Source organism: Diabrotica undecimpunctata, chromosome 1 (assembly GCF_040954645.1).
Source record: "Diabrotica undecimpunctata isolate CICGRU chromosome 1, icDiaUnde3, whole genome shotgun sequence".
In the NCBI taxonomy this organism is placed as follows: Eukaryota; Metazoa; Arthropoda; class Insecta; order Coleoptera; family Chrysomelidae; genus Diabrotica; species Diabrotica undecimpunctata.
The window spans coordinates 132,685,854-132,974,211 of record NC_092803.1 but is presented as its reverse complement, the minus strand read 5'-3'; the positions used below and the strand labels follow the sequence as shown (position 1 = coordinate 132,974,211).

Below are 288,358 nucleotides of genomic sequence, written 5' to 3'. Positions count from 1 at the left end.
TTAAAATTTTTGTTTAAAAATGTTAAAATTTATATATATATATATATATATATATATATATATATATATATATATATATATATAATTACAATATTGTGTACAATAATATTTTATTTATATAAAATAAATTATTGCACTATATAATTATTTTTTCTCGTCCTTTTCTTCTTGTCCTGAATCTGAAAATGGAAGTGAGCAGGTTAGCCTTCGTCCCAATGAGGATATTTTAGAAAACCAACTTCAATCAGTGGAAAATTGTCAACCTGGGACTTCTAATCCGGAAAGTCAATTATCGTCGAAAGAATCTTCTCAAGATAAAAATACGTTTGAAGATGATAGAGGAAGACAATCTCAGTTTTTTATCGGACGGGATGGGAAAACAAAATAGGCAAAGAACTGTCCTAATAAATCGGCCCAGAACATGAAAAGAAAATTTAATCACTCTACTTCCCGGTGTTCGAAATAAAGCCAAACGTTGTAAGTTGCCCAGTTTGTGCTGTGAATTATTCATAAATAATAATATTGTAAAAGATATTGTCCAATGCACTAATAAAAAAATTAGTTTAGTCGCTCAGAATTATAGTGACCAACATAAGTATATCACCAATCCTACAGATGCAGAAAAATTCGTGCAGTTTTCGGATTATTATATTTATATAGAAAGAAGAGTGGGAAAAGCAATGGACCTGATATGCTTACTTTAGAAATCCTAAAAATCCTAAATGAGAAGCACATTGATGTTTTAATGACACTCTTGAACCAAATTTATAGTTCAGGCGTATTACCCAAAGAGTGGTTAACGTCGATATTTATTTGTCTCCCCAGAAAGAAAAACGCAAGAGAATGCAGTGATTACCGCACTACTAGCTTGATTTCTCATTTGCTAAAGTTACTACTAAAAGTCTTCCATAACCAAATATATCACAAACTGGACATATACGTTAATGATACACAATTTGGTTTTCTCAAAGGCCTAGGAACGCGTGAAGCTCTTTTTCACTTAATATACTGATACAAAGATGCCTGGAAGTCAATCAAGATATATACTTATATTGACTATAATAAAGCATTCGATAAAGTACGACATACACAATTAATGAAGAGAAAATGGGAGTGCGACAATGGGAATTACTGGCACAGGACCGACAAACATGGAAGGCAATAGTAAACGCGGCAAAGACCACGAAGAGTTGTAGCGCCATTGATGATAATGATGATAAACAATTAATGAATGTCCTGAAATCAAAGAAGATTGACTACAATGACCTCAGGATAATATTAAATTTATACTATATACAGCGAGCAAACGTACGTGTTAACGAACAACTGTCAGAAGAAATTGAAATAAGATGTGGAGTGAGACAGGGATGCGTATTGTCGCCAATTCTTTTTAATGCCTACTCCAAAGAGATCCTGAAAAACGCTCTTGAAAGTGAAAGAGCTGAAATAAAGATAAATGGAGCTCCCATTAACAACATGAGATATGCGGACGACACTGTGATCTTAGCCGAAAATATTGAAGATCTTCAGAGACTGGTGACCAGAATAGCGGAAAAGAGTATGGTCTAACAATGAATGTCAAGAAGACGAAATTTATGAGAATATTGAAAAATCAAAGAAATAACGAGAATCTTCTAATAAACAGAACCAACGTCAAACAAGTGGACAAATATGCATATTTGGAACAATGATTAACTTCACAAATAATTACATTCAGGAGATCAAAATCAGAATAGAAAACGCCAGAGCAAATTGTAACAAAATGAGAAGAGTGCTATGTACAAGGGATTTAAAATTGGTACTAAGAGTTGGGTTGGCGAGGTGCTATGTTTTCTCGACTTTGTTTTATGGGATGGAATCTTGGACCTTGAATGCGACATCAATGATAAAACTGGAATCATTCGAGCTGTGGATGTATAGAAGAATTCTGAAAATATCGTGGACAGAACACGTCACAAACAAAAAGGTTCTGAAAAGGATGAATAAAGAAATAGAAATTTTAAATATAATTAAAACCGGAAAATTGGAATATCTCGGACATATTATTACACGTGGAGAGAAATACACCTTGCTCCAACTGATTATGCAGGGAAAGATCCAAGGAAAGAGAAGCATAGGGAGGCGTAGAATGTCATGGCTGCACAACCTGAGAGAGTGGTACAGATGTACATCAAATGAACTTTTTCGAGCAGCCGTTTCAAAAGTCCGAATAGCTATGATGATTGCCGACCTCCGCCGCGGAGATGGCACTTGAAGAAGAAGATATTTATCAGGCGTTTATAAAGCAAATAGGTTAAATCTGGAGGATCTTTGGGCTACAGATGAAAAAGAAATTAATATTTTCAGGCTAACAATATCCCTGCAAAAATTTATACTACTGTTAAAGTGCCTACGATTCGATAACATCGAAAATAGACAATAACGAAAAAGAGTAGATAAATTGACAGCTATAAGAGCTATTTTTAATCGATTTGTATCAAATTGTCAACAATATCTTATTCCTGGTCAATACTTTACGATCCACTAAAAATTAGAATCTTTTCGGGGACGTTGTTCCAAATATGGAATTAAAATATTTGGCTTAGTTAATGCTAAAACATTATATTATGGAGAATATATTGGCTCACAGCCTGAATGACCTTTTCAATTTAATAAAAATGATTTTATCTAGTAATCAGGCTTGTAAATTCAATACGTGGTCTTAACCGCAATACTACATTCGACAACTGGTTTACCAGCATACCGCTAATGGGGTACTTGCTTAGTGAATACCGGTTAACATATGTTAGAACTATTTCTAACAACAAGAAAAAAATACCAGCAATCTGTTTGAATTTCAAAAAGAGACCTGAAAACCACGCAATTTTCGCAAGAAAAATAAAAAGTGCAGCTTTCTGCACTTTTTACGTTTTCGATTTTTACCATTTTTTATTCATTATCATTATTATCATCAACCAGTATGCGTCCACTGCTGGACATAGATCTACCTCAGCTCTTTCAATCTGTCTCTGTCTTGTGCGGCTTGTATTCAGTTATTGCTAACCAGCTTCATGCCGTCAGTCCATCTAGTTAGTGGGCGTCCTCTGCTCCGTATTGCTTATTGCCTTGGTCTCCACTCTAAAATACGTTTTGTCCATCGGTTGTCTGATAATCTAGCGACGTGTCCTGCCCAATTCCATTTTAACGACTAGATTTTTTCGATAGCGTCTGTTATTTTTGTTCTACGACGTATTTCTTCGTTTGTGATGCGGTCTCTCAGAGAAACTCCCATCATCTCGCGCTCCATAGCCATCTGAGTCACGCGAATCTTATTAACTACCTTTTTTGTGAGTGTTAATGTTTCCGCTCCATAAGTGAGTACAGGTAACACACATTGGTCAAAGATTTTCTTTTTGAGGCAAATGGGTATATCTGATTTAAATACATAGTTTAATTTACCAAACGCTCCCCAGGCTAATCCTATGCGGCATGGAAGCTTACATGTCTGGTTATATTTGCCCAACCGAATTTTATTTCCTAGGTACTTATACGATGTAGTCTGCACAATATTCCTTCCATCAACAGCAATATTTCGATTTAGCACCAGATTAGTCATTATTTGCGTCTTGTTCATATTTATCTTTAGGACATATAGGGCCTTAATAATATTCCAATTTTTCTGGATTCATTAAATAGGTGTATTGACGTCTGTCTATTTTTATTGCTATAATTTTTAAAGTTGTCCTGTCTACCTTACTTTACAACTGTATCTTTAATTTAAACTCTGTAATTTATCTGTAATTTAAACTTTCAGCTTTCAAACAAACTAAGACGTTTAAAAATCGTTTCTTTCGATTTCATAAGTACCTACGTTTTTCCAAACTAAACAACTGCCTTTACAAATTCCGCCCAATGCTGTCTTTGTGGAAATATTTCCCGTGATGTCAGATTGTTTGTAATGTGAAAGTTTAAATTCAGCGTTTTTTAGACATACTTCAAATGCCTCATATTTGGTGCAAAAACTCAAAATCGAAATTCTATGTGGTGGCTTTTAAAGTTAGCCTCTAGCAATATAAATTTCACAGCGAACGGTTAATGGAAGTAATAAATTATATTGATCTCACGAGAATCGTAAAAAAATTGCAAAAATCGCGCAACGTTTATTTAACAGCTTTATACAAACTGATTTTATTTGCGGCGAAGTATACAAAATATGCATACAAAAATTGCAGTCTTCTGACTACTGGACTAAAATGTGAAATAAGCTGTTTTTCTCTTGACCTCATTATTTACTATACAAATCTTAAAAAGCTTTATTTCCTAGGATTACATGGCATATAGTAATTTAAATATGAATATTGGAGATATATCTTGTTTGTTAGGTACGTTTAGATGCAAATAAATCGAAACAAAAATGGCTTTTATTAAGAATAAATAAACCTTATGCATATATTTTTATTAATGTAAAACATTTTTAGCATTCCTGGTGATGACTGTTACAAATGTACTAGGATTATGGAAGGCCTGTTTTCGGAACTGAAAAACAAATAATAAATAAGTGGTTAATATATGAATAGAAAATAAAAGTTAAATACATATATATATATATATATATATATATATATATATATATATATATATATATATATATATATATATATATATATATATATATATATATATTGTTATGATATGTAAAATCGAGAAAAATATTGGGTTGATTAAAATATTTCAAAGTTCAAAACCATTAAAATAATTCAGATAAGTAGGATAATAACCAACAAACATTTCGAAGAAGGAAAGTTTTTAAACTCTTGGATTACCTGTATTAAACAAAATGTAAGCTATGCATAAATTATTTCTTTGTTATACTTGAGTGACCCGCATAATTTTAAGTGAAATCCAAAGACAATTGAACCGGGTTTTCCAAATACATTAATGCAGTGATTAAAGACAATAGAACAGATTTTAGAAAGAGGTTTTTGGTAGTTTTTAAGAATTATAGAAAAATATTATTTGTAAATAAGTTTTAGGAAATTTTATAATTATAGGTAAAAATTTGTTTGTTATCGAAATGAAAAAATGGGGGAATTGTGACGAGTTTTGATTGGCGGAGATTGAAAAAGGTGGGATAGGTATGTAGGAGTGAGAGTTTGGCTAGATTTAGGAGAGAAAAAAGATAATCAGTTGGTTTTCCAAGTCTGTAAGACGAACAGTGATTGTTCTCTGGCGGTTCCCGAGAAGTAGCAAGCAGTAGTGTTGAATGTTAGTGAGTTTTTGTGGAGTTAGTGTATCTGACAGAAGCTGAAGCAGCAAAATATTGTAAGTCATATTTTTTTACTTATATTCCAAGAGTCACTGTTCAGGCCAACGAGAGATTCAGTTTATCGTAAAGAGAAGATATTCCAAGAGTCATTTTTCACTCGGGCCAACGAGAGATTCAGTTTATCGAGAGGAGAAAGGCTATCATAATTTGAATGGCTTGTGCTTTTGAAGGAGATCATTAAGGACGATATACTTGCAACAATCTGTTGTAAGATTGCTGATTACATAGGGAGCGTTTGAGAGGAGATAATATAGTCTACAAGGAACAAGGATTTGGACCACTCATCATCAGAGAGAGATATTTTTGTTTTCTGCAGTTTTTTTTCTTTTATTGATAACACAATTTTTACACTTAATTTAGAAAGGATATAAATATTTTGATTAGGAGAGTTAGAATAGTTTGGGATTTTGAGATTTCAATTAATATTGTTTGTACCATTAATTTTGATTGTTCACGTACGTAGAACAAAATTTTGAGAATCATTATATGAGATTTGTTTATTGAAAACTTTTGAGTGTGAATTATTTCATTATTTTATTTCAATATATAGTGTTAGATCATATGTGTTTTTTATTATTCCGGTATTCTTTGGACCTTACCTGTCACATGTAATAGCATAGATATTGAAGCACGAATTTAACCCTGAGATAAAAGAATTAAAAATTGTGATAGAGTCATAATCATATCATTTAAATAATTTTAATTAATCAAAAAAATTAATTAGCTAATTATTGCTTGGCGCACCAAGACTTTAAATATCACAATAACTGGCTTCCAAAACGTGGGGCTTAAAAATATCGCAGCTTTACATTTGAAGGAAGGGAAAGAGATCTGGAATAAGTACAGGTGATTCAGAGATAAAAACATATAACATTGAGGGAATTTGAATTTGAAAGTATTTTGACAATTTTTCCAGGGAATATAAATTTGATTTATTGATTGATCGTAGTTAGTGGATATTTACTGCTATTGAATTATTTGATTTTATTTTCTTTACCAATCGTACATTTGATATTTATTTTGAATTATTTGAATTTTACTGATTGCATATTTAATATTTGTCGTGAAAATTTAATACATTTGGGGAGAAATATTGTCGTGTTCTGAAACATATAGAGTGTTGTAAAATTTCACATTTGGCGGGGACAAAAACAGTAACGAAAAGAAACAACATGTCGACCACAAGGAGTCAAAGCAAAATGCAAGAAAGGAAGGAGGATAACAGAGAAGAGGAAACAATTATTGATGAAGGATCGGATAATGAAGGAAATGCTACAATAATGGAGGAAAGAAAAGAAACAGGGATGCTGGAAAAATTATTAGCAATGATGCAAATACAGACACAAACAATAGAGAAAAACCAAATTGAAACATCAAAGAAAATTGATAAAAATCAACAAGAAACAAAACAAACAATGGAAGAAAACCAACGGGAAACAAGACAAGCAATAGAACTAAATAACAGGAATATAGAGCAGCGTCTGGAAAACTATGAACAGGAAATTAAAGGATGTGTTGAGGGGATAAAGAAAGAACTGATACAACAGATAGAAGAAATAACCCTAAAGAATGCAAAACAAGAGACAGAGATTAAAGATATCCAAAATACAATGAAGGAGATACAAAATTGCCAGAGAAAGGAACTAGAGATGCAGAGAGAAGAAATAGAAACTAAAATGAAGGATATTAAGACTGTCCAGAAAAAGGAATTAGAAAAATTAGAAACAAAATTTGAAAACGTTTTACAAGAAGACATGCGAGAAATAGAAAGAAAAATGGAGGAAATCAAAAAGGAACAAAATTCCGGGGAAAGAAGGGAAATGGTCATCCATGGAACAAGCGAGGCGAAAATACAATTTGGCGGGGATATTCGGAAAACACACCCAGTACCGTTTGTTAAAAATTTGAAAACCAAATTACAACATATTAGATATTTTGACGATTGCAAAGAAACAATTAGAAACCATTTGAAAGAAGGAGCAGCGTTATGGTATGAAAGCAAGGAAGATGAGTTTGAAAATTGGACAGATTTTGAAAATAAATTTCTCAACTATTTCTGGGGGAAAAATAAACAGAGAGAAATCAACCAAGAGCTACAGAATGGAAAATATCACGAAAAAATGGGAATATCTGAAGAAAGATATGCTTTGCAGATATATAACAATTCAAAATATCTAGAATACAAATATTCTACCGAACAGCTGGTAGAAATGATCAGCAGACATTTTGAGGAAACGTTGGAAGATCACGTGATTTTGAGAAACTATCAAGATATTGATAGATTGTGCCAATTCCTTCAATTAAAAGAAGCGAAAAGAAAAGAAATGAGAAATAGAAGACAACATGACCAATATAATGGACCGGAAAGAAGGTATTCATCAAATTATGACCAGAGAAGCCGACATCCCAGATCAACAAACGAATATAGGCCGAGAAATTACAATAATTACAATAGACAACAAAATTACGATAACCGGAATGATACACAAAATAGAACAAATGAAAATCACAACAGGAATAGAGATGCACAAAATCCTCCGAATAGGAATACGAACGAACAAAGGGACGATAGAAATAATCAGAGATTCCAACGACAAAACAGAAGAGAGATGAATCATGTGGCAATAGAAAAGGAGGAAGAAGAAGTATTCAATGAATCCAGACAGGATTTTCAATAAGGCATCCACTAAACAAAAGTAAAAAACTCTCCGGTATATTTTGTCACCCGAGAGAGTTTATACAGTTGGCGGGAAACGAAAAACAAAATTCTAATTCCAATCTAATTTTTTTAGATGCATTTATAAAACAGAAAGCGATTAAAATTCTGATTGATTCTGGATCGGAAATTTCGTTAATCAATAAAAAACTAGTAAAAGAATTAAATATGGACAGATTTGTGTATAAGATTCCGAGGGTTGCTTTAGTGGGTGCAAATAATAAAAAATTGACGACAGTAAACGAAGGTTTAGGAGTACGGATCAGAGTGGGAGACCAATTCTATATTGTGCAATGTGTGGTGATCGAAGATCTAAATCATGATATGATAGCGGGAATTGATGAATTGAGTGAAAAACATATCACCATCAATTTTTCGGAAAATCAACTGGAAATCAGAGCAGAACCAGACAACATAGAAGAAGAAAAGGAAACAGATAGGAGAAAATTTTCTGAAAGGATAAATGGACAAGAAAAACATAAAGAAATCAATATGACGGTAGAGGATAAATCGAAAGCTCAAGAAAAAAATCAATCCGAAGAGGAAAAGAGAATAAAAAAAAAGAAGAAGAGTTCGAAAAGAAAGCAGGAAAAAAAGGAAGTTATAAGCAGAAAAATGGAAGGAGCCGAAACATGGTGCTCGGAATACCAGATAGAAATTAAAGATAAAGAAAAAATAGAAGAAGAAATAACGGAAGAGGACAGAGAAGAAATGGCAATTATGGACGAGAATCCAGAATTTTGTGAAGAAGTAATACGGACAGTGAACACATGTGAACAAACTGAGGATGAAAGAAAAATAATATGTGGAGAAAACATGGAGAAGGAAATAGAGAAGATTTTAGAAAATTATGGAGATCTTATTAATGAAGAAAGCCGAGTGGCTAAAAATTATGAACATTCTTTTAAAGTTAAAAACTTAGAAAATTTTAAATCGAAAACATATCCAATCCCGTATAAATACAGGCAAAGCGTCGGACAGGAAATTGAAAATATGATCAAAGACAAGGTGATCGAAAGATGTGACTCTCCATATATCAACCCGATAGTATGCGTAAAAAAATCAAATGGTGATTTGCGATTATGTTTAGATGCAAGAAACATTAATTCGCACACAATCGCGCAATACGAAGCGCCTTTGAACATAGAAGCCATTTTTGGACGAATCACAGGATCACACATTTTCTCCAAAATCGATTTGAAACACAGTTTTTGGTTAATACCTTTGGCAGAAAAGTGTCGAAATTATACCGCTTTTTCTATCGACGGAGTGGTGTACCGATTTAGGGTAGTACCATTTGGACTACAAAGTGCATGCGCTGCTTTGGTTCGCGCATTACACACAATTTTAAATAGGCATGGAGAATTTGTTGTACATTACATAGATGATTTATTAATTTTCTCACCGGATATAACAAGCCATCTACGACATATTCATACTGTTCTCGAAGAACTTGATCAAGCCGGATTAAAATTAAATATTCAAAAGTGTCAGTTTTTCCAAAAAGAGGTATTGTATTTAGGATTCAAATTAGACACAAAAGGGATTAGTCTTGCAGAAGATAGAATCGAAGTCATAAACAACTACCCTAGGCCAACCAATTTAAAAACTTTGCGGGGATTTTTAGGAATGGTAAACTATTTCAAAAAGCTGATACCAGACCTCAGTACAAAAGAAATACCGCTAATAGCATTACTTAAGAAAAATGTCAGATGGAAATGGGGAACTGAACAAGAAATCGCTTTCAAAAATTTAAAAGGAGCGTTTTCCACAGCTGTAAGAGTGCACCACCCAAGATATGAGCAACCTTTCATTCTCAGGACCGATGCTTCCATAAAAAAATTTGCAGGGGTGTTATCACAGATACAAGACGATATAGAGGTGCCAATATGTTTTGTTTCCCGTGTAACCAAAACGTATGAGAGAAAATACAGCGTTACTGAATTAGAGTTTGCCAGTGTGTTATTTTGTGTAAACAAATTACGTTTTTACCTACTTGGGGCAAGATTCACCATTGAAACGGACCATGCAGCGTTGGTACACATAATGAAAAATAGGTTGGTAAATAATAGAATTCATAGGGGCATTCTTTTACTCCAAGAATATGATTTTGAATTTAAATATATCAAAGGAACGGACAATATTTTGGCTGATGCGTTGACGAGAGATGAACAATTCCGCAAAGAGGATCACAAAACTCTCCACGTAGGCATGAACATAATGAGAGAAGAAGCAGGCTTATTTTCTTTGGCCAAAATCAGGGAAAATCAGGAAGATTTGAATGAAAGAGAAAAGCAAAGGGCTGAACAAGAAAATAACCTATATTTTAAGAGGGTCGATGGTAAAGAACTCTATGTAATCACGGAGCAAATGGCAAAAGAAGTTTTTTTAAAGTTACACTGTGACAACGGACATATTGGAAGTAGAAAGGTGTGGCTTATGTTCAGGGAGAACTACATTTGTCGACAGGACTATACAATAGCCAAAGAGGTGACTCGAAATTGTGTGACATGCCAAAAGTGTAAAAGTAGGAACTTTAAAAATGAAAACGTCACAAAAAACGTCGTAGCTCGGAAGAAACTGGATATTGTTGCTATTGATATGTTGAGCGATTTGATACCAACAACTCAAAGGAATAAACACATATTAGTTATGGTGGATCTTTTCTCAAAATATGTTAAATTGTATGCATGCAGAACCACAAAAGGAATTGAAATACTTAGGAAGATAGACAATTTTATAGAAACGGTGGGAAGACCAGACAATATTTTATTGGACAATGCGACATATTTTAGGAACGAACGTTTTAAAAGGGAATTAAGAGAGAGGGGCATCGATACAAAATTTATAAGTATCCGTCATCCACAGAGCAACCCATCGGAGCGTTTTATACAAGAAGTCACAAAATTTCTACGAATTGCCGCGGAAGAACATCATCGACATTGGGACAGAAAAGTGTTTGAGATCGAGACCTATTTGAATTGTGCTCCAAATACGGTTACCAAAGAGACGCCGTTATATATAATGAAAGGAACAATGCCTACAAGACCGTGGGAAGACACCGCCCCCAGACAATACGAAGAAGTGATCGAGTTGGTTCAAAGAAGATTGAGACGAAGTGGAGAGAAATATCTCCAAAGACAAGAGGGAACCCGAAGAAGAAGGCCGATCAAATTCCAGAAAGGAGATAAAGTCTTAGTGAAGGCACTGAGGGTGTCGAATTTACAAAATGGTATTTGTGCTAAATTGATGCCGATATTTGAAGGTCCATATAGGGTCAATACGGAAAATGGGGTAAATAGTTATGAATTAGCGCACATAGAGACAGGAAATATACGGGGTATTTTTAACATTCACGACATCTATCAATATCATGAATAGATTTTAATAACATAGTGAAATAATTTGATCCTGGAAAACTTTTGTCATTTTTAAAATTTAACAAAGAGTTTTCGGCAGATCAAATGGCGGGGATTTGTTATGATATGTAAAATCGAGAAAAATATTGGGTTGATTAAAATATTTTAAAGTTCAAAAACATTAAAATAATTCAGATAAGTAGGATAATAACCAACAAACATTTCGAAGAAGGAAAGTTTTTAAATTCTTGGATTACCTGTATTAAACAAAATGTAAGCTATGCATAAATTATTTCTTTGTTATACTTGAGTGACCCGCATAATTTTAAGTGAAATCCAAGGACAATTGAACCGGGTTTTCCAAATACATTAATGCAGTGATTAAAGACAATAGAAGAGATTTTAGAAAGAGGTTTTTGGTATTTTTTAAGAATTATAGAAAAATATTATTTGTAAATAAGTTTTAGGAAATTTTATAATTATAGGTAAAAATTTGTTTGTTATCGAAATGAAAAAATGGGGGAATTGTGACGAGTTTTGATTGGCGGAGATTGAAAAAGGTGGGATAGGTATGTAGGAGTGATAGTTTGGCTAGATTTAGGAGAGAAAAAAGATAATCAGTTGGTTTTCCAAGTCTGTAAGACGAACAGTGATTGTTCTCTGGCGGTTCCCGAGAAGTAGCAAGCAGTAGTGTTGAATGTTAGTGAGTTTTTGTGGAGTTAGTGTATCTGACAGAAGCTGAAGCAGCAAAATATTGTAAGTCATATTTTTTTACTTATATTCCAAGAGTCACTGTTCAGGCCAACGAGAGATTCAGTTTATCGTAAAGAGAAGATATTCCAAGAGTCATTTTTCACTCGGGCCAACGAGAGATTCAGTTTATCGAGAGGAGAAAGGCTATCATAATTTGAATGGCTTGTGCTTTTGAAGGAGATCATTAAGGACGATATACTTGCAACAATCTGTTGTAAGATTGCTGATTACATAGGGAGCGTTTGAGAGGAGATAATATAGTCTACAAGGAACAAGGATTTGGACCACTCATCATCAGAGAGAGATATTTTTGTTTTCTGCAGTTTTTTTTCTTTTATTGATAACACAATTTTTACACTTAATTTAGAAAGGATATAAATATTTTGATTAGGAGAGTTAGAATAGTTTGGGATTTTGAGATTTCAATTAATATTGTTTGTACCATTAATTTTGATTGTTCACGTACGTAGAACAAAATTTTGAGAATCATTATATGAGATTTGTTTATTGAAAACTTTTGAGTGTGAATTATTTCATTATTTTATTTCAATATATAGTGTTAGATCATATGTGTTTTTTATTATTCCGATATTCTTTGGACCTTACCTGTCACATGTAATAGCATAGATATTGAAGCACGAATTTAACCCTGAGATAAAAGAATTAAAAATTGTGATAGAGTGATAATCATATCATTTAAATAATTTTAATTAATCAAAAAAATTAATTAGCTAATTATTGCTTGGCGCACCAAGACTTTAAATATCACAATAATATATATATTTTAACTGTACCTATATGTAACAAAGCTTATAAAATTATAAAATTACATTAAAAATATATTAGCTTTTGTACCAAGACAAATATTTTTTGTTAATTTTTTAATGTAGAAATTTGTTCAGTCTCCTTAATTAATTTTTAATTTTAATTAATTTTATTAGTTAGTTTTTATATGTGTAACTTTTGACTTTCCTTTTAAATTTATTTTCCTTCTTCAAAGATTTAAAATATTAGTTTTAATACATTTCTATAGAAGTTCGACAATTATTGTAATCGTTATCTTTATTTTTAAATGGCTATAAATTTTAACGTAAGAGAAAGTAATAAGCCTGCTATTGTTTCTGAATAATTTTTGTTTCACACTTTTGTTGCTTGAGTTCGTAGAAGCGCATTTATGAAATAGTTTTGCGGCCTTGAAAATTACCTAAATTAAAAAGGTACAATTTTATATGCCAGGACTGATTTTTACTACCACTCCAATAGATATTTTTTTATCCAGTTTTGTAATTAGAACATTTTTGTATCATTACTTATTCAAACTTAAGCATGTTAACATCGCAATAGCAAAAAATGAACATTTTATCTAGCCATCGGACATTATTTTTAGTTATAGGCGGGTTGACGCGATCCAAGTGTACTTGGATTCCAACTTGGACCAAGTGGACTTGTACAAGTGTACTTGTACCAACTCAGTTGCCACAATTAAATGACTTGGACGTCAAATTACCATTGTAAAGATGGCGGAAGTGATTGGGGAAGGTGTTCCACTGGTTGCTGATATGTTGATACATGAGCTTGAAATCCAGAAAAAAGGATTAAAAAAAAAGAAAAATTTGGACTCGTAATTGGATACGTAAACGTGAAGCGCTTGGAGCTTCATCCAACTTTTTAAGTGAAGTAGCAAATAAAGATAAAGGTACATTTAAAAATCATTTAAGACTAACCACTGAAAAATTTGAAGAATTATTGCAAATGGTCAATCCAAAATTCCAAAAAGTAATACAAATATAAGAGCAGCTTTACCTGCAAGATTAAAACTACAAATTACCCTTCGTTATTTGGCAAGTGGCTGCTGTTTTCGTACGCTGGAATATTTATTCAGAGTTCCGAAATCGTCAATATCTAAGTTTTTGCCTACAGTATTTGATGCCATTTATATATCGTTGGAGAACTATATTCCGGTTAGCTGTGTTTTAATCATTTGTTGTATTTGTACTTATATTCGTATTGTGGACAGCATGTTATTTATACTAGAAATATATATATATATATATATATATATATATATATATATATATATATATATATTGATTTATAGTATCAGCAATCGGTCAGGAAATAAAATTCTATTTGTTCAGTTTCAATATTTCGTCACGATTTTGTGACTTCTTCAGGAGAAAACTGTAAATTTATTAAAATCATTAATTATTATGTGTAAACAAAGTGAATATTTTAATACTTACAACTATAAGAATAAAAATGTAAATTTTTTTAACATATCTAAATAAATGACATATTTGTTTGATTTTATTTAGGAGTTATGGTAACCGCAATATTTTATAGAGAGAATTCCCATTGTACAATTTTTAGTGAGTCGGTTAAAATAAACAATTACTATGACACTATTATCCATATTATAAAGTGGAAAGATGGAATTAATAGTACAGAATTGAGAAAGAATCAGGAACACAATAAATTGATCTATAAAATGTAATTGATGGTATTTATAATTTTATAGATCAATTTATCGTGTTCCTGATTCTTTCTCAATTCTGTACTATTAATTCCATCTTTCCACTTTATAATATGGATAATAGTGTCATAGTAATTGTTTATTTTAACCGACTCACTAAAAATTGTACAATTCACTCTATAAAATATTGCGGTTACCATAACTCCTAAATAAAATCAAACAAATATATCATTTATTTAGATATGTTAAAAAAATTTAAATTTTTATTCTTATAGTTGTAAGTATTAAAATATTCACTTTGTTTACACATAATAATTAATGATTCTAATAAATTTACAGTTTTCTCCTGAAGAAGTCACAAAATCGTGACGAAATATTGAAACTGAACAAATAGAGTTTTATTTCCTGACCGATTGCTGATACTATAAATCAATATTTAAAACAGTACGGTCGAAAAATAATTTGAAATATATATATATATATATATATATATATATATATATATATATATATATATATATATATATATATATATATATATAAACTAAGGAACACTCGAAGAGTGGTGGGTTTTTCGGTCAAAGTGGAGAAACAAAAGACAAAGAAGGTGGCTACTTCATCTATTTATTGAAGACGTTTCGCTTTTTGCTCAGAAAGCATCATCAGTTCATCTAAAAAGAACAATATGAAAAACCAAACATCCATAGAGAAGTTATAACATGTGTGTTACCTTAAAAAGACATGTAGCAGTCAATGATATTAAATGTGTGAAAAAGCTTACGATAATGGACATTTAGAGAAAAAGTTGTATAAACAATTAATTGAAACTAGGTACAGTTTACAAATTAACAGACTTAGCACAGCAAAAGAACATTATGATAATCATACATGTATATAAAAAATTATTGTAAACAACTTAAGTAAAAAACATTAAAATTGATATGCAGAGAACAAGAAAGATCGTGAGATGCACTTCCAACAATGTATTATTAGTTAAATTTAATTTTGACTTTAGGTAACATTATTTAATTGGTTAAGATTAAAATATAATATTTAAAAGTAAAATGAAGTCTTCAGCTTACTGAGTGCCGCAGGTAAATGAATTAACAGGTGTAACACCCACGCCAAAAACGTAAAAAGACAGTGGCCTTGAGGTCAAAATATGACAGAACAGCAAGGCGAAATACCAACCTCTAGTGCAATAGAGCGGTACATTTAAAAAATATGATAAATTGGGTGACAACTTGTCATTAAAAAGCCAAAAACTGAAAGGAAAAGGTGGTTAAGATCACCATTTTCCTTCAGTGATTGGTTTAGAAAACCAAAGAACAAACCAAGCGAGGTCAATCCAAAATATCATGTATTATAATATCTACGTTGTGACTGGTTAGCCAGCCAACAGGTGAAGATTGATTCAATTCCACAGTCCAAGGTTCATAGCATTTGGAACTGTGAATGAAAAAGATTATATGGATCAGTTTCAATTATTTGAAACCTTTTTCTCGATGTTTTCTATATATATATATATATATATATATATATATATATATATATATATATATATATATATATATATATATATGTGTGTGTGTGTGTGTGTCTGTGTATGCGCAATTAAAAATAAAAGAGTCAGTATAGGTTATCAATAAAATAATAAAACGAAATATTCTTAAACGTATATAAAACATTAGCTACTATGTACATATTATGTATAACACTTATGTCATCTTATAGTATTCAAAACCACCAATACTTAGAATGACCTGATTTAACACATTTTCAGTACTATCAGAACCATTTGTTACACTGTCTTGGCTGATGCTGTCTGATTCATCGTGTGTAGAAAATGGCTCGGTCAACACTTCTGGTGTACCAGGTCGACTGAGGTGAAGGATATCATTCGAATGATAATTATTTTGTACAGTATTATCAAACATATTTATTTCCGATTAGATTAATGCTTCATTAACCAGCTGATTGCGACGCATTACCATGAGTCGCTTTTTTTGAATTTTTGCCAATATTTCTAGTTGACATTCCATTGTATCAGCAATTGGAATTTGTCGTGGTTAAGATGCTATGTTACTTGCAAAATGTGAAAATTCATCACTCACTAGGTTTTTCTGCACATAATCTTTGAAGGGTTTTAAAATATTAATAGTTTTTTCAATATGCTCAGCAGTAGAGATTTTTCTTTTTTTGGTTCTTTTAGATGATTTTGGTGTTTTAAAAGTGCTGTTCTTAAAATCACTATTAGGTTTTTTTTCTGTTTGAGTAATAATAATTGTATCATTTGATGTAGGAGATTGAACATTAAAAATGTCAACGTTGGTCTCAGCTGTATCGTCAGCACTTTCGTTTTCTGTTCCACATCTTCTCCCTGTTTGTAAATACTATATTCCTGGTCTGATGAGTCAATCATATCTATCTCCGTTGGCTACAACAAAATCAAACAATGTATTACAAACGTTATCACTATAAAATAACATTAAAATGTAGTAAATATGAAATACTTTTATTAAGATCTTGATTTTGTTTATTAAAATATGACAATTATTCAATTTATAGAGGTTTACACGGTGCTTAAATAAAAACATAGTTTTCAAAAGTAGAATATTAAATAAAGATTTTATCAATAATTATATTTTTCTAGGTTCCAAAAAGTACCGCAGAGTGAACTGAAATAGCAAAGGGCTTTGAAGACCGTTGGAATTATCCAGGGTGCTGTTGAGCTCTTGACGGAAAACATATCAATATCCAGCAACCTAGAGGTAGTGGAAGTGACTATTACAACTATAAAGGATATTTAAACACCGTTCTTATAAACATTAAAAAACATGTATCGAGAACAATACTCTTAACTTTCCAAAACGTTGTGTAATCTTGGGTGACGAGGGGTTTGCTCTTAAATAATATCTCATGAAACCATATTCTCAAAAAATGCTATCTATCTCGTGCTAGATGAGTGGTTGAGAATACATTCGGAATAATGGCAATGAGATTTCCGATCTATTGTTGCCCTATTTACCTATGCCCTAAAAAAGTAGATAAAATTGTAAAATTCAGGTGTGCGCTTTATAATTTGCTCAAGAAAACCTCTCGGTTGTCCTATGCACCTCCTGGCACGTTTGAAACTGAGGATCTAAATGGACAAATATCACCTGGATCATGAAGAATTGACATCAACTCGAACATGTTACGTTTAAAAAATCAACAAGGGAGCAACTTTTATTCTCAAATCGCAGAACGTAAAAGACAAAACTATACAAAATATTTTGCAAATGCTGGTGTCGTATCTTGGCAAAACGACATGATACATTAATTAGATTTTTCCATAATTTAAAACTTATTTAAAAATATGCGACTATGTATTTATCGGTTTTTAATAAATTAAATAGATATACCAAATACAGTGAAGTCTTTATAATTTATTAATAATTAATATACTGACAATATGAAAAATTATTACAAGTAATCACTTACCAGATTAGATAACCTTTTCTGATCTTCATTACATCACATAGAATTCGATCTGCGATTTCAAACCACGCTTTACTAGCCACATAAATGTCTTCAGTTGATGCACCTGTTGTATTTGATGCTTTAATTTTTTCGGCTTCCTGTTTGTAAATAGTTCGCATGGCACTAATTTTTTTTAATACCCCGTTTTCAGTGAGACCAGGAATATTCATGTGCATTTTTATTCGCTGTAGGGCTGCACTTATTTTATTCGCTAGGCCGCGACTAGCATCCTTATTTTTATATTATTTTATTCGTACATTCCATAATACTTCCTCAGCTTTGTATAACTCCATGAATCTAACACTCTCCCTTTCAGACCATTCTCTATTTGTGTTTACTTCTAGTTTTCGATTTTTCGATACCGACGCCATTTTAATTTTACACACACTACTTGGATCCAAGGAAGTTAGCTAGCGTCCTACTTAACTTGGATATAACATGTTGATACAAGTGTACTTGGATGAACAGGTGACACGATCAAAGTAGCTTTCAAGTGTTGCGTGCGCAACGTCCAAGCAGACTTTAACCAAGTACACTTGGATCGTGTCAACCCGCCTTAATAAACAATAGTATTTGCACTTATATGTCACGGCAAACTAGCCATGGGTCAATACAAATTTTTTTTCAATACTGTTTTGCGGTTGTCTTTTGTGCCAATTTTTATTTATCACAATATTTGAGAAAAAAAATTTTGGAAAACAATTTGAAAAATTATTATTTTTTTTGCAAAAAGAGTAATGCAGATGTTATAATTTTTTATGCTATCCCAAATTTGTTTTTAAGCCTCATTTAGAATTAATTAAATAAAGGGTCAAACTTAATTTAGCCAGTCTTGAAAAAAGGTAAGAATCAGAAAAACATAATTTACCGGACTGTAGTAGTATAAAGTAAACTGTAAAAGTAGTAGAAAGTAAACTGAACATTTTTTTACAAAGAAGTATTTCTTATATGAGCCAAAAAATATTATACAAATTAAAATAAATTATACCTGATAATAAAAATTATAGCCAAGATTATTATTCCAGTTATTAAATTAACTTTTAAATTAAAATAAATTTTATTTAAGCATATTTTGTTGGAAAGTCTTATATTGAATCAGAAAACTTTTAATTTTATAATTTTATCCTTGGTATATTACCTCTTTTAGTATTTTTCTTTGATTTTTCTTTACTTATTAATTTTATTGCTATCTAATACACCTAAATACACACAAATGTCAAAGTTTTAAATTAAGTTGCTATTTTAAATTATTTCAAAACAAATTAAAGATTATTGTAAAATTTACAAACTACTATACGAACTTATACAATCAATGTCGTCGGTAGGCAAATTTGCTTTTCTACTCTGCTCCTTAAAAAATTGTGCATACGTCATCCACTCTCCATAACACAGCACCAGCATTGTTAAAAATGTACACAAAACATAGATAAATTGCATTTTTACAGAATAAAAATTAATATTATAATATATTTTGCATTAACTTCAGTTCACTAACACGTCAAAAGTGATATAGAATTATCAAAACGTTATATGCGATAGGAATCCAACGTACATTGTGGTTTTATTTCCTTTTCTGAAACAAAATGACTAAAATAAAAATACGATGTTACCTTGTGGTTATAATACAGCTATCTGAAAAATTAAAATAAATTTCTATGAAACTTGCGAAATTAAGTAGAAAAATGAATATATTTTTCTCTTTTTTTAGTTCAGACGAGATTCTTTAATCCCTGGTACTTGGTCGTAAGACCTTTGTACCATACCTTGGTTTTGTTTCATTTAACTCTAATTAACGAATACCAACAGTTTTTTTATTGGTAGTTTTAGGATCCCTTCTGATACAATCCTTATTTGACCAGTGAATTCCTGCATCATATCACTTAAAAAATTGCAATAGCAAGGGATGTGTATGACAGTTTCTCCTTTTAGTTCGAATTTTCTACACCTTAATTTCTTTACCTTACCTACAGTCAGAAAAATTAAAGATTACCCATAAACGATCATATCAAGCACATATTTTGTATTTGCTATCCTTTTCGATGACATAACAAAAAATAGAGATAGATTAAGTGTTGTCTACTAAGCAAAACCGTCATCCAAGACATACTCAGTTGTATATATCTAATTGGCAGAGTGAAACGGCGATACAATTGTTAAACGTAGTTAAATTAATTTAATACAACATTTAAACTTCCACTTGACTATCTCTGTACTTCCAACGTAATTCTTAGAAAAACATTCAACATGAGTAGAGATAATGATTGTATAAACTACGATTCGAGTAATTGTACTGGTCAACTATAATCTCACGGATTCGATTTCCATTATAACTGGTTCCACTTTCAAAGTAAATTATTTTGTTTACGTTTGTGTTAAGTTAGGTTTGGGAGTTTATAAATTTTAATAATCAGTCGTATTTACTTGAATAAACTCAGTTCTTTTAAGAGCTATTTTTATATTATATTCTCAATAATAATACGTCATAATAATATATATCATAATTTTATTATATAATATATATATATATACATAATATATGTATATATATATAATATATATATATATATATATATATATATATATATATATATATATATATATATATCTATATAGCAGCGCTACACTAAAAACTTGGTTATTTTCCTCCATATTTTGGTCCCTTGCTTTCTCTCTCCAATTTTTAATTTCTCACGCCTATTTCTGACAAGTCTTACTTACTTTACTGCTTCCAACCATTTCTTCTTTGGACGTCCTCATTTTTTTTCCCTATTTCTCCCTCCTTCAGTATTCTTTTAACATTTCGGTTCTCTGGCATTCGTATAATGTGACCAAGCCGTCTAGCTCTTTGGGCTCGTATTTTTGCTGTAATTGCTGGTTTTCCATACACCCTCATTATTTCTTTATTCTTCGTCTTCTCCAAATATTCTATGCAGTCTTTATTCCTTCAGAGATTTTTCTGAGCACCTTTTTTTTAGATATCTACTTTTTTTTTCTTCTTGCTGGTTCATAATCCACGTTTCACTGGCATACATCACTGTGGGTCTGATTACTGTCTCGTAGACTCGCTTTAGCTGTTCTTGACTCATTTTTTGCTTTCATTAATGAATTTAGAAACCCTAACGCTCTGCTACCCTTCATTAATCTTTTGTCGATCTCTTTTCTTCTTTTCCCGTGTTCGTTATGCGCACTCCTAAGTATTCAGATTCTGACACTTTTTCAAAACTACAAACAGTCTCTGCTCTTTTCATTTTGATATATTTTTTATTATTGGTTACGTCTCCTCTCATTTTTATATATTGCGTTTTTGTTTGGTTTATTATTAATCCGTATCTTTTCGCTTCTTCTTCTAAATACGCTATGCAGTGTTCCGAGCTATTGAAATTAATCCTGTTTGTGCTTATATTTGAACTTCTTACGATTTGTTCTAATACAATACTATCTTGAATAAATTTGTTGATAGCGGATCCCCTTGTTTTAAACCTCTATTAACTGTGAACTGTCTTAAAAAGCTTCTTTCCATTGTTACTCTATGCACCCTGTTCCTAAGCGTAATTCTCACTAGCCTTATAAGCTTTGCTGGTATTTCTAATGTTCTCATGGCCTCATATAGCATCGTTCGATTTAGGGAGTCATATGCTTGTTTAGAATCGATAAATAGCATATGCAATCCTAAGTTTTGGTCGTAACTATTATTTTCTATTAATTTTAATATACTTATTTGTTTAGTAGTTGTTCTTCCTGATCTAAAACCTTCCTGATATTCTCCATATTCTCCAATCACTTTGTTATCATATTTTATTAATCTTTTAATAATAATTTTTGCAAGTATTTTATAGACTACTTCAATTAGTGCTATACCTCTATAGTTTTCGCACTCCGTTTTGCCTCCTTTTTTATAGATAGGACAAATAAGAGCGCTATTCCATTTTTCCGCATTTCTTTCTTTTGTCAAATTATTAGTGTCAATTGAAATATCCTTTCCTTTAACCTTTCGCCACCTTCCTTAACAATCTCAGCTGGGATACCACTTTCTTCTGCACTTTTGTTATTTTTTAGGTTTCTTATTATTTCTTTGACTTCGTTCCATGTTGGTTCCTCGCACGTGCCTTCTTCATCTTTTTGCCAATTCTCATTTCCCTTAAGTGCCTCCTGTTGGTCTGTATTTAATAGATCTTCGAAATATTCTTTAATAGATCTTCTTTGTTTCTGCCATACTGTGGATTATTCTTTATGGTTTCTCTGGTTTTCGTAACTTCTTGGCTGTGGCGCACCCAGGGGGGGTTTTGGGGGTTAACCCCCCCCCCCCAGGGCATATAAAGTAAACAATATATAAAGAATAGTAGGAAAATGTACCTTATGTCTTTCACACATAATACAAAAAATCCAAAACGCTGATTGAATAATTAAATTACCACTTTAAATAAGTAGAACACAATAATTATTGTATTATTGTATTAATACACAATAATTCATAATATTTTTCATTATATTTAGATATCGATACCTAATATTAGGCTTATGAAAAAGTAGACAGAACGAGTCTGTTGCGAGTAGCATGCGCCTACAGGACTGTATCTGCGGCGGCCTTGTGGACTATCACGGGTTGTATTCCTCTGCATGTGTTAGCAGTAGAAAGGAGACATCTCTATGGGAGAAGAAAGCATACAGCTATAACAGCTATAAAAAAAAGAAGAAAGGGAAAGATCAATGGAAAGATGGCAAGAAGAGTGGAACAACAAGGAAGATGTTGCTCAGTGGACAAAGATGCTGATCCCGAGCCTAAGGGACTGGGTAGATTGTCTGTTTTAGGGCGTATCTTGATGGGTTCAGAAAGACAGATACAGATAAATACCTATACTGCGAATATTCCGACATTGCTACTCATACAATGCTGGAGTGTAATAGATGTACAGTGGAAAGAAACAGAATGTATAAAGAAATAGGTATGAACCCTGTGACTGTAAGAGAGATGATCGTGAAAATGACGGGAAATACGGAGGGATGGAATAGTGTTCACAATTACATCCAAGCAGTCAAAAAAAAGAAAGAAGAAGAAGAGAAACACCAACCGAGCTAACGACAGAGATAAGATCTAATTACTATTTTAATGGAAATAAGTCGTAATTGAAGGTTAAAATAAGTTTATTGACGTTTGAATTTTTGATCTTTGATCTTGCACTGATAACTTCATCGACCTAGAAAAGGCGTGTGATACAGTTCCAAGACTTAAATTGTGGCAAGCTTAACAATAACTCGACATTAGTTTATACCTTTTAGGAATAATCACAGAAGTATACTGGGATAACACTACTTACCTAAAAATCGGATATCGACTATGATAGCCAATAAAAGTAACTAAAGGACTAAACCAAGGATGCAATATGTCACCCTTACTGTTTAATTTATATATTGAGACAGCCCTCCAAAATTGGAAAAACCCCTGCCAGGGAATGGGGATCCCCATAGGAAATGACGTACTGTTCTCCCTGAACTTTGCGGATGACCAAGTCATCCTAGCTCAAGATTCTTTTGATCTAGAATTTATGATAAAGCGTTATAGAGAGAATATTTAAAATGATGGTTACAAGTCAGCATGAAGAAAACAGAATATTTACTTAGTTATCAATTCAGATGCAAGGTTTGAAGTGTTGATAGACGAGGACGTGTAAATCAAACAAGTGGCAAAATTTAAATATTTAGGTCTACTCATTAATAAGAACAGCTTGGAAGAAACCGAAATTAAACACAAATTAATCAGGAACGTAAAATTGTAGGATGTCTGAACTCCTTATGGTGGGATCACAATATTTCCAAAAGGAACAATAAAAGAATAGGGCAAAAAATGGTTGAATCAGTTCTTTGTTATGGCTCTGAAGTATGGACAATTAATGTAGACCTGAAGAGAAGATTGTTGGCAGTTGAAATGGATTATGAGAAGAAGTGCTAGAACATCACGGCAGAAAAGGAAGACCAACGAATCTATAAGAAATAACATGAATGCTACAGAAACGGTCATTGACAGAATAGAAAGAAGAGGTTTAAAATGGTTTGGACATCTATTGAGAATGCCTGACGAACGTTGGTCCCAAAAACTTCACAAATGGAAGCCCCCTGGAAGAAGAAAAAGAGGTAGACCTCGACGCTCATGGAATGAAGGAATTAGAAGAGCGATGGAATCGAGAGGTTTGGAGGAGGAGCATACCTTGGACTGGGAGGATTGGCGGAGGAGAACGGGAATACGGCTATAGCCGTCTTCAAAATGTACTGTATTTACAAGTTGGATTTATTTCAAACGTCAATAACCTTATTAAAACCTTCAATTGTGGCTTATTCCCATTAAAATAGTAATTTCTTTAAAATGCCAGAAGAAAATAGCTTCAGAACAATAGATAAGAGTGTTCCAAAAATGTCGTCAGCCTTACAGTGGCCACCCCACTTTCGGAGTACGGTACGTGCGACAGTCAACTGCGCACAAGTAAGAGAGGGTGGTTTTAGTTGGTAGGCAGGATAATAGATACCTGAATGCATAGCGGTTTGGCACCGCTATCTTCAGTACTTTAAATTAAACCAAAACCTAAATTTTAGGAACTCAAAATAGAGGTAGGTAGCATAAAAAAATTTCAAAACCCCCCCCTAAGACAAATTCTGGGTGCGCCACTGCTTCTTGGTAGAAATTCTTTACCTATTTGATTATATAGGCTTCTTTAATTTTTTTCTAATTGCTTTTCTAGCTGTTCTGTTTTCTTTTTTCTGCAAGTTCTTTTAACTTCCCTTCTTCTTGCCACATAGTTTTCGATCGCATTTTGGGTATTTTCTTTATCTCTTCGTAATTTTGCCATATTACGTGTTGCCAAAATATTCCTACATTCTTCATCGAGCCAGTTTTGCGGTCTTTTTATATGCTCTCTTCCTATACATTTTTCCGCTGCTTCCGACATGGCTGTCTGTATGGTCTTCCACTCTTCATCTATATCCTGTTTGACTGGATTCTCTAGTTTTTTATTTATTTCTTCCTCTAGTCTGTTTACAACCTGCTTCTCTTGAAGGCGCTCTAATTGATAACTTAATCTATTTCTAAGAGGTTTTGATATTATTGATAATTCTTGTCTTAGTTTTGCTGTTATTAGTGTATGGTCACTGTTGGAATCTGCCCCTCTGTAACTCCTGCAATCGATTATTGCCTTGTCATGTTTGGTTTCAATTAGGACATGATCTATTTGATTTTTTATTTTTCCATCGGAAGAATTGCATTTGATTCCTTATGTAAACTTCGTCTCCTTGTTATTCTTATATATATTTCCTTTTTTCCGACTTTCGCATTCATGTCACTTATGATTATTTTTATATCGTATTTCTGTATATTCCCTATTAGGGTGCTTAGCTTTTCGTAGAACTCTGTTTTGGTTTCTAAGTCTTTATCTTTAACGACTGGACGTCATCTCTTAACAGTTCGCAGCCGGTCGACGTTGTTTATCTAGATTTCTCTACAGCATTTGACCGTGTATCTAAGCGCAGATTTCTACATAAGCTAGAACATTTCGGAGTTCGCGGTACTTTACTTCGTTGGATAGATGATTTTCTGACAGATCGATATTACAAAGTTAGAGTTGGCGAATCTTTCTCACAGGACAGGTTAGTGGAAAGTGGAGTGCCTCAGGGTTCCGTCCTTGGACTTCTGCTGTTTACGGTTTACACCAGCGATGTTCCTTATTATGTCTCAAGTAAAATATCGTACTACGCTGATGACACAAAAATATATGCCAATCCAATCACAAACCAGCTAACCCTCCAAATGGACTTGGACTCTATTTTAACTTGGTGTTCCCAGTGGTAACTACCCTTAAACGCGGAAAAATGTGTAGTGCTTCGAATTGGTAAAAATAACCCACTTATGCCGTACTTTGTTTACGGGCAGCCATTAGATTCTGTGTTTTCGTATAACGATCTTGGTGTTATCATAAACAGCAGCCTTACTTGGTACGACCATATTACCTCTATTTGTAAACGTGCGAACTCCAGACTGTATCTTATTCGGAGGTGTTTTTCGAGAGTTTCAATGCAATAATTCTGTAAACTTTACATTCTGTACGTAAGACTTACTTACAACTTTTAAAATACTAAAATTCAATTTTGGAAATCTTGATGAAATGTTTACCATTAATCAAGATGAACGCCTCAGAGGTCATTAGTTCAAACTAAAGAAAGAAAATTTTTCTACAAGATTAAGGCAGAACTTTTTACCAAATAGAGTTTTTGAGTGTTGGAATAACCTTAATGATAAAGTTGTCTCTGCTCCCTCTACCAACTCGTTCAAAAACAGACTTGACCGTTTTAGATTATAGTTAAAATATTGTTTTTCTTTTAAACCAAAAATTGTAATTTTATTTCTTTTATTTGTAATTTTTATTTTTTACTAGTAGGTTATTAATGAAATTTCTTTGTTTTTGGGCATAATAGAGACTTAGTTCCTCTGCCCTCACTTATGTATAATAATAATAATAATAATAATCTTTAATGGGCGCATGTACATTAATGATACTTATCTTCCTATACTGTCCTCTAACTTTTAAGTAACATATGTCTGCTATTGGTTGAAAATTCACAACTGCTTTGTTCACTTACTCCGACACCATGAATCCCACTCCAGAATATCTCTTGGTCCCCCACTATTAAATAGTGTGCTCTTTCCTATTTTTATTATTTCATTTCCCAGTTGTTTCGTTTCTTGCAGGGCAAGGATATCTATTATATATTTTTCCATAATTTGTTCCACATTTGTCCATAAGTTTCTTAAAGTTCGCTACTCATAAGTACCTCTCACATTCCAAGTCCCAATTTTATTATATCCTTGGACTGTTGCCTTTCTTTTGTGCTTATTTTTCCGTTTTCTATGGTCGTATTCCTTTGCCTTGCCGTTTCGGTATCATATCTCCCCGGTTGCTTTTCTTCTACTAGATTTTTGGCAATTTTTCTTTGGTATTTTCTTTAGTTGTTGTTTTTCTTTATCCCATATCCATTCTTTCTTATTCACGAACAACTTCTTATAGCCTATTTTTGTGTATTTTTCTTTACTTTTTTTCTTTCTTTGCTATTTTAACTATTTCTTTCTTTATTTCTTTTTCTTTTGCTGTCAGATCATTATTTATGTAGATGCGATCTTTATCGTATTTCAGCTTACTTTTCCTATTTAATATCTCAATTTTATCCGTGAAAGTTTCTGTTTCTATGGCAAGACTGTTTCTCCCACTTTTGATGCGTTCCTCAGTTTTATTTGCGCCTACATTTCTTGTGATATAAATGTTTCCATACTTTCTTTTACTTTCTTATCATCATTTATGTCTATTTTTAAACCCGATTTAATCAAACCTTTCTTTTTACTTGTTTTCCCAGTTGTTCCAATTTGTCTTGTTATTGTTTCACGACGTTTTTTAATTTTCTGTTTTCCTCGTTTATCTCTTGTAGTTGTTTATTATGTTCCATGTGTTCTTTTCTTATTTCCTTTATAGCGTTCATCACTTCTAATTTTTTTTTCATTAGTTGTTGCATCATTTTAATATATTTATATACGTATAATATTATATAATATTATAATAATTAATAAGTCAATAAAATGTATAAGTAATCACCTAACAATATGGTTAACTTCTATCTATGACTTCGACAAACGTGTACATATTACTCTGACTTTTCAGTAATTGTGTAATTACAGATGAGTATATTGTTACGAATGTACAATTGGTTTTAAATATATGTGTGAATTTTTTGAGATAGAAAAATCAATGGAGGCCCTTTAGAACCTCTTTCATCTGTTCAAGAGGTAACACATTAAACAATATTGAAATTGTAGGATTACAAATGTATCTTTTATTTTAGAGAGTAGCCGCGGCACTTAAAATATCCAGAAAAACTATTTATTCAATAAAAAACAAGAAAATAAAATAATTCAGTTTTTTCTTCACCTGGAAAAAGCAGACCTCGTTTAAAATTTAAAACCACTTATTTACCTGAGGATACAGAAATGACTATACGGAATACATTGTATTTTATTTATGAACAAAATAAGTTTATTAATTGGCATTTCTGAAAAAGTCATTTTTTATTACTCACTCATAAAAAAAAATTAATAGCTATAGAAGTGAGCCAAGAGAAGTTCTTTATTTTAGAAACAGAAACCGTTTTACCGGTCAAATACATTATTTTCAACATTTCTTGTAAAATTGCTTCTTATTAAATAAATAATTTACTGCCAATGGAACCAAATGCATAATGGAAATAATTTTTAAACCAATAATACTTCTTTTTGTAGTCAAATAATATTTATAATTGCAATTGTATATATAATTTTGCAATTCAAAACAATGTATAAATATTGTATGGAATATGTGATTTTAATTTCTTTTTTATAAAGTACTAATTAGTTTAACTTTTTAGAAAAGCATGTTACCAACACAAGTTTAAATGATGAGTAAAAAAATAAAGAAATTGTATTGACAAACAATCCATCATTAAATCAGGCATTGAAAGAATTGGGGTTTAAATATAAAAAGGATGACAACCGAAAATCATTAGTGGAACGTACCAATATTGCTAGGCAAAGGGCATGCTTTCTTCGTAAGTATATGGAAAATCGTCAAAGTGCTTTCCCAAGGGAAGTAATTTTTTTGGATGAAACATTTATATATGCCAAAGGAACCAAAATAAATTCTTGGCAGGATAGTAATATAAAAGGTGTACGCAAACCACAAGGTTACAATGGCAAACGTTTCATTATTGTGCATGCTGGTTCTTCTAAAGGGTTCGGCCAAGAAGCAAGTTTACTGGTTTCTTCAAAATCTTTGTCGATGGACTGTCGTGAAGAAATGGATGGTCATATCTTTCCACAGTAAATTACTATATGGTTAATCCCTAATTTAGAGGAAGCGTCACCAATAGTAATGAATAATGCTCCTTACCACAATATGCTAATTAAAAAGCAACCTTCCGATTTGTCCAAAAAAGATGACATAATCATTTGGCTAAAAGAGAATAATATTAATTTCAGTAAAACACTTACAAAACCTGAATTGTTACAACTTGCCAAAATGAATAGAAAAGAAAATGTTTATATTATTGATGAACTTTTACGAGAGCATAGTCATAAAGTATTACAAACTATCACCCTATCATTGTGACTTTAATGCTATTGAGTTAATTTAGGGTAAATTATCGATATGGTGATGATAAAGTATTAAGTATGTACAGAAAATCATTAGAAAATTGTAATGTGGAAGTTTGGCAAAAATAATTTTTTTATTTAAAGTCCTTTATAAAACGTATATAATAAAATACCCAAACGGGCTATATCACAATTAGAAAGCATATAACCACTTTAATTAAAAATAACGTGTAATTTAAAATGTTAACTAAGGTTAATGCAAAATGTGGTTAATACATACTAAGTGTACATGTTTTGAGCCACTAAAATATTTGGGTAAAAACCCGTTAAATGTTGTTAGTTTAAATTTCTATTACATTATATAATCTTATAAGTTGAGATGTTAAAGTTACCAGTGAAATTGGTAACATGGCAGCGTACGACTCTACATGAGGTTGCTTGGTCCTGAGACAAAGTGTCTACGAGGACTTGTTGATAGCAACTGATTAAAATGACAATATTGACATGTTAGGACGGAAGTCGGAATAAAGCAGTGAGTGTAACTTAGGGTATTTGTCTAAATGTGACAGAAGCCAGCAATATTTAAAATTGAATTAGTTAAAATTATAATAATATAACAGTAGCAACCATCAAGTTGTAGTTTGTAATGTGAATTTGTCCCAAATTTATGTTGAGAACATTGGAAAAATTTGTTTTATAAATTAATATGTGTAGATTGAAGTGCGGTGAAATTTTAGTATATTATTTGACTCTGCGTTTGTTAACATACTTGCTTGTTAAACGATCCTTTCTACCGAACGTAAAGATACTCCAGTAGCTTCACTCATACGTTGTTTAATACTAGTTCGATTATCCTCAGGAAATAGTATTTGCATATATTTAAATACATTGTAAACTATTCCTTTGGATTCTGGTGTCAATCTGATCTGTTAACTCGTACTACATTTAACCATCTCCATTCCACAAAATAGTTCTAATACGCGTGGTGGCACCTTTCTTGTTGGGACTCGACAACGTAATGAGACTAAATTACGAACTCGTTTGAAATCCAGTGACTAGAAATTCTTGGAAATAATTCTTATCAGTTCTTGGTATGTCGTAAACCAGTCGTTAAGAAGTCATTAATAATGACTTTATAATTACGGTTTTAAAGTTACTGATAATAAATTATAGATTAAGTTTTACCAAACTTTATAGGGTATTAATTATTAAAGATGGTATTATAACAAACAAACAGTTTGGTATCTATAAAACAATCTGGGGACAATTAAACTCCATTTATTATTTAAGTTAGTAATAATTTTGTAATTATTTCAATTTCAAATAATTTAATTTGTTTAATACTGCGACGCCACTGCATGGATCTGATCATAGGTATTCTATTGTCTGCGCGAATAACTATGTCGTGGAAGGGCTTTCCACTTGATTTAAAATAAGCTGTAGTATGAAGGCATATAGCAATTTTGTTCATTTTTCTAAGCCAGAGTATCATGCGTTCACAACATATAGATCCAACATGAAAAAAAATTGGTTTATACCATTTTTTTGATCTTAGATGGATTTTGTAAAGCCCCAGCATCGAGTCTAATAAGTTTACTCCTCCCATCAGCTGATTATAAACTTCAACAGCTTTAGGGCATGGAATCTCTTTGTATGTTTTTTCTTTTTGGAAGTACCTACATTTTGTGGTTCTAGGTTCACTACCAACCTAAGTTAATAATATATTTACTGGCTTATTATCGAACCAAGTTATTAGACTTATGTTTAGGTCTTCAACAAGTGCAACTTTTTCTACAATGAAACCACATTCTTTTTTCTTTAGTTAGTTCTTTTTCGGGCGGAATTCCTGAATTTGGAATATGGTTTAATCTCTGTCAGTCTAGTGACAACATTTCCACTGACTGCTAAATTAGCGCTCCATTTGGAAAAGTATTGCTTTGTTCACCAGCAAAAATATCAAAGTCATAACTAAAACCTGATACACCACTAAGTACTTGATTTTTGTATCCCCACATTGCCGTGTTTTGCCGGATATTTTTTGAGGTAGTGCCAGCATTTCGTAGGGATAATTTGTTCGTCAACAGCTAGATGTTCCTCCTTGGGAACCAGTAAAGGGCGTTGTTTAATCTTGTCTAAAAGAGGTCAAATTTTGAATAGTTTGTCATGGACTGGATTACCAACAGAAACGAAGTTACAATTATCACTAAAATAAAGGTGTTTCTTTATAATTTCTCATCTATTGCAGGTCATGAATTCAAATACTTGTAGTTGACCTACAGTTACATTCCAGTAAAGAATCGATCATGGTATTTTCACCAATGAAATAAATATTACAGTTCCTATGAATTGCTCCATTTCGTTTTCGGTAATATTGGCCGGTTTGTTTATGTTATCCTGTAGAGCTTTTATGTTTGATTGTTCAACAATCATGGATAAAAATTCTTTTCGAAACAAAATAAAACAAAATCTACAGGAGTTTCTAATGTATCAAGGATACATTCTGGTAGTATTGCAACGCCTTTAAATGCATAATCACATTTATTAAAATGCTTTAAATGGCCTGATTCCCATAAAAAAATTTAAGATCTCTTTTTTTTTCATTTGCAATTCTATTTATACCAGAGCAAATAGGTATATTTTCATCCAAATGATCAAAATTTCTTTGTTCATTGCTTCACTATCATCAGACTGGGACTGACGACATCGAAGAATATACTCATTATCGGAATCTAAACCTAATTCTTCTTCACTTAGTTCTCAATTAAAAGGAATATACTCATTATCTAAATCTGAACCGTCTGAAAGTCGTCTTCACTTATTTCTCAATCATCAGGAATACAATTCCATAAATCTTCCCAGGATCCTTTCCCAAAACAAAATCCAAATGATAATTTTGCTAAAAACGGTATAACTAAAATAAAATTGAATGCATTCGAAACCATTTATGGATTTTACGGATTTGTACCAATTTAGACGAAATGCATACGAAACCATAATATCGTTTGATAACAAATGACATCATAAAGCTAGATAATAATGTAAAATTGGATGTAGTGTCGCCAATAGCAAAATTCGGGCTTTACCATTGGTCAAATTGCAACCTTAATTGCAGCCAATTGTATTGCCCGAAATTGCAGCTCAATTGCGGATTTACCATTGGTCAAATGGCAACATAATTGTAGCCAATGATATTATCCAAAATTAAGCATTGGCTATCGTGCAGGTCCTATGGCAGAGCGCCAGAAACCGTTGACCTAATTTAATTTGTATAGATGTAGGTGCACGATGGCCAACAGTTCGTTCTGGTCAGGACAGGTCCGCAGAACTAGCCCTCTTGGCATATAGAGACCTTCTGGTTGATTCAGTTCCTAGAAACTCTGATCTTTTATTATCTAACCGATATCCTTTTTATTGCAGGATTTTTCTCTAGCGAGACTTAGTGTCGATTTTATATTTAATTTGTATTTATTTTTAGCTTTTCGACTTAGGAGATTTCGTGTGAAATCTTTTATTTCGAATACTATTTATTAATTGGTATTATTTTCGTCGAATTTCGACTTGGTAGAATTTTTGTAAAATAATCTGTCTTTTAGGTCCCTGAGCGGGACTTAGCCGAATTTTTATAACACTTTTCTTTTCTCTTATTTCACTAATTTGACTTAGTATTAAATTATAAATTATTTTCTCTTTCAGTCACTTAGAAAGATTTATTTTAGGGACTCCCAACATATAAATTATATGTTGGAAATATTCCCAACAAATAAATTCACTATTTCGATAAAAAATATTGCTTCAAATCGGAATTATTCATTAGGTACCGTCAATTCACTAACCAATGAGGTTATAACGATCTATCTCTTGACTGGTAGGCAACCAAACGTACAGATGCGTAGTATAATGAGTACTACACAAAAGGTTTCGTATGCGCTATACGGTAGAGGATTAACAAAACAAATAAGAAAATTATGAAGACCAATCATTCGTAAACAAATTCACTAGATGATATTATAACAATGTTACCGATTGAACATTTATCCGATATTTAATTCGAAATCAAATGTTAAATCATACCAGATCATTTAATTTTCAGTAATCAAAAAAAGTTAATACAAAAACAAATAAGAATTCGATGGTAATATGATATAAGAAAAAGTATTATTCGAAGCAAGTCACGTACCTACTGAATAATTGTAAGACAAATCTGAGGAAAGAGGTTCTGAAACTGTGTTTTTATGGCATGCTAGGGTAAATATTGTGTTTCTATGGGATTAAACCATATTGGATTTTAATAAGAATTACATTTTACATATTTGTTTGACGTTTCGATTTCCAAACCAAAAACTGTTTAATATAAAATACATTATAAATTAAAAAATATGTTAAACTGTAAATCTCAATTGGAAAAAATTTACGTTTTAATACCATTTCTTAATTTATAATTTTTTGGAAAAATGTTTTTGGTATTAGGGGTCAAAAAGTCAAAACTATGGCAAAATGGCCAACCGAGCGGCGGTCCAGTGCGCCTTTTGCCTTCGTTAGCAGCTATACATAAAAAAATTTAACGCTGAAAAATTTTTGAAACATTACCCAATGATGATGCAGCTTCCATTCCCTAAAAAATGTTTTGCTTGCTTCCGATTTCACCATTTAATTGATTTATTGGTTCAATTGAGCATTGTGTTTCTGAAAAACACAACTCGTATCAGGTATCAGATAAAATCAAAGGCCAGCGCCTGCAGTTCGAAAATAGCACCCAGGGTTTTGTGTTGTTAATAGCTTAGATGCAGCGCCCTTGAAGACAATGGACAAACACATTTTTACGATTGGTAGGTATCAATTTCTGCTGTTTATGTTATAATATAAGAGTGGTACATCCCAAAATTTTATAAATAAGCTAGTAGGACTGATTTGGAAGTAGGTAGAGATAGTGCAAGTACTCATGACTACGGCGCAGTAGACGAAATTTGGTTTAGTCCTCACTTCCATGCGAAACTCATTGTACTATGCACTGTACAATTCCACTTACAATAGAACCTTTCTGCCTTTACGTGAATTTGACTCCGCCTTCGCGCCGCTCCATGGTCAGGAGTGTTTGAACTATCTTTAAACGTACCAGAAGACTGTGACATAGCTATAATTAATAATATTAATAATAATAACAGGTTAAACTAATAAAAAATTTAATATATCATCAACGACCCTTATGTCCAAAACGACAAATGCCGATATTGATATCAAACCCAAAAAACCATCCAACATCCTACTAAGGGCTGTCAGGTATTTGCTATAACTGAATACAAGGAACGGCATAATTCAGTAGGGAAAATCCTTCTTCATCAAGAAACAGATATCAAACTGTGACTTCTTCAAGCAAACCATCTCTAATATTATCAATAAGTTCCAGAGAGTACGCTTGAAAATGACAACTTCAAGGTATATTGGGACCGCACTATTCTCACAGACCAAACAGTAGTACACAATAGACCAGATCTTGTACTAGTAAATAAAATAACGAGAAAAGCAACACTAATCGACGTGGAGATTCCAAACAACAATAACCTGCGTGTTAAATACAACGAAAAGATCGCCAAGTACAGATATCTGGAAATATAAATAATTATTCTTTTTACTACTGGAGTCATTCCGAAGAACATCCTAGAAAACATAAAAAAGTTGGGTTTGAATGAACATCTTTGTAAGACCATGCAGAAAGCTGCACTACTTTCGAAGGCCAGATGTGTACGAAAATTTTTGGGACAGACTCCAGCATACCAAGTCATCTAGGGCTCGATAACACGGAAAAAGCCCAAACAGAGCTCAATCCGTTGGATATTGTAGGTATCTGAGATAAATGAATTTTTCCCTTAGGGGGAGTATGAGCTGTATGACTAAATCTGGAGATAATAATAAGAATAAGGGAAAATGGCCAGAACATCGAAGCCATGGGTGAAAATGATATGTATAAATACCTCGGAATAAAGCAAGTGCGGAAAATTGGCCCTAAGCAAATGACAACTGAGATAACTACTGAGTTTATACAAAGGGTAAAACAACTGTTACGTTCACACCATAACAGTAAAAAATTACACTAAACACCTACGCATGTTCCGCGCTTAGCTACATAATTGGTATTATTAAGTGGACAAACACGGATATAGAAAATTTTTAACGAAAATTACCAACACACCTCACAAAGGCACAAAAACACAATCCTCGAAGTGCAGTAGAAAGAGCGACATTACCGCGGTATTTAGGAGGACGAGGACTTATGGATATAAGTGAACAACTATAAAAACAGATTACTAATTTAAGAAGTTATTTTCAGGTGCAGGCTGAGACATCTACTCTACATTGCGCGATTTGTGCAGTAGATGATATAATACCGATTATACTGAGGGAACCAAAAATAGGCATAAACCATCTTACTAAGGGCGAAAAAATGCGCATCTGGATAGGTAAACCTCTGCATGGGCGACATCCCAATGAGGTCAGTCAAGACCATGTCGACAATATGGCATCAAACTATTGGCTGACATCTATGCTTTTGACAGGATTTTCTATGCTTTCTCAGTAAAATTGTATCAGTTTTCCAGATAATTTGCCGGTCTTCACCTTTAGTATTTAAAATCAAATACCGATCTTAAATTGTTTATATTATTAGATATAAATAAAAAATGACGTTTAGTCTTTTGCATATTATTTCATTTATTAAATATTGTTATCTCCAAATTTATCACAAGCAGTTGTTAGACAACTGTGTTACAAAGTGCCACGAAAAAGGCTATTTATTTGCTAGTTTCTCTGGTCTACTGATGGAGTTCTAATTACTTATGTTCAAACTCATTCACTGTAATTCGTGTTGTCTATGCAGAAGGTGAGAAATGACTAGCTGCGTAAGTTGAAAGTAATTGTGGTTAGTGAAGAGAAATAGATTTAGTATAAATATATAATTAATCATCTGCTAATAGTCCGGCAGCAAGGTACCTTTCTGTATGCAAGGTAGGGTGGATAGTTGAAAACTATGCTATCTTATGTACAATTTTTCGCTGAATATGAATATGTACTTAAATCCCCAATCTTAAAAAGTGGTAACAATTTTTATAAACAGTTTTTTTTATAAAATAAATATATAATTTGAATATTTTCATTTACAACTATAGTGAACTCTCCGTTGAACAGACAGCAGTCGTTCCGCATAAAGTGTCTATTTAAGAAAGGTGTCCGTTGAAGCGAAAAAATAACAGCAAAAGCAAGAACACATAAATAAGTTACAGTCCTTTGAAATGTAGTGTTACAGGAGGATGCTTAGAATAGGATGGACGCAGAAGAAAACTAACTCGGAAGTATTGCGAGAAATGGGCAAAGAATGCGAAATAATAAACACAATAAAAATAAGAAAGTTATAATATCTGGGACATGTAATGATGGCACAGTAATATAAACTGCTAAGGCTGATAATACAGGGAAAGATAAGAGGAGGAAGGAGTATAGGAAGAAAAAAAGTGTCATGGTTAAATAATTTAAGGGACTGATTTAAATGCAGTTCTATAGAACTCTTCAGAGCAGCAGTAGATAGAGTAAAGATAGTGATGATGATATCTAACCTCCTATCGTTAGACGGCACTTAAAGAAGAATTGTTTTTGTGAGGGTGGAAAATTATTTTCGGTTATTGCAACCATTTTTCTGTTTAATTTTTCCTGATTGTAGGGACATTAGTGGCAGATTTTAATCGTTTTATGTTGTGGTATTACTTTTCCTTGATAAGATACCCGTTCTGTAGAGACAGTTCTTTTTTTTATTTTGTTTATGGTTGTCTTATTGTAGAGTAATTCGACGATTACAAGTATCTCTTTGGTTTGATTTTGGGAAAAATCCAGGGATTTACAATTACTTTTACCCCTTCGCAATTTTTTCTTCTTTGTCTTGTGAGTATTATATATTAGCTGCTCCATTTTTGTCTAAACAATGGACACCCTCAAATTCAAGAGGGAGTCTGCAAAGAGTCTTTTTTTTTAAGTTCGTCGTGAGTATTTACAGGCTAAGTGTGACAAATATGAATGATATGTAGATTCCGCTGATGATAGCAAGGATTGAAACACTGTAGATGATTTGTTTTGTATGGCAATGGGACTAATAATATGGGAGCCCTTCCCATCCTTTACGTATTACAAAGTAGGTAGTGCATTCCATTGTTCTTCTAGGTTACATGTGGGAGAAAGACTTCCCACACTTATTTTAGATTTATGCCATCTAGTCAATGAAGTGAATTCTTCTCAAAGCAATATATCAAAAGACTCTTATTTTTCACAGCCTCAACCTACTTTCGAGACATCCACGTCTCAAATACTTCGTGTGATGGCGCCTAGTTCATCAGGTCAGCTATCCTTGACTTTAGCTCTTGTAAATGCTGTCCCTAAGGCGTTACCTAATGGCCTTAGCAATATTGCATTTAATCTTCCACCTGTTGCCGGGGTAAAGGATAGTGAGTCCTACAAGACTCGTGACGCTGACACAAGCGCGAGTTCGGCTACGAAGCTATTTATTGAAGTACATCTCTCTGGACCTTAGGTTCATTCTAATATTCAATCCTTGCCCAAGGATTTTTCATTACGTTATTTACATGATGAGCGCCTGATGATGACGCTGCCGATACAGCTTCGCGGAGAGCTAACCCCGATACACCTGCTCGATCGAAACCTTGGCATTGTGAGCCAAAATTCTTGTCGTTTCGTGACCGAGATAATTTTAACAAATCTATTAACTTAGACATTGCGACCATAATTGGGTCAAAAGTCCCTAGAGTGGCATTACACCCACCTCTAGATTTAGCATTCGTGGTACATATGTTCAAAATGTACCCTTATTTTTCTCGTTTGTGTACCAAGTAACGGCATTTGTGTTTTGTTTTATCAGAAACGTTCGTAAAAAGCAAGCTGAATTGTTCGAGACATAAAAAGTCTCTCAATTCCTCGTATATTGAAATCGTTGCCATCCGGTATTACCAATCCGTATAATTAGTTGTATATTTTGAATTTATTTCCAGAGAAAATTGTTTATCGTATGAAAGTTAGCGGTATGTTGAGGAATACTACAATTCCTTATGCTCTAAAAGCATCCTTTTCTTCTGTCTTCGAACAATCTAGTTATTTTAAAGATGTTCGAAATACACGTATGGTTGGGACATGTAGGTCCAGATTGATTTACATCCAATTTTAGACAATATTTCGGACTTAGTTGTTGCGCATTTTATAATGTTAAGAGTCCCATACATGATTGTGTTAACTGTTCGAGATTTCTTTTTATTGCCATAGATTATGGGATATATTTTTTGCTTAAAGCTTACATAGCTTTATTTGTTTACGTATTCGTGGCACGTTATATTAAAATAACGGTTTTAACGTTTGCAGAGTTAAGACATTTTCTTTTACTATTGTACGAAATCTTTAAGGTGCAAAGAATTTTTTTGAGTCGGACCATTTTTGTTTTTATTCGTTTCAAAATTGCCTTTTTATATATAAAAGCCTTCTTTATTGAATAGTATAATATTCGTATTTTATCTATTCTCCTATTTATCGTAATTCTGCTTTATTCTAATTGTCTAAGTCTACTCCTAGCTTAGAATTATTCACTACTTTTTACCGATAGGGAGCTGAGTCTCAACCTGAGATATGATTTACTTATTGCCGTCCAAATTATCATAATTATCTTTTATGTATAAAGCTTATGGAAGAATAGAGTTTCTTCGTTTTTTATTTTAGCATTTTCGTCGTGATTATATCTGTCCAGGTAGATCGCTAATATCTAGCGACATTGGTACAGTTCATAAGTTATTTTTTTTTTGCCTTTGCCGCTTATCCTTTTCAAATATTGCAGTAGCCATTCGGGCTACAGTTATTATGTTTATTTGTAGTTAATTTAGTTGTTGTTACGGAAAATCTTTTACTTAGGTTTGTTAACCAGGATATTGGTCTTCGCCCAAGTTCTCACTTTTCGAATACTTATTACAAGGTTATATGTAGTATTTATATTAAGTGCCATCCCTCGTTATGTATCCGAGACATTCTGATTGTTGCCTTCTAATCATATACATCACTTTTCTTTCTTTCGTCGTTCTTCTTCATACGTTCCGTTGGTTAACTGGTCCGTCCATGATATGCTGAGGATTCGCTTGTATAGCCACATCTCGAAGGCGTCAAGTTCATATATTTTATCCTAGGATGATAGAGGAATGCACTTCCTATTAGAGGGGATACCTCTTTTGTGTATAGTACTAACAGCCGTATAATGTATTGTAGTGATGTATATTTATTATATAGTTATGTATTTGTAATCTATTATTGTTTGTAAGTTTATTGTTCTTTGTGCTTTTTGTAAATGTATAACTTTTTGTAGTCTTGTAAGTGTGTCGATCGTTTTGTAACCGAAGAAGTGTTTACGGTTTCGGAATTTTTGCAGTACAGTTATGTTTTATTGGCACGTATGCCAACGCGAGGAGAATGTTGCAGTTTCGCAACTCTATATAAACATTTATAAAATATTAACACACTTTGTTTTATTTTTGATTCTTCCCGTATATTTCGCTAAGATTCCGCGTACAAAACACAGTCGATATAGAGCAATGAACGGTTGTTAAATACTTTGTAGCAGACAAAAGAGTGTTCTTCCATACATTGTATATTAACAAAGGATGATAGAAAACTGAATCGCTTTAGTTAAAAGTGCAGATCGCTGGTTATTTATCGCCCACATCTAGCGTTTGTTTGAACAAAACGACTCTAGGCCCAACGGTCGTGGTAGTAAGTTACCATCAAGCATTCAGTCACCATCAGTCGTTCCATTTAGTAGGGGTGAAGGCTGCTTAGCCAACAGAGACGTGTGTTTGAGTTCTGGGGTACTGTTCCCTCTCTCAAGATACTTTTGTCCCTGACCTGCCAAGAAGACAGAGTCTTCGCTAGACATGATAGCATTTCGGTGGTAAAGTACATATTTTTTATTTTTTTTATTTACAAATTCGCATCAACCCGAAGGTTATTAGCGAGAATCAGATTTACAATATTAAATATATTATATATTAACAAAATTAATAGCTTTTAAGTAGTTTAACATATTTGTGAATGAACAATTTGCACCAAGTGCTTTCTCTAAGTTTATTGAGATACCATAATTGATTCTTGCTGTGGAGAAAACTGGACAGTCTACAACAACATGTTTCACCGAGAGTTTAACGTTACACTGCTCACATTTTGGTTCGGATTCTTTAGTAATTAAGAACTTGTGCGTGGCACTGGTATGACCTAATCTAAGACGAGTTATTGTCACTTGATCCCTTCTTTTAGTGGGGAAACATCTCCATGGTTTAATGTCCGGTTTAATATTCCGAAGATTGGACACTGAAAATTCCCACCGGTTTTGCCACTCACTTAGGATCCGCGATTTGATAACACTTGAAACATCACTAGCTATCACGTATTTCACAATAATAGAGTCAGCTGAATTGACGGCTTCACGAGCACACTTATCTGCTTCTTCATTACCTCTAATACCATGTGATGGGATCCAAATAAAGATTACTTCCTTATTACAATTTTCTATCTCTATCAGATTTTATTTTATTTTTTCAAGAATATGATTCTCTGGGTATATTCTTCCTATAGATTGTAGTGAGTTTAGTGAATCAGTCAAAATTATATATTTCTGATTTGGTGAGGATATAATATATGTGAGTGCCTCGTATATGGCATATAATTCTGCATTAAGAGTACTATAGTGTATTGGCAACTTATATTTTTGACACATATTAGAGGATATAACTGCTGCTCCCACGCCATCTGTTGATTTTGAAGCATCTGTATAAATTTGAGAGAAATTTGTATACTTTGATAATAAGTTTTGTAGATTTTGATGTATTATACTATGGTTAGTAGTGTCACAGTATAAAGATGTTCCACAGTAAAACCACTCGTCTGTCGGCGCTTTGATCTCAGGCAGTAATACCGGCAAAGTACGAAATTGGTAATTCATCAGCGGTAACCTTACAGAGCCGTATTAAAACTTTCTGAGCCTACTACTATTATTTATTAAAATAAAAAATGCGGCTTCCCATATTTAACTGTCCAGTTGTTCTTACTAAATGTTAATATTACAAAAACAAAGAGTTTAATAGATGAAAAACAACATTACAATTCAATGTTTATATTTTTCAACGCTATTTAAAATATCAACGGTATTGCGCAAGTTTTAAATCTCAATGGTTTTTAATATATTGTACACGTCATATAAACGTAAAATAAAAAGGACGTTAATTTCGAAGCTCTCACGGCATTACTATACTCTGTTTTTAAACCAGGAGTAGTAATTCAAATTTACCGCGTCATAACGCTTGTTTGTAATTCGTCCAGCGGCAGGCAAGTTTACTCCACTGTTATGAAATTTTGACATTATTGACATTTATGAAATTTTGTCACTATTTACATTTCGTAGGTTAATTTGGTTATATCGGCGATTTTTTGTGTTTTTTGCATTATTCGTTTAGTTTTAGTTGTAGTCTGCAAAAAATTAATTAAATTTTGCAATAGTCTTTTCGTCAAATCAATCGCGTAATGTGCAAGAGTACATCAATTAAAATTCAAACTGCTGAAAAGATAACCATTTATTCTATATTTTATGTAAAAGTTTTACATGGTTTTACAGTAAAACCAAATCTTAAAATCACCGTAAATGAATGGAAAAAATTTTATGGTGATTTTTAGCCACAAATTTAAATAAAAAAAATTCTCTTCGTCTTTCTTATTTTTAACAATTTCAACAATTTTTTAATAAATTAAACGAATATCAACTATTCTAATTGGGAAATAAGCCACAATTTAACTTGAAAAAATAATTTTATTAACGTTTCGACTTCCAATTCAGACGTCGTTGTCAAAATACAAAAATAAATTAATATTTATTAATATAAAACTAACTCAGTTTAAGCAAAATACGGCACTGTTAACCCGTACGTTTCTACGCGACTAGCAATGGAAGAATGGTTCTCGAGCGACTAAAAAATAAGCGCAGTCGCCCTGCGCGTTGACAGATTTTACTTCCAATTTTTCGGAGAGTGGTTCTACTGTGGAACCTCTTTATACTGTGGTAGTGTGTTTGTCCAATGATGTTAGGGTAGTTATTATTTTAGGTACTCCCAAAGTCCATGGTGCAGCAGGTTCAAAACTAACGGGAAAGCAAGGAGGTAAGGTGGTGTTCAGAGATGAGAGATCCATTTTGATTCGGTGGTAGAAAGGTTTATGTAGACGTGGTTTATTGGAGAAACATGTTGATAATCGGTTAAGGTGATCATATTTGAAGGTATGGTTGTTAGGATTTGCATTTGATTTAATTGCATAGGTTAACATTAAGTACATCCTTCTGTGATATAGTGATGGTTCAGCTGCTTCACAATACAGGCTTTCTATTGGTGTGGTTCTGTAAGCTCCCAAGACAATGCGGAGTGCAGTATTGTGTATTGAATCTTAAATTTTAAGGGAAGACTCAGTAGCCGATGAATATGCTATCGCGCCATAGTCTAATTTAGATCTGATTAGAGTTCTGTAGAGAGAGAGCATAGTTTGTCTATCTGTCCCCCAGTCTTTTTTAGATAGTGATTTAAGGATATTAAGTCTTGCTTGGCATTAGATTGCCAATTTTTTAATATGTTCTTTCCAATTTAGATGTTGGTCGAATGTCATTTCTAAAAATTTTACATTATTTTTTCGAACTAGAGGCTTGTTAAATAGTGAGAGTGGAGAGTAATTAGGGTAGCTTTTCTTTGTGAATAATATAAATTGTGTTTTTTCTGTAGAAAATTGAAATCCACAATTTTGCGACCATTCCTCTAGTTGATGTAAAAACGTTTGTAGCATACTCGTGATGTTTTCCATATTTTGGCTTCTCGCATAGATAAAATGGTCGTCTGCGTAAAAGAGACCTTTCAGTGGTGAGTTCATATTGGCTAGGACATCATTTATTGCTACTAAAAAAAGTGTAGGGCTTAAAACTGATCCTTGAGGAATACCATGCTCCAGTTTTGTTTTTGGTGATAGCATACCATTAGTTTTAAGGTGGAATGATCGATTGAAGTACATATTTTATTATATACCAATTGCATTGTTTGCCTGTTCCATGACAAGTATGGGTTACTTAACCTTTAACTACGGGCGCCCCTCCATTAGTCATAACTACGTGCGCGGTGTATTCTGTACACCACCGACTAAAAACGCAAATAAAAGCCACAACCAGGTATTTTTAGTACATATATTGTATATAATAAATGTAGGCATATATTTAAGAGAATGTCTTAACATAAAAAATAATACATAACGAAAATATAAAGATTAGCAACAAATATAAGAACAAAAACTCAACCACTTCTTTTTCTCTAAAAATAACCTTCTTGAGATTCTTGTATATTAGCTTAACATTAAAAATATTATAAAACTAGTATATAAATCTAAAAACTAGGAGTAAATAATCATTCACAAATGAACATATTTGAGAATATGTGTGCTATTCACTTTCGTTTTCTTCCTCGTTTGCGTCTACTAAATTACAATTTGCACAAATTGCAACAGAGTGCTCTTTACAAACCATTCTATTACATTTGTTGCAAGATATTGTTGTAACTCTATTTTTGCTCCTTCCACAACAATGGCACCTCCCCCGTTTTTTTGCTGGTGGTTCTTCATCGTGGTCGTCTTGTACGTTTTTGTATTTCTTCAAGAATATTTTTAAATCCAGAGGTAAACTCTGTATTTCCGCCCTCTCAGAAAGATGAGGTCTTATCAATGCCAATGATAATTCTTTTAGAAAAACTCTTCTATATTTTTGAGGATTGTCGATGTTGGCACCATTGTACAGGATCTGGCTGTTAATTCCGGCAATATTCAGGAGTTGAAAAAACAATGCCATTGGCCGTCTTCGTGTTCTTCGGGATACCGAATAGGTACTGCACATTTTGTCTACAGTGTCTACGCCTCCTTTATGTGAATTATAGTCTAAAATTATCATTGGTTTTCCTGTTTCGGGATCTACTGTAGAATTACTGTGTATGGTAGATAGGAGAATGACAGCTTTATTTTTTTTGGTGTGTAGGATACAATGGTAACTTCTTTTTGAAAACCAAAAGTGGATGATCCAATTGGTGTGTTTTTTCTTGGTAAAAACTCTGGAGGTAGTTCCCTTTTATTTCGTTTAAGTGTGCCAACCATCGTTATCTTTTCCTTCAAAAGGTCAATTGTCAACGGATAACTCGTATACCAATTGTCGCATGTTAAATTACGGTTTTTACCTTTCCAAGGTTGAAGCAGGCGATGGGTAATATCCGTTGTTGACCACAATACACCTTAAAATTGGTGACATCTACCTCTAAAAGGTATCAACATTTCATCGATAGTCATTTCTTCTCCCAAGGAATAGTTGCTGCTACAGTTTTTCATAAACGTATTAAGAGTAAAGCGAATGGCAGCAAGTTTGTCAATTGATTTTCGGTCCTTTCGAGTATCTTTGTTGTCAAACCTAAGAGCAGCAAGCAAAAATAAAAATCGATCTGCGCTCATACAGGCTCGAAAGATTTCTGAGCCGGTACCATCTTTTGTCCACAATTCGAGGAAGTGTGTATGATTTTGTTTTTTAGTCCCTGCAAGAAATAATAATCCTAATAATGCCATGATTTCCTGTTTAGTCGTATCTTTAGCCCGTCTTGGCCGTTCATAATTTAATCGCATTTTTGCAATCTGCAAATTTGTACATTCAACTATATTTTCTATGACTTCATTTGTAAAGAGTTTTTCAAAAGCACTTAGTTCCGTAGTAACATCTCTCGCACAAACTGTTGGCCCAGGAAATATCTTGACAATATTTTTTGAAGGAGTTTTAGTAAATTTGCTAAGAAGAGATTTCTTATACCATTTAGTTTTTCTGTCTTTTGCTATAAAATAATCATTGTCTTCATCAAGATCTGAACTGTTTTCAATGTTACTGTTTGTGTCCGAGTCAATCGTATATTGATTTTCGTCATTCAGATCAACTTCTGATTCAGTGTCGTGCTCCGTTTTTTCTATTAGCTCGTCGTCTGAAGTATCTGGGTCTCCACCAACATCTTCATCAGATTCTTCCTCAAATATAGCTTGAGCCATAGCTCTAAGTTCATCTTCTGAGAGTTTTTGGGGATTTCTTACTGGTACACGATCCCTGCAAAGTAAATATTTTGTAGTACCTCTCGATTTATAAAGGTTACGAGAAATATATAGAGGCAACGTTTGTAATTTTTATTATTTATTTCTAATTAATATTTTAAAGAGACATGACCGTATTGCTATGGAAGAAAGAACATGAAAAAACAAGACCACAAAAACAACTAGAAGGTCGTTAAATAGTCCAATAATAGGTACTCACAAATATCCAAATAGATAACGGTATATTAAGTTATGAGAAAATGCTAAAATAAAATATTTGATCAAATGTATTATCATAAAACTAGTTTTATTATAATAAAATGAAAGTTTTATTAAAATTTTAATAACAAATTACAAATTCTTTTATTCAAAACGTTGCAAAATGTCTAGCTTTTGTTACATATATACAAGTCGCTATACATTAATAATGCTATTTTTTAGTAGATAAACGTAATATAAATCTCACAAAATTTACTTACATAACTAGGTGCTTGGTGTACTACATACACCACTGGTAAACTTCTCCTGAATTTTTCCAACCGTCAGTCTATCTCTGCAGCAATCAATTTTACAACTGTTGAGGTTTATAGCTGACACATCAGAGATAGGTTAGGTAGAGGGACACGTGCGCAACCAGTGCTTATCAGAAATAGCGGCCAATTTAGTGCGACTGGTGTACTGAGTACACCGTAGCCCGTAGTTAAAGGTATATATATATATATATATATATATATATATATATATATATATATATATATATATATATATATATATATATATATATATATATATATATATATATATATATATATATTTATATATATATATATATATATATATATATATATATAATATATATAAATATATATATATATATAAATATATATATATATATATATATATATATATATATATATATATATATATATATATACAAACAACACAGTTTATTAGGGCTGCAGTCAGTAGGTTTGGCCGGGATGTTATAGAAAGACTCTTTTGACTTTTGGTCGAGCTTTCGGAATTCTTTTATTCCTTTTTCAAAACACTGTAATTAGAAGAAAGTGTAAATATTTACAACATATCTCAAATTGTCATTACAACTTACTAGTCGTTGAGATTATTTTTCTAAAGCTACGACACTCAACATTAAAAACACACATATAAAATATAACATTTAAAATAATTTAATAAATGGCTATTAACTTTAAAACATGAATTTAATTTCGAGGATTCCTGTATTCTGGCTAAGGAAAAAAACCATTCAAAACGTGTTTTCTTGGAAATGTGTTTCATAAAATCTAATACGTCTTGTATAAATAAAAAGTCAGACATAGATAAATTGAGCAACATTTATTGTTACTTACTGACAAAACATCAAAAATAAAATAAAGATTTACTTTTACATATACACACTGTAATACACCTGCATACAAATGCAGGTGTATTACATGTTGCATACTATATAGACAGGTTTAAGATACTACTTCCATTAATATAATAGCAAAAACTCCTAATTACTATTTAATCACACTATTTTTGTTTTTTTTTTCTGTTCTCTATGGATCAGTCAAAACACACCATGAAAAGATGTTACTAACAAAATTTTAACTTTCCAACTAAATTTTAAAATGTATATTGTCCATTATTTTAAATGTTATATTTTATATGTGTGTTTTTAATGTTGAGTGTCGTAGCTTTAGAAAAATAATCTCAACGACTAGTAAGTTGTAATGACAATTTGAGATATGTTGTAAATATTTACACTTTCTTCTAATTACAGTGTTTTGAAGAAGGAATAAAAGAATTCCGAAAGCTCGACCAAAAGTCAAAAGAGTGTTTCTATAACATCCCGGCCAAACCTACTGACTGCAGCCCTAATAAACTGTGTTGTTTGTTTATATCGACAGTCAATAATATCCAGTATTTCTTGTATATATATATATATATATATATATATATATATATATATATATATATATATATATATATATATACTATGACATAATTTTAGAGTTATTTCTACATTTACATTATCTTTGCCGAAGTTAAAATAATACATTTAGATTGCTATAACTATTACAATAATAACTTTATTGTTTCAATTAATTAGTATTGTTGGTGTCTATTAAAAGTCACAATGGATTGTATACCTGAAAAAGAACGACATTAAATTTAAATGATATTAGGATATGGTGGTATGCTTAGAAGTCAACAAGAAACATGTAATATCTTTAACAATTTATATTCTTACCGAAATCCTACAACAAGATCCACTGTCAATAAATTAGTTAAAAAATTTAACGAAACTAGTTTCCTAAAATAATTACCGAAATAGGGCATAAAAAAATTGCATCAACTGAAAACAAATCTTTAAGTGTTTATGTCCTGTTAGAAGGCGATCCTTACTTGAGTATTAGACGAATATCCAGGGAATTTGAGATTTCGCAAACATTCGTAATAAAAATTTTACGTGAAAATAAATTCCATCCACACAAAATAAGATTATAATTAAAAATGGATAATCCCCAGGAGTTGGCAGTATAACATATATGTAGTTAAAAAACTCAAACATAGAAATACTTCTGTTCTAATTGATATAATTTAATTAAAAATAAATTTTAAAAATCCAAAACGATCAAGTTTAGAACGTTTTCGAACTAATCAGTCCATCCTTAGTAAACTTTATAGTTCCTGCAAAATAACCCCAAAACCAAACAGTTACCCCAGTCTTCAGAGACGAAAATGTCACTGAACATCTAAAAAACACAAACAAGCTGAATTTTGCAGAGAATATTAATTTTAAGACCTTTAAAAAGATGAAAAAAAGTTTACCACTTTTACCCCCGGGATTCCTCCTAAAAATCCCTTGCAATGAAGTAAAAATGCAAAAAAATCGATTTACCAAGAATCTGTACATCGTAGAAAAAAATATTTTAAATAAAAAATGGAGCTGAGATAGTTTTAAACAAAAATGTTTATAAGCATTTTTTGTGTACACTGAAGCGTTCTCTTAGAAACAACGCTTTAAGTGACCAGTTACCCACGCGAAATCAATGTTCAATAAAATTTGTATCAGCTGGCCGGTAAAAACTCGATATCTTTTGATTCAATTGACCTATTGACAAAACTCGAGATGCGTTTTAAAGGTAAAGAGTTCAGCTTTTATATGCAGCTTTTGTATTTTACCGCAAATAAACTTAGATGTTACACAGGTGTTAAATGCATATACGTGGCGCGATTTTTGCCATTTTTGATGATTCTCACGAGATCATGTACCTTTTACTGGCTGGCCACTATAAAGCTTTAATTAATAGAGCCTAATCTTCAAAACCTATAGCATAAAATTTTAGTATTGAGTTTTGGCAACAAATGTGAGGCATTTGAAATATGCTTAAAAAACGCAGGATTTAAACTTTTACACAAATAATGATCTAAAACATTTAATTTTTTTTTTAATTCACTTGTACGTTTTTTAAAAGAACAAAACTTCTGCAATAAACTACATTTAAAAGAGTCTTCTTTAATCCATTTCCAGTGACGTGTAATCGTTTGTAATGTAAAACAGTAAATTTTGCGCTTTTTATTCATATTTCAAATGTCTCATATTTGTTACCACAAAGCAAAATTGAAATTTCATGAAATAAGTTTTAAACATTTATTTTTAAAATGAAAATTTCGGTACAACTGGTCAATGAAAGTGATCAATTTTATTGATCTCACGAGAATCGTAAAAAATAGCAAAAATCGCCCCACTTTTATTTATTTAACACCTTTATAAAAACTGAGGTTAATACAAAAACTGCATACGAAAGCTGCACTGTTTGCCTTTAAAACACATCTTGATTTTTGTCGATAGGACATTTGAATCAAAATATATCGAATTTTTACCGTCCCGCTGATACAAACTTTATTGAACATTGATTTCGTGCGCGTAACTGACATGCAAAATTGACGTTCACGTCAAGCGTTGTTTCTAAGAGAACAGTTTATACTACACAAAAAATGCCCTTCAACATTTTTGTTTAAAATTATCTCAGCTACATTTTTTATTTGAAATATTTTTTTCAATATTTATAAATATTTTGAAATATTCTTGTTAAATCGATTTTTTTGAGTTTTTACCACCTTCCGTAGGAGGTTTAAGGGGCAGCCTAGAGGTAAAAGTGGTAAACTTTTTTGCATCTTTTTTGGGGTCCTAAAATTAATATTCTATGCAAAATTTAGCTTGTTCGTATGAGTTTTAGGGGTCAACTCTCTAACGACTGGACTGTGGTTGGATTTAAATCGATTAAACCATACTTAAAATTGTTAAATTATCTGGCTGTATGCCGATAGACTTTTATTCTCCTGAATGATGATTTCATGCATAATTAGATACTAGATGCAGACAATAGAGCCTCAAAAAATCCCCCCTACCTACTTATCCCAGTTTTTACCTTCAATTGGGTCAGTTAATTTTCCTTCTACTTTTACTTTGATTGTATTTTTGTGGTAGATATTTACGATCGTTTTAATTATTCCCAAAAAGGTCTCTTTCTTGCGTGCATTAAGTAAATAACTTCCTTTAATTTGATCCTGCCAAATGCCTTCTTAAGGTCCACGAAACATACTGCACTATTCGCCTTTAAAACTGATTTAAATTTTTGCCGATAGGACACTTTTCTTAAAAGATTTCTACCGTCGAGTTGGTACAAATTTAATTTAAAAAATTCATTTCACGCGAGTTACTCACATTTTTTTTATGCTTAGACTTATCGTCATACAGCCAGACACAAAAGAAATAAGACAGCATCCATCATTACAATTTACTTAAATGCCCTATCAAAATAAAAGATACATCGATATTAGGAGAACAGGGACAGACTCTTCTTGCCTATAGACCTATCAAGGCATTAATTTATATAAGACACAACAACACTAGGTCACAGAGAGGAGGAAGTTATACAAATGGTTTATTTAAAACAAAGGTAAGGTTTAAGGCAAAGGTAACAAGATTAACTAAACAATTTTTAGAGAATTATAATGATAATTTGATGTCTTTTAAAAATTTAATTAAAGAGTTGTAAACGTCTACAGAACCAAGTGATAATAAATATAGTATGTTCCAAGGAGCGGCTATTTTATATTTTTATAAATCATTGTTAAGTTTGGATGAGTAGACTGTATTTTTAGAACAACCAAAAAATATATGATCTAGATCACTTTCCTCTCCACAACGCTCACATTTGTCATCATCCAAAACCTGTATTTTAAATAGGTGTTTTGGATAACATGCGTGCCCGAATCGTAATCTAATAATGGAAGTTATGTGCCTCCTGGAAGATCTACAAGACTTGTACCAAGGAAATTTGGAAATATCTGGCTGAATTAACGAGTATCTATTTTGATTTATAAAGGAGTATTCTTTCCACTGATAGCTGCCGTCTAGAAGCAATGTTGACTTGCAAGAAATAGTACTACCAGAAAGCGTTACTTTATGCAGAATACCAGTATCGGTTGAAATGCTTTCTTTGGCTAATAAGTCGATATATTCATTATAGTCGGTTCGCTATATTTACGCGGGTTTCGTATTAACAAAATTATGCTAATGACTCATTGATAACCAGTTGCAGTAAACGACTTCCCAGAAAATAAGGTAAAAACTGCATTAATGGTCATATTTTAAAATACATTAAAATAACATTAGGGTAGGTATAAATTTGTTACAATATTGCAGTTGAATTGATTCTTTGCCAGTGTTGACAGTGTATGTTTGGTGGAAATATTTAAAAATGCCTAGACGTGTGTTAGATGTAGATAGTCTAATTTGTAGTATACATAAGTATTTTACGGATGAAAAAGAAAATGGCGGTCCTTTAAAATCGGTAATGTCTGTTCAACAACGCGTATGTGATGCTCTAGGAATTAGTGAAACCAATCTAAGAGGAGTATTACAAAATCGCAAAAATGAACGGCCGAAAGAAGATCACCGAAAAACTCGCCTATCATTGAAAACGAAAGATATTCCAGATAGAAAAAAATTTGAAATTCGTGATACCATTTATCGAATGCGAGCCAACAAGGAACATGTGACCTTAAATACAATTCTTCTTCTTAAAGTACCCTCTCCTCAATGGAGGTTGGCTACTACAATTTTAAAATCTTCTCTATCTTCAGCTGTTCTTATTAGCTGTTCAAAATTTAGCCCTGTCCATTGTCGGATGTTTCTGAGCCACGATAGTCTTTTCCTTCCTAGGCCTCTCTTTCCCTCGATTTTTCCTTTCACTATAAGTTGGGCATATTGGTACTTATTATTTCTCAGTATGTGGCCTAGGTATGATGTTTTTCTAACTTTTACTGTATTAAAAAGTTCTCTTTCCTTGCCTATTCTATGCAGCACTTCTTCGTTTGAGGTATGCAATGTCAATGAAATTTTGAGCATTCTCCGGTAGATCCACATTTCAAAGGCCTCCAATTTATTTACGGTTGATGTTTTTAGAGTCCACGTTTCAACTGCATATAGAAGAGTCGACCAGACGTAGCATTTTGATAAACGTAGTCGAATTTCGAGTTTTATTCGAGAATCACAAAGCAGTTTTTTTATTTTTTCGAAAGATTTTCTGGCCTGTTCTATTCTCGATCTTATTTCTAGATCAGGATTTAGGCTGCTATCGATCCAACATCCCAGGTACTTAAATCTATTGACCTGTTCTAAAATGTGCCCATTTATTGTGCAAGGTTGAGGTACGTTTTGATTTTTTCGGATTGACATCACTTTGGTTTTTTTAATGTTTATTTTCATACCAAATTGCTCACAGGTCGAGTTGGTCTTGTCGATGAGTCGTTGTAGACCTACGTCGGAATCCGCAATTAACACTGTATCATCGGCGTATCTGATACTGTTGATATTTACGCCATTCACCTTGACTCCATCCTTGGAATCCTCCAATGCTTCTTTAAATAGAAACTCGGAGTAAAGATTAAACAGCAGAGGCGACAGAACACATCCTTGTCTAACTCCCCTCCTAATTTCTACTTCTGCGGATGTGGAACCTTCGATCCTAACTCTGGCGTTTTGGTTCCAGTACAAGTTTTTTAAGATATTGATGTCTTTTCCATCTAAACCGACTTCTTGCAAACGTTCTAATAGTAGGTCGTGTCTTACTCTATCAAATGCTTTTTCGAAGTCTATAAAGCATATAAATATATCTTTCTGTTGGTCGTAGCATTTTTGGGCGAGAACTAGTAAACTGAACAGGGCTTCTCTCGTTCCCATGCCGGCTCTGAATCCAAACTGATCGTCTCCGATGATTGTTTCGCACTTTCTATAGATACGATTATGTACGATTTTTAGTAGGACTTTTACTGCATGACTCATAAGGCTTATCAGACGAAACTCATTGCAGTGTTGTGGGTTTGGCTTTTTTGGTAGTGGGATGAATATTGACTCCAGCCAATCTTGGGGTATTTTACCTGTATCATAAATGCGATTGAATAAAAGGACAAATATTTCGATATTTTCTTCGCTGATTAATTTTAACGTTTCTGGGTATATTCCGTCTGGACCTGGGCTTTTATTTGTTTTAAGATGATTAATTGCATTTATGATTTCAGATTTCAGAATTGTTGGCCCTTCGTTGTTATTTTCCAATCTTGGTTCTTCTCGTATGTCGTGAAAAAGAATTTTAATATAGTTTTCCCATTCTTTCAGTTTGTCTTCCGTTGATTCTAGCAGTTTGCCATCCGTGTTCAGCATGGTGTGAAAAGTCGTTCTCTTGGTAGTCGATGTAAACTCTTTTACCTTTTTATGTAAATTAAAAAAATCGTGCCTTTGTTGTAGTTCTTCTATTTCCACGCATTTTGTTTCCAGCCATTTCTCTTTTGCTTCGGTTATTTTTTTTCGAATTATTCTATTTAGTCTTTTGTATTCTCCGTCCTTGTCATTTTTTCCTTTGGATTCTCTTCGTTTGTTCATTAATTGTAAAATCTCTTCTGTCATCCATTCCTGTTTGTTATTTCTAGGTGTTACTTTTAGATGTTTTTCCGTTACATTGTTCATTTGTTCTTTAATAGTTTTCCACAGAACGTTTATGTCATCGTACTCGCTAATTCTATTGTGGTCGATATTTCCTAAATTTTTGTTTCTTTCTTTATTTACTGTCTGATATATGGTGTCGTTTTTCAATAATTGGATGTCTAATAGTTGGTGTTGAGGTTTTTGCTTCTTTATTAGTTTCCATCTTGCGCGAACTTTTGCAACAACAGGATTATGATCGGAATTGATGTCAGTTCCAGGATATGTTTTTGCACTGATGATTGCATTGTGATATCTTTTGTTGACCAATATGTAATCTATTTGGTTACGGATTACTCTGTTTTCATTGTGTTGTGGTGAAGTCCAAGTGTACAATCTGCGAGGGTGTAATTTAAACCATGTATTTGTCGCTACCATGTTGTGTTGTTGGCAGAATTCTGTCATTCTCTCTCCCCTGTCGTTCCTTGTTCCAAGTCCGAAGTCTCCAATCAATCCAGAAACTTTTCCTCTACCTAACTTAGCATTGAAGTCACCTAGGATAAATGTTAGGTCTCGTTTTTTGGTCATCTTTATAAGTTTTTCCACGTCAGCATACCACGCTTCTAGCTCTTCTATGGGTTTATCGGCCGTAGGGGCATAAGTTTGAATGATGTTAATATTTACTGGCTTTCCGGATAGTTGAATAAGAAGACATCGGTCCGAAAATGGCACACAGTTTGTGACGGCATTGTTATATTTGTCTTCTAAAATTATTCCAACCCCGTTACGATGAACCGGACCATTATTACCCGAGTAATAGAAAGTTTTGTTCATGGTTTTAACTTTACCTGAACCTGGCCATCTAACTTCACTCAAACCCAATATCTGCAACCCTAAACGTTTCATTTCGTGGCATGCATTTGCTAGTTTTCCTGATTCGAACAGACTTCTAACGTTCCATGTTGCAATCTTAAAGTTTGTATTTAAAATATTTAGGCTATTCCTCCCGGGGATTCTTCGCACCCCTTGATCATCTAAGATCTGCCGGGGACTAGGGGCCATTTCTGTTTGTGCTTTCATTGTAGTTTTCTTGGGAAATATATACCAGAGTGGTTTCCCGTTGCCTTCTCTGGTTTGTATTTTAGCCGATCCTCTGGACACAGACGCTATTTGCAGCCGCCCACTCTGGGTCAGACGCTGCGTGCTAGTTTGATCCCTACCACTTACCAACTCATCCGCCCGAAGCCGTTGGTCAGCAAGTGGGAGATCGCTTATACCGGCAATCGCTCGGTAAAATTTTCGCCATATCTGGCTACCCTCACTTAGTTTAGCCTGCAGACCAATGCAGTTGCCCGGGGTGTGGCACGTGGAGCCATAAGTGAGAGTTAGCTGTCTTATGAGGACCAGTTATCAAGAACCATCTCCCGTCTATGACGCTCGATGTGGTCGTTCCGATAAAAGGTGCTACCTCTATAACACAACTCTACACCCCTTTTTCGGAATTAAAAGATAGAAAATTTGACGAAATTGGCAGAACAAGTCTATGGCAAGTGATACATAATTTGGGTTTCAAATTTCAAAAGGAGGATAACAGAAAAGCCCTTTATAAAAGAAGTTCTGTTGTGCATAAAAGAATTACCTTTCTAAGAAAATATTCTAAATTAAAAAAAAGGGGCAAATTTTATATATTTAGACGAAACATGGATATTTTCTAGGGGTGCAACCAAGAGAATATGGCAAGATGATAACGTAAAGTCTATCAAACATACTGATGGAGAAGGGAAGCGACACATAATTTTACATGCAAGAGGGAAATTGGGTTTTATAGAAGGTGCTGATTTAATATTTTCATCTAAATCAAAATCAAGTGACTATCACGATAATATGAACACAGAAATGTTTGTAAAATGGTTACATGAAAAACTTCTCCCAGGTTTAAGTGAGCCCAGCGTAATTATTTTAGACAATGCACCTTACCATTCTGAAGTATTAAACAAAAGTCCAACGAATTCTTGGACTGTTAATAAAATTAAAGAATGGTTGACAAAGGAACATATACCATTTACACAACATATTTTAAAATCAGAATTATTACGCTTGGCAAATATCCACGCAAAACCAAAAACCTTTGTTGTGGATCAGATTATTGAAAGTTACGGTCATCAAGTTTTACGTCTGCCACCGTATCATTTCCAGTTTAATCCCATCGAATTTATATGGGGAATAGCAAAACAATATTATGGCAACCATATTGGGCCTAACGGTTATAGCGACGACGCAGTTCGGGAAACTTGGCGAAAGGCACTTTCAATTGTAACTCCAGAAGTGTGGTGCAACTGTATATTCAAGTGCGAGAAACTAATAGAAGATTGGTGGACTCGTGAAAATAAAATAAAGGAAATAAGTCTAATCATAATAACAATTAATGGTGATGACAGTGATGATGATGACGATTATGATATTTTTGATGATAATGACTGATTTTCATTTTTGTTGGCAAGTTAAATTTTTTTATTTTTCATTAGAAATTCTCTTCATGGAACAAATATACATAGACCATATTTTCTGTGTGAAGTGTACTATAAAATTATTATTAGGTTTATATTAGCCACATTAGACTCCATTAATGAAGTAATTCTCCTTATTATACTGTCAATTATATAAAAGATTTTCCATTATTATTTAATTAAAAAAAGTTATGGATTATTTTTCATTTCATTCGACCAGTTGTATTTCCCCAAAGAGCAGGTAATTAAAACTGGGTACTTACAATAAAATTTTTAATCCGAAACCCGCGTAAATATAGCGAACCGACTATATGTTCAAATCCTGCATGTGCTTTAATCCAGAGAAAATGTTCATTGATTCCAAACTGATATTTAAAATCGCTGGTTGCTTCAAGGGTTATTTCTAAGAAAAACGGTTTATTCTATAGAAAAAGAGGTAGGTAATAAATATTTTTGTTAAAAATTATCTCAACTACATTTCTTGTTTAAAACGCTTTTTTTTCTGATGCGTACAGATTCTTGGTAAATAGTTATTTTCCTCCCTACGAGGGGGCCTTTCAGGGAAAGCCCGGGGGTATAAGCGGCGAACTTTTTGCAACATTTTTAGGGTCCCAAAATTGATATTCTTAGCAAAGTTTAGCTTTTTCAGTTGCAGAAGTTCAGTGGCATTTTCGTCTCTGACGACTGGAGTAATATGTATGAAGTATTTATAAAGAAGAGTGACAAGAAGAAAAAGATATTATTTTTATTAGAAAAGTTTGAAATTCTTGATCGGACAAATTATTAATAGTCACACTTTATTTGGTATTTTAAAGACAACATAATTTTATAAAATAATGATTGGCATGAAGCGACAACTTAATCATATCATATATATCTATCAAAACAGTTGAGAGAAAAAATATTTAAATTAAATGGATTTATTATGTGTCGTTTCCTGCTGCAAATGTATAAGTATTGTATAAATATTTTAAAATAACCGCACGAAACGGAGAAAATCAGTTAAAAAATTATTGTTTATTCCACAAATCCTAACCAGATAAGCCAGCGGCTTAGTTGGTTTGATAAAATATACCTACTTCCTTGTCGGTCGATAAAAAATTGAAAATAGGTTTTGCTAACAATTCACTAGTTTATTTGAGTGTTAAAATATGGCAGGGACGGGAAGTTATACTGTCAATAGGAGAAAAGATGCCTCCTACAAAAATTTCATCTGTGCTCTTATGGCCTTTTTGGCCATGTTGATTTTAATCTCAATTCTACTTTGGGCTTTAAGAAATCGAGGAAGTGGAAGTGAGAGTCTAGTAAGTATTTAGTGTTAGTTTACTATTCATGTTTTAATATTTAAAAAGCACTAGTTACTTTACAAACGAATTTATTCTGGTTCAGTTTTTTACATTTGTCCAAAGACATTTTCTGTCACTTTTGATTGTTTTGATATATATGTATTTGCGGCTTGGTGCAAGAAGTGCCGATGTCAGAAAACGAGATTTTGGTAATCACAGTTTAAAAAAGGCTGCAATTTCTTTTAGTAACTGTCCTTCTGCTTACTCATGTGGTTGATATTTTGGCAATGAAGAAATGTGATAATTGATATTTCAGTTTTTTTTATTTTTCCTTAAATAACCGATTCCTAATTAGAAGTGATATTGGTACTTACTGTTGAAATTGAAAACACCAAAAACATCACAAGGCTTAACTTCACTGTGACGTTTAGCAATATTACTATATTACACATTTTCATGTGTATTTCATATAATTTTATTAAACATAAAACTGTAGGTATAAAAATATTGTCAGAGTTTCTAATTATTAAGTAATTTTAAATAAAACCTAATTACAAATGAAATTTAATAAAAAAAAAGTAACATTATCCATTAATGTCCCTTCGTCAGTCACTATCATTTTTACTTTCTTCATCTAGTTGGTATTCATCTTTATTTGTAGTATTAGCAGCTAAATCTAAACATTTTTCTTCTTCTTTGTTGTTTCCTCTTTATAAGCAATTCTGCTTGTCCATTGGTGGATTAATACTTCTATGGAAGGTTGTCACTTCATCTTTTGCGCGGTCGTCCGATAGTTCTTTTGCCGATTGGTGACTTGTCTTTTGCTATTTTAACGACACGGGTCTTCTCCATTCTGCTCATGTAGTTATTCTATTCTTTTTTTCTATTTAGTGTCCATTCATTTATACACTGTACGTTACATTTTCTTCTAATGTCTTCACTTCTTTTCCGTTCTCTCATCGTATTTCCTGTAATTCTTCTCAGTACTCTCATCTCTGCTGTTTCCAGTATCCTTTGCGTTGTGGCTGTGTCAGGTCGTGCATCTGAGGCATATGTTATTATTGGTCTTACACTGGCATTATAAATTCTTGACTTTATCTCAGTGTTAATTTGTCTGTTTCCCCATATAGTGTTATTAAGGCATCCTGCCAGTCTATTTTCTTTTTGTACTTGATTTCTTACTTCTTTCAGGGATCTAGGATGAATACAGTCCAGTAAATATTGGAAGTCTTTTAATTTAGCTTCTGGAAGTTGTATTACTTTCTAATATATTAGTGATAAAGTTTTTAACAGATTATTATTACTTGTACTGCGTTTGGTTAAATCAAGTACTTTGAACTTGTTCTTTAAATGAATATTTATTCAAAATTTTAAATAGGAAGTCTGATCGGTAAAGAATCCACTTTATTTTTATCCATTTCACCCTGTGTGTTATGTTTCTAATTAACAAAGTTACTAGACAAATTTCTTAAACTAAAAATGATTTCGGCTCGTTTGAATCAATTTTGGCTGTTGTGTTTTTCTTAAATTTTTCAATGGAAGCATGAATTGTGTCAGCCTCCATATGAGTGTGACCTAGCTCAAGAAACTTTTGATTTAGTAGGAACAAGAATCACTGAACATGATCACTTTTATGCATTCATTAAAAAAACTCAACCGATGTTGTCTTATGTAAAAAGTAATTTCTTGTCCACGCAGTCGTGCAACAATTTGATCTTACGGAAAGCATACAAGTTGTTTTTTTACTGTTAACTATACTGTATAGAGTAAGATATAGACTCGATAGAGATCTTTTGTAAAAGGTAAATCAGTTGGTAAAAACATTGATTACAAGAAATTGTGTTAACCAAATGATATAAATGATACATTTGGATTTTCTACGCATTCTTTACTATCTTTTTGTTTTTCGTTCATCTGTATAATATATACACAAAAACATTCTGTATATTTTATACATTTTAGAAAAGCTAGCCTAGAATAGCATCTTTTATAGAAGGAAACAAATTAATATGCTTTTTTATAAGACTCACAGTATTACTTGAAACTCTTTCATGCTTAACATGCGTCCCCCTCCCATCATATAGACATATGGCGCTGCCAGTTTTTTTACCTCTTTTTAACAATAATTCGAACTTTTCTCAGTGTCAAGTCAACCTAAGACTTTGCTTCCTGAAAAGACGTCCACTTACTGTTCCATTGCATTAAGCTACTCTTAGTCTCTGTACTTTTTCGTTAATTTCTTTCAGTGGGGTGGATACAAATTGATCTTAAGAAACATATCAGACTGTGTTAAATATTGTTAATGTGTTTTGTGTTATATTTTGGCTGAATTTGTCATACATTTTTTTTACATGTATAAAAAAGCATCTTGCAACTTGTTGTCAGGCATCTTTCTTCCTGTCATGGAAACATATTCCTTATCTCCTGCTCTAGATATTTTAAGAAGATTATAAATAAATTTACATAGACTCAGTCTATGGAAAAGGATAATGCGAATAAATAATAACTGTAAAATTTCATTTTTGTTTTAAACGTTTCAACGTTTGGCATTCCTTTCCCCAGGTAACTGTAGCTTCCTCCGTGGTTATTGTTAGTTGTTGCCCTGGAAACCATCAGGGTTTTCTAACTCTAATGCCACAAATTGGTCGCATTACCCCCGTAGTGATCCTTTTCCAAGATAACATGTTTCTTTTCTAACTTGGCTGCACCGTACTGAAGACGGCCAATAATCAGAAATACGTAGATACGGTCGCCTTACATCGATATACCTTTTTTGGTTTTCTGTTTTCCGAGATAGGCCATTACATTTTACTTTTATTATTCACTCGCATTATCATTTTCTATAATAATAATGTATATATATATATATATACAATAAGAGTGAATTTGTTATTGAATAATAGCTTTCTATATATCTGGTATAATGATTATAACCAACTATGTCCCTATTGCGACTTACATATTATGGTATTTTTAAACTATAAATGTTGTATTCTTAATATGTTTTACTAACTGACCTCTTTTTTAGTATCGGTAGGTAACCAGATTTTTTTTGCATTCTGTTGACGAGTTTGCTATGCAACTTTGTTTGTTTAGTAAGATAAGAGCTGCTTCCATACTTCCACCTTTTTACTATACAAAGTAGTACTCAAGTAGTGTGAGACTCACCGACTTATCATACTTATTAAAACTTGTTTTTTTTGCCTCCTATTAGGCATCCGAAAATATCATTTCTGACGTCACTTCAGATATCTTTGGTTGCCTCTATATTTCTCTCTAAGTTAGCTAAGTTGCGTTGCCTTTGTATTTCGTCATTTTATTTACTGAGCATGATGCGCCTTATTACTTCCTGTACCACATTCCACTTGCCTTTACTCTCTAGTATTTGCTCGGTTATATTGTACGGTTTTTATTCCTTTTCCCAAAGCAAGTTGACCTCCTGCCTCTTTCTGCGCTATCTCGCACAGACAAAGACTGTGTACTCCACAGTGTCATGTTCATTGCAATACATGCAATAGTCAGTGGTGTCCAGTGAACGCCCAGCGAACGCCCGCAATCTTCCATGCTTTTAACTCCAGTGAGTAGTTGTGTCAGCCAGTCATGCGTAGTTTCTTATTTTTATTTTATTCAAGAGGCAAGATCAGGTATAAGTTGCTTTTTTCATTGTGCATTTTTCTAATTTGCATTCCACCGTTTCTGCCATTTGAGGAAACTTGTTTGTAGTACTGTCTTTTTCCCGTGATAACTTTCTTGTTCCCGTGATAACTTTCAGTGCAGTTGTTGACGCCGTACTTATATTTTTCCACTTAACTGCCGATATTCACACCGGAGCTCCGTAAAGTATAATAAAGTTAATCCAAAGTTCTGCTTTGTTTACTATTCGGATTACTTGTATTTGGTAATAATCTGGCCAGCGTTATTATCTTCTCCTCTACCTTTTTGGATAAAATTTCTAAATGTCACTCAAATTTTATGCGAGTGTTAAGGGTTATTCGTAGATATTACCAGAAATCTTAAAGCCCTCTATGTAAAAATTTATTATATCTTAATTTCTAGAACCATTCATCATGATCATTTTACTCTTATGTGGCGCTATCTTAAGCTCATGGGAAATCCTCCATTCGCAGACTTTATTTAGTTTTGCGTTTACCTTCCTTTTAATTGAGTCATTATCATTAGTCAACACTATAAGAACCAAATCATCTAATTAAACTATCACTCTCAATCTAATAGTTAGGCTCTTAGCACACTGTTTCACAAGGAGATTCGGAAAACTAATCTCCGTGGAACACCTAACTCTAGCTTTAAGCTCAATTTAAATTTTTCTGTCGTTCAAGTTGTCACTCAACATCTACTGTTACAACGTTGCACCATTTCTCATTACATTTTTCCACCATCGATCAAACGTCGTTTGCGGCATAATCTGTAGATCTTTCTTTTCTAAAACCATATCGCCTATTGTTTATAATTTTATTATCCCTTAGTTCTTTCTCCAGTCTTTCCTTGATTAGGGACTTTCGAGTAGCGCAATTGAATTGTTCTGTATGATTTTATAGGTGCAAAATTACCTTTGCTACCTTCCATTTTTTTGGGAATAATTTTGTGCTCTAATCAGACTATTCATTTTCTATGTCTGGTTGTGTGTGGCTTTTAGCTAACGATAGTATTTGAGGCTTAAAATGATATTGGAGAAATGTAATACTTTCATTCGTTAACCATTCTTTTATTTTATCTATGGCCCAGACGTTTAGTGGTTGCTTATTTAAAATTTCTGAATGGTACGGAACATTATCCAGTACTATAACAGATGGTTTATGTAAACTTGACAACAGTTTTTTTTCAACAATTTCATAAACATCTCCATATGCATATTGTCATGATAATCGGCCAATTTTAATTTTAATGAAAACACAAGATTAGCTCCATTAATAAAACCATGTTTTTCACCTGCATGAAGTATAATATGTCTCTTTCTCTCGGTATCGATTTGCTGTGTAGATTTTATACTCTCGTCTTGCCAAATTTGTTTTGTACCTCCTTTAGAAAAATTCATGTTTTGTCTAAATAAACAAAGGAAGAACATTATTTTTAAATTTGTTTTAAATTCTTAAAAGTTCTATTCTTTTGTAAAAGACACTAGTTGTTTCACACAAAGCCTTTCTATTGTCTTCCTTTTTGGACTAAGCCCAGTCTGTCTCAAAACTCTTTAGATACTTGTTCTGAAAATTTCAAATACATTTTTTTATTTAATTTCTATAACATTGAGTCGAAAGAAACATGTAACGCATGTCCCTAAAGTTTTCGGAAAAAATAAATATGTATTTTCTAATTGTAAATTAAGTTTATTTTATTATCTAAATACAGGAAATTAAGTCTACATATTTAAGGTTAACAATGAATTTTTATAGAACAAAAAGAAGTTCGTAATCTTCGATGGCATATAAATTTGGTCTTGTATGTGCAATAAGTCTTTGGACTATTTCTAAGTCGATCTCACGAAATTTTTGCAAAATTCTTCGCCTTAGCTGATCTTCGTTTTGGGCTCCCAAGCCATTATTATACACCATTCGACTCAAAATAGCCCAAAACTCTTTTACAGGCCTTACATGAGGCACATTTGGAGGGTTGTCGCGCTTGGGAACAAAATTTATAGTTTGAGCAGTTAACCAATCTGTCGTTTTCTTGAAGACAGCTAGTTCTCGCTAGTTCTCTAGAGTAATGGCATGACGCTAGATCGGGATACAATATAATTTTATTATTGGGGCGATGAGTATTTTTAAATTGAACAAGCTTTGTAAGACACCTGTTAACGTAATAATTGTCAGCATTGATAACTTCACCACGAACACGGAAAATAAACGGCTGTGAAACACCAGCTTCGGAGATGGCATACCATACCAAAATTTTATCGGCAAATTTCACTTTTCCCTTAAACCTAACTTCGTCTGGTGTATCTTGTACATTCATCATCATCATTTTGGCTTTACAACCCTGTGTGGGTTCTAGCCTCCCCAAGAATTTTTTCCAGTCGTCCCTATCCATCGCCTTCCTCCGCCAAGTACGTATTTCCATATTTCTCATATCTTGATCTATGTTATCTAGGAATCTTGTTCTGGGTCTTTCTCTTCTTCTTTGACCAATAGGTCTATCAAGGAGCGTTTTTCTAGCTGGGTCGGTTTGCTTCATCCGCATTACATGGCCTACCCACCTCAGACGTCCTATCTTAATGTGTTTTACGATATCTGTTTCCTGGTATATTCTATAGAGTTCGAAGTTGTATCGTCTTCTCCAGACACCATTTTCATTTACCGCTCCATAGATTCGCCTTAGTATTTTTCTTTCGAAACATCCTAACATGTTTTCATTGCTTTTTGTTAAAGTCCAGGTTTCTGAACCATATGTTAGGACTGGGCGTATTATTGTTTTGTAGAGTTTTACTTTTGTATTTCTTGATATAACTGTAGATTTAAAAAGGAGATTAAGCCCAAAATAGCATCTATTAGCCGTGCAAATTCTGCCGTTTATCTCTGCGGTAGTGTCATTTTCAGTATTAACGAGCGTTCCCAGGTATACAAATTCGTTAACTGCTTTGATGACGTCGTTTTCTATAACAAGTGGCCGTAGTATTTGTGGTTTCGTACCTATTTTCATGTATTTTGTTTTATTGGTGTTTATTATTAAACCCATTTTTGTAGCCGCTTCCTTTAGTGCTACGTACGCCTCTCGTGATGTGTTTTCCGTTCTCCCAATAATATTGATATCATCAGCATATGCTAGGATTTGCACAGATTTGTTATATATTGAACCGGTAGTTGTGATTTGTGACGTACGTATTACTTTTTCCAGAGCTAGATTGAATAGTATACAGGAGAGTGGGTCTCCCTGACGTAGCCCGTTATTTGTTTTAAAAGGTTCAGAGAGTTCCCTCTGGATTCGCATCTTGTAAATTGCTTGTATAAAATCCGTCGTTGACCTTTATTTCGGTATTGAATAAAGTAAAATACTTTTCATCATCAATAATGAGAATTTTACCAGGGAAATGAATACGTCTCAATGCACGCAACTGGGCTGGAGTGTACTTAGGAGCTTTTTTCTTTTATGTCTTTTTAAATAATTTCTAGAAATTGTTCTACTTACAGCCATTCGTGAAACATTACATCTTCGGCCAACATTTCGCAAAGACTTTAATAATTGGTTCTCATACTCTTAATTAATGTCTGTTCCCGAGCAGGAGTTAAAACTTTTGGTCTTCCACTTTTGGGCAAATAAAGGCATGGTATACCATTTTCGCACTCTTTAATTATCTGGTAAATCGTTAACACAGAAATATTTTGAGCACTACAAATTCTTACAATATCGCGTTTTAGTACATGTACATGTTTAGTACAACTAAACGATAAATACTTTGACGAATGTTAAGTTTGTATGACATCTTAACGAACCGTATTTGTCAAAACTGACATTGTTTAAATATTGTTTACGTTGTTTACTAACTTTGGTTTCCAATGGCAACTTGATCCAATTCTTCCTACCAATAATACTTTTAAATCTAAAATTTTCCGAAAAATTTAGGGACATACGTTATAATACATGTTTTCACGTATATAGTCTAACAAATTTCAATTTTGCAACCTTCAATAGCTATGTTCTTTGGGGGTTAGTGGTTTGTATTGTGCGATATTTTGTTTACTTTATCCACTTTTTACTTTTATTGTGAGTTTTTTTTTTATTGTGAGTTAGGTATAGTCCAGTGACGGTTCTCTAAGTTCTATTGAGATAGATCTTCAATCTTCTTTCGGCAAGTAGTTGGGTGAATAAATTATGTATCAGTTCGTTGTGATCAGTGGTGCGATTTTTATATTTTATTATTGAGTGATTATGTCCTTAAGTAATGGGATGTCCAGATCATTGTGAAGTGTTTGGTTAGATACATACCATGGAGCTTTACTTATCATACGAAGTATTTTGGATTGGACTTTTTAAAGTATCTTCGTATTTGAAGGTTTACTACAGCCCCCTGTTTTATAATTGGTCTAAATAATTTTGTACTTTGTGTGATGTTACATTAGGGTCAATATCCACTGCCAAGATTACCGTGTCATCGGCAAATATAGCTAAGAAAGTATCATTGCTGGTTGGAACGTCTGCTGTAAATATCAGATACAGAAATGGGCCCAAAACGCTACCCTGAGGTACGCCAGATTGTATGATGTGGTGATCTGAGTAGTTGTCTTCAATTTTGACTTGGAAGTAACGGTCAGTAAGATATGATTTTAGTATAAAGTATAGTTGGTCTGTTAGGTGTAATTTCAGTTTGTAGAAGAGACCTTTATGCCACTCTCTATCAAATGCCTTTTGTATATCTAAAAACACTGCAGCGCAAACTTTTTCTCTTCGAGAGTTATTTTAATTATATTTACTATTCTGTGGCATTGTTGCATGGTTGAGTGTTCACGTCTAAATCCAAATTGGTGTTGTGGTACAATTTCGTTTATGGGAACAACTTACTCGATTTTATGTATTAGTAGTATTTCTAATACTTTTGACATTATTGGGAGTAGGCGTATAAGACGATATAAATTTGCTTGCGTTGCGGGCTTACCAGGTTTTGGAATCATAGTAACTTGAGCAAATTGCCATTGTATTGGAAAGTATCGAAGACGTAGTATGCTGTTGTATATTATTGTTAATAACAACACAGCTTTTCTTGGTAGCTTCTAAAGTAATTCTCCTGTTATCAAATCATAGCCAGGAGCTTTTTCAGGATTTAGCATTTTTATTTATTTTCGAACCTCTGTTGGAGTAAATGTTGTCAGAGTAAGAGATGGTTGACATGGAGTTTCGAGGTATATTCGTCGAAATATATCATCATCTTCATCGGTATTAGTATCTGGTGCTGCGAATACAGTTGCAAGATGCTCTGTGAATACTGTTGTTTATTCTGCGTTTGTGCGGGCCCAAGTCATATATGTTTTTCTTAACGGTGAATTTGTTATTGTCGGTCGTTTAAATTTTTTTGTAGCTTTCCATATAAAGTGGTCTTCAGGTGAGAGGTTCGAAACATAAAACTGGAAAGAGTCGTTTTTTTCTTCATGCAATGCTCTATTTGGTCTATGACTTATCCTGTTGAGGTACGTTTTATTTAGTGGATTTTTCGTTTGTTGTCATATGCGTTGACCTCTTCTTTTTTCTGCTACAAGTTCTCTTATATGGAAGAGGATATTATGATTTTCTTGTTGTTAAATAGTCTACTACTTTCTCTACATCTTGGTTTTCTTTTATCCTAATATCTAGTCTTATCTTTGTATTTACAGAGTTTTGGAAAACATCCCAATTTGTTTCTTTAGTTGTAAGTTTGGGTGGTGGTGTTCTCCATTATTATGTGTGTACTTAATTAATTAATTAATACGTTATTATTATTGTACTGTGATCTGATGTTAAATTGAAGTTTGACTCTATTGCACTACGAATGCCAGATATCCCTTTTGTTACAGCAAAATCTACCAAATCTGGATTTTTGTTGGCATCCGTAGGCCAGTATGTAGGTTCTCCCATAGATAATTAAGTTATTTTGTTGGATGATATTCATTAATGTTCGACCTTTAGACGTAATAAATCTGGAACCCCATGTGGTGTGTTTGGAATTCCAGTCTCCTGATACTATGAAATCATGATACTTTTCGCTTGAAATTGGATATCTAGGTAGGCTGTAGACTGATAATACATTGAGGGAGGTGTTTGTTTCGATTTTAATAATTGATGCTTTATTTTTTTCCGTAATATAAGGTTGGACTGCACAATGTTTCATTTATAATTTAATATTAACGTATTCTTTTGTATTATTCGTATCATTTACGGAGCTTTCCTCTGGAAGTGACTGAAACCTATTTGAGAGTGTAATTGGAGCTTCTTCTTCTTTTGAATCTTGACGTTTAAGCCTTTTTCTTTTTGATCTTATTGTTTGCCATGAGTGTTTATTATTTTGAGAGTCTTCATGTTCTTCATGTGACATCGAATCATATTTATCCTATGTTTCTGTATTGTTTAATAAATTTATGTTATCTTGGGAGTTTGATGTAGAATGAGAAAAATTGGTTTGCTGGGCAACTATTGGCTGTAAGTAATGTGAAGTAATGCGAAGAAGAAGTAATGCGAAGGATAGGAAAAGACCCAGAAATTTTGTCAACGATCAAACGAAGAAAACTCAAATATTTGGATCACGTGACGAGAGGATATAAATACGCATTACTTCAAAATATAATTCAAGGAAAAATAGAAGGAAAATTGAATCCAGGCCGTAGAAGAATGTCATGGCTGCGCAATTTGAGAGAGTGGTTTGGCTGTACCACTAATGAACTCTTTAGGTCAGCTGTAAACAAGGTCAAGATAGTCTTGATGATTTCCAATCTCCGATAGGAGTGGCACAGAAAGAAGAAGAAGATTGGCTGTACCTGATATTGTTGTTGATAATTATCAAAAGATATCATTTGGTTGACTGTTGGTTGATTTGAGCACAATGGTGGATCTTGAGTATTTATTTGAGTTTCTTGGTAATACGGATCTATTAGGCTTGTAGGCTCGTTCTGCATTACAGTTGTAAACTGTACTATAGGGTGCTGAAAATCACTTGATCCTGGTCCGTTCCCTGTTGGAAACATCTTTATTTCACTTAGAGGTCACTTTTATTTCATATTGACTGGATAAATGAAAATTTATTTAAAATCGTAGACTAATTTTCGAAACCAAATTCAAGAATTCTGCTTTAATCTGTGCCTTCTAAGAATTGCAAGGCAAAAACAGACGTTGATAAAGGTGTTAAGAGAGACATGGGGAATCTAAAACTTGCATTCCACAACATATCTTTTCAACTAAGCAAAATTCTTAGCGAATTGGTTTCTAGTACTCGTACAGAGTATATCGAAATAACAAGGAAAAGACAGTTAAGATTTTATTTCACGTATAGGGAGCTTGCGCATCCGTTTATACGTATTTCAGCCCAATAGGCATCATCAGAACGGCTTTCGCAAGCGCTCTGAACGTGAAATAATTCTTCTCTGTCTTAGGAAGCAACTATTACTATACTTATAAGTTACAAATTACAATATCTTCAGAAAACCAAAAATTAATATTTTTCCGGAAGAATACCAAAATTCACATGCTTTTGGGAAAACTGACTATATTTTTATTTTACTAAGAGCGCATCATACACATGCTTACGAATAGGCAAAACTGGTAGCAAAGGGGCCCCATTGGTTTTGTCATCAGTAAAACAAACAAGTAGATTAAATATAAACTTACCTACATCTAAAACACGTCTCAGAAGTTTTGACTTCAATACACAAATTTTAAATCAGAATCAGTACTTAATTATGTTAAACTGACAGTAGATCCTTTTTATTGGAATAATTATTAGAACAATTTACTCTCGTGCTTCTTTAGCAGTAAAGCGAGAATGTTTTAAAGCTTAACATCAATCCGTTTTCTATTTTCATGTCGCTCCATTTGACTCTATATTTATTATTCTCAATTTAAGATTTGTTTAATTCTTTAGTTAAATTTAAAAATTACTGTGTTTTTAAACTATTGAACCTATGAGAACTTATTCAACGTTGAGGTCTACTTGAATTTCTTTCTAGTCACCTACAAAACAGGTTGTATGTATATAGGAAAGAGATATTAGAAGAGGCTTAGGTGAATATTATTTGTAGATCAGAACTTTCTTATGCGTCAACTGAAAAAAATATACCAAAAATATATACAGACAAAAAAAAATTAAAGATATTCTCAAAATGACGGGAATATAAGACATCATAGAAAAAATACAAGGCTAAAATGGAGATTTGCAGGACAGGTAGCACGGCTCAGTAATGAGAGATGACTAGAAAAACCAAGAGATTGTTGGAATGGATATCTCGTAAAGATAGGAGAAGCAGGGAAAGACCGCCGACATGATGGGCAGACGTACGAAGAATAGAGCATAACTGGAAGAATAGAGCATAACTTGCGCAAGTAGCCTGCAGAAGTATGGAGGAGGCTTATGTCGACAATGAAAGCGGACGATGATGCTGATTTTACCTATAGAAAATAATTAAGACATTATTATCTTTACGAAATTCGAAAGATATATTTAAAGTTATTTGACAGATCCGCCTATTACTAAAATTGGTAAGAATTGCAATGAATATAGCAATATTTATGAATTAAAGAAACTTTGATAAAAACGAATTTAATCTTTATCGTTTAACCTAAATATTTTATTTGTGATATCTATTATATTCTAAATTACCGAAAGTATTTATAGGCCAGGAAATAAAGCATTTTAATTTTTTCTTCCAGTATGGATCCAGTATGGATTCTACGAAAAAATCAGTGAAAATAACCCCCTAACTACCCTTCTAATTAAAATTGATCTTCATTCTTCTGTAATTCTTTATATAAATGCCTTTTCAACATAATCAAGAAGTTTTAAAAGAACTAATTTTAGAAAAATTTGAGTTTAAAGATACATTGATTTTTTGCAATTTAGTATTTTTCATCCTTTTCTTCAAAACATCTCCGAAAATACTGGAGGTACCGAAAAAATGATATAAAACTGAATTGTAGCTTTTTTACTAACTAAAATTTCAACTGTGCATAGATTTTCTTTATAGTGAATATTTAGCGAGGTATAGCTGTTTAAAACCTTCATTTACGAGCAAACACCCCCTTATTCGAGCAATTTAAACTCATCCCACTTAAAAACTAAGCGATCTTACTGAATTTAATTTACATATTCTTTAAGCTCTTCAAAATACAATACAAAAAAAAATTTTGAAAAAGTTTTTTATGACCAAAAATGAAGGAGGTTTATAAAACAAATTTTTTTTTCGAAAAATTCTAATAGCCCCCTTTGGACTCTAATATGGCATTTTTTCGGTAGTAAAACATTGAAATCAAAAGACAGAAAAGAAGAAACATCTGCTCATGTGTGTGAGTGTATATGTGTAGAATTATTCAATTATGTTTATTATAGTAAATAAATCGGTTAGTTTGTTAGTTAGTTGGTTAGTAAATAAACGTTTTTGTACGTAATTCTACTTTTTTTTCTGTATAAATCTATTAAATTACTTATAAAAATTGAAATTTTATTAAGGGTGGTTTTTAAGGGCTGAAATATTTGATATTATATCCTAAAGAATAAAACAATTATTATTTAACCAATCAAAACCAAAATTTTACCCATATCAAGGTTTACAATGTTTTTATATAATTTTTGACAATAAAGGGTAGTTTACATCCCTAAATATAATCAATGCCCTTGAGCATGATATAAAATATTAAGTACAGGGTGAGATGATCCTAATAACAAATTTTTATGCAAATCGATGCAAGCAGAAATCATTCTTTTAGGATAAATTAATTTTTTATATATAGCTCCAACAAGGGTGGTTTTAAGGGTTAAAATATTATGATATTATATTCTAAAGTATAAAACAATCATCCTTCAACTAATAAAAATCAAATGTTGACCATTTTAAAGTTTTTTATTGTTATTTTATAATTTTTGACAATTAGGGGTAGTTTTCACCGTTAAAAAAACTAAAGCGTACAACGACGCAATATAGATAATAAACTAGAGGGTAAAATGAGCATAATCTCAAAGTTTTGTACAAATCTATGCTAAACGAAAAAATTGTGAGGATTTCCCATTTTTCAGCTTCATTTCCAGGCCTATTATAATATTATGAATGTCGTCACATTATTATCAGAAATACGTGTGTAGGTTTCTTCGTTGTAACATTGACAATATCCTTTTATATTGGTGTAGGTATTATCAGGCCTTTGGTTTTTTCTTATCTTATACAAGTATTATTACAATTTTAGTGAATATTAAGGTAGTAGTCATTAACCCCAAGTCATGGGAAGAAAATAGTGAACGATTCATGTAGACCAAGCCATGGTTTTGGGATTTTGAGTAGAATTTAAGTACATAAATAAGATGCAGTTTGGTTTGATACTTCTCTAATTCTTTTCTATCATTTTATTATTAAGTTATTATAATAAAATATTATCTTGAGTATCTCATTTTTATGTTTAGTATTTAGTTTATTAAATTTATTAGTATAACCAATGTTAACTTCGTATTCTTACGGTGGCCAATGGCATTTGCTAAGTTACAGAAGTGTTATCCCTTGCATGTTTGGGAATTAAAAGAGTAGTGTTAACATGTCCAAAGCAGCTCTAAAATCTATAAAAAGGATTTACAATTATCAGTATTATCTGAAGAGGCAAGCAGAAACTAGTGGCTTAAGACCGCATCAGATAAAAAACTTGTTTGTTCACTAGGATCTGAAGAAAGTTTCAATGGAATTTTTAGCTGAACAAGAGACACCATTGTATTTAAGATATAACCTAAATACACGCCAAAATATTGAACGGCTATTGAAGCTTAACCAGAGCTAGAGATGGAATCACGTGTTGACGAATAGTCCAGTGGTAAATATTGAAAATTACTTTTCAATATTATACAGCCAGAAACTTCTTCTTCTTCCCAAACCTCGCATGTCTTGTACTTTTCCTTGTAATGTCGGTATTAGCTAAGAATTGATTATTCATTGTTTTGGCAGTGTATGGATTTTACTACAAATCATACACTTTGTATTTTTAGTGTTATAGTTAAGGCGCTATTTAAAACCTTACACACTATCTGGCAAGATTTCAAGAATTCCGTAAGTAGCGAAATTAATGCACGTATTTCCTGTGGAAATCGTACATATTATGCTAATAAAAGATTGATGACATCGAAATTATTAGACAAAAGAACCAAAAAGTTCTACAGAACTTTGATTAGACCCGTACTAACCTATGGTTGTGAAATCTGGATAATGACTAAAAAAGAGGAAGCCTAACTCAGGACATTCGAGAGAAAGATACTGAGAAAGGTATATGGCCCGGTGCAAGAGAAAGATCTTCTTCTTAAAGTTCCATCTCCTATCGGAGGTTGGATATCATAACGGCTATGGTCACTTTGTTAGCTGCTGCTCTGAAAAGAAGAGAAAGATGGAACATGGAAAATCAGGAGAAACGACGAGGTTAATGAACTGAATGAAGGGTATGACATTGTAAGATTTGTGAAAAATCAAAAACTGTCATGGCTGGGACATGTTCAGTGACAAGAAGACACGAAAACGACAAAGAAGATGTTACAGTGGAAGCGGGTAGGTAGGCGGAAAAAATGAAGGCCCAGGACGAGATGGGTGAATGAGGTGGAAGACGACCTAAAAACCACAAATATAAGACAATGGAGAAGAAGGGCCCAAGAGAGATCTAAATGAAAGGACATAGTTAGACAGGCAAAGACCCATCCAGGGTTATGATGTCAAAAGCAGAAGAAAAATACTATCTGCCAAGATTATTCTGTCTCACCGATGCCTACTTATTTAACTATCCGGAAAGCCAGTAAATATTAACTTAATTTAGACTCATGCCCCTATGGCCGCTAAACCCATGGATAAGCTAGTCTCCGTTCACAAATTGTTGAGAGCACGAAATGTGCCTCAAACTCATAAAACGGTCGTAAATCATAGGCGTTCCTAAGGTGTTTATTCATTAAATAATAATATAATATTTTATTACTGCTATATATAATATTAATAATATTTTAATACTAATATATTTAGCAAAAAATCAATTAAAACTTTCACGGCTAATGTTGGTTATTATATTATATTAATAAAAATAAGAATTTAACCATTAACAATTTTGTAAATAAGAATACCTTATCTCTTTGGATATTTCAATACTAATCTTCGCGTTTAATCACTTTACTAGAAAACCTGGAATTCATATCCGAAGGTACTATTCGTTGCAAGATAATTAGGATGGCGGCTTTGGCCACGTGCCTCGTCTGTTCAGTTTATATTCGAAACTTTACTTGAAAGGGCGAAGTTATTACGAAAGAAAACAATTTTTTTGTTTAGTACGTTTTTGATCGCATGTAATTTACGGCTCGTCGGTGTTTCCGCGTCCACGGCAGTAATTAGCGTCTCGAATATTTCTTTTAAGAATTATATGCAGTGCGTGAGTGATTTTTTATTCCATATACCTACGAACATATACGTACCTTTCGCTCGTGCTCGTTTTGTTGGATTGTTTGTGATGGCTTCATCATCGACGTCATTAAGTTTTACACCGGTACTGTTGCGTACAGTCAGTAAGTCTGTCTATTCACCAAGAGAGAAGACTATTGTCCTGAATGTTCACGATGCTCTGATTTCTCAGAATCCCACAAACACTGTTCGCAACATAGTCGAAAGTTGTGCCAACATGACTGGCGTAGGAGAGTCAACTATATATAGGTTCCTATCAGAAAGAAAAAACACGGTATAGGCAATCCAAACAGAAACGAATACTTAAAGAGAGGGAAAAAGCCTATTGAAATTGATGAATTTGCCAAAAATGGTATTCGAAGGAAAATTCATGGATTTTTTGTTTAAAAAGAAATACCAAACCTAAACAAAATTTTACAAGAAGTTAGAGACGACCCGGATTTGCCTCATATCGGACGAACTAAATTGTGGCAAGTTTTAAAAGAATTAAATTTCCGGTGGGAGAAATCAGACCGAAAATCACTTTTGATTGACCGGGAGGAGATAATATGTTAGAGAAAAATTATCTAAGATCCATACGAAAATTCCGGGCTGAAGCAAGGCCAATCTTCTACCAGGATGAAACGTGGGTAAACTCAGGTCATACTCTAAAAAAAAATTGGTCAGATAAAAATATATTAAGCTCCAGGCAAGCCTTTTATGGAAGGTTGGTCTACTGGTATCACCCCACCTTCTGGTAAAGGCAGTAGATTAATAATTTCTCACATTGGCAGTGAAAAAGGATTTGTTAAGCATGGTTTGTTGGAATTTCAGTCCAAAAGCACAAAAGGCTATCACGAGGAGCTGATGTTTTCGATGAGTATTTTGAGCAGATGATTGAACACATACCACTAAATTTAATTATAGTATTAGATAATGCACCTTATCATTCACGACTAGTAGAAAGACTTCAAACGACTGCGTGGAAGAAACAGGATATTCTTGACTGGCTGCGGAATAAGTATCTGCCTTACGAAGATGGACTGGTGAAAGAAAAACTTTTAAAAACTGCCCGGCAACACAAATCTAAGTTCAAGAAATACGTAGTTGACAAAATGGCGGAAAGGCGAAACATCACAGTCCTTAGACTTCCACCCTACCACTGCGAAATAAATCCAATTGAACTCATTTGGACACAAATGAAAAGTTATGTAACTAGAAAAAATAAGTCATATAAAATACTATATTTTCTCTTTTATTTTCACCCCTGTTACATAACATATTAAAATAAACATTGTAGAAGTTTTCAGGGACTTTCTGCCCTCAGTAATAATGTAATCTTTCATTCTGCGTTTAATTTTTTTAAAAATATTTATTAGTTTTCTCCGGATTCGAAAATAATGGATACATTTAAAACACTTTGGAAATTCTGCCAGGCGACATTTGGCATGTATCTTTTACAAATGGCAAGAAACTTTTTATTTTTGAATAAAATAATTAAGTTTTATTAAAAAATACAATTTACATAAGTACAATTTAAAAAATATATTTATTTAGTTCAAATAAATGTTTCAATCATATACTCTACGACACTGGTCGGTCATCTATAACCATTCAAAATAAATTTTAAATATATATAAACCTTTTCAAATACCCTCGTAATAGGATTATAAGGTATTGTATTCCTTCAGATACAAGGTGGGTTAGTCGAAAACATCTTAAACCGTCAGTTTCAGGTTGGTTTTTACTATTATATCGTATTACCTATCCTCTCTGTATTTCAGTTTTCTAATTAGGGTTAAACTTGCAGTGAGCTATCGACAAATTGTGAACCGACTATAGAAGCTTGATACGTTGAGGTAGAAAAACTTATGAAGATGACCAAAAAACGAGAGCTAACTTTAATCTTGGGTATTTTTTACGCTAAGTTGGATTAAGGAAAGGTTTCTGGATTGATTTTAGACTTTAGAGTTGGAGTAAAGAACGACAGGGGAGAGCGAACGATCGAATTCTATCAACAACATAGCATGGTAGCAACAAATACATGGTTTAAATTACATCCTTGCAGAATATACACTTGGACTTCACAACAACACAATCAAAACAGAGTCTTTTTTAACCAAATAGATTATATATTGGTCAACAAAAGATATTAAAACGCTATCATCAGTGTAAAAAATATCTAGAACACCATACAACAGACAATCTACAACGAATTAAATATAAATTCAGGAAATATTGATCGCCATAGAATTAATTATAAAGGACAAATGATTGTTATAAAGTAAAAAAATAATACATACATGCAGGATAGTTTCTAATGTAGTGCTCTAATAACTTGTACATTAGGATGTGACGCATTATCAGTAACAAAAACAGGTTCAACAGGCAAATTAGCGATTAACTGTACTTTCATCCATTTTTCATAATCTTCTGAATTCAGATCATCCTAATAATCTCCTGTGTTAGCTCCTGACTTAAAAATCAAAAAGGCATTCTGTATGAAACCCATCTCCCCACCACCATGTACGATAACGAACCTATCTCCTTTTGAAATGTTTTTAAACAATCTTTTGTCACTGTCATCTGTTCAGCTAGTTGGCTTAGTGTCTCGTTAAGCAGTCATTATTAATGACTTTAATTACGGTTTTAAGGTTACTGATACTAAATTAGAAATTAAGTCTTACCAAACTTTATTGAGTATCAATTATTAAAGGTGGTATTATAACAAACAAAAAGTTTGTTATCTATAAAACAATCTGTGTACAATCAAACTCTATTTATTATTTAATTGAGTAATAATTTTTTAATTAGTGCGAGTTCAAATAATTTAATTTTTTTAATATTGCAACTCCACTTCATGGGTCTGAGCATAGATATTCTATTGTCTGCGAGATTAACTATTTCGTGGAAGGCCTCGCCACTCGATTTGAAATAAGCTGTATAAGCACAAAGGAAGACAAAGATTTCTTTAAATTTTAACAAAATATTAATTAACTACATATTTTAATATGTTTAAGCACATTTTATTAACCCATTTTACTGTTACAGATATCCAGTACAGCAGCTCCAACAAATGCCACGGGGTAAGTAAACATCAAAATTTTATTATATTGCCAATTTTTAGAGTATATTCATATATGACGGATTCATAAAGTGAAAGTGGCATATCTAGATCAATTCTAAACTAAAACGCTACTGTTTCTTTGAAAATTAAAATAATGTCCATTTTATTCATAACTTTTACTTTTAATAAAATATGAAACATAATAGGGTATTAACGTATTAAAATAATATAAAAACTACATAAAAACGATTTCATATTTAAGATATTCAGGAATGCAAAACATAACAACGGTTAAATAGAAGAAAAATATACAAATAACCATGTATAGATTTTTTTTTCGCCTAGAAAATGTCTATTATTTATCGATCTTACTGCACCCAATTGGCTTACTGTACATCTTTCATTAACTATTATATAAGAATTGCTTCATACTTTGGCAGATCTGCTATACATAATCTCTCCGCCAACATCCAATGGACTTTTAATTTAGCCCTGATATTCCTAGGGCTCTTGTATCAAGGCGACATCGAACTCACCCATAGTTTATATTCTATTTCTGTCCTGATTTTTCTTTCGATTACTATTTCGTATAGTTTTGCTTCTACACATAATAGAGATATGACTCTATAGTTCTTACATTCTTCTGTTTCGGTTCTTGTGCACTGGTACAATTTTTGCATTTGACCATTCTCTGGGTAATGTTCTTTTCTTTTGTATTAGATTCCTCCCTTACAGGAGCATTCGCAGTCTTTATATGTCCTATTGTTTTTTCTAGTTCTTCTTCCTGTACAGCTTCTGATTCCTCAATGGTGTCCTCTAATCTGCTGATTACGTTGTTTTTATATTCCTTTGCTCTTACCTGCTTCCCGTTCAATAGTTGTTCGAAATTTCTCTTCATATTTTTATTATATCGTTATCATTGGGTAATAATGATTTATTTTTTAAATAATTCTATATTTGTTTTAGCTTTATCTCTTTACTGCTTAGTAGTTTCGTAGTTTTTTCAGTGTTCTATAAAACAATTTTACATTTTCGTTACTGTTTTTTTCGATTTCTTCTTAGAACTTGTCTCAGCTTTTCTTTGTCTCATTTTTAAATATGTCTTTAAATCTTGTTCTCCGTGTTTTGTATCTTTTATTTTTTGGTTCGTTTTGTGTTGTATATATTTTTTCACAATTTATTCTTTTCTTTTATTTCGAATTTTCCTCCTTATTTCACCATGGTGTTTATTTCTCTTTCTTATTATTTCTTGTCGTGCCACGTACTGTAAAATCGGGTAACTTAAAATAGCCGTGCAACTTGAAACATTCTGAAGATCGGTATCTATCAATATATGGCAACATTGTACACGAATCATTTTGATCTACGGTTGCAAATATTTTATATATGATTTTAATCTTTAGACACACACCGAAAATCTGCAATCAAAAGAATAAAAAATTTTTTTAACAGTCCAGATAATACAACTGTTTAAATTTTGAAGATATTTCAAGTTACCCCATTTTATGGTAATAGTTTTAATGAATTTATTATAGCTTTTCTTATTTTTTTACTTTTTTTTCTACTGTTTCTGTTATTTCTCCTTCTTTGTCCATTTCCTTCTCTAACTCCTTCTTATATCTGATTTTCATTGTTTCTTCCCTTAGTGTATGTATTTAATCGATTTCCTTGTATTTGTTATCTTTGTCTTCTGTGCTTTTAATTTTTATTCCTTTGCTGTTAAATGTATTTTCAATATTTATTAATTACTGCTTATTGCATACCATTTTCTCATCTTTACGTCTATTATCCAGCTCCTCTCTGGGTTATGCACTACAGTGTAATAGTCAGTAATTAATGGTTCGTTTCTTGATATCATTTCTCTTATGTTTTTATGTATCTTCAAATGTTGAAAACGTGTATTCATGATCATCAAGTTTGTATCTAAACAGAATTCAAGTAATAGTTCTTAATTACTGTTGATTTTATCCTCTCTGTATGGTCCTATAATATTGTTTCATTTTTCTATTTTTTTTTCAACTCTAGCATTCATACCTCCAGTGATTACTATTTGATTTTCCCTGTACAATCAATGATTACTTCTTGCGGTTTATCCCAGAACTCATTATTTACGATTTCTGTTTCATCTTTATCAGGTCCATAGCATATGATTAGGTTTGTTTGTAGTTGTTTCCTTTGTACTCATCTATATATCTGATCTAAGTATACTCTCATTGAAATATATCTAATTATATATTAATGATATTTTTCTTGGCCATACCTCTTCTACTCCACTATATATTATTAATTTACCATTTTCCAATATCGTGGTTCCTGCTCCTTTTCTTTTTGTTTCTGTTATAGCTACTACTTCAATCTTATCTTTTATTTCTTTTCCCAGTTATGTACATTTCTTTTTATTTCCCGTTTATGCCTCTTACATTCTATGTCGCCATTTTTGAAATGGCCTTCTCAGTGTTTGTCATCATGTTGCCCTTTACATATGGTTTCTTTCTATATGTGTTATCATCTTCATGTTTACTTACGTCAAACACTTATTCATAGCTTTTTTCATTTCCCGGTCGGACAGGTATTTTTTTAACTAGCTGGCATATTTATATTATTAAAAGCTTTTTCTCTCCACTCTGTGCTTTTCCAGAATGCACAATGTGCACTGGCACAAACATCTGTTTGTGTAAATTAGAAGGTTTGTTTTCTGCAGAACGGTGTACGGACCTTCCAAGTTTCGTTGAAGTTTCGGACAAAGGCCATTATTACGCGTGGGATTATACAACCATACTGTGAAGCTTCAAACTTTTACAAGCAAATTCGTAAACTTTTTCCAATTTTTCTTTTAAATTTTCAATGTACGTCAGGGATGAATATTCTTCTTCGCAGGGAGGCAATCTACCGAAAATAAGATCTTGAGGAAGCTTTATTTCTCTTCCATTTATCATTATCGGTGGAGAATAATCAGTTGCTTCATATTTGGAACTTCTATAGGCTAACAGGAATAGAGAAATTAAACTATCCTAATCTTTTTGATTATCAGCGACGAACATTAAAGGTATTGACAGTTTCTATTATGTCTTTCGACCATTTTGTCTGATTGTAGTAGGAGTTTTCTTAATACCCAAGATTTTCATTAATTTTTGCCATAATTCTGATTCAAAATTTCGTCCTTGATCAGAATATAACTCCAACTGAACTCCATGTCCTGATACGGCGTCTGTTATGAATACTTCTGCTACTGTAGTTGCTTCTTGGTTAGGAAGGGGTAAAATTTCAGACCATTTTAAAAAATAATCCATGGCGAAAATTAATTAATTGTTCCCTCTCTCTATCATCGGACTGAGAATACCCACTGCAAGTCGTTTAAAAGGCTCTGTGGAAAGATATTGTGCCATTTTACCACGACTTATAAATCTATAAATCACATTTCTTACAACAATCTTCTACATCTTGTCGGCAATTGATCCAGTAAAATCTTTTCTATCAGTAAAAGACTTTTCCTAAGTGGACTAAATCTTACGGAACTTTCGTAAAAATAATCTCGAACGTAAATAGTAATTAATGTAGTTATATACTAATTCACAAAATTTTCCAATATTTTGATTTAAAAAGGCTTCAAATATTTTAAGTACTTTTTATAGATCACACCTTAGTTGGACGTTTAGTTGGAACGAAGTTTAAAAGAATTGCGTGAAGAATAGAAAATGACCTTGAAATCCACATCCGCAAGGATCTCTTTTTAAAGAATAATTTCAATATGGTTCTAAAGCTATTTATCCATTTTATAGTATTTTATTATATTTTACTATTTTCATTTTCAATTCTGTAATTTTAACATCAAATAAGGATAATAAGTATTTTATTACTCCTTCTTATCTTTTTATTCTCCAAATAGTTGTTGAGTATTTTTGTATATCATTTTATATAAATTCTGACAAATTTTATGGAAACTATTTAACTATTTGGACATATTAATCAATTAAAATTTAAATTATATAACATAAATCGGTACAGCTAAAGATTGGCCACTTGACAGTTATGTATTATTCTTACAATACTAAATAAAGTTCAGACATACTTTTGACAAAACAACTATAAACTCTTAAATCTTTTGTGTTTTAGCGAATATTTAGCATACCAAAATGGACCTATAAAAGACAAAACAAGTCCAAACGTCACTACAACAACTGAAACAGTTAAGATTGATACGGATACCACGGATGCTAACCATCAGGAATCAGTAAAAACGTCAGGATCTGTATCAGGTATGACTACGCTTGCTTCAAAAACTAATAATGAAGTGGTTGCTACTAGTACTAGGACTAGTACTGTAGAAACCAAACAATCAAAGGTAACCGAATTTATCATCACTTTACAACAAACTACAGTTGAAGCTGTAATATATACTATTTTTACAACAGGAAATGTGTCTACTAAGGATAAAGAAACAACGGTAGTAGATTACAATACTTCAACAAATACAGAAAACACAATTACAGCTACCGAGAAAACTGTTAAAACTATCACTATAAAAGCTATTGGTAAAACTGCAGAAAAACCTATTATAAATTACTTTTCAAACAAAGACTGTCTCTGTCTACTCGGGAAAATCTGTAGAGATTACTCAGGCACAGACAACTTTTGAAAGGACTCAACGAAACAAAAGCCAGATATTACTACTGTTAAATCTTCGGAAGCTACTACAGAAAAACCTGTAGTAACTACTCAATTGTACACAACTGTAAAATCAACAACTGTTAAAACAACTACTATACCTACAACAAGAAGAAAGTAATCCACAAAAAACATATTTTAGTAGTAGTTATTCAGACACAACTACGGCAGAAGTTATAACAACTAATTAAATTAATTTAGCGGCTTTTAATTCTCAACTAAATCCTTCTTTGGCTTCGCAAGCCCAAGCTTCAACTACATTGACTAAACCTGTTTCTAGTACAACAGTGTCACCTGCTGCAATTGAGCTTACTGCAACTTTAATTCCGACTAAATTTTCGGTTTCAACATGTTTATGAATTTGAAATATTTCTGTTCAATATGTTTTAATAATTTTACGTCTTTTAGCATTAGTACTATATACTATGTTGTATTAACTTTGTACTTAGGTTTGTTAAAAGGACTTATTTATCCAACCGTAAGTATTTCTCTATTGTAGTGACATTTTCTGTATTTAGCCTAGCTATTTGAATCTTCATTTTTATTCTTTACTATTAATACCTCTTAATTTATTTTTGGTATCTTATTTAAGTTACTAATTATCCGTTATCGTATACAGACAGATTATTTATAGAATTTCTGCCCAGTGCTCATTACGTCGTTTCATTGTCGAGCAGTAATCATTGTGATCGGTACAATATTTGCATCTCATAAAATTTTCCATATTTTGTCTTTCTTTATAGTTGCAGTTGTTACAAATGCTCTTGCTACATGACCTGGTTAGTTCCATTTAAGTGCTGTTATTCTTTTAATATTGTTTGATACTCGTGAGCTTTTGCGTATAGCAGCATTAGGTATTTTATCACAACATTATTCTCTCCATTGCTCTTTCCTAAAATTATAGTTTACTTAATGTTATTATTGTAAGTGTTAGGGTTTTTGCACCATAGGTCTTTGCTGGCAAGCTGCATAGATTAAATACATTTCTTTTCAGACATACTGTAATCTTTGACCTAAAGATATCCTTTGTCTGTCCAAATACAAACTAACTTAGGTTTACATCATATAGCTAATTTTTATTTAACCATATTTATATTTGCTAGAGCGACCCCAGTTCTTATTCTATTTAGGGTTTTTCAGCTGTAAAAGTTTAGTATGTGGTCGTTTTATTGAATCTCAGAAAAATTGCAGTTTTAGGTGGCACAACTCACATTGTTTCATTCAAGCTTTTCCTTTAATTTTATTAGGTTCGTTAGTGTTTTTACTTTGTAACTACATAAATCCTAAATAGATACTAATCCGTGTATAATATATGTGCAGTCTCTGGTACATTATAAGCTTTTTTTTCTGTACGTTTTATTTCTACACAGTCAATATGTCCTTCTATTGCCAGAACTTTATCGGTGCAGAACTTTCGAGTCCTAAAGTCTCTTTCTTGTGAATTTTAATAATGTTTTGCTCCATTCTGAATATGCTTAATTCCTCCTCTAGTTTAAAAAAGTGAGAAAGAATTGTATATATAGCTACTAGGATTCTGTATGTTTTTTTTTTCTATATCAACAAGATTGATGAAGTTTTTACCTTTATAAAGATCTTTAATAGTAAAAATCTGTTTGTCTATTGATCTAAATTTCCGTTAATTTTTGGTTCTTTTCTTTGGTACTTTGTTCTGCCGTTTAACAACAATTGTAAGTCAACTACATTAGTTGTACTAATTAATAATGGCTTTTGTTTCTTGGAATCACCGCTAAGTTTTTCTACTAGAGTTAATGTTATTTTGCTATTATGTATCATTTATTTTTACCAAGACTTTAATTAATTTCCTATTTTTGATGACTTGATTTTTAGAGCACAGCTATACCCCCATAAAAACAATTTTAATATAAAGTTTTCTTATCTAAAATTCTTTGAATTTCATAGACATTCCAAAAACAATTTATCTGTTTCGCTGGATATAACTTGTATTTCTGCGTTAGTAATATAAAACCATACAGTGTGTAAAAGACAAATAGAATAAATTCATTATTTAGGTTACTGTACATATTTATAAAAAATCCCGAAACACGTCAAATTTAAATTATAACTTGACATTCTTTAACGTGAAAATGCAACCCCTACCTTCAACCCCCTTAGAATGACAGGTACAACCCACAATTTTTAAAATAGGAAGTATAGGCTTGTGATATATCGTTTGAAAGGTTTTTTCATTCTCCATTCAAAAATGTTGTCGCTTTCAAGTTTATTAAGATTAATTAAGATAAAATGAATTAAAATCATGTGGTTACCGAAATTCGCTACAATACAATCAAAAACTAAAATGTAATGCAAAACGTAATAAAATGTAGAACACGAAAAAAACTATAAATGTTAATGAAGTAGATGTTCAAAATGTTCACCGTGAACGTCTTGGCAACATCCTAGTCTCTTTAAATAAAACTGTCTTCTTACATTATTTAACATGACCTTGGCAGGCTTGATCGACCTAATCGCAAGCGTTATGCGTTTTTTTAAGTTATTTAAATCAGAAGGTTTAGTTTTGTACACATGGCTCTTCACATATCCCCATTAAAAGAAATCCAATAATGTAAGATCAGGTGATCGCGCTGGCCATTCAATCGATCCTCGCCTCCCTATCCACCGATTGGGAAATATTGTATCGAGGTACTACCGGACATTAAGTTGGTAATGTGGTGGTGCTCCATCCTGCTGAAACCATATCGTATTCGCTGGAACTTGAGGGTTTCCTGGATCAGGATATAAATTTGCCAACGTTGGAATGACATCATTTTGAAGTAGTGCCAAATAATTGTTGCCATTCAAGTTGCCCTCAATGAAAAAGGGACCAATGATATTGTTTCCTACAATCCCTGCCCAAACATTTACCTTTTGAGGGTATTGAGTGTGTTCTTCTCTCATCCAGTGAGGATTTTCCGTGGCCCAGTAGCGGCAATTTTGCCGATTAGCATGACCGTTAAGTGAAAAAGTACACTCATCAGAAAACATAACGTCTTCTAATTGGATAATATTGTTATCCAACATGTCCATCATTTGCTCACAAAAAAAAGTTCTCCTATCAAAATCGTCTTCCATGAGCTCCTGAGTAGGTATCATCTTATAGGTTTGCAATTTATTTTTTTTTAATATGTTTACTATCGATGTATGGCTAGCATTGAATGTAGTGAATGCCTGTCTACTCAATGTATGTGGATTTTCCAAAATTCAAACTGAAACTCAAGCAACACATCTAATTTGAGTTCATCACTCAGTGCATTGGCAGCTGCTTTTTTATCTGCCTTACATGATCAAACTCGCGAAACTGCTTCCCTATTTTACTTATTGTTCCTTGGGATATAGGCGGTAAATTAGAAAATTTCTCATGAAATAGGCCAGTTACTTCCTGTTGTGTTCGGGTGTTATCTCCGTAACCAATCATTTGTAAAACTGTTATTTTATGCATTTCCGTTAATCTAACCATTTTTCAGAATTGAAATTGAAATACTTTTTACTTAAATTAAAATACTGACAACTTAAATAAAACAATTTACTAATGCGTGTTAAAATAACGTTGCCACGGAAATTCTTTAAAGTTTTTTAATGGTTACCATCTAAAAACCACCTTGCTATGGTTTTTGTTCACTTTCTCATTATCAAGACCTAAACGGGAAATAAGTTTTGAGTATATTTTAGCGAATGTCGGTAACCACATGATTTTAATTTATTTTATCTTAATTAATCTTAATAATCTTGAAAGCGACAACATTTTTGAATGGAGAATGAAAAGACCTTTCAAACGATATATCACAAGCCTGTACTTCCTATTTTAAAAATTGGGGGTTGTACCTGTCATTCTAAGGGGGTTGAAAGTAGGGGTTGCATTTTCACGTTAAAGAATGTCAAGCTATAATTTAAATTTGACGTGTTTCGGGATTTTTTATAAATATGTACAGTAACCTAAATAATGAATTTATTCCATTTGGCTTTTACACACTGTATAACACTGTTATACATATCAAACCTCAAAATCGACGTTTGTATAACAAATGTTCGCATAACGGAGGAAATTTTGAGTTATAAATTATTGTGATACCACTTATTTTCACCCGAACTTCTACACTGATTCCAATTGTGTCACATTTTATGTACTCTTATATTATATCGTGTTTGTTAAAATCTTTCGAGAAAAACTTGTTGGTTAAGATCAAAAGCTATGCAGAGATAAGGATATAAAATATTAGGACCTGTATATAAAGAGATACTGGTAGATTTTTCGATTTCGATAGTTAATATTTCTGTATTGTTAAAGATTATTATTGCCACAATATAGTTTAAGTTTTTAGCATTATTGTGTATTAGTTTTTGTATTGGACTTTCGTAGGTAGTTTCATATCTGTGTGACATTCAATCTAGAGATGGGAAAAACCTACCGGTTTTAACCGAAAACCGGTTTTTTTACTTCGCAATAACTGGTTTTATTGGTTGTTTTTTTGTCCCGGTTATAACCGGTTTTTAATTTTTAAGCTCTTTTTTAGTTTGGTAGCACCTTCAATCTTTTGATGCTAAAAATAACTATTGTAGTTTGATGCTTTTGTACATAAATATGTATGTACAAATAAATAAATATGTATGTACGTAAATATGTATTGTACATACATATGTATGATATTTCAACATAAGTTGAAAAAACTTCCCATGTACTAGTAGACGGCTCCAGGGGATGCCACCAATTATTTTTGCTTAGTTTAAATTCAAATGGTACTGTTTATCTCGTGAGTTTTTTTTTGCTTATTTACGATTCACTGGCTTATGTACAAATTTAGTATTTGTATTGATAAATAATTTGTAATACAAAACTAAAAATTTATACTTTACTTAAAACGAATGATTATATCTGCCGCATTGAACACAACAATTAAAATTAACAAAAAACATCTTAATCTTTTATAAAACTTTATAAACTTAAAATTTTAAATCATCATCATCATCTTGGTGCTACAGCCCTTAGAGGGCCTCGAACTTCTCAAGCTTTCTACGCCATTCTGTTCTGTCCCATCCATCCACCTCAGCTTTGGTCTACCCCGTCTTCTCATTCCCACGGGTTGCGCTGTTAGAATCTTTTTTATCATGAAAAAACTTTAAATTCCTACTTCAAATTACTACTTATTTATCTGTTAGTTGGTATTTATAATAATTTTAATAAAATTATACTTATTTGGTCGAAAAATTTTGCTTGTTTAGTTTTTTCGTCATATGGTTTAATAAAAATATTTTTCAATGTGCAATACCCAATGTGGTCCTTAAGTAATTGTACAAACAGAAACCGTAGATTCTGCACTTTAGAATATTACGATTTAAATCAACTTGTTTTTATAAAATGTTGATATTAAGAAAGATACAGGGTGTTAAAGTGGAAATTTAAAATTTTATTTTTCGCTATAACTTTTACGTTTGTAAATATTTTTGGACAAAAATTTATAATTGGATACTTTTAAGTAGGATAAATTATAATTTTATACAAACTTTAATGTAACTGATAGAGGGCGCCACTTACGCCACATGTGTGGAATAGATTTGCGCTTAACTTTTTTGCTCTTTAAGTTAGCTCTATTTGTTTTAAAAAATATTGTAGAAACATTTTTTTTTACAAAGAAAAGGTATACTTGTTATTAACACAGACGTTGGCCGTGATCGTGTTTACAATTTCCCTTTTCTATCGCTTCTTAAGTTTCTATACCTGCTGGCGTTGTATTACTTTTTCCCTATTGTAAAATGCTGAAAACCCAAAATATGTGGTTGATGTAAGATGGTTTACCACCACATTCTAGAGAGAAGGCAGTGAGAATATACTTAAATATAACTTTTCTGAACGTTGGATTGGTCGTGGCAGTCATATTCATTGGCAATGTGGTCAGATATTGATATAATTATTTCATTTATAAAATATCAAAAAAGAAAACTTATTATTCATTGTAAATTGTCACGTAAATTGTTGTAAAGTAGCTACTTTCGGTACAAGTTGTGTAAAACGGTACTTTCGATGTAATAAATCATACAAAAAGTTTTATTTTCGGGACGGTTGCAGAAAAAAACTATTTTTATATGTGCAATATACAGTAGGATATACTCATTCAGAACTTTAAACCTTTGGAAACTACTACAGAAAATAATGTACTAATTACTCAAGCACAAACAATTGTTTAATCAACAACTGCCTTGATTACAGAAAAGCCTACTACTACAACAAAACCTGTAGAAACTACTGAAGTCCATCCAGCTACAGAAGCAATACCTGTTAAACCAACTACTTTACCTACAACAACAGAAAGTAATCCTCAAGAAACAGATTTTAGTGGTGTTTATACAGATACAACTACGGAAGAAGTTGTTACAACTAATAAAAATAATTTAGCGGGTTCTAATTCGCAACCAAATACTACTTCTAGTGTTTCTAGTACAACAGTGTTACCTGCTGCAACTAAGAATATTACGACTTTAATTCCGACAATATTAGTTGCAACTACAATAAAACCTACGACAGGTATATTTTTAAACTTAAATAAAAATCTTAACATATAATTACTAATATTTTTACCTTATTTTTATAAATAAGTTAAGTTTACTGTTGTACATAAACCAGTTAACAACTAACAGCAAGATTAAAATGATTTTCATTGGTCCACACCAGAATTAAACACAAATATTAGTTTTCCAGCTTCAATAGGTTTATGGTTATACTATTTTTGTTCAATATGTTTTAATAATTTTACATTAGTAGTACATACTATTTGGTATGAGTTTCTTAAGTACTCTCTACTGTATTGACATTTTCTGTATGTAGTCTAGCTTACTGAACCTTCAATTTTTTTTCTATTTACTCCATTATTTATCTTTTTTTTACAGTTGCAAATTACATCTGATAGCTGATTTACATTTAACCATATTTGTTTTTACTAGAGCAACCCTAGTTCTAACACTATTTATGATTTTCCAGTTGTGTAAGATTATTGCTTGGTCAATTCATCGAATCTGGAGAAGAGAGAAGTTTTGAGTGGCTCAATACACATTGTTACAATTTCCTTTCAATAAGTTCTTTAGTGCTATTACTTTGTAAACAGTATCACTAATCTGTGATATGTTTGGTCTTCTTGATATGTTCTATAGCGTAAATGCCGGTTAAGTAATTTGCAAAACCTGCTGCTTTGAACAGATTTGTAAGTGATCCTGGTTTTATAGATCCCGTCACTATCATGCAGCTCTTATTAAAATCTAGAACAGACGTAAATCCTAACTAGATAGAAATAAGTGTATAATATAAGCAGTAGATATAGGGTACTTGGAACCACTCCACTTTTGCGGTTTTGACGTCAGCGGGGTTGTCAGCAGGGTTGGAGACTGGAAATGGTTGGGGTAACGTCAATGGAGCTTGTTGGCTGATGTATATATATTCAGGGATTCTACAGTATTCACTGCTTTCCCTAGCTCAACCGTTTTCATCTCTCTCTGTTGTCCCATTCTCCATCGTTTAGGCCTCTCTTACTCATGGCGTCGTCTACTTCGTTCCTCCAGGATTTTCGGGGTCGTCCTCTTTTCTTCCTTCCTATGGGGCTCCAGTCGGCTATTCTCTTTATCCATCTGCTGTCACTAGTTCTTCTTACATGTCCATACCACTTTAGTCTTTTTTGCTCTATGTATGTTAGTATGTCTGTTTCTATTGATGTTCTTTGCTTTATTTCGTCATTACTTCTCCTATCCATTCTTGTTACTCTGCAGCATCTTCGCAGGCATTCCATCTCCGTTGTTACTATCTTACTGTTGTTTTTCTTGTTTATGATCCAATTTTCAGCCTTATATGTCATAATACTTCGCACTAATGTTTTATAAATCTGTGCTTTTGTCTTCATTTTTAGGTGTCTATCCCACCATACTGAGTTAAGTTGTCGGATTGCTGTTCTTGTTTGTCCTAATCTTTGTGTAAATAGTATTTGAATTTATCCTTTCCTTTGATTGTTACGTTGTCATCAATCTGTAGATCTTCTATGTCTTCTTTACTTGTAGATAGGTACATTGTTTTCGCGAGGTTAATATCTAGGCCAGCCTTGGTATATTCTTCTTGTAGTTTCATGTATTGGGCGATGTCATGGGTCAAAAAACATTGAAACAGAAAATGATTAGAAAACTTGTCAGGGGTGATATCATTGGTGTTGTGTTGGCTGATGTCATGGGTCAAAAAAAAACATTGAGACAAGAAATGGCCAGAAAATGTAGAAAAATAACGGTATGGAAAAGCGGGGGAACGAAAAACATGTATGAAAAGAAAAGCAACTAAGCTGTAAAACAATAAAACAAACATAGGTATTGAATAAGTTTTATTTTTTATTACAGTTACATAAATATGTGTAAGTCATATTGTACATACAGGTTGTAAAAATAGTTTTAAGCTTTTTTTCATAATTTGTATATCAAAAGTTGTTTCGTGCAGATCGACTGTTTATTCAGAAGTAATGATATCTTCTATTGTGTATAGTAAAGCATTCATATCAGAGGTACTCGATATAGTTGTAGATACGGGGTTGTTGAATTTTTCATTAAAGGCAACTATACGTATTTTGTCACCTCGATTTATAATTAGCTCGCATTTTGGCCGCTTGTAAAGCATCGTTCAATGTGGTTTGCAAAGAAGTGTGTACATCTGTGAGCCCGAAACTTCTTTAACATTTTGGATAAGTTGGTATGTGATTAGGAATGTATTACACTTTTTAACATGACGTGTATGTAGTGTATGTAACAACGAAGGACCGTTTATGGTAACGGATATCACAAGTGTGACTGTCTGAAAAATAAAACACCTACTTAAATAGTCGCTCGTAGCCTTTTTTAGCCTATATCCTATAATACGTTAAAACGTGAAGCCTCCAAGTAAAAACGTCATGTCTTCACGTAAAATACTAAGCGTAAGAGGAAAACCTGATGGCTCTGTAGGTATGTATTTAAACAACGTGCTTAATGTTCAAATATTTTTATTTGATTACAACTAATACAAAAACAGAAAACAGGTATAGTCGTACCCTGAAGATAGTTATTACTGGTACAACAAAATACAATACTACATGATTCAAAACAGGTACAACAAAATACAATATTACATGATTCAAAACAGGGTAGCACCTCCTATAATATGTTATGTTCTAGTTCTTGAGCCAATTTTAATACTTTTAGATCATCCAACAACAACTCGCAGTCGTCAATACAATATTCATCAGACATAGCTCTGTGTTCTAAAATAAGTGTGAGAGTGCTAGTTTTAAAATAAGTACTATTGTTAAGAGTAAAATTTAACAATAGAATGTCGTGAATATCGTATTGAGATAGAAGTCGTGTCAAAAAAAGACTTAATGACGTATTGATGGCAACTACGCTACAACAAAAAAAAGGCACCTATACTAGAATCAAAAGACTACTACGGGTCAATAACAATATTAAAATCAAAAAAATTACAACCTTAGACTACATAAACAAATATATACATTACAAAAAGAATCCTAATCTAAATCAACTTAAAAGTGAATACAGTTAATAAAATTTAAATCAGCTAAGGTGAAAAAATATCTAAGACTGAGAAAAAAGCATTTTGGGTCTTAAGCACTCCGCTTGTCTAAATGCTTTTTTCTTAGTTTTAGACATTTTCGATAGAGGCGCCCTGATAATTTTTTTTGCGTTCGGCATTTTCTAACAAATGCGGCAATGGTGACTCATAAACCTCATTATCCCAGCATTCGTCGTAAATATGATCTTTGTCTGGTGAATACTGGGATAATGAGGGTTTTTCGTTTACCGTGTATTCCTGAATACAATCCTTAGCGTCGTGCTGGGGGCGAAGACTGGTCGCCGTCCACAAATTACATTTATGAAGATACATATATCTTTGTTTTATGTATATGAGTGGCGATTCGTACCACTCGTCGTCCCAGCATTCATCACACGCTCTGTGAGGCTCTGTTACAAAAACTTGGCCTTGGTGGGTGCCCATTATCTACAATAACAAAAAAGAGTTAACTAAGTACGATGTGTATACATACATAAGACTTGATGACAAAAGCAGAATGTCATTAGAAATCCCATGGTACCGTGTCTATTATTCTGTTAGTTTCAGGTAATTGTCTACGTTTGTTATAGTCCATGCGGAATTTTTTCGAAACTCTCTCATTAGTTACAATATTTTTAGTATGTACGTCTCTACATATTTGATCAATATAAAACAGTATTTTCTAGTTTTTCCGTAATTATATCAACCAAAACGTCGCGATTTAGAGATAAAGAATTCTCATAGTTTATAAACCCTTTCATTTTAGTCACTTCACGTCCCAGCTTTAAGTGTAACATTCAGGCCCCGATGACAAAAATTTGATGATATAGTCATCAACCGGTAATTCGTCTGACCAGTCACCCAGTAATGCACCCATTTCGACAGTGCTACAGCCATCATCAATGTACACTACAGAATCCGTATCGTAATAGACAACGGCTTCACCCCTTATTTTGATGACAGGAAAGATAAAACACTTATTGTTGATCTGGTACAGTCTAAACAATATTAAAGAATCAAGAAAGAAGAGCATTATTCACTAATTCAAGAAGCGGGTTCAATATATATTGGACATGTCTCACCCTATTCAGGTTCAGCTCAAATGGCTAACTGTATTATTTCTCATTTGTCTACACTTGACATTTCCTTGGATGAATTGGATGATATTGGCTGTGATGGCACAGTAATAAACAGAGGGTTGAAAACGGGTATTATTCGCCTAATTGAAGAACATTTGAATAGAGCATCGCAATGGGGAATATGTCTTTTGCACTTTAATAAACTGCCATTTCGTCACTTACTTCAAGTTCTTGATGATGAAACGTCTGGTCCCAAGTATTTTAGTGGTCCCCTAGGAGTCCAGCTAAGTGCGTGTAAAAATCTTCCACTAGTCAGTTTTGAGAGTATTGAATGTGAAATTTCAGATGTAGACCGGAAGCTGTTGAGTAAGGATCAACAATATTTGCTTGACATTTGTACTGCAGTGAAGTCGGGTACTTGTCCAGATAATCTATGTCGTCGTGATCTTGGACCTATTTCCCACTTAAGATGGCTAACCACAGCAAACCGTATTGTACGACTTTACGTGAGTACAGCAAAAACTAGTCATGAACATAAAATTTTAGTTTCGTTCATTATGAAGTCTTACATGCCTGTCTGGTTCAGTGTAAAGAAAAGTAAATATTTCACAGATGGCCCGAAGCATGTGTTCCAGACAATACAATCTTCAAGATTTTTACCTGAAAATCTCCTGCAAGTTGTTGATCCCGTCATAGACAGAAATTCATTTTTTGCTCATCCTGAAAATTTGCTTCTAAGCAGGCTTGTAGATGATAGGAAGCATATCCGAGAACTAGTTCTGAGAAAGGTAATAAAAGCGAGAAACACAACAACAAGACGATTACCTAGGAACTTTGTTACTCCAAAACTTATTTTCAGTTCAACTGACTACACACACTACACAGAGATGATAGACTGGGGCACATGTCAGTTATCGTCCCCACCCCTACTGCGATGATCAACTGATAAAGAAATTTCTTCAATGATAACATCTGGAAATGTTAGTAAATAGAAATTTGTGTGGAAAGCTGTGGAACGTTGTGTGAAGCTTGTGACTGAGGCGTCAAAAAAAGTCGTTGATGCCAACTTCAGGGATGGATTCATCAGGACAATACTTCTTTCCCGTTCTTCCATGCCAGATTACACACAAAAGTCACAGTTTAAGTGAACATCGATCAGTAAACCTACCAGTTTGTTTAAAATAAAGACTAAAAGTAAAAGTAAAATTTAACAATAGGTCTACTCATAAACACATTTGTTTTGCATAATACTCTGTAATTGTACTGTAAATATATGCAACTCTACATGGAATTTACAAACAATGTACTGTATTTCAATGTTTAAGCTATTTTTATTTGTATTTATTAAGAATCCCGAAATCCCATTAGAAGTAGAACTAAAGCATTCATTTTCTATTCTGAAATACGTTGTATTTTCAAAAAAGAAAATAGCAAAAAAAAACGATATTTGTTAATATTTCATGGACGATGCGCGACAGGAATATGTCAATATATCTTATTTGCTTTATTTTAATATTGACCCGTCAAGGAAAGATATACGTGGTATAGCAAAATGGAATAAAATATTTTTGTTTTTAAAAAAATTTCAAAAACAACCAATTTTTTTAAACTTTACGAGCAATGCGCGAACGGAAGATGTCAACCAATTTGAAAAATTATTTTTGTAATTTAAAACTCTATCCTAGTAGCAACTTTTCCGCAGTACAGCAACATAAAATAAAAAAAAAAAGTTTTTTTCGGCCCACCCTACTTGCCAGTCCTAAATCCTTCTTCTTGTCAAATAAGTCTATTAATATTTTTTTAATTCTGTATGATGTATCATCAGTTCCCCTTCTGGCTAAAAAAAATAAAAAAGAATTGTTTATATAGCTACTAGGGTTCTCTATGTTTTTCTGTATTAATAAGATTAATATGAAGTTTTTAGAAAGTTGTTTGTATACTGATCTCAATTTCCGGTAATTTTTGGGTTTTTTCTTTGCCACTGTATTCTCCTGTTTAACAATTCTAACGCAACTACATTTTTTATATTAATCAAGAATGGCTTTTGTTTCTTAGAATCACTGTTAAATTTTTCTACTAGGATTTATGTCATTTTGCTATTAGTATCATCTCTATTTTTTCCAAAACTTCAATACATTTTCATTTTTTTACAGTTCATTTTAATTTCATTTTTACAGTACAGCTATGTCATAATCAATCATTTCCTTCATAAAAGTATCCTCAAAGTGTTTGTTCTCTTCTCTAAAGTTCTTTGAAAGTGGATATTCCAGAAACACATTTATCTCTCTCACTGGGTATAACTTGAATTTCTGCGTTAATAATACACGCAACCAAACTTGTATGGAATCACAATGTATTTCAAACCAATATTTATTTCTTTTGAAAAAGTATGTTATTGTTGCGAAGAATAAAAGTTGTTATTGAAAATAAACAAACCAATAAAACAATTATTTTTTGTTTTAGTTGTAAATTGAACAAAAATAAATAAACTAACTTTTGCTTTCAAAAACGAAAATATGCTTCTTCTTCTTCTTTTTATATAGACATGACTCTGTCTGTTTTTCAATGTGCCTCCAGTAAGTTGTCATTCCATCGTTTGCGTGGTCTTCCTACTGATCGTCTTCCTATTGGGGAACCGTCTCTTGCCGTCTTTACTACTCTATTTGTTGTCATTCGGCTTATATGATCGTTCCATTCTACTCTTCTATTTCTTACCCAGTTTTTGATGTTCTCCACCTTGCATCTATGTCGTATATCTGTACTTCTAGCTCTGTCCCATAGTGTCTTACCATCAATTTCTCTAAGTGTTTTCATCTCTGCTGTTTCTAACATACTTTTTGTTCTCTCTGTGCCACGACTTGTTTCTGCCGCGTATGTCATTATTAGTCTGATGACTGTTTTGTAAATTCTGCCTTTCGTTTCTTTCCCGATATTTTTATTTCTCCATATTGTTTCGTTTAGGCAGCCTGCGGTTCTGTTTGCTCTATTCACTTAATTTTCCACTTCGGTTTCGAGCTTTCCGTAGCTAGATAATGTGATGCCTAGATATTTAAACTCCATCACTTGTTCTATTATCTGACCTTCCAACTCCAATTTACATCTTAGTATATTTGCTGTTATAACCATGCATTTTGTCTTTGTTGGGGAAATTAACCTGTTAAATTTTCTGACGGTTATATTAAATTGGTGCAGCATACGTTGTAAATCATCTTCACTTTGAGAGAGTAGTATTGCGTCGTCTGCATACGAAAATATGCGTTATGTGGAATTAACGGATGTGCAAAGGGGAATTACTATTGGTCTTGTGGAGCAAGAAATATCTCAAAGGGACATAGCTGCAGTGGTAGGCGTAACACAGGTTAATGTCTTAAAAAGCTTCGCTAGGTACCAGGAGTTAGGAATGCTTAAGAATAGACAAAGATAAAGTCGCCAAAATGTAACAACGGCTTTCCTTGATCGTTTTATTGACCAAGTAGCTAAAAGAGCTTTCTTACCAGCAACTCCAAAAGCAACTTTTTGAAGGTACAAGTGTAAGTGTTTTAGTTGAAATGATCAGAAGAAGACGAACAGAATGGTTTTTGAGTTAACCAGGCAGCATAAGATTTATCGCATAAATTGGTTTCTTCAATATCAAAACTGGAACATTGGAAATTGGCAAAATGTGCTATTTTCAGACGAAATCAGGATTGTTGTAAAATCATATAACCGATGAATTCGTGTACTCAGAGAGCGGGGAAGACAAGCAAGAACGGAAACAGCTAGATCTGTTCACAGACATAAAGGAGCAAGAGTTATGTTCATGACAATGCACCTCCACATACCAACGGAGTCACTGCATACTTCCTTAAAGCAGAAGATATCACTCTTCTATAGTGGCCTGCTTGCTTACCCGACCTTAACTCTATAGAGCATTTATATGATATGCTTAAAAAAGTAGTAACTCACAAAACACCGTACAGATAGTAAAAGCAACCCTTGAAAAAAGGAAACAACGTACCACAATAAAATCTTGACAATTTGTTTAGGAGCATTTATAATGGTGGGGAGATGTACATAATGGTGGGGAAATGAGTTGCATACAGAATGCCCTTTTGATTTTTAAGTCAGGAGCTAAGACGGGAGATTATCATGACGATATGAATTATGAAAATTATGAAAAATGGATGAAAGAACAGTTTTCCCAATTTGCCTGTTGGATCTCTTGTTGTTACTGATAATGCGTTATATCATAATGTACAAATTAATAAGGCACCCACCGGTAATTCTAAAAAAATGAATATGATATCTTGGCTGACAAAAAAATTTACCATTTGTAACGTCAATGTTAAAACCGCAATTGTATGAAATTATCAAACGACACAAACAAGATCATATTCAATATAAATTTGACAAGACTTTGAAGTGCTGCAAGAATGTGGACATGTTTCTTTAAAACTTTCGCCATATCATCCAGACTTGAACCCTATAGAAATGGTTTGGGCGCCAGTAAAAAAATGGAAGTTGCTAAAGAAAATATTTATTTTAAGTTAGAAGACGTAAAAGTATTGGTGGAACATGAATTTGCTAGAGTAACTGTAGATAACTAGGATTAGAAGAATTAAGGATTGATTTAAATGATTCTAGTGATGCCGACAGTGCATCTGATTATGAAAGTGAATAATATAATTTAACATTACGATGTACCTATGTAACCTACGTGAATATAAGTCTTCCAAACTATCCTGCATGTATGTATTATTTTTTTACTTTATTACAATCATTTCGTAAGTATATTCTTCTATTTAACTTTGTGACGTTTAAGTGAGTAATAAGTAATAATAATATAAATAATAAAGGTTTTAAGTTAAAACAATCTTTGTAATTAATATTCATTAATACTATAATCTGTAATACGTATCTATGGTTTCACATCTTCTTCTTCTTTTTAGCCTTCTGTCGTCCATGCTTGGACATTCTCTCCCAACTCCTTCCATCGGTCTCTATCCTGAGCAACATATTTCCAATTTGTTCCGGCTATTCTTTTAATGTCATCAACCCATCTCATCGGTAGTGTTCCTCTTGGTCGTTTACTTTTGTAAGGTCTCCAATGTTGTATTGTAGTATTCCAACGTTGGTCTTTTTGTCTAGCAGTGTGGCTCGCGAAGCTCCATTTAGGTTTGGCAATTTTTGTTGCTATGTCCTCGACCTTTGTTTTGGAACTTACCCTGTCGTTTCTCTTTTTATCTGATAGTCGTATACCTAACATTGCTCTTTCCATTGTTCTTTCTGTTGTGGCTAGTTTATTTATATTTGCCTTGGTTAGGATCCAGGTTTGACATCCATGTGTCATGATAGGAAGGATGCATTGGTTGAACACTTTGCTTCTCAAGTATTGGGGTATTTTGCGGTTCTTAAGTATCCAACTAAGATTTCCAAATCCTGCCCATGCTATCTTGCTCTTCTAGTAATTTCCGCACTTTGGTTCTCTTTGTCAATTCTCAGAATTTGGCCTAGGTAGATATATTCCTGGATTTGTTCTATGTCACTGCCATTTACAGTTATACGTCTGGGGTCATCTGTATTTGTCATTATTTTTGTTTTTTTCATATTCATTTCCTCGAAAGTGCTCGCTATAATCACTATGTCGTTAGCGAATCTGAGGTGGTTTAACTTGTTGCCATTAACGTTAACGCCATAGGTTGACCAATTTGTAGTTTTAAAGACGTCTTCTAGGGCTAGGTTGAAAAGCTTTGGCGATATTACGTCTCCTTGTCTCACTCATCTCTTAATGGGGTTGGGATTTGTATTTTCGTCTAGTTTTACTATCATAATTGCATTTTCATATATATTATGTATTAGTTGCCTATATCTCGAATATATTCTACAATTATTAATAGCTTGTTCTATGGCCCACATCTCGATACTATCAAACGTCTTTTCATAGTCAACGAAGGCAAAAAATCCGGGTAGTTTGGTAATTGTCCATTTTGTAGGTTAACCGGTTGTTAATAATTCTCATAAATAGTTTGTATACTTGACTGAGCAATGATATAGGTCTATAATTCTGTAGATCATATTTGTCCCCTTTTTTGTGTAAGAGTATTACTAGACTCTTGTTCCAGTCTTTAGGGATCTTGTTATTATGGAGACATCTATTAAATAGCTCTGTTAGTACTGTCATCGAATGCCATAGTCTGTGGTCTAGTACGCATTTCGATGCGCATCGCCCCGCCTCGAATTTTCCCATTGGCTCTTGACCTGGAAATCCCTATTTATCGCTCGAACAGCGCATATAAATATTTGCGATTTTCAGGTCAGCCAAGGCAGTCCCTCACGGGCTCTCCGAGAGCTTAGTGCTCTTGGGGCGCTGCTTCCTGCTGTTCTAATTATACTCTGTGGCTGAGATATTATTTAACTACAATTTGATGTTTTATTTCGACCTATATTTTTGTCATGTAAGAAATATCTTGTCTTTTTCAAGACAAGCCATCAGAAGATTAATATTTACAAGTCCATACCCAGTAAATGGACTTGGGTGGAGGAGCTCTCGACTGCGATATTCGAAGCCCTCTACAGAGCACCCGGAGATAACAGAAGGTGGTTAGACCCTTATTTGTTCCCCCGAGGTGACAGTACAGGGGTTGTTAATTTCTTGCCTGTTTTCAAGAGCTCGGCAATTATACCATCGTGTCCTGGAGCTTTATTATTTTTTAGCTCTTTTAAGGCTCTTTCTATTTCGTATCCCTTTATATTTGGTAGTACTTCTGATCCCACGTTTTTAATTTTTCTTTTGATGTTCTCCTTTGTTGTTTCATTAGGCTGGCCTTGCGAACTGTACAAGGATGTGTAAAAGTCTTCGACAATATTTGTTATTTTATATTTGTCCTTTTCTTCCTTATTGTTGGTTTCACATACAGACAATATATGTATGTGATATATTATAATAATATGTATTAAAATGTAGTACAATATTACCAAAAATATAATCTAATATTATTGTTTAATAAATTGTGTGTACCTATCTTAAACAATTTGATTTAAATCATAAGTATTTTTTTGGAACGCCACTGCTTTGTTTGGTGAGGCTTTACTGTTCCTAGAAATTTCCACCACTACAGTTAAAACACACTCATTTTTATATTGACACATGATTTGTAAAGAATAATCTTCAAAACTAAAAATTTAGCCTTTATTAATCATGGATGATTATGTCAACTGCACTAAATACAACTAATCAAATTAACCAAAAATATCTTAATCTGTTAACGCTTATCAATAAATAATTAATTATTGATTAGATTTATTTAGTTATATGGACTAAAAAAGTTATAAACCTTACATTTTAAATTAAAATCACTACTGTTTTAACGATTAGTTGATATTTATAATTAGAGTGGCAGTTGGCAAAAAAGTTTACATGATATACTCTGTCCAAACTTTGTGTATTGCTTTATTAGGCCTCGTCTGACACGATTTCCCTTTGCGACTATTTTGTTTCTAGTGCGCTTTTTCTTAAATGTTTTCAAAACATTTCACTCCAGATAGAAAAATCGGAAAACAAGTTCCGTCCCAAGTTGTCACCAAAATAAATTACTCACAATTCACAAAAAGTAAAGATAAAAGCTCATTGACTAATAATGTTACTACAAACAATTCTGTTCTTTGCTTTATGAAACCCCTGTCAGTGCGCTTATGAAACCGATATACAGATAACAGACAATGAAATCGCTACCCAAACAATGGCGTTTTTGTCAGTTACATCGCCGTAATTTGCTATGATGTTGTTGATCACAGACATTATTCACCGTTAGAGACAGATATTAACTACAACATTGCTTGCAGATAACTTCAAATTGAATCATACACGCTGAGAACGATACATTTTCTTAGAACCCAAATCTGTGTTAAAACATTTTAACAGTTTAAAAATAGACTAGTCAAATTTTTGAAATTTATTTCATGTAAAATGAGATCTCTTCTATCTCAACGCATATTGTTTGAACAGTCAGAAGTAGGTTTTGGTCAATTTTGGTTGAGAGATTAAACAGATTCTGCATTAATCCACGAATTTGTTTAATAAATAACAAACAATTTTTCTTCTTTTGTCGGAACAAAAATATTTTTTCCTATAGTATAATCGTCCAATTTTACTGGCCTACAAAATCATTAAAACATGAGTCTCTTTCTACAATTGCGATAATTAATAATAAATATAGGTCACTTAACACGTCTGAAGACTCGAACATGTCGGAAAAACTACTGTGACGATATTCATAGATAACCAGCTAAATTTTTTATGAAACTTTGATTAATAGCAGCAAAAACAGCTTTTTACATTATCTGGCAAAATTTGTTTTCCAAATTTTCTATCTGATGTGTGAAATGCTTCTGGAAAATTAGAGAAAAAATGCCTCAGAACCAAAAAAAAGTCGCAGAAAAAAAAAACCTGTCAGACTTGGCCTTATAAAGCGATACTTAAAGTTTGGAGAGAGTAGGGTATCTATCATAAACTTTTTTGCCGACGGACACTTTAACCATTATATTAATTTATTAAAGTTACACTGGTTTGGTCAAAAAAAGTTTGTTTTTTTTAGTTTTTTCATCATATGGCTAAATAAAAATACTTTTTAATATGCAATATACAATAGATTATTATCTAGGGTGCTCGGTAAAAAGATTATAAGTCAAAAATGGTCAAAATATTATTTTTGCAGACTATAAAGGACTATATCGTTACCTTTGTATTAATAGAACAAGTCAATATGTTAATATAAATTAAATAAAATGATTTGGTCTTTTTAGTATTTGTACAACTAGTTAACTAAACTTTTAAGTTAAGTTTTTAAATTAATTTGCTTTTTTTAGTTTTTTGTTAATAAAACTATTTTGAAATATGCAATATATGTGAAATTGATTATAAATACTTATTTAGAATTTAGAGCCTTTGGAAACTACTAGAGAAAATCCTGTACTAAGAATTAGAGCACTAACAATTGTTTAATCAACAACTGCCTTGTTTACAGAAAAGCCTACTACTACAATAAAACCTGTAGAAACTACTGAAGTCCATCCAACTTCAGAAACAATATCTGTCAAACCAACTACTTTGCCTACGGCAACAGAAAGTAATCCCCAAGAAACAGATTTTAGTGGTGGTTATACAGACACAACTACGGAAGAAGTTGTTACAACTGTTAAAAAGAATTTAGCGGCTTCTAATTCACAACCAAATACTACTGGGCTTACTACGACTTTAATTCCGACTAAATTAGTTTCAACTCCAGTAAAACCTACGACAGGTATATTTTTAAACTTAAACAAAAATCTGCCTATGTTAACTTGTAATGCTATTAATATTCTTATTAATAACTTAAGTTTACTGTTGTATATAACCCAATTAACAACTAACAGCAAGATTAAATTGATTTTCATTAGTCCACACCATAATAAAACAAAAATACTTGTTTTTTGGTTTCCGTCTTTTACCGTCTTTTACATTAGAACTACATACTATTTAGTATAATAGTGTGCTTAGTTTTGTTAAAAGTGCCTCTTTATCCAACCATAAGTTGTATTGTATTGACATTTTCTGTATGTAGTCCAACTAATTGAACCTTGAATTTTTATTCCGATCTTACTACCAGTACCTCCTTATTTATTTTTGCTTCCTCCTATTTTGCTATTGTATTCCGGTTACTTATTTTCCTTTATCATATATGGACAGATTATTTTTAAAATGTTTGCTTAATGTTTATTACGTCGGTCTTATTTTTATTCTCGTGCCACAATCGTTGTGATCGGTACAATTTTTGCAAGATTTTCCATTACTTACCTTTCTTTACAGTTGCAGTTTACATCATATAACTGATTTTTATTTCATAAATACTCAGCATAAATACTTATTTAGAACTTTAATTCTTTGGCAACTACTACACAAAAACCTGTACCAACTACTATACACTGCATGAACACAACTAGCCAAATTAATCAAAAAAATCTTAATCTATTATTGCTTATCAATAAATAATCAATAGTTAATTAGATTTATTTAGTTATTCGGACTGAAAACGAAATAAAACTAACATTTTAAATTATTCAAATCTCTACTTTTTTAACGATTGGTTGGTATTGATATTACAGTAAAACCTCGATATAACGGACTACTTGGGGAGCGAGGTGTCCGTTAAAACTGAAAGTTCGTTATACATATAAAAATATGTTTAAAACAAATCAAGACTTTTTTTTGAAAATATGTATGTATACTGTATTTATATATATATATATATATATATATATATATATATATATATATATATATATATATATATATATATATATATATATATTGTTATGATGTGTTTTTTGTTTGAATGATGAGCAATGAGTATTTTTAATAATATAATATATAGGGTTTTTATCGCGGTTCTCAAAGAATTAGCTTGTAAGTACTTTTTTAAATTATCTTTATTATAACTATTATGAAACACACATATATATCTAACCTAGCCAATGTAAATTTAAAATAAACTATCTTTAAATTGATGTTCTTATAAAACTAATTAAATTCTATAGACAATGTTAAATTTAAACAAACTATCTTCAAAATTGAAATTGTTATAACACTAACTAAATTATATTAACAAAATTTTGTACCTTTCTTTCACTGAATGCCTAAATGAACTGTTTTCCACTATATATATTCTAATCACCACTGAATGTCTTCGTACTTCAGTTATCCTTGTTTTTTGTGAAATTACTTTTTCCAATTATCAGCTTCTACCAATTTAAGATATAGTTTTCTTCACCAGCATTTATACACCACCAGCAAACACCATTTATATTTATTCTTCTTTTCAATATACCAATATCCAATTATTATAAGTTGATTTATACTAATCTCCAATCATAATATAATTTTAATTCCTTCCAATGTCCATCCAATATTCTTCTAATATACTTTTATAATCTTCAATAATTATTTGTGTATAATTATAAATGTGCATTAAATATATGCATAATTTTTATTCTTCATTTAACTCACTATATTAAACAATTGGACTATCTCCAACTAACTTTCATATTTCTTATTAAACTGCTTGACTGGCTTACTAAAACTGTGAACTAATCTACTAACTTTCATAATAAACTGCTTGACTTCTGACTAAAAACTTAAAAAACTGCCATCTTGAATCCAAATCACGGGTATTTATATCCTTTTGGATATTCCAGAACCATCTGGTAAGAGATCATGTTCCAATTTGTTCCATTACTTTCATATAGATGTTCTCGAAAAAAATATCTGTTCGATCCACCGCCATAATCATTATTTCGAGAATGTTCGACTGTAAACAATGGTCACACTCTGCACTCTGGAGAATTCGTTAATGTTCCATTGATAATTTTGTTGACATTTAGGCTTTTCAGATCAGAATAAACATTCAAATTAGTAACTAACACTCTAATTTAATAAAATACACATTTCAAACAATATAACCCCACTTATATTCGTAAAATTCTTAAAATGACACTTAGGAATGGAGGGTATAGTGTGTTGCCTAGTCACATGGCTCACTTAAAAATATCTACAAAATCATAACTACTAAAATACAACTTTTTACAATTATTATATGCTAATTTCTTAAAATGCCCTCACATAAATATATTTTTATTAAATTCTCTAGTATATAACTTATTTAAAACAACCAAATATCTAATATTATGTAGTATATAACTTATAAATTATTTTCTATAAACCCTAATTGTCACAATACCCCAAAAATAATATTTAAAATAAATAATTTACTTATTATTTTTTTAAATATTAATTTTCTCATACCTTATTAAATTTAATAAATTAATAATTCAATTTTTTTTATTATTTAAAATGTGTTAAATACATCCCTGTTCGCTGTCTATGTCAAAACAGAGAACAACGGATCACAGTTCGGCTATTCTATGGTCAAACTGTCATGTCAAATGGAGAATGGATTTTATCAGAGAATAAAATATAACCTTAATTAAAAATATAATCTATATTGTGTTCTGTTTATTTATAGACAAAATCTAGGAATTATTTCCATTCAAAATAACTTTCATCAATATAAATTGGTAAGTTTTACACTTTTTATAAAGACATTTACACAATCAATTCTGTATCTAACCCCAAATTATGATTTTTAGGGTACCAAACAATTTCCATATGTACAAAATTCAACAAGTATGATGTCAAATTTATTCACAACAAAGAAATCTACCATCTATCTATGAAATGGATCTATCAGTAAGTTTTTTTTTTTTTGAAATTCTTTTCTTTGTTTAGTTGACATATTGGGCATTGGGTAGTAATTTCTTTTGCTATACTTATGTCATTCTTTGCAAAATAATTGTCCCTAAATAGCATCCATAGCTTTCTTGAACCAATATGCATATAATTGTTATGTAAATTTTTCAATATTTTCTTTGCTAAAGTTCTAGTTATTACATATACTTCTATGCCATTTATTATTTTATAATAAACTCCATCTTTCTTAAGGACTTTTTGTTTTTCACTTAAATTGATCTGATCTCTTATAATTTCTTCTTTAGAATATAATCCAGTACTTTCTACTAATTGATTTAATCCAATTTTTATTGTTCGCTGCCCTTTTTGTGGTGTATTTTCTAACCTTGATAAAGCATCTGCCACTATATTGGATTTTCCAGAAATGTATTTGATTTCAAAGCAGTATTCACTAAGTATTAGACTCCACCGATGTATTCTACTGTTTCCATATTTGTTATTTAATATTGACGTTAAAGCTTGGTGATCTGTTTCTATTGTAAATTCATTACCCAACAAATAAAATCTTAATTTTGTGACACAGTGTATTATACTTGCTAGTTCTAATTCTGAAACTGAGTAACCCTTTTCATGTGGCTTTGTAATTCTTGAAATGAATTGTATTGGGTATTCGACCCCATCATGTATTTGTAATAATACCCCTGATAATCTCTCTATTGATGCATCTGTTCTTAATATGAATGACTGTGTGTAGTCAGGATAGTATATTTTCAAATTTGACAGAAAAATGTTTTTAATTTCTTGGAATGCTAGTTCTCTTCTCTGATCCCATCTCCATTTTACACCTTTTCTCAGTAGTTCAAGTAATGGAAGTTCTTTTATACTTAGATCTGGTATCATCCTTTTATAATAATTAATTATTCCAATAAATCCTCTTAAAGTTCTTAAATTGTGTGGTGTTTTATATTCCTGAATGACTTGTGTCCGTTCTGGATCCATTTCGATTCCCTTAGTGTTAAGTTTATAACCTAGATATATGACTTCTTTTTGAAAAAATGTACATTTTTCTTGATTTATTTTTAGTCCAACTTTGTCTAATGTATTTATTATAATTTTTAGGTGTTTCTCATGATCTTCAGCCGTTTTAGAAAAAATTAATATATCATCAATGTAGTGAATTACAAAATGTTCATATTGATCCAAAATATCATGAAGACATCTACATAGAGCACTGCAAGATGATTGAAGTCCAAATGGTACTACTTTGAATTGATATACTACTCCATCTATCTGAAATCCTGTATACTGTCTACTTTTTCTTTCTAGAGGTATTAACCAGAAACTATGCTGTAAATCGATTTTAGTGAAAAATGACATTCCTGTAATTCTTCCTAATATTCCATCTATACTCATTGGTGCTTCAAATTGCTTTTCAGTAATCTTATTAATATTCCTTGCATCCAAACATAACCTGATTTCACCTGATCTTTTTCGTACTACTACTATGGGGTTAATAAAACGTGTGTCTGCCTTCTCAATGATCAAATCTTCTAACATATTATTAATTGTTTTGTTTACTTCTTCTCTGTATTTATATGGTATTGGGTATGATTTTGTTTTAAAATCTTTTTCTTCTTTAACTTTTATACTATGGATATAATTTTGTGCAATTCTATTTTCTTTATTGACAAGTCCCTTGTGTTGCTGCAATATGGAAATGACTATTGATTTATATTCTTCAGGGCAATTTAAAACTTTCATTATATCTTCTTCTTTACAAATAAAATTATTCTTCATTATGTACTCATTATTCCTTGCTTCCAATTTTACGCACTCCGCCTCGTAGGCATCCATCTGCTTAAAATTTCCATTCCTTAAATATTCACTACAATAATTATTCTTTACATTCTTTTTGGACATTTCCCTATCATCAAAATACATTTCTTCTTCATAAACATCATTATTTTCTTTTAATAATATCCTATCAACTCTTATTCCTTCTTCTACCTCATCTTTCTGCATAAATTTAATTATTTGCCCTTCTAAAGTTACCATTCTTTCTTCAAAATCTATCTTTACTTTCTTCTTTTCCAATTCTTCATTTCCCATTAATATATCAACACATAAATCCTTGACAATAAATCCTTGCATATTAATTTCTTTATTAAGAATATTAATTTTAAAATTGGCTAGTTTATCAATTTCACCCAACTTCTTATTATTTGCACCAACAATTTTAATTTTTGGAATCTTTATTATATCTGATAATTTTAATGTATTAAAAATAAAATTCTCCGAGACTAAAGTACTTTCTGAACCAGTATCTATCATAATCTTAATCATTTTATTTTTGGCCAAAGCATTTATATAAATTAAATTAATAGATTCAATAATTTTCTCTTCATCTAAAGAAATAAATTCAGAAGGTTTTTCATAATAGCAATGGCCTAACTTGTAATTCAGAAAGTTTACTGCACAAAATTTTGATTATTAGAATTGTCAGATTGTATCTGACCACTTGAATCTGATGTCCTATGTCCTTCCCTACTATGACTTCTACTCACATTTTCTTGCCTTGTAGTACTTCGTTCCCTGTCTTCGCAGCTTCTATTCCTTCGAACACAATTTACCTGTCTGTTATAGTTAGGTCGCTCTGTATTTTTTCTATTGTTAAAATCTTGTCTATTATTATTAGTACTGTTATTAAAATGTTGTCTATTATAATTAGTATTATTATTAAAATTTTGTAAATTATTACCATATCTATAATTATTATATGATTGTCTATATTGTTGATTATCATTTTTATTATATTGAAAGTTATTATTGTTTTTTCTGTTGTTATTATTACTTGTCATATTGCCTCTTTGTATTCTTTGAATAAAATTAATAAAACTATCTATTGTTTGAATATTTTGTACAGTTACGGTTTGCACAATATCAGCATCAAAATGTCTAGATACATTTAAGACTGTTTCTTCCTCTCTAAGTGGTGGTTCTAAATATTTTGCAACTGTTATCAATTTTAATGCATAATCTACCATATTTGATTTTAAATTGTGATTATACTTTCCAAAATATAGAATTTCTCTAAACTTTGCTGGCTCTAATTCACCCCAATAATAATTTAAAAATTTATTTTCAAATGTTTGAAAATTATCTAAATCATTCTCAATACTAGCAAACCAAGTTGCTGCATTGTCATTTAATGTCACTCTAATATAATCTTTAATATCATTAATATTATTCACCAATCTTAATTTATGTTTTAAACTATTTATGTATACTCTAGGATGCAAATTTTTTATATTACCAGAGAATTTAATCCCAGTCTCATTTGTTAAATTTAAGTAAGGTCTCCCTATGTCTCTCATTTGTGAAATATCATCTATTCTCTGTTCCACATTTCTTATTTGATTACTATTTATTTGGATATTTTGTTGTATATCGTCTAATTTTTCTTCTGTGTTTCTCCTGTCTTCGTTAATTTTTACTTCTAAGTTACATTTCTGTAACTCTATTTTCTGTTCTATATCTATCTTATTATCTTGAATAATCCTCTTTACTTCTGTCCTCTCATTTTCTATCCTTTTCTTGTAGTCATTCCGTATAATTTTTATTTCATTTGCTACTTTTTTCTCTGCAGCTTCAAGTTTTTTATCCATTTGTTTTTCTATTTGCTTTACAATTTTATTATTATTATCTTCTATTTTCTTTTCTAATTTTCTATAATTCTCTTCCATTTTTTTCGTGTTCTCTTCCATTTTTTTCGTATTCTCTTCCATTTTCTTCGTATTCTCTTCCATTTTCTGTTCCATTTTTTTCATGTCTTCTTTGACTTCTTTTGAATTCTCTTCTATTTTTTTTGTATTCTCTTCCATTTTTTTGTATTCTCTTCCATTGTCTTGTTCATCTGCATCATTAATGACATCAAAGCTGCCATATTGACATTTTCCTCTCTTTCTGGATTCATTTCTGCAGTATCTTGTGGAACTTGAACTAAACTCTCCTCTTGTATAGGTTGTGTTTCTACTTCCACATCTTCTTCATTCTTTTTGCTTCTTGTACCTTTCTTTCCTTGAGACATTTTGAGACTTTACTTGTTCAAATATAATTAAAAATAAAATCTATAATTTTTTCTTTCTACTGATAATTAATTTAATTATATGAGAGCACTTATCTTCCCAAACTAATTCTTTTAAATAGAGAGCCACCGCGTTGGGTGCCAAATTGTTATGATGTGTTTTTTGTTTGAATGATGAGCAATGAGTATTTTTAATAATATAATATATAGGGTTTTTATCGCGGTTCTCAAAGAATTAGCTTGTAAGTACTTTTTTAAATTATCTTTATTATAACTATTATGAAACACACATATATATCTAACCTAGCCAATGTAAATTTAAAATAAACTATCTTTAAATTGATGTTCTTATAAAACTAATTAAATTCTATAGACAATGTTAAATTTAAACAAACTATCTTCAAAATTGAAATTGTTATAACACTAACTAAATTATATTAACAAAATTTTGTACCTTTCTTTCACTGAATGCCTAAATGAACTGTTTTCCACTATATATATTCTAATCACCACTGAATGTCTTCGTACTTCAGTTATCCTTGTTTTTTGTGAAATTACTTTTTCCAATTATCAGCTTCTACCAATTTAAGATATAGTTTTCTTCACCAGCATTTATACACCACCAGCAAACACCATTTATATTTATTCTTCTTTTCAATATACCAATATCCAATTATTATAAGTTGATTTATACTAATCTCCAATCATAATATAATTTTAATTCCTTCCAATGTCCATCCAATATTCTTCTAATATACTTTTATAATCTTCAATAATTATTTGTGTATAATTATAAATGTGCATTAAATATATGCATAATTTTTAATCTTCATTTAACTCACTATATTAAACAATTGGACTATCTCCAACTAACTTTCATATTTCTTATTAAACTGCTTGACTGACTTACTAAAACTGTGAACTAATCTACTAACTTTCATAATAAACTGCTTGACTTCTGACTAAAAACTTAAAAAACTGCGATCTTGAATCCAAATCACGGGTATTTATATCCTTTTGGATATTCCAGAACCATCTGGTAAGAGATCATGTTCCAATTTGTTCCATTACTTTCATATAGATGTTCTCGAAAAAAATATCTGTTCGATCCACCGCCATAATCATTATTTCGAGAATGTTCGACTGTAAACAATGGTCACACTCTGCACTCTGGAGAATTCGTTAATGTTCCATTGATAATTTTGTTGACATTTAGGCTTTTCAGATCAGAATAAACATTTAAATTAGTAACTAACACTCTAATTTAATAAAATACACATTTCAAACAATATAACCCCACTTATATTCGTAAAATTCTTAAAATGACACTTAGGAATGGAGGGTATAGTGTGTTGCCTAGTCACATGGCTCACTTAAAAATATCTACAAAATCATAACTACTAAAATACAACTTTTTACAATTATTATATGCTAATTTCTTAAAATGCCCTCACAAAAATATATTTTTATTAAATTCTCTAGTATATAACTTATTTAAAACAACCAAATATCTAATATTATGTAGTATATAACTTATAAATTATTTTCTATAAACCCTAATTGTCACAATATATATATATATATATATATATATATATATATATATATATATATATATATATATATATATATATATATATATATATATATATATATATATATATATATATATATATATATATATATATAATACAAAATACAAATAAAATTCTATTTAATTGTCTTAGGACATTCGTCGTGAAGTGACCTTGCTGTTGATATCGACACTCTTGCTGTCGGTAATGCTGTTTTGAAAAAGGAATCAAGTTTCGTTTGCACTTTCAATGTTTGCTATTTTTTTATAATCAACTCTCTAAAGTTACGATAATGTGTAAAATACAGTTGAACTTCGTTATCTGATGAATAATCAATAAATGTTATTAGATCGTCGAGATGCGATTTTACCTCTGATAACTTCATTTTTAGGTTCATAACTTCATCTGCTATTTTACTTTTATTCATGATGTTATACCCAGGGTCCCCCTCATATACTTCTAGCCATTGTAATACATCCTCCTCAGCTACATGTTTTTCAGAATTAATATGTATTGTCCTACAGAAATCAGTAACTTCCAACCCTTCTAAATCTATGTCTGCGTCTTGGCCATCCAAATTCTTTCAATAATTTTTTAATGTTTGCTCTTTCATCTCCTCCCGTGCTGCAGCAAAATTAAAAATTGTTGATTTAAAATTGTAAGACCTTAAGGGTTGCAAGGTACGCTGCCCTCTTGTATCTTCTGCATTATCTTCATCGCGCAATACAACCATTACTTCGTCTAAAAACTTTCTGCGATATATTCGTTTGGTTGCCAAAATTAGTCCCTGAACCTAGGGTTGAGTAAGCGATGTTGTATTGTTTGTCAAAAATAGACAGCTAAAGTTGCCATTTGAACGTAGAATATATTTTAAATGGTTAGAAGGAGCGTTGTAAAAGCAATAAACATTTCACCTCGTTTGGCGGTGTTCCCAATTTCTTCTCTTGAAATTTTCTCACTGAAGGTACAAATTCTTTAAAAAACCAATTTTTGAATATATCTGAGGTGAACCATGCCTTCTTAGAATTATAATATGAAATGGGTAAATGATGCATTATATCTTTTAAAATTCTAGGTTTGCGAGATTTGCCAACCATTACAGGAGTGAATTGATGCGATCCATCGGCGTTAGCACAAAGCTGTGCCAAGATCCTGTCCTTGCTGATTTTTCTTCCACAATTCGATTTTTCATAATAATTTGGAGACTTGTGTGCTTTAAGGCAAAGTACGCCATAACAAACCAGTTTCATCAGCATTGTAAATCTGAGATTCTAATAGCATTTCGGTGCTTATATGTTCTATTAATTTTTAGATACATTATATTATGATAAAATATTATGTCTCTTACAAATACTTTAATTTATATATTTAGCAAAAATATATACATATTACTATTAGAAATGTGTCCTCTTTTGCTAAATTTAATTAAAATTCTTTGGATTTTTTGTCTGTTATATCCGAAGTCCGTTAAATAGAGGTCCGTTATATAGAGGTTTTACTGTAATTTAATAAAGTTACACTTAGTTTGGTTTAAGAAATGAATTTGCTTTTTTTAGTTTTTTGTTTTTTGTTAATAAAACTATTGTTAAATATGCAGTATATGTAAAATCGATTATAAATACTTATTTAGAATTTAGAGCCTTTGGAAACTACTAGAGAAAAACCTGTAGTAAGTATTAAAGCACTGACAATTGTTTAATCAACAACTGCCTTGTTTACAGAAAAGCCTACTACTACAATAAAACCTGTAGAAACTACTGAAGTCCATCCAACTTCAGAAACAATATCTGTCAAACCAACTACTTTGCCTACAGCAACAGAAAGTAATTCCCAAGAAACAGATTTTAGTGGTGGTTATACAGACACAACTACGGAAGAAGTTGTTACAACTGTTAAAAATAATTTAGCGGCTTCTAATTCACAACCAAATACTACTGGGCTTACTACGACTTTAATTCCGACTAAATTAGTTTCAGCTCCAGTAAAACCTACGACAGGTATATTTTTAAACTTAAACAAAAATCTGCCTATGTTAACCTGTATTGCTATTAATATTCTTATAAATAACTTAAGTTTACTGTTGTATATAACCCAATTAACAACTAACAGCAAGATTAAATTGATTTTCATTAGTCCACACCATAATAAACAAAAATACTTGTTTTTTGGTTTCCGTCTTTTACCGTCTTTTACATTAGAACTACATACTATTTAGTATATTAGTATTAGTTATGCTTAGTTTTCTTAAAAGTTCCTCTCCAACCATAAGTTGTATTGTACTGACGTTTTCTGTATGTAGTTCAGCTAATTGAACCTTTAATTTTTATTCCGGTCTTACTACCAGTACCTCCTTATTTATTTTTGCTTCCTCCTATTTTGATATTGTATTCTGGTTACTCTTTTTCCTTTATCATATATGGACAGATTATTTTTAAAATGTTTGCTTAATGTTTATTACGTCGGTCTTATTTTTATTCTCGTGCCACAATCGTTGTGATCGGTACAATTTTTGCAAGATTTTCCATTACTTACCTTTCTTTAAAGTTGCAGTTTACATCATGTAACTGATTTTTATTTCATAAATACTCAGCATAAATACTTATTTAGAACTTTATTTCTTTGGCAACTACTACACAAAAACCTGTACCAACTACTATATGTCCACTGCATGAACACAACTAGCCAAATTAATCAAAAAAATCTTAATCTATTATTGCTTATCAATAAATAATCAATAGTTAATTAGATTTATTTAGTTATATGGACTGAAAACGAAATAAAACTAACATTTTAAATTATTCAAATCTCTACTTTTTTAACGATTGGTTGGTATTGATATTACAGTAAAACCTCGATATAACGCACTACTTGGGGAGCGAGGTGTCCGTTAAAACTGAAAGTTCGTTATATAAAAATATGTTTAAAACAAATCAAGACTTTTTTTTGAAAATATGTATGTATACTGTATTTAAATATATATATATATATATATATATATATATATATATATATATATATATATATATATATATATATATATATATAGAAAATACAAAATACAAATAAAATTCTATTTCATTGCTTTAGAACATTCGTTGTGAAGTGACCTTGCTGTTGATATCGACACTCTTGCTGTCGGTAATGCTATTTTGAAAAAGGAATCAAGTTTCGTTTGCACTTTTAATGTTTGCTATTGTTTTATAATCAACTCTATAAAGTTACGAAAATGTGTAAAACACAGTTGAACTTCGTTATCTGATGAATAATCAATAAATGTTATTAGATCGTCGAGATACGATTTCACCTCTGATAACTTCATTTTTAGGTTCATAACTTCATCTGCTATTTTACTTTTATTCATGATGTTATACCCAGGGTCTCCCTCATCTACTTTTAGCCATTGTAATACATCCTCCTCAGCTACATGTTTTTCAGCATTATTATGTATTGTCCTACAGAAATCAGTAACTTCCAACCCTTCTAAATCTATGTCTGCGTCTTGGCCATCCAAATTCTTTCAATATTTTTTTAATGTTTGCTCTTTCATCTCCTCCCGTGCTGCAGCAAAATTAAAAATTGTTGATTTAAAATTGTAAGACCTTAAGGGTTGCAAGGTAAGCTGCCCTCTTGTATCTTCTGCATTATCTCCATCGCGCAATACAACCATTACTTCGTCTAAAAACTTTCTGCGATATATTCGTTTGGTTGCCAAAATTAGTCCCTGAACCTAGGGTTGAATAAGCGATGTTGTATTGTTTGTCAAAAATAGACAGCTAAAGTTGCCATTTGAACGTAGAATATATTTTAAATGGTTAGAAGGAGCGTTGTAAAAGCAATAAACATTTCACCTCGTTTGGCGGTGTTCCCAATTTCTTCTCTTGAAATTTTCTCACTGAAGGTACAAATTCTTTAAAAAACCAATTTTTGAATATATCTGAGGTGAACCATGCCTTCTTAGAATTATAATATGAAATGGGTAAATGATGCATTATATCTTTTAAAATTCTAGGTTTGCGAGATTTGCCAACCATTACGGGAGTGAATTGATGCGATCCATCGGCGTTAGCACAAAGCTGTGCCAAGATCCTGTCCTTGCTGATTTTTCTTCCTGAATTCGATTTTTCATATTAATTTGGAGACTTGTGTGCTTTAAGGCAAAGTACGCCATAACAAACCAGTTTCATCAGCATTGTAAATCTGAGATTCTAATAGCATTTCGGTGCTTATATGTTCTATTAATTTTTAGATACATTATATTATGATAAAATATTATGTCTCTTACAAAAACTTTAATTTATATATTTAGCAAAAATATATACATATTACTATTAGAAATGTGTCCTCTTTTGCTAAATTTAATTAAAATTCTTTGGATTTTTTGTCTGTTATATCCGAAGTCCGTTAAATAGAGGTCCGTTATATAGAGGTTTTACTGTAATTTAATAAAGTTACACTTAGTTTGGTTTAAGAAATGAATTTGCTTTTTTTAGTTTTTTGTTAATAAAACTATTGTTAAATATGCAGTATATGTAAAATTGATTATAAATACTTATTTAGAATTTAGAGCCTTTGGAAACTACTAGAGAAAAACCTGTACTAAGTATTAAAGCACTAACAATTGTTTAATCAACAACTGCCTTGTTTACAGAAAAGCCTACTACTACAATAAAACCTGTAGAAACTACTGAAGTCCATCCAACTTCAGAAACAATATCTGTCAAACCAACTACTTTGCCTACAGCAACAGAAAGTAATCCTCAAGAAACAGATTTTAGTGGTGGTTATACCGATACAACTACGAAAGAAGTTGTTACAACTGTTAAAAAGAATTTAGTGGCTTCTAATTCACAACCAAATACTACTGGGCTTACTACGACTACGACTTTAATTCCGACTAAATTAGTTTCAGCACCAGTAAAACCTACGACAGGTATATTTTTAAACTTAAACAGAAATCTGCCTATGTTAACATATAATGCTATTAATATTCTTTTAAATAACTTAAGTTTACAGTTGTATATAACCCAATTACATAACAACTAACAGCAAGATTAAATTGATTTTCGTTAGTCCACACCATAATAAAATAAAAATACTAGTTTTCCGGTTTCCGTCCTTTACCGTCTTTTACATTAGAATTACATACTATTTCGTATATTAGTGTTGTGCTTAGTTTTGTTAAAATCGCCTCTTTATCCAACCATAAGTTGTATTGTTATACTTATTTTCCTTTATCATATACGGACAGATTATTTATAAAATTTTTGCTTAGTGTTTATTACGTCGGACTCATTTTTATTCTCGTGCCACAATCATTGTGATCGGTATAATTTTTGCAAGATTTTCCATTACTTACCTTTCTTTACAGTTGCAGTTTACATCATATAGCTGATTTTTATTTAACCATATTTATTTTTATTAGAGCGACCCTAGTTATAACCCTATTTGTGGGGTTTCAAGTGTTAAAGATTAGTTTGGGCGCTTCATCGAATCTGGGGAAATGCGATGTTTTGTGTGGCTCAACCCTTATTGTTTCTCTAAAACTTTCCTTTTAGTATTCTCGATAAAATTACTGCACTAAACACTAACTAATCAAATTAACAAAAAAAACCTTAATTTGTTGCTGCTTATCAATAAATAATCAATTACACGCAAGTACACGGTACTAAAATGCTAGAAAATTTACTTTTAAAAATATTTTTACACGAAAGTAAACAAGTGAAAGTTTAAGTGAATATTTTTGAAACTGAAATAACTTTTTGTAATGGTAAATTTAGTCTACTTTTAAATGACTTATAGTATTTTGATACTATAAACTTTTTGAGTCTACACAGGTCTCAGAACTTTGCAGCCTCCCAGTTGTGTCATTGTTCTTCCAATTGAACTGTTTTTATACATTTAATTTAATAACTTTATTTAATTATAAAATGTTCTACACTTTACTACACTTTATGAGTTTATTTATATACATTTATTTATTTAATCTACATAGAAATACTTAAATATTAATTTACTTACACTTAAATAATTTATTTAAAACATTCCCACCGGTTACAATTTATTAATAGACACTTGTTTTTGACTGTCCTTTTAAATCTCAAATCGTTCGTTTTATACCTGATTTGTTTATCTAGAAATTTCTGCCCGCTTCTTTAACCTTCTGTCGGGACGCCAACGATATTATTCGATCATCATCGTCATCTGGAAAGTTTTAATCGCAGGTATAAGAGGGACCCGTGAGTATGAGTCACATTTATCGTAACATTACCCCCCTCTTAAAAGATGGTTCCTCCTGAAACTTTGTCGGGACTGAAACTGGAACGGTATGCTGGTATCGGCAACTGGACCCTCTTTTACAACTTTCAGTTGTAAAAATATGACAAGGGACGGTTTTCTCTCCGCACTATGCGGATTACAAAAGACTAACACCTGGACTTCGGTGTCTTTAAAGATCTCCTCCACCATACTTTGGATAACCCTCCAATCTAATTGGCGGCATTCCAACTTTGGCATGGCTAACTTTTGCACGTCGGACTTTAGTACGTGCTCTCTCAACTGAAGTAGACTAGTTGTTACCAGGTAGAAAAGGTAACGTGATGCATCTTGAAATTTCAAAGCTTTCCCGGGAGCTGGCACTTGGCATTGAAGTTCTGCAACTCGACCGAACTTCCTTCGAAAGACAGATGCCAACCCTGGTGCGTCTTTGATACTGGCCGGGATGGTAATGGCCAGTGAGTAGTCATCGTGAAGACCCCAAGACGATTATGTCATCTGAATAAACCAGCCATATTTTTCAATATAACCCTCTCAACACATTTTCCATAAGCCTCTCAAATGTCGCAGGAGCATTACAGAGTCCAAATGGCATAACGTTGAATTGCCACAATCCAGATCGTGTGGTGAAGGCTGTCTTCTCTTTATCTACTGGCCCATTTCTACCAGCCAGTATCCAGACTTCAAATCCAAATTAGAAAACAATTTACTTCCAGCTAATGTGTCGTCGATTAACTATCTTTTTTTGGTAACGTTGTTCTGCAAACGGTAATCCACACAGAACCTGGATCTGTGTGGATTACCCGTTTTCTTCTTAACCGGGATCACCGGAGAGACCCATGGGCTCGTAGAAGGTTTTATCACCCCGTCTTTCTTTATTTCCTGAACAAACCTTTCAGCTTTCTCTCTTTTCGCCTGTGGTAAAATGTGTCAAAATACTTCCAATGATCACATATACCTTCTCAATTTTCTTCAAATTTTTTGAATGTGTAGTTTGTCTTTTGGGGGGTACAAATCAACCTTAAGCAAATGTATTCACACGAACGCTACATGCGCAAAAATGCTCATGCCTTTACGTGTGCCCAAATAACGTTAATGCACACGAATGCTATCTGTCGGGCAGTAGTCGGTTTCTGGACGACATCAAATAATATTTACGCGTCAATATGCTCAGCTTGGACAGTCTTTGTGAATGTAGTGGTTGTGACCATATACTGTACAGATTGATTTTAGTTAAAAATTATTTTATTATTTCGCTCTCTTTTCTGTTTAAGTATACTACGAACTATTATGTAGGCTGCTTTTGCTATTATGATCTCTTTCTTTGTTGAGAACTTGTATAAAACTAAACCGACGCACAACCGAAGCACTCCTAGACGGACAATAATTGCGGTAAATCAAAATCACTTTAAATGGTCATTTAATAATAGTGGGACGAACAAGCGGATATAATAATAATACGTAACGGAATCTTGAAATTAGTAAAAAGGCGGCATACAGAACCGACATCGTACCTACCGGAGGTTTAATTTAATAAAGTTACACTCGATTTGGTCATATTTTGCTTTTTTTGGTTTTTTTGTCATACAGCAATACAATTTTTTTAAATATGCAATATACAATAGAATATATCATTAATACTTATTCAAAACTTTAACCTTTAGAAACTACTATAGAAAATCATGTACTAACTACTCAAACTCAAACAATTGTTTAATCAACAACTGCCTTAATTACAGCAAAGCCTACTACTACAACAAAACTTGCAGAAACTACTGAAATCCATCCAACTACAAAAACAATACCTGCTAAACCAAGTACTCTACCTACAACAACAGAAAGTAGTCCTCAAGAAACAGATTTTAGTGGTGGTTATACAGATACAACTACGGAAGAAGTTGTTACAACTACTGTTAAAAAAAATGTAGCGGCTTCTAATTCGCAACCAAAAACTACTTTGGCTTCATATGCCCAATCTACAACTAGATCTACTAAACCTGTTTCTAGTACAACAGTGTTGCCGACAAGATTATTTGTAACTCCAGTAAAACCTACGACAGGTATATTTTTAAACTTGAATAAAAATATGCCTATCTTAACATATTAATGCTATTAATATCTTTCTTCTAACTTACTGTTGTAGATAAACCAGTTAACAACTAACAGCAAAATTAAAATGATTTTCATTAGTCCACGACATAATAAAACAAAACTACTAGTTTTCCAGTTTCAATAGGTATATTTATGGTTTTCTAATATTTTTGAGAAGTATGTTTTAATAATTTTACGTCTCTGACATTAATACTATCGTGTACTATTATACTACTTTGTGTTAGTTTTGTACATAGTTTTGTTAAAAGAACCTCTTTATCCAACCATAAGTAATTCTTTATTGTATTGACATTTTCTGTAAGTAATCCAGCTAATTGAAAACTAAATTTTTCTTATATATCTGTTATCTTTTAAATAGACATCTCATTTCTTGTGGAGGCCAGGATATCATTACCAAATTCTTGATGCAAGAAGAATAGAATAAAATTAACATATTAACATCAGAAGCAGCTAAGAAAGTGTTAAATGTAATTTAAAAACATCAAAGAAAATAGCTTTGATTTGATGAAGAATGTAAGCAAGCAATATAAAATAAATTAACTATACGTACAGTACACCTAAAAAAATACTGATAAGGAACAAACATTTAATATAAAAACAAACAAAAGCAGACAAAATATACAAAAAGAAAGAAGATAAGGTACGAAACAGGCTAAATACTAGAAATGGAGAAAGATTTGAGTTGGGATAATCCTAAAGAAGTATAAAAATATCTACAACAACTCAGAGAGGTTTTTAAAACACGTATCAATTATTATTGTATAAATAGTGCTTTAAAAATTATCAGTGACGATACAACCATCAAAGCAGCCTGAAAAGGTCTATTAGTAGAGCAAATACAAACCAACATATCCCATGCAGTAGAAAATTGAAAGATAACAAGATTGGAACCAAGGCTAGGAATTAACATACACATCCACAGTACAAGAAGTGGTAAATACGATTAAAACACTAAAGTATAATAAAGCCCCAGGTATTGATAACATATCAGCCGAAGTTTTAAAATTGAAAAGCATACACTGATAGACTTTATAAACTAATAACACACGTTTGAAACACAAAAAAGTGTTTCCACAAGACTGGAAAAAAGCAATTATATGCGTAATCCCTAATAAAAAAGACAAGCTTAGATATAAATCTACAAAGACATTTCCTTCCTCTGAAGGGGCTATAAAGTATTTATATAGACCATAAACAGGAAATTGGGTCAGTTCACAGAGAACAAATGAGGGAGAAATTCAAGCCCGGATTTATATCAGGACAGTCTACTTCTTCTTCAGGTTTCGCTTCTATCCGAGAGAGTAAATTATTCTGGCGATTATAATTTCATGTTTTACGTATCTAAAAAGTTCATTTGAACTGCATCCAAACCATTCACGGAGATTGCGTAGCCACAAGATTGAACGTCTTCCTACGCTTCTTCTGCCTTTGATTTTGCCCTGTTTTATATTCCTTAATCGTTCGGTCTACTAATATACAGTTATTCAACGTAATAAAATATAAGCTAGAGCATGGAAACACGATCTAGATATTTATCAAATATCCACCAGACCACAATAACTTACACAAAAGCTTTAGTATTAGTCCAGAGCCAACTGATAGATTCCTTCCAGATAGCTTAAGGTCTAAAACAAGAAAAATGACTGACTCTGACTATGTTTAACATAATTATGTATGGAACATATAAGGAGAAAAATGTCTGTAAAAAAATTATATATTATTTAATAAGTTTTAAACAGATTTTGGGGCACACGGACGATGTAAACTTGATGGGCCAAATCGTAGAGATATCAAAAAACTTGAGAAAAATGAGAAAGAATAGTTTTGTTTATCAATGTAATTAAAACTAAAACCCTAATATAAATAAAAAAAAAACGGATGTGGCAGTCGAGTGGGACTGCCGGTAGAAGTTATACTTCTATACACGCGTTCGCCGTTACAAATTTATATGGGAGTCAATCTGCACAATCATTACATATGTAATTCTATAGGTAAGAGAGAGCAGAAAGAGAAAATGAATTAGGTATATAGGTATATGGTGCATCGTTTGCTGTATATAAACATTTAACCTGAAATAGGAGTATAGTAAATAAAGGATTGAATCAATATTTTAATATAAATATATATTTTTATTTTCATATATGTATAAAACGAGTTGAATGCAAAAAAAAATTTTTACACATACTCTGCAGTAAAATTCATTGGTTATTTTGTTATTAATATAAAAATACAATACAATATACTGCAACATAATTCAATATAATAATACAATACAAATTAACATGCATTATTCATAAGTACTTACAAATGACAATATACATAACTTACTTACGCATATGTTTGATTTAAATAAATATTAAATATATTTACAAAAAGAATATTTTTATTCTCGAGAGAGAAAATATATCCTCTGTTTCTCTCTTACCTATATATTACATATATAATGATTTTGCCGATTCACTCCCGTACAAATTTCCAACGTCGAACGCGCGTATAGAAGTATAACTTCAAAAAATATTTGTGGAAGATAAAAATAACAAACAACAACTCGGATTATGTTGTAAATTCTCATTTTATTTTAAAATTTAACATTTTTGCGTATATTACATATATTTAATAAGATTAACGTGAGGGTTTTAAATATTTTAAAAATAAAAAAGGAAATTCATATTGAGATTCGAACTCACATATACCAGCGTATGAACCAAACACGTAAAAAATTTGCCAATTTGACATGACACTAACGCATTTTAAAATTGACAGTTCTCGGTCATATAGTGATTTATTGTAATTATTATTTTGAAATCTAATAATAAAATAATTATGAACATTTAATAAATAATACAAAACATATCACATAAATAATAATATTAATATATTATATTATATATATATATATATATATATATATATATATATAATATTATATAATATATATATATATATATATATATATATATATATATCTATATAATATTAAATATATATTCAAAAGGAATTTTTATTCTCGAGAGAAAAAGAGAGAAAATATATTATCTTCTGTCTCTCTCTTACTAATATCTTACATATGTAATGATTTCACCGATTCACTCCCATGCAAGTTTCCAACGTCGAGCGCGTGTATAGAAGTATAACTTCAAAAATAACAAATCATGCAAAATATATAACATATATAACATTAAAACAGTTCACGTACCTGTGTGATAAATTATGATAGCTTTTAGAGAATACTTCGCTTTATTGCAGGTGTTTGGATTAAAAGACGTTCATAGAAAAGTAAACTGCACAGTTTATAAAATCATCATACCACTAATAGCTGCATATATAGCAAAAACATGGATCCCGACAGAAAAAAAAACAATAGACCTTATCAACACCATTTAAGGAAGGATACTAAGAGATATGTTAGGATCCACTAACAACAATGGTTAGCTGTCCACTATAGTAAATTATGCAAAAAAACTTTATAAGATTATATGATAACAGAACGCCTACCAGAACGCTTATTAGAATCATGGTGAGCCGTCGGCCAGTGAAAAGACCAAAGAAGAGGTGGTTAGACGAAGTGAGCACCTATGCTAGAGCGATGGTAATGGTGGATAACTGAAGGAGAGTACCCAAAGAAAGTAAGGCTTGAATGGAAATACTGCAGTAGGCCAGGATCCATTTGGGCTATAACGCCATTAGCGAGAGAGAGAGAGAGAGGGAAACCCAAAATTACCTAATCGTAGCCAAATACCGACCTGCAAACCCATAGGAAAAAATACCCCCAATTACCAATCTAGACTTGAGGTAAAATCTAATAATAGGAGATAATACCTAAAAAGTAAGGAGTTATAGATTGACGGGTATGGGATTTTTAATAAGGAAAAGTCTCGAGAGAAATGAAGTAGACTTTAAATCAATCTCGAAAAGGATCTGCTTTTTACGTCTAAGAACAAAGTACCATAAAATATCAATAGTCAACGTATATGCATCAAGCGAAGATAAAGACACCGATATAAAATGGATTTTTACCAACAATTAGAAGCCCTTTTTAATGACCTACCGAAGTACGACCTAAACGAACAAACAAAAGAGAAAACATCTACAAAAATATCACGGAAGGGAAAAGCAAATACGAAACTTCAAATGAAAACGACATGTTGCTAACAACATTTGCAATAGACCAAAATAAGAAAATAATCATTAGCACACATTTTGACAGAAAGGATATCAATAAAACAACACGGATCTCCCCGGATGGTAACACTGCCAATCAAACAGACCACGTTTTAATTAAAAATAAATACGCCAATACCATCACGAATGTTAGATGTTTTCGAGGAGCAGACAGCAACACGGATCATTTTATGGTAGTAGCGACTGTAAAACAAGAAATTCCAAAGGAACCTAAGCAAAAACTAAATGCAACCAAGCGTTTTAATGTAAAAAGGGTAAATAATGAAACATCAAAATCTAGTTAAAACGGGATATAATAAAAAGATAAGAAGACACAATTTCAAATGAAGTTACTGACTAAGAATGGACACAAATAGAAAAGATAATAACAGAAGCAACAAAAAAGACATTAAGAAAAATAAACAAAGCAAACAGTAAAGATTGGTTTGATACAGAATGTAAAAGGGATTTAGAAGCCAAAAGAAAAGCTAAAATACTAATGAATATACTAAATACAACAGAAACAAGAAAAAGATGTAAAGAAGCAAAGAAAAAAACAAGACTGTCCTGAAAAAAGAAATGAGAATACTTGGAAATAAATTTACAAGGCATGTAAAATCAAATTATAAACAAAGAGATTAAGAATTTTTATCAAGAATTCAAAGTCAATAAAGCTACGGGCTCCGGAATCGCGACTTACCAAGAAAACTAGAGATGTTATCAGAATACTTTGAGGAACTGCTAAACAGAGAGGAAAATACCAATGAAATATAATCGCAAACCGGACCGGAGTAAAGCAATAATGAGACCGAAATTAGCGAACCATCAGATTAGGAGATAAAGTTAATAATAAAGCAGCTAAAGAATAAGAAGTGTCCAGGAGAAAACGGTATGGCGGCAGAAATTTTCCAGGAAGGTAGACAGCTATTGCTAAAATGAATAATCAACCTAATAAATCGAATTTTAAAAAATAAGAAATTACCACAAGGTTGGAAAAATGCATCCATATGTCCAATCCACAAAAAGGGAGATAAAAACCTATGCCAAAATTATAAAGGAACTATTTTATTGGATGTAACAAATAAGATATTGGCTTTATTAATAATAAATCGACTAACAAAATATGAACTTAAAATAATAGGTGAATATCAGGAAGAGTTTAAAAGAAAAATGTCTACAATTGATCAAATTTATACGATGAAACAAATAAATATTGCACAACAGCTACTAACAAAATCTAGGTTTGCACATTATGTTTATAGATTTTAAGCAGTTATACGACTCAATCGATAGAGAAAAACTATACGAGGCGATGGATCTGTTAAAAATATCCACAAAACTTATTTAAGTTAGTGGAAATATAAGTTAGTGGACGTTAAAAGAAAAAATAAATAAAGTGATCCTGGGAGGAGGGTTATCAGAGACTTTCACGGTAAGAAGTAGATTAAGACAAGAAGATCCACTGTCCACAGCTTTATTTAACCATATCCTAAAAGCTATCCTACGACAAAGTGGTGTAGAAACAGATGGTATAATATACTACAAGAGACAGCAAGTTATCGCTTTTGCAAAAGAGATATTGCATAGACTATATTGCATTGCAAAACTCATCAAAATAATAAAAAAACTGGAAAAAATATTGGATGTTCGGACTACATATAAACAAGAATAAAATACAATACCTTCTTTGAAATGAGAGCAAAGAAAATAGAATCCAAAGATAACCTAAAAATAAGTAGTGTAAATAGAGAATATTGTTTTGAAAAAGTGGATCAATTCGAATACCTTGAAGTGACGATTACAAATTGAGCCGAAGAAGATACTGAAATAGATAAAAGAATCAACAAAGAAAGTAAAGCTGTAGGAGCACAAAGCAGAATGATCAAAACTAAGTTTTATCTAATATTTATCTAAGTAAATATACATGAATACGAAAATCAGGATTTAAAAACCGATTGTGCAACCTTTGGTTATGTATGGCAGCGAAACTTAAGTGTTAAGCCAGAAAAATACACAGAAGTTGAAACGATGGAAAAGAAAGATATTACGCAAGATATATGGAGGGACAAAGTACAATGCCGTAGTATGGAGAAGAAGAACAAATAAGAAAGTAATGGAGCTCTACAACCCACCAAGCATCATACAAAAAGTAAAAGCACAAAGAGCTCGTTGGATGGGGCATGTTTACAGGATGTCCACAAACAGACATGCAAAAAAAATTTTAACAGGAGGAGCGAGTGGAAAGCGCAGACGAGGAAGACCAAAAAAGAAGTGGTAAAAAGATGTCAAAACTGATGTAAGAAAACTAAGAATACCGAAATAAGAGGAAAAGACAGATTAAATGATCAAACAATCAGTGAAACACGTATTATGCAATGTGTCGTTCTAAAATTAGTCTTACAATAAGTAAAATATATATATATAGCCTAAAATTGAATGAAAATAGTGCTAAGATCAATACATATTAATGAAAAAAGAAATACGAAACCTTGCTTCACTGCTAAACCTAAGTACTAGTAAGCTAAGAAACTTTAAAAAATATACGGAAGTTTACGTAAAATAAAACAAAAATCAAACAAAAGTCTGAAACAAGTATGAAATGTATAAAGTTGAGTAAGATTTTTTAAAGGAAATATTAAGTAAGACTTTTATTTAAAATACAAAATTAAGATCCTTTTAAATAAGGACTATAAAGAACTTAAGCTATTAGAGGATGGATTTCGAGGGAGAACACTTTACAAAGAATATAATTTCAGAAATATAAGACTTTGTTTAGGTCGAGTGTTAAGTTTTTTATCAAAATTATAAGGGCTCAGACTTTCCATCTAGAACCCATTCAGAGACATTGTGTCAGGGTCAGCAGCAACCCCTACTGGGATTATTACGTTGCCATGCAGGGTATATACGTTAAAAACTTAAACATCACACCATATTTCAACAAAAATGTAACACATAATAAATTTTGTACGGTTTTAAGGGTTTTTACCCAAATATTTGTGGCTTAACTCATGTACACCTGATAATATACTGATGATGGACTTTCTAGTCCGAAAACGTTGTGTGATGTCGCCGAAAGGTTCTTTCTAATTATATACCTTTTATAAAGGACTTTTAATTAAAACTGCTGTGATTCCTGGTATACAGCCAACTATAGAAATTTCATTTTCCTTGTGAATAATGTAAAAAGTTTTACGTCATATTTATGCGATTTGTAGGAAATATATTGTTTGAACATCAATTGTCCCTGAAATGAAACGATAGGTTCATCTATACAAAATGTTCGTCCTAGATATTAAATCTTTTAAAAATGTGTGCAAATCTTTTTGCTAATGGCTGCATCTTAAATAATTCTGGGCAACTTTCATTACCTGAGAAGTGTTACATTCTAAGAAGCAGCTAAAATCTATTTTAGATAGCTTATATAGCTCGTCGTTGCTCCAATACGTCTCCAAAGAAGATATTTTTACCAGACCCATGTAAGCTACTCTACCAATAAATCTAATCATTTCTTTTTTGTCGGTTGGAGCACACCTGTGTAGCATGTGTGCAATTAAGTTTGTTTGATTTACAGTTTCGTCAATAATTTTATCACCAACGAAAGTACGAAAACACTTATAAGGCGATAAATCATTTATTAATATTATAATATGCGGCGTAATTGCCACATAATCCACCTACTGCAGAGTATTCAAATTCGTGATTATTTCTACTTGGCTACATCCACGTATGTTCTAGAATATTTTGATTAGCGTCAACCTCATTTTTCCGGATATCGTCCATATTTGCTAGTTGGGTTTCAGCTAAGGTTTCGATGTCAAAGAATTATTTCAATAATTATTCAGGTGAAATATTGTTTCATTCCCGTTACGAATCTTTGGACAACCCATTCTTGTTTGTTTTTACAGAATCAAATGAAATGCTGGCTATAGCCTCAGCACCTTCTTTTTCTTCCTGTTATGTATCATCGGACAAGACTGATGTAGAACAGCTTGGTTGATCCAACATTTTTCGTGCACAATTTCTTTAAAATGATTTTAATTGGTTACAATTTACGTTTGTTATTTGCTTTGGGTTTGGAAAATACTATTTTCTAAGACAACATATCTAAAAATGCTTCTATATTTAAGAAATCTGAACTAAATAGTATTTTTTCATCACTGGTTGATAAAAACATTAGTTCAAGAGCGGAATCAAGAGAATTAAATGTCTCAGATTCATCACCTAAAATAATAAAAAATACGAAATATAGTGAATTACGAAAAAAAATCAAAAGAAGTAGATTTCAAAAGATGTATATCTATTTTAAAAATGAATATCGTTATTACCTGAATTTCCAGCACTTGTCAAAGCAAATTCCACAATTTTTCTGCTTCTATTACTCATTGTTGGACAACACGCACATCAAACAACAGTCAAAGTTATTCAGTCAAAGCAGGCCAGTGCCAGTCAAAAGACTGACACTGGTCTGCTTCACAAGTTCAAACTCGAATAAAACGACCGCTATTACGACAATCGCTGACAAAACTGGCAGAAATATACTGCTTGTGCCCTGGTGAGCACATACGCCCACTAATGTTTTTTTTTGAAAAATTTTCACTATCCTGAAATCTTTTTATTCAAATATAAAAGTAATCATTTTAGAAAGGCATGTTTGTAATTATTATGTACTTGGCATTTAAGGCAATTTTTTGCATTTATTATGGGCCGTCAACTCGATAAATTTCTTAGAAAAGCTCTCTGAAATGTGATGTACCCTAAATATTTCTCTACTAATCAAGTGCGGCGGTTCTATCAGGATGCAAACATGTAGAAGTGAGTCCTTACTTATATTTTTTACGTTGTATCTACTAGAATATAAAAGGCATTATTTTTAAGTACTAGGTAACTCACAGGTGAGTGTATTCGCCTGTGGTACCGAATTATGTAGGTTTTACTCCTGATATAAACCAAAAAATATTTTTTAAATCGTCTCTTTAGAGGAAAAGGCAAACAACGAAGTAAATATTTGTCAAATATAGCTTCTCTATAGATAGTATTTCGAAATCGACGTTAAAGTTTACGCCCCGTATATTTGTGTACATTTAAATATACGGAGAAGCAGCCTTCGTCGCTGGTAGGTATGCCTACGGTTGCATTTGGGTACGTATTATCATTACTTACATTTTCTGCATGGCTTTTGCACTTTAAGCTTTTAACTAAAACTAAATATATGCTTCTTATTTAAGATTTTACCGTAATATTTTTATATTTTTTAACTTTTATACGTTATTATTAATTATTTTTAACCCTTGTTAAATACATTATATCATAGATCTATGATATATTGATCTATGATAACAACCTCATTAAATTTTCCATTTGAGAAAAGTTTCACGATTATTGCTTCACCCCATATAATTATTGTTTATACCATTGGATAGCATTTTTACAGTCTTTTTAATTATGTATCACACGTAGGGGTTTGCAATTTAAACTTTTTTGGTTGTGGTGAGTGGCCCCTAGGGGGTTGATGGGGGTGAGTTGTCTTTCATGTCATTTTAGCTCCCCTTTACTATCCTAAAAACGGTTCCAAGTATTTTTTGATATCAGCTTTTGTTCGTGAGATATAGCCCATTGTAAGTTTTAAAATTGACACTATATATATATATATATATATATATATATATATATATATATATATATATATATATATATATAGTAAACTCTTAAATATTGGGGAAATCTGCAAGACTTGCAGATTTCCCCAATATTTAAGAGTTTACTATTTAACTAATCTGCAAAGATTAAATTTCTTATATATATATATATATATATATATATATATATATATATATATATATATATATATATATATATATATATATATATATATATATATATATATATATATATATATATATGTATAGGCATATAGTTCCTAGAAACCTAACTTTTGTTTTTTATCTTGATTAACTTTGTTTAACTGTAAGAAATTAGTTTAAAATCAATGCAATACTTACACCTACTTCAATGACACCAATTACGTTAATCCACAGTTTCAACTATTGCTCTATTATTTTACTTTACAATTTTTATTATTTCGACAGTAGTAAAAATAATAAAAAACTTTAATTGCCATGATGATTTTAAATGCTCCCCTTGATTTTTGCCTTTCATATTCTACTAAACTACTTAAAATTATATTAATATTATTTAATAATAACATAATAAATCATACTCATACTATAAATAACTCATCATATATCAATGCTATAAATCATAAAGATCATACTCTACTGAAAAATAAATGTTAAACCTTGCTACTTAAGTTGTAAGACAGATAAGTAAAATAAAAATAAAAAACAGATTTAGTGTTTTTTAAAGTTATGTAGTGGGATCAATACATTGTTTTCCATTTGTATCAATTTTAAAATTATTTTAAACCAACAAATTAACTGCATAAGTTAACTTTCTGATCATATGGTAGAATTTTGTTTAAAATTCGTTATCCAATCCGTGAAAATGAGTCATGTTTGGTTTGACAGTGTATGATCGTCTTTCTCTCATCAAAACCTCGCATCCACCTGGCTTATGCTTGGTATTTGGAATTATATTCATACCTTGCTTGGAAATGTAAACATATATATTAAATTATTTTTACCATTCTACCCTGTGGTCATATCTTAAAACTTAAGTTGCAAGTCTTTCGTAGTTTCAAGCTAATTAACTATATTTTTAACCCCTTGGATGTTTTTATTTAGGAAATTCAGCACAAGCATGCCAAGAAGGCGTATGTAAACGAGCCGCTTCTGTCATGCTTGCCATGATGAACCATGACGATAATCCCAATGCATGCGATGACTCACAAAATATGGACTACTTCAGCGTTATTTGTGACAATCCTGGAGAAAGTAGGAGTTCCAAGTTCTTTAAGTCTAGTTTCAGAAATTTCCACAAACAACTTAATGAGTCTACAGAAGATTCAGTCAAATTTTTCTTGGAATTCTATGAAAGCTGTAATAAATTTGAGAATTCTGTGCATCGCCTGAACAGAACTAAAGCTCGTAAGCAGTTTTTCATTTTATACTACGTATATAATTGTTTATGTAATAATTTGATTTATTTATTAGATTTTATTATAGTCCGGGATCCGAGGCACATTTTCAGCATTTATTACTAAAAAGCTAATTTTTCGTGAGAAGCTTCATTTTCACGAGACGCCCAACTTTAGTCCATATAACAATTTGCGTTTGTGGTAGCTAACAGGGGTTGCAGCGATAAATTATGTTCTTTTGACGATTCTCAAAAATGTGTTACAAGCGGGGTTTTTTCTTGTTTGTTCTCCAGATAATTATCTAAATTACCTGATTTTTTTCTGTTCTGTTCCGGTTAGTCAATATTAAAATAATTTAATGTCCCCATTGTCCTACAAATTGCGTGGTACGTTATCCTGGTCCTACGGTCAAAAATTGTCAATACCACGAGAAAATTTGTTTTAATAGTAACTGTAGGACAAAGCTATCACGTGACAGGTTTGTGTTTTTTTTTTTCATCCAAATAAAACAATCTCCTACAATAAAACATGTATGTAGCGCTAGTCCGACAAGAGTTGTCATTTTCGTTTTCCTATTTGTGATACAACACAAAGCGAAAACATATTTCTTAAAAAGGCTCTCAAACTGTTTTCTTGTGGCATGCCCAAATTAGATATTATGTTTATATGAAATTCTTCTAAATGTGCCTATCTTTTAGAGATGTTGGCGATCACATTGATCCATCTTATTCTATTCACAGCAGCTCGAAATAGATCAGTTGACGTTAGACCGGTCCACTTTCTAAAATTGGCCAGCCAGGATATATGTCTAGGTTCAGGGCCTCTCTTACCTTCAATTTTGCCTTGTAGAATCAATTGTCGAAGTCGGTATTCATCATTACGCATGATGTGGCCGAAGTAAGCGAATTTTCTGTTTTTATGGTGTTAATAATTTCTTTGTCTTTTCTTAGCCTTTCGAGAATAGTTATGTTACTTGTGTGGTGTATATATGAGACCCTCAACATACGTCGATAGCATCACATTTCAAATGCCTCTAATTGTTTTATGGCATCTTCTGTAAGGCTCCAGTTTCTACTCCATAGAGGAGGATACTAAAAAAAAATATCTAAGAATTCTTATGCGTATATTGAAACTTAAAGATAAGTTGCAGAGAATCTTCCTAAGGCTGTTGAAAGAGCTGTTGGATTTTTCAATACGAGTTTTTAGTTCGTAGCTGTGATCTCAAGTATCCTTAATATTGCAGCCCAAATAGCGTATTTTTTTCACTCTTTCTAACGGTGTATCGCCTATTGTAATTTGGCATTTATGTTGGTGTTCTAACTAATGATCATTATTTTTTTCTTCTTGCAATTTAGTTTTAGGCCGTATTTGTTACGTGCTTCTACAACGTTATCCATTATCCTTTGGAGCTCCTGCGCATTATCTGTCAGCAACACTGTATCGTCTGCATATCTAATATTGTTTATACAGCAATCCCATCTTCTGATTCGTCCAAGACCTCTCTAAAGACGTTGAAATTTTTTTAAACAATTTTTATTTTAAACAAATTTTAACAAGTTTTTTCGGACAGGACAAAGTTTCATTTTGAATAAAATAGGTCATCTGTAGTTCTCCGTAAATTTGATCGTTTTCGAGTTATAAATAATTTATAACTGAGAAAAACGCAAAATTACGATTTTCTAGGCTCAAAAACATATTATTTTTGATTTTTCTATCATTTTACATTAAGTATTTTGGGCCTGTTATATTTTTTATTTTAAAATATTCTTTTTTAATCGTTAATGAAGCGCTTACATCAGTACGGGCGCTGGGGCTGCGGCGTATGTAAGACAGAGACACAAGATCTAGAACACAAATTTTTTTAGATATCACAAGCGCAAATTGTTGTAAGGGCAGAAAAGTTCAGTGTTGTCAAAAAACTGCTCACGAAAAATTAGCTTGTTAGTATTAAAGGTTAAAAATCCCAGGATCCCGGACTATTACTGTTTGCGTTTTTTATACAAAAATAAAAAGAACGAAAAATATCAGCGCTTTTATAAATCATACATATTTATAAATCAAATTGTTTAAATAGTGAAAACTTTTTGTATAAAGAATCCTATTTTAGTTTCAGGTACTGGTGGTGCAGATGTTACTGAAGCAGTAATTAAATCTATTTTAGCAGAATCAATGCCATTTTTTGATTTAGGTTTAAATATTGTAGAGGACAAATTTATATTTGAGGTAAGCATAATAACTATTTATCATATTTATTATTTCTTTTAAGCGACGCATAATGCGTAGGTATCATATGGGTAATATATAATACGATGCAAAAGTAAATAATAAATTCATTATTACAGAAACAGACGACTTTTAAACAAAATCTTAAAAGACATCAGTTTTTGTTTTTAAATGGCCATATATTGGTATATATGTGTTGGACATTACGTTATCGGCGTTGATCGTAATGACGTAACCGACGATTTTTTTAAATAGAGACCGAGGTCAAGTGACGCCTCATTTAAAAGGTCTCCTTTCTAACGATGCCTTATTTAAATGTTACTTTCTACAGGGTTAACCAAAATTATATACTTGGTTAAGTATAATACAAAAGTATGAAATAAATTTATTATTTTACTAACAGACGACTTTTTAAATAGTCTTAAAATACGTCAATGTTAATTTATAATTTGCCATCAATTTCTATATACGTGTTGGACATTACGTCACCAGTGTAGGCGACGTGACGTAATCGACTACTTTTTTTTAATACAAACTGAGGTTACGCAAGACCTCATTTGTAAGGTCTCCTAATCGCCTTAGCAACGATGTATTATTCGAATATTTATTTCTACAGGATAAACGAAAATTATGTTAATTAGTTAATTAAAATGGAATTACAATAAATACTCATCCACTAAACTAAATTATGTTAGAAAATAATTTATTGCTCGTCTTTCTCATTGCATCATTGCTAAAGGCGTCAATTTCAATATTTCTTATAGTTTTATTGTATATTAGTAAACATTTATTATAAGTTAGTTGCATTAATAAATTAAAAGTTTTTATTAACCTTGTAGAAATAAATATTCTAATAATTACATCGTTGTAAAAGCGATTAGGAGACCTTTCAAATGAGGTATCTTGTGACCTCGGTTTGTATTTAAAAAAATCGTTGATTACGTCATAACTTTAACACTGATGATGTAATGCCCAACATATATACTTAAACTGATGAGCATTGAAAAATTAAAATAGACGTGTTTTTTTTTAAGATTTTTTTAAGTGATGTGATTCTGAGATAATACAACTTTCATACTTTTGCATCACACTGTATAAATATTTCACAATAGTTTTTCTGTCAACCTATATAGTATAACCTTATTGTATACGGTATTTATTCACGGTTAATGTCTCTGTAGGCAAAATGTGGTATAAAAAGAGACGTTGACGTTGCATTACATAGATATTAAACATACTGAAATATCTTAGTTAAAGTTAGGTAGACGAAAAAAGGTTATAAATTATATTCTTAAATATGTTGCAGGTGTGAGTCCATTCCAAATAGGTGAAAAGAAATCAGAATAAGACTTACTCACAATCAATTTATTCTACCACCAACGATCGGTTTCGCATACTATAATTTGTTATGAACTATATACTGAAAGTATAATAACCCTTATTAGGGTGCTGTCTGGTACCGAATATACAGCAATTATGAAAATATTATATGTGTGTGATTATTAAATATGACTTTAAAATTAATTAAATAAACAAAATAAAACTCACGTGAAAAAACAATCTAATAAAATTGAAATTAAATAAATAAATATTGCTTACATTCCGATACAAGGATTATTAATAAATGTTTGAGAAAACATAGTTAAAAAGCTGTTATGGTAAATTGGTGACAAGTAATCATCGGTTTTACTGCAACTATTTAACGAATATGGGGAAAGTTCTTGAGGGGAAAAGATATTAAAGTGAAGTCGTTTTACCCTGTCGTATTTCGGATTAACGCCCGAAAAATAATTTATGACTCTAGTTACAGCCACTCTGTTATGCTTTCCCTTTTCTACCTGCTTTGTGGTACCGAACCTCCTACTGGTCGGCTGTAGTATTTGAGGATAAATCAGCGCTACCAAAACAATTTTTTTATAAATCGTGAAAAAACGCAAATTGAATGCTTTGTGATGATAATTAACTTCTTAATCAAAAATTTCAGAACGGACCTTGCAAAGACTTCGCAAAATGAGTGAGGAGGAATTAAGTAAGGAAAATAAAAGCATTCCTTTGCATCCGAAATCCCTCGACTTGCCACAAGGTATTAAAATCTCAATCAGAAATATCATTTATGACATGTACAAAGCAAAAGAACATGTTACAAGAAAGACACTTATTCAAAAAATAAAGGACAGAGAACTTTGTGATATGGGTTTGACCAGTTTATCAAAAGTATTAAAAGCTATGGGTTTTAGATACAAAAAAACCAATAATCGTAAAGTGTTGTGCGAGATGTCCAATGTTGTTGGAAAAAGGTGGAAAATTTATAAGGAACTATTTAAAAAACAAGAATTCCGAATTTGCCAGACAATTTGTCTTTCTTGACGAAACATGGATTTTTGCGAAAGAAAATAATACCAAATCATCCTGGCCAGATGATTCTACCAAATGCTATTCGAGTACTAGTGCGAGTAATGGCAAAAGATATATTATATTGCATGCAGGAAATACGGAAGGTTTTATACCCAATGCTAGTCTTATATTTTCTTCGACAAAAAAAAACTAAAGATTACCACGGAAATATGGACGCCGATATTTTTGAACATTGGTTTGAGAAAAAATTATTAAAAAATCTGGAAAATCCGTCATTATTAGTCTTAGAAAATGCTTCGTATCACACCAGAGAGGAGGAAAAGTTTCCCATCAGCAGCTGGAAAAAAGAACACTTAAGAAAGTGAAAGCTGAATTATTAAATAAGTGCAAAGAACACATTACTGAGAAAAAATTCGTCGTTGACCAAATGGCACTAAAATATGGTCATGAGGTCCTAAGACTACCACCATATCACTGTCAGTACAATCCAATTGAATTGGTGTGGGCATCACTAAAAACTACTATGATAAACATGCATGTAAGACCACCGACGAAGCCAGCGTTTTACAACTCTGGCAAGATGCACTAAACCAAGTCAATGAGGAACAATGGCGGAAATATATTGAGCATACTGAAAAAAAAATTTTAGAGTCATATGAAATAGAACAAGTTATTGATGAAGTAAGACCTTTAATTATTCGTAATGATGAAGATTCAGATGAATCGGATAGCGAGTCAGATAGTGATGATACCTGTCCATAGATTAAGACGTAGATTGAAAAATTAATACAAAAGGGTACCAACCACAAAAAAAAAAAAACAAAAAAAAAATAACACAAAAACCGCATGCAGGAGAGAGCCGGAGGCATGCCGCACGACGCTCTTGAATGCAAGCACCAAAAAAATTAGATTAGCATAGATATTAATTTTTGAAGTTGCATGTGTAATATGAAAAATTTTTCAAAAACTTTAAATATCTCAAAAACGGCTGTTTTTTCGAGAATTGTATCCCAAAAATCGATCCAGAATTTTACGTAGATTCTAAAAAAAGTAACAAAAAGCACAGTTTCTATTTAAAATAAGAAACTTAATGGCGACTTCCGGTACAACCGGAAGTGCTAGAAGAATGCAAATATTTAAAAAATGAAGAATGCTTTGCATAACCCATTATTCCAAGTTTTCAGAAACCAGTGACGACCAGAACTTTGAAAACTTTTAACCAACATGTTGCGTGAATGACCCTGTATATTTCATACTCAATGTTTATCAATTTACATTATGATATTCAATTATTATAAAATATAGTACAAAGTTATTTTATTAAAAAAATTCCTAATCTCGTATTATCAAATTAAGAATACCGCACATTTTTAATTTGAGAACCGCTGACTACCTGAGGCAAATCTGAACAGACACTTTTATTACTTATGCGACAGGCTAAAACGATTCTACTATACCAACTAGACTAGGAATGTAGGTATTGTGTAAATTGTTTGTTGAAATTAAAAGTGATGTGTTATATTATATAAAAGTTATTTATATTTATTTAAGAGGTATATTTTGGAAACCTGTTTTAATTTTTTGGAATTATTTATTTATAACAGACAGCACTGTGATAATTTAGAAAAAGATAGATGTTCCTTTTTTGATATAAGTTTGGGTGTGCAATAACTTTTGTAATTATCAAATTATGATTTACCAATTATTTTGGTATGTATTTGGATAGAATTTGATGTCAATTAAATTAAAATTAAAAACACTTAAGGACACACTCTGGTTTGTGTTTATTATCCATATATCGTAAGTGAGAACAGAAACGAGAAAAGAGTTAACAAGGAAGAAAAAACAGTACCTAGAAAATTAGATAAGGTAACTTGAAAGCGACCACATAACCTAACTACTTGACTACATACTTTTAATAGCTCTGGTATTAATTACAGAACTATATGTGTTTAAACCATCCGTTTTGTTGTAAACCCGGAAGTGATCTAGTGTCAATTTGTTTCAAGGTTATATTTAATAGTGTGACTGCAGAAAGTATGGTCCTAAAAGTATTTTACTCAGATTGGACATACCAGCCATTTGGCTGTTTTTTTCAATTTCCATTTACTTTCCAATTTTACGCATGCTAAACCATTTGTATAATTTGCGTTCGACGCAAAATAGAAACCTTTTGCATTTGAAACATTTGATTTAATCAGAAACATTTGATTTCGATAAGTAATTTCGAGTCGGTACGAACTGCTCTTCTTCGCCGTCGAATTGGTAATCTTTCGAAATGCCCTTCGCGTTTTGATGGTAAAAAGGACACCGATGTAAATGCTTTTATTAGTGCCGTAGAAATTTTTAAAGATTGTGCTTTAGTGTCAGACGAAAACGCGTTTCGAGGAATCGCAATGCTGTTTGATAATTTTGCTGTTAAATGGTGTCTAGGCGTTAAAGATACTATATCTACATGGGATAAACTTCTTAAGCTTTTAAGGATTACGTTTAGTTTGAAAAAACCGGCATATCGTATTTATCGGTTTATTTGCGAAAGTGTTATCTGATACAAAAACTTGTATGAAATACATACGGTATTAGTTTTGACAGTTAGTTTTTAAGATAGAGTTGATTGTTAACCTTCAATAAAGAAACACACATATTTATTCATGATTATAAATTTCATGTAGCAAAAACCCTAGAAATCCCTAAGAAAAAGTAAATTCATGGTATAATATATAAATTTTTATTATTCACTGAACAACGTAAACGATACGCTACCGTGTGTCTGGAGTGAACGCCCAAACTAAGTGATATTATCTCTTTAACTTACGGCGTAGATGATACGGCCTAGGTCATATTGTCATGTTGTACGAGACGCTTTAAAAAGTTCGTTATTCTACTATATGACTATTTGAGTTTATGTGAATTATTAATGGAAAAGTTGATAACCTATCTCTAATTACAACCTGGCTGCAGTGTTATCGTTAAAACTTAATTATCATTTCTCAGAAATTAGTATCTGGAATTTTGATATTTTACTATAAGCACTTACATGAAGAGATATTGGGTTTGTCTCGTTGTTGTCCTCATTTGTGTTTTCCAGTACGTGTCATAGAAGTAATATCTCGTCTTTTATTATAATATTTTCATTCTTCTTCTTAGCATTCTGTCGTCCATGTTTGGACATAGGCCTCTCCCAACTCCTTCCATTGGTCTCTATAGTGAGCAACATATTTCCAATTGTTCCGACTATTCTTTTAATGTATCACAACATGATTTTAATGTCTAATCATTTTAATGTCTAATCAACACATCTCATCTGTGGTCTTCCTCTTGGTCGTTTACTTTCGTAAGGTCTCCAATGTTGTATTGTAGTATTCCAACGTTGGTCTTTTTGTCTAGCAGTGTAGCCCGCGAAGATCCATTTAAGTTTGGCAATTTTTGTTGCTATGTCCTCGACTTTAGTTTTGGATCTTACCCAGTCGTTCCTCTTTTTATCTGACAGTCGTATACCTAACATTGCTCTTTCCATTGTTCTTTCTGTTGTGGCTAGTTTATTCATGTTTGCCTTGGTTATGGTCCAGGTTTGACATCCATATGTCATGATAGGAAGGATGCATTGGTTGAACACTTTGCTCCTCAAGTATTAGGGTATTTTGCAGTTCTTAAGTATCAAACTAAGTTTTCCAAATCCTGCCCATTCTAGTCTTGCTCTTCTAGTAATTTCCGCACTTTGGTTCTCTTTGTCAAGTCTCAGGATTTGGCCTAGGTAGATATATAACTGGATTGGTTCTATCTCACTGCCATTTATAGTTATACGTCTGAGGTAATCTGTGTTTGTCATTATTTTTGTTTTTTTCATATTCATTTTTAGGCCTATTGGGAGCTGGCTGCTGGTTTCCCCATCATAATTTGCAGTTCCTCGAATGTGCTCGCTGTAATCCCTATGTCGTCGCCGATTCTGAGGTGGTTTAACTTGTTACCATTAACGTTAATGCTATATGTTGACCAATTTGTAGTTTCGAAGAAGTCTTCTAGGGCTAGGTTGAAAAGCTTTGGCGGGATATTACCTCTCCTTGTCTCACTCCTATCTTAATGGGGATGGGATTTGTATTTTTGTCTAGTTGTACTATCATAGTTGCATTTTCATATATATTATGTATTAGTTGCCTATATTTCGAATCTATTCTACAATTAATAATAGCTTGTTCTATTGCTCACATCTCGATACTATCAAACTCCTTTTCATAATCGACGATAGCAATAAATACGGGTATTTGGAATTCATTTGCCTTCTCTATCAATGTTCTCATTGTCAGCAGATGGTCTAATGTACTATATCCTTTGCGGAAGCCAGCCTGATCAACTCGTTGGTAATTGTCCATTTTGTAGGATAACTGGTTGTTAATAATTCTCATAAATAGTTTGTGTACTTGACTGAGCAACGATATAGGTCTATAATTCTGTAGATCACATCTGTCCCCTTTTTTGTGTAAGAGTATTACTAGACTCTTGTTCCAGTCTTTAGGGATCTTGCTATTATGTAGACATCTATTAAATAGCTCTGTTAGTACACGGATTGTTAATGCCTTGCTTGTTTTGAAGAGCTCGGCAATTATACCGTCGTGTCCTGGAGCTTTATTATTTTTTAGCTCTTTTAAAGCTCTTTCTATTTCGGATCCCACGTTTTTTATTTTTCTTTTGATGTTCTCCTTTGTTGTTTCATTAGGCTGGCCTTGCAAGCTGTACAAGGATGTGTAGAAGTCGAAAATATTTGTTATTTTATATTTGTCCTTGTCTTCCTTATTGTTGGCGTCTTTAATTTTGATGATTTTTTGAACTCCGAGTGCGGGTCTTAGACATTTTAAGCCTCTGTTGTTTTCAATGACTCGCTCTATTAAATTCTTGTTCTATTTTTGTATGTCGCGTTTTAGTTCTTTTCTAATTGCTCTATTAAGTTCTGTGTATTCTTGAGTATAGCATTTGTTTTGCGCTAGTAGTTGTCTTCTTTCTGTCATCAGCTGTTTAGTTTGATTGCTTATTTTGTCTTCTTTAGTCCTTGTTTTTTCCTTTAGGTCCTTTGCGACCTGTAGTTCTGCTGAGAGAAGGTTTCTATTTATGTTTTTATTAATCTTGTCAATTTGATCTTGATTATGTGAAGGATCAGATTCAAACTTATCCGCTAAGATCTCTCGGAATTGCTCTTTATTTGTTTTTAGTTTAAAGGCATCTATCCTCGTTGTTTTTTTAAAAATCTTTTTTCTCTCTTCTTTCATGTTAATATTTTTTTTTGTTCTAACTATACGATGGTCACCACCCGTTGTTACGTTGTTTATTGTTGTAACGTCGTCAAATATTCCTTTGTTGTTTGAGAGAAAATAGTCTATTTCATTTTTGGTAGTTCCGTTAGGTGCGACCCATGTCCACTTTCTGTTGGTTTCTTTTTGTAAAAAATATTCATAACATACATGTTTTCTTGTTCCAGGAATTTCATAAGTTTTTCTTCTCTTGTGTTTCTTGTGCCGAATCCAACATTTCCAATCTTGTTTTCACAGTCTTCAATCTTACTTCCAATTTTGGCGGTAAAGTCTCCCATTATTATTATTTTGGATTCTTTGTTGTTGTCTATAGATTTTTTAAGGTCTTCGTAAAAAGAATGTATTTCCTCATCGGTTGCTTTTTCAGTTGGAGCATAAACTTGCACGATCTTTATTTTAGTTTTTGGACTTAGTTTTAAGACCATGTATGTAACCCTGTCTGATATGCTGTCAATTATTTGAATTTGACATTTTCTCTTCTTGTTGATTAAGAAACCTACTCCACCATATGTGTAGTCTTCCCTGCCTTTATAATAGAGTCTGTTGCCTGAATGTAAGTCCACATATCCTTCACCTCTTCTTTTCACTTCTGACAGTCCCATTACGTCCCAAATCAAGTTCCCAATTCCTCTTCTAGTTCGTAAAGTTTTTCATCTTTTGCCATGGAGCGGATGTTGTATGTTGCTATATGGAGTTGTTTGTTCTTCTTCTTTTTCAATGTCGACTCCTCCCTCCCCTGAAATCCTCGGGGTTTCATATTTTCATTATTAACTTATAAATATTGCTGCAAATCTATGCAGTAAAGTAATCGCTAGATAATGTAATAGTTTAAAAATAATTCATAGAAAATTTAAATATTATTAAAAGCAGTTCTTGCATACAATAACAACTTTATAAATTAAACGAGTTTGTTTAATTTATTATGTCGTGGGGGCAAAGAGATTTCTTTTATTGATTTTAGGTTCTATGAGTAGTATAAAGTCGCAATATAAAAAATAATTCATAAATAATGTTATATATTGGAAAACAACGGAAGATCTATATATACATTAAAGTTTAAATAACCCATTTCTATTTTTTTAATTGTTTTAGATTTCTCTACCCGGAGTGAATTTCCTTAAGACAAAAGTCAAAGGATGGTCGGTGGTAGAACAATCAAAGGACTTTTGCATCGCAGCCGAAGCAGGCACGATCAGTCAGGACGTTATTGATTTAAAGGAAAGATCGGAAAATATTAATTCTTGTATCAAGGAAATAACAAGTGGGTACGTTAACGAGTTTTTGATAGAAATGCAAGAGTTAACTTCATCACTCTCTTCAGGAAAGGACAATCTGGAAGCCATCGTAAAATCAGTAAGTATTATGCCTAATGGGAGCCGCGAACACAGTACTTATTATTTAGAATTGATCTGATTGAAAAAGTATTTTAAGCAGCAATCGTTGAAATTAAGAAGTTATGAAAAACTGGAAGAGGACGGAGGTCAATACAGAAGACTTATTCGACTAGTTGATATAATAAGAACGTGAAAGAAAAAGAAAAAAATCAGAAAAGGTCAATAAAAATGGTATGTTCAAAGGCAAAAGAATAAATACATGGTAGTTCTTTGCAAGTTTCAATTAGACGGTTTAGAGAAACTTAAGAGAATTAATATCTGATATGGCGTTTTCAGATATGCCTAATTAATGTAAAATATTTAGAGTCTACTACCCCTTTTTGGTATGTCGCAAGTTAAATAAAAATTCTTTATTTCAAAAATAACGCCCTGTTTATAATTATACATAGGTTAAAGATTATGAAGAAGTTAGGAACAGTCAAGTTCAAGTATGCGGAGAGACATGGTATGACTACCACATTAAAGATCCGTAAGTATATCTTCATAACAATTAATTTGCAAAGTACAATAACACATTTGGCCCCCAGTCCTTGGCAAGTATTAGATGGTAGTGCTCAGAATTTACGCGAAGAGGTCCCATTCAAAAGTAAAAAAAAACTAAAAATAAACCAATAATTCAGATCGCACCTAGAATAATAAAAAACATATTTGAGTACGACAAAATTCATAACAGCAATTAAGAAATAAACAGGTGAACTATTGATATCCTCGAAATAAGCGAAATGCGATGGTCTGATTTGAAAAAAAAATGAACATTGGCAAAAAGATAATAATATCACTTAGGCAACAATCAAAAACAGCATTTAAATGTTATTGGAATTATATATAATAAGCGAAGCTATATACTCGGATCGTATGCTAGTTTTACAACTGCAAGGAAATCCAATAAACATCAATATTATATGTCTATACTACAATAGCCAAAAAAGTGGAGAAAGAGAAGAACTAAAGGCTCCTGATAAGATATGGTCTAAATTAAAACCAAAATTACCTTTGAAACCTTACCCATAATTGTATTGTATAGCAATACAAAATACGTCCAAGTATGTATGTAAAACATAAAACTTTTATAAACTTATAACTAGATTATGAAATCATATAACTTACCGGAAATACTTATACAAACGTCTAAATAAAAATTACGATTTGTTTTACTTTCCCTACCCGGGGGCATTACTGGACCCCAACACGTCTACGTAGCGTAGCGTATCGGGAGCAAGTGAACGAAATAAGCAAGCAAGCAAGCAATTTTTTTTAACCCAGCCTGTAAGACTTGTGCACCATTTGGACTAACATTAAAAGGCGATCCAAGGCTCTAGACTATTTCTTTGCCCCCTTTAGTACTCTGATACTCGATAGGGGTACAACTATCAGCCAAATGCTCCTTATATGGGAGTCCTGGGTAGAAGAACTCCAAAACGGTTTCCTAATCCGATCAACTGCAAGCTAGGGTGAAACGCTTTTACCTGTTATCTTCAAGTGACATATCACCGAACTAAAATTGCTTGCTCAGGCCTTAAGTCTCCGCTTTGGGCTACGTCTAGTTTGGCGACTCAGTGCTCGAGGATGTGGGCCCTTCGAACCCAGCTTTCAAAGTTTGTGTTAGTTTTTTTGATGACTTTTGCCTTTTTGGTTAGTAGTTTTTTTATTTTTTTTTTGTTGGCAGAAGCCGATTTTTTGTTTTTTGTTAATCATATTACTGGATTTTACGCAGTGTCGTTGTCGTTTTTCAGTTGTCGTCGTTTTTAGAGCTACGAACTTATTTTCTCAGTTACATGTTAGTCAGTATCTGTTGTTTTGGACGTTTGTAGACGTTCCATCAATAGAACGCGTCGTATCTAATGATCCCTCTCAGTAGCTGACTTGGATGGTTTCCAGTTCTGTGAAATTTAATCTAGCTTTTTCGATCATTGTGTCTAGCACTCTTACTTGCCATAGATCTTTGTATAGTAAACGGTTTTCGACGTATCTTGGTACGTTTAATGCTTCACGTAGGCAGTTATTGTGGGCTGCTTGTATCTTTTTTCTAAATGTTTTGCTGATGTGGGTTGATGATGTGGGATGTTAATGTGGGTAGTACGATACTGTTTATCAGTCTTAGTTTTGTTTTTGTGCGTAGTTTACTTTTTCTACCTAAGAATCCTCTTTTTGCATCGCTGGCTACAGCTGCTTTTTGTACTGTTGCGTCTACATGATTTTTGAATGTTAATCCTTGGTCCATCTTAACTTCCAGTTTAGCATCGCTTTTCCATTCGATGGGATTATTTTGCACCGTCAGCTGTTCCCTCTTCGTTTTTTAAAGACGACAGCTTGGAGTTTTTCGGAGTTAATGGCAATTTTCTACTCTATGCTTCATTCTTCTGTGTTGTCTAATGCTGTTTGTAAATTGTTTATCGCTATGTCGCTATTTCGATGTTTCGCTGTAATTGCTCTGTCATCATTATAAAGGCTTGGTTTTGTTCCTAGGGTTCTTGGAAAGTCGGCTGTATATATTGTATACTGTAAAGGTGGCAGAATCGCCCCCTGTAAGACTGCAGCCTCTGGAGTTCCGAGTTCGGACAAGACTTATCCTATTTGAGTTCTCAACCTTTGGTTGCCTAAGTAAGACGTAACCAGTCTCGTCATAGCCTCACTGTATTCGAATCCTCTGATTTTTTATATTAAGTCCTTATTCGAGACTCTGTCGAAGGCTTTACTTACATCCAGAAAGGCTACTCCTATGTATTGTCTATCAATAATGCCGCCTGTTATGTACTCTATTGATCTGATCTTAGTACTTGTAACTCGCTGGATTGCTCTGCTCTAAAGCCAAACTGAGCTTTAGGTATTAATTCTAGCCAATCTATCTCAGCTTGTGGTCTGCTTAGTATAACTCTTTCCACTATTTTGCTAATTGCGGGGAGTAGACTAATCGGTCTGTAATTTTGTGGGGACGTATTGTCCTTTTCTGGCTTTGGAATCCTTATGACGTGGGCGTTCTTCCGTTGATTTCGGAAGAGCCTGTATCTCAGAATCACGTTTGTTAGATTAGTTAGACATACTACGGCTTTTATTGGTAGGTATTTTAGAGCTCTGTTTGTTATCTCGTCTAAACCAGGTGCTTTCTTTGGTGAACTGTTTTTGTTCATTAATTTCCTCTGGAGATGTTAGAGAGATAACTTTGTTTGGTTCTTGGAGCCTTTCCTCTTGTTTTTTGACGTCTTCGATAAGGTCTATATATTTTATCATTACCTTTACCGCCTTTTTTATATTCCATTCTATTCCATTCTCACCGTGTATAAGTTGTCTGTCGTGTTCAAAAATTATCTGTAGTTTCCAAATACTTTGCATATTTGGGCCTTCTTCTTTTATCTTTAGGATGTGGTTTTCTTAGTTTCTGCTACGGTGTTCTTGTAGTGCTATTTTTACTTCTCTGTTTAGCCGATTTGCCCTGTTTTTGTCTTCCTGGTTTCTTGTTCTTCTATTTTTTTGGCTCTGTTTTTCTGCTATTACATCTTTTATTTTCTGGTTTATGTCTCTAAACCTTCAAATGAGTATGCTTCTACTTCTATGGTGCTATTTCTAAGTGCTTCTTGTATTTGTTTTTTATTTCTAGATTCCTTTGCTCTATTTCTTGTGGGTTGATGATCCCTGGGACATTGTTTATTCCAATACTCAAGTCTTTTATAGTTTGATCATGTTATTTTCTTTCTGATTCTTTTTTCTGTGTTGCTTTCTTTTAATGTTCCTATATCCAAAAGTATGGCGTTGTGGTCTGCTGTTCCTTCAGTTAGTGTCCTGATTTCTGTTTGCAGTTCTAGGTTTTTTACTACTACAACATCTAAATGAGTTGGTTGAGCAGTTCCATGAAAATGTATCGGTTCTATGGGCCCTATTGCCATAGTTCCCCAAATTTGGGGATATTGAGTTCAAGTCTTATATAATTATAGACGATTTTGTTATGTTCAGGAACGCGTTTAGGTCTTCGTTGATTATTGGATCTCGAGACCTTACATATGCGGAAGTGATTCTGATGCTCCTTGTTTCTTTTTCACTTTAATTGTTGTTACTTCCATAGTATTTAGTTGTGGTGTTGGTATTCTAGTGCGAATAATCCTTTTTTTCACTACGATAGCTGTGCTTCCTGACCTTGCTGTGTTGTCGTTCCTGCAGATGTCGTAGCCAGCAAACTTTAAGTTTACGTTGTTTGTCAGTTTGGATTTTTGTATTGTTACATCCATTTTGTACCTGTTTATTAATTCGTGTAAGATATTCTGATTGGTTCTAATGCCGCCTGGATTCTAGGAGCCTATCTTCTAAACAAAACATACACTCTATCTAATAACATTTTAGGAAGGTAGATGGAGCTGGTTGCTGAATGTTTTAAATTCCAAGAATCATAATAAAATAACTTTGCTTAGAGTACTCCAGTACTTCGGGTAGGATTTAAGAGTTAAACAAACTGAAGACAATTTCAAAAGCCCAAGCCAGTAGGCAAAAAAACATGGATGACTTATGACATATTTGAAATAATAAATTAAACATGATAAAAAAACATGATGAAAAACATAATGAAAGAACATGATGGCAAATAACTAAAAAAAGAAATAAAAGAGAGTGTAGCACACTAACAAACATGGGTGATAGGGTCCTGACAACATTTAAAAAAATAAACGACGGGTGAAAAACATATACAAAATATATTCTCAGATAACATGGATCAAGATCTGGTCCCGACTACATTCACCCTGAAATTATAAAGCTCTTACAAGAAAACAACTTAGATCTTAGCAAAAATCTTTAATAATATATAGAAAACTAGCCACTGAAAAGATTGGTTAACATCTACTTTTGTACTCCGTCCTAAATCCAGAACGATAAAAAATGTAACTGATTTTGACTGATAAGTCTCACGTCCAATATCTTAAAGTTAATACTGAAAATAATTCACAACAGAATTTACAAGAAGTGCGAATGCGAAGAGGATACGGGCCCAGCATAATTTGGTTTCAAAAACGGTATGGGAACCCGAGAGGCCTTGTTTAGTTTAATTTTTATCATGCATATATGTCACGACCAACAAAAGATGCATATTTGTATTTTATGGATTATGAAAAGGCCTTTGATAAAGTCCAACACGAGAAACTAATAGCATATTTACAAAAAAATTCAACGATTGCAATGATATAAACAAAATAAGTAAACTCTATTGAAATAAATAGAGATAATGAGAAGAGTTCTATGTACCAGGGATTTAAAACTGGAACTTAGAGTTAGGTTGGCGAGGTGCTATGTTTTTTCGACTTTATTTTATGGAATGGAATCTTGGACCTTGAATGCGACATCAATGAAAAAACTGGAATCATTTGAGCTGTGGGTGTACAGAAGAATTCTGAAGATATCATGGACAGAACACGTCACAAACAAAGAGGTTCTGAGAAGGATGAACAAAGAAATGGAAATTTTAAATTCAATAAAAACAAGAAAGTTAGAATATCTCGGACATATTACACGTGGAGAGAAATACACCTTGCTCCAACTGATTATGCAGGGAAAGATCCAAGGAAAGAGAAGCATAGGGAGGCGTAGAATGTCATGGCTGCGCAACCTGAGAGAGTGGTACGGATGTACATCAAATGAACTTTTCAGAGCAGCCGTCTCAAAAGTCCGCATAGCTGTGATGATTGCCGACCTCCGCCGCGGTAATGGCACTTGAAGAAGAAGATTGAAATAAAAGTGCACTTAAACAATAAAATACTGAACATTTTGTTTTCAAAACTTCCGCAAAGTTTATTATAATTTCTTATTCGTTAGTTTGTCCGTAAACTATTAATTTTTAATTTTTGTTTTGTCTTTTATAATTTAATATAAATTAATATATATTTATAATTTTAGGGAGCAAGCAGCAACGACTTAATCGCAATTCTTAATGACATACAGGTAAGTTATTTATTAAGCTACGGATTTATTTAATTAACTAATCAGCCGTATATACGAGTATCCACATTTGATAAATTTAATCTAAATACTAATACCAGAAATTTATAATGTAAATCTGAAAATAATACAAAAGATTAAAGATTAAAGTTTTGAAAACAACTACGTTTTTTAAACTGGCGGGCAGTTAATCTCCAGATCTAGTGGGTCTGAACAGAAATTTAAAATAATATTTTTTAATTTTACAAATATTCTATTATATTTACTAATTAATGTGCATTTTAGGACAGCTGGAAGGCGTATAGGTCTGACAAAGATCCCTCACTAAAGCAGAAAACGATGACCTTGACTGAGCTTAAAGCAAAATACGCTTTGGGATTTGATTGGACAGCTGTATTAAGCAAAGTGACAACTAGTGCTATCACCGATGATACTAAAGTCTATTTTTCCGAGTATCTTGATCAGCCTTTTAAGACATTAGTTAGTAAAACTGCGTAAGTTATTATAGTCGTATCTATATTATTCTTAAAACAGATATGCAATTTAAAATCTATCTGTATATTTATGTTAGTTTCATTTGCCCAATATTGAGTAAAAGGCTTTATTAAGTTCTTCTATTTTATCTGCTTTTTTGCTATGTCAGTATCTTTACTGTTGCATTTGCAAGTATGAAGACTTACACAAGGAATAAAAACACACAAAATTAGACCATCTATCTATCTATACAGCCCTTGCTGTCCAATTTTGAACAAAGGTATCCTCTTATTTCTTCCACTTCGGGCCTGCGTGTTTCTTCAAGTCATCTGACCATCTTATTTGTGGCTTTCCTCTTTTTCGTTTGTAACTATATGGTCTCCAGTGTATAATCATCTTATTCCATCTGTCGTCTTTCTGTCTTATGGTATGTCCAGCAAACTTCCACTTAAGTATTGCTATCTGCGTTAATACATCGATCACTTTTGTTTTGTTGCGGATCTAAGTATTTTTTTCTTGTCTGCTAGCCTGATGTTCAGCATTTGCCTTTCCATGGCTCTTTGGGTCTTTGCTATTTTTTACATGTTTTTCTTTGTAAACGTCCAAGTTTGAGAATCGTAGGTGAGAACAGGAAGTATACACAGGTTGAAGACTCTTGTTTTTAAAAATTGGGGGTATTTTCTATTTTTTAGTATATAGGAAAGTTTTCCGAAGGATACCCAAGCCAACCGTATAAAATAGACCATATAAATTATTTTTATCTATAACAAGCAGATCAGATGTTCTTCCGGTCCTATGAGTTAATGAGAAAAATAGATTCTATTCAGTCAGCGGTAAAATTTATAAATCCTCTCTGATGAACCGTGAATGTCTTATGACTCTTCTAATAAAAATTAATTTAACATTTGAGTTGCTTTCTCGTAGGTTCCAACTACTACTGGTTCACCTATTCTCTTTATAAGTCAATTTTTGACCAACTTGCTAATTTAAATTCCTTTCTTATTAAAATTAAAATTCAAAGTCTGCTGCTTCTTCTGAACCTTCGAGTCTGGGGCCCTCTCGAGACAGACATAGAGAGCCTAGCCGTAAATATTTCGTATTTAAAGAACAACTTACGATTATGATTCTTGAAGATCTCTGCTTACACACTTTGTATGCTGCCATAAAAAACTAAACAAACTTTTTTTACTACTAACTTTTTCTATCACCGGCAAAACAAACATATATTAATTTTTCTTTTTTAATTTTACGAAGCAACTCTTTTCTTTCCCAAATCTTCGACGGAACTACATTCTTATGCTTTCTCTTTTAACATCCAACCTTCCCTTTTCTATTCATTCTTATAAAAATCCATTTCTCGACCAATCATATTTCTCAAATAAAAAACATATCTTGCCTCCTTCATTCTTTGGCCAATCAGATTTTTGTATCTACTCACTCCACTTTATTATACAAATTTCTCCCTAACAGTTCCTTGTTTAACCACTTTAAGTCATCTTATATCCTGTGGAATAAACATTATTGAAATCCATTGTTTTCGACTGAAGAGAAACAATTTACTCAGCTTAGCTCAGGCTGTACAATTTATACACCATACTGTCCAAATGAGGTTACTTCTTTTTTATACAAATATTTATTATAATTTTTTTAATCTTTCCTACAATTACCTACAGTTAAAACTGTTTTTATACACATATTTTAATATTAGAAAAAGCCTTAAACCAAACTTTTTTTCTCAATTTCCATTGCTCATAAAATATCATACCACCATGTATCCTTTCAATTCTTTTGAGAATTAACAGTTTCTGAAAATCACTTTAATCACATTTTACTATAATGCAATTTCACCAGAGAATATACTATTCTTATTTATACATAATTTAAAAACAAATGCTTGCATATTCAAAGTATAAAATATCTTTATAAATTTTCAAAATCAAGAATCATGTATATATATATATATATATATATATATATATATATATATATATATATATATATATATATATATATATATATATATATATATAATATAAATATAAACATTTTATATTTACACCCAAACTCTTTACGGCAGTTCTGGAACATGCTTTCAAAAAACTGGAGTGGTAGGCCAAAGTAAGCAATGTCGACGGCGAAATGTTCTCTCACCTACGATTTGCGGATGATAGATAACAGAAAACTTTAAAGAGATTAGAGCTATGCTTTCTGCGTTAGATGCCTCCTGTAATAAAGTTGGTTTGCACATAAATTTGGGAAAGACACGACAAAAAAGACACCACAGAAAGACATGACAAATCTGGTAGCAACCGAAAATTTAAAAGTCGACTGCAATGACCAACATCCAACGATTATCCAACATGCATGGATAAGTTCATAAATTTAATACTTAATACTTAACTCACAACATCCGGGTATAAAATTCACAATGGAAGTAGAAAATAATCGGTCCCTTCCCTTTCTCGATGTGTTAGTCACCTCCAAGCCCAATGGCCGATTGGGTCAGTCTGTTTATAGAAAAAAGACTCACACGAATCGTTACCTACATGCTTCATCACACCACCATCCTGCCCAAAAGAATTCTGTGATCAACTCTCTCATCCATCGGGCCATTTCGATTTCTGAACCTGACAACCTTAGAGAAGAACTTGGCCATCTGCAAAAAACCCTTGTCGCCAACGGTTACTCCAAGTCCACAATTCAAAATATTACACACCGACATCTACATCCCCCTTTACACCCTAGGACGACAAATTCAGAATCTTCGGGTAATACTCCTGTGGCTATTCTTCCGTATATTCGAAGTGTCACTGATAGGATTAGCAAAATTCTTCGCAAAGAAGGTATAAGGACTACTTTCCCGTCGACTACCGGGTCTACTTGGGTCGACCACCCAAGAAAATCTCACAATATCTACCCTCTCCTAAGGACCCATTACCGCCCCTATCTTCCTGTGGTGTCTATTCTATTCCTTGTTCATGTGGACAAATGTATATTGGCGAAACTGGTCGTTCCGTCAAAACTCGGATTCAAGAGCATCAAAGATGCATTCGATCAGGTCTTTTCTCCCATTCTGCAGTTGCAGAACACTGCCAAGAAACCGGTCATTCCATATTGTTCGAAAAAACCCATATTATTTCTAAGAGCCCCTTCTTTTATTCCAGGAAAGTCCGCGAATCTCTAGAGATCCGAAAAAATCCACATAATATCAATCGAGAGGAAGGATACTACTTGTCTCCCATCTGGAATCTCAGTCTAGAGCCGCCGTCCGGTCCCGCTACCACGATGCAGCCACATGATTGGCCAGCGCGCGCTTCTTGACGTTCGCGCCACGGAGTGTGCCGATACGTCCCGACACGACAGGTCACCGCGACTATAAATAGAGCGGTAGCGGAGTAATCGTCGGATTCACTCCCCGCCTCTCGACGCGTTAGTGTTCTGAGCTGTTGGACGTGAATCCCTGTCCTGGCATTTGGTTTTCACCTCTGGCTGCGTTAAGTAGTTGAGTTACTGTGACCAAATGCCCATCTTGGTAGTTAGTATTCGCCTCTGGTTGCGTTGAGTAACTGAGTTACCGTTGCTAAGTACCCATCTTCCTGTCTTTTGTTTTCTTTTTCTTTTTTTTTTGTTCTCCTGAAGAAGCTACATACAATTGTAGCGAAACGTCGATATGAACCCACTTTTGGGTCACCCACAAATGACACGGTCCAAACCCGGAAGACGAATAAACTATAAGTTTAAGTTATATTTATTGGCTTTCTCTATTAGAGTTTTGACTGTAAGAAGATGATCCGCTGTACTGTAACCTTTTTGGAATCCTGCCTGCTCTATCGGTTGATAGCTATCGAGCGACGTTAACCTGTTAGTTATTACTCTCATAAACAATTTGTACATTTGGGACAGCAGGAAGATTGGCCTATAATTCTTGAGATCTCCCTTGTCTCTCTTTTTGAGGAGAAGTATTGTCAAACTTTTATTCCAATCATCTGGGACTTCTCCTCTGTGAAGACATTCGTTGAAAAGTTTTTTCAATTCTTCGAGAATAATTTCATTCCCCTCTTTCAACATTTCTACAAGTATTCCATCTGGACCCGGAGCCTTATTGTTCTTTAGTTGTGCTATAGCTTGTTTTATTTCGAAGGATTTTATGTTAGGGAGTATTTCTGAGTTGACATTCGTTATATTTCTCTTAAGGTCTTCCTTTGCAGTGTTATCTGGGTTCTTGTTTAAGGAATAGAAATCACGGTAAAATGTCTGATTCACTTTTAGAATTTCGTTCTTTTCTCTTATTTATTTTCCATATTTATCCTTCAATAAGGTTATTATAGGCTTTCCTAAGTTTGATTGAGAGCGCTTAGCATTGCTATAATTGGAATTGAGTGGATCATTTGGCCAGAAGGAATGACCGGCAGTGGATCCAAAAAATTACAGTGTGAAAACCACGAGCTGGTAAAAGAAGCAGAGGTAGACTACCTATACGGTGGACAGACGATGCAAAAGAATTGCTGGTAAGCTTAATACTGGCAGAACTGGAAGAATTGAGGGAAGGCGTATATTCAACTTTGGACGCAGAAGGCTGGATTATGATGAAGATATAAATATTTTTGTACAAAAAAGGTATACATTGGCGAAATTATGAATATAATTTCAGTATATGAGGACTGTATTACATACGGCTGGTTCAAATAAATTAGGATATGTGATAAAAGGTTATACAGATTATAGCAAATTAAGTTTATACAAGTGTTTCTGAACACGTGTCTCGCTGTACTAACACTGAGATCACGAGATATAATGTCTGTACACGATTTAAAACAGTATTTGCGGTATTTTTCGCATAACTATAAGCGAGAGAGAGAAAATTAGAGTAGAGAAAACACCCCTGTCACCAATGACAGTCAACAGGGAAGAAGAGCGTCTGTTCTTAGCGCTAGACAACAGGCAAGAGAGCGACTTTCTTGTTTGCTATTTTAAAACTGTTTGTATTTCTAAAGAAGGGGAGGCTGAAATCAGGGAAGGGTTATCAAGGGTTGGACAAAGGTAATGATGGTAAAATTGTGGTAGAAGAATAGTTAGTAATACAGCAAAAAAATGACATTTTTCGCATGTGAAAAAATTGAACAATTTTACTTAATCATTTTTTAATTTAAAATTAAAAAAAAATGTATGGAAACAAAATCAATTCAACAATATTATCTATCAATTTGTCTATCATATTGCATATTATGTAGCTTTATTGTAAAATATTGTTTTTTCTCGACGATATATTTTAGGAATCTAAAAGACATGTTGGATTTATGGTACAGTGTTCAAATGTATAAAAACGTTGTTATGGAAAAACAAACTGGCAATCTAGGACATTACTGTATACAACTTACTTCTGAACTTATTCCGGAAGTTAGTTCCCATATAATACATGAGTTAAACAATAACAAAGAAAAAGAAGAGTTATATTCATTAGTTGATACATTACTGGATAATCTAAAAAACCGTTTTGAACATTCCTTGGGAGAGGCTAAATTTGTAACAGATTCTTACAGAATTCTAGAAGATAGACTTAATCAAATGCAGTTATCGAAACCGAAACCAATTAGTCTTAAAGGTAATGTAAATTTTTTTTGTTTTATTTGAGGTCAGTTACTTATTTCTACATATTTCGTTGATTTTATTTATATGTAATAAACTTTTTTTCATCTTAGAGTAGCTTATATCTTTTGATCTATTTATTTTTATTGTGTACGTTCTCTGGTATGTACATTCTGTCATAGTGTGTACATTTTTTGTATTGTGGCGATACCTGCGCTACTTCTTTAAAATAAATTCTTCTCCTACCAGAGTTTGGCTATTATTACTACTATTCTTATTTTACCAGCAAGGTTTCTCTAGAGAAATTTTTCTTTTTCTTACACTTTTTTAATGCTTTATATTTCTCTTTATAAACGAAAATATTTCATTTTATATTCATTTCTCTTAAATCTGATAGTATGATATAAAATCTTGTTTCTTTTTCTTATTGTGCCATCTTGTAACGAAGGTTGGCGATCACTTCTTTACACGCTTCAATATCTTTTGCAACGTAAAATGTCTGTTGCCTTATGCCCTCTGTTGAAACCTTAATCTGTTAGCCATACTTAATTTCCTGTTTACTTTATTGTTTATGATTTTATCGACCACTTGAAGATGACTTAGCATGTCTATATCATCATCATCATCATTGGTGCTACAGCCCTATAAAAGAGCCTCGACCTTCCCAAGTCTATTTCGCCAGTCAGTTCTATCCATTGCCAACTGTTGCCAGTTTGCTGCGCCTATTTGTCTACCATCCTCATCTACACCATCCCTCCATCTGAGTTTTGGTCTACCCCTTTTTCTACTTCCCACAGGTTGTGACATAAGGATTCTTCAAGGAGGGTTGTTCTGCTGTGATCTTGCCAGATGTCCTGCCCATCTTAGTATTCCTATTTTTATAAAGGATACTACGTCTTTACCACCAAATATATGTTTATATCTGTGATATATCTCGTAGTTGTACCTCCTTCTCCAAACACCATTTTCACAGATGCCACCAAATATTCTTCTCAGGATCCATCAGATTTTTGTTTTTTGGCTTAAGTTTCTGCTTCTCATATGTCTACTCAGTCCAAAATAGCATTTGTTTGCTAGGATTATTCTTCGCTTGATTTCTTCCGTCATGACGTTCTCCTTGGTGATCAGGGAGCCTAAGTATGTGAATTTGTCCACCACTTCAAAGGTAGAATTATCAACCGTGAATTGGTGGCCGATGTTTCTGGCTCTATTGTTGGGTGTTGATGCCATTATCTTAGTTTTATTTTCATTTACTTGCAGGCCCATATTTTTTGAGGCGTGTGACAAGGTGGTATACATTTCTTCTAGCTTGCGTGTTGTGCGGGCAACTAGATCAACATCATCTGCATACATATGCCAAAATTTAGGATGATTTATTGAAAATGTTTCCTCTGCTGTCTATTTGGGCATCCCTGACCGCATTTTCCAAAGCTATGTTGAAAAGGAGACACGCCAGCGCATCTCCCTGTCGCAGCCCAACATGCGTTTTAAATGCCTGTGATTGTTCGCCCTGTATTTTGACTTTGCAAACAACTTTACGCATTGTAGCCTTAACCAATCTTATCAGTTTATCGGGGATGTGGAATTCATCCATGGCTTCATACAATTTATTTCTTAGGACACTATCATAGGCCGATTTAAAATCTACGAAAAGATGGTATGTGTCGATATTAAATTCATTGGTTTTTTCCAGTATTTGCCTTAGCACAAAGATCTGGTCTGTTGTTGATCGACCAAGCCTTAAACCACTTTGATATTCGCCAAGAAGCTCCTCTGAATATTCACTCAGGCGACCATATAAAATACTCGAAAATGTTTTGTATGCTGCATTAAGGAGGGTTATTCATCTATAGTTTCTACATTTTAATTAATCGCCTTTTTTGTGTAGCGGGCAAACGATCCCAGTACACCACTCTTCTGGGATTTGTTCCTCATTCCAAGCTCTCAGTATGATTTTATATATATGATTAGTCAGAGTAGCACCTCCACATTTCATAAGTTCCGCGGGTATACCATCACTTCCTGGAGATTTATTATTTTTTAGGTGTTTCGTTGCATCCTGTACTTCCTGAATTGATGGAGGCTCCAATGGTGTATTGTTGTTTGCTCCTGGGGGTGGTTGATTTGGATCTTTTACTTCGATAGTAAGCAGTTCTTTATAGTGTTCCACCCACCTTTTCAATACTTCTTCTTTTGTATTGAGTATATGCCCCTCCTTATCCTTACATAGTCCGATCCTTGGTTTAAATTCTTTTCTTGCTTTATTTAGATTTTTATAGAATTTTTTTGTTTGATTTCCTTTTTTTAATGCCTCAAGTTCTTCCAATATTCTATTTTCATAAGTTCTCGCTTTTTTCTACAATGGATGTACTTCTCTTCTCTTCTGAGATCTTTATATTTTTGTTCTTTTTCTCGGGTTCTTCTTTGCTGTATCAGTTTATATGCATTGTTCTTTCTTCTTGTAATGTCCTCGCACTCAGCATCGAACCACTCATTGCGTGGTGGTGGTCTTTGCGGCCATAGAATGTTATTTGCTGCGTCTTTAATGTAATTTTTACACATTTCCCATTGTTCACTAATTGTTAGATTCTCTTTAGTTATGTATTTAGTTTCGATATAGTTTTGAAGCCTTTCTACCGTTTGCGGGTTTTTGAGGAGTTCAATATTAAGGCGCCTTGTTTTGGTACTTCTCTCCTTCTTCGCATTTGAGATTCTAGCCCGAATTCTTGTGCCAACAAGAAAATGATCTGAATCAATATTGGCGCCTCGATAGGTGGTATATCGAGCTATATAGATATATAGCATGTCTATATATGTGACACTTTTAATCCATTAAATATATTTTAATTTTTTTCATTTTTTTATTCATTTGATTTTGCAACACTAAATGTCAAAAGTTTCCAGTGTCTTTTAATGGTTTACTTCTAATGTCCATTTTATCATAGTAGAAAATGAAGTATAGAAAATAGTCACAGCCGTATCACAGAATCCTGCGGAATCTGTTGGAAGTCAGTATATACGTAATATAATATTTTGATAATTTATATTATTGTAATTTCAAATGTATCCATAAATTTAAACTAGACACAAATTTTAGGTGTATCGGTTTCACAAATTCATGGTGTCTATCAAGACCAACTGTATCAACTGATGGAGCGTTACAAAAAAGAAATATATAGTCAAGTTGACCAACCTGTAACACCCGAAGTATTGTAAGTATTTATGATGGCATAATATAAATCATAAATCTATTTTTAATGGTACTGGAGGCAAACATAAGGATGCTCTTAGGTTAATATTATAGGATACATAGCAGAATCATATCACACAAAAATTGTGGTGGTTAACCTGTACTATACAATGTTACTGTTCTCATTTATTTGACAGCTAGTAATTGAGGCGCATACGGTAAACCGCCCTAATAACGGCCCAGTTAAGGAATATTTGACTTTCGACGTAAATATTAATTAAACGAAATAAAAGAGAAAATGGATTTAAAGTATATTTGATAGCTTGATGTTTTCTTCATCAAAATAATTGATAAAAAAATGAAAGATGTGTTTTTATTCGCCAAAAAAAATTGTTCTCACTAAGAAGCATTAAACTTTAATTCCGGCCTATGGTGAACAATTAGTGGTAAATCTGGCCTAATGGTGATTTAATTCCGGCCTGTATATCAAAAGAATTATTTTTTTTGTTTTAAATTGTACACGCAATTTTTTGTAAATATTATGTATTTTAATATTTTCACGGTAGGTATACAAAATACAGAAGCATAAAAACATATTTTTTATATAAAACGGGCATAGAAAACTTAATAAAATAAAACGAGGTACATAGGCAATACATTTTAAACATAAAAAAAAAACAACAAAAAACACTTTCATAAGTTACGTAGCAACAGTTTTTTTACATTTATTGTATAAAAGCAAAGAGCTATGAAAGACCTACAAATTATTTATCTCAGGTAGAGAAAAAAGACCCATTTTCTTAATATACTGAGACGGTGCAATTGAACAAATAATTTTTTGATGATAACCTATTTTTTCCGTAAACTACAATGACGTAGTGACATAATTCGTAGTCGCTTACCTTTAAATTCATATAATTGTTAGCTTTCGGCTTTCTAGTTCTTTCACCTGTTTTTCTCACAGAATCAATATTTTTGTTTAAAATTTCATTTTCTTTTTTATTTACTACATCTATCTCTCCTCTATGTTTTTCTTCATTTTCAATGTTTAGCTTTAATTCCACAGCTTTTGGAAATTTTAATTTTTTCTATTCTCTTGCCATCAGATTCTGCATTTTTCTTCGTGATGTGAGGTGCTCTTTTTCTTTTTCTTCAAACTTTTATTTTTTCCTTGCTTCCTTTTCATTTTTTTTCAGCTTCTACTCTTCTCTGGTAGCTTGCAAAATAAAATGCATTTTTAAATGGCGTTGGAAATTTTGGAGGACTGACAAAATAGGATTCAGCAAAATGTATGTGAAATTGATTTTAAAAATAGGTTCAGAAATCATGAACTATTTTGCAGCATGTAACTTTGATAGATCGGAATATAGCAATATCAAACGGCTGCATGATATGGATGGAATTTGGAACCAGTGCTACTAAAAAAATTCAAAATAACAAGACAAAACGCTTAATGTTTTTTTTCGTTCGCTAAATGTTTTGGTAGCCTTGTATTGGGAAACAAAACCATTGGTTGTGAGATATCTTTACTAGCGGATATGGTTGCTAATACGGCCAAACATTCATTTTCGTCGTTAGCAGTTCTATTATATATATATATGTTCTTCAAAAATTTAAATTGAAAAAAACCACCAACCTTCCTAATTACGACCCATTGGGCCGGAATTAGATTAGTTACTAAAATTGTCCCTAATACCGGCCTAATCTATTTTTGTAAATCCTACTTTGTTTTGGCCAAAAAACGAAAGTGTTTTATAAAAAAAAAACAAATATTAACCATTTCTAATGAACAAACTGACTGAAACTGATTAAATCAAACTGACTAAAACAAAAGCTATAACATGTCACTCCACCACTTATACATAAAAAAATAGCATAATAAATTTCTCGCTAGAATACGCACGCGCCGTAGTATTAAGTTTAATCTACTTAAACGTATTTACAAAAGAATTTCAATTTTTTAATAGGCCGGATTTACATCACGAATTTGTATAGGCCGTTAATAGGTAGTTTTGCATTAGTGCAAGAGTAGCCTGACTTAAAAACTGGTTTTGAGATAAAGATGATTACAGTTTTTTCAAAATTTAACCGCTCTCTGTTTCTCCAAGGATTCTTAACCTTACTTTTAAATTTCCACACCTTAAATTAAGTTAGTAAATTTTATTTCACATTAATATAATAAAAAAGTAAAATTTTCAAAAATTTTTGAAATAAAATTGTTTATTTATTTTTTTATTTTATTTATATTCCATCAATTGTTTGGAATCTTCTATTGCCTAAAACACAATATTTTCTCCATCATCATTATTTTCTACACGTTGATCTAAATTTTTAACATTTAGGTTCTTTTTAAGAGTTGTTAAATAAGGTGCATAACACTAACGAATCTTGTAAATTGTTAAATTGTAAAAATAGCGTAGATGTATTGCGCTTTGTAATATCTGTATGTTTAAAAATAACATCTTAATTGTTAAATTCTTTATACACTTGTTGTGGTTCTGTTCAAGAGTGTTGCAACCATTGCATTTTTAACCAGTTGACCGATTCACCCTCGACACTCGACATTTTCTCTAATTTAACTAATGTTTTTGTTGCCACCTAAGGTCTATTAATTTAGATATTATGCAACTATAAGACTTTATTTTGTATTTTATTGAATGTATATTAGACTTTTTATAATGTACAAGTAGACTGTATGAATGGTGAATTGTTAATAAATCGTCGCTGTCATCGGAAAATGTCTGTTTCACTGTCATCGGTTGATTGCTCCGTGAATTGATTCGGTGTTGCCATGCCTTTGATGAAACTAAGTGTCCAATATTTAACAGGAAAACTACTCACAAAATCGATACTGGTCATTTCTTCTAGTATAAATGGTTTTAGTATTTTGACTGTCCTAATAACTCTGATTCAATCTACAGGTACATAATTATCATTAAAAGTTTTCTTTTTCATCTCTATGATCCCAAAGTCACAGTCAGAGGCTAAATATGAATTTTCCTACATAAAAACTGTTTTGTCAATTTTCTGCACTTTTGATATCTTGTTTTGTACAATGTAACTACAGACTAGAGAAATTTTAATATTCCTGTTCTGTCATCCGCACTGTTCACTACACATAATTGAGGAAGAGGAACCACCAACGATTCTTGAAGTGAACCACCTCTGCCATGATTGGAATATTGGAATACTTTGTATCATATACAAAAAAATGCAGCGTATAAAATATTTTTCACAGTACTATGTCATCATATGGCACCATATGCAGAACGAATAGGAGGAACATACCAGGCTGGTTTCAGTGGTGATAAATTGATAATTCATCAGATTGCAACCCTGAAACAAATTTTGAAAAAAACACTGGACTATCCGCTCCGTGCGTGACTGACGCGACACCTACCGCATTCATCTGACAGTTTTGGACCTATCAATTTTTAGGTTGAACATATGACATTAATGACATATGTTTGACATTGTTAAATACAGGCGAAATTGACAATTATTAATAATTAACTTTTTAATTATATTTTTTCAGTTTATGTACAAAATAAATGTAGTATTAAAAACTGGGTTTCTCAAAATTCATCATAATATATTATTGTGATATTTAAAGTCTTGGTGCGCCAAGCAATAATTAGCTAATTAATTTTTTTGATTAATTAAAATTATTTAAATGATATGATTATGACTCTATCACAATTTTTAATTCTTTTATCTCAGGGTTAAAATTCGTGCTTCAATATCTATGCTATTACATGTGAAAGGTAAGGTCCAGAGAATACCGGAATAATAAAAACACATATGATCTAACACTATATATTGAAATAAAAATAATGAAATAATTCACACTTAAAAGTTTTCAATAAACAAATATCATATAAGGATTCTCAAAATTTTGTTCTCCGTACGTGAACAATCAAAATTAATGGTACAAACAATATTAATTGAAATCTCAAAATCCCAAACTATTCTAACTCTCCTAATCAAAATATTTATATCCTTTCTAAATTACATGTAAAAATTGTGTTATCAATAAAAGAAAAAACTGCAGAAAACAAAAATATCTCTCTCTGATGATGAGTGGTCCAAATCCTTGTTCCTTGTAGACTGTATTATCTCCTCTCAACCGCTCCCTATGTAATCAGCAATCTTATAACAGATTGTTGCAAGTATATCGTCCTTAATGATCTCCTTCAAAAGCAACAATCATTCAAATTATGATAGCCTTTCTCCTCTCGATAAACTGAATCTCTCGTTGGCCCGAGTGAAAAATGACTCTTGGAATATCTTCTCTTTACGATAAACTGAATTTCTCGTTGGCCTGAACAGTGACTCTTGGAATATAAGTAGGAAAATATGACTTACAATATTTTGCTGCTTCAGCTTCTGTCAGATACACTAACTCCACAAAAACTCACTAACATTCAACACTACTGCTTGCTACTTCTTGGGAACCACCAGAGAACAATCACTGTTCGTCTTACAGACTTGGAAAACCAACTGATTATCTTTTCTCTCTCCCCAATCTCGCTAAACTTTTTCCTACATACTTATCCCACCTTTTTCAATCTCCGCCAATCAAAACTCGTCACAATTCCCCCATTTTTTCATTTCGATAACAAACAAATTTTTACCTATAATTATAAAATTTCCTAAAACTTATTTACAAATAATATTTTCTATAATTCTTAAAAACTAACAAAAACCTCTTTCTAAAATCTCTTCTATTTGTCTCTAATCACTGCATTAATGTATTTTGGAAAACCCGGTTCAATTGTCTTTGGATTTCACTTAAAATTATGCGGGTCACTCAAGTATAACAAAGAAATAATTTATGCAAAGCTTACATTTTGTTTAGTACAGGTAATCCAAGAATTTAATAACTTTCCTTCTTCGAAATGTTTGTTGGATATTATCCTACTTATCTGAATTATTTTAATGTTTTTGAACTTTGAAATATTTTTAAACAAACCAATATTTTTCTCGATTTTACATATCATAACAAATCCCCGCCATTTGATCTGCCGAAAACTCTTTGTTAAATTTTAAAAATGACAAAAGTTTTCTAGGATTAAATTATTTCACTATGTTATTAAAATCTATTCATGATATTGATAGATGTCGTGAATGTTAAAAATACCCCGTATATTTCCTGTCTCTATGTGCGCTAATTCATAACTATTTACCCCATTTTCCGTATTGACCCTATATGGACCTTCAAATATCGGCATCAATTTAGCACAAATACCATTTTGTAAATTCGACACCCTCAGTGCCTTCACTAAGACTTTATCTCCTTTCTGGAATTTGATCGGCCTTCTTCTTCGGGTTCTCTCTTGTCTTTGGAGATATTTCTCTCCACTTCGTCTCAATCTTCTTTGAACCAACTCGATCACTTCTTCGTATTGTCTGGGGGCGGTGTCTTCCCATGGTCTTGTAGGCATTGTTCCTTTCATTATATATAAAGGCGTCTCTTTGGTAACCGTATTTGGAGCACAATTCAAATAGGTCTCGATCTCAAACACTTTTCTGTCCCAATGTCGATGATGTTCTTCCGCGGAAATTCGTAGAAATTTTGTGACTTCTTGTATAAAACGCTCCGATGGGTTGCTCTGTGGATGACGGATGCTTATAAATTTTGTATCGATGCCCCTCTCTCTTAATTCCCTTTTAAAACGTTCGTTCCTAAAATATGTCGCATTGTCCAATAAAATATTGTCTGGTCTTCCCACCGTTTCTATAAAATTGTCTATCTTCCTAAGTATTTCAATTCCTTTTGTGGTTCTGCATGCGTACAATTTAACATATTTTGAGAAAAGATCCACCATAACTAATATGTGTTTATTCCTTTGAGTTGTTCGTATCAAATCGCTCAACATATCAATAGCAACAATATCCAGTTTCTTCCGAGCTACGACGTTTTTTGTGACGTTTTCATTTTTAAAGTTCCTACTTTTACACTTTTGGCATGTCACACAATTTCGAGTCACCTCTTTGGCTATTGTATAGTCCTGTCGACAAATGTAGTTCTCCCTGAACATAAGCCACACCTTTCTACTTCCAATATGTCCGTTGTCACAGTGTAACTTTAAAAAAACTTCTTTTACCATTTGCTCCGTGATTACATAGAGTTCTTTACCATCGACCCTCTTAAAATATAGGTTATTTTCTTGTTCAGCCCTTTGCTTTTCTCTTTCATTCAATTCTTCCTGATTTTCCCTGATTTTGGCCAAAGAAAATAAGCCTGCTTCTTCTCTCATTATGTTCATGCCTACGTGGAGAGTTTTGTGATCCTCTTTGCGGAATTGTTCATCTCTCGTCAACGCATCAGCCAAAATATTGTCCGTTCCTTTGATATATTTAAATTCAAAATCATATTCTTGGAGTAAAAGAATGCCCCTATGAATTCTATTATTTACCAACCTATTTTTCATTATGTGTATCAACGCTGCATGGTCCGTTTCAATGGTGAATCTTGCCCCAAGTAGGTAAAAACGTAATTTGTTTACACAAAATAACACACTGGCAAACTCTAATTCAGTAACGCTGTATTTTCTCTCATACGTTTTGGTTACACGGGAAACAAAACATATTGGCACCTCTATATCGTCTTGTATCTGTGATAACACCCCTGCAAATTTTTTTATGGAAGCATCGGTCCTGAGAATGAAAGGTTGCTCATATCTTGGGTGGTGCACTCTTACAGCTGTGGAAAACGCTCCTTTTAAATTTTTGAAAGCGATTTCTTGTTCCGTTCCCCATTTCCATCTGACATTTTTCTTAAGTAATGCTATTAGCGGTATTTCTTTTGTACTGAGGTCTGGTATCAGCTTTTTGAAATAGTTTACCATTCCTCAAAATCTCCGCAAAGTTTTTAAATTGGTTGGCCTAGGGTAGTTGTTTATGACTTCAATTCTATCTTCTGCAAGACTAATCCCTTTTGTGTCTAATTTGAATCCTAAATACAATACCTCTTTTTGGAAAAACTGACACTTTTGAATATTTAATTTTAATCCGGCTTGATCAAGTTCTTCGAGAACAGTATGAATATGTCGTAGATGGCTTGTTATATCCGGTGAGAAAATTAATAAATCATCTATGTAATGTACAACAAATTCTCCATGCCTATTTAAAATTGTGTGTAATGCGCGAACCAAAGCAGCGCATGCACTTTGTAGTCCAAATGGTACTACCCTAAATCGGTACACCACTCCGTCGATAGAAAAAGCGGTATAATTTCGACACTTTTCTGCCAAAGGTATTAACCAAAAACTGTGTTTCAAATCGATTTTGGAGAAAATGTGTGATCCTGTGATTCGTCCAAAAATGGCTTCTATGTTCAAAGGCGCTTCGTATTGCGCGATTGTGTGCGAATTAATGTTTCTTGCATCTAAACATAATCGCAAATCACCATTTGATTTTTTTACGCATACTATCGGGTTGATATATGAAGAGTCACATCTTTCGATCACCTTGTCTTTGATCATATTTTCAATTTCCTGTCCGACGCTTTGCCTGTATTTATACGGGATTGGATATGTTTTCGATTTAAAATTTTCTAAGTTTTTAACTTTAAAAGAATGTTCATAATTTTTAGCCACTCGGCTTTCTTCATTAATAAGATCTCCATAATTTTCTAAAATCTTCTCTATTTCCTTCTCCATGTTTTCTCCACATATTATTTTTCTTTCATCCTCAGTTTGTTCACATGTGTTCACTGTCCGTATTACTTCTTCACAAAATTCTGGATTCTCGTCCATAATTGCCATTTCTTCTCTGTCCTCTTCCGTTATTTCTTCTTCTATTTTTTCTTTATCTTTAATTTCTATCTGGTATTCCGAGCACCATGTTTCGGCTCCTTCCATTTTTCTGCTTATAACTTCCTTTTTTTCCTGCTTTCTTTTCGAACTCTTCTTCTTTTTTTTTATTCTCTTTTCCTCTTCGGATTGATTTTTTTCTTGAGCTTTCGATTTATCCTCTACCGTCGTATTGATTTCTTTATGTTTTTCTTGTCCATTTATCCTTTCAGAAAATTTTCTCCTATCTGTTTCCTTTTCTTCTTCTATGTTGTCTGGTTCTGCTCTGATTTCCAGTTGATTTTCCGAAAAATTGATGGTGATATGTTTTTCACTCAATTCATCAATTCCCGCTATCATATCATGATTTAGATCTTCGATCACCACACATTGCATAATATAGAATTGGTCTCCCACTCTGATCCGTACTCCTAAACCTTCGTTTACTGTCGTCAATTTTTTATTATTTGCACCCACTAAAGCAACCCTCGGAATCTTATACACAAATCTGTCCATATTTAATTCTTTTACTAGTTTTTTATTGATTAACGAAATTTCCGATCCAGAATCAATCAGAATTTTAATCGCTTTATGTTTTATAAATGCATCTAAAAAAATTAGACTGGAATTAGAATTTTGTTTTTCGTTTCCCGCCAACTGTATAAACTCTCTCGGGTGACAAAATATACCGGAGAGTTTTTTACTTTTGTTTAGTGGATGCCTTATTGAAAATACTGTCTGGATTCATTGAATACTTCTTCTTCCTCCTTTTCTATTGCCACATGATTCATCTCTCTTCTGTTTTGTCGTTGGAATCTCTGATTATTTCTATCGTCCCTTTGTTCGTTCGTATTCCTATTCGGAGGATTTTGTGCATCTCTATTCCTGTTGTGATTTTCATTTGTTCTATTTTGTGTATCATTCCGGTTATCGTAATTTTGTTGTCTATTGTTATTATTGTAATTTCTCGGCCTATATTCGTTTGTTGATCTGGGATGTCGGTTTCTCTGGTCATAATTTGATGAATACCTTCTTTCCGGTCCATTATATTGGTCATGTTGTCTTCTATTTCTCATTTCTTTTCTTTTCGCTTCTTTTAATTGAAGGAATTGGCACAAACTATCAATATCTTGATAGTTTCTCAAAATCACGTGATCTTCCAACGTTTCCTCAAAATGTCTGCTGATCATTTCTACCAGCTGTTCGGTAGAATATTTGTATTCTAGATATTTTGAATTGTTATATATCTGCAAAGCATATTTTTCTTCAGATATTCCCATTTTTTCGTGATATTTTCCATTCTGTAGCTCTTGGTTGATTTCTCTCTGTTTATTTTTCCCCCAGAAATAGTTGAGAAATTTATTTTCAAAATCTGTCCAATTTTCAAACTCATCTTCCTTGCTTTCATACCATAACGCTGCTCCTTCTTTCAAATGGTTTCTAATTGTTTCTTTGCAATCGTCAAAGTATCTAATATGTTGTAATTTGGTTTTCAAATTTTTAACAAACGGTACTGGGTGTGTTTTCCGAATATCCCCGCCAAATTGTATTTTCGCCTCGCATGTTCCATGGATGATAACTTCTTTTCTCTCTACCCCTCTTAGTTCAATTTCTGCCATTTGTTTTTCATTTTGCTTTAATCTTCTTTCTACTTCCTTCCTGTCTTCTTGTAGCGCCATTTCAAATTTTTCTTCTAACTGTCCTAATTCCTTTTTCTGGGCAATCTTTATTTCCTTCATCGTATTTTGGATATCTTTTATCCCTGTCGCTTGTTTTGCATTATTTATGGTTATTTCTTCTATCTGTTGTATCAGTTCTTTCTTTATCCCCTCAACACATCCTTTAATTTCTTGTTCATAGTTTTCCAAACGCTGCTCTATATTCCTGTTATTTAGTTCTATTGCTTGTCTTGTTTCCCGTTGGTTTTCTTCCATTGTTTGTTTTGTTTCTTGTTGATTTCTATCCATTTTTTGTGACTGGAGTTGCATTATTTGTAATATTTTATCTATTCCTGATAATTCTTTTTTCTCCTCAACTATTGTAACATTTCCTTCATTATCCGATCCTTCTTCAACAATTGTTTCCTCTTCTCTGTTATCCTCCTTCCTTTCTTGCATTTTGCTTTGACTCCTTGTGGTCGACATGTTGTTTCTTTTCGTTACTGTTTTTGTCCCCGCCAAATGTGAAATTTTACAACACTCTATATGTTTCAGAACACGACAATATTTCTCCCCAAATGTATTAAATTTTCACGACAAATATCAAATATGCAATCAGTAAAATTCAAATAATTCAAAATAAATATCAAATGTACGATTGGTAAAGAAAATAAAATCAAATAATTCAATAGCAGTAAATATCCACTAACTACGATCAATCAATAAATCAAATTTATATTCCCTGGAAAAATTGTCAAAATACTTTCAAATTCAAATTCCCTCAATGTTATATGTTTTTATCTCTGGATCACCTGTACTTATTCCAGATCTCTTTCCCTTCCTTCAAATGTAAAGCTGCGATATTTTCAAGCCCCACGTTTTGGAAGCCAGTTATTGTGATATTTAAAGTCTTGGTGCGTCAAGCAATAATTAGCTAATTAATTTTTTTGATTAATTAAAATTATTTAAATGATATGATTATGACTCTATCACAATTTTTAATTCTTTTATCTCAGGGTTAAATTCGTGCTTCAATATCTATGCTATTACATGTGAAAGGTAAGGTCCAGAGAATACCGGAATAATAAAAACACATATGATCTAACACTATATATTGAAATAAAAATAATGAAATAATTCACACTCAAAAGTTTTCAATAAACAAATCTCATATAAGGATTCTCAAAATTTTGTTCTCCGTACGTGAACAATCAAAATTAATGGTACAAACAATATTAATTGAAATCTCAAAATCCCAAACTATTCTAACTCTCCTAATCAAAATATTTATATCCTTTCTAAATTACGTGTAAAAATTGTGTTATCAATAAAAGAAAAAACTGCAGAAAACAAAAATATCTCTCTCTGATGATGAGTGGTCCAAATCCTTGTTCCTTGTAGACTGTATTATCTCCTCTCAACCGCTCCCTATGTAATCAGCAATCTTATAACAGATTGTTGCAAGTATATCGTCCTTAATGATCTCCTTCAAAAGCAACAATCATTCAAATTATGATAGCCTTTCTCCTCTCGATAAACTGAATCTCTCGTTGTCCCGAGTGAAAAATGACTCTTGGAATATCTTCTCTTTACGATAAACTGAATTTCTCGTTGGCCTGAACAGTGACTCTTGGAATATAAGTAGGAAAATATGACTTACAATATTTTGCTGCTTCAGCCTCTGTCAGATACACTAACTCCACAAAAACTCACTAACATTCAACACTACTGCTTGCTACTTCTTGGGAACCACCACAGAACAATCACTGTTCGTCTTACAGACTTGGAAAACCAACTGATTATCTTTTCTCTCTCCTCAATCTCGCTAAACTTTTTCCTACATACTTATCCCACCTTTTTCAATCTCCGCCAATCAAAACTCGTCACAATTCCCCCATTTTTTCATTTCGATAACAAACAAATTTTTACCTATAATTATAAAATTTCCTAAAACTTATTTACAAATAATATTTTCTATAATTCTTAAAAACTAACAAAAACCTCATTCTAAAATCTCTTCTATTTGTCTCTAATCACTGCATTAATGTATTTTGGAAAACCCGGTTCAATTGTCTTTGGATTTCACTTAAAATTATGCGGGTCACTCAAGTATAACAAAGAAATAATTTATGCAAAGCTTACATTTTGTTTAGTACAGGTAATCCAAGAATTTAATAACTTTCCTTCTTCGAAATGTTTGTTGGATATTATCCTACTTATCTGAATTATTTTAATGTTTTTGAACTTTGAAATATTTTTAAACAAACCAATATTTTTCTCGATTTTACATATCATAACAATATATTTTTAAGTCCAAACGAAAAAGAAAAGTTAAAAATCTAGTACTGGCAAATCAAGTTTTTCACGTGAAAGAGCATATAATTAAAAACAGTAATAGTAAAATTTATAATATAAAAGCTAAAGTCATCAGGCACTCTGCAGTTAGCTTGAAGCCTTATAAAATATTATTTAAGGTAAATTATTTAAATATTTCAATTGCATAAAAATGAGGTTACGTGATATTTCCTTCTTTCTATCTTTTTCTTTTTCCTAATTTATATGTAATCTTTGGAAACCTATAAAAACTACACTTACTATTTTTGGTATTATTAGCACAACTAAATACGCAACATGTATTTGCACACATGTTTGATAAAATTTATGCGTAAAAAGATAGTGTCCAATTTTGTCATATTTCGCCGCTACGCACGCTGGCATCGTAAGGTACCCCTACCATGGTCACGCACGGAGCGAATAGCATTGATACTCATCCCATATTTATAAACTATAAAGCAGCCTATGGCTCTGTGAATAAAAGAGAAATTTTCAAAGCAACGAAAGAGCTAGGAATATCAAATCAGTTGGTAAATTTAACAAAACTAACTCTTGAAAAAGTTGAATGTAGAGTACGAATTTGGGGGGAACTGTCTGAACCTTTTAAAACAAATAACGAACTGCGCCAGGAAGAACTCTGTCCTATATACTGTTCAATCTGGCTCTGAAAAAAGTAATACGTATGTCACAAATCACAACCACTGGTTTAATATATTGTGTGCAAATCAGTGCAAATCCTGGTCTATGCTGATGATATTAATATTGTTGGTAGAACGGAAAACGCTGTACGAGAGGCGTATGTAGCATTAAAAGAATCAGCTACAAAAATGTGTTTAATAATAAACACCAACAAAACGAAGTATATGAAAATAAGCACGCAACCACAAATACTACAACCACTTGTTATAGAAAACGACGTCATCAAAGCAGTGAACGAATTTGTATACCTGGGAGCGCTCCTTAATACTGAAAATAATAATACTGCAGAGTAACCGCAGAATTTTCAGCGCCAACACATGCTATTTTGGGCCCAATATTCTCCTTAAATCCACAATTATATCGAGAAATACAAAAATAAAACTCTACAAAACAATAATACGCCCAGTTTTAACATATGGTTCCGAGACCTGGAGTCTAACAAAAAATAATGAAAACATGTTGAAGTGTTTCGAAAGAAAAGTACTAAGGCAAATTTATGGAGCAGTGAATGACAATGGTGTATGAAGAAGACGATACAACTTTGAACTTTATAGAATATACCAGGAACCTGATATCGTAAAACATATTAATATAGGACGTCTTAGGTGGATAGGGCATGTAATGCAAATTGAACAAAATGACTTAGCTAGAAAAACGCTCCTTGATAGACCAATTGGTCAGAGAAAAAGAGGAAGACCTAGAACAAGGTTTCTTGATAACATACGAGTTACGTATTTGCAAGTGACGTACTAGAACCGTATGTGGTTGATATAAGTGTTGATATCTGTTAACATATGTTCTGATTAATTTTTATTATTAATGTTTTTTTTTAATAACTGTAAATGTTTGTGTTATTTTTATTTTTATAATTTCATTGAAATAACAAATAATTAATCTAACCTAGAAATTTCAAAAGAATATACAACCTTTTGCCTTTTTATAATATTAGATTTTTAACAACACTCACTTTATCAAAAATGCATCGCTATTGGTAGGAGCAGCGACGACAATGTTAGTAAACGATTTATATTGAATTATATGGTAATTATTCTTTTAGATTAAAACTTTTCGTTGGAGCATTCGACACTGAGCCGAAGACCTATCCTCCAAACAGAGAAATTGGTAAGTTTGTACATATAATATACTAGGTATTATGTATAATTTGAACTTTCATGTAAGTTTGGATAATTTGTATTTTTAGAACAAATTCCAAAGTAGAAATTGGAACATCAAAATAAACGTATCTTGAACTGAAATTGAGGTTAATTGGTGATTTTTAAAAATCATTCTCAAAATGTACAAAATTTGCTTCCGATCTGAGAAGTGCAATATACAGAGTTTATTTTATTATTTGTGTTTGCTTCTAATGTAGATACTGGAGAAAATGTTAGACGCCAAAATGAAAGTTTATAGATACAGAGGTAAAAAGAACCATTAATATTTTACTACTTTCCAATATACTCTTAAATGTAGTTGAAACAATTTTAGGGAAAACTATTCCACTCAGCAAGTGATATCTACAAAACGATAATTTTGATTATATCACCCCTTTTTTAGATATCCAAAAACAACCTGTAGTAGGCAACTTGTTTTGACGAATTTCTATGTAGTGGGCATCGTTCTTAAAAGACGGTATTTGAGATCTGCTGACAATTTTCACACTGTTTCATCTCTGTTCTATTATCTTAGTGCTCTATTGTGATATACTTTATTTCTCTTATTTGTGACCTCTAATTTTCTGGGTTGTGTTTATTCTCTGCATTACAATTTATACTTGAGCACCTTAAATCTTGTTGTGCTGGATACGCGTGCTGTCATCTGACCATCTTGTTGGAGGACGTCCTAGATTACGATAAGCATCGTATCCAGGTCTCCATTCTGAAATTTTCTTGGTCGATCTTTAATCTCTGACTTTAGCAATATCGACTGCTCAATTCCGTTTGGGTAGTAATTATTTTAATTGCTTCCGTAACACCAACTGTTTCACTATTTTAATTGAAACTCTGTCTCTGAGTAGTATATTCAACATTGACCTCTCCATTGCTCTCAGTACCACTTTTATTTTGATTATTACTTTTCTGCGAAGGGTCAGTGTTTCTGCTCCATTCATTAAAAATAAAAGCACACATTGGTTAAAGCCCTTCCTTATTAAACACATAGGAACGTCTGATCTAAAGATTTCCCTTAATTTTGCGTAAGCTTAAAATAATAATTTTTAAAAAGGCAAAATCGGGGAGGATAATGCAGGCTGCACGGCAGGAAGATCATGTTTAAACCACATATACACACTGGAACAACTGTTGGAAAAGAAAAAAGTAAAAAATAGAGATATACATTCGGCATTTGTGGACCTGCGAAAGGCGTATGACTCTGTACCAAGTTCAGAACTATGGGAAGAAATGTACAAATTAGAAATACAGACGGAACTCATAGAAGCTACAAAAGCTCTAAAAAAAGTAGTGATTGCACAAGACCAAGAAGATCTCAGTTACATGACGAAGAAACTACAAGAAGAATATACCAAAGTTGGTCTAGATATTAACTTCGCGAAAACAGAGTACCTATCTACAAGTGAAGAAGACATAGAAGATCTACAGATTGATAACGACGTAACAATAAAAGGAAAGAATAAATTCAAATACTTGGGGTTTATAATCACAAAAAAGGCAACAACAGAGGAAAAATTTAAGCAAAAATTAGAAAAAAAAAGAACAGCAAAGCGACAACTTAACTTAGCATAGTGGGATAGACTCCTAAATATGAAGACAAAAACACAGATTTACACATAAAACAATAGTGCGAGGTATTATGACATATTGGGCTGAAAATTGGACTATAAACAAGAAAAACAGCAGTAAGATAAGAAACAGAGATGGAATGCCTGCGAAGATGCTGCAATGTAACAAAAATGGATAGGAGAAGTAATAACGAAATAAAGCAAAGAACATCAATAGAAACAGACATACTAACATATATAGAACGAAAAAGACTAAAGTGTTATGGACATGTAAGAAGAACTAGCGACAGCAGACGGATAAAGATGAGTAAGAGAGGCCTAAACGATGTGGAAAATGGGACAACAGAGAGAGAGGCGGAAACGGTTGAGCGAGGGAAGGCAGTGAATACTGTAGAATCCCTGGATATATATATATATATATATATATATATATATATATATATATATATATATATATATATATATATATATATCTTTTTCTTCTTCAGATGCAAATCCACTAATGGATGAGCAATCACATTTTCCATTAATTTTCTATTTCTTGCAATATGTATCAGAGATTGTATGTCGGTAATCCCTGTCCATTGCCTTATGTTTCGGAGCCAGGACATTTTCTTGCGTCCCATTCCTCTTTTGCCTTTAATTTTACCCTCGATTATAAATTGGAGGAACTGGTATTTTTCATTTCGCATGATGTGACCTAGATACGCCGTTTTCCTTTTCTTGATGGTTTCGAAAAATTGGCGTTCTTGGTTTATTCTTTTAAGGACATCTATAATTGTGACTTTCGCTGTCCATTGTATTTTTAGGATACGGCGATAGAGCCACATTTCAAAAGCTTCTAATCTGTTTATATCCCTTGTTTTGAGTGTCCAGTCCTCTACGCCATATAGCAGCACTGACCACACGTAGCACTTAGTAAACCTTAGTCTCAGTTGAAGATCGAACTCTGAATAAGTCAGTACCTTCTTGAATTTTACGAAAACTTGTCGAGCTTGCTCAATGCGACATTTTACTTCCCTGTTCGATGCCCAGTCTTCAAAAAGCCACGATCCCAGGTATTTAAATTTACTCCCTCTTTCAATGGACTTAGTATTCAGTGTTATGGTGGAGTTTTAAAGTGCATCCAAGTTTCTGGAGATGATCATAAATTTGGTTTTTTTTTTGTATTAATCTCTAATCCCATTCGCTTACTTTATATACTATATATATATATATATATATATATATATATATATATATATATATATATATATATATATATATATATATATATACATCTAGCGGTTAATGTAAGCTCCGTTCTAAAACGGTATTATACTAACTCCAGTAGAATATACACCGTGTATATTATTATCTGCGTAGCGCTTTATGTAGACTCCGAGCAACACGTAGGATTAAGTGAACTCTGTAATAGGTTAAAACACTTTTGGGATCCGTATGTATACCTTCGCGTACACAACTAAACTCTTGCGATGTTGCCAATAATTTGATTAGTCGTAGACTTTCAAATTTTACAGCAGGTACATTTTGGAACTTCAAATTTATTTAAATATCAATAAATTTAGTCATCGAGAAATTTCACAAATACTTGGTTAATGCAGTTAAATATTTTAGAGTGGTAATTTATATTACTTGCTTTAATTATTTTTAAACTTAAGTAGTGCCTATTATAAACTTGGAAAAGGCAAGAGTTCATTTTTATTTATTAGTTTTTTTTTAAATGCGTTGGCACTGAAATATTTATTATATAAATGAACGTTCCGGTGTTTCGATTGCTACAGTTTATGACGTATAAAATATCTTATTAACGTACGTAATAACGTACCCGTTTTTGCAAAAAGCAACAACGAGTACGAAAGATATCGGGTATCAGGGGTGGTATTTGTCAATCTAAATGCCACTTACGACATATTAAATAAGAGAACATTTCTCCAAAGCTGCATGACATCGCCTTGGATAAAAACATTACTTGTTTTATCCGCGTATATCTACAGAATAGAAGATTTTTCGTATCATTCAATGGTAAGATGAAGAACGCAGATGAATGGTCTCGCTTGGGGTAGCGTAATGGCACCTACACTGTATTACATTTACACAAATGATTAACCGATAACAGTAGATACTAGGACTTTCATGTAGACGATACATTGCACAACCAAAACTTTTGTTGCTGAAGTGAAAAAAAATCTAAATGATTGCCTTAAATATAATTTAATGAACTACGAATTAATTTTAAGCCAAACCCCGAAAAATCTTAGGAGCGCTCCTTCAATTTGTCTAAGACAGGCGCTTTCACAAAACTGAATATCTAATCTAGTCTAATATAAATACCTTTTTTTAAACGCATCTACCACGCAGAGGCATTAGCGTATTTAGATTAATGTTACAGTTGATACAAATAGTGTATATACATTAGTTCACAATTAATAATAATAATATGTATGTGTATTACAATGTACGTTTTAAATCTTATGAAGAAGTTTACAGTCGTTAAGATAAGAAATTATTCTTTTTGTATCTGTATTTTCTTCTAGGGCAGTTGGGTATGCTATATTTCGTTTACTGTTATATTTAAGACACTGTATTAAAAAATGTTTTAACGTTAGAACACGGTTGCACACTTCACAAACTTTTGTTTAATGACGGTTGACGATATCTCTGATTTCTTAGGTTTGTTTGATGTCGATAGCCGGAACAGATATTGTCCATGGCGCAGGGTTGTGGATTGAGGAGGTATCATAAGTTTTTGAAAATTGAAAATTTAATTTGGATAAGTATGATCGTATACGAAAGTAAAAAGGATGATCAATTTGATGTGTTTGTTAAAATTTATTTGTAAATCGATCAGCAAAAACGTTATGCACAACTGGAATATTTCGGTTTGATGACACTGCTGCTGCTTATGTTAGGCTTAGTGGAAAATATGAATTTTACTATAACGAAATATAAACAAACCGTGAAAATTTGATGATTTGAAGAAAGAAAATGTCAAATTAGGCTAGAGCAATAACTGAAACAAAAGAATCAATTGGGAATAATGTCAGTCATCATATATTTACTCTAAAAATAACTAACAAAAGATAGACATTAAATGAGAAGTAAAAATTAAAAGAATAATATGTCACTAAAAGACTTGATTTGTAACGATTATCAAAATTTAATTAAAGTCACAAATGTCATCCGATTAATAACAACATTAAATCGTCTGTCAATAAAAAATGTGAAGAACAATTGGACAACACATAGTTTGGATTTAGAAGTGGATTGGGAACAAAAGAGGAATTGTGCGCAATGGAGGTACTTTTACAAAAATGCAGAGATTATAATGAAAACATATTCATATCTAATATAGATTTTCAAAAGTATTTGACATAGTTCAACCTGGTAAGCCCATACATGCATTAAAATACATACACCTAGATACCAAGATATTAATTTACTAAAAAATCTACTAAACTCAAACAGCGGTCATGCGGGTGAAAGATAGAGAAACAAATCAAGCAGAAATTCAAAAAGGAGTCAGCCAGAGATGTGTGTTGTCAACTAATAGGCATTTTAGGAGACACTATGGGAAAGAAGTAAGGAATGGAGTGAGCATCATTAATAACATAAAATTTGCAGACTAAACCCCAATTATGACAGAAAATATAGAGGATTTACAAATTCTTATAGAAATCATTAACAGATAAAGCAAAAAGATAGGACTAAACTAAACAGATAAAAGTCAATGTTTACAAATAAGAAATTGAGTGTGGTTATTAGATTGAGATCGTTGAATGTTATGTATGGTCGCAACTGCTATATGGGGTAGAAGCTTGGACCCTGACAGCCAAATCTGTAAAAAAATTAAAGGCATTCGAAATGTGGCTATATAGGCGTATTCTTAAAATTCCTTGGACTGTAAAAGTCTCAAACGAAGAAGCGTTAAGACGAATTGTCTATCTGGACATCGTATCTGGGCTACAGTTCGAAACGATAAATATTCTCTTCTACGCGTCATCATGCAAGGAAGAGTAGAGGGAAGAAAAGTCTTGGGAAGAAAGACAAAATCTGGCAGAGAAATATCAGAGATTGGACTAACTTCAGTGTTGAAGAAATAATATATCTAAAAAATCTAAAAGAATATCTAATATATCTATACCGGATCCTGTAAAATTTTAAATACATTAAATTAAATCTCTCGTAAATTATAAAGCCTATTCTTAGATTAAAATAACAAATTTCTTAGTATTATGATAGGTAGTATTGTGATAATGTGTAGGTGTCAGTATTCTTTTAAAAGAGATTTATAGGTTGGTATATAAATTTCACTGTATGGTTATGTGTCATACGGTTTCATCTTTCATACAAACATTAAAAACCTTAAAAAGTTTCATTTTACATACAATTAGCACGTTGGCTCTGGAAATGAGCTATAAATATGCATTGTTAAAAATGGTATACATTTATATAGATTATTATATCGTCGGTATACTGCGAAAACCAGGTAAATGTCGGAATACCGAAATCGAGAAAAAACGTTTTTAAAGTTTAGTTTTTTATTGTGAATTAAGCAGTCAGCTTGTTTTTGATATTAGGTATTCTAGTGAAAGATGCATATACCTGAAATGATATTCTATCATTAGTTTGAAAAAGTTGAGACACCTATCTGACTAATCCTAAATTTAAGTTGGAAATGCTATAACTTACCTGGTTTTACCTGTAAATCTAAATAAATCAATTACTCTTCAAATAACATATTTAACACAAATATAATAAACCAAGTATAATATTTTTCAGTTTTGTGATCGATATATGAGGCTTTTACTAGGTGATAGCAATGTTTTAAGGTATTAGTCGATATTCATGACATTTAACTGGTTTTCCCTGAAAATTTTATTAACAGCTGTGTGTAGTTATAGTTATTATTTATATGAATGATAGGCAGTTTTATAGAAAAAAACAAATTTATTTCGAATATAATAATAACAATATTATTATTATGAGGCTTCCTCGTCCGATTCGTCACTAAAATCAGGCTCTGGCAAGATGTCTGTTACATCATTTCCCGTTTTTATATTACGACACCACCCGTGATATTTCTCCGGTATCACATAGCTGTACCAAATCTCTCTTTTTTGCTATGCTAATTGGCAAATGTGCATCATAAAGTCGCTTAAGTTCTTCAAGATTGCTTGTATTAGTTGATAACTTGGCGTGCTTTTTTCTTGTTATCTGCCGTGCAGTATCAGTATGGAAATAATTGAAGCTTGTTGACATGTCATAATTAAAATAGTCTCTTTTAAAACATTCTCTTTGTCTCTCCTTTCATGAATCTCATTCTTTTTATCTTCAACCACATTATTTTTTCGCCGTTTTGGTCTTTTGTCCGGTTTTTAATTAAAGTGTGTGACAAATTTTTTAAATCGTAAAAGTCATAGTATTTAAATTCTTTACATTTGTATGGTTCTATACACACTTTTTATCATCAACCTTGATATTTTTAGTTCCTCTTGCATTTTGAAAAACAGACAAGTAATCTGGCATCCCACAGATAGATCTGTTTTTTAGCGGTTTCAATACTACTATGGATAGAGTCAACTTCCATATAGGAATGTCCAGACTCTAAAAATTTGTGTTCAATAATATTTAAATGATCTATGATTTGAACAGCCCTTAATAGCAAGGCTGCAATATTCTAATTACGATTCTCTCCCTCGCAGGTATCAGAAAATAAACTTATTTCACTTACTTACATATTCTGGAACACATTTTGATAAGTAGTGGAGTATAATGTTTCCTATTTCAGAACTTTCTCGTCTACCGTTGATTTCTGACCAGGCAAAACAGTAAGCTGCATTTGGTAATGCGGCTTCATATACACACAAATTGTAGACATATAATTTTCGAGAATAATATAGTTGTCCAGTCAATTCACTTGGAATCTGTAGTACGGCCTGTAGATCGAAAGTAATTGAAACAAAATCACATTGTTTATTAGATATTTTCCTATCATTTTGTTTTTTAAGATTACGTACTTCTTTTCTTTTCTGATGTTCTCTATAACTGTCTTCTAAATCCGATTTGTCAGTTGGATTACCCCTATTATATTTATTACAAACTAAACATTGATCTTTTCTAGCAACAAAAAAGCTTAAATTATAGTCGTTAGAAAATATTCAGTCATTTATAAAAAGTACATTTTTCTTATACTTAAATTTTTGTCCAAATATCTATGCTTTGAACTTTGGCGAATATAATGTGGGCCCATGGTTGGAAAAGACTCAATATGAGCCTTCACGATTTTTCGGGTTTTACTGCTTGTTTTATTTGGCGGTGTATGCTTGTCTCTTTTATTCGTATCTGCATAACAGTCTAGAATATCAGTTTTTCTTACATCTTGTATTAACGACGCTGATATACAAAGTGTCTTACAAAAAAATTTCTCACATACCTGTATGTCTTGATCATTCAAAGAAAAGTAACAATTTTTGGAAAATGCATGTGGTTTTTTAAACTTCGACGAACTGCAAAGACTCTCTTTGGTGGCTCCGTTTTAATACGTGCAATAAGAAAATGTTTCTGGCCTATATGTTCTAACTTTCAATAATCACGACATAGTCTTTGTCTGTAATCTTCGCTGAAATAACTGGCATATATGTAAAAGCACTCTAAACAATTAACTGGTTTTGTCAATTTTGCTGGTCGATGTTCTCTTTTTTATCTTATAAGGCAAACCCTCAGCACGTCTCCTTTTTGCGACATTTATTACCCAATCTTTGGGGTTAGCTTTTCTCCAACGTTTTAGTGGACGTAGGTCTTTTCATACTTTGTCAAGAAGTAGATTTAATATCCAACTAGCTATTTCAGCTGACACTAAATTGTTCGTGGGTGCACCTATTTTAGTGTTTTTTTTTCTCATTTAGGCTATCAAAGACAGTGTGTAAATCATATAGACTTCCTAGAAAGAGCGATCCCTCTTCACTTGGCTGATATGTGGGGTCTACATCTGAAAAGTCACTATCAAAAATGGATTCCATTATTGAGACTATATTGTTATCAGAATCATCAAGAATTGAACTGCTGTCTTCAGTTATTCTATCTGTGTTTGTGTTATAAGATCATTTATTGGTTTAGCTTAATAACCATTTCTAAATTTTAACTCAACCCGTTTTCAGGTAAAATGAAGTAAGTGTACTTAAAGGTTTTTACTAGTCGATATGAAAGAGAAATTTTAATAAATCATACACGTAAAATGTATTAAAGACACTTATCACCTTTTTACTGAATATGGTATGCAGTAGTAGAAATATTATTGTTGTCCGGCATAATAATATATGTGGGCTTACTTTGTTTTACATGCAACAAAACTTTAATTTTATGGAAGTAAGTAGCGATATATTGTTTTATTTGAAAATGAAAAGTTGATTAGGTGTAACTTATTTGTTTATTACACAAATTATCTGCTGAATGGTAAGTCGTATCATTTATTGGGTTTTACCTGTATGTAGAGCGGAAAAAGCTGAGAATTTTGGTATACTTAACTCAATATTTTAAAATTTGTCATTTACCTGGTTTTCGCAGTATACCGACGATATATTATATAGATTTTCCTTTGTCGTCTTCTGATTATGTATCTCAATTCGTTCCTAATTAAGCACATGTTGTCCACAAGGTACCTCTCTCATGTTTTAATCACTACTTTATTTTACCTTTTGCCATAGTTTTCCTCATTTTCTTTATTCATATCGATTTCACTCATAAAGAATATTGGGTAGTTTATTGTTTCATGAAACTTTCTCCTTATATGTCCGTATCATACAAGTTGTCTAGTTATTATAGCGTATATAATGTCGTATGTTAATTCCATTTTATTTAACAACAAAATACTAAAAACTTTGTTTTCAAAACTTACACCAAATTAATTGTATCTTATTACTACAGCTGTTTCGGCAGAGTGCCTTTCTCAAGTCTCAAGTTTCTCGAATCCGTCAATCATCTATTGTATTTCTTATCATGATTTTGAAGCAGCTGTGCTCCATTAGTCCATTTTTGTTGCTATTTGTCACTGTTTCCCTTTTTTCTTTATTGTCATTATTACGTAGCGCTGCAACACTGGGTGAGTCTTCGCTAACTACAACTTTTTTCCAAGTTGATAGATTTTTCACGAATCTTCAATGAAATGTTAATTTTCTAAGATATGATTGGATGTTTTCTCTCTATTGTATACTGAGACACTCAAGTGGCATTCTTCTGTGCTAAGTTTCTTCCATACCAGTTTTACAAGTTTGACATCTTGGCGGCTATGCATGTGTCCGATCTACCTTAAGCGATTTATTTTCCTGAATAATATCGTTATAAGAGCTTTCTTTATTCAGTATATGTTCTTATTCTATACGGATTTGTAGTGATATAATAATGAGGTTAAAACAATTTTCCTATTATTTTCCTTTCAAATATTCGTAGTTCTTCTTTATCTGTTTTAGTCATTGTCCATGATTCGCATCTATGTATTAAAATAGGTAAAAAGTTTAAATTATGATCTGTATTTCTTTAGTGGCATTATTATTAACCGTGATTATTTATCTAAAATATTTAAAGTGTTCCATATTAATGAAATTGTTGTTAACTTTAATATTTTATCAAGATTTATTAAATTGGTCTCTTCTGTTGATTCGCTTGTATTTGGTTTTTATTTCGTTGATTTTAAGTAAAACGTTTTTCGTGCTCTCTTCACTTTATTGAAGATTTTTGCGGACGGGAGAGTTTCTTATGAGATCTATATCATTAGCACATGCTAGGAGTGCTTTGTACGTTGGCCCGTTAATAGATTACATCTTAAATAGGCCTCATTTCTATTTTAGTAAGATGTTCATTAATTTTTTGACTATTTGAATCGAGAATTTATATTTTATTCGACTGTTTTATAACTCAGTGTTTCTTGGTGCATATTTTCATCTTTGGTTTTTTGTTTCCCGTATCATGAGTATAAGGATTTTGCTGGATATCCACATAGGAAACCCGGTGGTATGTACATGATATTTCCATAACCAACAATCGAAAATTTATCTTATTGTAAAGTCATGATGATTTTACTAGGAAATATAGTGTTATTTAATAATGTGTTTAATTAAACACATATACCAAAACGCAATAGCCAGTGTTAGAGTGGGTGATCGTCAAACCCAGAAATTCCCGATACAACGTGGAGTACGCCAGAGGGACACCATATCACCGAAACTGTTCACTACGCTTTTGGAATATATATGTAAAAGGGCAAAACTGACCGACAAGGGCATAAACATAAACGGAGAAAAGCTTAGCCATCTAAGGTTTGCAGATGATATTGTACTAATAGCTGATAGGATAGATGAGGCCAAAGAGCTTTTAAATCAGCTCTACCTTTCCTCGCTAGAAGGGGGATTGAAAATAAATATATCTAAAACCCAGATGATGACAAATCTTGTAGTCAGCGAAGATATATGCGTAGGAACAAGATCCATAGACCAGGTAATGGCCTATAAATACCTAGGTCATGAGATTCGCATAGGAAAAGATAACCAAATCGTTGAGCTTCTCCGTCATATAAGACTGACTTGGGCAGCCTTCGGCAAGCTGAACCATATTTTTAAATCGTCTGATATACCAATATGCCTTAAAAGAAAAACGTTTAATCAGTGTGTTTTGCCAGTGTTAACTTACGGTGCGGGAACGTTAACCATGACAAGGAGAACAGTTCAAAAGATCCGTGTGTGTCAAAGGGCGATGGAGCGTGCTATGTTGGGCATTTCACTACGAGACAAGATCCCAAATCGCCAGCTACGACAAAGAACCGGAGTGGCTGATGCAGTAGAGAGAGTAGCAACACTGAAATGGAACTGGGCAGGTCACGTGACTCGAATGACAGATAATAGATGGACAAGCGGATACTGGAATGGAGACCAAGTGATGATGACTACCGAAGCAGAGGTCGTTCACCAACACGTTGGACTGACGATCTAAAACGTTGGCATAGGAATTGGATGCAAGAGGCACAAGATCGAAATAGATGGAAAATTATGAGGGAGATCTATGTCCAGCAGTGGATAAGCGAAGATTAAATGATGTTAATAATAATAAAGTTCAAGCAACAATTCCTATATGCATTAACTTGGTAATGATATTTCTGCTCCCCGATACCTGGTGCAGTCCCGAAAGCAATAAAATTGCTAGACTCATGCTTCCTATTATCCAACAACTAGCCAGTCCAGGACTATACGCCTTATTTTGGTACTGATATTGCTGCCCCTCATAAGTGAACAGAATATGCAAGGAAGGTTTTGGCAATTTATTAATTTTGTGTGTTAGAATAATATTTCTTCGAGAAAGTGAAGAATATCTATTTGCTATCTGGATTTAATCCATAAATTAAATATTAGAATGCTATAAAATAATGCTATTAGCAGCAAAAAACGGTCTAATAGTCACTAATAAGAAAATCAAATAAATGTTCTTTAACATACAAAAGAGAGGATGTAGAGTGGGGCATAACGTAACGCCATACGATAAAGCCATATCATTTTGAAAGATTGCAGCGTTTTAGATATCGTAGATAACGTTGTCACATAAGAAATAAAAGGGAATATTCAGGTAGCTAATTGATGTATATATAACCCTTATAACACTTTTAAATCCAGAAGTCTAATACGAATCTCTAAAAGCAGGATATATAAAACAGTGATTAAACCAGTGCTAATGTGTGGATATGTGACAAGAATGTATTAATTAGATCAGGAATCAGGATGGCTAGAAAAGCCATCAGAGGTATTTTCCGACTTACAAAGGTCCGAGTACTAACCAATACGAACGGAACTAATGCCAATGTCAAACACATATATAAAGATAGCAATGTCATACAAGAAACTCAATCTCAACTCCAACGTTCAGCTAGCTATATCCAAAGGCTCTCTCAATAACTGCATTACCAAGTTAAATTGGGAGAATGCCACGAGACGATGTCTACAAATGAAGGGTGGAGGTAACATATGATCAGATTTAGGAATAATGAGACTACCTACCGACCCATCATATTTATCAACACTTGCTATTCTACCTACAATCAATACTTCTCTGTTAGAAGCTATCAAATCAATTACTTGTAATCAAACGAACTAGGCTTAAAAAAATTATCCCAGGAAAGGCACCTCAGAAATATTGACAAATTTTTAAAACGTCATTTACGTGGCTGAGTTTACAATAAAAATGAGGAGACAAAAAGAAGAAAAGGCAATAGAATCTTGCTGTGTTTTGACTATGCGATGACGATGATCTTTATATAACATAGAGGGAGATAGAGAGAAGAATGTCTATGTTTAATCTAGAAACCGCTGGTTTTCTCCCTTTCGAATTGGGTATGTATATGTATTACCATAGATAATAAAAGCAAGAGGACTATAATTATGAAACTTTATCTAAAAAGTAAAATCAATAAACAAATTATATATACAAAAGGATTATATAAGTAAATCCCTAATATTTGGTTTTCTCCCTTTCGAATTGGGTACGTATATGTATTACCATAGATAATAAAAGCAAGAGGACTATAATTATGAAACTTTATCTAAAAAGTAAAATCAATAAACAAATTATATATACAAAAGGATTATATAAGTAAATCCCTAATATTTACACAGACTGCTTTACAAAAAGTGAACGGATGAGCATAAAAACACAACTGTTTTAAAAACATAATATTATTAGACGAATTGTGGATTCATTTCACGCAAACTAAACCGGTTTAGTTAACATACTACAAAATAAATCAGAAGACTATACTAAAATATGATACGGCAAAAAAAAGGCAATGACTTTTACAGCTGATTGTCGTATACATATCAATATAACGCAATTATGACGATTTGTCTACAGCATATGAATATTGTCTCGTAATTTTATATGGACGGCGTAATTCATCACTTGACCAAGTGCCAAAATATGATTTTGAGATATTTGACTTTAAAGTTTTCACTCTATTAAAATTCACTATATGTTACAATTGTCGTAATTTTTTGTTTTCGAATACAGTTTTTCATGTTTCTTATAAGTGCGAAATAGTAACTTGTCCAATATTAAAGAAAAACAAAAAAAAAAGTCTTTTGGTCGACTTACGATTTTCGCCACATTGTGTAATTGTGTTATACATCAGTAGACCAAGCGACATGGAGGTCGTTTGGTCTAGTGATGAGTAACTAAAATATCACTTTTAGTGAATTATTGGTAGGCCAGAAGCTATTATTTCTTTTTGGGTATGACAAAAATAGTCGTTGTTTTTGAATATTTTATATTACTTAAGAAATTAATCAAAAATATAAAATCTTTTAATGTCGTCTTCTATTGTATTGTTTCTGAAAAGAGAGCAATACAAAGGTTTTGCATCATTTGGTATTAGGTGCGTTAAAGATTGTCGTTAAGCTTGGGCACAAAAAGTGGCTTGCCTGTGGGCCAAAGAGGAATCAAGTGGTTACTTACGGATTGCATTGCAACAGGCCGTCCTTTTTAAAAATCCTTGTAAAGATTTACTTCAACTTCACTAGTGTTAAGTTTTCATAAAAATAATGAGTGGTATATCCTTTCTTATTTAAATTTCTCTTGTTTTAAACCAGCCTTACTGTTTTCTATGTCTGACTTACGGTTTGTAATCATAGTTTCTAACTTCTTTGTTCCAACGAATTCTTCTTTTTTCATTATGTGAACTACTAGTGGTTTCTTTTTACGGGATTTTTTTATCACGTTTATTTAATCATCAACGATATATAAACGTTGTTGAAATTTTAGGGCATTTTCAAAATCTCCAAAATCACTACCATTGGGTAAAAGCTATGACTAGGAAGAAAATAGCGTAATGTAATTTTTTCAATGGTAGGATGAGTTTCCAAAATCGTTTTCAGAATCAAAACTATTTTGATTTTGCGGTTTTGGCCGCCACAAGAGTCTGACCAAAAAATTACATGTCTCGCAGAAGTAACATTTTCTTCAATATGTTTCTTAAGACAAATGCCTACGTCCTGGGCTCCCCGACCAGCTTCACCTTCTATCCAAATATAACAATGACCTTTGTTATCCTTGGCGCTATGGATACCAAGATTGTAAATACATAATTGACGCTTATAATATACAATATTTATTAGAATTCTCGGAAGGGGAAGAGTTTTTCTTTAAATCAAAACAAAAGGTTTCCACTTCTGGTTGATAGTTGCTTATCTTCTAAGTGCACATTTTTTCTTTTTTTAACTTGCTTAATTGTTCGTTATCTGCGCAACTTTTAATTTCTAATTCGAAACAATCACATCTACTACAAGTAACTTTTTTCAACTTTTTTCTTTGGAGATTAAATCGTGTTAAAAACATTTTTTTGTAAAACGAAAATTTAACAAGGTCATTTTCTGCCTCTTTAATATACAATTCATACATTTTACTTAGTGTTATGTCTTTTGTTAGGTATTCTCTTTCTGTGTTAGCTCTTCTGTAATGTGACTATTATAGAAAAATTTAAGCAATAACTGCCTCACTACTGCCTCAACAAGTTGCCAACTTCACCATTGTTAACAACGTTTATGTACATATGTTGCCAAATATTCGATTTACAATCATTAAAACGCTCGCAAGAGGCGCTTGGTCTACTGATGCAAAACTAATACACAAAAATTAGTCGCTTGCTCCAGTTATGCAAAATTCAAAATCCAAAATAAAAAGAAAGGCACTTAATCTTTTTAAATATATCTGGTTATCCATTACTAACAGGTTAATGGGATTTATTACGTAGATAGTTTATGCTTTTTTCCACCTTCTTCTTTAAGTTCCATCTTCTATCGAAGGTTGGAAATCACCATGGCTATACGGACTCTGTTGACTGCCGCTCTAAAAGGTTCTGCACTACTGCTTTCAAACCATTCCCTTAGGTTTTTAAGCCAGGATATTTTTCGTCTATAACTATTCTAATTATGTGTATAAATATTAAGAGTATATCTAGAGATAAAGACACTCCACTTTACATATGCGCTTAACAAAATGCAGGAAGCACATAGATGGCCAATCCTATGGTATTTGGTATTAAGCTGATCGCTGAAAATTACATATTAAATGCAGGCAAAGAAGCAAAGAAAAACTTATATTGAAAGAAAACAAAACCAGTCAGCTGAGAGAACCTTTCAACGATGTTGAGCTTGGATCCGCTATCCACGTATATAATGAACAATATTACGGCTCCTGGCTGAGGATCTGAGCACAAAACTAACTCTAAAATTTGAACCAAAAATACAACAATGGCTAATATCCAAAGTCTTTAGACAAGCAAAGCAAAGACAAAGTTGTTGCCTTGCTTAAACCTAATTACTATTTAACTGGGAATAAGCCACAATTAAAGGTTAAAATACGTTTATTGACGTTTCAATTTCCACTTCGGAAATCGTTCTCAAAATACAAACATTAGTAAATTAAACAAATTTGTTTAATTTACTAATGTTTGTAACCATTTCAAAGTTGTACTAGTCTATTAAAATATTATGTCCTATCCTGTTTCGTAGTGCTCTTCTTATGATAGCCATATATTTTTTTGTCATCGTTGATTTGGAGGACCCTTCTCTGCGCTTTTTCGTATTAAATGTCTTAATGTTTTTTTCTTACTAATAATTATACTTGCTACTATATTTCACTCATCGTCGAAAGTCTGTATAATGTAAGGACCTTGCTTATTAAACTGAGATTTTCTGTATTTACTTTGCGGGTGATGCTCTCCAACACGATGGTAAACACGATTGGAGACACGGCATCTTCCTGTTTGAGGTCACTGTATATTTGAAAGTAAGTTGACAGTTAATTTCCTTAGGTATGCCTAGTTCTGCCATAGCATTTTAGTTACAATCTTAGTTACAATTACATAACTAGTTTAATGTTTTTTTTATTCCTAACATTTTTTGTTATGTATATAATACTGAATATTTGATCAATGGTTCATTCAGTTTTTCTAATTTCATACTAATCTTTCCTAATTTCACATTTGTTGTTGCTGTCTGTCAAAGAAAACACCATTTTTCAGAGCTGATGCTATGATTTATATTTGTTGTTAAAATTACTTTGCTGCTATATCGAGTACCGTTTACTGGTATATGAATTTGGTTACGAATTTATCTTGTGTGCTGAACTCTATTAAATCTTTTACCGCGAATTGAAAAGAATGTTTTAACCTTTATTTGTAACATTTTTATCTTTAACGTTCAGTGAAATATTTTACGTTTATCTAAATTTATCCAAATTTACTATATTGTATAATGATTGTACATGTTTCCTGTTTGAGATCAATGTACATTTGAAAATAAGTCAAACGTACGTAAACATTTGAAAATAAGTCAGTAATAACGTACAAGTACTTTACTTGTACGTTACTCCTTGTTAAATTAATTAATTTCTTAGGTAAGCCTAGTTACGCCATAGTATTCCATAGTTTTATTCTTATGATTATATCATGTGTTTGTTCAAAATCTATAAATAACTAGTTTAATGTTTTTTTTTGTATTCCCAACATTTCTCATTAACTGCCTAATTGTGAATAATTGATCAACGATTTATTAAGTTTTTCTAATTCCACACTAATAGTCTCCTATTTGATAGTTCACCTATTCACCCAATCGTTATAGGTTTATTAGAAAAAAATCTGTATATCCTAATAATTAATATAGAGTTTTACCGCTATAGTTTGTGCAGTGCATTTTATCATCCCTTTTGTGTATGGGTATGCTTTTCAGCAAGTTGGTACTTGCTCTTACTTTTAAATTGACAGATTAGCTGTTTAACTGCCTGTACTGAACTTTCTTCTTCATGTTGCAAATATATATAAAAATTAATAAAAACCCCTCTGACATACCGTTGACTGAAATATTGGAGACACTATATTATTCAATCAATGGAAATACTAAGATCACACGGGGGGAATATTATGGGTTATTTCTGGTTTTGTCATAATTTACACTAGTAAGTAAGTAAGTTCGTGTAACCTTCTGGCTAAGGTCTAGTGTTAGGGTTTTCGGGTCGCGCAAGCGCCCCTAACATGACTTAACGACTACTTTCTTAGCCGGGACTGACGGCTTTACGTGCCCTCCGAAGCACGGTGGTAGCGCAGTTAAATTAGAAATTGAAAATTTTGTCAGTGCCAGGATTCGAACCCGGGCCCTATAGCTTGTTAAGCCAGTAACACAGCCACTGAGCTACGGCTGCCACATAATTTACACTGAAAATACTAACAAGAGAGTGCTCTCACTTCCACATGTTGAAATTGATATATAGTACCAACAGATGCTAGTTATATACCATCAGTACTAATAAAATGGAAACTATTAAATTAATGTCAATTTCATTTAATCAAACGTACTAACCTTAAACATGGTCATTTAAGGAAACACCTCAAAAATATTGACAAAAAATTAAAAATAGCTTAAGCGTTATACAAGTAACAGAGCAGCAAAGCTCACAGCATGAGAATATTGCCTCGTACTTTTATATAGCAATTTGTTCTCACAATTTTATAGTTTTTCGAAAAATGAACTCCGATTAGAAGATTAAAACGTCAAACAAAATGTAAAAACCTATTCATATTTTGTGATATAAAATCTTCAATTTCGATATTGAATATTCTTAATAAATATATAATCTAATATTTAAGCCTGTTTATGTTATACAGACATACAGACATGGAAAACACTAAACAGACAAATATTTATTCCTTTATGTACTAGGTTCTAAAAAAAGTGTACTCAAAACAAATAAATATTATCTACCAAGTGTTTTATTCCAGTTTCATATGAAAGCACCAGATATTAGATATGTATTATAAATTTCGTCATAGGTGCAAATTTGAGATAAAAACCAAATGATAGAGCATATAGTGAAATATAAATATCTTAGAATAGCTGTATCGAGCGAGGATAAGATAAGGTTATTGATGAGGAAAAAAAGACCTATCGCTGAGGAAGTGAAAAAGTAATTGGCAAACGCAAATGAAATATGCATTACAATCTATCATGATACACATATATTCGTACTGCAGAAACAAAACAATTAATAAACACGTTAAGAGAATCTTAATAATAAGCAAAATTTAACTTTTAATACACAAAAGAAATAATGATATGCAGAAGAAACACAAATTAAAAAACGTTATCCACTTATTGTACGCAAGAGATACCTCTAGGAAAAATCAAAACGACCGAAAATATATACCAAAATAACACAATAAAAGTAAAAGTAGAAGAAGAACCAACCGACCCTAATAAAGCTGTCAATGGGATAAGACAGGGATATTTCCTGAGTCCTCTATTGTTCAACCTGATTATGGATGAAATAATAAAAAAGTAAGAACTAAAATAAGATACCAAATGGAAGAAAAACAAATTAAAATAATCTGCTGTGCAAACGACGCAATACTACTCTTTCAAAATGAAGATGATTTACAACGTATGCTGCACCAATTTCATATAACTGCCAGAAAATTTAACATGTTAATTTCCACAAAAGAGACAAAATTCATGGTTACAACAGCAAAGTTACTAAGATGTTAATTGGAGCTGAAAGGTCAGATAATAGAACAAGTGATGGAGTTTAAATATCTAGCCATCACATTATCTAGCTACGGAAAGGTCGAAACTGAAGTGGAAGATCCAGTGAATAGAGCAAACAGAGCCGCAGGCTGCCTAAATGAAACAATATGAAGCAATAAAACTATCGGGAAAGAAACGAAAGGCAGAATTTACAAAACAGTCATCAGACCAATGACATACGCGGCAGAAACAAGACCTGACACAGAGAGGACAAAAAGGATATTAGAAACAGCAGAGATAAAAACACTTAGAAAAATTGATGGTAAGACACTATGGGACAGAGCTAGAAGTACAGATATACGACGTAGATGCAAGGTGGAGAACATCAAGAACTGGTTAAGAAATAGAAGAGTAGAATAGAACAATCATATAAACCGAATGACAACAAATAGAGTAGTAAAGACGGCAAGAGACGGTTAACCCGTAGGAAGACGATTAGTAGGAAGATCACGAAAACGATGGAACGGCAACTTATTGGAGGCACATTGAAAAATGACAGTCATGTCTATATAAAAAGAAGAAGAAGAAGAAGAAGATACACAGGATAAACATTAATATTGCTGCAAGAAAGATAAAATAAATCAGTCATATTAATGTAGAATAGCAGAGGACAGAGTGTTTAGAGAAAATAATGAATCAGTCATATTAATGTAGAATAGTAGAGGACAGAGTATTTGTCATAGCTTTGGACAGGTGCCCAATTAAAAAAAGAACACAGGTCGTTCAAAAAAGACGGAACTCTAAAAAGAAAATAGAATAGATTTAAAAAAATAAAGGCATAAACATGTCTTTTCCTACTTTTTTAATATTGAAAATACGTAAATAGAACATTGAATTAAAATGTAATCTTTGATAATCTGTGATAAACCCATCACCTGAACAGTGGCGCCGATATATGTAGTTGAAATTGTTTACACTTATTTTAACTTTTTATTTTGTTATTATTTAGATATGAGTTGCGACCGATATCACAAACTTATTTATTTTTCACAAAGAGGCTCTTTAATACCTAAAATTATTACTATACAAATCTGATTCGAAATATCGTCAAAAAGTAATACACGGCATGTAAAATTTAAATTTTTAATAAAAAGTAAAAGATTAGGCATTACTTATGGGATTCAAAGAACGAGCGTTAAGGAAGATTGTAGTACTAATAAGATCACCGCAATCGGGCATACCCCGGGTAATGATTAATTAATTAATCGGCTAATTCTTCAGTCACCCCTTTAATATGATTTTGTCAAATTGGTCCTTTTTAGGACCAACTATTCTAATAACATATGTCTATAACTGTTAAGGGTATATCTAGAGATCAAGAAACTTTACTTTACTTAAACTTATCAGACATATGAGCTAAACACGAATGTAACTTATTTCTAGTGCAGGAAACACATATAGGGCCTAACCTAGGGTATTTGGTATATAGCTGATCGCTGAAAACCACATCATAGATATAGACATGCTATTTCTGTCGGAAAAGAAGCAAAGAATAACTTAAAGTAAGAAAGGACAAAACCAGTCAGCCGAGAGAACCTTTTAACGATGCTGAGCTTGGATCCACCATCTACATATTTAATGAAAAATAATACAACTACCGACATTGAGGATCTGAGCACAAAGCTTATTACGAAACCTGGACCAAAATGGATGATGAACAACTGTATTCAAATTATGGAGATACCCAAAATTTAGTGACAAGCCAAAGTTGTTACCTTGCTTAAACCTGGCAAAAAAAGACGGGTACGAAAAATATCCGGTATCAGGGGTGGTATTTTTTAATCTAAATGCCGCTTACGACACCTTAAATTACAGAATATTTCTCCAAAAACTATATGATATCCCCTTAGATAACAAGCTCACTTACATTATCTGCGTATGCCAACATAAGAGAATATTTTTTGTATCACTCACTGGTAAGAATAGCAGATGAAGCTCGCTTGGGGTAGCATAAAGGCACCTACACTGTATAACATTTACACAAACAAACGATCCATACCGGTAGATACTAGGACTTCTATTATATAGACAAGACACCTATTATTGCACAATAAAAATAAACTATAAATCAATTTTCAGCCAAAACCCCTGAAAAACTCGTGGCTGCTCCTTCAATTTCCTCAACATAGACGTTTTCACAAAACTGAACATCCAATCTTGTCATAAAATCATTGAACTGTAGACTTCCTATAAATTCCTTGAAAATAGTTTGTATCACACCGGGTCAGTCACAGATTATTGTTTAAAACTAAAAGGTAAATTGAGGACCAGAAATAATATTCTTCGCAAGCTTGTCAGCTAAAAATGAGGCGCACGTCCTTCCGCCGTTAAAACATAGACGCTTGTACTATATGCTTCTGCTGCCGAATATACCTTGTTAGACAAATTAACCATTCTTTCTTTTTGTGCACACTCCTACCCATTTTAACACAAAAATATCTATTGTAACACTTAACCATATTTATTTTGAGATAACCTTCTATCGAGATACCATATGTAGTACACAAATAAGACCAGAACTAAAATATTAAAAAAGCTTTATACAATATATCGCAGAAGATTGGATAAAATAAAAGTAGTTTTTATTAATCAGATGCTTACATAAAATGTACAAAGACATACTCACGTAAACAAAATATATTACGAAATTTCTGTAATTAAAAAAAAACATCAAATTCGGCATTGAACTAATAAAATTATATTAAATAAAAAAAAACAACATCTTTAAAAATACAAAAAAAATAAAATTTTCTATGCAAGCGAACATTCCATTCAATAATAAGCCCAAATCCTTTTGTATCTACATACCTGTTTTTTAAAGAACCAGTTACATTTTAGTACTTAGTTATATCAGGTAATATGATATCCTCTGTTACACAGTGTAATGCGTATAACATTCCACTGTCTACAAACAGTAGATAAAAATAAGGAGCCCATATAAACCGTTCAGGGTATATGTTGAAAATATACGGTATAATCGCACAGTTGCCAAACTCTCAGAGCTTACTTAAACCGATAAACGTATGGTTCAAATATACAATGAAGAAGATCTGAACGACCCCTATAATATATACACGTGAACTAAGCGATATACATTTATGATACAGGGGTATTTACGGGCTCCAAAAAATTTTTATAAATTATTAAACTCTACATCTTGATGAATCGACTGAACCAATATTACGGAATTGTCAAGTGAGCTCCGTATATTGGTATCCACTTGACCACGGAGCTCAATTGAACCTGAATTTTAACATGGGCGGAGTTCACTTAATGCCGTAGATATATATATATGTATATACATATATATATATATAATATATACATATATATAAATATATATATTATTGTGATATTTAAAGTCTTGGTGCGCCAAGCAATAATTAGCTAATTAATTTTTTTGATTAATTAAAATTATTTAAATGATATGATTATGACTCTATCACAATTTTTAATTCTTTTATCTCAGGGTTAAATTCGTGCTTCAATATCTATGCTATTACATGTGAAAGGTAAGGTCCAGAGAATACCGGAATAATAAAAAACACATATGATCTAACACTATATATTGAAATAAAAATAATGAAATAATTCACACTCAAAAGTTTTCAATAAACAAATCTCATATAAGGATTCTCAAAATTTTGTTCTCCGTACGTGAACAATCAAAATTAATGGTACAAACAATATTAATTGAAAACTCAAAATCCAAACTATTCTAACTCTCCTAATCAAAATATTTATATCCTTTCTAAAGTACGTGTAAAAATTGTGTTATCAATAAAAGAAAAAAAACTGCAGAAACAAAATATCTCTCTCTGATGATGAGTGGTCCAAATCCTTGTTCCTTGTAGACTATATTATCTCCTCTCAACCGCTCCCTATGTAATCAGCAATCGTACAACAGATTGTTGCAAGTATATCGTCTTTAATGATCTCCTTCAAAAGCACAAATCATTCAAATTATGATAGCCTTTCTCCTCTCGATAAACTGAATCTCTCGTTGGCCCGAGTGAAAAATGACTCTTGGAATATCTTCTCTTTACGATAAACTGAATCTCTCGTTGGCCTGAACAGTGACTCTTGGAATATAAGTAGGAAAATATGACTTACAATATTTTGCTGCTCCAGCTTCTGTCAGATACACTAACTCCACAAAAACTCACTAACATTCAACACTACTGCTTGCTACCTCTCAGGAACCGCCAGAGAACAATCCTTGTTCCTCTTACAGATTTGGAAAACCAACTGACTGCTATCTTTTCTCTCTCCTCAATCTCGCTAAACTTTCTCCCACACACTTATCCCACCTTTTTCAATCTCCGCCAATCACAACTCGTCACAATTCCCCCATTTCTTCATTTCGATAACAAACAAATTTTTTACCTATAATTATAAATTTCCTAAAACTTATTTACAAATAATATTTTTCTATAAATCTTAAAACTAACAAAAACCTCTTTCTAAAATATCTTCTATTGTCTTTAATCACTGCACTAATGCATTTGTAAAAACCCGTTTCAATTTGTCTTTTGTTTCACTTAAACTTATGCGGGTCACTCAAGTTTAACAAAGAAATGATTGATGTAAAGCTTACATTTTGTTTGGTACAGGTAATTCAAGGATTTAATAACTTTCCTTCTCCGAAATGTTTGTTGGATATTATCCTACTTATCTGAATTATTTTAATGTTTTTGAACTTTGAAATATTTTTAAACAAACCAATATTTTTCTCGATTTTACATATCATAACAATATATATATATATATATATTAATATATATTTATAAATATATATATATATATATATATATATATATATATATATATATATATATATATATATATATATATATATATATCTAAGTCTTGTAATTACTTCCAACTTGAAGGACCACCCACTGGCGTGGGAAATCACACACGGAACACAATCAGTATAAACAATACGTAGTTTAATAATTGAATGTTACTACAACTAAATTATTATCTAGCCAAAGTTTTAGCGCAAGTTTTTTTATTAAAAACAACCGATCACTGTCCACACTAGTCCGCGACATACTACACTAGCACTGATACAGATTAAAATGTTACTAATAATTATTACTTCAACTAAGGACGTTTTCTTCTATATAAATATACTTGATTAATAATGAGCGTCCAGCTCTATATGCTATGTAATAATAACTAAATTGCAAAAGATAAAAGTCTAAAACAAAAAGCGACCAGCTAAGCTGGGATACAATATTATATTATACTGACAATACTTAAAATTCTGATTGCAATGCCTGATTATTGCAAGGGATTCGCGAGGGACGGGGGACAACTTCGATATTTCTGTACAAATGTAGGTAAAACCAACCTTTTGAACTCTTGTCTAACAGGGAATGTTTTGGAATTGGTCGGAGAAAGTTAATCTATGGGTAAAAATATGTTTTGAATACATTTTTGGCCTTCATGAGAATTTGCTGGAGAATTTGCTTAGGTATAATTTAAGAAGTGTAAGTTAATTGGTACCAGTGCCGTAGCAACACTTGGATACATTTCTTACAGAAATTTATCCAGCAACTCGTGCACAAAAGTTCTGAAGGTCTTGTAGAAGTTGGCAAACATGATCTACTCCGTCTGCAATAAGAACAATGTCGTCTTCAAACCTTAGGTTGTTTAGAACCTCTTTAAGGTGCATGCTTTTAGCATCGACCTTATGTTAGTTTAAAGGCCTTAAATGTTAATTATTAATATATTTATTATGTAATTTAAACGTTACTAGACCTGTTTAAGTGGCTAATTTTAATTGCTAACTATGTAATATGTATTCATTGACGATGATTTGATAAGACCGAAAATATTCTGAAATTTTAGTCCGTTTGAAAAATTTTAATTTTTTATAAAAATAATTTTTACATTTTAAAATAGTTGTTCACTTTACTTTACTGTAAGTTATTTACTTTACTATAAGTTTTTACAGTAAAGATTATGCTGTAAATTTAAATCAGTCTAAAAACACGCAATGATTGTGATTTGAGTGATTTAATTATCGAAATAGCGAATTGAAGACGAATCGGATATTGAATTCGTTTAAATTCGAATGGCATACCGATTGGCATCATTGGAATTCTCGTAATGAGAACTTCATCATCCTTAACTTTTTCTTTGAGAATCGTCGCATGTATTATGTTGTAAGTTTTACCAGCACCAAACGTGTTCTGTCATTTTGGCCAGACATATCTAATGAGATAAAAAATTTAGTAGTATTCTTGGATGACACGTTCCTTGAAGTGTAATAACATGATATCTCAAAGATAAGAAATATTAGTGCAAATGCCTCGCTTTGACGAATGGAAAAGAAACTGGTAAATGTTGAAGCTAAAAGTGTTTCAACACGTTGAGCAACATTAAATAGGGAGATATAAACTGGCTGGTCGTTTTCCAGGTGCACTGCCAAATGTAAAAGAGTGGAATGAACGGGGAATGATAACACCAAATCGCCACATTGCAGCTCATGTATCGATCAACTAATAGTGTGGGATTTAATCGATGGTATTGGGATTTCAAACGCCAAAAACTTCAATATATCAGCATTTTATTACATGAATTGTAAAATTCCACATTACAATGAGCCTTAAATATTTTGAGCAGAATAGACGAATGCGGAATAGTCCATGTGCTGCCGACCAGAAAAGCATTTATCATCCAGTGATTAAGGCATATTACCAGCTTAATAGTATTAAACATTAAAAGACTACTTTTGAAAATAGTACTTGAAAAAATTATAAAAAAATTATGTATACAAACACAATTTATACAAAGAGAATAGTGTGCTGTTATATGGTAACAATGTCTTCAATTTTATTGTGGTTGAACTCAAACTTATACCTTGAGATAATAACCATCTATTTTATTTTAACTGTTTTGTATTTATTTTAAATATTTAAAGTACCTATTTAAATTATTATACTACTATTTCATAATAAATCAAAAATTTGATTTTAACAAATTAATTGTAGAACTTTGTTTTATATCCATAGATTATAACAGCAATTAATCATGCGCATTTATTTAATTTTTTATTTAGTTTTTAATAGTTATTCTCCTATTCTGGCAGGGACAACTCCAAACAATCAGGAATCATGAAAATCGGTCAAGCCGTCCGTGAGTTATAAGTGGGTTATAAATGGTATAAATACATAAATATATATAATATATATATATATATATATATATATATATATATATATATATACCAGTGATTTTTCCCGTTACCATGCGACGGGGAATCCAATCTACCAGTCACTCCACTCAATTTTTTCTGACTTTCTCCTATTTATGGCTAAGACGTAAACAAAATGATATTTTACTTTGTTGTACAACTTTCTTAACATATAAGTCACTTTTGGAGAATCGCTGACCTTTTCCGTAAAGTCTTCTTCTTCTTCTTCTTCTTCCTCTTTATAAGCAATTCTGCTTGTTCATTGGCGAATTAATACCTCTATGGAAGGTTGTCACTCCATCTTTTGCGCGGTCGTCTGATAATTGTTCTGCCGATTAGTAACTTATCTCTTGCTATTTTGACGACACGGGTCTCCTCCATTCTGCTTATGTGGTTATTCTATTCTTTTTTTCTATTTTTTGTTCATTCATCTATACGCTGTACGTTACATTTTCTTCTGTCTTCACTTCTCTTTCGATCTCTCAGCGTATTTCCTGTAATTCTTCTCAGTACTCTCATCTCTACCGTTTTCAGTAGTCTTTGCGTTGTGGCTGTATCGGGTCTTGCTTCTGAGGCATATGTCATTATTGATCTTACACTGGCATTATAAATTTTTTACTTCATCTCAGTGTTAATGTGTCTGTTTTGCCATATCGTCGCTAAGATGTCAAAACCCCGTATCTCAATTTTCGATGGTTTTGCGTTTTTTGTGTGGCCTATATTAGGAAATCGAGCTGCATCGATTGAGAAACCTCTTATTACAAAGCATGCGAAATTGCACCTCCGTCACTCGAATTCAGAAACCTTGTATCTCACATGATGTACACGAAACCACGTAAGTCAACACGTGTCTGAAAAATTATTAAATACTGAACATTTTTGTGCAGTTAAATAGGTTTATAAGAATTATAACTGTTTATTAGAAGCTATGGTAAGTGAAAACATCTTATTACTTTGTTTTTATAATACGTAGACGCATTGTTTTACGTTAAAAAGAAACATAACTATTATTATTCCAAAAAATTTGAGGTTATGATGACTCAATTATTATATTTCAATTGATCAACTGAAACAAATTATATAAATCAATTAGAGAAAAGCAAAAACTTGTCAGTTGGTAAAAGAATTTTCAAAATAATGTATTACAGTGAATTTTTAGGTGAAAAAAATTGTGATGCGAGGTTTTGTTACTTACCAAAATATAATCAAGTATTTACAATATTGATTTACGAGGTTTTTTTGGAAACAAAATAAATGTTTTTTTGTTTTATTTTTAGGCAAACCGGGCTTTGAGAATGGTCAAATCAGCACTAGAAAGTCTAAAAGCGAATTCTGATATTGACCAGAATGAAAGTACTACCAATCAAAATTCACATTCTAAAGAGGAAGTCGCAGAACTTAAGAGCCGTCATAAAGAAGGTTGGAAAAAAGCAAATACAGACTTTGAACAAGTTTATGAGACCTTTAGAGAAGAATCCTCCAGTTTCCAGCACATTTCTTCTTCATCACTCTGTTCACAAAACATTCAAGTACATTCCTGTATTATTTTGAACCCAAAGAGTACTGCTATTCAAACAGAATCTCATTTAAAAAATGACACCCACAGCAGATGCCTGGCTAGTATTAATATAGAAGATAATGATATAAATGTTGATGTGAAGGACAGTACTCAGGTGGAGAATGTCAGTAGGGATCTAACTTTGAATATAGAAAATATCAGTGAAGCTGCGGAAAATCGACACTATAACACCGACATTGAATTTGAAGAACCTTTCGAAGGATCAGAGTCAAGTTATCATCCAAATACTTCGTCGGATTCTGAAGATCAAGCTGTAAATTTTGCCAGTCGCAAAAAAATTAAAGCGACGCCTAAAGAAGTAGACGCTGTCCGAGAAGAAAAAAATAAAAAGAAAGGGCGTAGCAAAAAAGGCAAAGCAGATTTTTCTACTTGGGAAAGAAATGAACAAAAATGTTTAAGAATGCGTGGTAAAGAATATAAAGCAAAAAAGAAGGAGAAAGATGGATCTATAGTTACCATAAAGAGAAACTCCCGGGAAATGAAACCAAGATGTATTTCAGCAAAGTGTTTAGCAGCAAAAGAAAAAAGGAGATGTTCAATGATAACTAAAGAGCAACGAAGAAAGATTTTTGATGGGTTTTGGTCTGAGATGGATTGGCGTCAACGAAAGATATTTGTCTGTACGCTAGTTAATAAACAGCCAACAACGCAAAAAAGAACACAAAATAAATCACGGCGTAATTTAAGTTTATTTTATCATTTGAAAATAGATAATACCGTAATTCCGGTTTGCAAGAAAATGTTTCTCTCCACATTAGGATTGGGCGAATGGAGTGTTCAAAACTGGGTAAAAACTAGTTGTGACTCGGGTATCCCAAAAGTAACCACTACTACTTTTCCTACCAAAATTAAACCTGTCAATATTGAACGCAGAAATAAAGTTAAAGCATTCCTTGAAAAACTGCCAAAGATGCCCTCCCATTATTGCCGTTGATCAACGAGTAAACTTTATTTGGAAACAACTTTTCAATCATATAAGGAAGTGTATGACGTATACAAAAATTATGAACCACAATCTGCTGTCGGATACGATGTTTTCTTAAAAGAAATGAAAAACACAAACATTGATGTGTATCATCCAAGGAAGGACCAGTGTGATTTATGTTTTTCGCATAAACTGGGCAATGTAGAGCAAGAAGATTATGAATCGCACATTAGCCAAAAAGATCGCTCTAGAAAGGAAAAAATCAAGGATAAAGAAGATGCGTTGGAAGGAAAAGTGTGCGTATTTACGATGGATGTCCAAGCGGTCCAACTTGTCCCTGTCGTCCCAGCAGGCATGGTATACTTTAAACAGAAACTAGCATGCCATAACTTCACCATCTATAATTTAACAAATAATAAGATAGTTTGTTATGTATGGCATGAGGGAGAGGGCAAAACAGATGCCAACTCCTTTACATCTTGTATAATTGATTTTTTAAATGAAGAGTTAGATGCCCAAGAAAAGGACAAACAAAAAATTTTTTATAGCGATGGATGCTCTGCACAAAATCGCAACGTGACATTGGCTAATGCACTTCAGCATTTCTGCAATGAAAATGATACGGTAATTATACAGAAATATTTAGTTAAGGGTCACTCACAAATGGAGTGCGATAGTGTGCACTCCACCATTGAAAGAAAGAAAAAAAATAAATGCATTTATTCACCATCCAATTATGTGGAAATAATTAAAGAGGCCCGTAAAAATTCCAAAAATCCATACAAAGTTAAATACATTGATTACCAATTTTTTAATGACTATTCCGAAATTAAGTATTATTCATCCATTCGTCCAGGGAAAAAAGTGGGAGATGCATGCGTGAATAATCTGAGGGCTCTAAGGTATTCCAGAGATTTGCCTGTTCAATTCAAACTAAACTTTGATGAGGAGTGGCAGTTTTTACCAGTTCGCAAAAATACGAATAATGTAGGAACCGCAAGAAAAATGTATAATGACCATTTGCCCATTACAGAAGACAAATATAATCACCTGCAGTCTCTTAAGACTGTTATTCACCCAGATTATCATGGTTTTTATGACTCGTTGAAGTATTAATTTTTTTTTTGTTTTCAAAATATGGAAAATAATTGTGTTTATTTTATTTTATATCAGAATGCTTATGTAACATGTTTGTTTTATTTCTTTGAAGAATAAATATTTTATTTTTCCTCTATAACAGTGTTCTTTGTGTTTAAAAAAGGCGTAAGTGAGCTGAAAATATGCTACCAAAACCTCGTAAGACCTGAAATTAAATACTATTTAAATTTCAAAAACTCGTATCTCACGATTTTTTTTCAAAAAAATCTAACTTTATTTTTTTTGAGTTTATTCACTATCACAAATAATTCATTTCGTGGAATTACCCACGTTTCAGGAAAAAAAATAACTTTAAAAGTTATATTTTCTACTATAGGAAGTTTTAGGTGATTTCCCAAAATTCACTAATTTTGAGATACAAGGTTTTGACATCTGAACGACGATATAGTATTATTAAGGCATCCTGCCAGTCTATTTGCTTTTTGTGCTTGACCTATCACTTCTTTGTCCAGGTCTCCACAGTGTAATTCCCAGGTATTTTATTTTCATTACTTGTTCAATACTTATGTCATCAATTTCTATTTTACATTTGGTTGGTTCTTTGCTGACTACTGTTGTTTTAGTTTTCTAAGATGAGATTGTCATATTAAGTTATTTTGCTCATATGTTAAATCTGTGGACTAGTCTTTGTAGACTATCTTCATCTTGAGCTATCAATATTGCGTCGTCTGCGTAACAAAGTATTTTTATTTCTTTGATTTCCATTCTGTATCCTCTTCCTTTGTTAACGCTTTTGATTATTTCATCCATGATCAAATTGAAGAGCATGGGGCTTAATAAATCTACTTGTCTTATTCTGCTGCCTATTTCTGTATGTTCTGTAAGTTGTTCATCTATTCTGACTTCCATTTTGTTGTTTTGGTAGATGTTTTCGATAGTTTTTCTAATATTCAGGGGAACTTATCTATTATACAGAAGATTAATTAAATTTTTTAGTCTTACTCTGTCAAACGCTTTCTTTAGGTCAATCAGACACAGAAAGACTGGTCTATTGTACTTTAGTGATTTCTCAGTAATTTGCTTTGTAACGAATATTGCATCTGTACACGATCTTCCACTACGAAAACCCTGTTGTTTATCTGCTAAACTTATCCTTTGATTTATTAGCACTTGTATAATTTTAGTTGTAAGTTTTAGCGTAGTATTTAACAAGTTTATACCTCTGTAGTTTTCTGGCTGTTTTTTATCTCCTTTTTTGAATAGTAGAATGAGTTTTCACGTTCTTTCTGCGTAAAGTCGTCTTAAGAAATCGATCTACTTACAAAAACCAGTATAATTCTAGTTTGGCAATTTATTTGTTGGGAAAGTTCGAGTTTTGTATTATATTTTTTAACGACCACCACATTCGCAGCCAATATTTTGGGACCAACAAATTTTCAAAAGAGTCATAAAATAAATTTTTAAAATGATAAATTTTCTGTATAAAAGGGCTTCCAGATAAATATTGTCCTATCTGACAGACGGTTATCTGGAGGATAGACATTTAATCATAGAATAAAATGTATCCGTCTATCCACGTCAAATTATGTTGCGGTTGCTTATCTGTAAGATAAACGTAAAAGTTATTTTGGAACACACAAATAGTAGTACTTGCTGTATAATAAAGGGGTGCATATAGTAGACCACAAAACAGGTAGTCTAAACTTATTAAACAAATTGTGACTGAAGAACTTTTTTAATTACCCTTTTAACAAAGAAATAAAACAAACAAACAAACAAACAAACAAACAAATAAACAAACAAACAAACAAACAAACAAACAAACAAAAAACAAACAAACAAACAAACAAACAAACAAACAAACAAACAGACAAACAAACAAACAAACTCTTTTGAAATATGCTGCTTCAAATAATTATTATAACAGACATAGCCTATATTTAAGTATATTTTTATTTACACTATTTTTCTTTGTTTTTGACCGAGAACTTTTTTTTTAAGTATTCCAACCTGGATTTGTATCTGACATGAACAAAAATATACCCTATTATATAAGAGTGGCGAAACATGGACTACTACTTGCCGAACAAATAGCGAAACAATTTATTAAAAATGATTTTACTGATCTTGCGTCAGAGGAAGCTACACTTTATGAAGATTTATTTAAAACATTGGATACTAAATATTTACTAGAAAGATCAACTTACACGGTTGAGAATGTCAAGTGCCAAATTGAGGTAAAGTATTACATACTTTTGTTTAATATTTTTTTCTTTTTTACTTTTGTTGTTGGGTTTAATTTTAAACAGGATGGATCTCAGTGTACTGGTTGTTTTAAATATTGTTGTGATGTTGTACTTATTTTATATCCGTTTTAATTTTTCGTATAACCCCTTTATACTTAATAAGCTCCAGAGACGAAGTAAATAGATTAACAGAACTAAAAATGGTTGAAAGTAAATTTTAGAGGGTTGATTACATACTTGAGGGTGTTAGTGGACATTAAAAATAGAAGGAGTAAATAAATAAGTGTACGAATTAACCCCTTAACGAACCATTTATTTTTCCAAAACGGTCCCAAAAAACCCATTTTTTTAATAATGCACTTACTTCTTTACTTCTTGCAGAAATTAAAAATGTTATGCGATACTTATTTTTGCTTTTTTTTTTTTTATTTTTTTTAACGGTTGAAAATATGTGTAATAACTATCCCGAGATATCTCGTTGACGGGTTTTTGATTGGATAAATAGAACCTGCGAGCATAAGGTTTTATTGTATACCTTGCCTAGAGCATTGTATGGTCGTTTTTCATCTAAAAGCCATTCCCAGCAAACCAGAGGCGTTATTTGATAGCAAATGGATGGCACATGCCCCCCCCTTACCCTGAAAATGACTGAAATTTACAAAAAATACATAAATTTTATTACTATACTATATACTATACTATTTTGTTTGCATATTTAATGTATTGTATATATGATGCTTGAATTGCCAATCAAAATTTCAAATGACGCTACTACAGCAAACTAGATAACAAAAGTTTTTATGCACGCTGTGGATGATGATCAAAAAGTATTTATTCAAAAGAGCTTACAGTTACATTGTAGCGTAAAAAATAAGACATGCATATATGTATTTATAGTTTTATAAAACTGAACACAAACAAAAGAAACTAAAAGTTAGTTATCGTATTATACGTCTTGAAGCAGGGAGTCACACAAAGTTTCACATCGCAATTAGAACAGTAGTACCTTGATTCGCGCCTCAACTTCTTTCCGGATACATCCTTCGCCTTACTGCACACAACAAACACTCTAGTTGGATGAGCTTTTTTCCCTGTGACAGGAACAACTTCTGGGAAATGTCGACCGGTAAGTCTAAGTGAGTTTGGAAGCGTTAAATTTTTATTATTCCTCTTAACACACCTCTATCTTTGTAGCAAACCTCAATCGGTTGCATTATCAAACCCATTCGAAATTCTATATGCGTTCCTAGCCCTCCGATTTTCTTGTGCACACAAAAGCATTCCACTCAGCATGTTCGAGAAGATTGAAGAATCTTTTTTTGTATTACCTATTTCCACGCTTCCTGGTTATAGGGTAATCAGCAAGATGTTGACGCCATCCATAGTATTGTTGTAGTCTTGAACAATCCTAGGTTTTTATCTCCTTTCCTCGTCTTTCTTCAGTAACCATTACAGCATTTTGCAGCGTTGACAGCACACAAATCTCTCGTTTATCCTTCCACTTCATTACTATTGCCTTTCCTTTGTATAAAAAATGTCTGTAGTCAAACAGTGACCTTTCGACAGTAGAGGTCTCATTAGTGTCATAACAATAGTTTTGACACCGGAGGATCTTTGTATTGTTGGTCAAACTTTGTATCCTTTCCCGTATAAATTACATATGTTATGCCAAATATATCCTGAGGAGGATTCACACAGCATGTAGTTTTTATACCAAATCGTGATCTTTTGTTTGGAATGTATTGAATCCGTCCGAGTCTGCCTTTGTAGAGAAGTAAGCTCTCATCAATTGTTACATTCCTTTAGATGGATTTATTATTAGAGAAATGCAGGTATTGCTGTATTTTGAGGAACCTTTTATAAGTCATAATCATACGGAAAAAAGGCGTTTCAGTTATTGGTTTTTTGGGCCAATAAAGCCAATGCACTGGTTTCTTTTTAAGCTTTGCAGTAATATAATTGCAAAAAATACTCGCATTTCATCCCTATCCGTTGGTGTCCATTTGTTCTCTTTTATAACTTTGCGAAACCTGATCGCATTTTCTGATTAGCAAAACGATTTGTTTCTTGAACAATTTTGTCCACTAGTTTATCATCGAAAAATATATTGAAAAACTCGACCTTATTTTCAACATCCTGCATATTGAAATGACACTCCGATTTCCCAGTAAAAAGAAACCTCGGTGGAGCCGTGCCTGGCCGGTATACATTTACTCTAACCCGCTGCCGGACTGCTTGAAGTAAGCCGGTTGCACTGTCATCATCTTCATTGGAATCTGAGTCATTTGATATGTGTCCCAGATACATCTAGCTTACTATCATCTGAATCTTCACTACCCTGGCTAGAATTTATAGTGAATAAAATAACGATTCAATTTCATAAAATGTTTTTACGTAGACACAGCCGGACTCAGCACGTGTTGTTTACACACTGAGGTCGTTTACAAGCCTCCTTTTCCCTTCGACCGTTTTATTGATGCAATACAACTTTGTAATAACTTCTTATATGTGTGCAATGCTTGTTTTCAAGCGTTGGCTATCGTCGTACGCAAGCGATGAAATAACGTTTCTTGGTCAGCAGGTATATGAAACAAATCCTTGACCGTTCGACCTGTCCATTGTCTAATATTACACAGCTAGGAATAGTAATAACTATTCCGTCTAAATTTGTTCAAATTCCGAAAGCCTAACTCGAAAGAACGAAATAAATCGCTTAAATTCCCATTAAATAGCTCAAGACGAAATATCTCGGGTTGGTTATTTTAGGTACAACAAGTGCAAGACGAATTATCTCGGGATAGTTTCTTAAGGGATGAAAGCGTGAAACGGAGTAAATTGGAAATATCATCGACTACTCACCTTAACTTTTTAAATAAAATTTAACAAGTATTTTTCTTTTATTTCAGGACGAATCTGGCAACAATTTAAAATACGAAACTATAGTAGGAGACAATTTAGCCTTTAGGCTCGCAACTGATACGTTCCTAGAAGATACCAGCAAGGACATTTTACCATTCCTCACCGATTATTCTAGAAACAAAACATTTTTAATAAATGCTTTGCAAGGTAAGAATCCTAATAAAAAGTAAAATTAATGTTAACAAGAAAAAAAGTAATCTAAATAGTACACTAAAGTAAAAACACATTTTTTATTTAAACTACAACATACACATTTACACATAAGATTATATTGTATTATACACTGTGTTCATTTGAAAAGAACCCATCTTCTTTTAGAAATGCAACATATTAGAAAGAAATGCCGAGTCAGGTTGATTTTTAAATTTAGTTTTAGTTTTATTTTGGATAATACTGTGATGACGTCACCATGACGTCTTGATGATGTTATTCATTTATTTTTTAATGGGCATTTATATTTTTTGTCAACGGCATATTATAGTGGCAATGTGTATCAATATGATAGTTTTTGATGTACAAGGTGTTTAAACTCAATTAATTAGTCCGACAGTTTCAACAAACTATATTTAATTTTCAGCAGAAAAAACAAAAGTATTGGTTATTTAAATAAATAAAAAAACTAAAATTAAAAAGACAGTCAAGATTTCATTTCACGTACAAATCGTCTATGTATCTGTTGATACGTATTTCGCTTTAATAAAGCTCATCGGAACAGTTATTCATAGGCGTTCTCAACGTGAAAATTAATCTTTTCTGTCTTTGGGAAGCAACGATAAAATGGCTTCGAAACGGACGCAATAGCGACATCTGATATTAAATCCGTAAAATAGTTTCGAAACACTGTATGAGTATAAGAAACCAATTCGCTAACGATTTCTGCTTAGTTGAGGAGACATGTCGTGGAATGCAAATTTTAGATTCCCCATGTCTCTTTTAACATCTTTATCAACGTCTGGCTATGTCTTGCAATTTTTAGAAGGCTCCAGATTAAGGCAGTTATCTGAATTGTGTTTCGAAACTATTTTACGGATTAAATAAAAAAACGGTTTAAATAAGATGTTCAAATTTTGTTGCTATGGATTCTCTTGCGCATCTATTAACATTGTAGCAGATTTATTGCCTACCACATTGGGATTACTTATAGAAGGTTGAAAATTGGCGACAGAAATTACTGGGCTGGGGATAGGGTAAGCAAAACAAACCGAAACGTTTGCGAACGGCTACTCTTACTTTGATTGGAGAGCTGGGTCGTAAATAAGTGAATAAATAGGGGACTGGAATGGGGTACCTACAAAAAGTAAATCAAAAGGGTACTTACATGGATTTCCTGGACCACATAACACAAGAAGGTTCCTATGCTATTTAAAATGGACGCCGCTTACAAGAATATTCCTGCTGGGTGGAAAGATAGGCTTTTCTTGCCTAAAAATACGTCAAAAGGGTTCAAATCTTTTTAAAGGAAATAATACTCTTGATTTAGGGAGAAACATTACATATTTTGATATAAGGTTGAATGCTCGAATAAGTGAACTTTGATCAAATGAAAGGCAAATATCGAGCATAGTTTATTAATTAAATCTTGCCCAAGTACTTTCGCTTCCTAGAGCATCTTCAGGGGCATTTTGTCAATTTTGGCCTATCCAACAATCTGTTGAGAATGTCATAAACATAAAATTGTACGTCAGACTACATTACATACACTAGGACAAACAGTTTAAAAATTTTAAAAAGGCGAAGCTACATTATTGTTGGCATCAGGAGAGAGAATGATTATCTCAACATTCTAGTAGTAGTATGGCAGAGGATAGGATAGTACGAATAGCATGAGATGAGTCACCAAATGGACGAAGAAGTGTTGGCAGAACAAGAAAAAGATGATGCGATAAGTTATACAATTTAAGGCGAATATTGATGAAGAAATAGGCTTTAAAGCCTACATACAAGAAGGAAGAAGAAAAAGAAATCTTGTTGATGTTCCAAATTATATAAATTAAAAGTTTTTATATATTTTGGAAATGTTACTAAAATAAGTAAAGGAGAAAAACCTAGTGGTATTTATGGCATTTGGTTGAATCAAGCATGGTGATCAATAAGCAAGCTTTTCCGCAAGTTTATGTTTTGCTCTATTTAGTTGGGCCCTAATTTTAAAAAAATATGAATGATACTGCAGGCTAGCTCAGGAATTGGAGACACATCGAAAGCGTGGATGCTAATAAGGGTATACCTAAATATATACCTTTATACCTAAACTTGGAAAAATCGGCTCGTTCTAACTTCCAACATCTGATAGTTCTGATGTTATTCGTACTACTAAAGTGTATTGGTTGAAAGTTCGATACATCAGGGGCAGTAATCGCATCGAGTAGAATGCTCCACAGAAAACGGCACTGCACCATCTCGTTCAGAGGATGAAGTACATTCTGGAACACCAAGAGATGATGTTGGGTACATTTCTTGATATAGAGTGAGCATTCTCACCTTGAGGCAGAGGAGAGTTTTATCTGCTCATTGATGAGCTAATAACTAGACTAAACAAAGATATGCATCACATCGTAAGCTATACGGACGACCTAGTTATCACAACCCACGGCATATTTATTGTCACTATCATAAATAAAATGCAGCAGGCTCTGACTGTAGTTACAGAAGGGACTTCAAATGTAAGACTTAACATAAGTTTTACAAAAAGGGTGTACATATGTGAAATTATAAATATAATTTCAGTTAATAAGAACTGTATTACATAGGGCTGGTTCAAATAAATTAGGATATGGTAAAAGGTTATACAGATTATAGCGAATTAAGTTTATACAAAGTCTTACCAATTCTTCTGCTGCACACATACACTCGCGGTATTTATAGGCTTTCAGTCGCGGTTGTTCTTCATACGGGGAATCTGTCTGGGTACCAGATTCTGAACACGTGTCTCGCGGTACTAACACTGAGATCGCGAGATATAGCACATTTTCGTCTATACACGGTTTAAAACAGTATTTGCGGTATTTTTCGGGTAACTATAAGCGAGAGAGTTAGAGTGGAGAAAAGTAGCAGTACGTCTGTACCAAGCGATAGGTAACAGGCTAGAGAAGGTATACGGCTGCCTAGCGAGACTCAGCAGACTAAAGAGCGAACGACTATCCCTAGCGACAGTCAACAATCAGGAGATTGTCTTTCTTTTTGCTATTTTAAAACTGTCTGTATTTAACTGGAATAGAAAGGGTTATCAAGGGTTGGACTAAGGTAATTATTGTAAAATTATGGTAAAAGGATAGTTAATAATACAGTGAAAAAAAAATAATTTCTCATTAATTTTGCCAAAAGAAGAAAAAAGGTAATCGGTTCTCTAAGCTTAAATGGTACAAATCTAAATCAGGTGAGTAAGATAAAGTATCTTGGGGTCATATTAGACTTAAAGCTTACTTAAAATCATCATATAGAACAAATAACCAAGATACGGTAATGGTAGTCAGACGCACTCATGGGCAAATGTGAGTTTTAAAACCAGACATGTTATATTGGAATTATAACATGGTGGTAAAACTCACAACTACATATGCATTTAATAGGAACAAAAAAGCTTTTCAGAAGATGTTATGACAACTTAATGCTTGTTTTCACGCTATTAAGATGATCCATCACTAATCGGTGATTACGATGTAAGACCTGAATATTGTGGAATACTTGTTTTGCAATTTAATAAGTCTAGTTTCATTAATAGCATTTGGCACAGTAACGAATATCCCCTTTTGTAGGTAATATAACTATGCATAGCGATTTAAAACTTTCCAGTGACTTTCCAGGGACCAGGAGAGGTACAGTATTGTTGCATAGTAGGGGTAGGTCTTGCAAAGAACCATCTGGTGTGTATTTTCTGGGCGAGTAATTATGTTCCTTACTTCATTACATGAAATATTCATTAGCAACTCTGAATCAAGAGCACGATATTACTCAAGTTTTCGTACTGTTTGTTAATGATAAATATCGGAGATTTGTAGATAAAGGAGCCACACATCACAGGTTACAAAAATTTTTTACGAGTTACATTTGGAAGCAATGTGGTTTGACTTTCACTGATTTTTTTCACCTCGCTCTCTGCGTAATCTTCACATGGTGCATTTTTTATAATGCCAAATCTTCAAACGACTCAATAAGTAAAAGTGTTTATTGTTTTAAATATTATTCAGTTTTTGAAACTCTCCTTCTTTATTGAAAACATATAATTTTGAAAGAAAAACTGTAGCAAATTTCTAAAAGGTTGAATTCTTTCCATTTAACATTTAACAGAGGCGTAGATTATTCGGTATTAAGTTAATTATAAAGTAAACTTGTTGTTAAAATATTTTAATTAAATTTATTTTATTTGCATTCTTCATTCTATAGCATATTGTATTTTTCAGATTTCTGCAAACCAAACAATGTAGCGGACTTTATAGGAGATTTTTATAACAAGGAAACTATTCCAGCGCCTCTTAGAATTAGAAATATGGCAAAGAACTCCAAATTCTTTGCAGATACATTTAATTGTAAAGATAATTTCGAAAGGAAACAATTTCCTTTTTTAAAATAAGTTAACCCTTAAAATCTGTAGTTTTTATTTAAGAACCAATATTCCTTTATATTTTAAACGCCTTATGGTCGCACTTTTTTGTTTTATTTGTTGCTGGATTTCTTATGAAAAGGGGTTAGAAAATCGCACATTTTAGTAGCTTCTAGTCTATGGTGATATTTCTTTAAGAAATAGCTTCCAGCAGTGAGTATATTAAAAGATACATAATAAGGTTTTAGGTTCTTGACACTTGAAGCGACAGTTTTTAATAAAAAAATGTTACATATTAGCGTTTAAATTTAAAAGAGTAAGCTAAATGAATTTTTATCAAGTTTCAATTTATTTCAGTTTAAACTGATATTTACTATTAGTGTTGTACTCTGAGAAGTAATAAGTCAGATTACAACGACTTTTAGATATAGTTGATTTGAATGATGAACAGTTGGATGATAGAACCTCGCTTGCGAGGAAGATATGTTAAAAGGACAAATTTTAGACACCGACTACAAAAATAAGGTAAATCTGAAGATGATAATGAATTAGTAAATAATTAAACCTATTATACCAGAAGAGACGGAATCACAAAGTTGACTCAACAATGAGCAATTCAACGAGTTTGGACACCAAAGTGTCGCTATATTTCTGCCATTTCTAATGCAATTTCAAAATACGTGCTAACTATATCTTGGACACTTAAGGTTTGTGTACAAGTTTTAGACATTTTATTTTGACAGTCATTCAACATTATTTGGCACATAGCTTTAATTAAAAAAGTAAATTAATTATAATTCATTATGTTCAATAATTGTTATAAAAAAACTAAAAAAATTACAAAAAATAAATACAAATGTTTCTATTTGTAAATACTAATCTATAAATGACTGAAAATTTTCAAAAATAAACATTTAAACTAAATTGACTGCAAGACTGGTCGATGGCCTTTTGGTACTTAGTATCAATAAAGTATATTTCTGCCTCTTAACATTTAAACCTTTGTATAAACCTTTGTAGAGATTTCCGCGTTAAGAAAATACCATTGCGGAGATAGGGAGATGTATTTTTTATGAACGATAGAAGCACGGAGGGAGATGCCAGACGAACACAAATACGATTCAGGGTTGTATTATTTTTATTTTCGTTTTCACAGACATAAATCAAAATTAATGTTTTTTAACGTAATTGACCAAAAGTGCTCATTAGAAACAAGAGATGAAAAGTAGGGAAAATGATTTTAATTAAATAAATAGTATTTACAAAACATAATTTTATTTTATTTGTTTATTTGTTTTTCGCTGAGAATACCATATGCTATGAATCATGGAAATCAGTAGAAAATATTGCTTAGCTAAATCATGCATATTGCCGACTATTAAAGATAAGCAATTAAACGGACCGCTTTGTGTAGCGCGGTTGTCCACAAGGCTTTATGGTTCTTTAGTAGTTATTCTGACTTTACAGTTAAATGTTAATTGAAAATGGAAATTTAAACATTAAGCCAAGGGAATATCTTGGACATCCGTGCAAAACAAATTGTTTTAAATGTATTTAATTATCATCTAAATTTAAGAAGTGGTCAAATAAGCTGCGGAAGAAGGACTAAGACCTATAAAAAAACCAAGAAAACGTACCAAAACTAGAGTGAACAGCAGAAAGTTCACTTACGATGCAGTAGTTCACACGCGGCTGCGTGCTATCGTGCATAGTTTTTTCTTTAAAAATTTACCGCTCCTAAAATGTATCAGTATTTGCGTGAGATAAAAAAATGTCGTTCTCAAGGATACACCGTCGTTTATTTGGACGAAACTTGGGTGAATGTTGGACATAGTATTTCCAAAGAATGGAAGGACCTCTCAGTGATATCAATCAGGGATTCGTTTGTTAAGGGGTTGTCAACAGGCCTAAAACAGCCGATACAACGAGGCGCTCGATTTGTTATAGTGCATGCAGGTAGCGAATTGGGCTTCGTAGAAGGTGCAGCTTTTTGGTTTTTAGCTAAAAAAAATTCAGCGGACTATCATGATGAGATGGATGCTATATTTGAACATTGGTTTAAGGAAAAGCTGCTTTCTAATATTCCAGAGAAAACTGTTGTGCTGATGGACAACACTTCGCACCATTCGACGAGAGAAGAAGTAACTCCGACACAAGCCTTCAATAAAAATGAAATTAAGACATGATTGCTGGAGAAAGATATTTTTTTTAAAGAAGAATATGTAAAATCAGAGCTCATGGAAGTCGTAAACACGTACAAATAAAAAAACATAAAATATAAAATCTACGAGATGTGCAAAGAGAAAAATGTTGCCATTCTGAGACTATGTACCTCCATACCGTTGTGAGTAAAATCCAATTAAAATGGTATAAAGTCAAGTCAAAAGACATATTGCCTCATACAACACAGAGTTTAAGACCGCCGCTATGGAACAATTAATATGAACTGCATTTGGTGTAGTAACAGTGGAAAACTGGAAAAACTATTGTAAACTTTTGGGTTATTGATAGGTTGATGGACGATATTGATTCTGTGGTAATAAATGTGACGGTTGATAGTGACAGTAATAAAAGTGATAGCGATGATAGAGAAGATGAGGATGATGTTAATATGCAGTGAGTAAATTATGTAATAGTGTGCAAATCGGCGGACACAAAGTGCCAAATCCGAAAAGTCTGTAAATAATAGTCCAGCAAAAGTGAAAATTAGGTAATAGTGCCAAAAATTTTATATAATATAACATATATATGTAACGTTAAGTGTATAAATGAATGGACACTAATTAGAAAAAAGAATGGAATAACGACATAAGCAGAATGGGGGAAACACATGTGTGTTAAACATCATTAATCGGTAGAAGGAGTATCTGTCGACCGCGCAAAAGATGTAGTGACAACCTTCCATATAGGTATTAATCCGTCAATGAACAAGCAGATTGCTTATAAAGAGGAAGAAGAATATAAACATAAAATATAACTTTGATACGCCGAAATTGAAGATTGTAGCTTTTATCAACTTACAAACTAATAATTTAAATTTTTTTTAAATTTTTTTACTCTTTCGCTGTAATCTTCCATTCCGTTCGTAGTGATTCACCCTGTAAACAAAGAAAAATTTTTATGTATATAATTGTTGTTATTTCCTATATGAAAATAAAATTAAAGCTGCACCTGTTTTTATTGTAGCAATAGTAAAATTTAACTATTTTTATTAGAACTATAATAATTACATACCTATATCTGTTAATTAAATAAACAAGTATTTATATTGCATTATTTTGTATTCAATTATACATATCCTTTTTATTAGTGAAATTAATTAACTACAACTACACAGTGCTGAATACGGCTCTGATTAGAATGAATCATATATCGACAATCTAATAGCAACACGTGCCTGAGAGTTTTTGCAACACTGATCTTTCACAAGTGCAATCTCAAGCGTTAAATGTTATTTTCTTAACTTGAAACAGAGTATAGTAGATTTTTGTTTTTTTTTTTGTTTTTTTTTTATAGTAGATTTAATTTTATACCTTTCTCCAATAGAAATGTGTTCGTGTCGCCAATGTACATTTTCACTGTAGCTGTTGCGCTATTATATATTTCGAAGAAGAGTTGTGTACCTATGATCAATACTACACGCTAAAGGACCTCTCGACATGGATCTATGCTGAACTGAGTCAAATGATTTCTCAAAGTCTGCAATTATTAATGTCAATGGCTGGTTCTATTCCATAACTTTCTATATTTAGAATTTTATTACTTGTAGCTGGTCATCCGTTTCAAAGACACTCCTAAATCCGGCGTGCTCTAGTGATTGGTGAAAATCTAGCTTAGGTCCAGTCTGTTAGTTATTATTCTCATAAAGAGCTTATATCAATAAGATAACAAGCTGATAGATGTATAGTTTCGAATTTATATTATATCTCCTTTTTTATGCAATTTATGAGTTAATGCGTAACAAAGCTTTTGCGTAGGGGAATGCATAACAAAGCTTTTGTTACGCATTCGCCTACTAGTTTTAGAATTTCACTTAAAATGTCATCTTCTCCAGATGTTTTGTTGTTCTTCATACCTGTTAACTCTGATTTAATTGCCTCTTCGGTTACATCTGGAAGTTCCTCTGACCCCTAATTTTGTATTGCTGGAATTTCTATCTCTGGAATGTGAGCATTTCGATTATTTAATGTTTGTAGTACTCTTCGATGATTTTGAAGATATCTGGTTGTTCATGTATGGCATATCCTTGTTTATTTATTAACTTATAAATATTTCTTGTTTTTTCAGGGTTAGAGTTTATTATCCCTTTTTATTAACAGCTTTTGAAATGATTTTGTTTAAATGCCTTAGCTTTGTAGTGTTTTTTGTGTACTTATCTTTCATTCTCCTTCTTTTTTACATTAGTTTTCTTGTATCTTATGTATCTCTAAACTCGAGACTGCTACCATAGCCTGGTTTTAAGGAACTGCCGGAGACTGAGGGCCTTGCATTTTCGTCGTTTCTCATTTCACTTGGCCGTTTTTCTACCACGCTGGCCTGTGCGGGTTGGTAAAAGGATTTTAGGATGGGTTGGAAAATTTGATGAGTTTGTTTATAGAAGTTATAAATTAGATAATAAAAAATACAGGACATAGTAATATAGTAGTTCTAAATAACATAATAAAGGATAGACATACAGTATATTTCATTTGATGTTCTAAAGAATTTAGAGTTGTATATTAAGTCTAGTATCTTATATATGCAATATACTAAAAAAAGTTTAAAATTGAACAATATAACAAAAACAACCGGACTAAAAATACACTATAAAAAATACGAACAAATAAACGCACAAATTAAACGGGAAAACAAGTAGGAAAGGCAGAAAAGCTCGACTGTCTACGAAGATTGGTAAATAAAATTGGCAGAATAATAAGCCATATAAAAGTAGAATGAGTCTTGTGTTGCTGGGGGTATTTCACAAGAACTATTAAAATAAACTGTAAAAATCCTTTATGTAAATAATTTTTTTGAATTGATACACGCAAAATAAAAATTTAAATCATTAAACATATTGTAAATGTCAATATTCTAGTCATAAACTGTACCACACATAGTAAATCAGATAATAAAAAATTAGACTTACAATTATCCAGTATGCTCGAATTCACCGTTGCTCTGTCCTGGTAGATTATGGGCGTAGTCATTCATAGAGGTAAAAAACACAAGAAAGAAGAGATACACAAAAATGCAGAAGGTAACAGCTTTAATAAAAAAGGATGCCACTGATTTTAAATATTTGTAAAATTCACTATATCAAACTATATTCAAAATATCAAATATCACTCAGTATTCAAATAAACTAATCAAATAGAATCAAATATCAATAAAATTATAAATCATAAAAAGCATGCATGCGAACGGCCTTACTAACCTAAGTCCTCTTTACAATGGATTAACTGTGTTGAACATAAGAAAGCATTTAATTAAATGATAAATACGCAAAAAGAACAAAATGTTTACCCTTTGGTTAATCTTAGTTTAAATATGTTTAAAATAGGGACTGCAGAAAAACATAACCATTAAATATTTAATAATGAATAATAAAATTTGCACTATAATAATATATACCAAAACATATTAAATATTAGATTGTATAACATAACTTAGTTCAATCTCTTATATTTTATTCAACTCGCCTAAACTGAAAGGAAACATCACTTCAATCTACTGAGAAAAGAAAGAAAAGTACTTACAATAAATTAGATAAAGCAGTTAATCAGATTAACTGGGTGTTGAACTTGGCACCATGAAGCTTAAATAAAACAGAGCTCCATACTTAGATACGGGAAAAACTAGGATTTCCAATTAAGGGAAAATTTTAAATCTCAACAGCGTAAAAATGCCCTCTGCATCAGGGCGAGCCTGGGACTAACGGAGATAAATTTAGACAAAAGATAAAAATATAAAATATACAAAAGGTAAAAAGTATCTAATTTTTTGACAGGAGTCTCGAAACACAAATTGAACTTTTCTTACACTTTGATGCACAGCGGAAAATGAAATAAAATTGAAAAAGTATGCCATTTTCTAGAAAAACATTTAAATATACAATTGATTTAACTGAAACACCCTTAGATCCCTTTATCTATACATTTGAAAGCTACACTTGAAGCTATAAATGAAAGATGATGATAATTTATTTACGTATATTTACCGTAAGCATATACGAATATCAAATAGTACAGTTAAATAGTATCACTAAAAACAACTTTTTACCATGTTGTACGTATTTTATCAGCTGCTAATAGGCACTTCGTTGCCAAAACGAATACTATTTTTAAATCTACAAGATAACTAAAAGCCGTATTGAAGTATATTTTTATATTTTGTACACATTTTTAAACATTTATAGACTTAATCGGCTACTGTTGTCGTAAGAATCACCTTTTTCACCAGACTCCAAAAAATAATTCATAACTCGAAAAGTATTGTCACCCAATTCATTATGATCATTTGTAAAAATTTCCTTTTGAGTAGTATGATTTTGATGCACTCCGGATCTCGTTTTCATTAAATTTTTAAGTGTTGTTTCCTTTGTCGTATTTCTTGGAATATTGCAATAATTTTGTTTGTCTTGAGACTTATCAAATTTTTTCGAAAAGTATCTAAAAATTTACAACAGAAAATCATCATTTAAAAAAAGAATTAGGAACTAAATTTAAAATGTTTATTTAAATTTTCATGGCTCACTACGATCTATACACATGAAATCGCTTCCGTGTTAAAAAAAAAAACTTTTTTATTGTATACTAGTTTGCGTAGTATCAGTATACCGTTTGATACCATTTTTTAAGCAAGTGGTGCTCAGACCAGGTGCGGCTGGTCTTATGAGGCTGGTGAGAAAGTGCCTCACCAGTATATCAGTCGACTATTTACGTTAACTACTATTTAAATGGGAATAGGCCATAATTAAAGGTTAAAGTAAGTTTATTGACGTTTTAATTGCCACTTCGGAAATCGTTCCCAAAATAAAAACATTTTTGTATGTTTGTATTTTGAGAAGGATTTCCGAAGTGGATATCAACACGTCAATAAACATACTTTAACCTTTAATTATAGCTTATTCCTATTTTAATAGTAATTACTTTAAAATGCCACAAGAAAATAGCTTCAGACTATTTACGTTATTTCGTTATTACATCATTAATTCTTTAAATGCAATTTAACTTTTTGAAATTTGCTGCATAACTTTATTTTTGTGATAAAAAAAATAAAAATAGTTACGGCCCTGACGCCTTCTCTTTGTAGTTATCGTTCTTCATATTCTACCGTCCGGATACGCTCCGTTCCCCACGTGCGAGTATATCCATCTCATTCTCATTGTCTCAAATTATTATAGTTGAGGCATGCCTTGCGTTTCCTTGTCTAGCATATTACCGTTTCGTAAAAGGGACAAGATCTAAAGAAGACTCTTCAAATGGTGGAGTAGGATTCATTATACATAGATAGCACACACAAAATATAGTTGAAATTATCGGCATAAGCCCCAGGATTGTATATCTTGTCTTGAAACTAAATGCAAGATGTAGCCTTTAGGTAATCCAGACATATTCTCCAACGACTACCCACTAGGACGAAGAAATGGAAAAAATTTATGAGGACCTAGAAACAGCGTTACATGCCACACCAGCATATTACACGATAATTATGGGCGACTTTAATGCAAAAATGGGGTGTAAACAAGATGATGCAGAAGTAGCAATGGGTAAGTATGGCTATATCGAAAGAAATGTACGAGGGCAAAAATTGTTGAACTTCGTACACAAAGAAAATTTATTCATGATGAACTCGTTTTTCGATAAAAAGCCTCAGCGTAAATGGACATGGATCAGCCCAGATGGCAGTGTTAAAAATGAAATAGATTATATCATAACACACAGAAAATAAATAACCATGGTACTCAACAAATTTTTAATAGGAAACGACCACAGATTAATCCGAACTAAGATACTATTAAATGTCAAATTGGAAAGAACAAAGATGATCCTAAAAACAAGAAAAAAAGAAATGGATTCCCCCAGAAAACAACTACCTATATAGGCAACAAAAATGTACAAAATAAAAAACAGAGATGGAAACCCACAAGGAAACTAAGTTCCTGTACTTGGCTGTATGCCATGTATCACAAAAATTGTATTTAAAAATCCTTTATAAAAGGTATATAATTAATAATTTGATTAATTACAATTAATTATAATTTGAAGGTATGCTAGATATTTGGTTCATCTCCCAATGTATAAATAATCAGGTCTTCCCTGATGTAAGATTAAAACTCCAGGAAATGTTCCAGTCACCTTAAAGAACACCTTCCACCTAAAAATTTTGAAAAAGGAGATTTGGAAACATTACTTTAAGCTTAACTACATATTATTTATTATATACCTTTTATAAAGGATTTTTTAATATATTTTTTTTAAAGCTGGCAACACTACTACTGATAGAACCAAAATCCTTGATGTTGTCGAATCCTTTTATCGCGAAATGTATGAGAGCACCGACGAAAGGCAAGATCAGTATCTTGATAGACTTTTAGTTTATTAAGCTTCTGTAGAAGGAGCTACTAGACTGCAATAACATTAAAACAAGTTACGTATTTTCTGTAAATACTGTATACTACTGTATAATTATAAATGTAAATGAAGGTTCTGAAACTACACTGACCGGCAAAAAAGTGGTTACCCTATAAATTTCCAAAAATAAAAATTCAGAGAAGTTTTATGCACTGTTTTATATTGTATACTCAACATCTTTTAATTTTTAATACAAAAAATGGTTATTACTGCTTGATTCTTTAGCATAATTTATTTAATGAAGAAGAAGAAGAAGAAGGCTACAAAAGAAAATAGTGTAATATCGAAACGAATTACAAACAACAAAAAGTAAGGGTGAACTTGAACAACATTGTCTTATATCGGATATTATGCCCTAAAACATCAATAACCGTTTGCATACAATTTAGGAGGAGAAGAAATAGATTTTAAATAAAAACATGCTTTTTCACGAAGCATCTTCTTTTTTCTGGCTGGCCTGTTTGACTTCTAACCCTACGATGAAGTTTATCCCAAAGATGTTTGATGATATTCAGATAAGGCTCCAGGTTGGCCATTCTAGAGTATTAATTCCTATTTCCCTTTAAGTAATTTGTTACGATTTTTATTCGTATTCATTTAATTGATATTTGTTATTATCATGCATAAAGTCAAAATTGTCTCAATAAATGAAGCAAATGAAACAACCGCGGGTACTGCTCGAATTTCTATTTTTCCCAATTTATAGGGTGGCCACTTTTTTGTCGTTCAGTGTACCTTCATGTAACATGCTTAAGCTAAATATTATGTTTTTATGGAATTAAACCACAATTATTGGTTGTGATTGTGATGAAAATCACATTTTTAGTTAACTATTTGAAACTAAATTTCTTCTTCATTTGGAGCTATTTCTGCAAGTCTGGGTAAAATCTCTTCTTGTGGCAAGTCTAAAAACATTTTTGAATTTAAATTTTCCTCATAGAAAAATCAACCAATAATATTATGTTTAAATATTAATAACCAGACGTTTATTTTTCGACGATTTTGGGTATGGCTTTCAATAATATCCTCAAGCTTTCCTGTCGGCCAAATCCTTTAATTTTAAACATTTGGTTTATTATTGAATGTAAATGTACATTCATCACTAAACAAAATGTTTTTTTTTTTAAATTGTCTGCATTAGCCCTCTCTAAAATGTCATAACAAAAATTCCGCTCGTGACTCAACATCTCCTTCTGTTAGTTCTTGATGACATTGAAATTTATATGAACGGAAATTATTCATTTTCAAAATTTTTAAGACCGTGGAATTATGAATATTAAACTGGTCTGCAATGGTCCGAGATCTTATTTTAGGATTTTCTACAACTGCTGTTAATACATTTATTTAATTTTAATTTTCTAAATTTCTTGGTTCATCAGCAATATTGTTTGTACATGTACAATTAGAAATCACGGTGCCAGTATGTTCAAAATTTTGTAAAATCCTTTGAATTGTTGAATGACTTGGAATTGGTTTATTGCGATATCTTACGCTAAATAAAGAACTGACAATTCGCGCACTATTGCCTGAATAAAACATTTTTATTATTGCTACTTTCTCCTCAAATGAATACATTTTTAATCAACTTGATTGTTTTTTAAACAGTAAATCACAACATAAAAATTTTGGCAATTCAAATATTGTCAAATATCAGAAACATCAATATGACCAAACGCAACATGTCATACCCATTCTTGCACAGCGTGTGGCCTGACTTTAAAGGGTGGCCGGAAAAATGTATCATATTCTTGCAAAATTTTGGAATACGTTTAATTCGTAGAACAATTTTAACATTTCAGTATATTTTAGTCCTCTAAAAATAGTTTTTCTTGACTTTTGGTGTAAAATAATTAGGAAAGCAGGAATTCAACAATTTAGAATTTTCCACTGGGTTTCCTATGGCCCATTTGACGATTCATCATCCTGTATATATATATATATATATATATATATATATATATATATATATATATATATATATATATATATTCAGGGATTCTACAGTATTCACTGCCTTCCCTCGCTCAACCGTTTCCATATCTCTCTGTTATCCCATTTTCCACCGTTTAGGCCTCTCTTACTCATGGCGTCGTCAACTTCGTTGCTTCAGGATCTTCAGGGTCGTCCTCTTTTCCTAGTTCCTATGGGACTCCATTCAGTTATTCTCTTTATCCATCTGCTGTCGCTAGTTCTTCTTACATGCCCATACCACTTTCGTATTTTTTATTCTATATGTTTGTTTCTATTGACGTTGTTTGCTTTATGTCGTCATTACTTCTCCCATCCATTATCCGCCCCATATGTTATTTTACTTGGCACTAATGTTTTATAAATCTGTGTTTTTGTCTTTATATTTAGGTTTCTATCCCACCATACAGAGTTAAGTTGGCGAATTGCTGTTCTTGTTTTTCCTAATCTTTGCTTAATTTCTTTCTCTTTTGTTGTCTTTTTTTGTGATTATAAACCCCAAATATTTAACATTATCCTTTCCTTTGATTGTTACGTTGTCGTCAATCTGTAGATCTTCTATGTCTTCTTCACTTGTAGATAGATACTCTGTTTTTGCCAGTTTAATATCTAGGCCAGCCTTGGTATATTCTTCTTGTAATTTCTTCTCGGTCTTCTTGGTCTTGTGCAATCACTACTCGATCGTCTGCAAAACTTAACGTATATAGGTATTCGTTTCGTACCGGTCTTGTACCATGCCTTCGCATTTTCTTTTCCATGTAGTCAAGGCTTTCTCTAAGTATATTTTGAATAGGGTTGGAGATGTGTAACAACCCTGCAGAAGCCCTTTTGTTGTGGTGAAGTCTCCTAAGATTCTTGTTCCCATTTTAATGGACACTTTATTTTATTTATACAGAGCTTTTGTAGCTTCTATGAGTTCCGACTGTATTTCTAATTTGTACATTGCCTTCCATAGTTCTGACCTTGATACAAAGTCATACGCCTTTGTCAGGTCCACAAATGCCAAATGTATATCTCTAGAGAATATAGAATAGGGAATGTATATCTTTATAGAATAACTACTCATAACTTTTTTACCAGTATTGAGTTGGTCGATAAGCTTTAAGATAAAATATAACCTTGTGTGAAACACTACGCAAAAATAAACCTTATATCTAAAATAGCTACTTGAAGCAAGATATAAGAAAGTCGTTTCAAGCATGTTATATTTTATTATTTTATGGTTTATGTAAAATATAAGGGAAAAAACTTATAGGCAAAAAATCAAATAGTGACCATAAATTATTGTTTTAAAAAAACGCAACGTAAAAATACGAGTACTTTTTCATCTATTCATCATCTAGTAACCCCCACTTATGTCTTAAAAGCTTCAGATATCTGCGAAAAATTTTGCCGTAAAATCGATGATTTTTGCATAAACTGACTGGGCTAGATTAGGCGGAAAGAAAGGAATAGGCAAAAAGAAAGAAACTAAATTTTTAAGAGTGCCAAAAATTTGAAATACTTACTAACTTACTAACAAAATATTAATTGCAGTTTCTACCTACACAATTCAGGTTATTAAGCTTAATAATATCTTATAATCTATCTAGATAATGTCTTATCTTGGACACATATTTAGACACGACAGGTATAACTTATTTCAGCTTATTATAGAAGGGAAAATAGAAGGCAGGCGCGGCCCGGGTAGACGACAAATGACCTGGCTGCGCAACATCAAAGATTGTACAGGATTAGACTTTTAAAGTTTAATAAGGAAAGCCCAAAATAGGGAAGACTTTGCAGAGGTCATCGCCAACCTTCGCTAAGAAGACGGCACCTAAAAGAAGAAGAAGCTTAATAAGGTTTAATATTAACATCTCTTTGTTCTTTGAGAATTAGATTTGTATTTTTAAAACGATTTTGAGTAATATTTAATTCGTTTATTTCGTAGTTTATTCTAATTCTTCAAGTGCCAAACCATATACTTTTCTCATTTGCCTTTCTCTCAAATGTCATGAGTTGACCTTTTTTTGTCATTACCCAGATCTCACATCTATAGGTTACTACGAGTCCAATTAATGTTCTGTAAATTTTGGTCATTTTCGTTCTTTTGACTTATATTTTCGATGTGGTCAATTTGTAATCATAATATATACGATTTGCACCAGCGATACGTGCATTAATTTCGCCACTTACTGAATTATTTTGATTAATTTCTGTGCACAAATCCTATTTAACAAAAACTAAAAGTCTCCCCTTTGAAACCCAAATTAAATTGATCTACCTTTACGATTTTTAATATTATTTATGAGAATACAAAAATATTAACAAAGGTACGTTTTTATATTGTTACCATGTATATAAATGTTTCTTACCTTGCCATAAGACTTTGTACTAATTTCTTTTCCTTATTATTAAACGGCACGCTTACGTTGATTGTACCATTGTTGCTTTGCACTGATTCCCTACAAACATAAAATTTTATAAACTTTTATAAAAAGCAAAAAATCAAAGATCTACGAAAAATACAAATGCACTGATTAAAGATTATTTTAGGTTGGCAATAACTTCTGCAAATTCGTCTCTATCCTGCGATTTTCTTATTAGGATTTAGAAATCTAGTCCTGCCCAATTCTTGTTGATACGCAGCTTGGTCATTTGTCGTCTGCCTGGACCACGTTTTCCTTTTATTATTAGTTGAAGAAATTTATATCTCTAGTGTCTGAATATGTCCAAAATAATATGTTTTTCGTTTTTTAAAAAGTTCTACAAGTTCACGGTTCCTATTTGTAATTCTTAAAACTGCTTCATTTCCAACATAGTTAGTCCATGGAATTTTTAGAATGCGGCGGAATATCCACATCTCAAAGTTTTTCAGGCCGCGTAACGTAATCTCACTCACTAAAATGATTTAGTCGTTAATATTCACAATAACATCGCCATCGCTTTCATCGTCATCACTCTCGTCATCGTTAATTGTTATTATGATTAAGCTTATTTCGTTTATTTTATTTTAACGGGTCCACAATCCTTCATTAATTTTTCGAACTTAGATATACAGTTTCGTTATATTTCTTGAGTTGAAATTGAAAATGCTTTTCGTCAAGTTTTTCAAACCTCTTCGATTGTATAATCATTAGGTCTAACATGGTTGTCCTTATATTGTTTAGATATACCCCATATATATATTCAATGGAATTAAACTGGCAGTGGTGTGGTGGAAGATGTAAACCTTAATGATTGTTACTTTCAATAATTTAATCCACCAAACAGATTTTTGGTTATGCATATTATTTTGCCAGGCGAATTAATTCAGACTTTATTACATGCTACCTGTGTGATCGGAGCTTAATCTTGATCAATTGCTCCTAATACTGACATACGGATGTGAATTTTGGACCCTTAGACAAGCGAAAAGAAGAAGATAGACGTCACTGAAATGTTATTTTGAAGAAGAATGTGACAAATTTCGTGGACCCCTTAACAGACAAATAATTTATTTTTAAATAAAATAAAGGTCACCAAACGGCTCTCCAGCAAAGTCCATCTCCAACAATTCAAATACTTTGGACTGTTATGACAGCAGACACAGAAAACATGAAAATACTTATTATCCAAGAAAAGGTAGAAAGCCGAAGATCACGAAGAAGATCCCTAATAAGATGGATCGACCAAATTACTGTAATTTCTGAAAATTTGCAAAAGACCTGTACATGAGTTGAAAAAGACCAAAATTATCAGAAACTATTTTTTAATTTTATTTACATTCTACGAATTTGTTGGACTTCCAGTACGTAGTAGAAACCTATTTACGTTAAATTTGGCTGGCGATAAAATAGTTACCAAGACTATCAAGATAAAGACGACTTCTCTTTGTGAGTAGAAAATTAAAACAATTAAACTGATATAAACTTAAACAAGCCGCAAACCTAATTACAGGAAGCATCAATATAATATAACTGTAGAACGACAAAACAATTGAAGTATTTCGTATTGATAAACATATCAAACAGCGAAGCAATTAAAGAATATATAATTATAGACTAATATTAACAAGAGATTATATGATTACTATAAAATAATAGCATTACTAAAAAAACAAAAATTGGAAGACACAGAGTTGAAAAATTAAATAACAAATAGGTAAAATACAAAGTAAGATTAACAAAGAAATTTCTGACAAATTGTATTGGGCTAATCCGTATTCGTACTCCCTTCATATTGCGAAAGTGTGATGTCTGGAGTCGAGTCCTACTCTGCTACACTTTACATTGTATTATGTAAAAAAGTTCGATTTTTCTTTAAAGAATGTCGTTTTCTAATGAAATAGTACATAATATAAATGAAAAAAATCCACTTGCAAAGAAATTTAAATATTTTAAATGTGATGTAATTGGATGTAACAGAGTAAAAGCCGTACAAATAATTACCTTATATTCCACTGTTTACTAAAAAAAAGTTCAGTGGTTTTGACTAATTATTTTGATAATCAAAAGACAGTTGATCAATTAAAATGATGGAAAATTAAAATAAAATTAAAGCATGTTTATCCTAACACAAGAGTTTATTGAGTAACAACAGATTTACAAAATCCATTTTTTCAAAATATAAACACTAACAAATAAGGCCAGTCTACGAGTATATGTTTAATAGACAGAATGTTACCACAGTATGTACATGTTGGTGAATCTTAAGAAGTCAATAAATGTTTATGCGTTGGTGGTATGGCCAATTCTCATCGAAAGAGCATGAACCAAAGGATGTACCATATACATACTTTTGAGAGAAAAGATAGACGCTAAAGAGTCAGTAAATATTGCTAACTTTTTGTATCCTGGTGATAGTGAGTTTTTGCAACTTGTAGAATAGAGAATAATTTAGTAGTAAATATGCAGCAGATAAGCTGAAGATAGCCAAAATATGATTAGATATGTATTTGAAGTTACAGCACATCCAACAGCTATAAGGCTCTTAGAAGCAACTACGTATACAATTTGGTCTAATCTGTTGTCAAGAGTTAATTCTTAAAAATTTTGCCTTAAAAATTGTGGATTTGTCTGATGGTTATCATAATTAGTCAACGGGAGATTAAAATCTACTATCAATTTATTCCAGGAAAGTTTAGGTGATAATATTATTGGAGAAAAAAAAATAGTCAAAAAGGTCATTACTTAGTAATTTATGGGCTGGATTTTCAGTACTAGCTGATATTCGAGACGAATATTAAAAAAAAAAAGGAATTACCTTCTCTATATAAACTCTCTGCGAAACTTGATCTGAAGGTTCCAAGGCAAATTTGAAGTGGACTGTATTGTACAGGATTAAGAAGTATTACACCTGATGGGCTAGCTGACATATAAATGAAACTACAGTAGTCTATTTTAGAACGAATAAGTCTTAAGAAGAGAGTCTGCGTCTGCACCCCAATCATTTTTGTCTTCCCAACAGAAAAGTTAAATCAACTCTTTAAAGTCCACTTAAGCAATTTGTCGGTAGCATTCTGTGCAATTAGTGGTAATAGTGTCTTTGCCTAGGCACGAAATTGTTAAATCATCTGCGTAGAGTGCAAACTTGACTGAAAGTTTAATTGTTTAACAGATATCGTTTAAAGCAAGTAAAAAAAGGGTCTGACTCAACACCGACTCTTAGGAAATGTTATTAGGGTGTAAGTTCTAGATTTTGTCATTTTCTCTTACGTTAAAGGTTATATGTGTTAGAAATTGAATAATAAAGGAAGATATGTCTAGATATACTGTACCCCTTGAGTTTAGCTATATATATATATATATATATATATATATATATATATATATATATATATATATATATATATATATATAATATATATATATATATATATATATATATATATATATTTATATATACTATATATATATATATATATATATATATATATATATATATATATATATAAACAACACAGTTTATTAGGGCTGCAGTCAGTAGGTTTGGCCGGGATGTTATAGAAACACTCTTTTGACTTTTGGTCGAGCTTTCGAAATTCTTTTATTCCTTCTTCAAGACACTGTAATTAGAAGAAAGTGTAAATATTTACAACATATCTCAAATTGTCATTACAACTTACTAGTCGTTGAGATTATTTTTCTAAAGCTACGACACTCAACATTAAAAACACACATATAAAATATAACATTTAAAATAATGGACAATATACATTTTAAAATTTAGTTGGAAAGTTAAAATTTTAAAATTTTGTTAGTGACATCTTTTCATGGTTTGTTTTGACTGATCCATAGAGAACAGAAAAAAAAAACAAAAATAGTGTGATTAAAAAGTAATTAGGAGTTCTTGCTATTATATTAATGGAAGTAGTATCTTAAACCTGTCTTGATAGTATACAACATGTTTTGTATGCAGGTGTATTACGGTGTGTATATGTAAAAGTAAATCTTTATTTTATTTTTGATGTTTTGTCAGTAAGTAACAATAAATGGTGCTCAATTTATCTATGTCTGACTTTTTATTTATACAAGACGTATTAGATTTTATGAAACACATTTCCAAGAAAACACGTTTTGAATGGTTTTTTTCCTTAGTCAGAATACAGGAATCCTCGAAATTAAATTCATGTTTTAAAGTTAATGCTAAATTAATGTTAAATTAATAATATCCAGTATTTCTTAATATCTGATATGATATGATATTAATAATATCCTTTCTCTATATGTTAGATTAAAATAATTTTTACAGATTATCCAAAAAAATCATTTATTTGTAGAGACATACGCCAAAACTCAAAACTACAAGAATATTCAAAACTTTCTGAAATTAAGAAAAACGTTGATAATAAATCAATATCTAGTGTTTCCCCCTCGGGCCCTTATAACAGCCTGTACACGTCTAGGCATTGAGGTAATTAACCTCTGGATATCAAATTGATCCAATTGGTCCCATATTTCTTAAAGAGCCTCTGAAAGTTCAGCCAAGTTGTTTGGACGGGGTACTCGTGCTCGAGGACGTCTTCCCATCATATCCCATAGATGTTCCATGGGATTGAGATCGGTACTGCAAGCTGGCCAGTTCATACGAACAATTCCCACCTCCTCTATATATTGGTTGACGATTCTAGCACGGTGGGAAAGCGCGTTGTCGTCCATAAAAATAAAATTAGGTCCAATGAAAGAAACAAAAGGTACTACATGCTGATCTAAAATACTTGTAATGTATCTTGCAGCAGTCATAGAACCTCTATCTATAATAACTAAATCGGTATAAGCTTCTAAACTGATACCAGCCCAAACCATAACGGAGCCCCCCCCCCCGATAACTTATTCTTTCCGCAATATTACATTGAAAATATCGCTCTCCGTGTCTTCTCCAAACCCTTTCTCGGTTGTCTGGTGACCTTAGATAAAATCTGGACTCATCTGAGAACAATACATTGCTCCAATCTGCATCACTCCAGTTTTCATGTTCTCTTGCAAAAGCAAGGCGAGCTCTGCGATATTCTATGGATAGTATTGGAGATAGAGCTGGGCTTCTGGATAATAAATTACCTTCTAAAAGTCGTCGATGAACTGTCCATCTGCTTACATCCACATTTCTCACTTCGGTCAGACGATTTGCCAGTTCAACTGAAGTTAGGTGCCGATTTCTCAAACATGATGAGACCAGAAATCGATCATCTCTTTCGGATGTTACCGTTCTACGACCTGGTCCTGGTCTTCTTGTGAAGTTACCGGTGTCACTAAAACGCCGAACTGCTCTTCGACTAACACCCAACATTTCAGCTGCATAATATTGGCTACGACCATCTTGAACTAAAGTCACCGCCCTTGCAGCATCTGTCGGAGTTAGAGACATTTAGGAAGGATAATTAAATAAAAATATAACACGTTTTGAAAGTAAAATCACTACACTAGTATGGTTGTTGAATTAAAAACAACATTCAATAAATATCTACTTGCTTCAGACCCTTTTTGACAAAAACCTGAAATACCAATTTGTTTTAAGAAATATAAAAAGCAACATTAAAAATATTATTTTATTTCTCGTATACGAGGGTACACCTAAATTTACATACGTAATTTAATGTCTCTAAAATTATACAACTTCAAATAAATAAGAAATAAGGAATGGATCGATTTTTTTGCACCTGAGTGTATATATATTCTTTATACTGTTATAAAGGGAGTCAACTGCTTGAATGTGAGGTTAGGATATATTCTTGGATGGCATATACTTAAATCTATTAAGGAAATTTTACCGGTAGCAACATAAAATGAGTTTTGGAATGGTTATTCATCATAAAAGTATCGGTAATATTTAATACATTTCAGTCAGACAGTCTTTCCTCAACCAAAGGTTTTTTCATGTCCCAACAAATCATTGTGGGCATCGAAATCTCCAACAAGAATTAAAGGTGAAGGAAGTAGGTATATGAGGTCCACTAGATCAGCTTCGGATAAGCTATAATTTGGAGGAATATAGATGCTACAAACTGAAATTTTGGTTGGACACCATATGTTAATGGCAATAGCTTAGAGGTTTGTACAAATAGGAAGATGTGTGGAGTACAGATAATTGAATACAAATATGGATGTTCTAGAGCTAGCTATAACATAGTCAGTTCTGAAAAAAATGATGGTATCCTACAAAACCCTTTAGAAGTCTTTTGTGGTTAGATTTGAAATTATTTTCTTGTAAACATACTATGTCGGCAGTAATATTAAGGATTAACTTTTGAAGGTGTTCAATTCTAGGGTAAAACCTATCACAGTTCCATTGAATTAGATTGAAGTTTACTAACATGAGGATTTTTAAATGTGTTGTGAGGTATCTGAGAGATATTTCTCATCCTCAGGTTCCAGTGATGACAGAGAATTTTGGGAATTGAAGTTCCAGTCAGACTGAAAATCACAGTGGGATAAACGTTACACATGACAGAGAGTAATGATTTGATGTCACGTGTAAACTGTTGTGCTTGAGATAATAGATTGCTACTACCGTAGCTGTTTTTAAGAAAACTACATAAATCAAAACAAACTTAAAGTGCTTTTTTAAAAGCATCTGCAATTTTTGAATTGTCAGTTGAATATTTTTTAACTTCTTCCTAGCTTATTAGTTTTTTGTTCGTATCTTGATAATGAAGAGGCGTTGCAGTTGAATGTTTTTCTTCTGTTTCAGACCCGTTGGTTACGTTGAAATCTACTGAATTCGAAAAGGCTCTCTTTATTCCAGGGACAGGTGAGGATGTGTTTCGGTTGTTAATGGATTTGATGTATAAACTGAAGGAACATTTGTATTTTAGCAATTCTTAGCTACATTTCCAGATTGTTTGCATAAAAAACAGAGCATCTTGTCGGTAGAAAAAAATATGCGATATGCATTACTTTCAAATGAGTATAATGACCAATGAAGTTTGGATCTCGTAATTATCATTCGGCGAGAAGGAAATAATATGATTATATTCATCCCCTGGAATTCCTATCCTTAGGAACGAGATGCGTGAAGCAATATGTAGAGCAAAATCTTTAATAGTATTATCGATTATATGGAACATTATAGCCTGCTCTTTCTTTGGGTACGTAGTTTTAGGTTTAGATCTGGCAGCGGCCGCATATGAAACTGAGAATAGTTTTTTTTTAGTCCTATTACTGCTATTTACTGCTTGTTATTACAAGTTGTGTTTGTTATAGGCAATTTTTAATACAGCATAGCGTAAAACTGGTTGCCTATACGATCCAAATTAGCGAGTATTTTGATAGTTTCATCACTCCTATCACAAAACAATAAAAGTAACAAAAATAGTATCTTTGTTAATTATGTCTTCAAGATACTATAAAATAGATTCACTAATGTACAAGTTCTTTGAGTCAGTTATAACATCATTGCACGAATGACTGTGTTTTATTAACTAGGTATAATGGTTCAAATTTTAGATATAACAATTTTGTTCATACCCGAAAATTTAAGCAAAATTTCAGCACTTACACAATCAGAACTAATTCGTGCAGTTCAGTTAGGAAGCCCTAATAAAAATTTAATCTATGATAAAATCAGTGATATACTGAGCAAAAGAATAAACTGATAAAAGGAATGGATAGATATTTAGTTATCTTTACAAAACTAAAATATTAAATAAAGGGAACTGTTAAAATCACACACAGCTAAAAAAGATTAGTAAAACAAACAGAAGTAAAAGAAATAATTAAAAACTTATAGGCTTAAAATAGGTAAATAGTTAGCTGTATATCATAGTAGTTAAAAAACTTCACAGTGAAGTGGAAACTTCTAATTTTATTGGTTTAATTTATTTAATTAAACATAAAAATTAAAAATCCAAATTTATTACAATTATTTAAAACGTTTTGGTTCCTATCAGACCATAATCAGTTAACTTAAGCGTACTGGCTTAATAACCTTATCACAAAACAGTGAATCTATTGAGATTCAATTTTAGAATGCTTACAATTGCAGAGTTAAACGACACAACATCGATGGTGAAAGATTGAGTTTAAGCGAACACAATCGCAAAACCTAAATGTGGGTTTAGATTCAAGTAGTATCCATTGTGTCCCTTAAAGTAAAAACTTAGTGTACTTCGCAGGAAGGGAGCTTGTAAACAAAATAAAACGTATTTCTAACATTGTAAAAGAATTACATTATACCTCAATTTTTTTTCGTATTTAATAATGATTTTCTTGTACATGGCTAACTCGTCGATATCGTTGTCATCTTCTACTCTACTTCCTTCTGTGGGTAGGTTTTGACGTCTGATTTGCAATATTTCTCGTAAAGAACTATTCTCATGCGCTAGATGTTGAAATTGCGCTTGGAGCTTGTCATCCCTTTCAGCCATTTCATCCCATGTCTTCTCTCTTCTGTCAATTAACTCCTTAAGGTATTTTAGCGTACTTAACAGTTGTTCAAGCTGAAATCTAAAATAATATATTTAAATACAATATTAATAGTAATATTGTTTTACAAAAGTTTTAGATATCGCTAAAAATATAAGCAGTATAAAAAAATATATGATCTTAACTAAGAACAACCAAACCAATAAAACCAAAAACAAAAAGAGCGCAAACAAGAATTATCTTCCTAATTTAATTAAAATCGTCTCTAGTTCTAATACTAAATTCTCCATGTTTTGCTATATATTCTCTTTTAAAGTAAACATCATTTGCAATGATATTACTTTTTATTACGAATCTCTTCTTTAGTGGAATATCTCAATATTTCTATACCCTCTTAACACATTCATTACTGATTTCATTGTAGCTAAATAAAACTGTTTAAAATGACTTCAATGATATTCGTTGATACCTAGAGACCTAACAAAGCGATTAATTTTTTTTACATTGTTGCGTGTCCTTGTATCATTAGAAAGGACATGGGACATTATGTCCCATTAGTGTTGAATGGTGGAATAAATAAATCCCATCAGTAAAAAACCAAACTTATATTCAAATTAAAAAAGTGCATTACACAAAAAAAGAATAATACTTCTTATGAATTATGTAGTAAAAAACAATTTTTGCATACAGACACATTACACGCTGTACAAATATTCGTAGTTCGAGTTTCTGATTTATTTTGTGAACATCTAAAGCACCTTCTCCTAGTAGGTATTTGTTGTGGCAAATGGTCTCCAACGTTGATCATCTATTTCTGTCGTTAAGATATTCTGCCAAAACGGCTACTTATTCGTCTTTTTACATTTTCTATTCCATCTTCCTAATTCAATTAGCTGTCCTACTAGTGGCACCAGAAAATTCAAAATTGAAAATTTTTTAATCGGCGAGATCTACTCCTTTGACTAATTTAAACTCTCAGTCCTCGCCTTTACAAAAGTTTGTTTCAAACAAGAAACCACTTGTAGCATGTTGTAGTATGTTGTTGATGTATTACCATTCCTTTCAGGATGATTATTGTAGGACTTAGTGAGCAGAAATAAACAGCGATCTCTTAAAATAGCTTTTTTATGAGGGGATTCGAAAGGAATTCGTTTTGTGACGAGTAGTGTGAGATATCAGAACTTGTGGCTGAAAGTCCTGAGGAGATGGTTTGACCGCTCATCCACAGAAATCTTTCGTGCGGCAGTTTCTAAAGCTACAAATTCCATTTGGATTGCCAACCTTCGAAAGGAGACAGCGCAATAAGAAGAAGAAGTGTGAGATAGATGGTACTTTTTTATAGTAACCATAGTATAACCAATCACTGTCATCATTTGGTATATATCAGTTTTTTTCGTCTTTAATTTTATATTTCTGTTTTTTGGTGTGTATTCTTTGGTTTGTTTATTAATATTTAATATTGTTCTCCCATTTTTCTGGGTAGGAATTTCTTGTTTCGGACAAAACTTTGTATTTGGTATATTCCATTGTATAGTTAATTTAATCCTTTAAAACTCATCTTTAGATATTTCCGCGTTATCAGAACTTTCTTCGTCGAAAGCAGTGATCATTACATCCACACCTCCACACTGTCAGGAGTATTCTCAGATACTTCTTTCGAATCTACATAAGATAGAATCGTCACCAGGTACATAATCAGACTCTGAGATAACATAAGATTCTTTTTTGGGAAATATACTGGGATGGCAAATTTGCAGCATAAGTCCACTGCTGAACATCGGCCTCTTCCTCGTGTTTCCAACTCTATCTGTCTTCGCCAATCTCATCCAGTTTTATTTTTTCTTCCTAAATCGTCAGCCCATCGTGTAGGTGGCCAACCGACGCTACTCTTGTATTTCCTTGGTCTCCATTCCAATAACCTCTTTGTCAATCGCCTATCCGTCATTCTAGCTATGTGTCCTGTCCATCTCCATTGTCCTGTCCAAGTCTGGCTATCCATTTGATGATGTCAGTCACCTTTGTTCTGCTCCTGGCCTTTTCGTTTTTTATTTTATCTCTTCGAGTTACTCCTAACATGGACCGCTCCATTCTTCTCTGTGTTACTCTTAGTTTGGTAGCCGAGACTGTTGTTAGACACTGGGAGGACGCATTGATCAAATATTTTCTCTTCAGGTATATGGGCAGCATAATTTTAAAAGTTTTCTCAGTTTTCCTAATGCTGCCCGATTCTTATATAAGACCGATTCTTCTCTTTAGTTCATGGGTTTGTTTATCCCTGCCATTCATAATTTCATTTCCTAGGTATTTTAGATTTATATTTATCTACCAGTTTTACTTCTTTCCTACCAATACTGATGTTCTGCTTGGGAACCAACTATGTCATAATTTTTGTTTTCAAGATGTTTATATTTAAACCTACATTTTCTGTAACAACAACGAGTTCCTGTACCATCTCTCTTGCCATTCTTAAGTCCTCAGCTATTATGACAATATCATCAGCGAAACAAACTGTTTAGATATTTTTCATCTATTTTTGTTCCCTTGGTCAGCCAATCTAAATCCCTTAAAAATCATGTTCCAGCACAGTATTAAAAAGTTTAGGTGACATTGGATCTCTTTGCCTAACTTCACGCTCTATTTTTATGCAATAACTATTAGTATGTTATTTAAGTCATCGTCGAGTCGTCTAGGGGTGGGATACTTATATTTATATCATCTGAAGATGTGTCGTGTTCTACCAGTTTCTTTTTAGCTATTTTCCTAACACAACTTAAACTTGCTACCACAACATCCATTTTGCTGCTACAAGGCCTTGCATCGTCAGTTGGCTTTTTCTTTCCATCGAACTAAACTTTTATTTAAATTTTATATTTTCCAATTTTCGATACGCTTGACTCGTCGAGTTGATTTTTATTTGCAGTTGTAGTCAAAATTTTGGCTGTTCTCGATTTTCAACCTCTTGTGCGTTGTCGTTTTTTAAGAACAGGAATCTGAAGTATGTGTTGTCGTAAAACTGGTTGTCCATTTGCCCTTCATCGGCATTTTCCTGGTCACAAAGCCGGTTTATCTGGCTTTCATGTCCAACGAGTACTTCTTTACTGTGCTTCTACTAGAAAATCCTCTTCGAAAAATATATCTATTTACTGGAAAGATAGCCGTTTGTAGAAATCCATTGATTATCCTTTCGACAGTTTGTATCTTTGAGTAAGCTTTACCAAGGAAGTTACTGACGTCAAAATGAGATATTAGGCAATTATTTTGCCTTAAAAATGGACGAATTTCTTCACTGTATCTTGCATCTTGTGTGAAGTGTGAGGCGGTAAGCACAATAAGACGTGGTATTCACTAGCAGCTATAATAACATCTAGGTTTTTCGTATGCTAGTGATGCCTGTCCAAAATCAAAAGTATAGGGTTTTCGGTACTTGGTTCTACATAATTGATGAAGTAATTAAACCATTGCGTGAAAATGTCGGTTTGAATCCACCCTAATAGATGGAAGCCAAAAATACTTCTAGGTAGAGCTCCCTTCTTTAACAATTCGCTGGCATTTCTGCGAAGAAATATAAGCAAAGGGACACATAATTCCTACTTGCGCTGATACACAAAACGCATTTAATTAGAGACCCTTGCTCTGCGGATGTCAGAGCTCCTAATTGCTTCTTTTCCCTTTTTGAAAAAAAAAAATTCTGGATTATTTGATTGAACTATGCTAAGACCACTTTCGTCGACATTAAATATTTGATTAGTTGAAAAGTTTTTTTCGTCCATTTCTTTTTCTAACAAATAAAAGAACTCGCAAACGTTTTTCTTGTTAAAACCCAGTGCCCGTGAAACCGAAGTTTTCGTAGGCTTTTGTAGATTTAGCACCTCCTTATGCCCTAATCTATAACATTTTAGCTAGTTATTTCCAGCGGTTTTTTTAAGTAATGAGAAGGAATTTAAAATTTTATATCTCCTGGCTAACTGGAATGCACGATTAAAGACATCCCGTCTGGTTAATCAATAATTGGTTTTCTTCATTTATATATAATGTTTCACTAGCTCCTTTTCCTGATAAGATGGCAAAATAAGTTTTCAATCCTAGTTTTGTTTGGCATACCTGACCAGCAGCACCATTTTTTCTTCTTCTTCTTAGAGTGCCATATCCCTACGGAACGTCGGCGACTACCATACTTACAAAGCCTAAAAAGGGAGGCACGTGGCATATTGGATGTTATGCATGCCTTCAAGTAACCAATTTTTTGTTTCTAACTGCTACCACTGCTTTTTTCATCTCTTCCACATTCCACTTATTCCGTTGTGGTGAAGTAGTTGTTGCATTATTTTCATTTTGTTAATCGTTCAAGGCGTTTCTAAAATAGAAACCAATTTTAGGATTTAAATTTTTAGTCGGGTAATATGAAATATTGTTTCATAATTGTCCCCTATATTAATTTGGAGGATAATACATACATCATTCATCTACTTCATTAAACAATAATATTAAGTAAAATCACTCAAAAGTGTTCGAAATTAAACTTTTAACATACTTGATTATTACCATTATGTGCACCATAATTACATCAACTGTCAGGACAACCAAACGCTTCACGGCCATAAAATAAACAATCTTGTGGATGAACTTTTAACTAATTAAAATGATATTAAAAGCAACTGGGCGTAAATGGCATTAGTATTAATGACGAAAATATGGTATTGCATATTACCGGATATATTTCATAATCCCCGACTTTACTCAACATATTGTTAAAGCAAAATTTATCAGAAGTAGTTGTTAGATACCTGTATCACCGTTATAAGAAAATCGTTAGTTCGCTGGTCTATAATGCCAAATCTGTAGTTTTTGGACGTGTACGAACTCATCACTTTATAGCCCCCCATCAAATATTAGACCCTACGAGATAAAGTAAACTAATCACCGGCATCCTTTGAAGATAGGCAAACTCATCACCGCAGATAGATAAACTCATCACCAGAAAAGCGCTGGTTCTAATGCTGAAGAGTGTTTGTTACCTGTTACACTTCTCGTTTATGTGGTAATTTATTAAATTCAGATATTAATCTAAACAAATTGCTTTAAAATATATATTAATATCAAGTTTTTTACGGTTTGGTCCTATTAGACGTATCTGCAAATCTAAACGGTTTTAAGATCTGAAAATTTAGTTGTCTAGGTTTTCGATAGTGAACTTAATAATGAAAATATTTATAAGCTTGTGCTGTTTTTGTTTATATCGGAAATAGTCTCTAACATATTTACTAATTAGAAATCTATTTATTATGACAGAATAAATAAAAATGTTTAAGTACAGTTTCCTGGCCTTTAATAAACGGCTAAAACCTTCTTGATGAAACATTATCCTGTGAAAACAGCAAGAAAATTTAAAAGTTAAAAAGTCTTAAAAACTTTAAATATGGAACTGAATTTAAAATTGTTCGCCAATATGAAAATAAAGAAAACTATGAAAATTTGAAACATTACAAACTCTATGGGGGTAGGCAAAAGAAAAAAAATAATATAAATATGTTTATATATATATATATATATATATATATATATATATATATATATATATATATATAATATTAGTCACTTAACTATCTTTCATATAGAAAAAATAGCAAGTGTCATCAAAATAGCAAGAGATAAGTCACCATTCGGCAGAAGAAATATCGGACTACCGGAAAAATACGAAGTGACAGCCTCCCATAGAGGTATTAATCCGAAAATGAACAAGCAGAATTTTTTATAAAGATAAAGAAGAAGAACTCTCTTTGATCTGATTAGTAGATTAAAATAATATTTAAAGTAAAACAATATTTACATATATTTTATTAACCATAACCTCTAATATAAAATAACATACTATGAAAATGAAATAAATACTTCATAATAGGGATTATTGATGTCTTTAAAAAACCAAAGAGAAAGTTCAATACCTGTATACCAGAGATAAGAGATTCCATAAAATTTACTATTTCCGTAGGGTCATTAAGTCAGGTAAACAAAAAACGATATCAAAATGATCTTTTCTTTTGTTATTATTTCGAAAGTCCTGGTGAAATATATAAAAAATGCCTTCCATTAAATTTAAATTAAAACTGAATATTTCTGAAGAAAGTGGGAGAGAAAATATATTGATAAAAGTATGGATATTTTTTACTATTACTAATTTTGCTTTCATACAGATAACATTAGTTCAAGTGTTGAAGTTTATAGTGTTCAAGTGAATTTTCTTCGTCACAATCAATATCTGACTTTTCAAAATGAGTAAATCCCACCAATCTATATCAACGTTGATTAGAAACATGGATGCTTTGAAAAGTATACTCAAACAAAATTACGAAGAAACCGACAGTTTAGACGACAAAGTGGCCTATATAAATTACTTTCAAGCAATGCAGAAAATTCTCAGAGCAAGAACAAAAACGAAAAAAGATTGCTCTGATAACATGGATAGAACGGCGAGAAGAATCGATAAATGCCTTCAAAAACTACTAAGACAGAATATGAGGTGTAGAATTCTTAGTAGGTTAAGCAATAATCTTAAGTTTACACATCATTACAATGGCACACGAATTGCAGTTCTGGCACTTTTGGAAGTACAAAAAAGTTATAATGGAGAAGATGAGTATTGCAATAACAGTTAAAAATGCTGTGTTGTGAATTAAACTGTAGAAGTGTTGTTTAAACTGTGTCAACAAAGAAAACTATGTAAGTAGAACATGCAATAAAATGTAATCTGTGAATATTTTAATAGGTAAGCTTAGATCTTAACTTTAATTCTTAACATAAACTTTACTAAGTTAAATCATATGTTTTATTGATATTCTCGATTCTATTTGTGTTTTTCTGTACTTTAATATTTATTATTCTGCATTATTCTTATATTAACTGCATTTTGCTAATATCTTTGTTTTATCTTTGTTTTTTTTTAATTTTTATTTTATATTTTTTAGTCTTAGCATTTATTTTTTCTTTCTTTGGTATTCCTTGCTACTAAATCTTTTTCGTTGTCCAGCCCCTTCTAGGGTTTCGTCTGCCCCTGGGTCTCTATATGATTGTCCCAGTATTGCTCATGTTTTCTTTCTTTAATTCTTCTTTAATTTGTTGTCATTTTTTATTTTGCTCCTGGTATATTGGAGCCTAGCATTGTTCCCATTATTTTTTCTTTCAAATTTCAGAAACCTATCTCGTTCTTTGATTAAATGTTACTTTTTGCATTCCATATTTAACAACAGGTTTTATTACGATCTGATTTATTTTTTTTTACTTAACGTCTTGTATCACAGCAGATTTTTCTCCATTATAATGCTTCCATTCCTTTCAAAATTGTTTCGCCTGTTCATCATTTTCGGATTTTCCTATGCTAACTACCATGTAGTGGAAGGTTAATACTGTTTAAATTTTTTATTTCCGTGTAGTAAGTATTTGTGTGTTGCTCTATTGTCTTTTCCTTTTGTAATGTGTCTTGTTTTGAACTGGTTTATCTCTGGACCTTTTCCCTGTGCTTCTTTATGTATATTTTAAATGACTCTTATAAGTGCCATCTTTGTCTTTGCTATTGCGTCAGAACCATCTGCATATGCAGTATTATTTGAGACTGATTTGTTCATCAGATTTATTTTCTTTACTATTGTTTTTAAAACTAGATTAAATAGTGTCAGTGAGAAAGAATCTTATTATTTCAGGCACTGTTTACTTTAATTAATCTTCTAGTTGTTCCGTTAAATCTTATTTTTCCTGTGACAATCCTTGTACTCAGTATTTTTCCTGGGGTCCCGAGATGCTCTATTTTTTCCATCATTTTCGTCAGATTGGTTACATCTTTAATATTTGTTATATATTTAATATTATAGTATTTTACAGGGTGTCATTTTTACAAAAAAATAGTCATACATTATACCACGATTTTTGGGAATAAAAATACATAGTCGTTTTGGTACAACTACCTATATGCAAAAGTACACCCAGAAAAATTTACAGACTGTTGAAAGTTACAAAATAAACCCGATTTTTTTATACTGCTTTAAAACGGTTTAAATTTTTTTTATAGAAATTTGTATTATGTGTTAGCATGCCATGGCCAAAAAATCCGAACTGGAGAACAATCGTTTTTCCGATTTTTTTAGATTTTTGAGGGGTCTCCAAACCGTCGCCCCTCCCCCCAACTTTTTTTGTAGTATAATATTGGATTAAAACGGGACGGCCGGCAGTAGAATGATATATCTATTTTACAAATTTTGGTTTTCTGGTATTTGTTTTTAAAATTATTAGTTTAGATATATTTAGAAGATAGTCCTTTTAAATGTAATATTACATTTTTAAAAATATTAAGTTTATTAATTACTTACAAATAGGAACAGAAAATATATTAATTTAAATAAAAAGTGTTCAAAGTGACCTCCCTTTTCCTGTATACAGGCTTTACATCGTTCCAATAATGAATACCACATATTTTGAAAAATAAAATATTTGTCGAAATATATTAGCAGATTCTAAAATTCGGTTTATTGCTAAATTTAAATTTAAATTTAAATTGGTATTCTTCCATTCCATAAAAACTGTAATTGTTCATTTTTAATTTAATTAATTCAAACACAATTTTTGTTCACATTAACAGTCAAATTACTATCAAGCTAGATAACACAGCAACAATTTGCCTACTCGAATAATACACTGATATATCTGTACAATTGTATTATTTTAGCTTGACAGTTAAATGTGGCTGTATCTTCTAAATTAATGATTTTACATACAAATACCACAGACAAACAAGTTGTAAAATAGTTATTTCATTCTATTGACGTCCCGTTTTTAATCCATAATTATACTCCAGAAAAATTGACGGGGAGGGAAGGTTTGGAGATCCCCTAAAATCTAGAAAAATGGGGAAAAATTTTTTTCGCTACTTCGGTTTTATTGGCTATAGTATGCTTACATATATTTTCATAGAAAAAATTTAAATACGTTTTGGAGCAATATTAAAAATTCGGTTTTATTTTGTAGATTTAACACCCCGTTACTTTTTTTGGGTGCCCTTTTATATATAGGTAAGTTAGATCAAATCTACTTTCAAATCGATTTTCATCCCTAAAAATCGTGCTTTAAGTTATGACCAATCTTTTTTTCACAACTTGTATATTTGAAACCTATTAATATTACGTGAATTTCTCGGTTGTATTCTCTTGCTTATTGATATTTCTACGTCAATACAATTTTCTAATTGTATTTTTCTAGTTAACCTTTTATAATTTCTATTACTTTGTATGAGATCATAAAATCTCGTAAGAATTAAATCATTATTTACTTAAATTATGCACACGGTTTTTACATTTTTTGCCCCAATTTGTGAAAATTTTTTTTATATAATTATTTACCTAATCTAATTAGTTGGTAGACCACTTATTACATTTTTCCTACACGTGTATATATATATATATATATATATATATATATATATATATATATATATATATATATATTTATATATATATTTAGGGATTCTACAGTATTCACTGCCTTCCCTCGCTCAACCGTTTCCATCTCTCTCTGTTGTTCCATTCTCCATCGTTTAGTCCTCTCTTACTCATGGCGTCGTCTACTTCGTTCCTCCAGGATTTTCGGGGTCGTCCTCTTTTCCTCCTTCCTATGGGGCTCCATTCGGATATTCTCTTTATCCATCTGCTGTCGCTAGTTCTTCTTACATGTCCATACCACTTTAGTCTTTTTTGTTCTATATATGTTAGTATGTCTGTTTCTATTGATGTTCTTTGCTTGTTTAGAATGTTTATATTGATGTTTTTCATGTATTCTCCTTATTTCTCTTGGTGTTTTTGTAATTGTTTTTTTTTTCGGATTCCTCTGTCTTCTAATAATCTATATTGCTATGCTCTTGTTCTGCGTTTTTATATAGTTTATACATACATTTTTTGTATATATTATAGTTATAGTTAGAGATAATAATCGCTATAAAAAATAACTGTTTAGTAATAATACAGTTTTAAATAAAATATAATATACACACACCCCAACTTATATGGAATCACGGTAATTTTAATAAAAATTGATCAGAGGAAGAGCTTTTTCGCTCAAATAACAAAACTGAGGTCTGGCCTAGGTAATCACTAAAGACACATCAGACAAAAACTTCACGCTTAGATTTATTTAGCGGAAGACGAAGGTTCCCGAACAATCAAAGTAAGATGAAATCGATTGCCTAGAATGGTATGTTGAGCATCAAAACTGAACAAAAAAATTAAGTAAACGTAGTTTAAATGAATATTTGTGTTCCAATTAATACTTGTTTCCAAAAATACTGAGTGATTCCATATACATTTGGGTTTGTATATTAAAACTAATGTACTAAACAATGTACTGCATAATTAATAATAGTAAACTAGTGTACTGTAATAATTATTCTTGGTGTATTATGTATTATTGCAAAATTTTTGGGTGTTTTAATAAATATGCTACTTTTAAACTTATCCAGATTTGATTTTTATTCCTTACAAATAATATAATTAGCACTTTAAGTTAACACAATAAAATTATGATATAATTTCACTCTTCCTGTCTTTTGCTGTTGTTCTCAATCTGCAGTGATTTTCTTCGAAATATATATATATATATATATATATATATATATATATATATATATATATATATATATATATTTATATATATATATATATATATATATATATGTATATATATATATATATATATATATATATATATATATATATATATATATATATATATATATATATATACACTTGAGTGCAAAAGAATCGACTCAAAAGCAATATTTGAGATTACACTTTCTGTTTTAATGTAAGAAGTAAGAAAATAAGAAGATGTAATATGCAAACAATAAATTTATTATTGAACTTACAAAAACTGCTATTGCATTATTTGGAAGAAACATTATAAAAACAATATGCAATATGAACAGAGTTTCCAGATATTCATCATTGGAACTAACGCAAGAAAGACGTTATGAACAGAGAAATCATCAATAACAAAATGAATTTTTTTATTTTTCAGTATTTGATATTACCACCACTACTCCTAATTACATTTTCCTATCGATTTGGCATGGATCGGATGACTTTTCTAATAAATTCTTGAGGCATTGCTTCCCATTCATCATTAAGCGCAGCTCTCAATTCTGTTATCCTCCTTGGTGCATGATTCCTGTCCCGGACCCTTTGTTTAAGCTCATCCCAAACATGCTCTATTGGATTTATGTGCGGGCTTAATGCAGGCTAATTTATTGTGGGTATACTGATCTGTCAGATAGGTGGTGGTGACTCGTGCGGTATGACATCATGCATTATCGTGCATTAAAATAAAGGAATTACCAATAAATCCCGCGTATGGAACCACATGTTCCTACAAAATGTCTCTAATGTAACAATCCGCCGTTAAACCGCCTTCACGTCCTCTACCAGGCACGAAAACTAACTCAGTTTTCCCATCCATGGAAATGCCTGCCCAAAACATACAACAAAAACAAAACATATGACATAATTTCTCGTATACAAAATTGAGCAAATCGCCCTTTTGGCCTTCTATAGACTCGACGCCTCTTGTCGTTGCATTGTAGACAGATCCTGCTTTGGAGAATAATACCTGACTCCATTGATAGTCGTCCCAATCCAGATGTTCGCGAGCAAATTCTAATGGCCATTGCTTCTCAGCTGCAGTTAGCTTGGGGCCCGTAGGTGCCCTTTTTGGTATTAGGTTGGCTGCATTCAGTCTCCTTCTGACTGTCCAAACGCTGGTAACCAAACCTCGAACCTCTCTAAGCTCTTCTTTGAGATTAGTACCAGTCAAATGTCAATTTCTCAGAGATTTCGATACAAGAAATCGATCAACTCTCTCTGTTATTATTTGTTTACTGCCTCGTCCTTTTCGGTGGACAGTCACTAGTATCGTGGTACCGACGATATACTCAGGACACAGCAGATTGACTTAAATTTAGTCGATTTGCCACGGTCCTCTGGCTCAGGCCATCAATGATGTCAAATTTACGCGGATGACGTAACAACAAAAGATGTAAAGTGCATTTAAAAATACAATTCGAGAAGTTTTAAAACTTTTTTCGTTCTTCAATAGGATGCAAAATTAGGTATTTATTCCTTTATTAACAATATACTATATATGTTGTAACTGAAAATTTTATTACCTGTTATTTGTTGTCCTTGATCGGATATTTTGAAATCGTAAATATTGTAATAAATATTATAAAACTTTGTTCGTGTTTCTCTTTTGCGAAGCAAACTAATCGACATAATTGGTTTTATTAGTAGTGGTTCAGAGGATTCTACCTAATTTACATCAATAAAAAAATCATCAGTTTATTTATTAAGATTAGAAGCGAAGATTACTATGTAAATTAATACCCTGATTTATTTCATAATATACTAATTTAATGGCAGAGTATTGATTTGGTAGATTTTTGTTATAGTTTTTTATTTAATTTGTACGCATGAGCTTGTCTCTATTTTAAAATTATTGCCGAATCTAAGTAAGGGTAAAGAAGGCGATTTCAGCAAGGAATTCTCAATCCCGTCTCATAAAAACTGTTTGGTTACGCTTATATCTCATTTATATCACAGTTATAAATTCAAGACGAAGGCCCCAACATTGATTTAACGATCCTGGTATATGGGATTTATAATGATGGTAAATTTTGGGATACCGGTTTTAAGGCTTACAATATATATGTCCCACCATCAGGCCACAGTACGCTAGTTTTAAATATATTAAAAACTACCAGCTAAAACAACATAAAACAAACAATGAACAACTTTAGCACAATAAAATGATAATAACTAATAGCAAAGTAAGCAAGCTATGCCATTAATTATTGAGAGTGAGATTGACAGAAATAAATATTACATTGGGACATTAGTGCCATTGGATGTAACCAATCTGATGGAAACTGCACCATATAGTCAGTGTAATTAGTAGATATATTATAGGGGCATTATGTTTAAATTGAATTATACAACAAAACGTTTTGTTGTAACTATAATTCAATTTAGACATAATACCCCGGTTATTGGTTTTTTTATAAACTTTTAAAAGCACATTTTGGCATAGATTAGATTTTGATCTTTAAGCTTGTGAAAATTTCAAATAAATCTATGTAGGTATATAAAAAGAATTCTGACCAGAAAACCGTCATATCCTGAACTAATACTGAAGATGGCTCTAATAATTAAAATTTATTACAAAAATAATTAAGAATCCAATTTTATTCAAGGCTATTTCGTTAAAAGGTTATTAGTGATATTAGTTATTAGTAAAGAACAAAATATAGTAAAAAAGTAATATTTCTATACGCCAAAACACCAGCAAATAAATTCAGTCGCTCAGAAGCAGAGTGGCCCAACCGATTTTTTTGTATAATTCAGATAGATAGTGCAATAGGTGGCATTTTATCATAGCTTTTATTTCAAAGTGGCTCAACTAATATTTCACTCTATACTAAGAGATGGCGTGAGCTGTACAGTTAGGCTACATATGATTTAGTAACGGAAATGTGCAAAAGTTACAGTTGGGCCAGTGTGCAGTATGATATTTTAAACATTCTCACTCTTGCCTTGTGTATTTGTATCACTCTTGTCTAGCGTTCATTCGTTTTTCACAGTACTATCAGCCTTTTATACGGTTTATGTTTGTGCAATCTTGTGTAACGATAAGTAAATTATTGTATTTTATATTAATAGTGATCATACATATCTCGGCTCAAAAATTTTATTTACGATTCTAAATTTTTTAAGATTATAACCTTAACTTTATAGCCATAAAATGAAGAAACGAGGCTCGTTTTCTAAGCGATGCTGCAATAACTATAGGTTAATCTTTACCTTCAAGAGAATTGATTACTTGAATTAATGAATAGAGAATATTTTTGTTATAATTTGGAAATGCCATTGTCGGATACATCCAGTACTCGTGAACCCAGCGGATTTGAAACAGATTCTGGCTCTGATTTCCATTCAGCATCTGATTATGAGTCTTCTACAACTAGGGAATGTTTCAAAGAAGATGGACTTGTGTAACCTGGATCAAGTAGATTTAAAAAACGTAAGAAAAATGAGTCAGTTTGGAAAAGATATAAGTCTAAGTTGGAAATAAATTCAGGAAAATTATATTTCAGTTCTCGTTTTAGAATTGTGTCTGAGAAACAATGTTTTCACGGAGTTTGTAGCTGTTCACGAAAGTGTTTTTTGTTATCTTTTAAAGAACGAAAAACTATTTTCCCAAGTTTTTACAACTTATCTGATTTTAATTTACAGACTGCTTACATTGTAGCGTTATAACTGCTACATTGCCTGCTTTCTTTCTTATGTTAATATATTTCGTTAATTCTATTCTCCAATTTCCATATCTTCTGTCATAATTCATATTCTTCTATATCCTCCATTGTATCTCTTATTTTTCTATATATTTTCTCAGATATAGATTGTATCAGAATTATGTCGTTACTTAATTGATTCATTATTCTCTTTTCATTTTTACTGGTATTTGGTATAAAAACCAGTTGGCGTCCAAATCTATCTTCTTTATATATATATATATATATATATATATATATATATATATATATATATATATATATATATATATATTTCAGTATCTACCTTTCCTATTTTCTTAATAATCATCATTTTTATCTTTTACTCAAGTTTCTAAAGAATGAATTTTATTTTCATCTCTATTTCTGTTACTTTGGAACGAGAGGTGCCATCTTTATTCTCTGTTTAGTTTAATGCTAGTGACAAAGACTCTTTTTGTTGACATTTCCCCCTTCCCGTTCGATACAATAGTCGATATAATGGCTTTTATTTCTAAAAATGTCGATTTTCTTCATGACTTCTGTAAAAGTATAATAACCAATTGTTGTGTCGTCTCCTGAATTAGGAGTCAACCTCCGGGATACATTTCTCAGGTGCGGGTCAAATTATATTAACATCCAGAAGACCAACCGGCCTGAGAATGGCACTATCATTCCGATAGGAGAGTTGACTCCAGGGCAAGAAAATCCACAACTAACAACATGGCTTGCTAACAACCATAGCAGAAAAGACCAGGATAAAACCTAGGATTTGGTGACAAGCATTTTTCCTTACTATAATGTAACACTGTAGCAAAAAGTCGAATAATTTTTATTTAAATTCAATATAATATTTAAACATGTACTTTTCTGCCCTTTTTGTTTAATATTTTAATAAACATGTGTTAATTTAACTGTGTATTGTTTCTTCTTTTTACTTGTTTGCGTGTGTTGCTCCAGAGTAGGCCATATTCACGGCCTGAGTGACCTAGCCAGGGAGTGTTTCGTATAACGTCTAATGTAGCAATTTTGCAATTGATACATTAGGGGTTATGACGTTAAAAATTGGTCCCAACGGGAAACCATTTGTCGCTCCAACGTTGTTAGTGATGTTAGTCAGGTTGTAGCAGCAAACTAAGGTTGGCAGTTACAAGTTGACAACAGCAGCTCAACGTTGGGATGTTACAAATTGAGCCTCGAAATGTTACAAATTGGCGCCCAACGTGGCGCCCAACATGTGTATTGTTTCTTCTTTTTACTTGTTTGCGTGTGTTGCTCCAGAGTAGGCCATATTCACGTCCTGAGTGAGCTAGCCAGGGAGTGTTTCGTATAACGTCTAATGTAGCAATTTTGCAATTGATACATTAGGGGTTATGACGTTAAAAATTGGTCCCAACGGGAAACGATTTGTCGCTCCAACGTTGTTAGTGATGTTAGTCAGGTTGTAGCAGCAAACTAAGGTTGGCGGTTACAAGTTGACAACAGCAGCTCAACGTTGGGATGTTACAAATTGAGCCTCGAAGGGTTACAAATTGGCGCACCAACATAATATACTCTGAGTAATGCATACGTTCTTGTATTTAGTTGAAACAATACTTTTATATTTTCTTGCTATTATTATCTTTAACATTTTTCTTCCTATTTTCAGTAGTAAATTTATTAAATTTCAGTAAAAATATCTATTTTCTATGTTACTTACTTTTTTATCTAATTTTTACTGATTTTTTGAAGTTTTTTTTTTTTGATCACCAACCTTTTTTGTCTGCTGGTTATCATTAACCTTGACAAGTTCATGTGTGCTTGGGTAGTGTTAAAACTTAATTAAATATAAAATAGTAGTTTTATATTATTTTCGTAAATTTAATTATCTTTATCTTTAAAGTTGATTTGGTTACTTGTTGGTTTACATAAATTATTTTTTTAAATAATCTTACAAAATGGCTACCATCAACCCTAAGCATTTGAAAGCTGATGAGTTAACCTATGAGTTAATTATTAGAGATCTTGAGGTTCCTTCTACTGTCGATGAGAAAAGAAAAGTCCTTAGTGGAATTTTGTCTCAGGAAGCATCAGCCAGAAGCTTCTCTGAAACAGTTGTCCCTCTTGAATTTGAGCAAGACCATAATCAGGCCTTGGCTACTCTTGCTGATTTATCTAGTATCATCGATGAATTTTCAGGTAGTAAGTCTGATTATAGGTACAAATGTATTTGTTCTCGTTTAACTCATTTGTCTGGCTGTGTATCTCGTCTGAAGACCACTTCTTCAACGCAGGAAACAGTCAAAAGACAGTTACGGAGTAAATTATTGTCAATTGAGGGTGTGCTTGTGGAAAAACTTAATCTTCCTTCAGAATCTACTCCAGTTAGGGTAGAACCACATACTGCATCTTCAGTAGTGAAGTCTGTGCCCATTTATAAATGGGGAATTCAAAAGTTTTCCGGCAAACAGCCTTTGATTCCTTTTCTTGAACAAATTGAGACGCTTAAAATCTCCAGGAATTGTTCTAATGATGACCTGTTTCTTTCTGCAGGAGATCTGTTTGATGGCAATGCTTTCACTTGGTGGCATAATCATCTTCTTAAAAAGACATTTCAGTCATGGTCTGACTTAGTTGCCGCTTTAAAGGAAACTTATCTTCCGGCAGATTATGAGAGGAATTTATGGGAACAAATTCGTTCTACAAGGCAATCTTTTCGAGAACCTGTATCTACATTTATCTCTAATTTTGAAGCTCTTTTCTTCCGTTTACCTTCTGTCGTTTCAGAGAAAGATAAAGTATCTGAAATTAGACGTGGTCTTTTGCCAGACTACATCAAAGCTTTGGCTTTGCACGATATAGACACTGTATCTGATCTTACCTCTTACTGTAAAAGAATTGAGTCTGCGTTATCTATACCCCACTTTAATAATAATAATAAGAAATTTTCATATGAAACAAATTCACTTGATAAAATTTGTTGGAATTGCAACAAACGAGGTCATGTGTATCCTCAGTGCAGGTACCAGAAAAATAAATTTTGTTATGGTTGCGGTTTTAAGAACGTTATTAAGGCACATTGCCCCAAATGTTCAAAAAACGAAGCGCGAGGTTGTTCGATAGTGGACAGGAATCAACCTCATTGCAGTCAAATGTCTGCATCAAACCTACAAGGGAAGAACATACCAGGAAAAAATTTGAAGAAAACTTCAAACAAAGGACAAGCAGAGTAACATTTCAACTACCACCTATTATTAAAACGCGAGCTGAAACTTCTGATTCTAATTGTGATTTTAATCCTTTACCTATAGACAAAACTCCCATAGATACAACGCACAATGTTTCTTGAAATCCTGCGAATATTTCTTTTCCGTTGATTTCAACGTCTGATACTTTATGTAGAACTAATCCTCTTCTCGATATTCGTACACAGGATAATCGACCATATATTTCAATGAATATTGGCAGTGAAACAATATCTGCACTTGTAGACTCTGGTAGTAATGTCTCTATTATTGGCTCTCCAGCCTTATTTCTTCTTAAGAAGCTGAATTTGCATCTTCACTATGATGTTTCAGTACAGCTAACTACTGCTGATGGTAATGTCCAAAGTACCTTAGGTTATGTGTTTTTACCTGTTACCTTATCTGGTAGCACACAAAAGTTAAAAGTTTTAGTGGTTCCTTCTATCTCACATAAAATGATTTTAGGTATGGATTTTATGAAATTGTTTAGAATTTCTTTGGATTTCACAAATTTTTCGTATAGTACAGCTAAACTGTCAACTTGTGTTGTTAATACTATAGTAAGTTCAGAGAATTTATCCACCCATCAGCTTTCACAACTACATTCGGTAGTCAAACTGTTTAAGGAAATAGGCCCAACAGATTCTATTGGTAGAACCCACTTGTATACTCACCATATAGACACTGGTGATGCGAAACCAATTAGGCAAAGACAATATCCTCTTTCGCCCGCTATGCAGAAAATTCTCAACGAAGGAGTTGATGAGATGCTTAAGTTAAAAGTCATCGAACCATTAACAACCAGTACAGAAAGATAGTTCCTATACAGTTTGTTTTGATGGTCGAAAACCTAATTCGATAACAGTTCCTGATAGTTACCCCATGCCTTTAATAAATTCAATCATATCTAAAGTAAGAGATGCTAAATTTATTTCGTCAATCGATTTAAAACAAGCTTTTTATCAGATACCTTTGGATGATCAATCCAAATTAAAGACTGCATTTACAGTTCAAAATAGAGGTTTGTTCTGTTTTAATGTATTACCTTTTGGCTTAAATAATAGTGCACAAGCTATGTGCAGAGTTATGGATTCAGTTATAGGTCCTTTACTGGAGCCTTATGTTTTCTATTATCTTGATGATATTATTGTTGTTACTCCTGACTTTGATTGTCATATCAAAATTCTTAAAATGTTGTTTAAGAGACTTAAATATGCAAATCTTACAGTCAAATTTTGGTGCTAGTTTTGCAGAGAAATCATCGACAGCTTTTGATAGGACAAAATTTTTCTTCCAGACTTTATCACCAACGTGATATTTGACATCACGTCTACGAAGGTTATACCTGCTAGAATTTGGCGCATAAGAGTGACGTTAATATTTCGAGGCTCAATTTGTAACATCCCAACGTTGAGCTGCTGTTGTCAACTTGTAACTGCCAACCTTAGTTTGCTGCTACAACCTGACTAACATCACTAACAACGTTGGAGCGACAAATGGTTTCCCGTTGGGACCAATTTTTAACGTCATAACCCCTAATGTATCAATTGCAAAATTGCTACATTAGACGTTATACGAAACACTCCCTGGCTAGGTCACTCAGGCCGTGAATATGGCCTACTCTGGAGCAACACACGCAAACAAGTAAAAAGAAGAAACAATACACAGTTAAATTAACACATGTTTATTAAAATATTAAACAAAAAGGGCAGAAAAGTACATGTTTAAATATTATATTGAATTTAAATAAAAATTATTCGACTTTTTGCTACAGTGTTACATTATAGTAAGGAAAAATGCTTGTCACCAAATCCTAGGTTTTATCCTGGTCTTTTCTGCTATGGTTGTTAGCAAGCCATGTTGTTAGTTGTGGATTTTCTTGCCCTGGAGTCAACTCTCCTATCGGAATGATAGTGCCATTCTCAGGCCGGTTGGTCTTCTGGATGTTAATATAATTTGACCCGCACCTGAGAAATGTATCCCGGAGGTTGACTCCTAATTCAGGAGACGACACAACAATTGGTTATAATACTTTTACAGAAGTCATGAATAAAATCGACATTTTTAGAAATAAAAGCCATTATATCGACTTTTGTATCGAACGGGAAGGGGGAAATGTCAACAAAAAGGAGTCTTTGTCACTAGCATTAAACTAAACAGAGAATAAAGATGGCACCTCTCGTTCCAAAGTAACAGAAATAGAGAGGAAAATAAAATTCATTCTTTAGAAACTTGAGTAAAAGATAAAAATGATGATTATTAAGAAAATAGGAAAGGTAGATACTGAAATATATATATATATATATATATATATATATATATATATATATATATATATATATATAAAGAAGATAGATTTGGACGCCAACTGGTTTTTATACCAAATACCAGTAAAAATGAAAAGAGAATAATGAATCAATTAAGTAACGACATAATTCTGATATAATCTATATCTGAGAAAATATATAGAAAAATAAGAGATACAATGGAGGATATAGAAGAATATGAATTATGACAGAAGATATGGAAATTGGAGACTAGAATTAACGAAATATATTAACATAAGAAAGAAAGCAGGCAATGTAGCAGTTATAACGCTACACACTTCCACCACCCAGTAGAAAAATTTCGAAAGTACCTTGAGAAATTTTTCTCATCACTAAACTCATTATATGTTATGATCGTCAAAATAATAATAAAGGTAATCTTTACCAAATAATAAAGTTATCTAGATACCTAGATATAGGTATAATAACTTGTAAGTTTAGGTACTATTATTTAAACAAAATAAAGTGAAAATGGTTAACTTGTGATAAGATATAAAAATTAATATACTTATATTAACCTAAGTCAAAAAAATAAATGACTATCACCCAACGAATTATAGTATCCGTTTAACTAAAATTTTAACTACATAATTATAAACTATGTATTACAGTATTGTAATACTATATACACTAAATGACTTTAGAGTGAGCACTCTGGGTATTATTTCATCCCCAACGAATTATAGTATTCGTCACACTAAAATTGTAAGGTAAATAATCCTATGCTATACCTTATAGCAATTCCTTACAAGGCTTTAGAGTTAATACTCAGGGAAATATTTTATCCCAACGAATTATAGTATTCGTCACACTAAAATTATAAGGCAAATATTTATGTGCTATACATTGTAGCAGCATGTAACAGGGCTTTAGAGTTAATACTCAGGGAAATATTTTATCCCAACGAATTATAGTATTCGTCACACTAAAATTGGTCGTAGACCAAGAGGGAGAAAAGCTACGTTAAGGGTTATCCGCAATCTTTGGTACTGTACATCGATTATACACTGGGCTGATTGAAATCATGTTGGTATGAACGCAGTAGCTCATAATCCATAGTTAAACCTCGAAAGCGCTCCTCAGAGACGACAGTCCTGTGTACTATGAACCCCCCGACGCCATACCCTAAAGACAACCTTACCATTAAAGGAAGATCCAGTGGTATAAATGTACATCTCCACCACAGTTCGGTCCCATATATATGTAATTACATAAATATCATACAAAAACAACTAATATGGGGACGATGTATCTATCACTCATGGAGATAAACATCGTTAGAAAGACATTCTTTCAAGAATGTTAGTTCTTAAGGGAAGCTAATTTTAAACCAAGGTAATTATGATATTAGCAATATCACTAGATATGCATATAATCATTAAGTTATAAAAGATAAGATATCATAATCATCAGTAATGCAGTAGGTATATAAATCCAAATATTAGTTACCATAATACTAATCTAGATTTTAGTTGCATATATTGCATGAGATAGTATGAGTAGAACATTATAAGCAGTTAAGAAAGATAATTATATACAAGTAAATGTTGTTAATAAAGGACGACATACCGCCGCTTAAAATCATAATAAACGTTCTAAGACACGAATTTATACATTACCGAATATATCAGGTAATATGGTAACTATTTGCAAATCATTTTCAAAAAAGTTCTACAAGATTCAGATAGAAGGCTCACCAGAGCTTTAATAAACAAATCAAGAGGTGGGGAATTAATAACTCCGCCACTGATTAAAGAGGAAAGCACTCCCCTAAGAATAAGACAAGGGAAATGGATATTTAAAATATAAAATATTTCATTAGCAAATTTACCAAATATAAATCCCACTATAACCGCAACAAATTTCTAATCGAAAGTACCTGTCACCTGATTTAAATATTTCAAAACTTTTTGATTTACAGAAAGTGAAGAACCAGAAGTAAAGGTATCCAAATTCGTCTTTTCTAAAATTTTTAATGAAGATTTTAATCTTCTTTCCGTTATCCTTTTACTGACATTTGCAAACGATGTGACGCTTATAACATTAAAATACGGAAGGCAGAAGCAGCTCTAATGGAATGAAGGAAGATTATGAATGAAGGAGGCTTATTACAAGAGACGAGTCAGATACACATGTATGTATGGCATGAAGGCATAGCCTGACGTGGCCCACAAGAAATTGGTTCTTGAATTTTATTCTACGTAAAAACATATGTTAACACACCGGTTTTGATCTTGGACAGTAATCAATGCAGAGGTCAGAATCAAAATATTAAACTGACATCTATTTGTACATACATGAATGTCTCCAATACTTTCAGTCCCAGAGTCATACATCACAAGTTTCTAGTTTCCGGTCACTCCTATTTGCCATGTGACAGAGACTTTGGAGTGATCGAAAAATAAAACGATATTTTAAAGACATTTTTTTACCAGACGATTAGGTGAAAGTTATTTCCAGTTCCAAAAAGAATTATAAAATTCAGGTATTTAAAATGACCTGAAAATTTTAAGTTAACTAAAAAACTAAAGAAGTTAAAAACCGGAAAAAAGGGACCAAGATGTAAAAGTAAAATGTCTTAAAATACAGTGACTAATGTTCAAAGCAGAAAAGCCTTTCAAAATGTATTTTAAATATTCTAATAACAAGAGTGTATTATTTAATTGTGTTGACATCTCAAAATAAGAACAGGCGTCTTTCAGATAAAAAGAGAAGATTTCTTCTTGAACATTCTCTATCCTGCTTGAAGACTCATACAGCAACTAAAATATAAAGACCTTCAGAGTCTTTTTCCTTAAATTTCGGCGGTCTATCATAATTCACAAACCTGAAAACAAACGTGGAGACAATAGATAATGATATTGGATCAGAAACAGATGAATAGATGACCCAATAAAAATTTTATATTTTTTCGTACAAGCTTAACATTTAACATAGTGGCCCAACTGACTTTTTTTGTATAAGACAAGTTTTTTTTTGTTAATCTTTTGCTCATTTGACGCAAATAATATATAAGGCTCTAGGAATGTTTGTGTATGTAAATAGAATAATACTGCTTAAATAAAAAACTGGTTTTATTTTTATATCAAAATTCTTCAGTTGCCGATATCTCAAAACATAAATTTTACACTTAGACCATTGTGCTTCTGAGCGACTCAATTCATACTTTTAGAACAATAATTATTTGTCGTTATGTACATCTTTTATACACAGTTGTGGTAATCTGAAAACTGCATATAGCACGCATAATTAGTGCGAAAAGAACAGTATGAGGCTGTTCTGCTAACAGAGAGAAACCGAATACAGTATGAAATTAGTACCGAATAATTTTGTTTTTATTCGCAAAAAAAACAGAATAAAGAAAATTATATTTCAAGTTAGGAAAATGGTAACCTTTACAACTGAGTATAAAATTCAAATTATTAAATGGCATCATTCTGGAAGTAATGCCGACGATGTAATCGCTAGGTTTTCGTTTTTATTCGAAGGCCCTGTACCTACAAAAGCTATAATTCACATTATTTTTAAATTTGAAAAGACTAATTGTGTCAAGAATTGGAGAAAATGCACGGATAGTAATGGAGATGAAAATCAACCAGCTCGTGCAATTATTGAAGAACGGAAACAGCGTGAAACTGCCGCCGTATCTAGTCTAGCTAAAATCAATTTTCCTTGTAACAGAATCCTAATTTCAGGAGAAACTGATATTAATGCTAGAACTGTACAAAATATTTTAAAAAGAAACAAGTACCCCTGCTACAAATTGCAAATAAAATTTCCCTGTTGATTATGAACGAAGGATGGTGTTTTGTGAGTACATGATGAAACGCACTAATCGTGACGAAGATTTCTTAAAAGAATGTTGTTAACAGATGAGTCTTCTATTTCTTTAACTGATCAACACAATTTATCTGTTATCGTATGGTATTTTACAGAAAATAGGCACATAAGTGTTCCTTACAAAACACAATACAGTCAATAAGTCAATATCTGGGCTGGTATTTTAGGTGACAACGTAATTAACCCTTTTTTCATTGTGGACACTTATTGTGGTTGTCATAAATACCTAGATCTCCCAAGAAATCACATAATTCCAGCAGTTCGAGCATAACCTATTAATATGGATGAAATTTTCGTTTCCAGATAGAGGTTTTAGTACAAAAGGTACCATAAAAATGCCATCTCGCTCTCCTGATCTTGAACTTTTGGACTTTTTCGTATGGGGTTATGTGCAACAAATTTTTTGTTTATGATTTTTTTAATTGCACTAACCACATTTTACGTAACACAATTCTCTGTTAAAAAAACGATATGTACCAATTTTATTCTTGTATACAAATTAATAAACAAAATTTAAATAGAGGACAATTGAATAAAGTGTTCTGGAACATTAATCGCTATTTTTAAGGTCAGTTGCATTTAAAATCATAGATTCGTTCATATGTTTAAATATTAATAAAGTTTTCATTTTCTCTGCAAATTTTTTTTCTTTGGAGTTTTCTCTGGAATAACCTTCTTTTCTCTAAAAGAAACACTAGGTTGCTCTTGTTTGGAAAATCGATTTCAAAAAAGCTTTCTTCTATAAGGTTATACTTGTATTGTATATTGATAGGAGTTTACTTATGGAATCGAAGCAACTTATTCTGAGCCAGTTAACTTTTCTTTCATTTGTATTTAGTGTGGTATTAAATACAGTACCTTAAGCGAGTTTTTGCAAATTGAAAAAATTTGTGAATTTCATATTAGTGACAAAATATTCCCTAGGTTTTAGTCTGGCCGTCGAAATTAATAAACACTATTCACGTGTACAGTAAATTTTCTTATGGCGTTTGGCCCTCTCTCTCATGGAGTGCATCGAGTCTATCTCTAGATATGAGTGTCTCCATAAATTTTTGGTCAATAATCTTCAAATTATTGATATTACTAACAGCATATAACATAGCTACGGTCACAAATTTAGTTCGATTTTGACCACCGTATGTATCAGAGAATCATGCCACATGTAACACAGTGTCCGGTAAATGTATTAGATATTTTAACAAGAAACTGTCAATTTCAGCACTGCCTTTATTTTCATGTGTTTCATCCCAAACAAAACTGTGCCTATTAGAATTAGATGTATCACAAATGGTGACATTACAAACATTTAATTTGTGTTTATAATAAATTTGATAACACCTGCGTGAGGAATAGGCAAAATTGCTTGCGTATCCATATACATTGACCTAAAAGTTTCGCCTTCGTATGCGCGTGATCTTTGTTTATTATCCGCTTTTATCTGCATAGCTTCTTTTTTTGCGTAGCTTGTAATTGTTGTAATCTTGTAGAAGTCCTTTGTCTTTGGCGATATTTTACGAATTGCATAGTGAACATTGATCTTTCTTAGGTTTGTAAAAATCCAATATCGGATCATATTCATGAAATGTTTTTGGTAAACAAAAAGTGATACAGCTTTAACATTGTTTTACATACAAAAATCGTACTTGTACAATCCATACATCTTAGAAATATTGAGATCAGGTGATAGGTACTGATTCTGTGAATCACGCCTACAATTTATAATCTGATTCTATTCTTGGGATTAAATCAATGTGCTCGTTTACTATTTGTATGGTGTCTGAAGGAGTGACATTTGGTGGTTGAACACCAATTCTCTTATTACGTCTGATATAAAGGCCATATGCACTCATAAGTGCAGTTTTCTACTACTCTATGCGAAATCGCAAATGTACCGCACAAAATTTTAAACGTATTTTGTGGGTTTCTCCTGCATAGTTTTTTAAATAATAAACTCGGAATGTTTGTCGATTTTTAGATTTTCGGTTAACTATTTTTCTAACGACTGGTACCTTTTGCATTCACCCATTAAAGTCCACTGGCAACTTTATTGGCCATGGCTTTTAGAATTTGTAGCACTCACAATTCAACGAATCAGACAGAAAGTATGTGTGGAGGGGATTCTTTTAGGTTCTGACTAAACAATCATAATCGTACCACAAGACTGCAGTAAATACTTAGCGCCTGGTAAGTGAAGATTATTATTTGTCTCGTTGTCGCGAGTGTGCTGTTCTAGAGATCGCCGTTGATGAATTATTGTAAGTAAAATGGCTTTCTGCTTATTGCAAATTTATTATTTGATACATACTGTCCATGTCTAGTAATATGGTTAAGTAAAGGTTCTGTGGAATTATATTCGAGTATGAGTATTTGTTGTTAGTTTTATTGAAGTGTAAACATTACTGGCAACTACGATGGGATTATGCATGCTAGTTTTTGATGAAATTTATTATTACAGATATGTCCTGGAATCTCATGGTAAAGGCTCATATTTTCATGAACTTCTCGACCTAATAGAAAACAACGATGAAAACATTCCTGATAGTATCGTCATATACCCTCCCACTAAGATTTCCAGAGCAGATACAGATGTTGATTCCAATTTGTCAGATGGAGAGATGACTGGTAACGTTAACCATCTATCTGGACGTATTCTTTTATCAAGAGTTAATATTAGATATGGGAATGATCCTAATTTCGAACAAACTGAAGACGATAAAATTGTTAATGGCAAATCCGACTTAAATTTATATTTTTATTAATAATAAATCTCAATCCCAACAGGATATAGGGATCGCCAAGCGGAAACGTAAAACTTCAAATGAACCGATAAAACCAAAAAATCTAACATTCCAATTGTAAGTGCACCAAAACGGGCAAGAGATACCTAGCCACATTCTAAATTCAAAAATTGGTGAAAAAGAAAAAGAATTTCTACCAAATGCCGAAGATGTCTTGCGTCAACATTTAAACTGTCCATTTGATGCCTTCATTGCTAATTTCTCAAGACCACTACTCACACATATTGTGACAGAAACCAACATATATATCGCACAAAAGCTAAATCACGATTTCAAAACTTCCGAACATGAATTTCTAACTTTTGTAGTCACGAGAGCCAGACGTTAATTGCTCATTAGTATTAGATGCAATTCGCCGTAATCGTTTTGATGAAGTAATGAAGTATCTGTATCTAGCTAATAAAGAAAAAAATGATAATACACATTCTCTGTACAAAGTTCGACCATTATTTAAATTCCTCAACTCGGTTTTTAAGCATATTACACCAAGTAATTATGTAAGTATCTATGAGAGCATTATTCCATATTAGGGCAGACATAGTCACAAACAATTCATAAAAGGAAAACCAATACGCTTTGGATTTAAATTATGGGTTGCCGCTGATCCGTCTGGATACATTCATCATATTGAACCATACTGTGGCTCTTCTACCAAAATATCTGATACTGGTCTAGGACAAGGAGGAAATGTTGTAATCGGATTGACTAATTATCTTCAGCTACAAAAAGGTACAAACATATATTTTGATGATTTGTTCACATCGGTTGCATTGCTGCAGGAGCTAACAAGAAGAGGCCTGGGTGGTATTAGAACTCTTCGTGTAAACAGATTTAATTCTACAATTAATGTACCAAATAAAACAGATTTAAAAAAAAAAACTCTGCAACCTCACTCAATTCTTCAGACTCTGCAACCCCTTTAGCAACCGAGGGTTCTGGAATAGCATCGTCACTAGTTATTTGTTCAGATGTTTACACTAAATTTATTGCTAACCTTTACCTTTAACAGAAAACAATAGCTGTATATTTCCTTCCGATAGTTTGCTATGTTTTTCACTTCAAACAGTAACATCTAAACATTTAGGTACAATGGTTTGAATTACGTCTGCTAAAAAAAATTTTTAGTACAAAAATATTATGCATACTAAATCATCCTCAAGTTAAAAACGCATGGAGTCAAAAACTCTGAGGCTATTTAAAACTCGAAGTGAAACTTACCGTTATTAGGGTTTATATTGCCGGTTAATACTATATTCGCCAATTGTTTATCCTTAGAAAACGACATAATTTCACCGGAATTAAAGTTACAATAACCTTACTTTTTACTGGACACAGTAAAATGTGGTAAATATATTATTGCCATTTAATTCAGCGCACATATGCATTAAGTACTCTTACAACATGAGGAATAGAATTCTGTAGTGTAAAAGTACTTGACACTTTTGTAAGATGACACTGGTATCAACAAATTTAAATATTTTACTTACCACTTGTGAAAAAAGAAAATTCATATCTGAAATTATATGTTAGTGTGTTAAACTCAATTTTACTAAGAAACACATATGTGCACTAGACCATTGATATTTTATATATAAAAAGTTTATAGTTTAAAAGTTATTCAAATTTTTAACTGGAGAAATCGAAGATTTAGTCCTCATAACTCTTTAAATTGTGCATTTTTCTCTAAAAGCTGCACATAAGTAGAGAGTTAAACATATTTCGACAATTTACTATTAAAAAAATTCAAGAAAGTTTCTGTTTTATTGAGTTAACAAGCAATAAACAAATACCTTTTCACCCTTGCAGAATCACAAGCACATAGAGGGCGAGTACGTGTTGTCGAAATTCGACTGAATCGATCAGTTATTGAAACCTTTAAAATGGCTACTATTTAGCATGCCTAATACACGTATACATAAATAACACTTACTCGGCCGCTGTATAATTTTGATTCTGCAAGGGCCAAAAGCTATCTATTTATTGCTTGTTAACTCAATGAAAAAGAAGGAAATGTAAAACACTCTTACATGCATACAGAAAGGTATCCTGCTGCCGGACTAAAACACAAGTCTGTCAGATAGCCAAGCGGATCAGACGGCCAAACCGCATTCATTGCACTGTGAAATGATTTAGTGTGAACAGCAAAACAAAAAGGTTACCGTAGTAGTGTAAAATTATAAATAAATCAGCTACTTAGACTAGGATACGCTGGTCTCAAATCGACCTATGAATATAAAAACACAATTTTGGTTTTTTAATTTCAATTGCAATCAAATACGACCTTAATCTTAACCAAGTGCATATTTGGTTGATACCATTATGACAGCTATCAAATTTTAAGCAAATTAACCGTTATAATATTATACATGCCAAAACAAAAGCGTACGCGACTACTGAAAAAAGGGTGTGAGAAGAACTGTATGTGACTTTGTCTTTGGAAACTATATTAAGATACCTCACAACACTTTAGTCTTAACATTAGTGTAACAGTTATCTTTCACAAAAATGAGAAATTGAACCGTTGGTTGAACTCTAAAGCAAAGGTAAATATTTCTGCTTAAAATTATGCCCAGTATTTTTTTGTAAATTGATTAAACAATGGTTAATATCAATTTCTTTTTACTTACGGTGTAACAATAAAAGAATCCTTATAAGTCTTTTGGATACTCTCCAACTGTCTTCGCAATTGTTCTGCGTCAATGCAATTTCTACACAAAATACCTTCCCATGTTTGAACACTTTTCTCTCGAATTTCTACCATCTTTCTACCAGCGGCTTCATTATATTTCATATTTATATAAGCTTCTTTTAGTTTTATGAAAACATCTTGATTATCTTTGACAAACTGTAGTTTCTTCTCTAGTTTGGTTGTTTTGGTTCGTTCATTTATTAAACTAAAACAGTATTATGTTTATGTTTTAATCCTAGACATAATACCGTCATTACCACACAACACAACATCTTTTATCGAAAACTTAAAAATGAAAAATAAATTACAATTCCAACAATATGTTAGTCAGTTTTGATATCACCACTTATTTCACCAATGTACCATTGGAGAAAACTTAAAAAATAGTAAGAGGCAAATTAAACAGAAACAATACTTATTTTTAATTAGATAATGATTTCTATAAACAAAATTTCGAATTAGCAATGATAAGCCATCTCCATTATTAACAGATATATTCATGAAGGATTTTGAACAAAACATTGTACAAGAACAACCCACAGTGTGATGGAGATATGAGATGATGTGTTATTTATTTGACCTCACGGACCAGATGCATTGAATAAATTTCTGAAGGATATCGACATAGATAAATAATATAATATTAGAAATAGATAGGCAACTCAATGTATAAATTTCGTTCATTAGGACCCCTTGCGGCTGGGGTCATTACTAATCATCGTTTGGCTGCAAATTCAAATGCACACCCCTTACATACATACCCTTTAGCGTCTCCTGCGGGCTATTTAGTTACTAATTAACATTTACTGGAAAATATCTTATTTTCCGATGAAATAATCTCACATGTATTTTTAAAAAGTAAAAGGATATATAAAAAATGCACAATTTTTTCTAGATATACGTATATTTATTTGTTCTTTAAGATAAAAGAGTTATAAACTAATTACATATTTTTTATTACACTGATATTTTCAGAGACAAAATGTTAAATACTATTATTCTTTGCTTCCTGACAACTTACTATTTGACAACTATCATCATCCTTTTTGTAATTTTTCCATAATTTGTACACGACGGAACAATACAATAATTCACCATGTTTAGTTTTTTTACTAGCACAACACAAAAATTATTTGCTACAATAGGTAACTAAAACTAAACTTTAAAAACTAAGTAACCAATTTAAATTAAAATTACTAAGAATAAATGCAAACGAAAGTTAAAGATAATAAAATAAAATTGAAAGCTTGTAAACGAACAATGAACAATTATGTCGTTACTTTTGACAGAATTGACATTGCGGAATTTTAACAAAACAATTCAATCGCTTGAAGGAACACTCCATCCCGAACTCATGGCGCTGCAGACGCAGTTTTTGTTTACATCTTAGGTTCGGCCATATATTGGCTTTTTCTTAGAACTTCGTACAACATGTTGCATATCTTTATTTCACCCTCAGTTTCACTCACATCCATTTTTTAGGCAATTTTAATATCGTTTTAACACCAAACTACTACAAACTTTGGAAACAACACATTCATCAACTCCTTAACGAACTAGAATTATTTTAACTTCACTCTATGTACTTTTGATTTATTTCTTTTTTTAACTAGTACAGTGTAAATAAATTTAAAAATTTTTGTTGTCTAAACATTCTTATTATTGTTCTAAAGCGATTTTTTGTGACATTTTAGTAAATTTACTATTTTTATTGAAAAAAAAAATCGGTTGCCTGTAAAGTCGGTTTTACGGGCGAAGATATTACGTGACAACGTCTTTTTCTCGGTAGAATATTTATTGATATGAATATTATTAAATTGCACAATAGGAACAAGGAATTGAATGAAAATAAGAATTGCACAAATTTTAACTATAGAAATATATTTTGTTTACTAAAACATTGTACATGTAAACTTAAACTTAACTAATTTCTATTTGAGTGATTTTGTTGAGGATAGGACGATGATGTGTCTTGAACGCCAAGAACGCTCGAGAAAGACAGAGACAAAAGCACGGAAGCACGCACCGATTCAACGCGCCTAATTCTCTAGTGCTGCGCGCGCAGCGGACCGATTATGTTTGAGTGGGAGAGAGACGCAAGACATTCGCCGGTCCGGCGGGCCTCTCTCTCGTTCGGTGACTCACTGTAACAGACGTGAGCGGGCGTTACACTTTTTCGTGAATGACTCCGAGCCACAACCTAAATTAAAGCCGTTGTCACGTCAATAAATAACAATTTCAGCCTAAAATATATTTATTTTGACGTTTTGATTTCCACGAAATTTCGTCGAAAATCGCCCTTTAAATACAAATTCGTTATTTCAAAACTCCTCCAAATTTAAATTTTAATACCTTTGAGAAGTACTTCGAGATAACAATATAAATAACACGCTCCTAAAGGCACTATTAAACATATATAATAGGTCGATATCTCGAATTAAAATGGGTTGCCCACCTAAATTTGCTATGACGAAAGGGCTTCGTCAAAGGCGAAATCATGGTATGGGAATATAGTTAAATAATACCTGCCTATATACACTGCAATTTCAAATTATTAGGCTGTCATAGCAAACGATAAGGAAGACGTGAAATACATGATAAGAAAAGTGGTGAAAGGAATGGGTTGGTCAAATACTTAATAGCAAAAAAACAAGACAAAGCAAATAAGATTACTAGATAACAACAAGGATGAGGATAGCGACTGTTGACAAATACAGTTAGGGGAGGCCTGGGAGACTTTGGACAGATTTTAGATATACTATTAAAACAAGGATTAGAAAATAATTTAAGCGCATACTATATTCTACCAAATACAATACATATTAACTAACGTCTAGGCAGTTTTTTATTGTGGTAAAATGATTTGAGTCCTTATGGGAGAGTATAACTTCGCAAAGGTGCTTTTGTCCATAGTCTCCTTACCCTCAAGGAGACTGGCCAACCATAAAGGAGATAATGGGCAATGCATTTTGCCAAAACAACCTTTATTTTTAAGAAAAACTAAAACATTGTATATTTAGAAACGCTTACAAAATCGATATAATACTAATAATTAATGTAAATTGTATTATGATAAATCTGTATTAAAATAAATCATTCCCTCATATGTTGCTCTATTATCTTTAATTGGCGGGGATATAACTACTACGATGTCAGTAACACTCACTGTAGCTGTAGGCTCGGAAGTGAAACTGAATCCATTTGATGGCACATTTTTCTTTAAGAATCTGACCTGACAATCTGTTTGATCCATATTATCAACTACTGCCACAAAATTTCTAACAGGTTTTTTTCCCAAAAACTTTGGTAACAATGTAATATCCCTTATAAATTTCTGTATCTAGCCTTTCTTTTTCTAATTCGAAACTATCATCTGACGAATTGTCGTTGTACTCTACTTCATCACTCTCGGAGTCCGATGATTTCTCCTGTAGGATTTTCTTTTTACCTTTTTTCTTTTTCTTATTTGCGACTTGAAGTTTTCTCAAGTAGATTTTTCTCCGGTGTGTCGGTTGCAATCATACATTGGCCTCTTTTCCTACGTCTAATATACATTTTTATTAGGCGCTTTGGGATAGGGCTGAATAAGTTCTGAAAATCTAAAATTATTTTCTGTTTTGTAATGATTTGTTTTTAGGTGGTGTTTGCGGATCAGAAATTTCTTAATATTGAACCGAACTTATAGATGCAGAAGCCATATTGTCAGGTATAGGACTGTGACAGATAAAGATATAAAATCCTCTTTACAAAATATATTTTTATCAAATGGTCATCACTGTAGATCGAAAACACACCAAAGGTAAATAGTATTTGCTCAGTGTTTGTCTAGGATGAGAAAGCAACTACATATATCTGCTGTCTGATTAAAAAGTTTTAAATGGACCGAAAACAGTTCGATCCAATGGTTGGAGTTTATTTAAGGTATGCAGGGAAAGCGTAAGAATTACGATGCCGTAAAAGTTCACGGCCTCCAAGAATATAAGCGACTCATGGTTGTCCAATACAAGCAAAACCCGATTTTCTGGAGAACATATAACATTTTTCACAAAGTGTTTCATGTGCCATCCAACCGCTGGGATACGCTAACCCTATACGTCCGTCATCAAGAATTGACTTCATCATTCTGGCAGCATCAAATCTTCGCCGCGGAAAAATTTAAACTGGTGGTAAAGCATTTACCATTTGCACAAATAATATCAACATGGGTCATGAGTTCCCCTCTTTCCCTGTATGTTACTTTTCCTATTTGATGTTCATCTTTTTTGACTACTACCTTTTGAATACACTGGAGAGTAGTTACGCCCGTCTGAAAAAATTGCGTATTAAATATGATAAGAACAATTTTATGTACCTACCTACCTCATCTAGGTTATAAATTTAAGCCGGTTTAAAGGAATAGCGAGTAAGCAAATCTTCCAATTTGTTCTGGAATATCCACACATTTGTTATGTTAAAACTAGTCATACGTGCTAAGCTAGTTGCTTATGGTTTTCTTACTGATATCTGTGGGTAAAATTGCGTGAAATTTGTAAACTAATACTCTGATGCCAGTTTTGTCAGTTTTCATTTTTCTGGCATTTTTTTTTTCAGTTGTAACAGTGTATTCATATCTGGTTTAAAGTTCATTTGTTCCATTCCAATTAATTTTGGAATCATATTTTTCCCGGGAAATTTAAATGGGTCCATTCTCTCCTTGTGTCCAAAGTCTCCCAGGCCTCCCCTATATGCAAACAATATTTAATCGAGACGGAATATATGACTAACAAATTAACACCAGAATAATACAGCCAAAAAATATATAGAATGCCTTAAAGGAATATTTTGGAACAAGAATATAACAGAGAAAATAAAGTTAATATCTATGAAACTCTGAGAAATGCTATTAGACATATGTGAAACGTGGCGATTAACAGAGAGAAACCAAAGAAAGAAAGAAGCCACGGAAATTGATGTTATAAGACAAAAGCTACAGATTTCGAAAAGGGAGAGGATAAGAAACCTTTTGGAATAAAAGATACAATAATGGATGATGAATGCAGTTCATAGCGGGCATGCATAGCGAATGAAAAACAATAGACACCCGAAACAAATACTGGCATGCACACCTACAGTAAGAAAGAAGAGAGGAAGTTAAAAAAAAACATGGATGGTAGAAGGAAGAAAATCAATGAGCTTCAAAGAACTTAGAGAAGGCATGAATGAAAATTGGGTATTAGACATCGATTGTACACGTTCTAAAAGAAATGTGAAATTGTTGAAAAAAAAAGCATACCATAAATTAACTTTTTCAATTTCCAAGTCCAAAAGTTTATTCCTATTTTCCAACTCAGTAATTTTACTTTTTAGTACTTTTATTTCTTCGCCGTCATCTAAGATACTCGTACTAATTGATGAAGCACTTTGTATATCACCAGCTTCACAGCCAATACCTGCAAAATATAAAGATTATTATTAAAGAAATATTAAGTGGTTGAAAATCGCTTGAACTCTTCTTTTTTTTTCGAAGGGGCTGCCCTGTACGTTAAGTGCAAAACTGATTGCTTATTGTTAGATTTCTTTTCCTTTTCCAGTAATTATACAGGGTAACAACTCTACATGATTTAAGTAAAAAATAAAAGTCGTTGTGCATCACAACTAATTTATTGGTGTTTTATAAAACAAAACTAAAACAGTTTTTCGAGGTTCAAAGTTTTGTCCCTCAATTGTAGTTCTTTATTTATATAAATATCATATTTATTCAACACACAGTCACCCTGTATAATTACCCGAAAAGAAGAAGAGATCTGGTGATACGCGATTAGTTCTTACAACCCTCTGGTTACTGTCGATCACTTCTTCGGGAAATATGATACGCCATTACAACCAACTATCAAAATTAGGTATGCGAATAATATTGTAATTTTGGCAGAAAATCTAGAAGATTTGTAGAGGCTTAATTATGATATTTGATCAAGCAGAAGAATTAAGCCAAGGAAATGAGCAAAAAAGGTAGCATGTTTGTGACACTGAACCATCTAACCAAACGACAGTTGTTTGAAGTAGTATGGACCTCTGTAACAAGAACCTATATGTTTTTGCAGTCGATTTTTTGGACTCAATTAGTTATTAACAAATTAATGTTAAAGTGAAGCCTTTGAAATAAATTTGAGTAATAAACATATAACTCATATATAAACCTTCAAAATTGCTTTTTTTATTGTTTCTATCCTTATTTTTTGCTAAGAAAATTGAAAAATGAGTCAAAAATTTTGGTTTTTATAAATGTTAATTAATAACTTTTTTAAAAATAAACTTATTATCTTCATATTATATAAAATGTTGGTTCTTTCTGTGCTTAAAATATGACCAAATTCTAAAGCTATACCTCCAGGGCCAAGAAAGTTGTTACTTTTTAAACTTCTTCAATAGTAACCGATTCTGTATCTCTATCTTCTGTATGAAGCTGATACTACACTTTCGTATATTTCGTCCTCTTGTTGGTTGTTTTGTCAGCACCCATTGAGTTCTGTTTTCTTTGTTCTCTAGAGATTTGTTTCAGTGTCCTTACAATTGTTCACGTTTCTCTAGAGCTTTCCCTGCTAAAATTCTATATAATTCTTTATATTTTCCTTGTCAATTTTTTTTTATTTTTTACCGCGGTATCCTTTTTGATCTTGTGAAATCGAAGCTTCAAACATTAGTTATAAATGTAATTTTCATAACAATTAATTATGGCTTAACCCCAAATAGACAAAATATATAACATATTTTTTACTTTCACGAATTGTTATTTTTTTCTGTATTAAAATAGCAAGGATACTGTTTATTGTGCAGTTTATCTCCCTGTAATTTGAAAATAAATAGTAATGAACCTACAGCTTTTATGTTTTTTCTCTAGATTGCATATATTCCGAAAATTTTAACATAAGATACGGGTAACCTTGTATTCGGACATGGTATTCAATTAAAAATTCAGGTTGGGATCAATAATGCAAAGATTGTTTTTCTTTTAAGTAAGAATATAAAATGTTAGTAAGGTGTTAACATTTTTTGAATACAGCGAACCTATTTTAAACAGAAAACTATTCTATTTAATTTTCTATAAACGAATCTTATTAGGTTTCTCAACATTAATCATATTATCTTACCTGCAGCACTGGAACTTCTGGTTAAATTATTTGTAGTGGTTTTCTCTTCCTGAGATATATCTCCTTCACTATATGAAATTTGAGCAGATTCTGAATTCAAAATGTATTCTTTTGCATCATTAAAAGTAACGGTATATTGAGGTTTGACATGTTTTGCCATTACTGAAATAATTTGCAGTATTTTAGGGAATAAGAAATAAATATTTTAAGAACTGTCAAGTAAAATGTCATTAAAAGGAAACAGAAATACACTAGAATCCTATAAAACTAAAAAGTCTCTTACCATAGATAAATAATATAGTATAAAGTCTCTTACGAAATAAAACTAAGTATATACAAACTTTTTTAGTTTATTTCTTATTTTTTTTCCAGTTTTCACACAGATTTTTGGTTTCAATTCAGTTCAAACTGCTATTCGTTTGCATGGTTCCATCATATATCCTGCCAAAGTGGCAAACAAAAATGGTAAGCGCGCAAAGCCGAATACAAAGATGTGAAACAAAAAAGAAAGCTTATGATCCAGGATGACTTTAAAAAAGAATTGGGACTCCTCACAGACATGCCAAAATTCAATTTTGGTAGTAATATTGACGGAGACACAGCTCAACGTTTCTTTGAGATTACGAATATATCAGCTCATATAACTAGAATCGACGAAGAATTGATCCTTCGTTTTCATATTATTTTACCAATAATTTTGAGTGTTATAGAAATTGATATCGAAAGTATACTACAGAAACAACCAGGTACTTGGTTCAACTATATTCGTGGTACAATATACCTACAGAAGTTCACCTATTACTGATCCGTGGACCCGATAAACTTATTGTAGTATTTACCAAATGGCAAACTATTGTTTTATAATTTTTAATGTTTTATATTTTTAATGTTTTATAAATATGTTACAAACAGTTTGTTGCCTTACCTAATGAAAAGAAATACCACATTTCCAATTTTATACATAGTCGATGGACACAGATCGCACATAAGCTTTTAAGTTGCTACTTTTTGTAATGAAAATGGTATCATCTTGTATTCACTGCTACCCAATGGCACTCATATTTTAAAAAGTTTCTTGGAAGAAACTTGTTTCAGATTGGCTGAATAAGACCAGAGCTAAGTGCTTTACAAGCAGCAAACGAAGACGCCTTGAAGAATAATTTCAAGAAATCTGGAATTTTCCCTTTTTAATAAAGAAAAATTGATTACAGTAAATGTTTTAGTCACGAAAGTAGAACAGTTGACAAACCATGTTAATTTAATACTGAAGATTTACTGTTTCTAGAGTCAATGCTCCCTTCTTCACTTGTTCGTCAGTTCCGAAGCAGTGGCGAAAAATGGGATGGTGATGAGTCGGCCAAAGAGCTAATTGATGCTTGGTATGAAGTAATTACTATTTAAATGGGAATAAGCCACAATTAAAGGTTAAAGTAAGATTATTAACGTTCCAATTTCCACTTCGAAAATCGTTCAAAGTATTTTGCGAACTTTGCTTTCTACGTCTACTATGTTTCCTGCAGTTTCATTTGAAGTTTTAAATATTCAAAATAAATTAATACATGATGCACCAATAAAGTTTTTATAGTTACAATCAATATATTTGCAGTTGTCCTACTTAGTACCTTTAGTCTTCTAATTTGTAGTATGATAAATTTAAATATCGTGTCCCGTTCTTGTAAATGTTCTGTTTATTTTTAGTTATATTCCTATAAATAGTATGGCAAATACGTTTTTGTTATTAAAAATGTTATATATACATCGGTTTAGAACGTCTTTCGACGTTGTCCGATACCTAAACACCATCTTTTCCTATCTTCGCAATCGTTTGTTGTTAAATTTCTTTCGCTCATGGACTTGTTTACGCCGTGTTGCCATTCTAATCTGGGTCTTCCTCTTTTCTGTCGACCTCTCGGTTGCCATTCTATTACTTTTTTGGGGAGTCTTGTTGCTGGCATCCGTTGAACATGCCCATACCACCTTAATTGTTTCTTCTCTATATCTTGAGTTATATTTCCTTCTATTCCCATACGTTGTTTTATAACATCATTTCTGATTCGGTCTCGTCTGGAAATACCTAAAGATCTTCTCATTGCATCCATCTCTACTGCTTCTATTCGCTTTTTGTTCTTTTCACTAATTCTCCATGTTTCAGCGCCATAAATAAGAGTAGTTTTAATCATGGTCTCATATATATTAAATTTTCTTCCTTTCGTTATCTCTTTACTCCACAGTATACCATTGAGACATCCTAAGAGTTTCTTTGCTTGAGTGATTCGTTTTTCTATTTCCCGTGTATCAGTTCCTGTATTGTCAAAGGCAACACCCAAGTAGTCATAGCTCTGACAGCAGGAAATATGTTGTCCGTTTTCGAGGTCTATGTTATCTGACTCGTTTCCAATATAAAGATATTTGGTTTTTGTTGTATTGACATTCATTCCCCAGTCGTTATATTTTTCTATCAGTTTTCTAAGCATATACTGCATGTCTTCCCTGTCGGTCGCTAGCACTACCTGGTCATAAGCAAACTGGAGTGTATATATACATTCATTGCTAAGCTCTATACCCATCCTATGCACCTTTCTTTTCCATCTTTCCAATGCCGCTGCAACATACATCTTGAATAAGGTTGGTGAGATACAGTATCCCTGTCGCAAGCTTTTTGTAACCAGGAATTCTTCCGCTATTAAAAATGTTAACAATTTTAAATGTTAGCATTTATTTTTTAGTCAGACGACTTCTTCCGATTACTCTTCTTATTTTAAGTCATTTTAGCTCAGATTTATATGAGGGTTTAGATAAATTCAAATTAAAGAGAAAGTTTATTTGTTATAATAGAGCCTACGACATTTATTATTAAATTTACATTCATTAAAGCAAGGCTTCTATACTGGTGTTATTTTTATCAATTCACTACTCTCGATCAATTAGTTTCTAGTCGTCATATATTTATTCTAAGCAGGTCTAAATTAAAAACTGCATGAAAAATAACTAAGAAAATACAGACATTAAATGAGAAGTAAACAAATTAAAAGAATATCTGCCAATTAAAGATTCGATTCGTAACGATTGTCAAAATTTAAAAGTCGTTTTTCTAGTTTTAAAATAATTTTATATAAATACAATTATTATTTTCAATTTAAATATTATGTAGGTTATATATTAATTAAATTTTAGTATTAAAGATCCATTTATATATTTTTTAAAGCAAACATAATAATTTATTGAATTATTTTATTGTAATATAATTTGTTTAAAATATAAATATTAAATAAATAACAAAATTGCTTTATTTAATTTTAAAAATATTATTTAAATTTTAAAAATATAGAAAACATAGGATGAAGCTTAGCGATAGTCTAATATACCCCCTACTGTTTTTTAACCCTCTACCGCATACGAAACCTTTTATGGTTTCAAAATTTCAAAATAAGTTGTAGTATGCATAATATCCACCACCCATCGAAAATTTTGACTACATCATAGCTAATACTCATTATACTACGGGTCTGTATGTTTGTTTGCCTGTCAGTCAAGAGAAAGATCGTCATAACATCATTCATTTGTACACGTGTAGTGAATGAACGGTATAAAAAAAATACCTTATGTATGACTCCAACTTGAAACAATATTTTTTATCGAAATAGTAAATTTATTTGTTGGAGAAAATTTTTTGGAGAAAAAATTGTTTGGTTTCGTATGCATTCTGTCTAAATTGGTATAAATCCGTAGTATCCATAAATGTTTTCGAATGCATCAATCTTAATTTAGTTATAGCATTTTTAGAAAAAATATCATTTGGTTTTTGTGTTCAGAATGGATCCTGGGAAGTTTATGGCTCATCTAAATAAGTTAACTGTATTCCTGATGATGGAGAACTAAGTGGAGACCATTTAGGTTCAAATTCAGATAATGAGTATATTTCCTTTAATGGAGAATAAGTAAAGACTAATTAGGTTCAGATTCCAATAATGAGTATATTCCTTGATGTCGTCAGTCCCAGTCTTATGATAGTGATAGCAATGAACAAAGGAATTTGGATGAAAGTATACCCATTTGCTCTGGTATAAATAAAATTATCAACAAAAAAAAAAAAGAAACCTGAAAAATTTTTATGGGAACCAGGCCATTTGAAACATTTTAGTAAAAGTGATTATGCATTTAAAGGCGTTGTAGAGCTAAAAATGTATCCTTAAGTTAGAAACTCCTGCAGATTTTTTCTTGTTTTTGTTGAAGATTGTTAAACAATTAAACATAAAAGCTCTGCAGGATAACATAAACAAACCTGCCAATATTACCGAAAACAAAATAAAGCAATTCATAGGAACTATAATATTTATGTAATTGGTGAAATTATTATCATCGAGACTTTACTAGAATGGAACTGTAGGTCAAACAGAATTATTTGAATCTATAAATTTCAATAGATAAGAAATGATAAAAAACACCTTCATTTTAGTGATAATAGTAACTCCGTTCGTATTGGTAATCCAGGCCATGATAAACTGTTCAAAATTCAAACTCTGTTAGACAAGATTAAACAACGTCGTTTACTGGTTCCCAACTAGGAACATCTAGCTATTGACGAACTAATTATCCCTACGAAATACCGGCACCACCTCAAATAGTATAATCCGGCAAAACCTCACAAGTGGGGATACAAAAATCAAGTACTTAGTGGTGTATCAGGTCTTAGGCATGACTTTGATATTTTTGCTGGTGAACAAAGCAATACTTTTCCAAATGGAGCGCCTGATTTAGGAGTCAGTGAAAATGTTGCCACTAGAGTCTAGTGACTAGACTGATAGATAGTGCAGAAGAACGTTAATCATAAAATATTGTTCGATAACTGGTTTAATAGTCCAAAATTACAGATATGGATTGTTGCCTTTAGGTATGGTTCGATTAAACCGTGTTCTACATTCGGGAATCCCATCCCAAAAAGAACTAAAAAAAAAGAACGTGGTTTTATTATAGAAAAAGTTGCCCTTGTTAAAGACGTGAACATAAGTCATAACATAATATGTTATCAAGTTACGTTGGTAGTGAACCTAGAACCACAGAACGTACGTACTTTTGAAAAGAAAAAACGTACAAAGAGATTCCATGCCCTCAAGCTGTTAAAGTTTATGATCAGCTTATGGGAGGGGTAGACTTATTAGACTCGATGCTGGGGCTTTACAGAATCCATCTAAGATCAAGAAAATGGTATAAACGAATTTTGATATGTTGGATCTATGTTTTGTGAACACATGGACACTCTGGCGTAGAAAAATGAACAAAATTGCTATATGCCATTATTTGACTTTAAACAAGCCGTTTCTGAACATTTATGTAAATTTGGGAAGTCACTACCAAGAAAGAGAGGTCGTCCAGTAGGACAAAATGAGACTCCAACGTCTAGTCATCAAGGAACTTCAACGTCTAGTCATCAAGGAACTCCACCTATGTTAAATAATGGAACAACACCAACAAAAACACAAGAAAAACTCCTGCAAAATATCAAGAGATACCATTAAAGTATGTGCCTGTCAAATATGTACCAAAAAAAAACTAATAATTTTGTTATAATGAAAAAAGGTGATAGAAATAAAAGGTTCTATTGTGATAGAAATAAAATTGTCTATCACAATTTTATTTTTGTATGTCAACATAATAAAATTAACATAATACTACTACTATCGGTTTACAGCGTTCTCCGACGCCTTCCGACTCCTAACCGCCATTCTTCTCTATTCAGCCATAGGCCTGGAGGGATTTCTCTTTCCTCTAGTTCTTTTTCAATTCCCTCTCTCCAGCTTTTTCTCGGCCTTCCTCTTTTTCTTCTCCCTTGTGGTGTCCACGTCAAAATCTGTTTTGGAATCCTGTCATCTGGCATTCTCTGTACATGGCCGTACCATATTACCTGTTTTGTTTTTATGTCATCAACTATTGTATGCTTGACTCCCATTATTTCACGTATTCTCTCATTTGGTATCCGATCTCTTCCTGATTTTCCTGCTGCTCTTCTCCAGAAATCCATTTCTGTTGCTAGTAACAGTTTCTCTGTTCTTTGTTTTATTTGCCAAACTTCGCTGCCATATGTGATTTCACTTTTAAGTATGGTGTTGTATATGAGTTGTTTGTTCGCTTTAGATATTGTTTGGTCCCACAGAATTCCGTTCATCATGGATATGGCTTTTCTACCCTGTATGTTTCTGTCTTTTATAGCAGCGTCGAGTGTTCCATCTTGAGTTATCTTCATACCCAGGTACTTGTATTCATCACAGTTTCTAATTTCTACCCCATCGTCTAATATAATGGACTGTTTTGTCCCCCCAATACACATGGCTTCAGTTTTCTTAATGTTGACTTCGAGACCCCATTTGTTATATTCTTCTATTAGCTTCCGAGTCATGTAACTCAAGTCGTCATGATCCTGAGCAATCAGTATTTGGTCATCAGCGAAACATAAGGTGTACAGTGTAGTCTCGTCATTGAGAGGAATTCCCATGCCATTACATTTTCTTTTCCACAGCTTGAGTGCTTGTTCCAGATAAATTTTGAAAAGGGTAGGCGAAATACAGCAACCCTGCTTTAGTCCTGTCGTGACCTTAAATCCTTCAGATATCCTTGATCCAGTTTTAATTTTTGCAGTCGTTTCATTATACAGACTTTGGACTGCTTTGATAAGACCATGCTTAATGTTGGTTTAAAATTAACATAATAACATTAATAAAATATGTTCGTATAATGCATGCGAAACTACATATATGGACTTTCAAAAAATCTTCCAGTTTGTAGTTATTGCGTATGAAACCATATATATGGGTTTACAAAAAACTTCTATATATAGGACTAAACAGTTATTTTAAATGTACTAACGCTTCTTTATTAATAAAAATCACAATACATAAAAATATTTTTTATTTCCCTGTTTGCAATAATTATTCATGCAATAGAGACTTAACTTTTGTGTTATTCGTTAGAAGAATATCTACATGTATTGCAACCTTTATAAAAATTATTTTTTGTTGTACCCGATAGACATAACACAAAAAAAATTAAATATAATTTAAATACAAATTATGTTGCTGAATCATACCATTTAAAAAAATTAAGTAATATATTTCTATTTAATTCGGAGATTTTAAAACACCATTGTATATACGCAAAATCGGTAAATCCCAAGGTTAATTAAAGGTGCCATATGATACTACAATTTACAGTTTGACCAAAGCATTAAAGTGTTATAAAATGGTTAGCTGAATCTTTCCATCTTAAAATCTTCTAAATCGCATTCGTACGAGGATCGTTTTGTAAATTCTTCTAAAAAAAATAAGAAAACAGCTTTGTGACTTATAAAATATTATTTATTACCATTCATAAGGTAAATTATATAATGATTGGTCAGTATACTAACATGTGCAGTTTTTTTTTAATTATTTGAATATTGTGACGTAATCAACGTTTGTGACAAAGTCCGTTATAATATCTGTTATAATATAGGTAGCTGTAAACTTCACATTATAGTTAGTTAGTTACAATTATATAGGGTCTTTCTTAACACTGTACCGCATCAAAGATTTGTTTTTTTTTCTAATTAAACACGCTGTATTTTATTTTAAATTTAAAATTTGCTTCACGTCCTCGTTATCAGAATATAAAGTTGTTTTGTGTAACATACGTTATTTAAAAAGCTATAACAAAATTTCAATGAAAATCGTAACAAGTTCAGCGCCCTCTGTAGTTGAAAAAGAGTACAAAACGAAGAACCTGTTGCAGAAATACTTTTTATATCATTATCAAAATCCATAAAAATAGCTGACTTTCTTAATATTCTTTATATATAATACAGCGTAAGTCAAAACACAAATTCATTATTTGTTCAGTATTTTTGTTCCCTTCTTTATATAAGGCATATATTTAACTCAATAAAAAATAAAATAAGGCTGAAATGGGAACAACAATGGAAGAATATTTTTGAAATCTCACAAAATACGTATTTCCAGATACACCCCACTTTACCACTCCTACCCCAATACATATTCAATTACTCGACTACCAAATTCTTCTCGGCATGTGTATTTCGCGTAAAAACGAAATATTGTCGATTCCCGTCGCATTTATTTAAGCTTGACGTATTACCGACACCATCCTGCAGTAGTGATATTAAGTTCTTACAGAGATCTTAACCATGTTTTTTTCTCTGTAACAAATATTTAGAAAACTCTAATAAATTAATTCACACTCTTATTGAAAGAAAATATTTGCTTCCGTTAAGTCTATCACACATTTTGTCAACTGCTACTAGAGAAACCTTTTATGAAGCTATTAGTCGCTGTCCTTTTTTAACAGCAGTATCAGTGACAACAGTTAAACGTATTGTGCTAATAAAAAACTAAAAAAACTTAAACCTCCATCTATAAATCAGCGCGGACGAAAACCTGTTAAGTTGGAGTTAGGTCCAAAAAAATAATATCCTCCGCAAATGTGTACATTCATTTTTTTACATATGGCTCTAACTCTCAAATCTATGTTAAATAACCTAAATCGATAATTTTCCTAAAATAACCCTTAAATTATTACGAAAGGCATTAAAAGATCTTAACTTTAGGCCAGATAGCCAAGCGGACCAGACTTCACTGAGGATGATCTAGTAAATAGATGGTTCAAATCCTGGCCAATGATCCAGCCAGTCGATATGTTCTACTTGTTTATGTTATTTTATTTATTAAGTTTTGCAGCCATTCTATGATAATGAAAAACACTATTCAGTATCATCTGCATACCGCAGGTTATTAAGCTTGACTCCATTTATTAAGATGCCTTTATCAATATCTTTTAGAGCCTCTTCAAAAATGTGTTCCAAGTACAGATTAAATATCAGTGGTGGCATTGTGCACCCCTGTCTGACTCCCCTTAAGATTTTGACCTGATCTGTATATTCTCCGTCTATTCGGAGCCCCGCTGATTGATTTCAATACAGATTAGCTATTATTTTTAGGTCTCTTCCGTCAATCCCTGTCCTCTTCAGCACTTCCATCATTTGTTCATCCCTGACTCTATCGAAAGCCTTCGTGTAGTCAATCAGTCATGCAAAAACATCACAGCTGACATCTCTACATTTCTGAAAGTACCAACGGTGTTTACAAATCCGTTTCACTCATTTCCGGTAAATTCTCTTGTGGATGACTTTTAAAAACAGCTTCAGTATATGGCTCATTAGGCTTATGGTACTATAGTCTTCAAAACTTTTGCTCCTGTTTTTTTGGGCAATGATACGAACTCCGATTTGAGTCACTTTTCTGGTATTTTTCCTTCCTTATATATTTCATTAAATATTTCAGTTATTACTTTTATTTGTTAGGCATCTAATAGCTTCAGCAGTTCTGTAGGAATTTCATCAAGTCCCGGTGCCTTTCCGTCCTTCATTTGTCTGACTGCTGCCGTAATTTCTTCTGGTAGGATTTCGGGACTTGAATTTTCTTCAATAGTGGGTTCTTAAATAATATACTATTTTGTATTGTAGTCGATGTTCCGATAAGCTACCATTTTTTCCGTATTCACAAAGTTGGTTATACTGTCAATTTCATATTCGATTTTAATACATTGTATAAATATTTTCTGATTTTTTGTACTTTTAAAAAGTAATACTGATTCAGGACCAGTTCACTATCTCGCTAAATTTTAATAGCCTTAACCATAAAAATCATTGCTCAAACAGCACTTTGTCGCACAAAGTAAAGAACTTTTAGAAACATCCTCGTATATTAGGCTTCCTTTAGTAATAATCGTTAGTGTTGTAAATATGCGTATACATACGGCAACACCTAAAATTTATTTATTTAATTATATGCAAAAATTGTAACTATAATAAATACTTATGAGCATCGTTTACTCACGATATCAATTATCTAGGCAATTTAAATTTAACAGACTCTACGACAACTGAATAGGTTAATTAAGTACTACTAGATAATAATACGCTGAATTCTCGTGAATAGGAAACAGGATAGGATACAGGATTTTCAAATAGTTTATCATAAAATGTGATTATGGTCATCTTTTAGGTCTCCAATTCATAAAAGTGATAAAAATCTCTCTCTCTCTTTTTTGCTTTGAATATTCACTGTAGTTTTTTCTATAATTTGCTATGTTATTTCCGCCGCATAAGACTCATGTTATTTCCTCTCTTTAATATTGTTCTGAAGCTATTTTCTTGTGGCATTTTAAATTAATTACTATTTAACTGGGAATAAGCCACAATTAAAGGTTAAAATACGTTTATTGACGTTTCAATTTCCACTTCGGAAATCGTTCTCAAAATACAAACATTAGTAAATTAAACAAATTTTGTTTTTGTTACTTAGTGAAAAATTCTTCTAATAATTTAATTTTATCTGACTCATCTATATTGACAATTCAGACATACATTATACATTTTAAAGTAGACGACTTTAAAATGATATTGCCAATATTGTTGAGTTGCGTTCCTGGGACGACTTTACTTATAAGATAGTTCATTCGATTACATGAAATCAACTTTAACTTGAGAATATCCGTCAGAAAAGATCATAACATGTAATTCGTCTTTAAAAAGACAAATACATGCCATGATGACAGTAAAATTCTCCTGTTAGTGATTCCATAGTAAATTATGAGGGAAAAACCAGGAAAAAAACCTCATAATACTATCCCGACATGGTAAGTATTTGATCTTGCATTTATTTTACCTTCAATAAATACCAAATTCCGATTTTATATGTTTGTTATTTAAAAAATATAAATGATGTATTCTCTATATGTTACTGACTTACCAATACTGGTATTTTCTTTTTAATAACTTCCTCTTTCAATATGGGTAACCAGATCCTACTACATTCTGCCGAGGAATTCGCGACACAATTGGTCTCATTTAGCATAATTAGAGCCGCTTCTTTGATTTTTCTCTTTTTACCATCCGTTTCTTTTATGACTATATTTGAATCATTCCATTGAACCCTATGTTCATTATCCCATGCATGTTTACATATTTGAGATCTATCAAATTCTCTATTTTTAATATAGGATTGATGTTCACTTATTCTAACATTTAAGGGCCTTGATGTTTCACCTAAATAAAACTGATCGCATTCACAAGGTATTTTATAAATGCAATTCTTTGTCCTTTCTTGTTCATTGTTAGGTTTGGTTTTGGACAAAACAACAAAACACGTTGAGATCTATTTTGTCCAAAACCAAACCTAACAATGAACAAGAAAGGACAAAGAATTGCATTTATAAAATACCTTGTGAATGCGATCAGTTTTATTTAGGTAAAACATCAAGGCCCTTAAATGTTAGAATAAGTGAACATCAATCCTATATTAAAAATAGAGAATTTGATAGATCTCAAATATGTAAACATGCATGGGATAATGAACATAGGGTTCAATGGAATGATTCAAATATAGTCCTAAAAGAAACGGATGGTAAACAGAGAAAAATCAAAGAAGCGGCTCTAATTATGCTAAATGAGACCAATTGTGTCGCGAATTCCTCGGCAGAATGTAGTAGGATCTGGTTACCCATATTGAAAGAGGAAGTTATTAAAAAGAAAATACCAGTATTGGTAAGTCAGTAACATATAGAGAATACATCATTTATATTTTTTAAATAACAAACATATAAAATCGGAATTTGGTATTTATTGAAGGTAAAATAAATGCAAGATCAAATACTTACCATGTCGGGATAGTATTATGAGGTTTTTTTCCTGGTTTTTCCCTCATAATTTACTATGGAATCACTAACAGGAGAATTTTACTGTCATCATGGCATGTATTTGTCTTTTTAAAGACGAATTACATGTTATGATCTTTTCTGACGGATATTCTCAAGTTAAAGTTGATTTCATGTAATCGAATGAACTATCTTATAAGTAAAGTCGTCCCAGGAACGCAACTCAACAATATTGGCAATATCATTTTAAAGTCGTCTACTTTAAAATGTATAATGTATGTCTGAATTGTCAATATAGATGAGTCAAATAAAATTAAATTAATAGAAGAATTTTTCACTAAGTAACAAAAACAAAATTTGTTTAATTTACTAATGTTTGTATTTTGAGAACGATTTCCGAAGTGGAAATTGAAACGTCAATAAACGTATTTTAACCTTTAATTGTGGCTTATTCCCAGTTAAATAGTAATTAATTTCCTCTCTTTGTTCACAATCATTGGCTTTATGTTCCTCTCTTTAATATAAACATCTTATTTTTCCTCTACATTGGTTGCTTGTATAACCATATCTTAGACATTTATTACGTTGGACTACCCATGAAATATATATTTCTACATCATAAATAAGTTTTTCTATGATTACTTGAGAAGGGATCTTTTGTCCTTTAAATGTAACAGTAACTGTCGACGTAGGAATTTCTTTTTCCTTATTTTTTCTTTTTATTCTTTTAAAATTTATAATATTAAAATTATATCCTAATTTACGTTTAATGATCTGGCTTAATTCTAATTCCGATAAGGCAATATCAATTTGTTGAATAACTCTTTTTTAAAATAAATCATGTGGTTACGTATACCTCGTATCATTTTCTTTTAACTTTTCAAATTTTATTAGTGAATTAGTACTACTTCTTCTTCTTCTTCTTAGTCGTTAACCTGATGCAGGTATCGTGATATCATGAAGCTATTAACTAAATTTCCCAATGTTCCTCCACGTTTTTCTATCTTCTGCCATTCTAGCACATTCTGACAATGGAGCGCCAATGGTAGCAACAATATGGTGGGAGATCTACCTCTATTTCTTTTGCCTTTTACTTTTCCCTGGATGGTAAGTTTTTCAAGACCATTTCTTCGAAGGACATGTCCAAAATAGCTTATTATTTGTTGTGATATTTGTGTTCTTAGTCTTTTCTTTATGTTTAGCTGGTCCAGTATGGATTCATTTGTTCTTCGGTCCACCCATGGTATTCTCATCATTCGTCTCCAGCAGTACATCTCAAATACATCTATGTTCTTTTTGTCTTTCTCAGTAAGGGTCCAGCATTCCGATGCATAAGTAAAAACTGGAAAAACTAGACTTCTTACTAGTCTCATTTTTGTATCGGTAGTTATTTCATGGCTTTTCCAAATTTTTGTTAATTTTGCCATAGCGCTTTTTGCGATTGCTGACCGCCGCTTTATTTCTTCAGTACAGCCTCCTTTGTTGGTTATTAATGAGCCCAGGTACACAAATTTATCTACAACAGCGATATTGTTTATCATGACCAGATGATTTTGATTGTTGTTAGCTCTGTCAATTATCAAGATTCTCGTTTTATCTCTGTTTGTTTTAAGACCCATCGTTAAGCTTACGTCTTCTATCCGTTGTAGCAGGTGAATCAATTCAGCTTCAGAACTAGCGAGGATAGTAGTATCATCTGCATATCTCAAGTTGCAAATCTTCTTCCCGCCAATGGTGATGCCACCGTTCCAGCCCTCAGTAGCTTTCCGCATTATCCATTCACCATAGATGTTAAATAGAATTGGGCTTAGTATGCAGCCTTGTCTCACGCCCTTTGTGACCCTGAAACTATCGGTTAGTTCCCCATTTATTCTAACTCTGGCATAATTGTTATTGTACAGGCTTTTAATTAGCAGTATCAGATGATTGGGGACTCCCATTTCAGACAAAACCTGCCACATTTTACTCCAGTTGACCAAATCGAAAGCTTTACTATAATCTATGAAGCACAAATATGTTGTGATGTTAAATTCTCTGGATTTTTCTACAATCTGCCGTACGTTTAAAATTTGTTCTCTAGTACCACGTCCGGGAACGAAACCTGCTTGTTCCTCCGCAATGTTAGGTAGTAAAAAGGGCTTTATCCTCTCGAGAATTATGTGTAAGAGTATCTTACTGCAATGCGCAATTAGAGCAATTGTTCGATAGTTACTACATAAATCTTTCGCTCCCTTTTTATGTATGGGAATATATAGTGATTGTGTCCAGTCCTCAGGCCATTTACCTGTCTCCCACACTCTTTGACAAATTTGATGTATTATATCCACTCCAACGTCATCTAGGGCCCAAATCATTTCAATAGGTATGTTATCTGGACCGGCAGCTTTCTGACTTTTTTGCCTCATAATTGCTGCTTCAACTTCACTTTTGAGTACGTCATCTGTGTAAAATATCTTTTTTAGAAGTGAGTAGAGTTCCGTTATCATCTTTGATAGCAAGGTAGTTTGGTGTAAAGGAACGCGTTATCTGCTTTATTTTTTTAAACATGTCTCTGGTCTCAGTTTTGGTTTTATGCCCTTCTATTTCCATGCAGATTTTGTTCAAATGTGTGTTCTTGTCCTTTTTGCAGAGTCGTTTTATTTGACCGTTCAGTGCTTTATAGGCCTCTTTATCACTTTCACTGTTCAGTCCTGTGGCTTTTAAGCACTTCCTCTCCTGTATTTTAGTCCACGTGGAGTCTGTTATCCATTGTTTCCTTCTTTCTTCTCTATCACTCTTAATGTTTTTCGCAGCATTATGCAATATGGATTTTGTTTTTGTCCATATGCTATTTGTTCATATAACTATAGTAATATTTTGTTCACAAGTAGTATTTGTTCATTCAACTACTATATAAATCTAATTCAATTTTGATTTTATTCACAACACAACATCCACATTTACAATATTTTTTCTAATTTCTGGAACAGCATTTAATATACTCGTAACCTTGCGGTTCCAATTCTGTTGTTATCATAATGTTATAATAATAATGTTATAAGTTTACCAAGATTACCTACAGTATTCTATACAAAGACATAATATGGACATTCGCTGAAGCATAAAAATTGATCAGCCTTTTGAAAGAAATAATATTTGTACTTATTCCTGTTTGAATATTGATTTGTGTAAATTATCTGTGTCTACCTGATCAATTAAACGTGATCTTTTGTTAATACGTTTCTCGTCTGTAACCATAATTCCTGTACCGTTTTGATCTGTTATTTTCTCCTTTGTCTAGTAGATCACTTTTAATACTTTTAGGCATTTTTTAACGGACAATCACCAACAGGTTTGTTTTTAATACCTTAATTAAGCTTAAAGAACTATAGACCTATTAGCTTGTTATCTCACGTTTATAAGTTGTTTATGAAGATAATAACTAAAAGATTGATATCAAAACTAGACTCTATCAACCTTGCGAGCAAGCAGGATTTAGAGCTGGATACGGAACAAATGATCATTTACAAACCATTAAGTCGTTGATTGACGACTTGATGTCCGAACGATGAACGAACCATTGAATATAATAGACCCCTGATACTTGTCTTTGTCGACTTTAAAAAAGCATTTGATACGGTCAATCAAAGTGATATTCTCCAAGTTTTTACACAATGTAGAATAGATCACCGATACATATCCCTCATCAGATACATCTATCAGCATTCTACAGCCTGTTTAAGACTTAATGAAGATACTGGGACCTTTCGTATTAAAAGAGGCATTCAGCAAGGAGACATGTCTCCTAAATTGTTTACAAGTTTGCTAGACTACGCTTGTAAAACAATAGATTGGAACGAAAAAGGCATGAATGTAGGTGGAAAATTTTTAAATAACCTTAAATTTGCAGATAATATCATTCTTATTGCAGACAGCTTTGATCAGGCACAGATAATGCTCCAAGAACTCCATACTGCCACAAAAAGAGTTGGTCTTAAAATAAATTTTTTAAAAACACAATTTATGACAAATTTACTCCACAACAAAAACATCTCAGTAGAAGACAAAGATATTGAGCCAGTCGACTCCTATAAATACTTGGGCCATGAGATCAGAATAAGTCGAGACAACCAAACAATCGAGCTAAACCTCGGTTTTTGGAAAGATGAAGGATATTTTTAGGTCTAAGATTCCAATGTGTCTAAAAAGAAAAGTATTTAATCAGTGTATTTTGCCAATGATGACCTACGGCGCAGAAACCTTAACACTCACAAGAACAACAGTGATTAAACTACAAGTTGCGGAAAGGGCAATGGAGAGAATAATGTTAGGGATTTCTCTACGTGATAGAATACCCAATGCTACTATACGCAAAAGATCAGGAGTAACAGACGTTATTGAAAGGATAACAACACTAAAGTGGAACTGGGCAGGTCATGTAACAAGATCAGTTGATGACCAGTGGACAAAAAGAATTTTGGAATGGAGACCCCGAATACAAGCTAACAGAAATAGAGATCGACCCCCAACGAGATGGACATATGGCATAAAAAGAGTGACTACAAATTGGATTCAGATAGCGCAAAATCGGACTAAGTGGAAAAGCATGCGAGAGGCCTATGTTCAGCATAGAGGCTAGTTGATGATGATGATGAATTAAGCTTGTTCGATATATGAATTCAACTGTTTCAATGTCTTGAAAGACCGTACTCGAATGCTAATTAATTGTAAATTAATTATTAAATTCTATTGAATCTGCACAAAATTTTAAAACCTAATAGTCGAACTTTTAATTATTAAATTTAACTTTATCAGTTGTTTTTTTCTATCCAACAATAATAAATTGCTCTTCAACGACGAAGTACTTTTTCCGTTTAAAATGTTTGTATATATTATTTTTGGAACCTCTGCTACTAAAATACAACTAAAAGAAACAATTTTGGAAAGTAATATCTCTATTTACAATGTCGTTAAACATTTGATTTTACTTGTAGTATTACATAATTAATAATTTCTCGTGTTGACTTTTTTATACCGGAAGCTTTTTGATTTGTTTTTGAATTAAGAAAAACCAATATTATCATCATTATTAATTTATTACCATCATTAACTTAATTTAAATATCAATCAGTCAATCGGTAATTTTATTTTATTAATAACATTTTTTAATCGTGATTTATTGTGATCAACAAACAAGAATTTCAACAATTTTATTAGCTTCTATTATTTTTCGCTAAGATTGCTGTACAGCAAATAATTATTTTGAATAGTATTTATCATTAAACATGGCTGGTAACGTAAAAAATTGCTTCAGCTCACTGCCTTTATACATTATTTATTATACACTGTGTCCACGGATGGTGTGCAGAAGAGGACAAACTTTTATTTTTATTTTTAGGGAAAAATGTCAATATTTATAAACAATTGTTGCTTGTTCTAAAGCTTTAAACAAATAATATTAAATTTTTTCTTAACCTGCTTTATTTTATAGTCAATTTTATGTAAATCCTTTAGTCCAGTCGTCAGATATTTAACCTCTAAAAATTATAAGGAATAAGCTGAATTGTGCTAAGAATATTAATTTTGGGAACTCAAATAAGAGGCAAAAAAGTTTACCCCTCATACCACATGGCTTCCCCCTAAAACCCCATCTAAAAAAAATCGATTTCTCAAGAATCTGTTTGCCGTAGAAAAAAATATTTTAAATAAAAATGTAGTTGACATAATTTTGAACAAAAATCATAATACATAATATATTCAAAACTGTTTTGAATATATTATTATGTATAATATTTTTAAATATTTTTAATTCTAAATCTTTGTCTCCTGATGAAGTAATCAATTCCTAATTAAAAGCTAATTTCTTGCAGAAATAAAAATGAAATATTTAACTGAGACCCACCGAATTGAAATTTTAATGAGGATCGGTTACACGGAGAATTGTAGAAGTCAAGTTGAAGTAGCAAACTTATTTAATCAGAGGTATCCTCAGTTGCCTAATTTATGCACAATTCAGAGTACTTGGACATGTCAAACCTTAAAAAGAAAACCGAACTTCATTGAAGATGAGGTGAAAGTGGATATTTTGTTAAGTGTCGCAGAAAATCCAACGTCAAGTTCACGTCAAAATAACGTGAGTCACACAACTATCCTAAGGTGTCTCCATGAAGAAAAACTTCATCCATATAAATTGAATTTTGTGCAGGAGCTAACTAAAGACGATCCAGATCGTAGAATGGATTTCTGCGAAATAATGATGAATAAAATTAACACAAATGAAATAGCTCTTTGCACAATTCTATTTTCTGATGAATCAACATTTACATTGAACGGAGAGGTAAATTGACAGAACTGTAGATATTGGTCAGCGGAGAATCCTCATTGGATGCATGAGACACACAATCAGTATCCTCAAAAGTTGAATGTTTGGGCAGGTATTACAGGAGATAATATTATTGGTCCTATAATTGTAGATGGTAATTTGACAGCGGAAAAATATTTAAGCATACTAAGAGACGATGTTCTTCCTCAGTTGGCTAACTTCCTCTAATATCCCAATCCAATAGATGCGACCCTACCGCATGAAACTGTCTGGTTCCAGCAGGACGCGTGCAACACCCCATTATGCTGTAATGGTAAGAAATTACTTGAATGGAATTTTCTTCAATAAATGGATTGGACGAAGGGGTACTACTAAGTGGCCTGCTAGGTCGCCAGATCTTACGCCTTTGGATTTTTTTCTGTGGGGTTATCTCAAGAACAAAGTATATGCAACACAACCACTTAAAATTGAAGAACTCAAAGAAAGGATAACTACAGAAATACAAAATATCTCACCTCAAACTTTAAACAAAGTTCGGGACGAGTTTTATAGGAGACTGTGTTATTGCCAACAACAAGGCGGAGAACATTTTGAGCATTTATTTTAATGTAATCCAATCAATTACCTCGGGTATTCTATGAATTAGTTGTCTTGAAGAAAATTTTACTTAATTTCAAAATTTCACCTTGTATTATTCATCCTAGACCCTACATGTTCGTTGAGATCAGGTTGTTAAAAAGCTTTTAAAAACATAAAAATATACAGCGTGTTTCATTTAAAATACAGATTATGGACTATGTCAGACTTGCGTGGATCACCATGTACATTCAAATTTATGTTTAAAATGCGCACATTTAAATTTAAAAGTTAAGGTATCTCAACGTTTTTTATTATTTTCTAAAATAAGGACACAATGTATGTATATATGTATATGTATGAGTGTGTGTGTGTGTGTGTGTGTGTGTGTGTGTGTATGTGTGTGTATACGTGTGTGCGTGTTTCAATATCCTGTTGTTTTGAAGAATCCGATTTATTCCAAGCATTTACATCTTCAGTTTTTCATTTGTGTACGCTTGTCTTTTATTTATCTGTCTTGTAAATAAACGTAATAAAATTTTATCCACAATCTAAAAAAGTAATACGTATATTAAAAATTACACCTACAAAGAATACCCAGGATTGCCATATACACAAAAATAACCTTTGCAAAGGATGACATGTTTCTTAAGAAGTCAAGGTTAAAATATCAATATCCTATTGAAATTTCTCAGCATCAACGTGCAATCGGAATTCATTTTTGGTTCTTTTAGGAACTGATAAGTCTTAATCATGAGTCCCAAAATTTTATTTCGTAAGGTTTCAAAAATAAAAAATTAAACCAAACATTTCATCATAATAAGTTGAGTAATATGAAAATTATTTCCAATTTATGAAGATTGCGGTCTGCTGAATATAAGAATAAAAAATAAAATAAAAAATCAGACTTTCCAAAATAATAATGTTGAATATCTTACTTGCTAATGTAAAAGGATTTGCTTTATAGGAATTAAGTGATTAGTATCTGAATACTCGTATTAATTAAAAAAATCATAATATATCATCTCAAATTTAGTTTTTATATTGTAACCAAAAGTTAGGTGAGCTAGGTTGTATAGGTTGTAACCCTATTTCCGCTTAGACTCATGCCATTCAGCTTTTACTTCATCTAATAGTAAACTCGCTTATCTCAGATTAAAGTATAAAAAGAATTTAGCTTTGAGGGGATTCTTTCTGTTTAATCGGGCCTTAAGCAACTTGTAATGCTTGAATATCTGCACAACGTTTCTAACACATCTGAACATCGTGCACTGTTCTCTACGTACACTTTTTGCGTATGTCTTACAGAGATTTTCATTCAGAATATTATTTGATGTAGTTAATAAAATTATAGATGTCGTCTTGACACTTTGTATTCTCCATTATCTTCTTATTTTTAGCTCAAAATTTCTATGCTATTTTCTTATTGTATTAAACACACATATGATTGCCGATTTCTGTTAACGGTAGATACACAAATGCGGTAAAGAGTTATAACAATTTTCTATTTCAAAAATAGTCGTTTTACAGGGTGGTCATTAAGTAATTGTAGAAATAGAAACAGTAGATTCTACACCTTAAAATATTACGATTTGCTTTAATAAAGTGTTAATAGTAAAAAAGATACAGGGCTTTAAAGTTGATATTTAAAATTTTCTTTTTCTCTAAAACATTCATGTTTATGAACATGTATGTATAAAACTCTAAAACTAGGGCTTTTGAGTATAAGCAATTATAATTTAATACATATTTTAATATAGGTGATAGAGGGCACCAGCAGGAGATTCAGTTAAATATCTAGGAGTCCACCTTGACAGAAGACTAAACTTCCTGTTGCATATACAAAAAACCAAGGTAAAAGCTAATGCTGCTAAAAAACTAATACTTCCCTATATTTTCAGGACCAGTCCACTTACGAAAGCCAAGAAGATCCAGTTGTACTAGGCCTACGTTAGATCGGTAATATTGTATGCAGTCCCAGTATGGAGTTCAATAGTGGAGACCAACTGGAGGAGACTTAAAGCCACAGAGACATCATTCTACAGGATCATAGACGGATCAATATCTAAAGAAAGAATAATCAATGCAACCATCAAAGAAAGGCTCCAGTACACACCACTGAGGGAGGTGGCCGTAAAAAGGACCAGATACTTCTTCCACCGCGCCAAAAGAAGACTCCGTAAGAGCAGGGACATCCTCGAGAAAAACAGGCTCCAGAGGATGTTCAGACAAACCCATAAACTGATCAACCACCTGATCAGGGTCTAGCCAGATGGTTGCCGAAGAACAGCCAACCAGGAAAGTAGGTGCGATGCTACAAAGAGTAGCTACAGAAAAAAGCCAGAAAGCCAACAGCAGAAGCCCAGGAATCCGAGAGGAAGAACCATTTACATCAGGCGGTGCAAGAGCGGGACGTCGAAAAGAAAATAAGATACCCAACAGTTTGAAATGTATTTTAATAATGGCAATAAACGTTTTTTTGTTATTTTTATTTTATTATAGAGGGCGCCACATATGACCATATGTGGCATAAATTTACACTTAATTTTTTGCTCTTCAAGTTAGCGCTATTTATGTCAAAAAATATTACAGATACATTATTTTAACAAAAAAAAGGTATAACTGCTAATAAATTTAAAACCCGATAATACTTGAGATAATCAGATTTTACAAGTCAGCTTTATATTACGCCTGATCAAGAAAATGAAGTAATGGTTTGTGTTGACTATGATTCTTAGCACACAACATTTATCTTCAGCCTTAAGAATTAGCAAAAATTTTAACCACTCCTTCGTCAATAGAATATTATTTACGGAATAAGCTACATTTACACACCTTGGTGTTGTTAGATTAACGAACAATCATTTCTGGTACACTGAAAATTCTCATGTTAAGAGAGAAAGGGATTTTCAACATGAATTTAAAATAAACGGGGGAATAATTATTGGTAATAATTTTTTTGGCACATGCGAGTTCACTTGTAATTTGTACGGTGAT

General features: G+C 32.2%; 3 protein-coding genes and 1 long non-coding RNA gene across 9 annotated transcripts; 2 read left to right on the top strand and 2 right to left on the bottom strand.

Moving 5' to 3' along the window:
- Window positions 1–4,382: 4,382 nt before the first annotated feature.
- On the bottom strand, window positions 4,383–19,657 carry LOC140440264 (uncharacterized). The gene is made up of 2 exons (XR_011950801.1): window positions 19,430–19,657; window positions 4,383–4,515 (listed from the first exon to the last, which is right to left on the bottom strand). It is a non-coding gene; the product is annotated as an uncharacterized lncRNA (long non-coding RNA).
- A 37,429-nt stretch (window positions 19,658–57,086) lies between these two features.
- On the top strand, window positions 57,087–209,064 carry LOC140431974 (uncharacterized). Of its 5 annotated transcripts, XM_072519844.1 has the most exons (19): window positions 57,087–57,299; window positions 76,400–76,434; window positions 80,529–80,671; window positions 87,301–87,615; window positions 100,742–101,017; window positions 111,378–111,653; window positions 114,305–114,586; window positions 117,669–117,989; window positions 128,943–129,245; window positions 131,343–131,458; window positions 140,209–140,469; window positions 146,385–146,429; window positions 146,712–146,920; window positions 152,174–152,502; window positions 155,584–155,698; window positions 169,221–169,285; window positions 201,320–201,555; window positions 204,471–204,630; window positions 208,881–209,064. In XM_072519844.1, exons 1-19 carry the CDS (start codon window positions 57,147–57,149, stop codon window positions 209,048–209,050), a joined length of 3,810 nt encoding a protein of 1,269 aa, XP_072375945.1. In that variant the 5' UTR covers window positions 57,087–57,146; the 3' UTR covers window positions 209,051–209,064. The 5 variants fall into 5 exon arrangements, with proteins under 5 accessions (XP_072375945.1, XP_072375951.1, XP_072375960.1 ...); XM_072519850.1 differs by lacking the exon at window positions 114,305–114,586 and having other exon boundaries at window positions 57,089–57,299; XM_072519859.1 differs by lacking the exon at window positions 117,669–117,989 and having other exon boundaries at window positions 57,089–57,299.
- On the top strand, window positions 196,541–199,291 carry LOC140440260 (uncharacterized). The gene is made up of 2 exons (XM_072530654.1): window positions 196,541–196,647; window positions 196,994–199,291. The coding sequence occupies exons 1-2, from the start codon at window positions 196,645–196,647 to the stop codon at window positions 198,227–198,229; spliced, it is 1,239 nt and encodes a 412-aa protein (XP_072386755.1). The 5' UTR covers window positions 196,541–196,644; the 3' UTR covers window positions 198,230–199,291.
- Window positions 209,065–215,350: 6,286 nt separating the features above from the next.
- Window positions 215,351–267,194, bottom strand: LOC140440250 (uncharacterized). 2 transcript variants are annotated; one of them, XM_072530639.1, is made up of 7 exons: window positions 267,068–267,194; window positions 266,785–266,946; window positions 264,930–265,086; window positions 259,596–259,862; window positions 230,235–230,504; window positions 221,958–222,047; window positions 215,351–215,667 (listed from the first exon to the last, which is right to left on the bottom strand). In XM_072530639.1, exons 2-7 carry the CDS (start codon window positions 266,942–266,944, stop codon window positions 215,409–215,411), a joined length of 1,203 nt encoding a protein of 400 aa, XP_072386740.1. In that variant the 5' UTR covers window positions 266,945–266,946; window positions 267,068–267,194; the 3' UTR covers window positions 215,351–215,408. The 2 variants fall into 2 exon arrangements, with proteins under 2 accessions (XP_072386740.1, XP_072386730.1); XM_072530629.1 differs by lacking the exon at window positions 267,068–267,194 and having other exon boundaries at window positions 266,785–267,016.
- Window positions 267,195–288,358: the final 21,164 nt, after the last annotated feature.

What these genes read in the sequence shown, in the direction of transcription:
- LOC140431974 (XM_072519844.1), top strand. Translation starts at nt 57,147, where the DNA reads ATGGCAGGGACGGGAAGTTATACTGTCAATAGGAGAAAAGATGCCTCC. An exon ending in GCTCCAACAAATGCCACGGG is followed by an intron (nt 76,435 to 80,528) that starts GTAAGTAAACAT and finishes TTTGTGTTTTAG; the next exon opens with CGAATATTTAGCATACCAAA. An exon ending in ATGTCAAGTGCCAAATTGAG is followed by an intron (nt 201,556 to 204,470) that starts GTAAAGTATTAC and finishes CTTTTATTTCAG; the next exon opens with GACGAATCTGGCAACAATTT.
- LOC140440250 (XM_072530639.1), bottom strand. Translation starts at nt 266,944, where the DNA reads ATGGCAAAACATGTCAAACCTCAATATACCGTTACTTTTAATGATGCA. An exon ending in CAGAAGTTCCAGTGCTGCAG is followed by an intron (nt 265,087 to 266,784) that starts GTAAGATAATAT and finishes TATATTTTGCAG; the next exon opens with GTATTGGCTGTGAAGCTGGT. An exon ending in ATTGAAAAAGTTAATTTATG is followed by an intron (nt 259,863 to 264,929) that starts GTATGCTTTTTT and finishes ATACTGTTTTAG; the next exon opens with TTTAATAAATGAACGAACCA.